The 283,459-nt window shown below is 40.7% G+C and overlaps 18 protein-coding genes across 22 annotated transcripts; 8 read left to right on the top strand and 10 right to left on the bottom strand.

Annotated features, from left to right (window-relative positions):
• Nucleotides 1–8,952: 8,952 nt before the first annotated feature.
• Nucleotides 8,953–19,310, bottom strand: LOC139203608 (coiled-coil domain-containing protein 158-like). The gene is made up of 23 exons (XM_070833426.1): nt 19,181–19,310; nt 19,030–19,087; nt 18,481–18,629; nt 18,071–18,216; nt 17,795–17,904; nt 17,408–17,715; nt 17,251–17,302; nt 16,943–17,053; nt 16,735–16,816; nt 16,423–16,542; nt 15,029–15,244; nt 14,696–14,932; nt 14,394–14,562; nt 13,134–13,286; nt 12,600–12,712; nt 11,856–12,014; nt 11,554–11,646; nt 11,234–11,347; nt 10,680–10,843; nt 10,303–10,365; nt 10,061–10,125; nt 9,496–9,643; nt 8,953–9,058 (listed from the first exon to the last, which is right to left on the bottom strand). Exons 1-22 carry the CDS (start codon nt 19,308–19,310, stop codon nt 9,549–9,551), a joined length of 2,907 nt encoding a protein of 968 aa, XP_070689527.1. The 3' UTR covers nt 8,953–9,058; nt 9,496–9,548.
• A 399-nt stretch (nt 19,311–19,709) lies between these two features.
• LOC139204113 (cyclin-G2-like) lies at nt 19,710–24,114 on the top strand. Its single transcript, XM_070834081.1, has 8 exons — nt 19,710–19,873; nt 20,398–20,521; nt 20,631–20,768; nt 20,948–21,198; nt 21,340–21,418; nt 21,500–21,598; nt 22,498–22,700; nt 23,625–24,114. The coding sequence occupies exons 2-8, from the start codon at nt 20,399–20,401 to the stop codon at nt 23,734–23,736; spliced, it is 1,005 nt and encodes a 334-aa protein (XP_070690182.1). The 5' UTR covers nt 19,710–19,873; nt 20,398; the 3' UTR covers nt 23,737–24,114.
• Nucleotides 24,115–25,288: 1,174 nt separating this feature from the next.
• On the top strand, nt 25,289–31,157 carry LOC139204112 (alpha-N-acetylneuraminate alpha-2,8-sialyltransferase ST8SIA3-like). The gene is made up of 4 exons (XM_070834079.1): nt 25,289–25,713; nt 27,550–27,672; nt 27,943–28,500; nt 30,250–31,157. The coding sequence occupies exons 1-4, from the start codon at nt 25,556–25,558 to the stop codon at nt 30,530–30,532; spliced, it is 1,122 nt and encodes a 373-aa protein (XP_070690180.1). The 5' UTR covers nt 25,289–25,555; the 3' UTR covers nt 30,533–31,157.
• A 2,681-nt stretch (nt 31,158–33,838) lies between these two features.
• On the bottom strand, nt 33,839–39,999 carry LOC139203886 (ras-related protein Rab-27B-like). Its single transcript, XM_070833785.1, has 6 exons — nt 39,671–39,999; nt 38,588–38,760; nt 38,384–38,469; nt 37,405–37,508; nt 37,078–37,201; nt 33,839–34,681 (listed from the first exon to the last, which is right to left on the bottom strand). The coding sequence occupies exons 2-6, from the start codon at nt 38,738–38,740 to the stop codon at nt 34,492–34,494; spliced, it is 657 nt and encodes a 218-aa protein (XP_070689886.1). The 5' UTR covers nt 38,741–38,760; nt 39,671–39,999; the 3' UTR covers nt 33,839–34,491.
• A 1,182-nt stretch (nt 40,000–41,181) lies between these two features.
• On the bottom strand, nt 41,182–47,129 carry poli (polymerase (DNA directed) iota). 2 transcript variants are annotated; one of them, XM_070833861.1, is made up of 10 exons: nt 47,014–47,129; nt 46,776–46,877; nt 46,515–46,679; nt 45,989–46,135; nt 45,543–45,773; nt 45,043–45,221; nt 44,427–44,518; nt 44,213–44,346; nt 42,865–43,085; nt 41,182–42,137 (listed from the first exon to the last, which is right to left on the bottom strand). In XM_070833861.1, the coding sequence occupies exons 1-10, from the start codon at nt 47,105–47,107 to the stop codon at nt 41,349–41,351; spliced, it is 2,154 nt and encodes a 717-aa protein (XP_070689962.1). In that variant the 5' UTR covers nt 47,108–47,129; the 3' UTR covers nt 41,182–41,348. The 2 variants fall into 2 exon arrangements, with proteins under 2 accessions (XP_070689962.1, XP_070689961.1); XM_070833860.1 differs by having other exon boundaries at nt 45,543–45,779.
• A 427-nt stretch (nt 47,130–47,556) lies between these two features.
• Nucleotides 47,557–55,878, top strand: LOC139203321 (RNA exonuclease 1 homolog). The gene is made up of 16 exons (XM_070832994.1): nt 47,557–47,707; nt 48,426–49,969; nt 50,057–50,152; nt 50,556–50,808; nt 51,624–51,964; nt 52,079–52,222; nt 52,304–52,418; nt 52,515–52,586; nt 52,670–52,810; nt 52,968–53,081; nt 53,174–53,247; nt 53,337–53,441; nt 53,614–53,729; nt 54,003–54,141; nt 55,059–55,179; nt 55,451–55,878. Exons 1-16 carry the CDS (start codon nt 47,557–47,559, stop codon nt 55,537–55,539), a joined length of 3,615 nt encoding a protein of 1,204 aa, XP_070689095.1. The 3' UTR covers nt 55,540–55,878.
• Nucleotides 55,879–56,202: 324 nt separating this feature from the next.
• LOC139203322 (UDP-glucuronosyltransferase 2A1-like) lies at nt 56,203–59,366 on the bottom strand. Its single transcript, XM_070832995.1, has 6 exons — nt 58,595–59,366; nt 58,280–58,428; nt 58,036–58,167; nt 57,417–57,504; nt 56,944–57,163; nt 56,203–56,546 (listed from the first exon to the last, which is right to left on the bottom strand). The coding sequence occupies exons 1-6, from the start codon at nt 59,316–59,318 to the stop codon at nt 56,261–56,263; spliced, it is 1,599 nt and encodes a 532-aa protein (XP_070689096.1). The 5' UTR covers nt 59,319–59,366; the 3' UTR covers nt 56,203–56,260.
• Nucleotides 59,367–61,160: 1,794 nt separating this feature from the next.
• LOC139203778 (UDP-glucuronosyltransferase 2A1-like) lies at nt 61,161–71,684 on the bottom strand. Of its 2 annotated transcripts, XM_070833653.1 has the most exons (8): nt 71,569–71,684; nt 70,641–71,369; nt 64,220–64,846; nt 63,905–64,053; nt 63,661–63,792; nt 63,042–63,129; nt 62,387–62,606; nt 61,161–61,988 (listed from the first exon to the last, which is right to left on the bottom strand). In XM_070833653.1, exons 2-8 carry the CDS (start codon nt 71,362–71,364, stop codon nt 61,703–61,705), a joined length of 2,226 nt encoding a protein of 741 aa, XP_070689754.1. In that variant the 5' UTR covers nt 71,365–71,369; nt 71,569–71,684; the 3' UTR covers nt 61,161–61,702. The 2 variants fall into 2 exon arrangements, with proteins under 2 accessions (XP_070689754.1, XP_070689753.1); XM_070833652.1 differs by lacking the exons at nt 61,161–61,988; nt 62,387–62,606; nt 63,042–63,129; ... (1 more) ...; nt 63,905–64,053; nt 64,220–64,846 and adding exons at nt 66,268–67,093; nt 67,491–67,710; nt 68,767–68,854; nt 69,519–69,650; nt 69,763–69,911 and having other exon boundaries at nt 71,569–71,683.
• Nucleotides 71,685–76,972: 5,288 nt separating this feature from the next.
• tal2 (T-cell acute lymphocytic leukemia 2) lies at nt 76,973–77,311 on the bottom strand. The gene has a single exon (XM_070834541.1). The coding sequence runs from the start codon at nt 77,309–77,311 to the stop codon at nt 76,973–76,975; it is 339 nt and encodes a 112-aa protein (XP_070690642.1).
• Nucleotides 77,312–82,093: 4,782 nt separating this feature from the next.
• Nucleotides 82,094–100,381, bottom strand: LOC139203609 (protein shortage in chiasmata 1 ortholog). The gene is made up of 29 exons (XM_070833427.1): nt 100,251–100,381; nt 97,963–98,038; nt 97,731–97,860; nt 96,750–96,865; nt 96,456–96,600; nt 96,212–96,374; nt 95,971–96,076; nt 95,746–95,887; nt 95,559–95,660; nt 95,246–95,375; nt 94,859–94,953; nt 93,611–93,860; nt 93,506–93,510; nt 93,046–93,237; nt 92,302–92,505; nt 91,968–92,162; nt 91,737–91,829; nt 91,330–91,511; nt 91,024–91,096; nt 90,720–90,789; nt 90,201–90,370; nt 89,997–90,102; nt 89,468–89,579; nt 89,160–89,281; nt 88,976–89,063; nt 84,271–84,447; nt 84,072–84,221; nt 82,629–83,337; nt 82,094–82,259 (listed from the first exon to the last, which is right to left on the bottom strand). Exons 1-29 carry the CDS (start codon nt 100,379–100,381, stop codon nt 82,174–82,176), a joined length of 4,320 nt encoding a protein of 1,439 aa, XP_070689528.1. The 3' UTR covers nt 82,094–82,173.
• Nucleotides 100,382–103,233: 2,852 nt separating this feature from the next.
• On the bottom strand, nt 103,234–111,231 carry krt1-c5 (keratin, type 1, gene c5). Its single transcript, XM_070833897.1, has 9 exons — nt 111,227–111,231; nt 109,934–110,338; nt 109,397–109,479; nt 107,967–108,123; nt 106,831–106,995; nt 106,052–106,177; nt 104,344–104,561; nt 103,990–104,018; nt 103,234–103,482 (listed from the first exon to the last, which is right to left on the bottom strand). The coding sequence occupies exons 2-9, from the start codon at nt 110,318–110,320 to the stop codon at nt 103,367–103,369; spliced, it is 1,281 nt and encodes a 426-aa protein (XP_070689998.1). The 5' UTR covers nt 110,321–110,338; nt 111,227–111,231; the 3' UTR covers nt 103,234–103,366.
• Nucleotides 111,232–120,164: 8,933 nt separating this feature from the next.
• lhx6b (LIM homeobox 6b) lies at nt 120,165–128,665 on the bottom strand. The gene is made up of 9 exons (XM_070833980.1): nt 128,458–128,665; nt 127,762–127,892; nt 127,015–127,146; nt 126,522–126,643; nt 124,226–124,443; nt 123,346–123,446; nt 123,167–123,262; nt 121,430–121,601; nt 120,165–120,299 (listed from the first exon to the last, which is right to left on the bottom strand). The coding sequence occupies exons 2-9, from the start codon at nt 127,762–127,764 to the stop codon at nt 120,217–120,219; spliced, it is 927 nt and encodes a 308-aa protein (XP_070690081.1). The 5' UTR covers nt 127,765–127,892; nt 128,458–128,665; the 3' UTR covers nt 120,165–120,216.
• A 14,377-nt stretch (nt 128,666–143,042) lies between these two features.
• ptgs1 (prostaglandin-endoperoxide synthase 1) lies at nt 143,043–152,447 on the top strand. Its single transcript, XM_070833428.1, has 11 exons — nt 143,043–143,049; nt 143,129–143,200; nt 145,616–145,732; nt 146,805–146,945; nt 147,763–147,906; nt 147,986–148,167; nt 148,327–148,410; nt 149,147–149,393; nt 149,579–149,865; nt 150,650–150,797; nt 151,491–152,447. The coding sequence occupies exons 1-11, from the start codon at nt 143,043–143,045 to the stop codon at nt 151,838–151,840; spliced, it is 1,779 nt and encodes a 592-aa protein (XP_070689529.1). The 3' UTR covers nt 151,841–152,447.
• A 20,105-nt stretch (nt 152,448–172,552) lies between these two features.
• Nucleotides 172,553–178,912, top strand: pmpca (peptidase, mitochondrial processing subunit alpha). The gene is made up of 13 exons (XM_070833823.1): nt 172,553–172,608; nt 174,081–174,283; nt 174,416–174,495; nt 174,584–174,666; nt 174,817–174,911; nt 175,002–175,102; nt 175,583–175,846; nt 176,396–176,488; nt 176,588–176,706; nt 176,805–176,895; nt 177,137–177,199; nt 177,307–177,451; nt 177,540–178,912. The coding sequence occupies exons 1-13, from the start codon at nt 172,562–172,564 to the stop codon at nt 177,707–177,709; spliced, it is 1,554 nt and encodes a 517-aa protein (XP_070689924.1). The 5' UTR covers nt 172,553–172,561; the 3' UTR covers nt 177,710–178,912.
• A 22-nt stretch (nt 178,913–178,934) lies between these two features.
• inpp5e (inositol polyphosphate-5-phosphatase E) lies at nt 178,935–186,674 on the bottom strand. The gene is made up of 11 exons (XM_070833822.1): nt 186,625–186,674; nt 185,163–186,042; nt 184,223–184,346; nt 184,010–184,107; nt 183,763–183,887; nt 183,342–183,461; nt 183,105–183,212; nt 182,389–182,550; nt 182,158–182,273; nt 181,901–182,037; nt 178,935–180,293 (listed from the first exon to the last, which is right to left on the bottom strand). The coding sequence occupies exons 2-11, from the start codon at nt 186,011–186,013 to the stop codon at nt 180,161–180,163; spliced, it is 1,974 nt and encodes a 657-aa protein (XP_070689923.1). The 5' UTR covers nt 186,014–186,042; nt 186,625–186,674; the 3' UTR covers nt 178,935–180,160.
• A 1,621-nt stretch (nt 186,675–188,295) lies between these two features.
• LOC139203415 (gamma-crystallin M2-like) lies at nt 188,296–189,529 on the top strand. The gene is made up of 3 exons (XM_070833136.1): nt 188,296–188,328; nt 188,868–189,110; nt 189,254–189,529. Exons 1-3 carry the CDS (start codon nt 188,296–188,298, stop codon nt 189,527–189,529), a joined length of 552 nt encoding a protein of 183 aa, XP_070689237.1.
• Nucleotides 189,530–228,905: 39,376 nt separating this feature from the next.
• notch1b (notch receptor 1b) lies at nt 228,906–272,245 on the top strand. 2 transcript variants are annotated; one of them, XM_070833168.1, is made up of 34 exons: nt 228,906–229,111; nt 229,764–229,845; nt 242,870–243,132; nt 243,410–243,748; nt 245,185–245,307; nt 245,439–245,672; nt 246,374–246,529; nt 246,964–247,149; nt 247,572–247,685; nt 250,810–250,923; nt 251,070–251,303; nt 251,389–251,499; nt 252,812–253,004; nt 254,793–254,938; nt 255,079–255,192; nt 255,938–256,057; nt 256,549–256,701; nt 256,836–257,064; nt 257,627–257,828; nt 258,060–258,213; nt 258,386–258,570; nt 259,197–259,329; nt 260,686–260,943; nt 261,184–261,296; nt 261,955–262,526; nt 262,897–263,331; nt 263,478–263,626; nt 265,790–266,003; nt 266,333–266,423; nt 266,706–266,871; nt 268,212–268,510; nt 268,925–269,072; nt 269,190–269,287; nt 269,407–272,245. In XM_070833168.1, the coding sequence occupies exons 1-34, from the start codon at nt 229,054–229,056 to the stop codon at nt 270,769–270,771; spliced, it is 7,551 nt and encodes a 2,516-aa protein (XP_070689269.1). In that variant the 5' UTR covers nt 228,906–229,053; the 3' UTR covers nt 270,772–272,245. The 2 variants fall into 2 exon arrangements, with proteins under 2 accessions (XP_070689269.1, XP_070689270.1); XM_070833169.1 differs by having other exon boundaries at nt 266,709–266,871.
• Nucleotides 272,246–273,441: 1,196 nt separating this feature from the next.
• ubac1 (UBA domain containing 1) lies at nt 273,442–280,150 on the top strand. Of its 2 annotated transcripts, none has more exons than XM_070834328.1 (10): nt 273,442–273,858; nt 274,820–274,940; nt 275,024–275,097; nt 275,192–275,299; nt 275,451–275,553; nt 275,946–276,054; nt 276,227–276,515; nt 277,252–277,338; nt 277,848–277,986; nt 279,589–280,150. In XM_070834328.1, exons 1-10 carry the CDS (start codon nt 273,721–273,723, stop codon nt 279,702–279,704), a joined length of 1,284 nt encoding a protein of 427 aa, XP_070690429.1. In that variant the 5' UTR covers nt 273,442–273,720; the 3' UTR covers nt 279,705–280,150. The 2 variants fall into 2 exon arrangements, with proteins under 2 accessions (XP_070690429.1, XP_070690430.1); XM_070834329.1 differs by having other exon boundaries at nt 275,195–275,299.
• Nucleotides 280,151–283,459: the final 3,309 nt, after the last annotated feature.

Here is a 283,459-nt window from a genome sequence, read left to right on the forward strand (position 1 = left end):
AGCCCACAATTCTCAAGTGAAAACTGCAAAATGTATTCCTGCTCTGTGAGACTGGATCACAGTAAACAATGGGAGTAAATAATTCACCGTCATTTGGAGGTGCTAGTGATGGTAAAAACTTAAAACTTATCTCTAATTAACTAAGAAATGGTGACTGACATGGAAGTCTTAACATATTGCATCAAAAAGTCAATTAATCAGTCATGTGATTGACAAAGGCAACAATTTTGATAATTGATTAACTGTAACAAGTTATTTATCAAGCAAAACATGGCAAACATTCTCTGGATTTAGCTTTTCAGATGTAAGACTGTGCAGCTTTTCCCCATTTTGATATGGTTATGAACCGAATATCTTTGGTATTTAAATTGTTCATTGTTCAGTCCAAAAACTAATCTAAACTAACTAAAAACTAAAACTATTTATTAACATGTTTAACATGTTAAATTGCTTCCATTTGAGGTAAAAACGTAAGGATGTTCTGTCAGTTTTTCTTAAATGTGTGTAAAGGACAGACAAATACATTTCACCTCATCAGATGCTGACAGGACCTTGACAGTAAACAATGAGAGTAAATAATTCACCGTCATTTGGAGGTGCTAGTGATGGTAAAAACTTAAAACTTATCTCTAATTAACTAAGAAATGGTGACTGACATGGAAGTCTTAACATATTGCATCAAAAAGTCAATTAATCAGTCATGTGATTGACAAAGGCAACAATTTTGATAATTGATTAACTGTAACAAGTTATTTATCAAGCAAAACATGGCAAACATTCTCTGGATTTAGCTTTTCAGATGTAAGACTGTGCAGCTTTTCCCCATTTTGATATGGTTATGAACCGAATATCTTTGGTATTTAAATTGTTCATTGTTCAGTCCAAAAACTAATCTAAACTAACTAAAAACTAAAACTATTTATTAACATGTTTAACATGTTAAATTGCTTCCATTTGAGGTAAAAACGTAAGGATGTTCTGTCAGTTTTTCTTAAATGTGTGTAAAGGACAGACAAATACATTTCACCTCATCAGATGCTGACAGGACCTTGACAGTAAACAATGAGAGTAAATAATTCACCGTCATTTGGAGGTGCTAGTGATGGTAAAAACTTAAAACTTATCTCTAATTAACTAAGAAATGGTGACTGACATGGAAGTCTTAACATATTGCATCAAAAAGTCAATTAATCAGTCATGTGATTGACAAAGGCAACAATTTTGATAATTGATTAACTGTAACAAGTTATTTATCAAGCAAAACATGGCAAACATTCTCTGGATTTAGCTTTTCAGATGTAAGACTGTGCAGCTTTTCCCCATTTTGATATGGTTATGAACCGAATATCTTTGGTATTTAAATTGTTCATTGTTCAGTCCAAAAACTAATCTAAACTAACTAAAAACTAAAACTATTTATTAACATGTTTAACATGTTAAATTGCTTCCATTTGAGGTAAAAACGTAAGGATGTTCTGTCAGTTTTTCTTAAATGTGTGTAAAGGACAGACAAATACATTTCACCTCATCAGATGCTGACAGGACCTTGACCATAGGACCCTGCAGGGCCTATTGTGCCGAAGCTGTATCGCATCCTGTACAGATAGCGTGTTGGGGAGTGTTGTGCATCCTCTCTAGTGTATTGTTTTCTACGATTGCTCAACATCCTACACTCCATAAAAGACTATTCCAAATGCCAGTAAACCTCTTTCCACTGAAAAGCCAGCATGCTGCCAAACACCCTGATTTCACCATAAACAAAAACATTTCCTGTGTATCTAACAAGTTTCCCACAATTGTACTTATTCTGTTGATGAGAAGTAGAAAGTCTCTGGAGGAAAATTAATGTTGTTTTGTTGCTTTGTTTTATTTCAGTATGTTGCATTGTGCATGTGTGGAATAAATAAACAAATAATAGAATGCACGTCATCAAAAGATTAATCAAAAGCAGCTTTCCTTATCTGCTACCCTTTCTGGATGAGATAAATGTACTGAATCAAAGTGGGATTTGTTTTTAAATGGTGTCAACTCAATCCATTTACACCAATCACATTAGTCCCATTGCACGTATATCATCACACACAATGCCCTGAACTTTGCATGTTTTAACAGTAGGTGGAAGAGATTGCTTACATCCTAATAGTTAGATTTTTTTTCCAAGGGGGCTGAGCTTTCCTAAGTCACGCCACCTTCTTGCAACCATTTAGAGAGCTGTTTGGAGACAATGCCCAATGACACAAGTGTCGTATTTCAATATTTAGAATTCAGAATGTACGAGAAGGAAATCCGTCTGAAGAGGAAAGAAAGGTGCAGTATGTAAAGCTTGGAGTACACAAAGTTTCAGGCATTTCCTCTCCCTCTGCGCTCAAGTAGATGGATAAGATAATGACCTCATGGTAAACTATCCATGAACTTATATAGAGCTCCTTGTGAACAAGTAGGCCCAATAACTGCTGTTGCGTCTAAAAACATAACGTTTTCAGGAGATAAAAGGCAACCGTGTTTATAGCTTGCCCACCATGCGCATTTGAGTTTATCTAGACAGGAATACATTTTACTGGCCCAAGGATGGCAGGATTTTCTAAGGCATCAGAATGTGCAAACTAAAGAAGTTAGCATGCCGTTCTTCTTTTGTAAAAAAAAAAAAAGAAGCTTTTTTTAGGCACTTAAATGGGCAGTTTCACACAGAGGTTACACAAACTGAATTTCAAAATGTCAATACAGTCTATGTCAATATGGGTACTACTTTGACACATGCTGACAGAAACAGAGAATTCAGGTCATCAGCAGACCAGGAAGTGGAAGGACAAGCGCCTGAGCTGACACTTGGCCTTTGCAGGTCACTGTATGCCACCCAGTGTGACTTAGTGGCATGTGGGAGAAAGCTGTTAAAACACTTTGTTGGGAGCCGAAGACTCACATGAGGGAGGTTCCATCTTCAATCCAAAGTTGGAAATTCCTCAGAGAAACCGCATCACATTGACGTAACGTGGTCATGACTACATTATCCTTTCACAGAGCTGCTGCTGCATCATGTCAGCGCCTCAGAGCGGTCCTGTGACAGCACGAGGAATCTATAAGAGGAAGAAGACGACTGGAGTGATAAACAAATCCATTCACAGTCTACATAAGCTGCATTACACAGCAGATCTTACTGGAGGCTGTAGTTGGCGACAATGAAAGTTTAAAAAGTGTGTCATATTCAATGGATTTTAATGGTTGCTTTGTGACTAACTACATAGTTTTTACATATGCAGTCGTAGAAGGTGTGTACTTGCCTTCAGCTCTGCCTTTAATTTAGGAGGAAGTCAACAGGTGCTTCTGCTTTCACTAGTGCATCGACAACTGGAACTTCTAGGCTAATAATGCAAAATTTAATACCAAGAATGCAAAGAGTTGAAGCTGTCTGTGATCAAACATTCAAATGTGCATTCAAATGTCACGGTTTTATGGCTGCACTCAAGCTGGCTGAGTCACTGGCAAACAAACTGAAACAGCACATTAGACAGTTCACTGACTGCATTGAAATTGTTTACCAAGTTAGTTTGTCGCTATAAATAGGGATCATCAGTGTTGAAAGAGGGGAAACAGTAGTCTCTGTGTCCCAGCAGTGTTTTCCCTATAGTGTTTGAACAGCAGGAGAGTCCTGGGACTTGAACTCAGGCTAATTAGCTAATTCATCAGCCCTGAAGGGAATGGCATGTGATTAAATCTAGTCAACAACAATCAATTATATGCAAGAGTTGTTGTCATGAAATTTCTCTACAATCTTAGCAGTTTGAATCTAGGAAAGTGCCTGCTACGTGAGAAGTAAACATCAGCCCTGATAAACAAGGAACACCAAGATAGATCAGCATAGGTAATAAATGCAGCACATGAAGCAGTGGTGGAATTTAAAGTACTGTACTGAACTACAAATTTGAGGTAAAACACTTTTTTGAGAGCTACAGTTTGCAGATTCTTCATAGGAAAAAAATGCTCTGAAGTACACAATAGTGAATAAGGCAGTTAGAATTAGCTCCAGTTCAACTAGCCACAACATCAAAATGATGTTTAATGAGTGAGTAAAATGAATACAACACACGAGTGCCTTTATTTTCTATTGGATTAGAGTTAGACTGATGATACTAAAAACTTTGACCTGTGGAGTATATCTATATTGTGGTATTGCTTATTTTACTCAAGTAAAGGAGTTAAATTCAGCTTCCAAAAGTAAGTACTATTTGAGTATATTCCACCAAGTAAGATTTTTAATAACAGTGGTTGCAGATGATGGTTGATGGCATCAAACCATACTGCAAATTTCTAACAAGGAGAGCCCTCTAGTGCTCAAAAACTCACACAGGACGGTCCACACTGAGGAACTGATTAATATGACTATAACTTTTATAAATGAGCTCCACGCTGATGAGAGATGAGAGAAACAATTAAGCTTTCCTAACAGTAAAACTACAACAACTATAGAGGTACCTGTTCTGGGTGGGCTCTGTTCTTATGTGCAAACGCAACTGTCACTCAAGCCACACAACAGCTGTAACACATAGTTAAACACTCTATAAATGCACTTAGAGGTAACCAAATATCACCAGTGGTTGAGGTGTATTTGAGGAGTATTTGAGGAGTATTCCCATTGCATGATACTTTTTCACTTCTGCATTTCAGATATTTTACTCCACTATACTGAGCTTCAGTTACTTTCCAGACCATACAAGTCTACATACAAACATATAGTTCATTATATGTTTTGTGCGTAGAATATATTGAACGACCCAACAGTATATAAAATAGTTGAAATCAGCTCTACCTAGACCAACTACAGTAGTAAAATGTAAATTATAACTGAATATGTCAGTAATAATAATAATCCAATGATAGGTAATAGTAAAACATTCCCAGGGGTAATTTTTCAGCATACGTAGCTACTTTTACTTTCAATACTTTAGGTATATTTTGAAAATAATAGCCTACCACACTGTGGTATTGCTGCTTTTACTTTTGCTTTTTAAAGATAAAGGATCTGAAAACTTCTTCCAACGCCGAATATCACCACTCATGCACTTTGTCGTCTGCGCATCTTATACACTATAAACTCCATATGAGTCCACATATACCAAGCACAGCGCAAGGATAACAGTGGTTTGAATTTAAGCATCTACTTTAGCTTAATATATTATATTCCTGTAGAGAGTTGTGTACCGCTCCACAGCAAAAAAAAAAAACAGTGCCTGTTCCTTTAAATGGAACGTCAAGCCGTTGCCCTGGCTACCAAACAACATTCTGCTTGGTGCATGAGCCATTTTTCAACCCTTGTGACGTCATACAAGATAAAAACAGCAGCAATACATTTTCTCTGTACTTTTCTTCTTCTGAAACTGATTATATATATACATTGAAAATATATTTACCCATTAAAAATATATGTCAACCGATAACGTGGCATGGAGACAACAAATACACGGCCCAGTTTCCCCTGGTAAGTGACAATTAATGTCTTTCTTTTGAGTCCAGAAGGTGAGGAGTCGTCTGTAGTCATTTCTTCGGTTAAAGTAGACCAGAGGTAGCAGAACTGTACTGATCCTTTACTCAGTAGTGGAAGAAGTACTAATCCCACGCTGTAAAATTACTCTATTATCTGTCCTGAGATCAAAATATTATCAAGTTAACGTCTTACTTACTCACTAAGTATAAATACAAATGTGTGACCATCATGAGTCATGAATTACTTTACTATATGATTTGTATCATTACTATTAAGGCTTTCATTTAAAAATCCAATTTTACGCCGTTGAAACATAACTCACAATGGCACCCAACACACCCAAAGATCTGAAAACCTTAATGTAACCATTACAGTAAAATCAGTAATTGCTCACAAATTTCTATCACAGGTTTGCCATTCTCTAATGTGAAAGGATGATTGTGTGCTTTTATGAATGAAATCAATTGTCCTAAACATACAAACATCTGTATTAATGATCAAAGCAAAAAAAATAAAAATAAACCTTCAATCTTAAAGATACGCCAACAGTAGACCTACAACTAACACTTCCTTTGTGAGGTTTATGAAGTTCAGCTACTGGAAACAGGTAAAAGGGAAAAGTGTAGAGGACTACTTCAGTTTCTCTCAGGAAGAAACCTGACCTGAGTTCAAACTGCACTGTGAGTCTGCAAAATATGATATCACGATGAACCACAGTAGTCTTCTCTTACGAAAAAATGTACAAGTTTAGAAAGCTGGATAAGACTGTTCGAGAAAGAAAAACATTTTCATGGGATCATAAAGTCCAAACACAAAGAGCTGTCCGTCTATCAGATCCCGACAGAATAAACCCAATCATGAAACAAAAATGAAGAGACGGCACATCAAAGTGACCTGAATTATTATCAGGCCCTCGATAGAGAACATAAATTGTCTTATCATCTCCTTTCTGTCAGAGATGCGACAAAGCGACTGATGTTCACAAAGTACAGGCTGAGCATCCAACTGGCAAAAAGGAGGATATAAAAAGAGAACTCAGAGAGCAGCGTGGGTGACACAGTTGATACTGCAGTTCACTTATAAAGTATCCTTGTTTATCATTATCTTCAACCAGTGGTGGAAAGTAATAAAGTCCTTTTAACGTACTGGGCTGAAGTATAAGTCTGAGGCACTTCACTTGAATATTTAAATTTTTTTGGCAACTTTATACCACTTTCACTCAAATATTATACTATTTACACCACTATGTTGTTTTGATAGCTTGAGTTACTTTACAAATTCAACAAATAAATTACAAACATTATTATCTATTAAGATTAGATTTGTCTGATCCTCATGAGCTACTCAGGAATATATACAGTAGCAAAAAAAAACCCAGCTTTACAAAGTGCAACTTTGAAGTGATGTACAAATTAATGCATCAATATTTATAATCCAATAACATGTCAGATTAGCAAAATTCTTATTTTTTTGCTAATCCTCAGGTACAAGGAGAGGCTGCAGACAAAGTATCTTACAGCCACAACGAACAAGATTTCCTCTGTCAGCAGTTGTTGGCGTTTTGTAAACCTGAGCCCCGATGACTTCAGTGATTGCTCATCAGTTTTGTCCGGGGCCCAGAGAGGTGTCTCGCCGATTATTTTCCACGGCACTCCAAACCTCAACTCCAGTCAAAAGCCCAGAAAGTGCATCTCTAAAGAGCACGCTTGCTTCTCAAAGCAGATGGTCCAAAAGCAGATTCGCAGAGAATATGTGGCTGCTGTGGAGAAAAAACTCAAACAGCATCCTCTGGCCATGTACCCGCACTATAAGGATCACATGACCCCAGAGGTAAGCAGAGATAAGAATACGTCAGAATATGTTTATAATGTGTTACAACATATGTACACGTCCTCATTTCTCTCCAGTTATTTGATAAGGTCGTATCCGTTCTGGACCCAGACATGAGCGTGAAGAGTGCCTCTGTACTTCCTACGCCTCCAGGAGGCCATGCAGAAGAGGAAGATGAGCCAAGTGAGGAAGACGTGGACACAGCAAAACATGAAACATTGACCAATAAAATGCAAGTATATTGACTGTTTGATTATTAGTAGTAATATAACTTAAATTATCCATTATTCAGTTAGGAATACCCCACAATGGTAAATAAACAAATGAAGACACAATACTGTATATAATAAGGCTTCACATTACTTCTACATCATTTTACAGAAGCTCTGATGTCCCAACTCCAACTCCCAGAAACCCCTATATACTACAAAGGAATGGAAATGGTATCAAAAAAGGCAGGACTGTCAAAGTGAGACAACAGAGCGGCCATGGGGATGTGAAAGTAGCTGCCAAAATTTTCAGCAAATGATTAACCTCCGGTAAGAGACACTAAAGACCCTGAAACCATAACACAAATATCACCGTTGTGCTTGTGCGCTGTGTATTATGTTCAAATGATGAATCAAGGGATGTCTTTTTGCAGGACGAAGAGACCAATATCAATGAATCTGCTATACTGGGCAGTTTTGACAAAGGCCTTCAAGACTCTTCATCACCAATTTTCGCCATTCAAGGGGAGCACTCAATCAGCCACAAACAGGCAGGAAAGTCACATTTCAAAAGCCTCTGTGCCCCATAAAGAGTCACAAAATATTAATCTTACTCAAGTCCCATGAATAGTAAAATATCAGTTTTGATGCCTGCTAGTAACTGAATCCAAAAACTTGGTATGAAAAACTGGCAGATGAACCACTGCAAGACCAAGGCAAAGAAGAGCCGGAGCAGGACTTTGATATCCAAACAAGTGATAAGATTAGAACTGCCATCTGCTACAAAAGTCTCAAGACAATTCATGTCCCTTTCCCATCTATTCAAACAGTTGGTTTGTTGACTGAGTGAGGAGCTGAAACAGATGTACGTAATGTTAGCTCTCAGGAGTTATATAATGTAATCCACAATGGACTGTGAATGCCGAGGGCAAAAAGCTAGACTATACGTGTAGAGGAGGGGTTTCAAAAGAGCCGGTGTATGAGTTCTCTATGAGTGTACGGTGTATGAGTTTTTCTACAGAGGATGCAGTTTAAAACCAGACTGTGAAAAGAGCAGAAAAATGAGAAGTGAGTATAAAATACGTCCCTTATAGTCACTGCAGTTTCTAAATAATCTCTGGTGTGAAGAGAAGAGTGTGAAAACAAACTGTTCATCCTTCTTCCTTCAGGAAGAAGGAAACATGGATGATTAAACACTGTGCGAAAGCAGATGTTTAGGTTTAACAGGTGTCTAAAATTAACTTGAACAGCCAATATACGATGCTGTGTTACTGTAAACTCTTCCTCCATGTCTGCATACTACTTGTTATACTGTGTGCATCGCAAAATATGCGAATACATAACTTACATTATGCAAAATATAGATTTTTTTCAACTTGACATTATTCCCTGAATGAAATGACAACTCATGCACATTCTTTTTTTTAAAAAAAACTTCATTTGAAACAATAAATTACGAAACTACACTTGATTGGTGATTTTTTAAAACCATCTTTGACAGCTTCAACTGGGGAGCCTTTCAAAATAAAACTGGAGCTTTCTGAAAGACAAAAAAAATGAAATAATGAATTATTTCTGGGGACTGGGATTACTGAGATTATGATCAATCAGTAATATTTAAACAATTCTATGAAAACTTTGAAGTGAGAGCTGCTGAAGGACAAGTGTAACAGGGAACATCTATTGCTGAAATGGATTTCATTTGCCTCATTACATTACCTTATTAGTCCAGAGTTGTGACAAAATGTCTTTTCATTTTTAAGTGTTCGCCATTTGTGTGAATGTTATTCAGCTTCCCCTTAGTTGATATACAGTATAATAAAATCCCACAAATTAACCCATTAAGATCTTAAGAATAAGAATTTCTAACACAAACTAATGTATCTGTTCTGTTACATAATCCGTAGGTGTGCTAAAACTAAATCTATTACACTGTGACAAACTTCGTATATACGATGTCCAACGCAAACAGCTTACTGATAAAGAGGGGCCAGCCTCGGGTCTGTTGGAGTCGTGTCGCTCGGTCACAGTTAGCTGTTTGGGTCAGAGGTGAGCAGAGAGTGGACGGGTGACCTGCGGCCCAGTGAGAGTAGCTGTAGGGAGGAAGTGTACTTCGCTGCAGTCGCTGGACTCGAAATAACACGGCCTAGAAAAGTCATAACGTATACATTACAGAATTAAATACTAATACTGCTAAAACTCTGCATTTGTTGTATGTAGTTGGTCTATCTCATGTAAGGTTACAACTAGTACTATTGATTCATCTGCTGATATTTTTCTCAATTAATTGTTTGGTCTTTAAACATTTTCCCCAGTCCCAGGTGCCTGCCCAAAAACCTAAATCTAAAATAAAATTTATATCCAATGTCATAAAACATAGAAAAGCAGGAAATGCTTTGACACTGAAGAATAATTACCAGTTTTGCTTAAAAATTACTTCAATGACTAATGAATTATTAATCATTTTTCTGTTGATCATCTAATCAATTATTTGAGCTTTGATCTTATGTTGTATGGCAGATGAACAACTCTAAAAACTCACAATCGGTGAAGGACTTGTCGACTGCTTTCCCACTCAGCCCGGCCGTCGACAGGAAATGTGGCTCGCTGTTCACAGTGTATGCACAAATATTACATTACATTACAGCAGCACTTTGCAGCGCCTTGCATGTTGCATGAGGGGTAAAAGGTCACGCGGGTCGATCTCGCAGCCTCATGGCAAAGTCAAGCTCTAAGCACTCAAACAAAAACACTGACTTGGTTAGGTTTGGGCGCGCTCCCTACCTGCCACAGGTTTTTCTTCGGAGTCTGGACCCAGATGTCACTTCTTCGTCTTTGTCAGTACTGCTGGAGGTGCAGGGGAGTATTAAAATATACAGTGACACATGCACATATCACATTCTATAACAGATAACTTGAGACACTGAGGAGTTTTAAAAATATACAAGGTCAACAGCTTGTCTATTCTTGTTTTGGTACTGTATGTTACAATACAAGCAGTGAAACACCAGTGTGGTCAGTTAAACCACTAACGTCCCCTCCTCCTCCTCTCTAATGGCTTTCTGCTCACTCAATAGCATCACATGATTTTCAGATGTGACCTAAGCTAGCCTAAGAACGAAGCTAATCCTTGCAGTGTGTGGGAACGGAGCCAGACATACAATGTGGTTCTGTGCACTCTGTCCGGTGCAGACCTCCTCCTGTGGAAGCCGCTGCCAGCAGCGCTGATATCTGTGGGTGGTCTGTGGTTCTCCGAAATCACTCCTCGCAGCTCTTTGACGAGAGACCTGAGCTCCAGGGCGGGGCTCTCCTGCTGCCTCTTTGACTTGAGCGGCCAAAGGAGGAGAGAGGAGGGGGGGGGACAATCAATGCACTGCTGTGGTGATGCCACTATTACAAGTGGCCGGTCTGACTAGTTAGCATATTAACAGAGACACCAGAGAATATCAAGGATCTTTTATCATGTCTAAGGTCGTAAAAACACAGAACATTACGATTGAATAACACAAAACAAACCACACAGTAATTCACTTGATTTACAGTTAGGTTTCTCTCTTTGCCACAGGAATGTAATGACTTGCATGTTTTCAATTTAAAGGCCTAGCAGATGTGCTGCTCTCGAGTCGGTGCAGCCAAATAAACAATGATCCACACATGCACTTCATGGGCTGAAACTGCAGGAGATGGACGAGATACAAGGAGTTCCTGACTGTACCGTGGTCTGAGTGCTGGCGGCGTGCTGGGAGGAGGGTGGGGCAGTGTGTGCAGGTGGGGTCGGCGGGCACAGGTCAGGTGGAGGTACGTTCAGAGCTGTTTGACCTTGGAGCTCCTCCAGAAAATAAAATAAAAAATGGTTAAAACTCAACTAGACTAAGACTATCAAACATGCATGACGACGAGGGAACAGTCCAGCATGAAGCATCTAGATTAAATGTATGTGTATTATACATACAGAGGTATACTGTGTACAGGGCGGTTAAGACTTATCCCCTCTTACAAAATGATTCTATGTGTATGTCTGTGTATCAGCTGTACCTTCAAGTCTAGGGCATGTTGGAGTTTCAGACGGAAAAACTCCTGCTCCTGCAGCTGGATGAAATCTTGACAGTCTGCAAAGCTCTCTGACATCTTTGGGAAGACACAGAGCCCATGAAATAATAACAGGGAGGGATGCAAACAGAGAACAGGACTGATAAGGTTCCATTTTTGTTTGTAGAAACATACATTTTTGTTTACATCCAAAGGGAGATATTAACTGTTGGGGGAAGAGTGATGCCAAAACTTGAAAAATGTAAGAATTGGTGGTAATGTAAGAATGAAGTGTATATAGACGCCACCTTGTGAAGGATAGCCTCCAGCTGGCCGATCCGGTCCCTTAGCTGTTTATCTTTGGAGCGAAGGGCCTCAAGCTCATTGCCAAGCTGTTTTTTCTCCTCTCTGACAAGGGTAAGCTCCTGGAGCCGACTCTGGCGCTCCAGGCTCTGGTAGCGCTTCTCCTGGTTAAGATAGGGAGAGTCAATAGTATCAATGGGGTTGGCATGTGAAAATGTATTTGACTCTATCATTTTGCGGGACTATGTTCTCCCTGTGCTTGCATGGGTTCTCTGCAGGTACTCTGGCTTTCTCCTACAGTTCAACAGTTTGAGCTAATTTAAAACAACAGCTGAGGTGTTGAGCCGTTTTCAACCCATGAAATCCTGATTTTCATATATTTAGTAAGAAAAGTCATTAACACCAGCACTGCACAGTTATATCATTTCATTTAAAGCTAAAAAAAACATGTTTAAGTGGGCAGCACCGTCTTGCAAACTTAGCAGGTGTGATATTGTTACTAAACAGTGACATTAGGATCTCCATGAGCTCAGTGGTTAACCTATCACCAGATGAGATGCCAAGTCTGTATTTGAGAAAGTGTCCAGTGTAACAGATGGCTGACTGATAGCTGCAGGTAAAGTTCCCTCTTTTCTCATTGTATGTGTTTATCAGTAACTGTGAAAAAAAATCCATTTCCATTCATTTATATTTTTAAAAAAGTACTCAAAAAGTAAAACTAATCCACACTAACACATTTAGTTTTTCACCTGGTACAGCCTCTCCGTAGTCTCCTCTAAATGTTGGATTTTGCCCTGCAGAGAGTCGATCTGCTCCCTCCTGGCTGTGATCTCCCTCTGCATGTCCGTGGCTACTTGGAGGCCTGAGGTGGAGACAAACCCACAAAACGAAGCCACGCAGACACAGACAGTGAGGGAGAGGTTGGAGCGGTGATCAGACGAGAAAGAACATCATGCACATAATATACACTCTAGTGTATCAAGAACATTAATCACAGCACAGCTTTAATCTTGGACGGGCTTTGTACATATCGTGGACAGATGGTTAGATGGATTATATCTCTCAAACTGGAATGCAGCAGAGGAGGATACATAACATCTGAACTATACTAATCATTTTTGTCCAGGAGCTGTCAGCATTCCCAGATTTCATTATGATCCAAACAAAATCGCCGTTATCTGTCCACTTAATCACAGATTGGGTGTAAATCAGAGGAATATTCTCCTATTTTTCATTAAAAATAGGATCTTTTAATTAAGTTTAAATTATGCCCTGGATCTAACCGTGTCCGTCAGCTCCTTCCAGGGTCCTCAGGGTAATCCTGACCTGGTCCAGCTCGTCATGGGTGTCCCTTAGCTGACTCTGAAGCTTCAGCACCACACCCTCGTGCTCCTCATTCTTACAGCTGTGGAACTGTTGCAGCTCCTTGAGCTCCTCTGAAATCGTGCCCGCACAAACACATGCATTAAACCCATGGAGAGAAACACGCTTTAACACATAAGCAAACACACACAACAATAGAGGGGCTTGGTTGACAGTGAAAACATACCGAACATGGTTCTTTGTTTTTTTAACACAGCAGGACAAGAGGATCATTTGATTTGGCTAAAAACTGTGAGAGCTGAACAGCACTGTGTAATTCCTGGTGAATGAAAGCACCTGTTTACAATTCATAGGTAACAAAAGTCCCACTGGTCATGGTGAAAGGCTGGTTTCATACAATATGGTAAAGTTCACATGAAATACTATATGTTAGGTAGTAATTAAAAGGAAACTTTGCCACTTTTTATGTGGATGTCCAATCAGTGTTGTTGGCACATGTCCATTGAATCATCATGGTAAGCACTGCTGGCACAACTCTGCGAGCAGGAGAACTCAGCTGTCTCAGCACTGAGGTGTTCATTGCTACAGTGGACTACATTTTCCATGACACATGAGCACTTTGTTATCCAGGAATACTACACTAAAAAGAATACTGTGATCTTAAAGAGGAGCTAAACTAATTTCATTTTGATTTCATTGTTACATCATGGCTTAAAACAAAGGTAGTTTAAAAATGTTCAGTTCCTAATTCAGATTTGAATTGAGTTAAGAATGGAGCTTCAGTTTAAATACTGTCTTGACAATGTTTTGTGTTTTCTGAATGTATTTCCAAAAATGGAAAAGGAGGATAAAGTATTTTGCTTTACATGGATTACAGACTATTATTTTTTTGTGAACTGAATCAGACACACAATGTGTTGATTGATATGAAATGTAGATTTGTTATTGATTGTTGTACAATATGCAGCCTTTTTGTATGAGCTTGTATGCTGGTGAGTACACAGTACAGTACATATAAGACTGTCTGGTTTTTATTGCATCTTATTGCGTCTGATCATCCCATGAGGTCATGTAAACAACCAAACACTAAAATAAAACTATTAATTCATTATATAAGGGAGGAAGATAGAGTTCGGTTTGTTTTCATAACCATAGTTTTGTGTGTATGATGGATATTGGTCTCCTGTGTGGTGTTACAAACTTAGTGAAGCTGAACTCACTAGTGAGGGTTAGTAAGTGCACACGCTGGACCTCCAGCTGCGTGGTGAGCTGTTGTTTCTCCAGAGTCTCCTCCTGGACACGCTGACTTTGTTCAGCCACAGAGGCCTGTAGCTGTCGCCTCTCGTGCTCTGCAGGAGCCAGGTCTGACCTGAGCTGGTTTAACTCAGCCTGATCAGCAAATAATCATAGTCGAAGGAAGAGAAACAAAGAGCGGAAGGTTAGTGATGATGTGGGTGGGGTATGAAAGTTTACTTCTGTGATCTAATCATATTTCTGTGAGGTTTTCTGCCTTGTTGCTGACCCTGAGCTGCTGAATCTCCAGCTTGTGCTGGTTTAGCTGGTTGCTGAGGAGGCTGTTCTCCTGGTGAAGGTTGTCGATGGTGCGGCTGTGCTGCACTGTCATCTGGATGCTGCTCTCAAGCTGCAACCTGAGAGCATCTATCATCTTCTCTCTGTCACCCAGCTTCAGCCTCAGTGTCTCTCCCTCTGCATGCAAGGTTCGACACCAGCTCTGGGCCTCTTCCAACCTGGCAAGATGCTGGAAAAAAACAATGAGCCATCAAAGTAGTTAGGTAGTGGTATCTTTCAAAAACCTATAACTTGTATTGCATGATCTCTTGCTGTGGTTTATTACATGCTGGGCTTCTTGCTGCCTGAGCTGGACTTCATTGTTTTTATCCTCCAGGAGTTCCTGGGATTTCCTCCCCTCCTGGGTCCTCTGCTCCAGCAGGGTCTGCAGGCAGATTTTCTCCTCCCCACCAATGTGAAGCTGCTCCCTGGCCGCCTCCAGCCGTCCTCTCAGGGCCTTTACCTCCTCCTGGAGCTCACACTGCTGCTGCTCACCGCACCTCTAGAGGATAAAGCAGGAAGCATAGTGGGCTTACTGTATTTGAAAGGACAAAAAAACAACAATCTTCTGACAGTGTGAAGAAATCTGATCTCAAACATGGTGGAGAAACTGGCTTGGCATTTCATCTTGTCTTATTCTTGGATGGTTGCCTGGCCAATCAAACCCTTCTGAACAATTGCACCTCGTTCTACACAGTTACATGGAGACGGAGACAGTTTGGTAATTCAAGGGGAAAAAACCCCCACCAAAATGTATAACAGTGTTGGACTTTCAAACAAGCACATGAAACACTTAAAATTTACAAAGATTTAATGATCAACAGATAACTAGAGCTTCTCACGGGTTTCAATAGTTTTGTGTGTCTTTATTTGAAATGTGTAGATCATTATCTTCCTTCAGCACTGACAATGTACTGTGTTTTCAGTCTTTTGGGCATTACGGGAAGAGAGTAATGCCCAATCTGCCTACTGAGAATAGGTTTAATCTGTGGCCATTGCACCAATTGTGAAGAATTAGTAATTGCAATGAAATGAACAATATGGGGCTTCATTCACTGACAGCCTGTAACTGTACAAACCAACTGACTAACTAATCACTGAGGGTTTTTGAAATACATTATTTCTATTGCCAAATCATCGTATGCATACACTGCAACTCTGGCTTTTACATGTACGTATGTAGAAAGGATGAAACAAACATAGCCATCCCCTACCAACCCTTAAGAAAAGGAGCTAATTATTCCTACTTCTTAATGGCTTTTACTCACATGTATTATTAATGTGTCTGTTAACTGTGTTTACTTATGTCTGATGTTTTATCTTTTCACAATCCACACAGCGTTTCTGGCTGCAACTTCCATGGTAGTTCACATGCTGTGCAGCACGTTGCGCTTTCACCTGGAACGAAATGTGCCATATCAATAAAGTTTTGCTTTGCTTCGCTATCATTAAGACTGGCAGTATAGTCTCAGTCAGTAAACCAGCAAAAGCTATCCTCTAACCTGAGCCTCCATCTGAGCCTGCATCATAATTAGGCTACACAGAAGTATTATTCGAATTACGTCATGTCAAACAGTGTTGCAAGTTTGTTAATGAGTATCGACATGCATCTTACATGAGGACTTCGGCTATGAATCAAACAGAAAGATCTGGTTTCATATTCATGGTTTGCTGCAGCACCTTAAACTGGCCTAGCTGGGACTGAAGCTCCTCTGTCTGCCATAAAGATCGCTCTTTCTCTCTTCGGGCATCCACCAGCTGGGCTTGAACCTGAACGAGCTGCTGCTCCAGACAACAAACCTACAAGGTCACAAATGACATTCACAGATGACATAAAAAGCACAGCCCTGGTACATTCACGTCGGCCGTTGTGTTTGTCTAATCTTCAGTGATCTGTGCATCTAGTGAAGGGGACAAATATTAACGTTTAGCAGCCTCAGTGTGTCATTGCTTACTTTATTGCTCATAATATTGTTGTACGCTCTTCCTTACCTTATCTTTATGGCTGGAGAGGGTTGACTCTAGTTCCCTGATCTGACACTGGTGCAGTGATGTCTGTCTCTCTGCGAGTTTCCTGGGCATAAAAAAAAAAAAAAAAAAAAAAAACTTTTTTACATTGATTGTTTGAGTAAGTGACCACACACTGCAAACACACTTGGATAAAAAAAAAGGCACAAAATGATTTGGGAACGAAACTTACTTAAGCAGCTCCAATTTGACACTTAAACTGACACTGTTGTTTTTAGATGAGGTCAGTTTGTGAGTCAACAGCGACACCTCCTGGCCAAGACTTGTAACAAGGTCTTCCATTCTAGGACAGCAACGGTGACAGTGCTTAATAACACTGATACTGTACCATTTTTTTTTAAACTGCAGGTGTTTGTTCTGTTTTCATTATGAGCAATGGAGCGTAGCAGGTAGCATGCAATAGTCTGAAAGGACTCCTCAATTAACTAAAGAATTGTTTAGGCTATAAAGTGTCCAAAAATTATTTTTTAAAAAAATTACCTTTCTTTTTGCTTATTTACTTCACTGCATTCTCCACTCCCCAGATGTTCCACTGACTACCATAAAACAGATGGAAAAAAAGTCAGACATAATGGACTAAAAGTATAAGTCTGAGACTAAAGTACAGCAATCATGATCCGTAACCGACTTCAACTACTTGCCAAAAAAAATCTCTCCTGTAGCTCGTCTGTCTCGTAGTTAAAATCCTCCGTTAACTGTCTTGGACTGGTGGCGACGGTAGGCCTCGCGTTGGCGTTGTGTCCAGGTTCTTTCTCGTGAGATAACAGTGAGGAGAACATCGCCTTTACATGTCGTTCCAGTGTCTTTACTCTCCTGTTAAGCGCCAATGCCTCATCCTCCGTCTCCTGCAGCTTCTGGTCCGCGTCCCTTTTGATGTTCTGCAGCTCTTCCAACATGAACAGCATCTTTTCCATCTGATCAACGTGTTTCCTTGAATCCTTCAATCTACAAATAAAAAGATCTGTGGGTCAAAGTGATTTTACACACTTTCTTAACAGATGTACAATTTAACCAGTGTGTTCACCTGAGGTCAGACAGGACCTCCTTCTCCATCTGGAGTTTAACCAGCTTAGTCTGCAGGTTCATGATAGCCTTCTCAACACTGGGTGCCTCTTGTTCAGGCTGATTATGTGTCTGTGTTTGAGAGGGTAAAATAGCACATTGTATATTATTATAGATATACAGAGAGATGTTTATAGATAGAGTGATTGGTAATGTTTATACAGAAAAAATATTACTAATTCAGTCATTCAAACAGCATCAAACTACTAAGATTCATGGATGAAATAAAAGTATAAACCTTGTTCAGCTGCAAGTCAGACAGCTGTTGAAGACAATCATCTACTGCATTTTCAAAGACATCTCTTTGGACCACCGCTTGGTTTGAATTATCCGGATCACAGACCAGAGGCTGAGTCACTGCATGCTGGTGGGATGAGTCATCTGCTGAAAGCAAAGAAAGTTGAAAATACACACTGTGTATGCTGTCAAAGGCAAAGGTTGGTGGAACAACTGTTAAATAATCTGGGCTTTAGTGATGAAGTAATGGGATAAGAGATGAACCTTCCTCTTTACCACATGTTTGTTTTCAGTCATTGTATCATATTGAGCATGTTGTGAAAAGTGAAATAAATTCAGCCCATTATTTTCATTCACCTGTCCGGCTGCTGCTACGTAAACAAAACAGGGGGCGACACTGCAGGTACTCACAGACATTAAACCTGTGGTTGTGGCAGCTTTGTCCAGGTGAGCTGTGGATGCCATATGTGCAGCCAAACCTCTCCAGGGTTACTTTGGTTGCATGTTCCAACTCATCCTGAAGCCTCTGCGTTTCCTTTGTGCGCCTATCAAGCTCCTCACTGCAAAATAGAAAGAAAACAAATTAGGAGATATCGAGAGTATGATTCATAGTGATGCTGTAGCACCGTGGATCAGTCATCCTTTAAATATTGAGTAGACAAAAACAAGAGGGACCTTTAGAGGTCAGGCCAGGGTTTATAGCAATATCAGAGGAAGGTGGTAAGCTAGTAATTAAATCTAATTTGAGCCATCATCACTTGTTTTTGTGTTACTTAGAATTGATGTTTTGATTTGGACATTGTCTTAGTTTCCACTTAAGTATTGTGGTTTTATTTTTATGCTCTTGCTTATTTTAGGATGTTTTGTGTCTGGCTTTTAAACTTGTGAGTTGAGACCATGGTGGAAACAAGACTGTAACAGAGCAAATGGCATTTTGCATGATATGAGAAGTTTTTCTACCTCAATTCATCCAGTGTCAGGCTGTTAAATGTCAGCCGAGGAGAGACGTCAGAGGTCTCTGTGGAGGAAATTGAACAAATTACTTGGAGAACTGAACAATTCAGTTTCAGTAAGTTAGCTAGTTAGTTGAAGTTAGCTGACTGTGACTTACCAGTTGTTCCTGTTGCGGCTTGTTCTGGATTTTTATGGTTTGGTGAAGATTCAGACTGTAAAACGTGACCGCCATTATTGCTAAAAAGCCCCAAATTCGGAGGATCAGAGGGTGGGAACCCAAACGACATCTCCAATTTACTCTAATAATCAATTAGCGTTAATCATTAATCAGCTAGACGAAGCTAACATTAACAGCTAGCTAGTAAGTTGTCGTTACGCGTAAAGTCTCATCACCATGGGAACAGCATCCGTGGCTAATAGCTAGCCTTACGCTCCTAAAAACTCGGTGTGTCTTGGCACTAAAAGTTAGCCTAGTTAACATAATCTAACCGACTAGGTTAGTCAGATATTTTGATAAATCTGACATTGAAATGATTGCAAAAGTAACGTTAGCGCCGACACTTTGAATTAGTCCATCAACTTCCGTTTCCACCCCCTACAGTTTATTATGACGCAATCACGCAAGGCGAGGCGTCTCCAGTGGTGCATGATGGGTATTGTGGTATAAGTGCAGTCAGTGGTTGTTTGTTTATTCAGGGCGGACCCTCTCATTTCAGCAGGGGATCGGGAATCTCGTTTTTAACATTTCACAGCCATCGACTGCAATCAAAATGCAAACATGAAGGACTGAGACGTGTGATTAAGCTGCAGCGCTGTTTATTATCCTGCACGACGGCGGCGGCTGGACAAGGTGACGGTTTATTAGTTCAAGCTAACGATAATTAGCTGTTAGCTTACACGAACGGTATTAGTGTGTTTTTTTTTTTGCCTCTGTGGATTTTGTCGTTTACCCGAATCTCAATAGTTTTAGTCTATTAATTCAGCCTGTTATGAGATTGGTAATGGTGTCCATGTCACCTATGATTATTTGACCTAGTTTCTGTCGTTCAGTGGATATGTACATTTAGCCCAAACTAATGTCAACATTAACTTTTATTTTGAGTGTTTCATTATTCGGCACAGTTTTTACTCATTATTCACAGTTTATTTCAGTGTTATAATTAAACAAGAGCAGGAATTTGTAGGTATTTTTGGGCGGTAGAGTGGTGGGGGGGTGTCTTCCAGTGACACCTGACACCCAGTAGGTGTGGTCTAGGAGACAACACAAATACCTCTTCTCCCCACCCTGTAGGGACACAGTTGTTTTCCCACATTATACAGTTCTAGATTTTCTCTGAGTGCAATGCTAAGCTTTTATAATACGCTGTTTTCCAGGATGAGGGACCTTCAAGCCATTGACAGCTTGCTCTTGAAGGAGTTGAAGTCATGTTGTGCACAGGAGTACAACTTTCTTCCCAGAGAGACTGGCCTGAAGCTGATTGAGGCGACTTCCACAGAGGTAACCCACTGACCTGCTTTTGCAGCCTTGGCTGTCTGTGCAAACACATGGGGTTGCTTAAAATATATCTCCAGTTATGTCTATCTCACATTGAATGGTGCATTTTCAGAGTCACAGTGGAGTTTCTGCGAAATGCAGAGACACCCGGGTGGAAGAGCTGTGGGGTCTGACAAGCTTCTTTGGCTACAGCACCCAAACTTTTGTTCAAGCTGTCAATTTGCTTGACAGATTCCTCACCATAATGAAGGTAGGCATTTACTAAGCATTATGTGTGTCATATGTTGTGTCATGTTATTGTTGAATATTGTTGTTTTTGTCTCAGTCCACAGCGCACCAGTAAGAAGAAGAAAGCACGACCACAGTGACCTTGTTTCACCTTGAATCATGGGATGTTGACTCACACTTATCACTGTCGTGTTATTATAGGTGCAGCCCAAACACTTGCCCTGTATTGGAGTCTGCTGTCTTCACATTGCAGCCAAAATGGTCGAGGAAGAGAGTAATGTCTCACCCACCCACGAACTCATTCGCATCAGCCAAAGCAAGTTCACTGTGTCTGACCTCTGTCGCATGGAGAAGATCATCTCTGAGAAGCTCAGTGTGCAGCCCGAAGCAGTGACCGCCTTATCCTTCCTACACCTCTACTACTCAGCCTTCACATCCCTGTCTGCTGGCAGGTAAATATTTGATTTTCCTTTGCATACTTTTGTTGTTATTGCTGATGCATTGCTCCACTGTGCATGGAGTTGGTCGCGTAGATTCTGCTTAATGAGGTCTATACTGGCGGATCACATTAGGATTCCCCTCTATATTTTAAGGGAGGAGATCCCAAGCATTGGGAGACTTGAAGCCCAGCTAAAAGCCTGCTTATGCCGACTTGTATTCTCTAAAGCAAAAGTAAGGCCGCAATTTCTCAGCATAGCAGCATCCCCTCTGAGTACCAGGACATGTTGATCAGCTGTTTTTTCTCCTTCACAGCCATCAGTGCTGGCACTGTCCCTCATTGCTCAGGAGTTTGACGCCCTCCAGTCCATCACCTTATTGAAGATTGTCCAGCAATTCCAAAGACACCTAAAGGTATTAAAAGAGTACTAGGGCTGCCACAACTGATGATTTTGTCAATTAGTCAATATCGTTTGCCACATGGAATGATATACGTGTAATGAAAAGTCAGTTAATAGTTATTAAACCAAAACAAAAGCAGTTTACTGGTAAAAAAAAAAAAAAATTCTGTCAATTTTGCTTCGAACATGAAATTGAAATAACAGCCAATAAATGTTCTGTCTATCAATCAAATGGCTAATCTTTGTAGTTCTAATGTAACAGTTCCATTAGGTTCTCCATAGTGTTAAATTGGATATTAAATTTATTTTCTCAGAAAATAACAATCGACTTTAATTCCACTATTTTAGCAGCACACTGTGTTTTAAGAATGGCAAACTGAGCTGCATTTAAGTCTCTTGTGGGGCTAATATGCAAAAGGTTTATTTCTTTACTCTTTGTACGATACATACTTGTACAATGTGGCATGATGATGTCACTACCTGATCATGTGCACACATAGTATGTGGGGAAAAAACTGACATGCACACACGCACACACACATACACTCTGACCCACTGACGGGCATTTAAGCAAAGACCTGTGCTGTCAAACAGGCTCTGTGTCAAACATTACCTGTAATCTGTCACCTAAAATAGTAAAAAGAAAACAGATAAAATAAAGCATACAGTTAAGATAAAAGCAAAAACAGCAAACAAATTAAACACATAACGTAATACCTGATATCACAGAGTCTGTCATAAAATCAGGTGAAATAAAAGCTGAGCACACAGGGTAGCCCGGCCCCGGCGATCATATCAGAGTGATAATAAGATAATATGACTGTGGAGAAGATGGCCCACCCCTGCTTGTTTGCATATTTCAAGATGGTCTCTGTCAGCAGCCTCTCAGGTGTTTCCTGTTCTTCTTCACAGATCAGCGACAGTGAGCTGCTCCGCTGGAAGGAACTTGTGGCCAAGTGCATGACTGAATACTGCTCAAGCGAATGTAACAAACCAGACAACAAAAAGCTTGTTTGGATCGTGTCCAGGAGAACGGCACAGTGTCTTCAGGCCAATAATTTCAGCGTCCCCGGCCTGCCAACTATTCCAGAGGGGAGCTGGGACGAGAGTGAGAGGTTAATAGTCCAGTTTTTCTGTTTCCGTCATGCTGCATTTGAGACCTAAAAGTCCAGAGAATTTTCTGTTGTGAACAAATGGAGCCCAGTACAGTAACGTGCATGTAGCAGGTGTGAGCAATAATGTTCATGATTAAGTATTCGAAGTTGCATCACTTGATAAACAACTTGTTTTTGTGACCACTGGTACATGTGCACGTGTGACCCAAAAAGAAAAGCATGCTGTTTGTTTTCTTCAATGTTCACAGGGTTGTGAGCTGTGATTTTGTCTAAGGTAAGGTTTGAGCTGTGGCGCATTCGAATGTGGGTGCTTTAACATGACAAGGCACCCACTCACAGCCACAGTTCAGGCCAGTCCAGGCGTTAGAGCTCAGCGTTGACAGTCTGACCCTGCAAATGTTAAAGAAAACGGTGACCGGAGAGGGCGTGTCAAGTCAGGAGCGCAAGCATGAGCAAATGCTTGCGCTCCTGACTTGACACGCCCTCTCCGGTTTTGGAGACTGCTCAAAACACCCAGCCCGGCTTATTGTTTCATTGCTGTCGGCTTTCTGAAGCAGTTCAAGGGTCTCTGTTGCAGATTTCTCAACACAAAATTGACAATCACAAAAAATTTCGCTCTCTGCTCAAGTTGAAATCACAAAAGCTCACATACTAGTGGTCATAAATACACATCAGTCTACAGTTGCTGACAGTGTGATAAAGGTGATTGACATCTTTGAGTTGTAGCCATTAGTTACTTACACATGTTGAAAAGTAAAGCTATTGAGATTCAGGACTGGTTCAAATGGATTTTGATTGGATAATTGGAAACGCCTTTGAAACCCACCCCACAGACTGATCCTACAACAGTTGTCAACAAGACAGCAGTTCATGGTTACATGAGTTTGGAAGCACACTATTTAATGGCCTCCTCTTTTCTTGTAGCGAGGACTCCTGCGAGGACATGAGCTGTGGAGAGGACAGCCCGTGTGGCTCGCTGGGAAGTGACGGAGAAGGAGCCTTCTTCCCCTCCTCCTTCCTCAGCTGCAGAAAGTGAAGAGCCGCCATTGTTGCAGTAGCGACCGATGTCCCGTTTGCCCCCTGAATTGTGGCTGATATGAGGTGGTTGTTGTGTTCCACTTGTCATACCGTGTGCCAAGTGACAGGTTTGGATCATTAAGTGCCTGTGTTAATTCAGTTTACTGTCTGTTTCTTTAAAAAAAACAAAAAAACATATCGTAAAAATGCAAAATGGAAAATTGCATATATTGGCAGCTTGATGGCAATGCATCTGAATGTCTTTTTTCAAGGTGTTCTCTTTGTGTTTGTTTGTGTCTGAGCTCGACACATTCCAGGAAAAATGGTGAAGCACAAGAGATCATGACGCACACACACTGTTGAATACCAGCTAACGTACATCCTCAGTCTTTTTTTCTTTTTTTTAAAAACAGATTTTATACTCGGTACCATTCGTATATACAGTATTCTGCCAATGTATGTTATAAATAATTCTAATGTGACATATATATGACATTATAGTGTGAAAATACCAGACTGTATATGCATGGATACATAGAAAAATGCGATTATGAATGGATGTTATTCATGTTGACCAAGATAAGCTTACTGTAGAAAATGTTTTAAAAAAAAATGTACATAACCTGTAAAAAAGAAGAAAAAATGTTATGTTTTGTGAATGCTACATAAAGTGTTGTGTTTGGATATAATGTGAAATATGTTGCAAGGGTTAGAAATAACCCTTAAAAATAAAAAAGTGCTTTTTTATCTTTTTTTTCCTTTGTTTTAGGTTATTTGCTTATATTTTGAATTTTCCGCTATTGGTGAACTGGGTTATTTCTTATATTATTTTAGAAACTTGTGTTCACATTCATATATAAACTGAATAGACCCGCAATGAATGCAGGTCAAGAGGACCACAAAGCAGCATCACGACTAATGTATGTTTACCCATTGAGACCAACCTGGTTCACAGGAGGTGTTATGCATTAAGCATGTGTTTAGTACCCTTTTTTTCCATAAAGATGCCCATTACAGCCATTAGAAAATAAGTAAAGGGTAAAGCTCGACGAGATGTCCATTATCAAGAATTAATGGACGACGTGGAGGCAGAGAACTGTCAGACGCACAGCACTTACATTTAAAACGGTGAACAGTTTGACTGGAACTACTTAGTAGGCGCCCATCATCACTTTTTAACGGACACCCAGCAGCCAATCCAAGTATTAATCCAGACCATGGATAATATGATATAATGTCTTACAGGAAGTTTAGAGCTCAGATGAGGACCTTGAAATGAAGTAAGATAACTGAATGTCACATATGCACCATTAAATAGGTTAGAAAACAAAGGAGTAACACTTTTTTGTGCAGAGTAAGGTTAAGGTTAGGTTAATGTAAATTTAGGTTAAAGTAAGATTAGGGTTAGGTTAAGGCTAGTTGTGGTAATGGTTATGGGTTTGTGTGTGTGATGGGTGTGTGCTTGGTGGTGCTGGTGCTGCTGCTGCTGGACTTGTCCTTCCTCTGTCTGGATGAGTTGACACGTATTTCTGCTCCATCTCCCTGATTACAGCGGCAGCCTGGAGGGGAGTCGCAGAGTGTGAAGCAGCAGCAGCAGCAGCAGTCAGGGGGGGCAGGGCAGGCAGGCAGGCAGGCAGGCAGAGGGATGAAAGCGGACCGAGTCTCGGCATCTCCACCATGCAGCCGCCCAGCAGCAGCCGTCCATTCCCTACGATCATATGAGCCGATGAGCTTGTCTGTGCCCCGCAGACGGACAGCAGCACTGAGCGGTCCCGGCGATGACAACATAGGCCAACGCCTCGCTGCAGCTTCATACAGGGAATGAAAACGCTCCCAAGATGGTCCGCATCGCCAAGGCCCTGGGTTTGGTTATCCTGTGCGTCGCTGTGCTCATCCTGTCGCTCATCAGCTATGTGTCCCTGAGAAAAGACAGCCTCTTCACCTCCTCTAAATATTACATGGGAGGCCCGAGGATCATGTTCCATGCGGGATTTCGGTGAGTAAAAACCTTTCTGCGGAGATTTGAGGCAGCTGATGTGATGCAGACGAGGGCTGCTGGTAAATATAAACAGAGGAGTCGGGCCTAGCGCGCACGATTCAACCTGGATGCGATGCTCGAGCCCAACACATCACCTTCTCCTTCATTTTGGGCCTCATGCTTCCTGTCAATCAACCAGAGAGCTGTCCAAGGTGCTGCAATGTTGCCCTGGTGATGCATGATGTGATGTAGGTCTGCATCTGTACTGTAAATGTTTGCATCATCATCATCATCATCATCATCATCATCCAGAAAACAGTGGTGGAAAGTAACTACTCAAATACTGTGCTTAAGTACAAATTTTAGGATATTTGAGTATTTCCATGCCAAGATCCTTCATGCCTCTACATTTACCTTTACCTTTTACTACATTTATCTAACAGAATAGTTACTAGTTAGTTTGATGATCAAGATGTTACCCAAGCGAAGCATATAATCAGCTCACAGTGGTGGAAAGTAAACGCATTCAGTCAAGTATTGTACTTATTTTAAGCCTAATTTTGAGGTACTTGTACTTTTTTTTTTTTACGTGCGTATGTCCTTTTATTTCTTTATGCTTTATAATTCTACTGCACTTCAGATAAAAGCCAAATATGCTGGTGTAGTTTTTGCTCCCCCACATTTACTTGATAACTGTGCAGATTCAGACTAATCTTTCAAAATAAAACTTAAAATATTATGATGTGTTATCATAGTTTTTTGTTCATGTTGTATTATAGGTTCACAGAGAGTGGGTATAATAAGCATGCATCTGGAAGAAAAGGGAAAAAACATACACATCTGCATGTCTATATGTGAAATATTTATAAAGGAGAGATTTTTCCGCATTATTATAGGTTAAGATAAGACTTAATTGATCACTGGGGGGAAACTAACAAGGCTCTCAGCAGCCTGCAAAGTAAATAAAATCAGCCCCACCTTTGCCAGCTGCAACATTATAGTGATTTACACACGAATGACTGAATAATTACAGTCCAATAATATAATATAATGATAGTAATATATAAAAGATGTGAGTACTTCTCCCACTACTGTCACCTTATAAAACATGATGCATTCACAGACTGAACAAGTGCATATAAACTAGTTCAATCTCATCCAGCTAAATTATTAATATCTTGTCTGAAAAAATAGAGAATGGGCACCTCTTTATAATAAAAGATTTAGGAGTTGTAACCAGAGGCTTTATTGGTTGTTAAAAAGTGATTTATTAATGGGCTATTTCTATTTGGTAGTTAAGCAGTCAGGCAATCTGTCGTCCATATATCCTTAAGAAAGGGGCTTTAATCCATTTAATTTAGGTTTTAGTGCAGATCCAATGCAGTCCTTTTCCAGAAGGCTCGACCAGTCAAAGGAAGGAAGTTTCCACAGCCAGGCGAAACGTACTGTTATTGATGGTGAACAACTTCTTCCATAAAGCATTAGTAAATGATTTATCAACCATTAACAAAGCGACTAGTTATCAGCTTTTCAAAGTCTCTTATTAGAAAGTGGCAGCAGATCAGATTAATGCAGATATTTCAAAATGGGTTCAGATTTCTACTAATTTTTCTAAACATGGAGAATCTGCGAATCTGATTATGTGACCCTGCCCAACATGAATGAAAAACTCCTCATCCTCTCAGATTAACCAGAACAGATCTGGGTGGTTCTCTTGTTTGAATACCTTTGAAAGCCATACCTTTAGCCAACAAAAGACTAGACAAAAATAAAAACAGTAAACTTTCAGCTAGCGTACACACAATGGCGTCACATAGTATTTTTGATGGTTGTCTTTATGATTGTTGTTCACAGGTCTCAGTTTGCTATGAATTTCCTGGACCCCTCCTTCATCCCGTTAACTAACGCCTTGAATGAGGAGCTCCAAGGAAAACCATCCAAATGGAAGTTCAACAAGACTGCTTTTTACCAGCAGAGGTAAGAGGTTTTAACCCTCAGCTATTTTCTATTCTCCTCCGATTATCGCTCACATCCTGCAGCATATACAGTAGGCAGGATTTGCTGTGTCAAAATCTGGGGAGCGAAGCGTACATGTAGTCACAGAGAATATTTTTAAGACATCAGAGTAAAAACGGTTTCATCTTGGACACTATTGTCTATTTTATTATTTAGGTGGTCAGTTGCCCACAGTAATAGTACATCATATCTCCTGTAGCTGCCTGTAAACGTGTATTTTTCTTTCTTCAGGAAAGACATCTTCAACTACATTGACATTCCCAGCAACTTTTCCCTCACAAAGAACAGCGTGCGTGTTGGCCAGCTGATGCACTTTGACTACTCCAGCCACAAGTATGTCTTCTCTATCAGCAACAACTTCAAATCCCTGCTTCCAGACACCTCTCCTATCCACAACAAGCACTACAGCATATGCTCTGTGGTGGGCAACAGCGGCATCCTGACGGGCAGCCACTGCGGCCCAGAAATCGACCAGGCCGACTTTGTCTTCCGCTGCAACTTCGCCCCCACGGAGGTCTACTCCAAGGACGTGGGCAGGAAGACCAACCTGACCACCTTTAACCCCAGCATCCTGGAGAGGTACTATAATAACCTGCTGACCATTCAAGACAGGAATAATTTCTTCCTCAACCTGAAGAAGTTGGAGGGAGCCATCCTGTGGATCCCTGCCTTCTTCCTTCATACCTCAGCCACAGTAACCAGGACCCTGGTGGACTTCTTTGTGGAGCACAAGGGCCAACTGAAGGTCGAACTGGCCTGGCCGGGAAACATCATGCACGATGTCAACAAGTAAGAGCGCCGATCTGATTGATGGTTGTGTTTTTGCTGGTTGGTTTTGCTTTGGAAAGTTCGATCATGGCCACAACTTTGGGCGATTTCACATTCAACCATTAAAAACTCACACATGGTGGATTTAACTTCGCTTTAATTACTTAATTTTGGCCCATTAGGCCAATAAGATTAATATATAAAGAGTCTGGGCTGGGTATAGATAATATTGTGCTATGTGATACCTTATTTTGGGGGAATATTAACATGTTTGACCCATTTTCATTTAACAATATAAATCTTTGCCAACAACCGTATAAAATCATGACAAGTTTCCCAATCTAAATAAGGAAATATTTTATAATAACAGCTGATGCCTGATTAAATGCTTCTAAAAATCTTACCAAGAATTTAATACCTAAAACTTTTTGATATCCAATATTACAGACATATTTAGTATTTTAGTACATATGCAGCTCTGTTAAGACCGGTGTCAGTATATTCACCAACAGAATTTTACCTTCTTCTTGGAAAATAAAACTTGCAAGTAAAGTAATTATTACCTCTTAAATCTGCTTTAACTGATTTCTGTGGGCAGCCGAAACAAGCTGTAAACACAACATTGACATATTCTCACTTTTTAAGTTGAGCAGAAGCCTGTTTACACATCCATCAAACAAAGAGCAACATTAGGGATTGCACAGAGTCGTGTTTCTGTCCAACTGATGAATGTAAGTCATATTAGTCACTCTTCTTTTAGCTTTGCTTTGGTCTCCACCTGTTGCTGGGACGTGAAAACTAGAACAACAAGCTGAAAGACACTAAAACCCTCTGTAGAGCTGAGAGGAACTGCTGGCTGAAGATTTCACCACATTCAACCCCTGTTGCATTCAGTCATTTGACTCATTGATACACTCACTTGTTGATATGTTATTGATCATTGCGGGTTTAATTGAATTGAACATTTGAAAAGTCTAAATAATCGAGCAGTGGGCTTGTTAAATGGTGAACCTAACCGCAGACACAGACTCAAGTGTAAGTGTAGTTCAAAAGGAGATTTATTGTAGTTAAGTGGAGAATGGAGATCAGGCAGAAACATGAGCTGGAGCTGAAGCAGGGAGATGAGGGAATGAGTGTGGCAGGTGTTTGAGATGCCGTGGCGGACTGGTGAGTCAGCATGGCTGGAGTGAGAGTTGGCGAGGCAGACAGAGTGGCATTCAGGTGAGAAATGGAAAGACTGATCCTGGCGGCACAGTGAAAACAGAGTTCGTCAAAAGCAAGAAAACCAGACACAAGGAGAACTTGTGCACAATTTACCGAACGGCCGAAAGCGAGCACTGACACGAGGGTTGAAACAACAATTTAGTGAAGAGTGACTGAAGCACCAGCGTAGATATACTGCAGGTTGATGAGATGATCAGTAGTAGGTGGGTGGGTGGAGCAAGTAGGGTGTTTGCAAAGCTCCTGCTGAAGCCATGTGCTGAAGATATTGAGCTTGACTGAGCTGCACCTAGAAGGGAGTGTGTGCACGAGTAGTGATTGACACAACGTTAGAGATTCCTCCTGGCTCTGATTGGTTGTTTCTGTTCAGGTGAGGAAGGTTCTTGCCAATGCGGAGCCAAAGCAACCAATATTTTCTCAGATTACCTGTCTCATGTCCCACTGTCCTAGAATATAATGACAGTTTCAGCAAATGTGACATAAAGGTATTAATATAAAACTGAACTGAACCTTTAATATCTGCGTGATGGACTCTCTTCTCCTGCACAGATACTGGAAGACTAAAAACCTCTCCCCCAAACGTCTCAGCACTGGAATCCTGATGTACACACTGGCGGCTGCCATGTGTGACGAGATCCATCTCTATGGCTTCTGGCCCTTCGGCTGGGACCCCAACACGGGCAAGGACCTGCCTTACCACTACTATGACAAGAAAGGGACCAAATTCACCACCAAGTGGCAGGAGACCCACCAGCTGCCCAGCGAGTTCAAGCTGCTCTACAAGCTGCACAGGGAAGGTGTGATCAAACTCAGCCTGACACACTGCAGTTAGACATACAACGAGTGTTGGATGGTTTAAGAGGTGACTCCAGAGGCCGTGACCCAGATACATCAGCTCTGCTCAAACTTATGTTGCATGATAAGTATTAAGCCAATTTATGACACCCTTACGCACTCACATCACGCTGTAATTTCACATGAAGATGTCAGGCTCACTCGGGATGTAAATCACAAAGTTATCACAGCGTTGTTATTACTCATTTGGTATATTGTTGTGTTCAGTACAACAGTTAGGACTTTTATGCTGCTCAGTTGCTTCCATTAGTCTCCTTTGCATGGCTGCTGGCTGTGGCGACACCGCTCGAGCAGGACAAATGTCTATTTTAACTGGGGTCCGCAGGAGATTCAGCTGTGGAAACGCAAACAGTTAAACCTTCCAGTTCTGTTTAACACAGTATTGATTGATTAATCGCCTTTTTCAACAGTATACTGATTCTGTACACTGAAATCACTGCCTAATCTCAGGGAAGGAGTTAGATCAGTGTTTTTTTGTAATCAGATTCAATGCCTCAAGAGAGGTGCAGTTCCTGTTTTCAGGCCTTTTTTCCCCCCCACAAGGTGTCAGACAATCTGCGCTGCTCTGGAAGATGGTATTTGTTTACAAGACTGTACTCTCTCTCTCTTTCTGTCTCTCTTTCTCTCTCTCTTTATCTATCTATCTATATATATATATATATCTATATCTATATCTATCTATCTATCTATATATATATATATATATATATATATATACATATATATACTTGTGTGTCTTTTATTCTCTGTAGACAGTGTGACTGTCCGCTTCAAATTTTGTTGAGATTCTTCTGATTTTTTGGAATAATAATCAACATTCCAACAATAAGCCATAAAATCATGGACAGACGATAGTGTGTTGTCATTACAATACTGAATTTTGTGGTATCGGCCTACATTAGGTTGTGAGATTATAAGAAATTTGAAATATCTTCCTACTAAACTATTAGTCTAAAGCCACGCTAGCGGCTACATTTGAGCCACGAGATTCGATTTTTCAAAAAATAAATACCCAGCAGTCTTTGAAAAACCCACAATTTAACAAATTTAAGAAAACTCAAATATGAAATAATGTTTTGTTTGAAATGTTTTAATAATTCTTTAACAATTTAACAATTCTTTAAGTTTGTGCAAATTGAATGAGGACATTTCTTGAGTCTGAAAATGGCTTTAGGACAGTGTCGTTAAATGACCTCATGGGTTTGTCAAAGATCGCAGGGTATTTATTTTACAGAGAATGACATGTTTATTTCTGTGACTTGAATGTTTTGGCAATAAATTAGTCAAAAAGTTGGTCTCAGGTTGCACCGGCTATTCGTAAATACATTACTGAGTTTGTGTTTGAGGTCAAAGTAACTACTAGCTAGTTTGAAACGTACAAAACCGGGTTGCAACCTCACTTTGATGACAAGACCTCAGAAAAGTCAGAAATAGTAACTCCTTATAAAACAGGAAACTGTTTTTCACACATTTTTGTATGGATTAAACAAACTAGTGATTATGCTAAACTAAGCTAACCAGCTGCTGGCTCAAGCTTCATAATGAAAGTGGTATTTATCCACTGAACTAACTCTCCCAAACTTTATTAATGAAAGCTGTACTTTCAAAAAGTTTTAGGGGAGCAAACTACTGATGATCCAATTTGTAAATGTAGTTATGACTTTGCTTTATATGCATACTTGGAGAAATACATATGTCAAGCTAATATTTGTTCACTCAGTTTAGCTTGATTAGCAAACATCCGATTATGCTAACCTAACAGGTGTTATTCAGTCATTTAGTTGAGAAAAAACTTAAATACAGAGACATTTTTCAAATCTTAACGATAATGATCTTGTGACTTAAATAATGGCGCTAGCGTGGCTAAAATCATCAGGAAATACAATATTTTGGACGCAGTTTCTTCAAACATTTAATACCAACAACTGATCTTGAGGTTTACCACTATTTCAGTTACAAAAATACTTAAGAAGAGAATACACTATTTATTACAGAGCTTTTGTTGACTGTGGGAAATCTCATTATTCATCATGTAACCATATCAATTCCAATGTTTGTGACGTAAAACAGAGAAATGAATGAATGTCATATGACTTACTGCATCTTGTACAAAGAGCATGGTCCGTTCAAACGGCATTGCATGTGAGGCACTAACAAATCTTTTAGGCTAATTTTATAAAACCTTTTTGAAGATTGTTTTGAGGGTAACATTAAGTTCTTTGCTATTGTTTGTATTCCTGGTGGTGTATTCCTCAAGAATATCACCAGTGTCTTTGTATGAGAGCTGTTTGACGGCAAAAAAGAGCCCTACTGCTATAATCCACATGGGACCAAACCTCTATAAATCAACCTAGAAATGAACAAGCTTTATTTTTTTGTAACTGTAGATAATCTTGGGTTCTCAGAAACAGTCAACGCTATCATGCCAGACTGAAGCAGACTGGTGGATACGGGGTTCAGGATGGCTGAGCCCAATCAGTGAAAGCTGGCCACATGACCATCTCATGACTCGTGCTCCGCAAACTCTGGCTCAGGCCAAAGTTTAATACACAGAGCAATGCAGTCATCCACACTTACCAGACGTAGTGTGAGCTTCTGTGCTCACTCAGATTTAGCGTGGTAGGCATTTGCTCGCCATCCTGTCTCAAACAAAGCAATTTTTTGTCTCCTTAGTCAAGATGAATATATCAGATAGTTTGTGTTTTGTCTCCAAATCACAGTGCAGTCACCACAACAACCATGTCAACACATATCCGAAGAAATAGCTGAATTGTAGACCATTTAATTGATGTCATAGATGTGTACATTTAGGAGTAATTTCTGTAGTTCCTTCATTAGGAATGTTTTGTAGGTACACCAAAGACCATGTGTTCAAAGGAGAAATTTTATTTTGGGGGGGATTTTGGCAGCTGTGTGACAACTACCAAGTATTATAGTAGAAGAAGTGGAATATTCCTTTTTTGATGTTGAATTTGATGTTGAATATCACTTTTCGTGGCACAACAATTGTTTCAAACTTTTTTGGCTTCAGCCTGAGTAACGTGAGTTTATTTGTGACTCAATGAATGTCCTCCTACAGATCGATTTGTTTGAAAAATCCTCTGGCGCTGACATGAATGCTTGACATTTTTCAAAAAGTTTCTCTTAATTTTCAAAAATCAGAATGTGTCGAATGTGTATAAACATTAATAATGATGCTAACTGAGTCTGTGAGGATTGTAATTCCAGTCAGAGTAACAGTATAGCTTTTTGTGTGTTACATTAAAATGACAAGACAATGACATGCATAACCCAAACATAAAATGTCTTTATTCCAAATGCAGCACTATACAGGATTCGTTCAAACAACCCTTTAACATTCTTGTACTTGTGTTCGATCTGCATGGCAAATTTGTTCCATAATGCATAAAAAAGCTTGGCTGCTTATGTACATGTCATAAAAAAAGTCATAAATCATGTAAGGGATCTTGGTTGTTCTAACAAAAACGATCATCCATATAAGAACTGTAACCATGTCTTCAATGTTTTTTGATTATACTCCATTATAAATATGCGTTATGTGCCTGCATATTCCTTCCATCAATGCCTAAGTGTGTCAAATAAAAACAGTATTTTTCTCTGATATGACCCATTTGAAGATGATCGTTGACTTTTTTTTGCTGAATCACATCCACTTGGTGTCTTTAAAACAACCAAATTTTTACAACAATATCTATATTCAGCTATTATGTACAATCTTTAAAGTCTTGTACTCACTTAACAAGGCACAGGCTGTGAATAAATAACACTGTAATAACAATATTGCTTTAAGTGAAATGAGCTCAAGTTGCTCACTTGGCCTCTCAAGTATGGATCATATTTTAGTTGATTTTGTGATCTTAAATGATCTTCTGCCACAACAATGCTGTGTTAAATGGGACGAATGTGAAAACAACATCAGCAGGCACACCTCCTCCTCACTGGGGCCTCCTCCACTTCATGGCTGGCGACGGGGCTGCCGTTGGGTTCAGTGCCGTGGCCCCCGCTAGTGCTCTGCTCCATCCTCTTCATCACCAGGCCCAGCAGGGTGGTCACTGCCTGCTCCACGTCAGCACCCGTCACTGCACTCGTCTCAAAGTAAGGGATGCTGACGAGAACAGAGGAGAGAGAGTGAGGAGTCTGAAACGGTCAGGAAAGTGGGGCATTGATAAAACACAGGATGACGTACATTGTGTGCATGATTCATTGGGAATCAGCATCACAGAGAACCTGTTATGGACATCACACATCTCCACTCTGGTAAAGAAAGCACAGAAATGGCTGTATATCCTAACTTCTGCAGGGGAGCAATAGAAAGCATCCTGACTGGAAACATCAAAAACTGGTGTGAGTTGTACTTCATTGGTACCCATCTACTGAGCACCAGTGATATCAGTGAGGTGAGGTGCCCAAAGGATTGTATTTGCATAGCGCCTTTCTAGTCTTTTCGAGCATTACGTTGACATTCACACACCACTTCATACACTGATGGGAGGTTGCCAACCCTGCCATCAGGAGGGAACTAACCGTTCACACACATTCACACAATGAAGCTGTGCTTCAGCAAGTTGAGTTTCAGTGTCTTTGCCCAAGGACAAATCAACATGCGGACTGGAAGAGTCTGGGACTGAACCGCTGATCTTCTGATTGTTGGACAACCCGCTCTACTTCTAAAATGGTTTACATACCACAGGCTCCCAAAGACAATACCCACACCAGCCACGCCCTGTTCATGCTGCTGCTGTCTGTAAAAAGACATATAGAAACATCTGGAACAGCTTCTTTCCAGAGGCTGTTAGACGACTGAATTCACTCTCTGCTCTCCACCACCAAATAAATATTATTATAATATTATAAATATTATTTTCTCGTAGCAGAGGTGGGGATGATAAACAGAAACGTGTTGTGCAACCTCTGTAATAAATTACTGTTGTATCTTGTATGTGTTTGCGTTGAACAGCTGCTAAATCAAGTCCTTGTCCTGAGTAATTCAAACAAAAAGTGATTTACTTTGCATGTACTGTTTAATTTTTTTCTAATTTTTTAGAATTTAGTATTCAGAATAAAACAAGATAAGCATGAGTTTGTAAGGCAGATAGGTATTTTCATCATTAAAATCATGACCCACATGCTGAAAAGCACTGTGCTGATTCAAATCAGGATTATAATCAGGAAGAAGACAAGTGGATCGAGGTTGAAAACAGCTCACCAGCACCATCCTGTGGTTTACTGGTGACTGAGGTATATTTTGAGCTCTGCCTTCTACAGTAGTTTGACTAAATGTAAGTGTGTCACCCATGTAATATTAATCAAGTTACACATACTCCTGTCTAAATGTCTAAACTAAATTATTCAACATGGCATAAGGGGGAAAAATTTTAAAAACCAGACAGGCACAGTTTACGACAAAAGTAGATCCACATCACCAAAATTCAAAGCACATAACTGAAAACTGTGATCAAACACATATGGTTGGAAAAAAGTCAGAAAACAGAAAAATCAGTAATATTCATTTTAATATTACAGACAATTGAGGAAAATCTACAAAGTTCTTTTCATTTGAGGAGCTGCAACCAAAGGATTTTCTTTGCAATAACTACTTAAGCAATTATCAAGACAGCTGCCAGTTAACTGTATGTTGATTAATTAACTGACTCATCGTTGCAGCTCTACATGTCACATTAAATGACATGTTTTTAGCACAAGGACATTAGGACTGATTCTAGTTCAGTTAAGAAACAAACAGGTCTGTTTGTCATCAGCGCAGACTGTTCAATAATGCATGTAAGTACACCTTTTAGAATAAAAATGAGAAAAATTCCTGCACACTGTCTCACTTACTGCTGGAATATTCACTCAAGTTGTGTCAGCCTGTTCAGCCTACACAGTGATAAATGTGTGAAGTGAAGTGAAGTGAAGTGAAGTGAAGTGAAGTGAAGTGAAGTGAGGAAGGAGTAAGTGTGAGGCTCAACTGAGGGTAATCAGTGCATAATGTACCTCTGCTTCAATACATAGAGTCTGATGAAAGCTTTCTTGTGCTGTCAGAGGTCAGCACTAAAGCAAATGTACATAGACGCTTCCCGTCTCTAATTGGTTAGGTTTAGGCATGACACGCTTCTGATTGGTTCGTCTCAAGGTTCTGCCCTGAAGCTTTTCCTTTCCTTCCTTCATAGTCTACTTTCCTCTAAATAGGACCATAATTTACAAAGTGAACATTGTGCTGTATTGAAGAGGACGTGAAACTAGCGATCAAAACCATTAACTCATCAGGAAATAATAAATCATGTGAGAAGTCGTTTTGTCATAGACTTCCATTCAATCAGAATTCTTTTTGGAGCCAGTGAAGTCGACCCCTGTGAGCCATTAGAAAAGATGCAGCTTTGAGGCACTTCAGCATTGGCTTCACTTTTCAGACCTGAAAAACTACGTCCACTTCTTTTAGACAGTCAGCATCACACTGCCTTTAACACATGCAGTAACAATAGTACGTATGTGATGCCTCACCCATATCTGTCTGCCAGATCTCTGGCCTGTCGGACGTGAACATCCCTCGCATCTCTGAGGTCTGCCTTGGTGCCCACCAACACGATGTCTGGACTATCGCAGTATGCGTTGGCCTGGAGCTGACCTGAACCAACACAGAGGAAGTCATTTAAAAACTTGTGTAATGCAAAGAGACATGCATGAGCAAAGCTGAAACACTTTTCAGAAATTTCCCCCAGTCAGGACTGACTGACAAAGAGGAGGCTTTGTGTCTCTCAACATGAGAGGAAACATTGATCTAAAGGAGTATTGATCTGAGGCAGAGCAAGCTGCTGAGGTGACACATACTCATCCAGTTCCTGACGTTGAGGAAACTTTGCTGATTGGTCAAGTCAAACATCAGCAGGAAGCCCATGGCGTCTCTGAAGAAAGCTGTAGTGAGGCTGCGGAACCTGGAAACAGATGGACAATGTTTCTTGTACAGTGTAAAGCTCCTATGTTAAGTTTTTTTTTTTCATTTTGGTCCAGATCAAAATATCTCAGCAGCTGGTGGATGGATTGACATTTTGTACAGACATTCATGCTCCCCAGAGGATGAATCCTACTGACTTTGATGATCCCATGTCTTCTGTAATACCACCAGCAGTCAGCTTCAGCGTTTACTGAAATATCTCTACAACCACTGTTTGGATTAGCACAAACATTTTCTACAGACATTCATGCTCTCCAGAAGATGAATCCTGTTGACGTTGGCGATCCCCTGACTCTTCCTCAAGTGCCCCCATGAGGTTGAGCTTTGTGGTTTCAAGTCTCAACAACTTTTGGATTGATCGCCATTAAATTTGGTTCACACATTCATGCTCCCTGCAGGATCAACTATAAATACTTTGATTCCTTAACTTTTCCTCTATCCGCCATCATCAGGTCGACATTTTACTTTGTCTAATATGTTGGTTTGTGACCAAACACCTGCAAAACTAATAACATTAGTTTATGTTGGCAACATGATGGCAAGATGTGTTGGCAACTCTTTGTCTTGTTTTTGCAACTATTTGCGTTTTTCCAAACTATTTGAATCGTATTAGCTTTTGTTGCTTAAAAAAAAAAACGTGCCAGTGTTGGTCAGTAAATTGCCTGATTTCAGCCCATTCATTCTCAAAATCCCCAGGTTGTTGATGGTAGGGAGGGATCAACACACACTGCTGTTGTGAGACTACCCCTAAAAGTCAGAGGTGTTCAACTCCTCCACATTGTGGCTTTAAATGAACATGTCTAAATATAAAATATATTTATATATTATCATTATTATACATCACGTCAGATTTACCTCTCTTGTCCCGCTGTGTCCCAAAGCTGAAGGTGGACTTTGAAGTTCCTCTCAGTCGCCCCATCAGCACCTGTCCCCGTGTAAGTCTGAACCAAACCACAAAGCATGATAATCTAGCCAAACTCTGAACTGAGCTACTTATATTTACAGTCAAGAATCACGCAGTGAAGACAGCCAGAACATGTTGCACTAAGCATCACTCACCACTCTCTTTTCCCTGAAGTCTATGCCCACTGTGGTTGTGAACTTGCGGTTGAACTTGTTGTCGGTGTACCTGTAGAGGAAGGTGGTCTTTCCCACCCCCGAGTCCCCCAGAGCGAGCAGTTTGATCAGATAGTCGTAGTCCCAGTCAGCCATGGTGCAGCTGAGTGCTCAACCTGCCAGAGTTGAATTTACGGTAAACTGGCCTGATGTATCATCAAACTTTTAAGAGTTTACAGAAAGCTCACAAGTGCTACTGAGTAAATACTTTTTGGATGAATAAACTAGGAAATAAAAGCTGAAATAGTTCCACCTAAGCTGCAGTTTTCAGTCTGAAGGTGCAGGACCATCACACAGGCTTAGCAGGACGTCATAACTCCCCACTCATTAGGCGCTGATCAGAGAGGGACTAGCACATGACTGGAGCTGGCTTCCACATGAGCAGTCAAATGCCTCGCCAGAGATTTCTCAGACTTTGCTGAGCAAAAAACACAGTCTGTTTGGCAGACAGAACTCCTTTTATTGACTTGAAGGGCTATGGGCAGACAGCTCAACACTGCATGACGCCGCTCAGGTCACTGCAGTGCTTCGGTTACACTTGCAGGCCAATGAAGGCAGCATGGAAAATCAGATTTGGTTATGAAAGAGATGGTTTACAACTGCCTCGGGCACAGACAATCCTGAAGAACTCCATTTATTTTCTTTAGTACATTCGAAAAAGTCTACTTTCTGGCCAAATTTTGTGACGTGGGAGAGCATTCAAGAAATAATCATGGTCATGCAACTCCAGCACAACAGCAGTGACAGAGCATCTGATACTAGCATGAAATCTGGAGTAATTTCCCATCTGCATGATTAATGGTATTGGGTTTTTTGCAATCAGCAAAGTAAGAAACTGCAACAGTCTGTGTTTATCTGACAGACACATTTCCACGAAGCAAACACTATCAAACAGTTGGTAATTTCCAAAAATACCCTTCAGGCTCAAAGTAAGTAGTAGTCAAATGTTTTTCCTCAGCAAACAGAAACAAACAGTTTCACACTTCCCTTAAAATGGCAAAAAAGAAAAACAGTAAAGTGCCATACCAGTCTATCTGCTGGAAGTGCCAAAGTCCATTCAGAGATTGCTCAACTTGTCCTGATTAAATAAAATAACCACTATCATGATGCAATGGCACATCCTGAACCTTTCCCCCTTCTTACATGTGATCCAGGGAGGAGTCTCATGCCAGCGAGGACCAAGAAGGGTCGCGCTTACAGACCTTGTGCTTTCTGGTATTTCTCATGAGGACAAAAAAAAGCTCTTTGCAAACTGAACTGTGTCCCCTCTGGACGAATAATGTGTGCCTCTGTGGATTTCAGTGGAAATCGTCCAAACAAGGACCGGGCCCCACTTATAGAGGCCAAGAAAAGTAATCCTGCTTCTCCAAAGAACTTGAAAACAATATGAAAACAATGAACCTAAAGACTTAAGTTAGTCCCCTTTAAAAGGTTGGATTTTATTTGATTCAGTTTACTTTAATTAACTGATCTGTGTTTACAAAGGGTAACATAATAAAGAAGATGTTCTGAACAACAGCAACAGAACAACAACAGAATCTTATTCACAAAAAGGCAACTTATCTGTGTATTAACACTAACATACAGGCGTGGACAAGAAAGCAGAAACACCTCACCAAAAAATGTATTAATACAGATTTGGTCAAGCTCAAGTTTTCTATGTTCTGTTTTTGTTGGGATTATCGGTGGTGCTGCTCACTTTAGAGACAGCAGTTTTTTATTTAGAAATAAAATAAGATCTTAAATCTTCAAGCTCCACTTACTGGCATCCTCTATGAATTTAGTTAAAAAGCAGTGAGTGGACCCTCAATTAAATTGTTTTGCTGCTCAAACTTAAGGGTAATTTTTAAGGCTACAGTTCATTATATGCCACGAATTAACTTGATCAGTTAACGATTTATCAATTTTGTAAGTTGCTGCTGTGTATCAATCTAACTGTAACTTTTCCTCCTGCAATTTTCTTATTTTTGGCATTATTTTTTTTAGACTTTTGGGAATTTTTCTGCATCACAAATCAGGCAGTGACCATCTGTAAATAATGTTATGGTGCCTCTCTTTTATGTTTCTATTAAAGCAAACACATGTGAACTGGTAAACTGATACTTAATAATAATATTACTATTACTGATACCTGTATGGAGGACCACTGATCTATTGAAAAATGGTTAGACGACATTATTTAACAATTTGACAATAAAGACAGGATTTATTATAATTTTTTACAAATGAATTGATGAAGCCATAAACGCATGCACTAAATTAAAGTATTTCACTAATGGTTATTTAAATGGGCCACAAACATAATTAGTCCAAGAATTTATGAATGAATATATGAAGTCATGATTTTATCCATCAAATATCACAACAATAAATAACTGATAAATTATAGTAATTTGATGCATTTATTTATGGTTTAATTAATTAATTTGTAAAGTCTTATCTTAAAACCTGTCTTTAATAATCAATTAGATATCAACTAATATAAGGGCTTCATTCATATTTTCATGTCACGTGTGGTCCTCCATATTTTTGTTTTGATTAAGATTTGGTGTCACCCAAAACCAAAAGGCCTCACCAACTGTCTGAAGCGCTATTGTAGAGTACTGTAAAGTGTTTCTTGTATTTTGTTCACTCCCTGTATAAATGAGAACAACTCATCAATAAGAAATAAAAGATTTTCTTTGAGAAAAAACATAACTTTTCTCTAACTGGGTTTGAAATACTTCAGCAAATTGTTCGCCTGTCTGCCTTTCCCTGCCGCCTTTCTGTCTTTGGTTGTCGAGCTGATCCCTGGTTTCCTGGATGAGGAGGTCTTCAGGACCGGCTTCCGTTGCTTCCATTCAGACATCAGCTCCATTTGGACGTCCAGCGGAAGCTCAGAAAACACCTTAGGGTCCACATTTCCCGGGAACTCACAGTCAGAAGACCGGGGGAATGACAGTCTCCCTTCTTCCATAACATTTTCTCCTTGAAATGAACTTGTGCCTTCAGGCCTCTGGGGATTCACGGTGGTCTCCCTGTCAGGTGGATTCAATTTGCTCACAGTCTCTTTTATGGGTTTAACATTTAGGGAGTCTGTACATGACTGTGGAGACTTGTTTTTTGTTATGTGGGGGACATCAGCGACTGCAGCTGAGCTAAATGAAGTGCTGGCGGGCGAGTTTACATAGGCAGGTGATAGCAGCTCCATCTGGATGTCTTCAGGGAGAAGCTTGAACACTTCAGGATCAACATTTGGGGGCAATCGATGTGTCAACGTGTTATCTCTTTCATCAAAGTCCAACCTTGCTGTGCTGCAGGATACTTTCTGAAGAGGAGGGCCTTCTACAGCAACAACGGGGCTCTGTTCTCTTTTACACCCACATAATGCGGCCTCAGAGATAGAAGGGCTTTTTGTGGTTAGAGTCTTTTGTGAGGTGTGTTGAGGGATCATAGTGCTTGTGCTGAACTGATGATCCGTGCAGTGATGATCACTACTCTGAGAGGAACCATTCTATTGGAGAATAAAGAGGAGGAGCACAAATGATTTCAGGAAATTCAGAGAACCAGCACAATATTTCTAGGAAAAGAAAATTTCACGCAATAACAGATTGCGAAAGAGTAAGATGAGATGTCTTCAGCATGATGTAAGCATGGAGCAGGATTTCTGCAAGTTAAAAATATAAGACTTCTTAAGACCTTTTTAAACCCAGACAGAATGCAATTTAATATCTAGAAAATGATCACGACATTAAACATTAAAAGTGTGGAAGTGTGATGGAGATGATACAGCCAAGCATTATATATCATCTTATCATATTATATAACAATAATTACTGTTGATGTATTTTATGTGACTTGAAAACTGATTGTTAAGGTCATTTTTTTCTAGTAAGAATTTAAGAGAAATGAGAGGATTTGCTGCTTTTCTCAGTCGTATGTAAAAGAGTATCTTTGGGGTTTTTTAGACTGTTGTACGGACAAATTAAGACATCTGAGGATTTCACCTTGAGCTTTGCAAAGTTGTGATTGGAATCTTTTAACTATTGTTGACCATACAATGAATTAACTGAAAAAACAACAGTTGATTAAAGTAACTGTTAGTTGTAGCCTACAGCAATCCCACTATCCTACTATTAAGACTTTTAAAGACCTGCACACACCCTGAAGGAAATTAAGAGGACCTTATCTACACGGTAAAAAAAAAAACACAATTAATCTGGATTACTTCACTCCACTACCTGGCTGTGTGATGAGAAGCTTTGTGTTTTTCTGGGAGACGTGTTGTGAGTGAAGAAAGACGTAATGGAGCCCTTTCCGCTGGCAGCAGCTCCTCTGGTCTGCAGGTTACTGAAGCAAACATTAATGAGGGTGAGGTGGAAGGCGGCGCTGCTGTCAACCATCTTGTGGAAGAGCTTCATGGCCAGTGGGACCAGCTGGACCACAGCATCATCACTGCTGCCTACAGAAACAAAACATGACAGTGCATCAATGTATATATGAATATGTACAGTAACTACCTCTTAAAGATAAAGGTTGAGATTAGGAGACATTACAGAGGCTTCTCTAGATATGGTACATCTGGACTTCTGGATATAATAGGACCTGGATGACAGAGTCTTCACAGATGTTACTGAGGACCTTTATTTGTCACATACACAGTTATAGTTAGGGCAATATCTTAATTGAAAAATTACTGATTATCTGTTTTTTGGCCATGTGGGGGCGTAACACTCACATGGCACCCTGGTGCAACATCTACACTCCTTTTAGCTTTGTTTTTGGTCTCTACCAAATCCTGAGGGAAATATCAGGCTCTTTAGCAGCTAAATGCTCCACTGTGTTCACCAGCTACTCAATAACCATGTCTGTCTTCATCTTTAAATAGGAGGTCTATAGGAGCCTTTTCTCTGAAAACAGCTGCCTCCTGCTGCTGTGATCCGTGATGCTGTGATTGTTAACATGAAAAGATCTATCAGAGCAGCTTTAGACAACATTGATGGATTCAAAATTGGCATTGTTTGTGAAGTTACACAGGATTTGTACTTGGTATTGTAAAGCCAACACATCACAGTGAACTTATTCACCTTCTGTTGCATACAGCCTTTCAGGATGGAGAGAACTCCATGGTACATTTATGGCCATCAATACTAAAGACTTCTCTTTCTTTGAAAAATGAATACACTTTTAGTATTTTTACAGCAAGTGGAAACACTGATAAAGTGTCTGTGTGACACAACATTGAAAATCTCTTATTTCTTCTACTTAGGCCTAGAAACAGTCAGGAAGTTAGATATTCAGAAAGAGTTATGACATGTAAAATGAAGAGGAAATATTTAAGATACTGCACTATTTCTAGCAAATCAATTGGTCAACTCTGCAAATTTGCTTAAATTTGATTTCTAAATATTTCTCCTTCAATTACATGACAACGTCTTGTGTTTGTAATGTTTCTGCTTCCTCAAACTTTCTGATTATTTTCAGGTTTAAGTAAAAATATTGAGTGGTCTCAGACTTTTGGACTGCTCTGTCTGTCCTGAGCTCTTGCAGGTGAGACGTTTCGTTGTGCCTCCTGATGCACGAGCTCACCGGAGATGATCCTCTGTCCTACATGACCGGGAATGGGACACTGTCGACTCTCCCGACTGAACCACTTGTTGGTCGCTGAGTATCTACGGATGGTGAGCCGGAAGGTTTGAGGCTGCCTGCCATCTTTGTGCATCCTAGTTTCCAAAGAGACGATGAAGGTTAGATTCAGTGGCTCCAGCATTAAAGGCCACAACGAGCAGGGAAAGTATCCCACCTCTCCACCAGGTTGCTTAGGAGTTCTTGAATCTTTTCCAAAACATCTTTAGTTGAGGACATTTTCTTGAAGGAGTCTTCATCACTGAGAGACTGAAACATTAAGAGGATACTAATTAATGAAAAAAATAGAGCGAAACATCACATTTGTACATCAAAGGAGGCAACAATTCAGAACTCTGATGACTCAAAATCATAATAATATCAGCAATGATCACAACTGCTGTTTCTGGCTGTCAAAATTCTTTGTAAGAAAAATCTTTTACAGCCTCAGAGACTCAAGATTCTCCAAAATGACACCCCCCAAACTACTTTTATTTTTCACTGATGAAATGGAGGACGGTGCTGCAAGTAAACTACAGTGGTGTGAAATCATTCAAAGGCTAAAAAGGTTCCTTTCTCAAGCCCGGTCACACAACAACGTTATGGCCATTACAGATTTTTATCAAGGTAATATATACTTCCTCACTGGTTCCTACTCAGAGCTAACACTGGGACCTTGTGAGGAGGAGGAGGAGCCCTTGTCCAGTGAGGTTGAGGGGTTGGCCCACCAGGCCCAGGCTTCTGCTTCATCTGCCACTGTATGTTGACAAAACAACAAAACACTCCTATCCTACCTGGGGGGCACCTGTAGGGGTGACAGGTGAGTCATCAATACCAAGGGCCAGATTCTTCAAGCGCTGAGCACTGGGGCCTCCAAACTCGCTCACCAACTCATTCAACGGGAAGAGCTGTAGGTCTTTCACGCTGACCAATCCCAGGGCTTGAAGTCTTTTAGCAGTTTGATGACCCACCCCTGGAGGATACATGACAGGAGCACAGTTCATCATCACAGTTACTTGATATGAGTGACAAAAACCCATCAAATAAGTCTGAATTGAAACATATTTCAGATGTACTGCATACAAATGTTAAAGACAAGAAATTAAATAAAACGAAAATAGTGAACCTGAGAAAATGACCACTGGTGTCTAAGTGAGTTGTGTATCATTATATAAATATGTGATGTGTGCTCAGACTCAATCTATGCCATTAAAAAATACAACAGTAGTTATCTAAATTCACCTTTGCATGAAAAGATCTATCAATAAACGATATATATGCTGAATGCCTATACCTGGCACTTTGCGGAGACCGCTGAGGCAGCCCATGATGTCGCTGACGTTCTCCAGCAGCAGGGTGGTTTGTTGATTGGGTTTGAAGGTGCCCGACACCAGTTTGGCCAGTAGCTTGTTTGTGGCGATGCCGGCACAGCCAGTCAGACCCAGTTTGCTGTGGATGGCGTCTCTCAGTTCTGCTGCAATGTGTGAACCTAAAGCCAACCTTGGATGATCACTGGCTTCAACATCTGCATCTGTGTGGGGAAAAAAAAAAAAAAAACTAGCTATCCGTGGGTGTGGGCTATCTTTTTTTTTCAAAAGGATCCAAAAGTCAACTTATCATGTGGTGGGAAACTGAAAGTGCCACGCAAATATTTTAATTTTAGCTTCTCATTTCTCAGTTTCCATGAGCCAGATGTACTTCGATGTACAGCGACACACCGGACACAGAAATGTTACTTACTGATATGGTTGTAGACGTGTCCTTTGAATGAGAAGTTTTTAGACTCCGGTGTCTGTGCAAGCCTTTGTTCTACCATCTTTGTGATGTCCATGAAGTTTTCGTCAAACCCGAGCCTCTCTACAAGTGGACAGTAGGACATCAGCAGCTCTGGACGGAGGACAAGAAAAAGGTAAAGAAAGAGGAGCACAGACATGGATAACATACATAACATTAGCAGGAACTTGTTGCACTAATCTGTGGCTTATAATGTTTGAGTAAATGAGGAAGGCAAATAGTGGTGGCATAGCAAGAAAGTGAGATTTTTACTCTAATGTAAAATGTCTTTGCTTTTGCTTTGAATTCTACCTTTATGTAGTTACTGAAAGCGAAAAACAAATGAAGAAAATGCTGAGTCTAGAAAGGATCTCTGGCTCTTTACATGAAACGTGACATTTCGTAGTTTTGTCTTGTTTATTCACGGCTACCACCAACAGATTTAGATGCATTGGTAACTTGTGTTTATTCGGGTGGCTTCTTAGGGTCTTACCTGTCACTTTATAGGATATTTCTCTGTAGTGTGTCAGGTCTTCTCCCTTCACCAGCACCAGCTGAGGACATTTCTCCTTGGCGTCAGTCACAGACATCAGCTTGGTGACTCCCAGCTCTCTCGCCACATAGTTACAGGTGACTATAATGTATTTCTGCTGAATACCTGATGATATGAGAAATGTAAAAAGGTGTTCTGGGCTTTAACACAGTGAGCTTTTATTTTTCCACCACAGAGTTTGATGTTTTGTAGTAAATTTACCCAAAGGGACTTCTCTCAGTGCTGGATTTCTGATCATTTCCACCTGAGCATAGAAGCAGTCCAGGTCAAAATGCAGAATGACTCTGTGTGCAGGCGTTTGACCTGAAACAGAGATTACATGCATACAATAATTACCGCCTGACACGGACAGATAGCTGACAGACAGAACCGTGTTTCTCTCAGCATGCCAAAAAGCAAAATAAGAGCCAAAATGAACATTTCAGTTTTCATACTTTACCTGAAGGAGCAGCGGGGCTGAGGGGGGCTGAACCCACGAAGGTGTTCTTCCACTCGGTTTCATCGTCCTCCACCTCATCCTCGCTCTTATCCATTTCAAACAACACACCTTTTATGTTTTTTGTAGATTTTAATAAGCCAGATGAGACTGCTGCTGCCGCTGGCTGCTGTTGTTGTGGTTGGAGGTAAAGTAGTCACTTAACGGCGCCAATACTCCTCTGTTGTTACAGCGCCATCTGCCGCTGTGGAGGAATTACTGCGACACAAAGAACAATCTAACAATCTAACCAACTAAAACATCTGTCATGACTCGAAATTAGTTATATTTATTTAGTGATTTCAATTTGTTTCATTTCCTGAAAAAAATAATTCAGGAACAAAAATATGCTAATGCTAACGAATTAGCAACGTTTTTAACGGTCACTTCGCGGCCTGGGCAGAGCCTATATAAGTGAGGCTGACAGCTCGCGGACGGTAGTCAGCGCCACCATCTTTACCGAAACCAAACCAGTCTGCGCATCGTGGAAAAGCGCCGTTTTCGCCGATGTTTCCCTCGTCAGGTCTTTTTGCTGACTTAAACTGTCCTTTCTTTAAACGTGGGCTTTGTGCGCGGCCGCACTGTTTGTACAAACATGCAGCAGAATTGCGGGATATGTGTGGTGCCTCTTATAAATCACCTGTGGTTGACTTTGAAGGTAAGTGTTTTTTAGTCGAAGGTCAGTGTATTTTTTTTTTTTTAGCCGAAGGTTAGTGGTTTTTTTTTTTTTTTTTTTTTTTTTACCGAAGGTCAGTGTTTTTGTTTTTTTTAGCCGAAGGTCAGTGTTTTTTTTTTTTTTTTTTTAACCGAAGGTCAGTGGGTTTTTTTTTTTTTTAGCCGAAGGTCAGTGGTTTTAGCTAGCTGCAGTCTGAGCTGTGCGTTAGCCTCTAGTCTTTCCTGTTTCCTGAAAAGTTCTGAGTTTTGTATTAATTTTCAAGAAATGAAGTGTAGTTGAAGTGCAAATTTGGGAAGATGTATGTTGAATTATCTAAAAACTTTGGAAAAACTTAAATGTGAGGCCGCTCACTTTTCAATTGGAATTCTTGGGGTTTTTTTTCGCATTCAAATGAGGGTTTAAAAAGCTAGCTAAATTGATATCACACTTTTTTTGACAATAATTTAGCCACCAGATTACTGTGAATTTTCAAGTTATTTATGATTGAACACATTTGCATTAAGCTCAAATGCAGTTAATTCAGATGCTTGGAAACTCGTTATGGTGGTGTGAAGGTGTATGGTGGTGCTCCTACATACAGCCACAGGTTGCCTCACCAGCACCTCCCACAGCGTATTTGTATTTAACCCAATCTCACCCTATGTTATTTTCTACCATATTACTAATACTAATAAATCCTATGTCATTTTCCTTTCAACAGGAATTCAAAATGGCTACCCGTATGCTGCGTCTGAAGCACCAGTGAATGATAAAACCAAAGATGACTCCCTCCAGGAGCTTGAGCGGATCAACAAGGAGATTGAAACTGTAAGGCACGAGGTGGAGCAGGAGCAAAGGAGACTGTCGCACTACCAGACCGCACAGGCTGACAGCAGAAACACTGCATCTTATCTATCTATCTCCAAACCTGAGACGGCAGGTAAAAACGCAAACTTAAAAAAAACCTACTCTCGAGCAAGGAAGTACGTGGTTGAATATTCAAAACCGAGGACTGATTTGGAGTATGACCCTCTGTCCAACTTCTCTGCTGACTTGCGGTCTCATAGCTCATTAGGTAAAGAGCAAAAACTGAAAAAAGGTTTGAAAAAGGCAGGAAAAGCTGTACCTTGTGACCAAAGGAAGGTAGATGGATATCAGGCTCCGCTTTCCAGATCACCCTCTCCAGAGCTGCTTGATGACTCTAATGAAGACAGCGTCCTGATCATTGATGTTCCTCCCTTGCCTGACAAAAAGAGAGGGAGAGTTCAGAAACTTGTTGATTCTGTTGCTACTAAATCCTTCCAGGATAAAGGAGAGGAATTGAAGGAGGTCAAAGCATCACCTATTTTACTTGACTCTCTGCTGCACCTTGCAAACGCAGTGGCTTGCAAGGTCGGTTCTCCACCTTCATCAACGGTAGAAAAAAGTAGAGTTAATAGAGATTGTGTTGCTGAAAACAATCAAGGTGTGTCTAATCGTTATGAAAACAATGAATGCAAAAATATATCAGTTGAAAAGGGTGTAACTGATTTAAATGGATGTTTAGAAGACCTGGGAAGTGAGGGCCAGAGAATTTCTCCCTTTCAGGCTGCTGAAAAGGTAGTGGAGAAAAGTTCTAAACCTGCAAGTCCCCCTGCCACCACAAACCAACAAGATCAAAACCTCAACAGTCTGATTTTGGAAACGGAAGAAAACCCATTTCAGATTGAATTGTCTCAGTTTAAGATGAATCCACTGCAGCCATATAATCCTCCACTTAAGAATTCACTTTTTTGTAAAGCTCCAGCTGTTAACTTGGACTCAGCATTCATGCAGGACACCAAACAAGCCCAGACAACAGAACCAGCTCAGAACAGAGTTAGTAATCAGACGTCAAGAAAATGTGTTCCACCAGTGTTACCACAGAGCCAGAAAACGCCAAACAAGAAACCAGGACAGATGCAGGGTAAAGCTTCTGTTAACCATGTTTCACCTGAAGGCTACCTGGAGTCAGCAGAGCCAGCTTCCGGCAGCAGCCACAGTCTGGCGCTGCACAAGTCATTGGCATCAAGTTTCACAAAGGGAGCTGAATCATCATCTGCATCAGCTGAACAGCCTTTGGTGAAAGCAGATAGTGAGGTGATATTTATTGGTTCCAGCTCTGATGATGAGCAGAACTATTCAGAAGTGGAGCTGTCTGACAGTGACCCAATGGAGGAATGCTATAGGATCTTCATGGAAGCAAACAGCAAGGAGAAGGGAAATGAAGAGCAGCCTGATCTGTCAGTAAGTGTGCTATAGACACTTCAGATCCCAGATGAAGATATTACTTAAACTGTGTAAAAACCTTTTCCCTCACCTTGTCATTTTTAGGTTGCATCTATGGATGTGGAGAGTCCAGAGTTTGACGTCAAACCCAAAGTGTTGCCAGGAAAGAAGAGGGTGGCTCATGAAGCCAAACATACAGAGGTACAGGCTACATACACATGACAAGTCTGTCATTTAGACAGATGGGGGGAAGGCACGCCTGAACAGGAAAAGGGAAAAAAACGAACATGAATTAAAACTTTGAAAAAAGTCTCCACTTTTTTATCTATTCCATAATGTTTTAATATTTGTTTTTAATCTCAAACAAGTACAGTGTATACTACTGCTAACATGTAAAGTAAGAAAATTGATTGCATTTTACTGGTTTCTTCATTAATTTAACAGACATATAGTTAAACCATAGATAAATGGATAGAATTCGTTTTCTCTGGTGAACTACCCTGTTGAGATTGAAAATGTATTCAAGCCCAAATGTAATGAAACCATATAATATAAATTATGATTTTATGTACATTTTCTTTGAATTAACTGCTCTGCTCAGCAGCCAGTGGCTAAGAGCAGACCTCAGCCCCAGGTGCTGGTTCCCCTTCGTGGGCCTGCAGTGTCAGGATTCGTCTCCCAGCCCTCAGTCAGCTCCAAGATCCAGCAGGTACAACACAGAGCATCCATGCTGACTGCTTCAGTTAAAGGTGGCCAGGCTTTTGTCTCCACCTGTCAGAGGAAGCCAGAGACCCTCAGTGCACCCCCTCCTTCGACTCAAACCCCTGAAAACCTGCAGCCTGCTCTGGTGCAAAATGGTAAGCATCTGTTGGCTGTAGAAGATGAGATTCATTAAGGTCATTGCATAGAAAAAACATTGCACTTCATTGTCTAATACTGAAGTTGCAGCCTTCTCATCTCTGACGTTTCACCAGTAAAACATGTTGAGATGTGCCGTGTCTTCATGTACGTAGATCATGGAGCATTTCTTTCCGGTTTCTGTTTGCAGGACGTGAAGTGGTGTCTTGTGGTGCATTTTTTTAAGCTTCTAGCGCTGTCACAAAATATTACAAATATCACTACATGATTATAGCCAAAAGCATTCATGATAACAATAATGCAATCAGTGAAATTCATTTTTACTTCATTTTTGGTGCATTTTGTGTCTTTGGCAAATGAATTACACTGAAAATACGAGTTAAGGGAGGTGGAGGTCTGTAACAGATGGATGGTGCCGTTTGTCTTTGCTTGCTGTTGAACGGCATTTCCTGCAGACTGGGGTGTCTACTCGCACAGTATTTCTTTTTAAATTTTTTGTACGGATTTCAAAACTCCACATTGGCAAGCTAACTATTCTCTGGTAAGGGTTTCTGATTAGGCATCTGTCATCTCCTGATAGAATTTTTGTGTGGCAATATTGTTAGTGGCCACACACCGGTAGAGATATTAGCTAGTTATTTGTGGCAGTGGGGATGAAACGGAAATTATTTAAAAGGCGCTGGATTTTTTTAACAGGATTATCTTTTGCAGTTTACGCATCAGTATGTCATTTTTAAATATTATGGTTATCGTCAATACCGGTATATTGTGACACCCCTAAATGCGTCATGTCTGCATGTGTCTTATTCTACAGCTTACATGAACTGCATACCTTTTGGAGCTGCCGTGATCGAGGTGGACAACAACTTGCACTTGATCCTCCCAGAGGGCGCCTTCCCCCTGCCTGTTAATTCCGGCTCCAGCCAAATTACTTCAATGCTTACCCCAATCAGTCGAGCGCATACGAGCGCCGTCACCGTGAAACAAACATACCACCCACCAGCAGTTATGTCCTTGCACAGGTACCGCACAACGGCACCTGTGCTCATTCCTGCGGCGGCGCGCAAGCCTTCACTGACCTCTGCCTTTGCTACAGCACACTTGAGTTCAGCCACTTCCACAACCCCTCAAGCTGCTGTCAGTGCTACTGTGAAGGTGAGATGCGAAAAGCAGCCTTTTGGGGACCATTTTCACTTGAACTAAACTTTTGCCTGGAGTAAATTAGACAATGTTTACTGTTAAATATTAATAATGAATTTATTCTTTTAGCCAATGCCCACTAAACGTAAATTTAAGCAGCAGTATGACGCCGCCAAAGACAAAGTGCCTCATGACGTCCGGCAGCGTTATGTAAACATGTTTACAGAGGAGTTCCTCAAAACATCGGCCAATGTCAATGATGCCTTTGAAAAGGTAAGTTCATCCTGCTTAATATCACCCTCACAGACAAACTGAAGTCTAGACATTCATGACTGTCCATGTTATTGTTGGAAGGCACTTGCTGAAGAGAGGACTGTGTACAATCGCAGTGTGAACAAACTCAAGTATCTGAGTGTTGCGGTGAATGCACTGAAGAGGCTGAAGAACCAAAGTGCTGTCGCTGCTAAAGGTGATATCCATATCCATGCTGTTCTTCATGAAATGTGTAAATGATGCTGATAAGTTATATAGTTTTAGCTATATTTAATCCATTTATATTTTTCAGATGAAAACAAAGTCAACAGCCAAAGACTCAGAGGCAGCATCCCACTTAACCTCAAGGCATGTAAAGGAAATGGTGAGAACTGGTTTCCTTTAAATGAATTTGTCTTGTGTTTTAAGTATATTGACAGTTTCTCAGTAAATTCATGTTTCCCACAGATGATGTGGCCTTGTATGAGAGTTTGAAGGACTATATTTTGACTGAGGAAAGGCTGATTGAGAGCAACTATCCTGTCCAGCACCCAGAGAAACCTGGTTGTGCTGTGCTTTTTGCTGACGATAAGAAAGGCACCGCAGACCGTAAGTGAAGACCACATACTCGCAACTATATAACAATTTGATGCTATTCTCATACTATACCACTAGAGGGAACGCTTAACCTGTGCTGTACTTGCAATGAGTTTATTTTCTTGGCACATTTCCATCTGATGTGCTTTTTATGTTTTGTCTGTTAAAGCCCTCAAAAGGATCTGCTGTCGCTGTGGGGCAACGTACGCTGTGAGCAAAACGGGCAAACACATCCGTAAGGAGGAGTGTATTTACCACTATGGGAAAGGAGTAAAGAATAGAGGTCAGTACCATAGTTTTATTCTTTTTAAAAACATCCCAAATCCCTCAGAGTTTACACAATCATGTCATTATGTATATTTAAACCGTTAACAGTGCCAGGAGGAGTGGAGACCCGCTACAGTTGCTGTGAGGGAGTCATGGGGGCACCTGGATGTCAGCTGTTTAAGGTAGGAGATCTCTCCCTCAGTCCTTTCCCAAGACCTCCTCAAACCTCCCCATCTGATTAATTTTATTTACATGTCTTTGTCTTCACCAGTTGCATGTTCACGACTCCCTCAGCCTGGACGGGTTTGTGTCGACTGTCCCTAGACATCCCTCAGATGCGAGCTGCCCTGGAGTCTACTCCTTGGATTGTGAAATGGTGATGTTGGGCTCAGCTTTTAAAATCTTCATATTGGGCACCAAAACCCAAATAAACCGCAACTTATTTATGGTAGTTTTGTTAGAATCTACAATTAGAACTGGTGATGTATGATTACAAAAGTGCTTAGTAATGTAAAAGTGACATTGGTGTGCTTTTTTTGTCTTCATAGTGTTACACCATTGATGGTCTGGAGCTGTCCAGAGTCTCAGTGGTCAACTCTAGTCTGCAAGTTGTCTATGACACGTTCATAAAACCTGATAACGAAGTCATTGACTATAACACCAGGTAATGTAGTTTTTTAATCCTTTTTTTTTTCTCTAAAGATCCACACAGACTTTGTATGCCTACTTAAACTCAACCAAAACTGATGCGTAAACATGCAAGAACCTAAAACTTCATATTAAAGTACTTGTCATTGTCTTGCATGAGAATTTTGTGAAGAAAAGTATGAATACAGTCACAGTACGAGTGGATCAGAGAAAGGTATTGGATTGGTTGTGCATTACAGTATAACAGACTGCTCTGTCGGTGGCCCATGTGACATTTTTACTTGTCAAGGTTTTCAGGCATCAGTGAGGAAGATGTAAAGGGTAACCGCACCTCCCACAGAGAGGTGCAGGAAACCTTACTGAGCTTCATCAGTGCCGACACCATACTGATAGGACACGGCCTGGAAACAGACCTCTGTGCCCTGAAGGTGACTACTATGAGCTTATCCTCCCAACATTATTCTTTCACAACGTACGTCGGTTGCAATCCTAACATGATTATAAACTCGTCCAGGATGTTCAAAACCAAGCAGAGTGTGTTCACATAAAATGGTCACATTCAACATGGTTACATTTAAAACACAATTTCCCTGCATAGACCCTGTTTTTAATGTTATTTCTGGAATTAGGTGTGTTGTTAATGTTTAAACTTATTATTATTATTATAAATGCCATGTTTTGTTAGGGTTATTTTTTTTTTTCGGTTCATGGGGACATCTAGCAATAGTACCATTTTTCAGCTATCAGATTAGAGGCTTTTTATAATACAGGTGAATAATGTGAATGTAGGGTTAGGGTTAGAGAACCTTGACAAACTCATCAGAAAATGCAAACTCGGAATTAACATAATTACAAGCATTGCTACAAATCTGGATTATAGAAAGTTGTAGCTGTTAAAGAGGTGTGACAAGTTTTAAAAAAAAAAAAATTGTAAGGATGCTACATAAGGAAACTAAGCTATAAACTACTACTACTACTGCAATATGTCAAGGAAAACTGAGTCATAAATCATTACGACAAACGCCGAACACAAGTGCATTGACCAAGAGGACGTGCTGTCACATGTTGAACAGGTGTGCAAAGGACACTAGCAGGCATTCATCTTCCTATGACCCACTCTGGTAGTAATGCTTGTAATGCTGGTTTATTTATTTATTCTTTAAAGTTGATCAGGTATTTATATTTGTCTAAACTATTACACAACTGGTTTGATTATGAGTTACTATCTTAAAAGTGCATCAAAAGTGGGACTGAGGTTTAGTCATTTTAGACTGAATGATTTTCACTTTATCATAGAGGCTTCCCCGTGTAATATGAGCTTCAGATATGTTCGTCTTTACTGTAGTTGCTCCATGGGATGGTGGTGGACACATCAGTGGTCTTTCCCCACCGTCTGGGACCCCCTCACAAGCTGACCCTGAACAACCTCACTGCTGAATACCTCAGGAGGATCATCCAAGAGAGTGGTGGGTCACCATGGATAAACTACAGCCACCACACAAGTGTCAGTTTTGTTGGAATGTCCCTTTTTTTTTTTTTTTTTTTTTTTTTAAAGTTTACATCACACCATACATCTGAAACTAAATCTAAATTCAAATAAAAAAAATATGGATCATAATCGGGCTACACCATTTGAGTGTAAACCCCACAAAACTTGTGGATTTGCAATAATGTAACAAAGGTTTAGGTTTTGTCAATGTATAAAATTGTTTAAATATATTGTGTTGTTTCTCCCAGCTTGTGGCCATGACACTGCAGAAGACGCTGCTGCCTGCATGGAGCTTATGATATGGAAGGTCAAAGAAGATGGAAAGCTGAAAAAATGATGGAAACAATACATAATAATCCCACATGGTTCATATATATGAAGAAATAAGATGCTGTTAAGCAAATTTGAATGTGACATCTATGTATGTGAAGCTCTGTTGGGTCTGTTCTGATAACATGGGCTGTACATATATATATATTTAGTTTGATTACATCACTTAATTTATGTTTAAGTATTTTCTGTATGTTAAATTTTAATTTGCAGCCCATGTGTCCATGCCTGTATAAATACATGATCGCACTGCTGTGTGCTTTAAAAAAAAACAAACAAAAAAAAAAAAAAAACCTTAAGGGTTGGGGTGACCTCACTATTAACCAAGTAAAAGCACTGAATTAAATCACTGTGTGTGTGTGTGTTTTTTTTCCCCCCCCATCAGCCAATGAACATCCAGTTCTTAATGTCAAATTGGCCTCAGGTGCAATTATACAAATTAGTGCTCACCTGTCAACAATTGGTGTAATTACTGGTGACACATGAAGAAGCAAATAAGAAGGATGCCCACATGCAGCATGGCTTCAAACTTAAGTTTAACACGAAACTCTTTTTAATGTCTTCATGTTTTTGTCCTAAATAGCTGTTTTGATGCAGTGACAATTACTGGTCCCAAGCCTCAAAGTGTAACCCAGAGCATTATGTTGCATTAAATCAACACTCAAGAGACTCAAGAGAACTGCATGTTTATTTTTTGTTTTGTTTTTTCACCCTTTAACTTCAGTCAGCTACTCAGCCTTTTTCTTTGTCTGTGTCTTTGTGCCACAGCACCTCCGGAAACAGAAACTACAGGTCTTGATGAAGAGGAGTAGGGAGAAGAGAACGATGGCAAGGAGGAAGGCCAGGACATCCAGGCTGTGATACTGGTACCAGGTGAGCTCGTGGGCCTGGACCCTCAGGTGCTTGGCCCCTTTGTTTCTCATGGTGAACTCGATCCAGAATACCGCCTCATCCAGAGGAGTCATTGGTCTGTCGTGGTGGATACTGGACAGCCACATGGCGTTTTCCTTGTACCTGTGAATGAGGATATGCAAGAGTGAAAATGTGGATTGATGTGTTCTGTATTTTTAATTTTTATACTTTGCCACAGTAAGAAGAGGGATCAACTAGAAAAGGAGTTGAATTTTTCAGGATCATATATTTCAACACTTAAATCTCCAACAGGAAAGCCAGTATATGAGGAGGAAAGACCATCCAGTGGTTTTATAATCTCTTTGACTTTGAAACTCTGAGGAGGTAGTTGAACTATGTCATACTGCATTAGATAATGGCTTCTTTATGGCATGTCAACAATCTTGCTCCAGTGTTTTTCACGTGAACTCTCCATAAGGGCAGAATGGCAAGAATACACTTAAGAAATGGCAAAAAATACCCTTAAACACACTAAATGAGGAAAGGTAAAGGAACTTACGATTTCTCATTGATGACAGCATTGAGTGCATCTCTAAGGTCCTCAGTCTTCATGAAGTTTAAGTCCACGATAAGTGCAGCTCCCTTAGCCTTCATGTGGACCATGTTGTCTGGCTGGTCAGCGAACATGGGGATGCCCACCATGGGAACGCCGTGGTAGATGGCCTCATAAATCCCATTTGTGCCGCCGTGAGTGATAAAAGCTCTGGTCTTTGGGTGACCTGATGAGGCACCAAAACATAATGAAACGTGTTACTTTCCCCAAACAAGACCGGCTGCTAAAGCAGTTCTTCTTACGTCTGATCACAATAAAGATGTATATGTGATATGATTGACGGGATTACTATTAACATATTCTAAACGGACGGGAGTACAACTTTAGCGTGTGCTAACTTGTATTTTATTTAATAAACTAAAAGTCTGATGTATTACTATCCAAGGCATGCTCAGTAGCTTTTTAAAAGCTTTACTTACCCAGTAGGTCATTCTGAGGGATCCAGTCGTATAGTCTGGTGTTTGCACCCAGAGTCTGAGGTTTTTCCCCACTATATTTCCATAGCACCTACAAACATTTACACTTTTAGACTAAAACAGTGCTTGTTTTGCCATAAGATTCTGCATGGCAGTATATTACGCAATAAGGAAAAAGTCTAACAACTTTAATACTTTGGTTTAGCAGAGTAACTCGAGGTTTTAGATACATTCAAATTCTAGCCAATGTAATTGAGATGAATCCATCAGTTAACATCATGTTTTAGTGTGTTAGATAACACCTAATACTGCAGTTTCAATCAGCAACTATTTTAAAACATTGTTGAATGCAAAGACATCAGACATCTGTGCTAAATTATGCAGCTATATTGCTGTAAAATAAAACCTAGAAATCCTTAAAGCCATTAACGAAGAGTCTTTATAGTAGCTGCTTGCAACTGTATGCTGAAAATTGTCAGCAGAAATGTAAAAAATACAAGCTATCTGCAGTTAATTTACTAAAACACGCAAAATGACAACAAAATACTCTCATAGTCAATATAAGTGTGTTTCAGGGTCATTCAAGGTGACTCCAGCTGGCACAAAGAAATCGTCCTCTGACCTTTTGTGGGATCTGAGCGAGGGCCGAGGCGATCATGTTCCCCTTCTCTGTGGTGATATTCTTGATGAATGACCCCAAAGTAAAGACCACAATGCCAGCGTCTCCAGAACTCTGCACAAACTCCTCCATATCCTGCAAGAGTAACATTACGGCCCTGCATTTTACTGACTCGTCGTTAAAGTCAGGAACACTGTGGAGGTGTAATAAAAGATCAACAGGCCCATGGTAGTGGAGACAGCCCCACCTTTGGTAAAGGTTTAGCAGGTCTGCAGTGGATCCCACCAACAAATTTGAAGTTGGGGAGGGAAGGACGAGGGAAGTCGAAATCCCAGTAGGTTCGCATCAGCCAGATGTCTGCTCTACCCATCACCTCACAGGCACTGGTGGGAGTTCCTGTCGCAACACAAAAGTAAAGGATGAAGGCTGACCACTGCAAAATATCACTAATCCTTGAGATGAGAAATTGTTGACAGAAGTGACAAATTAATCCAAAGTGGTCAAATTGTCATTGGAGTAAATGTGTCACACACACAGTGGTTCTTGAAGCTGAGTTGCTCACCTTTGACCTGGGAGTAATAATTATCTACTTTGCTCCAAAGAACATAATCTGACACAATATCCTGCAGTGCATAAAAGAGGAAGTTCCACATCCTCTCTGAGAAGTCCATCTTGTCGGTCAGTTTGCTCATAGCGCCGGGGACGTAGGAAGGTGGAGCAGGTAGCTGACCACAGTGTCTCTCCCAGTTATGTGCAAGGGAAAAGCGCAGGGAGAAGACCAGGGGGATGCCCAAAATCTCTGCTGTCAAGTCGCTGCCAGGGTAGATGGGGTCAGCCAGGAGAAGGTCATATTTTCCTTCCTTCAGCTTCTTCATGATGGTTTCAGATTTCAACACACCGTCCAAATACTTCAAAGAATACTGCAGATCAACTGTCATCAGATCCATGTATTTGATGTACATCTGCAAGTAGCTCAGATGATCGATTTCGTACATGGAGAAGTGAAGGTACTCCTCAAAAAACTTCTCCATTTCCTCCATTGAGACGGAGACATTGAAGGGTTCGTAGCGAAAGCGTGCAGGCTCACTGGTGGTCATGAACATCGACGTGCTCGGGATCAGAACAGTCACCTGGTGTCCTCTGTCGATCAGCGCCTCCAGCACAATCTTCATGTTAAGCCAGTGGCTGCCTTCAGTGTACCACACCAAAATGTTCCCTCCATTTGTGCTCCCTGTCACACAAAGTACCAGCAGGACACAAACAGACAGACGCTCCTCCAGCCTCATGGTGTCTGTTTGACAGGGGAAAGCCTGCTGTGAACCTTTTACAAAGGTTCTCCTAGACTAATAATCATTAACTAAACAAAGCTGAACTCTGGCTCACAGCTGCTTTCTTTTGCGTGATACAGTAGATAAAACACAGGCAAATGGTTAGAGGTAAAAGGTGATGGCTGTAAAGTTAAGTTAGTATTGAAAGATCTGTCCGAGAAATCAAGAGACTTGGGATCCCCAGATTTTCTTTGGTAGCTGTGGTGAGATGGAGAAGAATAACACAAAGATAATGTCTGCTTAATGGGTTTGGCCCCAGTTAAGCATTCTGAGGAAGATGTGCGCGTATTGGTGCCTTTGCGAGAGTTCCAGGGACTATGTTTTTCACTAAGAAAAGGCTGGGGCCAACTATCTTGTCCAACACCCAGAGAAATCTGGCTGTGCTCTGGGTTTTGCTTAAAATAAGAATGGAAACACAGTATAGTTGGCATATAATGTTTTCCATTTTGGCCTCAGACTGCCTGAAAATACAATGCTATTCTCTTATTACATCACTAGATGGCACACTTAACCAATCAACATGTACTTTACTTGCAGTGAGGGTTTCTTTTCTCAGCTGCTGCTGAGGGGCTGCGTACTCTGTGAGCCAATCAGGAAAACGGATTCATAAGGAGGAATCCAATTACCACTATGGGAAAAGAGTAGAGAAAAAAGGTGAGTATACCATAGTTTTACGCTTTTTCAAGACATCCCAAATCTCCCAGAGTTCATGCCATCAGATCATTGTGCATCATTAACTGTTAACAGTGCCAGGAGGGGTGGAGACCTGCTATAGGTGCTGTGAGGGAGTCATGGGAGCACCTGGATGTCAGCTGTTAAAGGTAGGAAAAGACAGTGAGACATTATTCCATTATCTTGATTCTCTCCTAAGACTTCCTCAAATATACCAGAGGGTAAATGTCATTCACCTTTTTATCTACATGGTTTTTTTTTTGTCTTTCCCTCACCAGTTTAATGTCCATGGCTCCCTCAGCCTGGATGGGTTTGTGTCGATGGGTTGGGCCATATATGACCACAGAAATTAAATTGCGTAAAAGTGAAATTACCGTAAATAATATAGCTTGTTTAATTGAAATGAATTAAAAATATCCATCCATCCATTTTCTGCCATTTGTCCAGGCCTGGTCTACACAAACTTTTCCATATCCTGCAAGAAGAGTCACATTATCTCAATATATTTTCATTGTTAAAGTCAGGAATACTGTGGCTGTGTTATAAAAGATCAATAGGCCTGTGATAGTAGAAACAACTCCACTTCTGGTCAACTGCTAAACCTTTGAGGGTTTTGCCAGTAGTCCACATGTACCTTTCCCCAGCAATGTTTTCGAGCTCCTCTTTAAGGATCCTCAGGTTTTTAGTCTCTCCTGCGTGTTGTGACTCTAGCCAGGGATCAATGGCTGGTTGGACATGCGATCGAATACCTGAACCACCTCACCTGGATCCTTGTGGACACAAAATAGCAGCATCTCTAGTCTGATCTCCCTCTAGATGTCTGATCCGTTCAACCCATCTCTATGGGTAACCGCAGGCAGCCACCCTGTGGAGGAAACTTATCTTGGCCTCTTGTGTCCACGATCTCATTCTTTTAGTCACCACCCAAAGCTCACGACCGTAGGTGACAGTTGGAACATAAACTGACATAAAGCTTCTCCTTCAGGCACAAAACAAGTGCAGTGCAGTGTACACAATTATATGATCCCAATAAAGGAGCTTGAAATGTTTAATTGAAGTGTATATGGAATATTTTTGCTTAATAAAAAATAATTGACAAAAAATAATGTCACTGATTTGTAGACAGAACAGGTTTTGTCAGTGTATATTGAAATATACCATGTTAACACTTTTCACTGTCCACGACCCTACAGAAGACGCTACATGGAGCTCATGTTATGGAAGGTGGCAAAATTCATTGTCAAGTTGGCCTCGGGTGCAATTATGCAAATTAAAGCACACTTGTCAGCAGTTGAAATACTTACTGGTGATACATGAAGGAGCAAACTAGAACAATGTTGAACCAAGTTGGAAAGCAAATGCATGTAGTTTGTCCATGTAGAGGTTAACACAGGTTTACTTTCGGTTTTCCAGGCTGGGTGACAATGAAACAAATAGTACAAGAAGCGTTCTCTAACATGTAGATGACTGCTCAAACACACACACAAGCATACTGGACACTGTGAGCTGTTTTTTCAATGTTTTTGTCTTGAATAGTTGTTTCAAACTAGTGGCAGTTACTGGTCGAAGCCACAAATTCCAATTGCAGGGCAATGTGATAACAATACATGCTTAAGTGTTCACTTTTTCTGCCAAACAGTTCTTTAGCAGCTACATTTCACTTCAGTCAGCTACTCAGCCTTTTTCTTTGTCTGTGTCTTTGTGCCACAGCACCTCCGGAAACAGAAACTACAGGTCTTGATGAAGAGGAGTAGGGAGAAGAGAACGATGGCGAGGAGGAAGGCCAGGACATCCAGGCTGTGATACTGGTACCAGGTGAGCTCGTGGGCCTGGACCCTCAGGTGCTTGGCCCCTTTGTTTCTCATGGTGAACTCGATCCAGAATACCGCCTCATCCAGAGGAGTCATTGGTCTGTCGTGGTGGATACTGGACAGCCACATGGCGTTTTCCTTGTACCTGTGAATGAGGATATGCAAGAGTGAAAATGTGGATTGATGTGTTCTGTATTTTTAATTTTTATGCTTTGCCACAGTAAGAAGAGGGATAAACTAGAAAAGGAGTTGAATTTTTCAGGATCATATATTTCAACACTTAAATCTCCAACAGGAAAGCCAGTATATGAGGAGGAAAGACCATCCAGTGGTTTTATAATCTCTTTGACTTTGAAACTCTGAGGAGGTAGTTGAACTATGTCATACTGCATTAGATAATGGCTTCTTTATGGCATGTCAACAATCTTGCTCCAGTGTTTTTCATGTGAACTCTCCATAAGGGCAGAATGGCAAGAATACACTTAAGAAATGGCAAAAAAATACCCTTAAACACACTAAATGAGGAAAGGTAAAGGAACTTACGATTTCTCATTGATGACAGCATTGAGTGCATCTCTAAGGTCCTCAGTCTTCATGAAGTTTAAGTCCACGATAAGTGCAGCTCCCTTAGCCTTCATGTGGACCATGTTGTCTGGCTGGTCAGCGAACATGGGGATGCCCACCATGGGAACGCCGTGGTAGATGGCCTCATAAATCCCATTTGTGCCGCCGTGAGTGATAAAAGCTCTGGTCTTTGGGTGACCTGATGAGGCACCAAAACATAATGAAACGTGTTACTTTCCCCAAACAAGACCGGCTGCTAAAGCAGTTCTTCTTACGTCTGATCACAATAAAGATGTATATGTGATATGATTGACGGGATTACTATTAACATATTCTAAACGGACGGGAGTACAACTTTAGCGTGTGCTAACTAATCTGCTTAGATGGTGAACATTCACTGGATGGATACCAGTTTATAGTGGATCATATTATGAATGTCACATCAAACTTTACTGCAATTTTCTTACTGTTTACTCGTGTGTCGCTTTTTTTTTTCTTTTAGGATTTTGTACTATCCAACAAAATGATAGATGAAAAAACAACGTGGTGGGTACCGTATTTTATTTAATAAACTAAAAGTCTGATGTATTACTATCCAAGGCATGCTCAGTAGCTTTTTAAAAGCTTTACTTACCCAGTAGGTCATTCTGAGGGATCCAGTCGTATAGTCTGGTGTTTGCACCCAGAGTCTGAGGTTTTTCCCCACTATATTTCCATAGCACCTACAAACATTTACACTTTTAGACTAAAACAGTGCTTGTTTTGCCATAAGATTCTGCATGGCAGTATATTACGCAATAAGGAAAAAGTCTTTAACAACTTCAATACTTTGATTTAGCAGAGTAACTCGAGGTTTTAGATACATTCAAATTCTACTCATCTAATTGAGATGAATCCATCAGTTAACATCATGTTTTAGTGTGTTAGATAACACCTAATACTGCAGTTTCAATCAGCAACTATTTTAAAACATTGTTGAATGCAAAGGCATCAGACATCTGTGCTAAATTATGCAGCTATATTGCTGTAAAATGAAACCTAAAAATCCTTAAAGCCATTAACGAAGAGTCTTTATAGTAGCTGCTTGCAACTGTATGCTGAAAATTGTCAGCAGAAATGTAAAAATACAAGCTATCTGCAGTTAATTTACTAAAACACGCAAAATGACAACAAAATACTCTCATAGTCAATATAAGTGTGTTTCAGGGTCATTCAAGGTGACTCCAGCTGGCACAAAGAAATCGTCCTCTGACCTTTTGTGGGATCTGAGCGAGGGCCGAGGCGATCATGTTCCCCTTCTCTGTGGTGATATTCTTGATGAATGACCCCAAAGTAAAGACCACAATGCCAGCGTCTCCAGAACTCTGCACAAACTCCTCCATATCCTGCAAGAGTAACATTACGGCCCTGCATTTTACTGACTCGTCGTTAAAGTCAGGAACACTGTGGAGGTGTAATAAAAGATCAACAGGCCCGTGGTAGTGGAGACAGCCCCACCTTTGGTAAAGGTTTAGCAGGTCTGCAGTGGATCCCACCAACAAATTTGAAGTTGGGGAGGAAAGGACGAGGGAAGTCGAAATCCCAGTAGGTTCGCATCAGCCAGATGTCTGCTCTACCCATCACCTCACAGGCACTGGTGGGAGTTCCTGTCGCAACGCAAAAGTAAAGGATGAAGGCTGACCATTGCAAAATATCACTAATCCTTGAGATGAGAAATTGTTGACAGAAGTGACAAATTAATCCAAAGTGGTCAAATTGTCATTGGAGTAAATGTGTCACACACACAGTGGTTCTTGAAGCTGAGTTGCTCACCTTTGACCTGGGAGTAATAATTATCTACTTTGCTCCAAAGAACATAATCTGACACAATATCCTGCAGTGCATAAAAGAGGAAGTTCCACATCCTCTCTGAGAAGTCCATCTTGTCGGTCAGTTTGCTCATAGCGCCGGGGACGTAGGAAGGTGGAGCAGGTAGCTGACCACAGTGTCTCTCCCAGTTATGTGCAAGGGAAAAGCGCAGGGAGAAGACCAGGGGGATGCCCAAAATCTCTGCTGTCAAGTCGCTGCCAGGGTAGATGGGGTCAGCCAGGAGAAGGTCATATTTTCCTTCCTTCAGCTTCTTCATGATGGTTTCAGATTTCAACACACCGTCCAAATACTTCAAAGAATACTGCAGCTCAACTGTCATCAGATCCATGTATTTGATGTACATCTGCAAGTAGTTCAGGTGATCGATCTCATACATGGAGAAGTGAAGGAACCTTTCCATCATCTCCTCCATTTCCTCCATTGAGACGGAGACATTGAAGGGTTCGTAGCGAAAGCGTGCAGGCTCACTGGTGGTCATGAACATCGACGTGCTCGGGATCAGAACAGTCACCTGGTGTCCTCTGTCGATCAGCGCCTCCAGCACAATCTTCATGTTAAGCCAGTGGCTGCCTTCAGTGTACCACACCAAAATGTTCCCTCCATTTGTGCTCCCTGTCACACAAAGTACCAGCAGGACACAAACAGACAGACGCTCCTCCAGCCTCATGGTGTCTGTTTGACAGGGGAAAGCCTGCTGTGAACCTTTTACAAAGGTTCTCCTAGACTAATAATCATTAACTAAACAAAGCTGAACTCTGGCTCACAGCTGCTTTCTTTTGCGTGATACAGTAGATAAAACACAGGCAAATGGTTAGAGGTAAAAGGTGATGGCTGTAAAGTTAAGTTAGTATTGAAAGATCTGTCCGAGAAATCAAGAGACTTGGGATCCCCAGATTTTCTTTGGTAGCTGTGGTGAGATGGAGAAGAATAACACAAAGATAATGTCTGCTTAATGGGTTTGGCCCCAGTTAAGCATTCTGAGGAAGATGTGCGCGTATTGGTGCCTTTGCGAGAGTTCCAGGGACTATATTTTTCACTAAGAAAAGGCTGGGGCCAACTATCTTGTCCAACACCCAGAGAAATTCATTCATTCACCTTTTTATCTACATGTTTTTTTTTTTTTTGTCTTTCCCTCACCAGTTTAATGTCCATGGCTCCCTCAGCCTGGATGGGTTTGTGTCGATGGGTTGGGCCATATATGACCACAGAAATTAAATTGCGTAAAAGTGAAATTACCGTAAATAATATAGCTTGTTTAATTGAAATGAATTAAAAATATCCATCCATCCATTTTCTGCCATTTGTCCAGGCCTGGTCTACACAAACTTTTCCATATCCTGCAAGAAGAGTCACATTATCTCAATATATTTTCATTGTTAAAGTCAGGAATACTGTGGCTGTGTTATAAAAGATCAATAGGCCTGTGATAGTAGAAACAACTCCACTTCTGGTCAACTGCTAAACCTTTTGAGGGTTTTGCCAGTAGTCCACATGTACCTTTCCCCAGCAATGTTTTCGAGCTCCTCTTTAAGGATCCTCAGGTGTTTAGTCTCTCCTGCGTGTTGTGACTCTAGCCAGGGATCAATGGCTGGTTGGACATGCGATCGAATACCTGAACCACCTCACCTGGATCCTTGTGGACACAAAATAGCAGCATCTCTAGTCTGATCTCCCTCTAGATGTCTGATCCGTTCAACCCATCTCTATGGGTAACCGCAGGCAGCCACCCTGTGGAGGAAACTTATCTTGGCCTCTTGTGTCCACGATCTCATTCTTTTAGTCACCACCCAAAGCTCACGACCGTAGGTGACAGTTGGAACATAAACTGACATAAAGCTTCTCCTTCAGGCACAAAACAAGTGCAGTGCAGTGTACACAATTATATGATCCCAATAAAGGAGCTTGAAATGTTTAATTGAAGTGTATATGGAATATTTTTGCTTAATAAAAAATAATTGACAAAAAATAATGTCACTGATTTGTAGACAGAACAGGTTTTGTCAGTGTATATTGAAATATACCATGTTAACACTTTTCACTGTCCACGACCCTACAGAAGACGCTACATGGAGCTCATGTTATGGAAGGTGGCAAAATTCATTGTCAAGTTGGCCTCGGGTGCAATTATGCAAATTAAAGCACACTTGTCAGCAGTTGAAATACTTACTGGTGATACATGAAGGAGCAAACTAGAACAATGTTGAACCAAGTTGGAAAGCAAATGCATGTAGTTTGTCCATGTAGAGGTTAACACAGGTTTACTTTCGGTTTTCCAGGCTGGGTGACAATGAAACAAATAGTACAAGAAGCATTCTCTAACATGTAGATGACTGCTCAAACACACACACAAGCATACTGGACACTGAGCTGTTTTTTCAATGTTTTTGTCTTGAATAGTTGTTTCAAACTAGTGGCAGTTACTGGTCGAAGCCACAAATTCCAATTGCAGGGCAATGTGATAACAATACATGCTTAAGTGTTCACTTTTTCTGCCAAACAGTTCTTTAGCAGCTACATTTCACTTCAGTCAGCTACTCAGCCTTTTTCTTTGTCTGTGTCTTTGTGCCACAGCACCTCCGGAAACAGAAACTACAGGTCTTGATGAAGAGGAGTAGGGAGAAGAGAACGATGGCGAGGAGGAAGGCCAGGACATCCAGGCTGTGATACTGGTACCAGGTGAGCTCGTGGGCCTGGACCCTCAGGTGCTTGGCCCCTTTGTTTCTCATGGTGAACTCGATCCAGAATACCGCCTCATCCAGAGGAGTCATTGGTCTGTCGTGGTGGATACTGGACAGCCACATGGCGTTTTCCTTGTACCTGTGAATGAGGATATGCAAGAGTGAAAATGTGGATTGATGTGTTCTGTATTTTTAATTTTTATGCTTTGCCACAGTAAGAAGAGGGATAAACTAGAAAAGGAGTTGAATTTTTCAGGATCATATATTTCAACACTTAAATCTCCAACAGGAAAGCCAGTATATGAGGAGGTAAGACCATCCAGTGGTTTTATAATCTCTTTGACTTTGAAACTCTGAGGAGGTAGTTGAACTATGTCATACTGCATTAGATAATGGCTTCTTTATGGCATGTCAACAATCTTGCTCCAGTGTTTTTCACGTGAACTCTCCATAAGGGCAGAATGGCAAGAATACACTTAAGAAATGGCAAAAAATACCCTTAAACACACTAAATGAGGAAAGGTAAAGGAACTTACGATTTCTCATTGATGACAGCATTGAGTGCATCTCTAAGGTCCTCAGTCTTCATGAAGTTTAAGTCCACGATAAGTGCAGCTCCCTTAGCCTTCATGTGGACCATGTTGTCTGGCTGGTCAGCGAACATGGGGATGCCCACCATGGGAACGCCGTGGTAGATGGCCTCATAAATCCCATTTGTGCCGCCGTGAGTGATAAAAGCTCTGGTCTTTGGGTGACCTTTATACGGTATCAAAAGTTATGAAGCGCACAGTGCATTCATAAATTCTTCACATTCCTTCACTTTTTTCACATTGTATGTTGAAGCTTTATGCTAAAACCGCTTAAATTGTTTTTTTCACTCTTTAATCTATACTCCATAGTGGCAAAGAGAACTTGCTTCCTGGCACCCGGCTCCTGTCCTCATGTTGCAACGCTGAATCAGAAAATGGCAATATACTTTCTCTAGCTGGCATCTGTGGACACCAGGATCTTGGACAAAAGGAAGAGGGCCTTATTTATTAAGGATATCTCTGTGCTTCGCCCTGTTTAGCTTTCCCTCAAACCTGACCAATCTCCCAGTCCCTGCCTCTTAAAAACACTCCCACACCATGAACCACCACCATGCTTCGCCATTGGGATGGTACTGTGCAGGTGATGAGGGGTGACTGGTTTCCTTCACGCATGAAAAGGTCAGTCTTGGTCTCATCAGACCAGAGAGTCTTGCTTCTCACAGTCTAAGAGTGCTTTTTTGAAAACTTCTAGCAGGTTTGTTTGTCTTTGAGGGGAGGCTCCTGTCTGGCCACTCTGCTATAAAGTACACATTAGTGGAGTGTTGCAGTGATGGTTGTCCTGCAAGAATCCTGCTTGTTCCATAGTTTTTCCATGTAGAATTATGGAGGCCACTGTGCTCTTGGGAACCTTCGATTGATCAGAAATGTTTTTGTGGCCTTCCCTCGACACAATCCTGTCTCTGCACTCTGCAAGCAGTTCCTTTTAACGCCACAGCTTGGCTTTTGCTCTGATATGCACTGTGAGACCCTTTTTATATAGACATGCGTGTGCCTTTTACACCTCAAAGATGATCAAGAGAAGTGGGAAGCTTCTGAGCTGAATTCCAAGTGCCATAGCAAAGTCTCTGATTACTTATATCAATGTGATATTTCATGTTTTTTCTTTATAATCTGCAAAAATGTCCAAAATCCTATTTGGGATTTTTGTTTTGTCAAACTAAATAATGCAATGAGCCTTATTGTCTAAAGCATGTTCAGTAGCCTCTATAAAAGCTTTACTTACCCAGTAGGTCATTCTGAGGGATCCAGTCATATAGTCTGGTGTTTGCACCCAGAGTCTTTGGTTTTTCTCCACTGTATCTCCACAACACCTACAAACATCAGTAAAAACACTTTAGACTGCCTTAGTGTTAATTTATGAAAGAGGTAAATAGATTTTTGTAACTTCATTACTTTTTCTTGGAAATGGTCGATCTTTGATTGTGGTTTTAGTTGTATATACAAAATCTGGCCAATATGATTTGTTCTAATTTTTAAAAGCCCCATCTCCAACCTTGGCTTTGATTGCATGCCAGCATAGTATAAAAGTAAATCTGAGACTTAATTACCTGTCCAAAGTTTAAGTTTAATCGGTTAACATTTTGTTGCCTTTATCTTTGTAATTTATATAGCATCACCTGATACCGCACTTTTAACCAGTGACTATAAAAAATAAAGTTGCATCAGACAATCACCAGTCAAATATTCATGAAGTTATTGTTAAAAACAAAACTGAAAAAGCCTCCTGGCCAAGGTCACTACTCAAGGAGACCTAAAATACTCCTTTGCTTGCAACCACAAAATTGTAATGTAACACTGACTAAAGAAAAGCATTTAATTGTTTATTTTGATGAATTTCCTATTGAGCTAGAGCTAGTCAAGTACCTGCAAGCTGTATCTCTCCCTGAATGAATGGCTGCCTAGTATACTGAAATATAAAAGTACAAGCAATCTGCAGTTAATTCTCCAGTTGGCACAAAGAAATCGTCCTCTGACCTTTTGTGGGATCTGAGCGAGGGCCGAGGCGATCATGTTCCCCTTCTCTGTGGTGATATTCTTGATGATTGACCCCAAAGTAAAGACCACAATGCCAGCGTCTCCAGAACTCTGCACAAACTCCTCCATATCCTGCAAGAGTAACATTACGGCCCTGCATTTTACTGACTCGTTGTTAAAGTCAGGAACACTGTGGAGGTGTAATAAAAGATCAACAGGCCCATGGTAGTGGAGACAGCCCCACCTCTGGTAAAGGTTTAGCAGGTCTGCAGTGGATCCCACCAACAAATTTGAAGTTGGGGAGGAAAGGACGAGGGAAGTCGAAATCCCAGTAGGTTCGCATCAGCCAGATGTCTGCTCTACCCATCACCTCACAGGCACTGGTGGGAGTTCCTGTCGCAACGCAAAAGTAAAGGATGAAGGCTGACCACTGCAAAATATCACCAAAGATAGTGACAGCCTGTGCCTATGGTATGAAATGGTACATACTTTGTCTCTTGAGTAGGTTGGTAGCATCGTTGTGAGTGTCATGTGGATGGAGGAAAGCAGACAGGGCTGTGCAGCTCATCTATCGTTGAACATCAACTAACTATGACCTCCACTGAGCAATAGAATACTTAAAACTGTTGCTCACTGCAGGTTATTCTTAGTTGATGTTCAACGACAGGTTGATAGACTGTCTAGAAACAACTGTCAGCATGTTTTTGTTGTTAGCTTACATGCTAACTAGCTTTGAAATGCATGGGCTCGATGAAATAACCTGGTGGAGCCGGTGTGGAGAGACAGCTTTCTATTAGAAATAGCTTCAAAGTACACTGAGAACTTTTGATTGTGTTTGGCTAGTGTTAAAACACACAACGGTACTTTTTACAGTAAGGGAACTGTAGGCTGTTGTACTTCAACAGCAACCCTTGTGACACAGATACAAAAGGTGATTCATATATGGGGTGTCTCTCTTCTATTCTGCCTCTGGTATCACCAATGCTTGAGATGAGAAATTGTTGTCATAAGTGATTTAATTTAAAAGAAACATTGCAACTAACCTAAAGCCGTTAAATTGTCATTGGACTTTGTGAGTAAAAATGTGTCACACCCAGTGGTTCTTGAAGCTGAGTTACTCACCTTTGACTTGGGAGTAATATCTATCAACTTCTTTCCAAAAAGTATTATCCATCACAATATCCTGCAGTGCATAAAAGAGGAAGTTCCACATCCTCTCTGAGAAGTCCATCTTGTCGGTCAGTTTGCTCATAGCGCCGGGGACGTAGGAAGGTGGAGCAGGTAGCTGACCACAGTGTCTCTCACAGGTATGAGCAAGGGAAAAGCGCAGGGAGAAGACCAGGGGGATGCCCAAAATCTCTGCTGTCAAGTCGCTGCCAGGGTAGATGGGGTCAGCCAGGAGAAGGTCATATTTTCCTTCCTTCAGCTTCTTCATGATGGTTTCAGATTTCAACACACCGTCCAAATACTTCAAAGAATTCTTTAGGTTCTCCTTTATCATATCCATGAATCTGACGTAAATCTGCAAGTAGCTCAGGTGATCGATCTCATACATGGAGAAGTGAAGGAACCTTTCCATCATCTCCTCCATTTCCTTCATTGAGACGGAGACATTGAAGGGTTCGTAGCGAAAGCGTGCAGGCTCACTGGTGGTCATGAACATCGACGCGCTCGGGATCAGAACAGTCACCTGGTGTCCTCTGTCGATCAGCGCCTCCAGCACAATCTTCATGTTAAGCCAGTGGCTGCCTTCAGTGTACCACACCAAAATGTTCCCTCCATTTGTGCTCCCTGTCACACAAAGTACCAGCAGGACACAAACAGACAGACGCTCCTCCAGCCTCATGGTGTCTGTTTGACAGGGGAAAGCCTGCTGTGAACCTTTTACAAAGGTTCTCCTAGACTAATAATCATTAACTAAACAAAGCTGAACTCTGGCTCACAGCTCCTACAGTACATAACACATCCAACCCAAGCAGGAGATTAGAGGTAAAAGTTAATGGCTGTAAAATTTACAGTCTGTATTAAAAAAACAAGAATAATCTCTGACCTGTACTCTACAGACTTCAGATCCCCAGATTCTACTTGTTAGCTGTAGAGAGATAGAGTAGAAAAACAGAATGGAGTAAGGATTTCTGTTAAATGGGCTTGGACACACTTGCATAATCTAGGGAAGTTGTGTCTGCATGTGGGTGCCTGTGCAAGAATTCCCCTGCATATCACTCAAGCGTAGGAGGGACGTGGTGTTTGTTTTATGGGAAGTGAATGTATGCATGTTGTGATTTTATGATTGCTAGTGTGTGTTAGGCTCAAATTGCTAAGAGGATCTGTTTTAAAGGCACATTTTAGAAGTACTTTACCTTTTTTTTTTTTTTCCAGTTGGGATATTTTTAGCCACACTAGCGCTAATAACTACACTCACATTGGATGAATTGGAATGAATTCAGTAAAGTCTGACTTGATGTCCCCTGACCTTTGCCAGCCAGAGGTTGACATCGATGCTTTTTACTGATATGTTCCGACAGCCATGAAATTTCAATAAATCCAATAGTGGTGAGGATGACTCAAAGTGACATTCTTTAAATATTCATGCAGTGCCACCAGCAGATCAAAATTCCAGTAAAACATCCTCTAGATTGGTTGGCACAAGATTTTGTACGGATATCTGTGCATCCCAGTCGACGTGTAGGCCAACTATTGCCTTTGGTGAGCCTCTGACTTTTCCTTGAGTTTGACACCTGTGGTTTTCCTTTTGACATTAATAGTTTTAAGTAAGAGTTAAAACAGAGTAAGAAAAAAAACATTACATTTTTTCCCATAGACCTTTCTCATCATTACTCTTTCATTTATTTTTACAAATCTATAAACAGAACCACACACACACACAAACAGGAAAAACAAACAAGTAAATGAAACTGAAAAAAGAAACAGGTGAGGGATTGTTGGGAACATGGTTTTCAGTTAAATGTTTCTACAAGTGCTAGTTCATCAGGATGAATTGCAATAACTTAGAAACATTTCCACTTTGTCCAATACTTGGGGTTTATAACTAAGCCAGTGGCATTCCCATCAGGCTCGGCTGTACTTTGTAATTTGAAAATGTTATGGATGCTAAACACGCTGAACTAAGTAGCTGAACCTCAACCTTGCACCTGCTAAACATCAGCGCATTAGCAGTGTCATTGTGAGCATGCTGGCGTTAGCCTTTAGCTCACAGCCCACAGCCTCACAGAGCTGCTGGCGTGGCTGCAGACTCTTGTTTTAGAGATGTATCTATCGGGAGAAAGAGGCAGCTGATTTCAGAAACCGGCTGGGGCCACAGGGGTCAGCGCGGTGTGAATATTCGGGAGGCGGGGGTTGTCGACCGTGCCTTTGGGAACTAGTAGAGTAGAGGCAGGGTTGTTGTTGGGAAATGTCACCTCCGACTGTTTGGGCGTCTAAATCTTACTCTGGGTGCTTTGGCCCCCTCATTAACATTGTAGATTCCTTTTGACGCTGGATTCAGGAGCGTCTGGAAAAACAATAAGCATTTGAATATTGAATTCAAAGCCCTGTTGAGGGAGTCAGCGGCCATTCAGAGTGTGTAAGTGTACTGTTTGGTCCTCAGACCTCCCCTGGTGGTACAGAGGCTGTGAGAGAGAAATGAATTGTAGGTGTATGCATACAAAATAGCAGAAATCATTGAGTCTAACTGTGCATTTTGCTCTTGTATTAAAATTTCTGAGGAATTCAACCCTCTACTCTTCCTTCTTTACATTCCTGCTACTTCCTCTCCTTCCGTCCTCCTTCCTCGCTCTGTCTTTCCACCACAGGCTAAGGGTTACAGCGTATTGCTTTTTGAAGTAGACATTTGCATAATCAGATTAGGATGCGTGATTGTCAGTGGGCTCCCCCATCAGAGGGTGCTCCAGAGGAGAGAGGGTGCTGTCCAGCCCAACAATGGATGACTCCCCTCCTCTCTCTTACCCTCCAACCAGCCTGCACCTGCATCCCACCCACCCATCCGAGCCGCAGGTCGGCCGCGGCGACAGTCCACGCTTGGACTCGCAGCCGTGGAAAGGCGAGAGAGAGGGGGAGAGAGAGCGAGAGGAAAGGCGAAGGAGGAGGGGGAGTTCGAGTGCATGACGGGAGTGGGAGGGCAGGGGTTGAGCTGAGATATTTAAACATGCAGAGTGTGAATTGGCTTTAAGGGGATAAAGAGCTCAGGGCCTATCGGTTGGCACCCAACTCCAGAAATTCTTTTTCATGGGCGCCTCAGCCGGGAGAGCGAGGGGCTGCCTGCACTGATCTGGTCCATTGTGATAACAGATTCAGACAGTGTGCTAGACGCTGATAAGGAAATGTGCTCTCAATAGACGATTACCCACATACTTGGGAGAGAATAGTCAATCAGGCAAATATACTTGGTGGAGGGAATGAGAAGCGTACAGATTTGTTATTATTTTCAATGCAGGGTTTCATAATCCTGCTAGAAAGTTGAGGTCAGAGTAATGCTCATACTGTGATTGGGCAATTTGTGTGAATAAGGTGTATCAGCAAAATGCATTTCTCAGCCTGACGGCATGTGTGCACAAGCTGCCACGTGCCTTCCTATCCAGTTTCAAACTATGACTGAATAATTGAACATGAAATAGATCAGAACATTCAAAGAAGTAAAGAGTTATTTTGATATTGTGTCCCATATTACCAGGATAATCAGCTAATAATAACCACAGCAGTTTTATTTGATGTTATTTCAGGTCACCATGAAATTGCTAAATTCACCGTGAAATTGCACAAGAGGTAAATACCTCCCAGATTCATGGTGTGTGAGAGGCAGACTGCTGCTGCAGAGCTGTTTTCCCTCTCCCAGGACAATATGATTTATGTAGTATTTTTGCAGGATTACAAAGAGTCACCTGTCAGTTCCCACAGACCTCCAGTCAGTGTGTCCAGCTGCCCTGTGCTCCGTTTACACACCATTAGCCAGAGTTTAACAGCCGGGGTGAAAGCGCTCAGACCAACTCGGTGTTTACTCTTCAGCTCAGCTAGTTGCAGCCTTTTGCCCGAAAATGGGGAACGTTTTCTGCAGCCACAATAGGCGATTAAACATGCAAATGTCTGACCTCGGTTCGAATCACTGCCAAACAAGGAGAGGAGTGCAAACAAAACTTATGATATTGGAGCCAGAGCTGAAACAAATAGTCCCCTAATCAGTTTGTCAACTGACAGAAAATTAATTTTGATAATCTATTAACTGTTTAAACCATTTACTCATCAACAAGACCAAATATTTGCTGGAGGCAGCCTCTCTAGCCTGAGGATATGCTGCTTTTCCCTGTTTCTCATCATTTTAAACTGAATATCTTTGTGTTTTTGGACTGTTGGTCTGACAAGTAATTTTAAAGCACTTTGGACTCTAGGAAATAATAAAGACATCTATGCACTGTTCTGTCATTTTATAGACTTTCAGATTAGTTAATTGATTAACTGACAATATGATTTGATGGTGTTTCTCATAAGAAAAAATATCTTATTTAATTGCAGCACATTTACAGTAACATTTTGTACGTTATGAAGTTGAATTTAAGCATTTCCAATTTCCATTAATTAGACTTTAACAGGAAATAATTGGTGGATTTATCATTTTCTCGTCTTCAAGTAATTCACGCCTGTTAAACTTGACAATTATGACAGTAACAAAGTAACATTTTCTTAGAGAAAAACTCCATCTGCATGTTGGCCAACTGGACAGTGTTTGACTCCAGAGTGACCGCTGACCTCGGGGTCACAAGTTAAGCTGAGCGCTCGTCCCTGAGGCCTGTGGTCAGTGGACGGAGAGCAGAGGTCAGCTCTGTGTCCACACGGCCATCACAGGGCTCGGGGGCAAACGCTTCTGGGCTTATTGAGCACAAACAAAGAGACAGCAGCTCTACTCTTAACTTCAGCTCCGTTGTGTTTTTACATGCTGTGAAATAACTTGCAGTTTAACGGTGTGCTCCTAATCTACATTATAGTATTAATTGTATACAGTTTATAGTAATTGGCCTAGTATGAGCTGTCATGATGCTGCATCTTACCTGAACAGTACACTGCTTTTGCAGGTAGGTAAAAAATGACCATTTTAAACCAACAGAAAATTATACAGTATACGCCAGTGCATGTCAAACTGACTGAGGATTATTTCCAAGGATTTAATTGTTTTTTTTGTTTGTTTTTTTCTTGTATATATGTATTTATTTATTTATTTGTTTGTTTTATTCTTTCCAGTTCTGAGCAGCTCTTTCATTTTCTTTGTGCACTGCATCGTGGAACACTCGAGTCCATCAACAGCACACTCAAAAATCAGGTGTTTTATAATAGCTGCCGACTGTGTTTGTGCATGCTTACTCTTATCATTTTTTTCAGCGTAAACACAGTACCGCTCATTACATGCTCAGATGTAGTAAATAGTGTAGGAGCCACTCAGAAATTCAGTGTTGGTTTACTCTAAAATGTTTCCTGCTCTTAGTATGTGTGCTGATGCTGAGTGAAAAGATTCATGAAGTGTGTTATTAAGAAATCATTTATTAAATAAATAACATACTATATATTCACAAGCAAACCAAAATAACTTACAAAAGAGGTATCAGATAAGATAAGTAGAACACTCTTCACAGTACACAATCAATTCATAATCTTTGGCCATATGACATGCGCATTTTACAAAAACTCAAAAGAAATCACATTAAAATAAGAAGATATTTGTGTGGTGTAGCATGTGATTACTGAGAGAGGATTGTCAGTTTTGTCAAAATTCCTCTGCCCAAGTATCTCAAGTCGGTAAAGGACAAATACTGAACATTGTTAAGTAAACAGGAAGTCTTTCTCACAACAGATTCTTCATATAACCTTCACAGATGAAAATAAAGGTCAGATTTAGTCTTTTCAGGAAAAAACAGCATGTTAATTTCAAGAAGGAAAGAAAAAGTGCCCTTGGCTATTTTGAGACGATTGCAGTCTTGAGAATTGGCTGAGCCATTATCTATTCAAATGCTTTGCTGAATCTATCACTGAGAAATGAGAAATTCCTTAATCCCCTCCATTTTCCTCATCGGCAAAAAACACCCTCTCATTGCAAAACTAAATTAGTTCCAGGTGGCCGCCAACAAGGAATATTAACATGAAGACACGAGGGGAATATTGTACATCCAGGTTTTAAACATCCATGCAAAATACAAATTAATTTTCACCCGCAAATCATATTTCAACACTGATCAGCGTGGAGGCTGCGGTCACATGTTCGGCCACGTTTGGAGTCCACGAATATCACACAATGTTGCAGCTTCTGCATTGAAACACGAGTCACACACGCGTGACGAATGCAGAAACGAAAAAGGAGTCTTGGCGAAGGACAAGATCAGTTTTTAAACCCAGGAAAAGGGTCAGAAAGTCCACTGGACAGTTTCCTTCTTTTGTACTTTGTGGCTGCGGCTCTACCAGGCCTCTGAGCTGTCACAGCTGGATCCAGGCGATGGGACGTCTGTGTCACTGGTCAGGGCCCAGGGGTGCGGAGGGGAGTGCAGTTGCTCCATGTTTCCTCTGAGGAAGGTGAGCAGAGCGGCAGGCGAGTGGCTGGCCGGCTGACCGCTCTGACTCTCCAGCAGCTGCACCAGGAAGTTGATGTAGCGCATTGCCAGACGCAGGATTTCGTTCTTGCTCAGCTTCTTCTCAGGAGGATGGGTGGGGATGAGCTTACGGAGCTCGGCGAAGGCCGTGTTGACGTTGTGCTGGCGCCAACGCTCCCTCGTGTTGGTGAACACCTTCCTGGTCATGGTGCCGAGCTGAGCTGCAACGATTAGTGGAATAATCGATTAGCTGATTTACATGAAGTTAATCAGCAGCTATTTTGTTAATCAAATAATCGTTTTTTTTTTTTTTTTTTAAGCAAAATGCCAAATATGCTGATGTTCCAGCTTCTTAAATGTGAAGATTTTATGCTTGTCTTCATCATGCATGATTGTAAACTGAATATCTTTGAGTATTTGACTCTTTATTGGACTATCTGAAGACGTCACCTTTGGAATTTTTCACATTTTTTGGACAAAACGATGAAACTATAATATGAAATGAAGATGAATGAAAATAATCCTGCTGCTGATTTGACTGACTGGAAGGAGAAAATGGACTTAATGTATGTCAGGAGGGAAACTGACAACCTTACAGTAGTTTTTCTTTTCCCAAATCTTATAGATATTGATGGAAATTATTTATCAAATCCTATGAGATCATTTATCAGAATTTAATTTGTTGTTTGCTGCTTTGTTCTGCAAAGTACAACCCTCATATTTTATACTGAAGAGGTTTTCTGGCTCATACCAGGCGTTCACCCCCTACAGTATTTGGAGTTTATAAGCAATAGATAAACTTTCAACAAATGGTTTATGAGACACTATAATGTAGTTGTGGCAAGATATTTTTCAACAGCTCCTCCTGTGGTGCCTCATAAGTGGTGTAATAATACAAAATGTATTTTCATATGAGGTTATAACTGTTGACAAATACTGCATTTAACACTTAATAATGTATAATACAACTACATTACAATGTATTATGAACCATTTATTAAATATTTATAAAGAGCCGTTAAATGCTAAATTAAAGTGATACCAGATTTGTCTTTAAGATGCTCTGTGGTTAAATAAAGACAAACTTAAAACATCGTCTATACACAGATAATTTGATCTTCCACTTAATGCAAGATCTGTATAAATGCACATAATTTATTTACCATTACACTATACCTGCAAGAAAAGAGTACATGATATCTCCTCGTATTAAATAATTATTTGCTTGATCAGGGTGGAAACGCACAGCCTCAAGGGGGGAGAAAAATCCGTCAATATTCCACCAAAATCTCACCTGTATGTGTGAAGAAATGTGCAGAAGATCTCAGTTGCAGAGTTGTTCTCCACAGGTCATCAGAGTGTCCAGGAGCCCGGCGTGAACGTCCACTCAGTTACGTCTCCTCATGCTTGCTGAGAGATCCTTATGGGCGAGAGGACAGGAGAGAATGAAAGAGAGAGAGAGAGAGTATGAGGGAGGGAGGGATGGGGAACAGAGAGAGAGTAGGGGTGAGACTGCTGCATGCTCGCATCCCACATTTTATAGCAGGGTGAACCCTATTGTGTGACGTGTGCTGTCGTGGAGCCTCTGTGTCATTGTGTGTGGTTGGTGTTAACTGAGGGGTGATTGTTAAAACACACCCCTCCTCCCCTCCATCACTTAGAGCCAGTGGATGTGGCTTTATGATCACATTGTCCATAAGTCATCACTTTTTCCATAGGTGCTCCTGTGCAATATTTAAAGGGATTCTGGGTCTTTTTTTGCGTGACTCAACAGCCTTTTAAGTGACTATTTGTGCTGCTTTTATGATTCATTGCTCATTTAATCCTTGAAGGTTTGCACTAAAGGTGACAAATAAATTCCCATTGATGTGAAACTGAGACGTTCATCTCTCTGATCCTTCTCTTACTGCTGTGGACACTTGTTCCTTTCTGTTTCTCTGACATTAGGCATGGACAACCCACCATCCCCTCCGCTGTGGAAAAGACCTTGATATCACTGGCTGCTCTGCTATTGAATTCAGCCTGATTGGGCCACAAAAGGTAAAAATACCATATCCAGATTGACAGTGGAACAATATGGGTTTTGTTATGACTATGGTAATCTTGTTGAGCCATTCCAAGGGGCCACACATAAATTACAGAGGAAACAGGGAGAGCACGCCGTCCTGACTCACCTCTATCCAACCACTCCCACTCCCCTTCTCTGCCTCCCACTTTCAACCTCCCTTCAGATAAAAAAAAAAAAAAAAAAACAAGTCTAGTTTAACCAATTGTCACTGTTCTTTTTACACCCTTCAAGTGTTGTTTCAAAGACGCAGCCTTCCATAAAAGTCTCTGTGTGGAGTAGGAATTTACATAATCCGATTAGGGGCTGGGATTAGCCCCGGGCCTGGAGAACAGGCCCGATGGGGGCCGTTTTCTGAATCGGCCATTCATGGGCCCTGCTGCACGTCCAAGAGGCTGCACCTGCAGGACGAGCATCGCTGCTCTCTGGCTCCAACCGGCCTCCACTGCAGGCTGAGGGTCTGCAGACGCACTGTTGGATGCTTTGGCCAGTCTGTTGACTTATAGCGCATCTACAAAGGTCAGGTGGAGATTATACCTGACTAATTGTAATTTATCCACCATTCAGGTTGGGGCTGAAGGCAGAATAAGCGTGTCAAGTTATGAGGCTTCTTGCAGAATTAGTTATGTTGACTTAGGTGTATCATTTTGCACACCTAAGCCAAGTGTGAGAGTGTGTGTATGACAAAATGAGATGAGTCACAAAGCCGGTCTCATGAGGCCCAGTCTGACAGCAAGGAGCTTAAATGACTGAAGTTACTGCTGTATTTTTATTTCATTAATGCAGTATATTAGACTGATATCTGCAGACAGTACTGAACTGACCCTGCAGCTTCACTTTAGAGCTACAACAACTAGTCGAATAATTGATTAGTTTATCAACAGTAAATTAATTGGCAACTATTTCGATTAATTGAAGCGAAAATACCAAATATTTCTTGTTTTCAGCTTCTCAAATGTGAAGATTTGCTGCTTTTCTTAGTCCTACATGTACCTCATTAAATGAATATCTCTTGTGTTTTGTGTTGGTCGACTGAAACAACAACAACCTATGAGTAAATCTTTTTGAGCTGTGGGACATTAAAACGGGCATTTTTCACTATTTTCTTACGGTTTAAAGAGAAAATGATTCATCGGTTAACCAAGAAATTGATCAGCAGATAAATCAATAATAATCATTAGTTGCAGTTTTAGATGTAGAGTTCATGGCTACAGATTTACACTGCTGTGTTTATACTGGCTAATCGACTTTTGTCCATCTGGCAGTTCAAATAAAATAACAAAACACAACTCAAGCGCCAGACAACAATAATAGCAGTGTGAATACCCAAACAGTAAGATACAGTAAAACACGTTGATAAATCCATAAATATCTGATTAGTATTATTGTTTTTTTATTGTAAATCAATAAATAAACAATAACATTTGGAGTCCCAATAATAACTTGAATGTTTAGTTACGATTTGTCCCATCTTAAACCTGTTCACCTTGGTCACAGGACCCCCCCCCCCTTTTGGGGCTCTGGGTTTTATTTACAGAGGAGAGGAAACACACAGGTGACACAGCGAACTGCTGCCTGTGATTAAAGATAACAGCTGTGTGACCTTTACAGCTGCAGTCAGAACACTAAAGGTTGGCCTCGGTTTAAACAGGCTGTTAGCTCCCACAGTATCTCTCCTGTCCCATACAGTCCACAGCTGAAGTATAGTCAGGGGCAATTACTGCGCCATTACGCTGCTATTTACCTAGCCTTCATATGGAGAATCCTTTGACCATCCGGCCCACAGCTTTTGTCCCTCTGCCATTAAAAAAACAAACCATTTAGTCTGTCTCTTTGTTTGTCCACTGCTTGTTAGAAGTCGGAGGCCTGTGAGACAGACAGAGAGAGAGAGAGATGTTTGAGAACCCCCCCCCCCAAAAAAAAAACCTGGTGGGTTATTGATGGTGGCTAGTCGGGCCTGGATACGGCTGTCCAGAGGCAGGAAGGGTTGGAGTCGATGTCCCCGGGGGTCGTCTTTGTCTGGGGATCATTCCTGAGGGAGCTGGCTTCACTCTGCTGGCTCGTGAAGATAAGCACTCTCTCCACATGCTGAGAGACGATGATAAGGGGATTGCTTCACTAAATGAAAAAAAAAAAAATAGCCCCACCATTGGAGCTGCTAAAATGAGAGGGTTTATCAGTTTAGCTGGGAAAGACCCTCGATCCCACTCCTCCAACCATAAATCACAATTTGTTTTCTACTACTGAGCATGCTCTGTATGAGGGGAAACCAAAACAAAAGCAGAATGTGCCCACTTGTTATCTTGATTTGTATTTTTTACTTAAAATCAGTATATAAACAATTAAAATAATGCAATAAATCATTCATAACTCTAATCTAGAAACGAACTAATCTAATTGTAAGCCGATAAGAAGTGTTAAGTCTTTATTAATGTGCAGTATTTTCAACAATTACAGCTTCTCCTATCAGGAGATATTTTATAAAATTACTTATAAACTGTCTTATATTGGCGTTCATCATTTTCCTTTTACACACCAGCATCCAGTTATGAGTGCTGAACGGTTGCAGGGTGCAGCACAGAGTTGTAAGTTCTCATTCAACAAATCACAAATAGTACAGTTTGTACTGTGAAACTGTAGTAATACCACAACACTATAATATCTAAAAATAACAAAATATAGTATGGACTATATTATTATAATGACTTTTTTATTAATTTGTCAGCAGCTACTAGAGTTTAAAGCAATTTAATCAGCTGCTTTTTTTGCTCTTTTAAAAGAAAAAATACAAATAGACAAAAGTACTGTGTGTTGTTAAAGAAGCAAATGCAGAACGTGTTTAAAATGTAGAAACTTGGCTTGTAGACAAAACAGACAAACTAGGCGAACGTCATTTCATCTGAATAAAAACTTGAATGCTAAACTAAAATCATGCAATTGATAACTTGAACCTAACAACACTGGAAGGATAAATAGCCCTCTTGACTTTACAAAGTGTTTTAGCCTAAAATAATTTAAGCCTTGTTTGTCCATCACTTCTGCCGGGCACCCTCTCATAGCTGAGCCTCCCCTTCTTCAGTGGTGTCAACACTGTAAAGCAAACACAAGGCAATCTGTTAATTAAGCTTAAAAAAAGTCAAACACAGATATACAACAGCTTTCCATCCAAATGTAGCAAAGAAATTAGCAGATTTTCCAGAAAACCTGCAAAAAAATATGCAAATGTATGTACGTTTCCATCTACTGTTATATGAATACTGGACGTTGGTTTATCGAACTAGAGAGCGCAACAGGATGATTAAAAAGAGCAAAAATCAAGCCTCAAACGACGGAGATAAGGCATTTATATTTGCTGTATTTAGTTGATGTTTAAGACACATTCATAGAGATTTATTCGCTCAATTTCCCTGTTGTTGAAAACAGGTGGATGGAAACCCACCTGTAGTCGCTACCACTCACCTGGTCCAACCAAACCTGCAGCTTCCCCACTCCTCCTCCTCTCCTTTCCTATCCAGCATTTGGGGCCATAATTAGCTGAACGTGTCGCCGTCTCTCCTCTGTTGGTGAGACCGTCGTCCTCCCACAGCGTGACCTCTGCGGGAGGGCTCAGACCGAAGGAGGCGCGGTGGCTAACTGGATGCTGGAGGTCGGCGTGGAACGAGGAGTACAAGGACGTGTGACCGCTGGCTGGCTGCTGCAGGGCGTGGCTGTGACTGAACGCAGAGTCCAACTTGAAAGGACTGGGGAGCTTTGTCGGAGCCCACTCATTGTTTACTCTTTCGACAACAGCCCCCGCTGCTCCAGCTCTGCCTCTCCAGCCTGGAAACTTCACCTCCTCTCTGCCTCTGGCCTCCTCTTTCCATGGACTGCTGCTGGTCCAGCTTCTCCGGAGGTGAACGTCTGGGCTGCCAAATGAGGAACTGAAGTCGAGTCTGAAATTTGTGTCGTCGTCCTGCAACATCAAGACTGGGTCTGGTTCACAGAAGCTCTGGTCTGCGCTATCAGCTCCGAACAGGAAGCTAGTGGTGTTGTCACTACAGACTTGTTCTGGCCGGGGGCTGATGGTGGATTCTGGTTGTGGGTCAGCAGTGGTGGTCCAGGGGCTGTTTGGTGGGCTGGTTTGTTGGTTTGTGGTCACGGTGTACAGGGAGGTGGTGTCACTGAACAGCTAAAACCAGGAAACAAAAAGAGGCAATTAACTGCTGAAAACATTTTTCCTTATTTTATGTTGCTTATTTCTATTCTGCTTTTATCTAAAGTACTTTTTCAATTACATTGAATGTGTATACTGTCCTGTAGAGATTAAGTTTAGGGTAAATAAAGGGTAATTTTGACATGCTAATAGGACCATAGTGAACTGCAATAGTGTGTTGTTATTCTCAGTAGAGCTGCATCATTAGATTATTAGTCGATAGGAAGAAAAATAATTGGAAGCTATTTTGATAATCGAATAATCGCTTCATTCGTTTACGAAAACATTTGCTGGTGCTTGCTTCTCCAATGTGAGGATTTGTTGCTTTTCTTTGTTAAAAAAAATAAATAAATGAGACATCTGTGGGGTTTCCACAGTTGATTGGACAAATCACACACTTAAAATATGTTACTTTGGGCTTTGGAAGGGTACATGGAAGAGTTTTTGACATTTCATTGACTCATTAATTCCATTTATATTTAAATTAAATGTATATCCTCTGTTTCTTTCTATTTTTCATGGATGAACAGCTGGCCAGCTTTGTTTTGATATTTACTTATTAGAGGATAATCAGAAGCTGTAAAATATATATATCTCATAATTTAGAAAAGTACTGATCCTAAATGCCAGAGTATCTCATCCTCTGATGTGCTATCAGTCCTCCACATGCACACCAGTATGTACAAGTGTAGTAATGTGTCTCTGATCACCTTTAGGACCTTATGTGGCACCTCAGGGAGCAGCTCCTCCAGCTGAGACAGAGAGGCCCCCAGGAACCACTGGACAGACGATGCTCTCCTCAACATCAGCTGACTAACCAGAGGGTTAACACATGGGAACTGCAGTAGACACTTTTCCTCCTGGAGGTAAAGACAGCAAACTCGTTGTAAAATATGAAACGCCATCTACTGTGAAAGCAAGAGCAGTCAATGTAACGTCCTCTGGATAAATCACCTCTGAGGGAATCACAGTCAGCCAGTCTCTGTCCAGGTAGCTGACAGGGTCTCTCTCATTAGCCATCAGGCTGTGGAAGCAGATCTGGCTGATCCATTTGGCTATTTCCACCACCTCAGACACAATCAGCACCTGACAAACACACTAGAAGTCTAAGGACTCCATCTCACAACTGGTGAAAAACATCATTGTAGTTTCCAACCGACACAGATGTAATTTTAACCCCCAGCGCTCACGTTGTGTAAGTAGAAAATGTGCTTGTGCTCATCTGTGTGCCAATGGGTGTGTTGGTCTGAAAATGAGGTGTGGTCTGGTATGTCTGGTCAGTCCTGAGGCAGCAGACAGTGAGGAACCCAAAACCTGATCTAAAGTGAATGGCACAGTGTTTTCCTGCTATGTCCAAAACACAGCTATAATTACTTAAGAGGCTAAATACAACCCCTTTTCACAGGTTAACTAGCAAAACAGCAGTCGGACATGCCCTAAATACACTTGTGCCATACACTTTAATTAAAAACACTACTAACCGTCGTGATGGAAAAATACTGAAATGACAATTAGTTGTTGATGACCTTTGAAAGCACAAGTGTAACAACACTGAAACATGCCAAATGTATATATCTGCCCTGCAACTGATCCTAAGAAAAGGACATGGCGAAAACAGGAAAACACCTGGAGTTGAGTTTGAGGGCATTTGATCAGAAAACAGGAAACCACCTTGATTTTAGCGTTGGGGAGGATGACCAGAAATTAGGGAGTTACCTCGGCTATTGTCGCTCTTTGTGTCTGTGATTTATAATGCTATGTTTTACTTAGATTCTTACCTTATAAGGAAGAAAACCATTTGTGCTTATGATACGCCCAATTGCCTATAATATTCTGTCTGATATCTCTTTGTGCCAGTCAACTCCTTCACTCTCCTGTGGTGTGGATGACTTGACTCTCTTGCGCAAGATAATAAAGAGTTCAGTTTGTTTGACATTGTACCGAGCTTGATTTTATTTCAAATAGCGATTTTCCACTACAATTTGGTGTCAGAAGTGGGATCGCTTGGGATCTCGTCATGGAGCTGAAGGACCACGGGGGTTAGCAACCATGGATCACGACTGATTCCACCTCCAACCTCGACTAACCATCATTCAGAGATGGGAGGACTGTGGTCTGACGGAGCCTGACCCGATTCCACTGCGATCCAAAAGGAAACAATCCTTGGATCCTTAAAATACACAAATTGTTTGAAAAAGAAATCTTGAAAATTACAGGAGGCAACGTGTGTTTGTGACATTATAGAGACACATGGTCTTTAGGTTTGAAGGAAACTAAGACTCCGCGCAGACTGGAAGGTCTTGGCAAATCGGTGAAGTTTCTGCCACTGAGTAACGTACCACTCGTGGGGGTTTTAATCTTGATTCAACCCAAAGGGAATCCAGAACTTACAGTGACGACTGTATTTTAAGAATGAAAGGGGCAGTATATTACTGGAGGTGCAAATTCCCAGAATATACTATTGGACATTTTCTGAGAGTAGGTAATACTCAAGATGAATACCAAATTCAGATTTCTGAGAGCGAGGCGCAGCTCAAGATGAAATAAATCATGGGGAAACCATAGTGGGAAGGAGTTGAACACTCCTGAAGGACCAATAGTTGATATAATGTCACAAAAACATGGACCTAAAGCAATCGAATATTTAAATGATTGGACAAACAATTTTGGTTTTCCTAAATGGGGTTATTTGAGTAGGAAAGTGTTAGAGAGGAAAAGTTAGAGAAGAAGGTAAAAAGGATAAGACAGAAGAAACAGGTTAAAATTATAGATTTAGAAAATGTTGAAAAGCACAAGACATTTTTGATTATGTGGGAAGATGAATGTGAAAGAGGGGAAATAAAAGTACTGCAAAAACAAATGACTGATTTGTCAGTAAGGAGCAAGAAAAGAAAACAATCAAATACTCCACACTCTCCCTCTTCTCCTCTGTATCCTAGTTTAAAGGCGCTGCGAGATCCTCTCCTCAACACATGCCCTCCCCGGAGACCACCACCACAAGCTACCGCTGGACCTGGGCAGAGACTGGAAGCCTCGGCACCACCACCACCACCAGAAGATGATCCACATAAATACACCTCTCTCCCATGGAGGACAAAAAAGAAGACCCAGACAGACGATATCCGCACTGCCTTTCCTCCAAAAATAGACATGTCAAAAATCAAAGCCACAAAACAACGACCTGAAGAAGACGTTCACGCATACCTCAAGCGTTTGATAGAAGTCTATCGTGAACACTGTGGTTTTACTGAGCCTGAAGGTGGTCACGCCGCCACCCAGACCATGGAAATTTGGGAAGCACACCTGAAGAACACCTTTATGAGTGGTGTGCTACCTGAAATCAGACAACGAATGGTGACATCCTGTGCGGACATGGACGAGGCCAGACTAGCAGAAGTGAGAAGACATGCCATTCGTGCACAAAAGGGGCTGCGTGACAGTAAAGACCGTGAAGAAAAGAAACGCTCAAAACGACAGGAGGAAGCTCAGCTCACCATGGTACAAGCTGTGACAACAATGATGCAAGCTGTGACAACAGTGATGCAACAGCAAGATAAGGACTATTTCAACCAACGGAGACGAGGTGAGCGACATGAACATTCTATGAACAAATTCAGAGGAGACCAGGGCAACCCCCAGGGCCCCTTGAATCAACAAAACCGCCCCTGCTACAATTGTGGCATGACTGATCACTGGATCAGAGACTGTCCTTATCCACGACGCTTGCGGGGACGAGGACATGGGCATGGAGGGCCGAGCAGACAGCATCCCAGGCCAACATCTGACTGAAACGAGAATGGTGGTCAACGGTGTGGCGCATGTGCAGGGGAGACGAGGCAGGTGCTGACAGAGCGAGGAAAAGGAAGTGAGACACACACACACACATGCACATCCACAAGCACATACAACCACCAGTCACTGATCACACACACACACACACACACACACACACACACATTCTGCTCCACAAGATCACACAAGTTTTGAACTGCCTGGCAATGAAGACACGCTTACAGCTATTGCTCACACACGCAAGGAAGACATGCTTACAGCTACAGCCAACACACACACACACCACACAAACATACGCCTGAACAACAGTGTTTGTTGCAAGAAGTGATAGCACATTTAGAAAAAAAAAAAAAAAAAAAAAAAAAGAAATAAAATAAATTAAAAAAAATATATATATATATTTGAGTCTGAACGAACACACGCATATGACAAATATACACAAGAGGTGTTCAAAAAGCTTCCCACAACACAACTAATGATGTACTGTCAAATATCTCTCACTCTGAATGGTCGGCGTGTCTGCGTAATACATCGATTGCAATCTACCTTAACAAACAAGACCGAGCGGTACCAGATGTATTCTGGAAGTGTGGTGGTCGACGGCTCCGACAAACGTTACCGGCGAATTGGACGGGGCTATGTGCTCATGTGGTGTTGGTACAGGAAGTTCACCTGGCCGTAGGACCATTTGGACAGAATTCCAGACACCGCAGAAAGCGTGATATTAACCTACCTCCCGTGGACACTAGAGTATACATTGATGCTATTGGGCAACCAAGGGGAGTTCCGAATGAGTACAAAGCGCGAAACGAAATAGCAGGGGGTTTCACTCACTTCATTCCATATATTGGTACTGCTATTGAAGCTCAGAAAAACACAGAGTGGATAAATTACATCTATTATAACAACTATTATAATAGCAACGTTTCTTGAACCACACCACCGCTGCAATTCAGGGTTGATGACCTTTGAAAGCACAAGTGTAACAACACTGAAACATGCCAAATGTATATATCTGCCCTGCAACTGATCCTAAGAAAAGGACATGGCGAAAACAGGAAAACACCTGGAGTTGAGTTTGAGGGCATTTGATCAGAAAACAGGAAACCACCTTGATTTTAGCGTTGGGGAGGATGACCAGAAATTAGGGAGTTACCTCGGCTATTGTCGCTCTTTGTGTCTGTGATTTATAATGCTATGTTTTACTTAGATTCTTACCTTATAAGGAAGAAAACCATTTGTGCTTATGATACGCCCAATTGCCTATAATATTCTGTCTGATATCTCTTTGTGCCAGTCAACTCCTTCACTCTCCTGTGGTGTGGATGACTTGACTCTCTTGCGCAAGATAATAAAGAGTTCAGTTTGTTTGACATTGTACCGAGCTTGATTTTATTTCAAATAGCGATTTTCCACTACACCGTACCAGTAACATTTACAGTGCCAGTACATTTTAATGACTAATTAGAACAACCAAACGAAGTGGTGAACCTTTACCACCATTTGACTGGTGATGTTTTCTGACTTTGTTCAGATTTGACAAGATAAGAAGATAAGAAGCCTTTATTATCAGTATATACAAAATGCCCAGCGGTGCTTAAAAAAAAAGAAAAGAAAATATATCCATACACACAATCATTCCTATTTTCCCAACACACACCATCATAATAAGACAATAAAACAATGCAGGTAAGGCGCATTGCTGTAAGTTGCAAGATGGTATAGCACGAGCATAAATATATTGCAGATTGTATAATGACATTGAAAAAACAAGCATTTGAGGGCAGATAAATAAACCTGTGTCTACATGTTTGTGTTCTACCTTGACGTCCAGGTCCTCTGACTTGAAGCCGAACAACACCAGAGACGAATAAACCAGCACCAAGTTGCTGAAGGCTTCGCCGTAAAATCTGTCGTCACACACACACAGAAGCAGCGACGGTGAGCGCGTGTGTGTGCGTGTGTGTGTGTGTGCGTGCTGTATTTGTGTGTGAGCGGACACTGACCCTCCTCCCGGGCTGTCTGGGCAGTGCAGGATGAGCCAACAGCAGTTGTATTGCAGAGAGAGTGCGGTGAGCCTCATCACCACTCGCTCACTGGCTCGCTCCTGACACAGCTCATCCTCCTCCTACACAAGCACACAAACATACAGAGTTGCTGAAAGTAAATGAATTATTAGTTAGTTATTGCAAGACAGAGGCTTTAATTTCAAGCATTGTCACAGAATACCCAGGAAGCTCCGTAAAGGGAGATAAAAGCATGGAAGAAAACTCAGCATCATCATGTTTGTTTCTGCTCCAGCAGGTGTCTCTACCTGAATTATGATGGCGGTGCTCTCATCCACTGTGATCACAGTGTAGTGATGAGTCCCTCCGAGCATCTGCAAGGACGGACAGTGGCTCCTCTCCAGCACAGTTATATTAAACCTGTGACAAACGCACATACAGACCGTTCACCATATGGCGCTTAAATGATAGCTTATCGTCTCCGGCAGATTCAGTAGAAACACTTTTTTCTTTTTTCAAAAGCTTGACTGTAAGAATTATTTCCAAGAGATTTATTTTTGTATATAAGAAATATTCTATCTGGAGGTGAGGAAAGTGTAAAAAATTTTAAAAGGCTTGGGTAGTGCGCCCAAGCAAATTTGTCACCATGGCAACCCCAGCCCAGACATCCTCGTCGGTCACTGTGATGACTTTATCCAAATAATCCTGTCCTGCTGTGACATGTAACATGACCCAACTGGGTTTTGTCTAAATATACAAATGCAAGTGAATGCCAGTTATTCTTACTGGCTGGATATGAATTAATTAGACTTGACTGGGTGGGTGTGAAGGTTTTACCCTGACTCGAGTGTCTGCAGCAGCAGTGGACAGTTGAGAAGCCCCTCTGTCACAAACAGCACATAAGGCACATTGTCCTCCAGGCACCACGAGGCTTTTTCTGTTTCTTTTTAGGAAAAACACAAATATTTAGAGAAACGAATCACATTACTCGTTACTGTACAGTTAAGCAGTGCGAATGATGTGTATTTGGCGGCAGCTGACCGGACGTAACAGTACTGAAGGTGAGGTGACTGACGCTCCTCTCTCTGCAGACCGTGGACCACGGTGACTGGCCTGGATGGTCATACTCTACCACCAGAGAGAAAAGGCTCCAGGGGAAGTCGGGGCCCACATGCTGCTCACACACCACCACACACACACTGTCGCGCACTCTGGAGGAACAGGATGGGAGTGCGAAAACACCACTTTGTTCAATGTAGCCTAGCAACCTGAAATATTTCCTTTAACACAGTAAAACAATAAGCATTCACTACAGAAGCAATCTTGTTCTTTACTCTTATGGTATAGAGTGACACATTCACCCAATGAATGAATGAATGACCTAATCTGTCTCATATGTCTTTATTATTACTTCATGTTCATAAAAACTCAAACTAAAAAATACTGTTAACTATTTTCTGTATATACTTTATCACCAAGATTAATGGGGAATATGCTGAAATATATATTTAAATTGTTCCACAAATATCAAAATAATGATAAAGAGCCGGACATTTTTACCTGCTGACCACACTGGCGCCGTTAAGTTTTTTCTTGTTGTCCTCGGGACAAAGTGCAGTTACAGCAGCACCTGAGATGACAAAAAAACCACACTTGACTGTATGACACATACATGACCGTGTGTTTGGATGTCACAAGGAATATTGCCAACTTATTTTGGCTTGTGATCGGTGAGTTTGTGTCCTAGAATTACAGGTGAAAACGTACTTGTTAATGAACATGTGTTTGTATTTTACCACTTGTTTTGAAAGCGGTATCACACTCCATTAGCAGTGCCATTGATTAGAGATCAAAGGTTGCTCACCTGTCACCTGTTTCAAGCCGTTGACGATTACAGATCTGCTGTTGTCAGAGTCGACTGATATCAAGACAAGAATCTACAGAAAGATAAGGTTTGTGGCAACTGTCTCACAAGTCTGAAGCATTATGGATGCTGTGATCATGATTATCATAATGATTTGTGCATTTACTGCACTTAATGCCATTTGAATTCATACTTTCGACTAATTGCAAAACAATAGTTCAGCATTTTCAAGTAACTAAAAAACAAGGTAGATACAATTAATTAAGCAGACTGTATTTTTTTCCTCATGTTGACTTTCACACTGACTTTCTCCACGGCGTTCTGTCCTTTCCAGCTGTGCATCCATGCAGCCAGCAGCTGCTGCAGCTCCAGCTGTTTGAAGTTGGACTCCTGGTTCTTGTGACTGAGGTAGAGGATGATCTGCAGCCTCTTCACCAGCTGCTCCAGACTCTGCTCTGCACACGCCTCAGCTGCCTTGCTCAGGTACTCTTTGATCCATAAAAAGAAGCCCGTAAACATCCCAATGTGGTATGTACAATGTTATGCAATTGTTTAAATGCTTTTAAAGCAAATTTTGCTGAATGTCAAGTTTTAAATTCTCAGTAAATGAAAGCGAAGGACATTTATTGTTGTATTTAGTTGTAAGTTTTAATTATAGAAATGGTAAAAGTTTTGAAACCGAGATTTAAGGGAAGAAGTGATTTTATACAGACCCAGCGCTGTACTGAGGTCGCACTTCAGCAGCAGCTCCTTAAATGTCACCAGCACATGAATCAGAGCCGCCTGGTTGAAAAGCAGTTCCTGATCTGCATACAACACAAGGCCAGCAGGAGTGTTTTACACACTTTCACTCAATTAACATCTTAGTACTACAATATACAGTTACCAGCCTAAGAATAAGGTTGTATAAATGTGTTTGTGCATTATGAAATCACATTTTGTACCTTGGACCAGCTCTGCGCTCTGTGCGCGTGTCCTGCAGAGTGCCTTCTCCTGCTGCTTGAGGAGGAAGTGTGTTTGGTCTGGGGCCACGCAGCTGAAGTCGCCCCATAGCGGGAAGTTTAGTCCCAGCTGTCTGGCAGAGCTCAAACAAGGCTGAGCGAAGGCCAGCAGCTCACTGTAGGCGCGCTGTTGGCTGTCTGAGGGAGAGTGAGACACACACATGGGTTTAAAAAACAAACTTCAAACACTATCTGAATCATCTTAGTAGTGCTTTTCTCACGTTTAAGACACATGTACTGGTGTATTATAACTGAAGGTGCTGTGACAGGGTCGTACCGGTAGCTTGGACCTGTATGACTCTGCTGTCCTGGCTCACAGGACGACTGCTGAGCTGATCTGTCGACTGAGAAGCTGCTTTCTGCTCTCTGGTAGCTTTTCCTGACACAGCGCCACTTGTATACATTGGCCTCCTGTCTGCTCTTTGCATCTGCTCTGGAGGAGGCTGCAGGTCAGGTGATGGCTGTTGATCCACATTTGGTGCTGGAAAAAAAGAGGATGATTTTGTGTGATTCTCTTTCATGAGAATTCCTGAACACAAAAAAGAATCTTGTGTATCATTCTGATGGCACAATATCTGTTTATATTAAAATGAGACATTCCCCGGGAAAACTGGTGCAGTCTTTGACTTGATTTCAGACAACTGATTCAATGTCCCCAGATCTGGTGTCCAAATCCTTGATTTGACCAACAGAGGGCGCCAGAGTAAAATAAATCTTACTCACAGTAACTTTAATAAGGTTTATGAGTGCATATTTCTATGCTTGGGCTTGATATCAAAATGTCCAGTTACTCCTGAATTTTTAAAATATTAAGCGAAAGTTACCTACCTACCACTTGGCAATCATTTATATTTTTGTTATAAAAAGTTATCAGGAGAAAAAGAAACGCATTAAAGAAACGTTTTAATAGCATAAAGGAGGTGATGAAAATCATCTTCAGGCTCCATCAGGAGAGGAACAGCTAATAATAAATGCATCTATTCAGTTTAATCAAACTATCCACAGCAGCCCCTCAGTCTACCTGAAGCGCCAGTTAAGCTCTGACATGCTGCAGAAACTGGAGCCGTCTGCTGAGATCTGAGGATCATGAAGGTGGACAGAGGGTCCAGGCCGCTCTCTGTTGGATGTCTGTGGTTGTCTCTGGTATTCGGTCTGGGCGACGCAGCCTGCTCAGAAATGTGGGCGCTCCGCTCTGTCTTACAGTCGTCTCTTCCTGCGGTGAAAGATGCGGCTGAAACTTCTGAAAACCTGTCTGAAACTTCATATTTGTTGGTAGCAGCAGGTTTTGAAAACATTAAAGCTGCAGGTTTTACTTCCTTATTGTTTGTGAAGACAGTGTGTTTCAGGAGGGTATTCTGAGACGCTGTTTCTCTTTGAAGAAGGGGGGCATCTGCAGCAACTTCTGAATGAAAAGCAGCAGCCTCGGATTTCCTCAGGTCAGATAGCTTTTTGTTTGTGGGATTCAACAAGACGGATCCGACTGTGACTGAGACCAGAGGAGGTTGGGATAATGTGCCAGAAATCTAGAACGACTTTAAAACAATCGACCAACTGCTGAGTCTATAAACGGTTAGAAAACACAGTACTCACACTCCACATGTTCAGGTGACAGCTTTTTGAAATCTTCCATTTTTTCTTCCTTGTTGGAAGAAAACTCGGACGTCATTCTCTCTGTGAATTCTTGGTTCCTGCACAAATACACCTGTGGGGCCACAGTACATCCAGTCTGTGACTGTTCGTCGCCAAAGCCGATAAAGCTTTGTTTCTCTAACTTTGTGACTTTCAAGGCTTCAGGCAGAGGCTGGAAGTCGACACCTGGTTCATATATTTGAGGCTCTGTAAAGAATTACAGCAGATTAGATTCTTTTTTTGACATCCTGGATTTATTTGTAGAGCAGGTCTAAAAACTAATAACGTTTATTTCATATGTGTTTAAAAATAGAAATAATAAAATAAAAATAATGCACCAGCAAATTATTTTCTTCTGTCAAAAATCAGACAACCAAGGATTATCCTGAACATATTAAACATGCATGTGTGTATACATTGAGTAATTAATAACTGTCTAACACTTAAAGAGGCTTTTAGTCCCATTAAAGAACTGAAAACTCTGTATCCTGCAATTCCCATTATGACAGAAGACTTTGTACAACTGTTTTCAGTGGTGAGCAGTGATGAATGATGTCTGATGAAGCTTTAGAGCTTAAAACTCAGGAAGCACAATGACATCTGGTGGTCTGCAGAACTTATAGCAGCCCTCTGAGAGAACAATGCGTCTCTTTACAGGTCTGCTGTGGTGCTGCAGTAAATGCAGCAATGTAAATAAATAATTCAATAAATAAACAAATGCATTGTCCAGAGAGCAAAAATGTTCATGAGCCTTACTGATGTAGTTTAGTGCCCAATGTGGGCTCATGTGTTTTAAGTTAATTCATTATATTTATGTGATATTCCATAAGCGTTGTGATACAGTCATTAAGATTGATATTCATTAAAATGTTTTATTACTTGGTATAAGGTGGAACTGTTCTCATGACTGTGTCTTTGTAGTTCACGTCACCATATTTCACAGTTATTCTCCTCTGTTATCACAGAACACGCTGCAGGGATTATATATCTCATCTGGATGAGACAGGATCCTTCAGGCCTCCAGGACCCGGATAAGCAGCAGAGAACGGATCGATCATCAGCCACATCGTATTCTTAATTTCAAACGAGCTCTGACACAACGTATTAAAAGTGTGCTTCACAAGAGTGGAGCTTTAGTATCGCACTTGCAAAAAGGTGGAGTGCCCCTTTTAATTCTAAAACCAGAAACCAAACCTTGTAGTTACCTGCCAAGAGAAAGCCCACGACAAAGGTTGGATGCTTCTCTGCCCTCCAAAGTGCGGCCTCCATCTCTGTCTGAGCTCTGGCTGACACCAAAGATCTGCAGGACAGTCATTAATGTTACAGGAGCTTTTCTACGTGTCCATTAAACCACACAGGGGCAATTATCCGTCTGTCATATCCTGTCCTAGATCATACAAATCTACTGTGCATGAGGTAAAGGAGAATTTGACATTTAAATTCAATGTGATGACATTGTATGTAACTATCAGAGCAACTTAAGTGAGTTTTCTTCACTAACTTTATTAAGTGTGTGAAAACGAACTACACCTCAGCAGGATAACTGCTGTATGGGCAGTCTGACTACACGGCGATCCGGTATCATCGCTCACCGACTGCGGAGCGGCGACAGCTCCTCACTCTGGAGTCCGCGTGTGGACAGGCAGACCTGGGTTTGACTGGTCCTGGGAGTTGGTGTCAAAATCACGTTCAGCTCCATTTCAGTCGGAAGCATCAAACGCCCTTTGAGGAAGATTACGTTTAAGGACACGGCTGTGGCTGGTGAGTTTGTGTTTAAGCCACTTAGAAAGGCAACCATGTAGGAGCTTGTATTTAAAGTCTGACAAGCAGTGGAGGAAAGTACCTACACAAAATATATCTGTCCAAACATGATGAACTAACACGTCTGTTCTCTGTAACTTTTACCTGCTAACTCCGGCTCCATCAGACCTCCATTCATCATGCTTGGCTCCTCTGGTGCTTCATACTGGGAAATGTCCACCGATACTGCTACATCTGAAATGGAAGCTGGGAGAAATGTGTGTTAAATTCATTTTTCCGTGCTCCTGTGCATTCTTTATTTGATTTAATAACATTTTCATCTCGCCTTCACCTTTGTGAAGCACATCCAGGACGGGAGGCTGCTCGTCCAGCTGTTCAGGAGCGACATTTACACGATCACAAATGCTTGAAAAGTCAGTACACGTTTCTTGGCTCAGATTCAGCGTGTCCAGTACAACCGACAACAGAAAAGACTGAGAGGAAAAAGAAAAAAAAATCAATCTTAAAGTAATTCCACACATAAGCAAATCATGTGGCATTTATCGTCTGAAGTTACCTCTTCCTTCACCAGTGGCTCTTTAACAAACTCCTCGTGAATGTTTGCACACGTCTGAGTGTCACTCAAGTTCACATCGGGAGGTTTTTCATAAGACACGCAACACCTGAAAGTCGTAATCCATTAAGTTTTAACATTAAAGCTCAGTAAAGTGACTTTCCTGTTGTTCAATTTAGGACGCAACATAACACATCACATAACACATAACTACAAAAACACACTTCAAGATGGGTGTTTACACCTGAATATGGTGTCCTCTGAGATGGCGTCTCCCGCTGAGCTCAGCAGAGGGTCCGCCACAGGAAGGGTCGTCAGCCTGGACAGTTTGGCTTTCAGTGTGGGTAAATGTCTCTTAAATTGTGGCAGGTGATCAACAACCACGAGCTCCTCTGGCAGGAGGAGATCTTTGACAGACATAAATGTATTTTTAGTGAGAGAGATGAAATGAAAATACTGACACGGATATTCACGGAAGGTTGAGTTACCTTCGTTTTCAGGTTTCATCTGCTCACTGGTCCACCTGAAAAATGATTCCCGACATGGATCATTGATCTGTGACTCCTTTAACAGGCTGACATACTCATCGGGGTCCAGATCCTTCTGTGAGTTGGGATTAGAGCTGGGTACCACCTCATCGTCCTCGCTCACCTCACTCACGTTAAATCTGGAATGTGACGAAACTTTTAATCAAATTTTGAATAACTTAACTCTTGAATAAAAATTGAAATTATGACTCAACCAGTGAAACACATTGAGAGTGAAATGAAGCACAATGAGACTCTTAAAGTCTGTTTGAAAAAGAACCTTTCTGGTGAGTCAGCAGGTTGCTCTTTTTCTCTCAGGTCATCGAGCACAGAACCACTGACAAAGAGTTTGCAGGTGGAGATCACCTTTCCTATAATAAGAGCAAAAGAAAGTTAATATAGAAACATTTAGGCTAGTTTGAGATCTCCTTTAGTCTAAAAAAGCCTCCGTTTTAGTGAGGCTGTAATGAACATGCAGTTCATGTTTGGGTCACACGTGCCTGTAAATATTTATTATGTTCTGTGTTTCCTTCTCTGTTTCAGTTTGTTCAATTGGACCAGAAGACTTTTGATTAGGACTTAAAAACAATTTCATTCCAAGGAGGTTTTTACCAAAGTTATTATAGGTAACAACTAAAAACTAAAACTAGGAGTGAACAAAACATTTTAGTTAACTGAAATGAAAATAAAAACTAGAGTTTGGAAATAATAACATAATAAATGTAATGCTCAGGGCCATGGTTGGGGTTAAGGTTTGCCAACATTAAGGGTAACTCATGGATAGCCAGAGCAGTCAAAGAAGGTGAGGGTTGTGTCACTTGACTGTAACATTGTCATTAATAGTAACAGAACATAAACATAAGTCATATTATGGTATTAAAACCAAATCCCACAAGTTAAAGGGACTTTAAAAGCCAACTTACTTTTGTCACAAATGTAGTTAGTGCAAAATTAACTGGGCTACAATATGAGGTGTAAATTATGTTTATATATATACATATATATATATATATATATATATACTGCTGTATTAAGTATAAATCCTCGTCATGATGACCATAGACTGTATATAAAGATGGACGACATGACAGATCCCAAAAGTGAAGCCAAAACATGTCAATCGCGCTCTGGTCAAACTAAAAAATCAAAGTACGCCACAAATAGATTTTTCCCAAAAAAAGCTGTGTCTTGATATACAGTCTATGGTCATGGCACAAAACCAGCTCCTGTGTGTACCTCTGATCCACGGTGTCCTGTAGGTGCCTTCAGGCAGTTTGCCACTGTGGGGGTACAGGTCACTGGTGCTAGTGAAGTAAGGCGTTGGCAGCGTCAGTATGTTCATCAGTACTTGCAGACGGGTGGTGGTCTGAAATAACGACAGAATGGAAAAGTAAAAAGGGAGAAAACGTAGAAGAATTATCGTTTAATGACGTTTTCTGTGGTAAAATTACCAAAACAACAAACTCACCTCAAAAACATAGTCGAGAGCTTTATATCTGTTAGCAGAGAAAATGTGAGCAGGAAAACAGCTGTCGTTCTCAGACCTGTAAACATCACAAGTTGTACAAACGTGACCACACACATTTTCAGGAAAATGAATGAATTTTCAGATGAATTTTATGTCTAATATCTCCTTAAATTGCCAAATCTTATGTTACAAGTATAAAAATTCTGAAGTATTAGCATCAAAACATAGTAAAAGTCCTCATTAAACAGAATGACCCATTTCATAATAATGAATATCATATTACTGGATTATAATTATTGATACACTAATGTTTAAATGATTTAAATGTAGAAGTGGATCTCATTTTAATGACTTTATAAAACTACTGGGTAGATTGTCATTATAGTCTCATCATATTTGTTGAAGACATTATCATACTTGTTTGTTACATTATCTATTAATTATGTTTCTATTATTAATCTGATTCTGTAAAGGAAGTAAAGGTGCTAAATTAATGTAACTGGAGTAAAAAAGTATAATATTTCCCTCTGAGCTGTGGTGGAGTCGAAGAACTTAACAGAAAATGAAAATACCTTAAAACAGCACTTAAGAACAGTATTTCAGTGAATGTAGGTCGTTAATTTCCACCATTTAATGTCACTAAATAAATCTTTAACCTCTATATTCCGCTGCACCGTTAGCTTGGTTAGCTAGCTTAGCTGTAACCTAAATGTAGCTGGTTTTTCTGCGACCTTCAGCTGGTGAAACTGTAGCTTCGCAGCGCAAACTAAACTAATAAAATGTGAATAATCGGATCGTGTTGGCTGACATCAAACTTACATGTTTTCTTTTGGCGTTATTGATCGGTGAAGTATCGATCAGGGGTTGATGAGGTGATGCCAAAGATCGTTTATTGAAGACGACTCGCTGCTCGAGCCATCTCATCTTGTGGTCCTTAAAAGCATCCTTCTGTGCATTTTTCCTCACTTAAAAGTCAAGAGTGAAAATCAAACTACGAACCTCAGCTTTTAGATCCAAATGGATGAGATGATGTAAACATAGTTTATTATCTACATTTTAAATAATTTGCCCAATGATTTCTATCAATAAATTGTAGTTTAGCAAGTCTTTGGCTCAGGAATAAAAATCTATCAGGCTTAGCAGATATTTAAATAACATTGCAGAGGCTTTAGCTTTTAGTGAGTCCAACTAAGATACAAGAGAACAAAAATAGCTAAAACTAAAATAAATATATTATAGAAGTCGCCGTTAAGGAAGTACTTGGCTTACTGTTTAATAAACGATCTTTGGCATCAGCTCATCAGTTCCTGATCGATACTTCATCGATCAATAATGCCAAAACAAATCATGTAAGTGTGATGTTAGCCAACACGGACTGATCATTCAGCGTTTACTTGTTTCATTTATGCTGTTGAACCTAATGTTTAATCAGTTAAAAGTCGTGAAAAACAAGTTAACTGTTAGCTAGCTTAAAAACGTTGGTAAGCTAGCCAACCAAGCTAACACTGCAGCTATTAACCATTTAATGCTCCGTTTTCCACTTATTTATACTTAAACTCCACTAAAATCTGAGAGCCAACATTGTGCTTTTTACTCCGCCATTCATTACACATTAGTTACTTTGATACTGATGAACAATACAAAGTAAAAATCAACTAATAAACTATGATGTATTATTATGAATTAAACTACCAGGCAGTTTAAAAAGTAATTAAAATTAGCTCCAGCTTAACCAGCCACAACGTTAAAGTGATTTAAACATGAATGCATCCAGAATGATAATCAAATAATATATTATTCTGCATGAATACTCTTACCTTTTTTATTTTATTTTATATATTTTAGTATATTTAGATCCTAATACAAATGTGCATTTACTTAAGGAAGATTTTTAATGCAGGACAGTATTTTTCCACTAGTGGTTTGACAATAAGACCCCTGAATCCTCAGGAGTTCACACCTTCGTTATTTATTTTCTGCACTGTCTGGTTTTCCCCACAGGGAGGCGCCATTTACTTCACTATCGCAAGACAGCACAGTGCTGATGAAGAGGATGATGGTGGGTCTGTGCTGACACCATGAGCAGGTCAGTCTGTCCTTGTCCAGGTTACCGAAATCCTAAAAACATTAGATAATATGATAAATAACACAAACACAGAGTCACTTAGTCGCTTCATGAGAGGTAATTCTAGTTAGGTTTTGTTCTGCTGCAGTTCAAAGATCTTAGGTGAGAGAAAAAAAGAGTTTTTTTCTGTCCTATTTCTGAAAAATTAGATGTTGACAGTCACCGTGAGTCACAGTTCTTCTTCCCACGTTTCACAAAACAACCGTTGGCTCTCCTGTGTGCTTGTAAATCTGGAGCTATAGGCTCACATGACACTCTTAGGTTATTACACTCTGAAAGGTCGTTGAGAAGCATCTATTATGGGGTTTTTACTAGTTTCTCATCAAGGCGACAAAAAGAATATAATTCACTGATAATGCTTGTGTGTTGACAAGGCTGCAGTTTGAGGCTCAGACAGCATCAGTGACGTCTGACTGTGGGGAATGTGTGTGTTATTTTACTGCATCATAGTAAAACCTTTCACACTGGAGCGACGAGCTGTAGTTTATTCACACTGACATGAAACTGCAGTAAAATAAGCGCTAACTTTCTCTCTCTTTTCGTGCAAGTACAGTAAGTTAACTTTATTTCTATAGCATCTTTCTAAACTAGAGTTACGAGATTTTCAGGGAAGAGAAATACGAAAAAAAGAATTAAAAAAAAACAAACAGATCTACAAAAAGATTTCAAATTAGACTCATTGATATCCATTGATTAATTTAAGGGCGTCATAAAGAATGTGGTGATGAAGGAATGTGGTTGTTTTTCTTAACAGACCACAGTGTTTGAATATCTGTTCTCTTTTTTCTGTTTATCATGTTGTACCTGTTGCATTTTATTATGTTGTCATTTTGTTCGGCTTCAAGAGGTCTCTCTTGAACATGTCAGAGCTCAGTAGGTCTTTCTAGTAAAATAAAGGTAAATAATGATAATAATACAACACTATTAAGTTACATTTTGTAATGACTCGGAGAGTTTCTGCTACGGTATTTGATCTAAGATACTAAAAACACGATCCCTGTCTTCAGCCTGGACTGTGGAACTTGGTGCGAAATACTAAGATAAAATTGAATCAGATTGGATTTTGTTCCCTGTGGATCACTTCCACTGAAAGGATCTTTTAATGGCCAGTATGGAGAGGGCGAGCTGTTCCTGACTACTGTGTTAAAAACTGTGGACCTGTCCTTTAAGTCAGTGGCGGGGGATGGTACAGGATTGATCGATCGATGGCTAATATATTGTTTTGTTAATACTGATGAATCAATGTGTAAGCAGCATTTTACTGTTGTTTAAACTACTTTATTTAGTCCCATCGTAGGGGTCGGCCCCCTCCAGATACATCTGATGGACTGTGAGATGATTAAGAACAAAGAAAAAACACATTTCTGACACACAAATCTGTTTTCATTTTATGGACTTTTTGTAAAATATTAGATCATTTGAACTGTGGTTTAAATGAAATCTATTGAAATGTTCAGAGTTGAAATAGTAACTCAGACAAAATACAACATTTTACTCAAAAATGTTGAAAAAAAAGAAGTATAAAGTGACATCAAATGGAAAAATTCTTGTACAAGTGCATCAGAATTGTACCACTGTGTATAATGTATTCCTCCCCGTTAACACGCCCCTCTGTTAAACTTCTCACACTGACTGAACGCTTCAGTGATCAGATATAAAACTCAAACTGGTTAAAATCCTCAAACGACAACACTGCACTCAAGAGACGATTTGATTTCATGGGACGTCGTTTCAAAAAAAGAAAAAAAACTGAAAAGCCTCACTGTTAAAATCACCTGAATCTTCTAAGTTGATGCCTAAAAAATCTTAGCCAGAGTATCAGGTGGGGAACAAAAACCTTCGACATGATTTTTAACTTTTGTGTTTTGCTGTGGGCTCATGTTGCCATGACGTCCAACCCGATCCTTTATCACAGTGACCCAGAATCACGGCATAATAGCTTTTATTCACTGTAGGATTTTGTGTCTTTCTTGGTCGTCTTATTTTCACACTTTGTCGACACCTGAAATTCATTTTCAGCATTTATGTTCTAACATTACTTAAACGTGTCTATGTTGCATGTACACGTGCACTAACGCTCACAGAGAAACACAACATTCACGTGCACAAAAGCGTGTTACCTGATACTACTGTGTGCAGGTTTTGTATTTTCTGTCCTCTTGGTGCAGAATCATGTGTTTCTTTGTTTCTCCCTCCTATTATGCTCCCTGAGTATCAGTCAGAGTTTCCGGTTGTGCTAAAAATCTCTCTCCAATGACTGAGAGACACATTTTTTAACATGTTTTATTGACACTGTACAGCTGCTTTGGTTGATTTATCTCCACAATATAACTGCAGTGCATTACAATACTCCCATTCACTTAAACTGTCATGCTCGCACAGCCGACACTGTTGCAAAATAAAGACGTTATCTAGAAGGCATGTATTCACTTATTACAATTAATGACATTCACTTCAGTCAGTATTAAAGGAAACAGTTTGACATTTTGGGAAATACTCTCATTTGCTTTCATGCAAAAAGATGAGAGGAATGTTTGCTGAAAGATTATTTAATTTATTAAACATAAATAGAGAATACATTTCTCATGCTAATTTTAACTTTCAAATCTGTCTAAGCTAACGTTAACTAGTTAAGTCTACCTTGTCTTTTGTTCTTGTTTGTTTATTTGGTTGTATGACTAATTGAAGGAATTTCATTGTGCAGTGAAACTTGTTTTTATCTGTACGTATGACAATAAAACGATAGAACTGAATTGAATACAAACATGAGAGTGATATCAATATTCTCATCTAATGCTTGACAAGAAAGCTGTATTATAAGAAAGTGTATTTCCCAAAAATACCAAAGTTTCCCTTTAAATTCAAAGTATGAAACCTCATTCTTGAGCAGTAGTTTGACAAAAACATCTTCAGGCAAAATGTCCATGTAGTAAGTGTTTTCCAGAGACTGTGAGATGTGGTTAAAAGCCCTGTGAAAAGCTAGTAAGTGAATCTTGAGTTAAGTTACATTAAGTTCTAGCAGAATCTACAGGTATTTCTTTGGGCATATATTATTAAGCACACTACTCAAACCTTTCAGAGGATCATTAGATTACAATTATGAGTTTCATTTCAGTAATAATATGTACAGAAATATATTCCTGAAAATGACAAATATGTTTTAGGTTTAACTTCAATTTTATTTTCAATATATTTTTGGCAAGATGAGGTTTGGTCTAGAGCCTGCAGGCACTTTGGGTTTAAGAGACATCGCTGCTCCTTCTCTGAACACACTTTGGCTCATTTTTTGTGCTCCTCAATTTGCTCCACCTCACTGGACTCATCGACCACCTTGCCGTTGATCATGGTCTGGGTAACAACTTTTACAATCTTCCTGGTCCTTACATCGGGGTCTTCTGTAACACAATGAAACCATGGTCAGTCACGGAAATTACTGAACGACAATGGTCTTTCTTTTCTACAGGAGCACCGCCAAAAGACATTAATAGTCACCTGCTAAAAACTGTTTGAGTATTCGTCAGGTTATGAAGCTTCACTGAAATGTAATATTTTAGCAACTTTGGCAGCAGTGCTCCCTGCAGAATGCTTCCACATTCTTGGCAAAAAATACAAGGCACAAAAAAGAGAGGAGATTGAATGTCTGTGAGTTTAACCTTCACCAGGTGAATCATCACTTGTTTGGTGCTGTTTTTGTTAACTTTTCTTTCTGATCTTATCTGATCCTGTGCGTCTACGCCCGAGGCCAGAATTCACGCTGGCAAAAGGATTGGACGCTCCTGTGTACTGTATTAACATCCTACTAGAATCGCCACAGGACCATGTAAGAAAAAACAAACTGTAGGAACGACTTTATACAAAGACTCCTTGTAGCAAATAATAATATAAAAATATTTTTAACTTACTTTTAGGAGGTGGAGGTGTTTCTTTCACCCTGTAGGACACAAAAATATGATGCCTTAACCAAGAAAGCCAAGCAGAAACCATGTTTACTCAAAATATGATACAAGTAGGACACTTAAAAGAAGGGAAATATGCTCATTATTTATTGCTTATCACTCATGACTGTATGATAAATATGAAAATAGAGAAAATAGCTGCTTTTGATAAATTCACTCGTCTTTAATCTGTATCAAAAAAAAGAAGTGTTGTAGTTCTCCACTGCATTATAATCGGTTGTATTATCTTGAGTGAACAGGTGTGATAGAACTGTGTGTAGTTTATAGAGTATTGATCGTGGCCTCTTAGCCCTCACTCACATTTCCTCTCCTTCCAGCAGCCTCCTGTAGGTGGCGATCTCCATCTCCAGGTTCTGCTTGATGCGCAGCAGCTGTTCGTAGTCGGTCTTGTTGCGCTGCATGTCCAAACGCAGCTGAGACAGCTCTTCCTCCAGCTGGGTCAGTGTGGCCTGAAGGTGGTCCATCTCGACAGAGTACTTGTGCCCCGTTTCTCCGAGGTTCCCCTCCAGCACACCTACCTGTTAGCAGAACATATAGGTAAGGAGCAATGACTGTATGCCACAAGTTGTTTTAAACATTGAAAAACAGTGAGGCAGAGAGAAAACCTCACTTCTAAACAGCATATTAGCCCTTCATATGTAATAAAGGTGCTTCCTGTAGCAGTTTGACATCAATAAATCATATCCACAACATTCATGAGAGAATATTGTAAAACAATACAGGAATATCTTTATCAAATACTTTTTCAGCCTCAGGTGATCTCCATGTTTTACACCTCCGGGTTGGATTTTTTCTTGAAATCTGCTGGTTCTATTTTCTTGAAAAATATTTTTTCACGTGTAGGTGATGCTTTACTTACAATTTTATGTCACTTTAAATGAATGCAGTGTATATGATCAGGAATTGAGTTCATCACTAACAACGTGGGCAGTTAATGTGTGAGAAGTTACCAAACAGTCCAACCATGGCTTCATTTTTTAAAGGAAAAGTTTGACATTTTGGGGAATATAACTTTATAAGATTGGCAACAATTTCCTTGGGGCTAATTACAGAGTAATCACAGTTAATTTTACAATCATATTTCTATGTTTAAAGCTGCAGTGATACCTAGCAGAAACAGAGTTTCATTTTGAGTTGTGTTTCTGGACACTTGATAATTTTAAGTCCATTATTCACTCTCCTTTTACCTCTGTTTTGGTCTCCACCAACCCCTGAGAAAAACATCTGTCTCTCTACTTTGTTCACAACCTAATTGCGAACTCCGCTGCTTTGTTGTTGGACAGCTAGCATACAGTGGGTTTATCAGACCATTTTTGCTGATAACAGCTGCCTGCCGAAGCTTGAAGAGGCACTTATAGGTCAACTGAACCAAAACAGTAAGGCTGCATGACGTTGAGCTGAAAGATGCTAAAATGCTCCGTAGAGTGGAGAGAACGGCAGAGTTTGTTGATGATCCTCTGTGTGTTCGACGGAATCAAATTACATATATTTAAATATTACATTATGCGTTAACATAGTTACTGTTTTTTCTACAAGTTGGTCTCTGTTTTGTTTGTCTTGTGCATATTTTTAACACCCAGTGTTGCTTTGTATGTTTACCTGTTGAGCTCATCCATTCGCGACCCCACATCACTCAACCGGACACACTAGAGCCTGTCAGCGTGATAATATCTCTGCATTCAGTACTTTGTGCTCACTATTAGGCAAACATCAATGCGTTCTACTTGCCTCCACTCGACACATCTACACGCTGTTTGACCTGTGCTCACACAGACAAAACGTTCGCTTGTTTTGTCACACTGATTGATTGTTGGAGCAGAATGAAATGTGTACATTGTACTGTAGTAGCTCTTTGTTGACAAGGAGAAAGCAGCTGTTATCTATAGATAGGTCTAGCATCTCATTGCCGAGACTACAGGTTAAGTATTATTCCTGGAGAAATGGGTTCACCCGTTCAGACTACACCCAGGCATCATGTGTTATGTGTTTACTCAACATTATACTCTACCTGCTTCCGAAGACTGTCGAGTTCGACCTCCAGAGCCTGCAGGAAGCGTCGCCTCTCACTGAGCTCACCTTGGGCACAGCGCAAAGCCTCGTTGTTTTCTTTAACCTCCGACTGCACTGCTTCTAACTGTAGACACACACATCAAAACAATGTATAGCGTAGTGTCTATAATATCACAAAATACAGGTTTTAATACTAGAGACCATCTTGTGGTGGAACCACACCAGCCTTGACCCCAAATTGGTGTGTATGGTGAAATGGAACATATAACATGAGAGATGTGAGTTTGGGGATTATAATCAATATGCCCAACCCTGCTCATATGGATAGGAACATTCAGGTGAAGGTTTAATGCTCCTTATTTTTAAATTATATTATTTGTTTAATAAGTATGTGACAGTCGTTGTTAATCGTAAATACTGTCACTTTGTGTATACTTTGTAAGATAGTTACATGATAGTTCTTATGATAAATGTTGAATGATACCTAGATTGCGCTGTATCAGGGGACCAGATTGATTGAAACTGGGATACAGTGATTAAACTTAAAATTAGTTCAAATGAATGTGAGCCCTGCATGTAATGTGGGGTTCAGTGGCCCTCTCCCTTGTTCAATTTCTGGACTCTTGCACAGTTGTGACGCTATCGTGCTGACAAATCTGTCCACAGACAGATATATAAAACACACACACACACAGATTCACAAGGTGAAAACAACACCAGCCTCTCTGTCGCAGCCGGTAAGCAGAAAGATCCAAACTGATTCATGCAGAGACTGACCTTCTTGAGGTACCAGGTCTCAGCCTCCTCCTTGTTCTTGCGAGCGATGCCCTCATACTGGACCCTCAGCTCAGCCATGATGGCCCCCAAATCAGGACCCTGAGCCGCATCCACCTCCACGTTCACCTGCTCGTTGGCCAGACGCGCCTTCAGGGAATTCATCTCCTGCAATGTTTTAAAGAGAGGAAAGGCCAGGCGGTGTTAAATACATCTTAGTTAGTCATGAACGGGGCTTTTTCCAACTTATTCTTACACTTTATGATGAACTGTTGGTCTTGGAAGTAACACTAGGTTACTGTAGGTGGTTATAGTTAGGGAAGGTTAACTTAGTGGTTGACTCTAACCCTAATTTTCTGTTGGATAGTTAACTAGCTAACCTGTTTGTGGTACAGACCTGGATTAAGTTAAGTTAATTTGAATTTGGAAATAATTCTGCTTCATCCAACAATATTAATATATGATGTTATGGCTTTACAAGTTTTCTAATGGTTTTTTTGCAATTATTCACCAGTTCATGACGTAGCAGAAATGCTGCAGTCACCGTTAATTGCGCCTGATTACCTAATTCTTTTCTGATCACCTCAGCATGTACAAGATGAGTATTCAAAAAAAAAAAAAATCTCTATTGTTTTCTGTCAAGTCTACGGGGAGCAGAGCAGCGCCTGTGAGGCTCCGTCCACATCCTGGACACCACACCTTACTAACTAAACACGCACTGTTCCTGCAGCTGGATGGGCTCGAATACGCCTGTGTTGTGTGCACGGGTGTTGTCTTGCTTTATTCTGAGGCACCATGGCTACAAAGAAAAGGGGTGTGTCCGTACACCTAACATTATCATGTTTCAGATACTGAATACTGTTAAACCTTCTGCCTTCAGCACTGCTTGAGATCAACCTCTTTCACTTGTGTTCCTGAAAAAAACAAAACAAAAAAAAAACAAGGACTGGAATGTGTTACAACAAGGTTTTTGGGTGATTATCAGATTGAGGTGCCTCACGCAGCTCAGACAACGTGTTCTTCAAAGACATCCTACATCTAAACAGGAATGCTCTTGACAACTTGTTAAGTGATTATCTTGATGAGTAAACACTCATTGATCACGTCTGACGTGACCCTCAGCTTGGCAGTGATCTCACCTCATCGTGATTCTTCTTGAGGAAGTAGAGCTCCTCCTTCAGGCTGTCCAGGTCTCCTCGCAGCGTGGCGATGATCTGGTCATGGTCAGACTTTGCTCTCTTTAGAGCCTGACAGTCCCTCTCTACAGACTGGCACAAGGTGGCCTCCGCCTCCCATCTGCAAATAAAAAAATACAGAATTAAAATGAGAAGAAAGGACATGTGCAACACTAGTCCCAGTTTGTGCTTCTAATGTATTAACAGTACATTTGAGTTGCAGTCAAGCAACCATGTTTTTTAAAGATAAATCTCTGCAGAATTTAAACATCCTCAGAAAGACTTCTGTACGAGTGGATCAAAAAGTTTTCCATCATGGGAAAGTTCTTTCTTGAATTATAGTTTGGCAAAATAATCTTAACTCAAGATTCTTACTTACTAGGTTTTTTCTTGGATCTTCATCCATTTTCACTGCACTCGTTGAGAGCAGAAAAAAGCTAGTAAGTGGATTTAAGTAATGTTATAAATGTTATTTTTCATTGTTGTATATTTTCATACTAAGACAATCTTTGGTCACACAGGACAAACAAGGATCTACGCAACTTCCTGCTCCAATGAAAATAAAAAAATATTAGAGATACAGTTATTAAATGCCCATCGGGGTTTTCGAAAGAGATCTGGAGGGATTTACCTCTCAAAAAACACATCCTTACTTTGTAGCTCACATTAAATAATAAAATATACTCAAAATATAAAAGATTTTTTAGGGTCTAAGGAGAGTCATCTGGTGTACGTATTGTAAAGACATTGTGAATTTGACTATATAAATAAACCTGACTTAACTTGATCAGACTTGGTGACAAATAGTATGAAAGCAGTATTAATGTAGTGGAGTAGATTTAGAAGGTAGCATGTCATTGAAATATTTCTACTAAAGTTCAGATACTGGAGTAAATGTACTTAGTTCCTTTGCACCACTGCCGATAAGACATGAGAGGCACAAAGTGGACTAATGTGCCACATGTAAACAAGCACAGGATGCACAAACCACTCAGGAAGTCCAAGTACCAATTCAAAGTCATAGAGATCTGCGTGTAAGGTGAACTTTGCAGCTAATACCATAAATCACTGCCAATTGATGTATCACTCCTTCACATCGTGCCATGGAACATACCATCAACAAGTTGTGAAAAGCAGCAGCAGTGGGTGTATCCTGACTCCACCACCTTTCCTTCAGCTTCACCTTGCAAACTGCGGACTGATAATCTATCACATCCTGCTCTCACCGATGGCACGGTTGTTCGTCTCCTGCGGGTGCCTGAGCACCGTGGGAATGGGGCTCTTATTTCGCAGCCTGACATAAAGGTCATTTATTCACATTGCTTTGCAGTCTGGCGCTCCCATGTGAACACTCACATGCAAGTAAAAGAAAAGAACCTCTGTGTGACACTCACTTGACCCTGAAGTCATCGGCCGCCAGCTTGGCATTATCAATCTCCAGCATGATCCGGGCGTTCTCCAGTGTCTTCTTTCTCACCTGAGAAGTGGTGGAAAGTTAAATTAAGATCTGACATGGAGGAGTAGAAATGATACAGGCTTTTATAATGTATTTTACTGCAAAGTCATAATAACACTTCACACTGAACATCCAGATCCACCTGGCTGCAGATACGGATCCTGGATTTGGTTAAATGCTTGGATCCGCTGCAGAAGCTCCTCTCATCTCTGCCCTCAACTAAATGCCTTAATAACAAGATGGACTACCTCATCTAGTTTTTCTTCCCCTATCTCTTGTGTCAATACGCTCATGTCACTTTGCTGCCATCAGAGTTTTGAAGTGCTGAAGGTTAATGAAGGTTAATGGTGACTTGCAGGATGGTTTTCATTTATCGAGCTAGAATGAGAAAGTCACATTATCAATATCAATCCCATATCAATATGTTAAGTCTCTGTGAGTGTGAATTCTTGAATCTGATCTGCTGGACACTGACCTCCTGCCCGATGGCGTGTGCCTGGGCCATCATCCCCTCAATGTCATGGCCTTTTGGGGCCCTCTCCAGCATGAGTTGCTTGATCTTCACCTCCAGCTCGGCGTTGGACCTCTCCAGCGAGCGCACCTTGTCCAGGTAGTTAGCCAGCCGGTCGTTGAGGCACTGCATGGTCTCCTTCTCGCTGGCGCCAACTCTGAGGCCGTTGAAGGAAAGGCTGGAGCCCAGCATGTTGAGGCCGTTGCCCACTGAGACGGAGCGGGACAGAGACAGCGTGCTGATGGAGACGGGAGGCTTGGAGCGGATGCTGCGTCCACTGTCCCTCACGGACATGCTGGAGAAGGACGGCTGACGTACAGAGTAGCTGCGCACAGAGAGGGTGGAGGCCATGGTGTCCACTGCAGAAGACTGAGATGAAGTTTTATTAGTGCTCCTATGACGCTACATGTCTGCTTATCAACAAGATCATAGCAGGAGAACTAGAACTATAAAACATGCAAGACAAAATCAGAGACCATTAAGCATTCATTTGATTGATTAATGAGATTCAAAGTTTGTTCTTGACCTTGGAAACAGCTGTCGGGAAAGAAGGTCAAGAATGAACTTTCAATCAACCTCTAAGCCAACGTGGACAAAAAGTCTTCAAAGACGAGATTGTGTTGTGTCGCTTGTTAGTTATTTTGCCTTTTCTGTAGCTTTGCGTCTCTCTGTTGTCATTTTACGAGTCTTTACGGGCATTTAGAGTCTGTCTGTCCGTGTTTATAGAGCCTCTAGTCATTTTGAGTCTATTGGAGTCGTTTTCCGTCTCTCTTCTCATTTTGTCTCTTTATGGTCATTTTGCTATCTCAAGCCATTCTGCTTCTCTCTGTAGTCACTTTACACATCTCTGTAGAGATTTTCCATTCATTTGTGCCTCTTAATTAGTCATGTTGTGTATTTTTCCCTGCCTGTTTGACTGACTTTACAATAAGAAGTGTTAACAGTCACTTCAACCTGAGGGTCAACTTGTTAGTTATCCGTCTATCTCTCAGTACAGCTACTAAATGGAGTGCTGATGGATAAATAATAGGTGCTAAATATTAATCAATATGGTTCTGCTCTTGTTAGTGACTTGTTTAAAAACTATGCAGAGCAATATGGAGGATCTCCTAGATTTTGAGGCCTCCATCCATCTGTGACAGTTTGTATGTCAGAATAACTGTGAGCTTTAAATCTGCATCCTCCTTTCAGGGAGTCGTTCAGTGACTTTAAGTGATCACTTAATGATTTGAGGAGAAGGAACAGAACGGTACTTACATGGAGCTCAGTTCTTCAGTAGGTCTTCTCTTGTGCTGTCTTGTGTCTTGTGCGGTTTTGACCCCGATGGTGCGAATGACTGTTGTTGCTGGACCAGATTTCACAGGTGAGTTTGGCTGCAGAGGCACGACTCTCTTTGTTGGGGTGGAGCCACTGTTGGTGTGTCCAATCCCACAGCAACAAACAGGAGGATGCAACTTGACACCTTGTAGAGGAGAGAAAAAATACCTGTGGTCCACATAAACTGAATCAGTGGGTGTCAGAATTTTAAATGCAGTTTATTGTCTGCGCCGTCATAGGTTTGCAAACAGCAGGTGAGACACAAATTAAACAAACTAAATCAACACCTGCTGTCTTTTAAATTGTAACTCAAATTTGACTTTATCCAAAGAAAGAAAAAAGACTGATCACAAGTGCAAAAAAATAACCCCCTAATTTAAAAATCGACAACCCATTCTGTTTCTAACTAAAAACAGCATGTTTATAAGTCTACTCAGGTGTTTTCAGTGCACTTAATCCTTGCCTATTTATTTTTTACCAAATACATATGAAGGACATGCTTAAATAGAGAGAAAAATTAAAGTAGTCAGGAATGTTATTATTTTAATAAACGGTGGTGAGTCACCACTTCTTGCTCCACTCCTCTATAGTACACAGACCAACTTAAAGAGCTATATTTGGCCTCATATCTGCATACAGTGACATCAACCTCCTCAGGCTGTTGTCTGAGTTTTATGGTGAAACTTGGAGGACAAACCGGTGTGGTCAGTAAGCTGGAAACAGGCACCCTGCTGTCTCCACAATGATCCTATTGAGCATGGACACAATGCTTCACCTGAGGACGGCCCAGTGGGATGGGGAGAAACAGGAGGAAAGGGAAACAATGGAGAGACAGAATAAAAAGAAAGTGAAGACCCCTGAGAAAAGCAGGGCGTTGGTCCGGCTGAACTGGAAACCTTGCAGACAAACACACACACATACCGTTTTTGTACAAGTGTCAGCTATCTCTCAGCCCTCTCTGGCTGTTATACAGTATGTAATCCCATGTTACTGTATTGTCAAATTCCTCTGGTGAGCATTATTCTCTCTGTAAGATCAGATCGCAACGTGTCACTGACCTGGTTTACTGCCTTAAATGCCTGTCACTCCACCCACCCCTGCCTTTTACACACGAAATCATTAAAAAATACAACAGGAAGAGCAACAGCCCTCCAAGAGGCTTAGAGCACCCACATGATCAAATCTAGACTTTAACAGCAAATAGGCTAAAGGAGAGATGTAATTTCAGGGCAGCAAGCTGGTTGTCCAGTGGGGAAAGTTTCTATTGTGCTGTTTGTAATCTGAATATTGAAGTTATCACCTATAAGGCTTCTACAGGCGGAAAGCACAATAACAGAATTACCTTAATGCCTTGAATCAAGGCCAACAAGGTCCCAACGAAAGAAAGATTACACGTCCTGTCTTCCTAAACAGGGTTTTAATTGCTGAACTATTGTGCCGCATTGCTTAACATTGGACAAGTACTTAAGGCAATGCAAGCAGCTCTCACTACAATACAATACATACAGCAGAGAACATGTTTTCTCATATGTATAGAAGGCAGTAAAAAGTAACTAAGTATTTTTACTCAAGTACAAATTTGAGGTACTGGAATCTGCTGTATCAGGATGCAGCATGGCGGTACCGCCACCTTGTGGGTAAAACAACATGCTACATTATGTAGCTTGAAACACCACAAGTTGATCAAGAACACACACATGCTGCTGCTTCAATTACAAATGTTATTTTCAGTTTTTAAGTAAAAAAAAAACAGTAATAAGCTTGCATCATGACCTCATGCATCATGAAAGATTTATACATTGTAAAGATATATAAAGGCCTTTTGTCTATGCGTTATACACAATACATGCCCAAAATAAACAAGACTGAGGAATACATCCATCTGTGCTGTGGGTTTTGTTGTATGATGCTCCAGGTTCATGTTTCAATACAACATAAATATTAGGACTTACATATCATGAGTAGAAAAGCAGCACAAGTTAATATTGTCCCAAATATAATGCACAGGTATTAGTAAAGATTACACATAGTTCTCAAGAGTGCAGTTGTGCCCAAAGTTTTGTATTTTAGTCTTGCAGAGTTGTCTCTAGCTTTGGTTTGGTTTCTCCAAAGTTGTCTGCTGAACAGGTTTAGGTCTTCAGCTGATAAATGTTCTTTTGTTTTTTTTTAAATCTTTGTGACGTACATGTGCCCCACAAAGCCCAAACAATTAGTCCAAGAGGCTAAATGATGGATGGTAATTATGTGTTCGTCATTTGACCCCTTTTAATGCTTCTTTGATACAGCGTTAACATAAAATAAGAGTTAGTGCAGCTTGTAACATATCATAAGCAACCTAAGTGGTTCCTAAGTGGTTAATCAGAACCGTAATATAATAGTTTATCATATATCAAGAAGTGTACTGTGCAGGTTTATTTCCAGAAAATGAACGTTTTAGGCTAAAGTGATTACAGCTTTTTGTCTATAATGGAGAGTTGACTGAGCATTAGGTCCACTGTTCATTTAAGCAGCTTGATAATCAATATTTTTGTCCTAAACATAACATTTAAGCAGTCATCAGTAGCTAATGTATATGTATAATACAAATTATTTAACTAAATTGACTTTTTTGTATTTTTTGGTTTATACATATCAGGCCTGTACTAGAAAATCTTAGTCTTCTGGTTGGTGTTGCAGTTTTGACGTACAGTAAAGATGTTTTCTCATGAATCTGACTTTGGAAATACAAAATTTCCAGTGAGATAAGGTGGATAATTCATATTTGTTCTGCTTGGTAAAATATACACCGTAAAGCAGCTAATTTCAGAGAGTTTTGTTCTCCACTGTGACCGTCTGAGAATATGACCAGTATGTTGTAGTGCCACCACCTGCTCCTAACATGCAACAGACAAGCATTTCTACCTCCAACATGCCTCAGGAGAGTGATTTAGATTCTGCTCCAGCTCCTTATAAATCAAACTGAAGTGCTGTGATATTTCAAAAGCCGTTGTCGTTCCCCCCAAAATAAACACATTCTGGGAACCTGCTGTAGAGTCCCGTGTTTATTTTTGCTTAGTGCACGGTTGGCCGTCAGCCGGGGTGAAGTGAATCATATGTTTCAGCCATTTCCTTGCTTTTCATCAGCCCTCCTCCTGCTCTCGTGTGCTACTGTAAGAGTCATAGTTTACACATGAAAAAAGTTTGAAAGCTTGAAAAATGTTTATTTCTCGGGCCTATAGTCCAGAGTCAAATGAATTCATTTTGCTTTGTTTTGGCTTTGTTTGGAAACTTGATACCAAATGCATCCGTATGGAGCTTTTATAGCCGGAGTTAAATAGTAGGCCTGTGCAATATCCACTTTTAAACTAAACACCCCAAGCCACAAAGTAAATTCGCTGTGGTCCAGTTTGCCTAAAGAAAGGACAATTCACCTAAAAATATTCACTCCCGTTGTGTTAACACTCGCACTGTCGTTTGTTGACGTGGTCCTGCTCTGAAGCCTCAGATAGTCCAGTTTTAAACAACAACTTTAGTCACCCTCAGCCTGACAGGAGCACAAATAACTGGTTTTCTTTTGTGTCAACAAACAGCTGGTGGATGACATTACATTTAGATATGATGCTAAAAGTGGTTCCAGAAATGAGCAGCTGTTGTTGGAGGAAAACTCACAATGCATTTCGTTTCTGAATGCCACATCTTTGGTTAAGAACAACCCTGAAACCCACAGAAAAGAGGACAAAATGTATAAGAGTGTACTGTAAAGTTGTCTATCATCGGAATAGTTACGACAATCGATAACTATTTTACTCCTAAAATTGTCAAAGCCTTTCTGTGCTTATATTTACCTTTGCATAGTCAGTTTTGTGATACAGCTGGTTATTTTTACAGCATCGTTTAAAATGTATTATCCAAATTCGTGTATTAAAGAGTTAAAACTGAGACATTATCATGCTCATCAGTCATTCAGATACTTTGCATAGCTCCATCAATTCAGTCAAATAATATCCTCAAGTGAAGCAGGAAAAAAAAAAACTCACAAAAAGAAATAGAAGACCCTGCCAGCATATGGCAGCATCTGAAATAAACTTGAGGAGGAGGAGGGTGCTGATGAAGATAGCCCATGTTGCAATCTTCCACAGAGGTTTTGTTGACTGTTGTGCAGGGGAGAGCTCATCAGCGTGAAGGAGAGAAATGTGAATACGCTGAGACGAGGGGCACTGCAGTGTATCTGCTCATTAGGCGGGCAATGCTGTAATTCAGAGAGCGAGCAGCTCTGCAATCAGGGGCCTATTCATTAGCATGGGGGGCCCGCTTTCATCTGTAACCACTTGAAGCTGCCAATCACCAAGGCGGACGCATGACATGATGACAAAACGGGGAGGCTTAAACGCTCAGGGATGCTTGTGCATGGGAGAGAGACATGCCTAAAGGCTGCCTTAAGCGCTCGTATCTGAGAGGGACTTTAATGGGGAAGAAATGTGGGTTTTTACAGTGTAGTGCTGGCAGGTGGCCCAAACTGTGTCAGCCTGATAATCATCTCTCTGCTCAGCATGAAGGCAGCTTTTGTTCTCAGATTTCACGAGGAGCATCGTCTTTCTGAACAGGTTTCTTCCTGGATTGAATTGATTGAACGTGATTGATTGGAACAAAGTTTGATTTAAAGGTAAAGTTTTGGAAAGAATGAGAGCACTCCATCAGTCTCCTTATTTGTCCTCTGATGCTCTCAGATGTACAGCACACTCCCATGCAGAGACACACAAATGTGCGCCTAAATATCAGACAATGAAGCAGACAGACACTGACACACACCTGGTCCAATCCAGTCAACGTTTGGGCATCTTTAATTAAATCTCTGGGCAAGATAAGGGAGCCATTGTGTGCTCGTCTTTATCTGCTGTAGTTCTGCTGTCTGCGTGAAGGCAGTGCCGGGTCAAACTGTCGTGTTTCTGACATCTCTGCTCCTCCACAAGCAACAGGAGAAACACTGCTGTCACTTGAAACTGTATTAATGCAGATGTGATCGCGCTCTTCCTACAGTTTTACTCAGATTAGATGTTTGTGTTCCCTTGTTTTAAAACCTTTTCAAAACAAACTGGACTTTTGAGAAAATACATAACCAGCAACCTAAACAATCACGGATCCCCCCTTTAAATCTTTCAAAGAAATGATTCCTTATGTAGGGATATGCGTTTATTCACTGTCTTGCTGCAGCTACCCTCACATCCGTTAGATATGAACCTTCAGCCTGCAGCAGTTCGCAGCAGCAGCTTAGCAGAAAGATCAGAAACGAGGTGAAACAACCAGTCTGAACACAATAACACTAACAAAACACGCTAATATATCGTAATTGTATAAACAGCGCTTATAAAAAGCGGTTTAAACACAACAATTTGTGGTTTAACAGGGATATTGTTTTTTCTGGACAGAGCCAGGCTCGCTGTTTCCCCGTTTCATGACTTTATGCTAAGCTAAGCAGCTGATGTTAGTTTCATATTTACTGTACAGACATGAGTGTGTTATCGATCTTGTTTAACTCTTAGCAAGAATACAAATACACTTGACTGTTTGTAGGATTATTATCTTTGCCAGGCTTAAACTGGGGAGGGTGTGTGCCTGTGTGTGTGTGTGTATATCAGCCTCTCCATAGCTAATCTCAAATACTACTGGACTGATCATCCTAATATGTTTTATGCACAGTTATGTCTCTATGCTCAACGACCTCTTGTGGTTGCAGTTGCATTTTATTGACAGTTTTATACAGTCATTAACTGCTGACTCCTTCCTTTTCACCGGCCGCTAGGGGCAGCGTGTCATCACAAGTGCTTCAGTTTGAGATCACAGAGCACAAGGCAGGCTAAAATCCTCTTTGGGTGGCAAAAAACATTCTTTACCTAGTCTGTTGGAGGCCACGTTTTGACCCGTGTTGGTCTTGTTTTGAACCGGAACATCTGCAGATTAATTTCACACCCGATATGTTATCCACCAACTTTAGGAGCTATACAACATGAATAAATCCCTGTTTCTGTTCTCTTCGCTGCTATCTTGACTGTAAGTGAGCCGGTGTTAACAGCTGTTGTGTTGGAGTCTGTTCTCCCATCAGATAGGGTTTCCCATAGCGGTGCCCTCCACAGTTGAGGTTAGGTGTAGCAGAGATTTCCTGGCGGAGATCTGCACTTTACCGAGTGCACTTTTCTAGTTAATTTAGAAATAACTGGCCTGAGACCTGCCTTCAGGTCCAATTTTCTACTCCAGAACGGTTTTTGGCGTGATATAATTTCTCTGTGATACATAAGTGTTTTTGGTGCTAGAAATTGTTCTAGTATTGTATTGCAAAGTGATCAGAAAGCAAGCAAACAAACAAACTGAACATGTTCTGCATCATTTCAGGTAGAGCTGAAACAAAAAGTTGATTAACCAATTAGCGGATTGACAGAAATTTCATCCGCAGCTATTCCGTTAAAGGTTATTTTCAAGCAAAAATTCGGAACATAATCCAATTTCAGCTTCTCAGTTGCGCAGCTTTGTTGCTTCTCTTTGTGTTGTGATAGTATGTTAAATCTCGTGTATCTCGCACTCCTTGTTGCACAAAGAAAGCAATCTGAAGTCCCAATCATCTTGGGCTTTTAGAAAATTGTGATTTGTGGCTTTTTTTCTGTGGAGCCCCTGAAGAGTCATGGTGGGATTTTTCTCTCCTGAGCTACATTTGCATTAATGTATCGGTCTGCTCCAGTTATAATACACTGTCAGTTTAAGGAAACACTCTTTAGAGGCTACAGAAAAGAGAAATGATGTGATACTTTACATTATGCATTTATCGTTCTGTTCTACTTTCTAAAAGCAGAGCTCCGACAGTAAACAGGCGCTAACGGTGAGCACAGCTGCTGCTGCTCTGCCTGGCTGTGCTGCTTGAAGCCGTTGCTGTGGATATTGATGTTTCGTGACTGTATTGTGGTTGAATCTATGATGCTCTGAACGTGACTATGATAGCTGTACTGAGACTCTTTACTGCTCCAGTTAACATTAGCATTTTACCAACACACCACAGGAGTTCAGGTAGCTTCAATACAACTACCACGTTAACTCACTGCATGTAGTTAGTGTTACACCCATCTTAAACTAATCATTGCAAATACTTTGCTATGACATGATGCCTAAAAATAAGATAAAATGTCAGTATAAAAATGTCAAAAATATATTTGAGCAATGTATGATCACATGACAGATTTATTTTTGACTGCTCTTGGTGACAATTATCTAAAGGAATAGTTCAGCACCTTGGCTAATACACTTATTCTCTGTGAAGGACTAGACGATGTTATTAAAACCACCTTCACGTCTGTACGTTAAACATTTTCCATTTTCCATTCTTTTTGCTAAGCTAAGCTAATCGACTAGTGCCTTTTTTTTTTTTTTATAATGGGCACATGTGAGAATGGTATCAATCTTCTTGTTATCCAACTACATGCACAACAAATAATAAATAATAGTAAATAATAATGTTCTGAGCTATTGCTTCAAAAAAATAATAATTCAAGGGATCCTTATCAAAAATATTGCATGTGTTTTGTGTTTATGTAAATCAAATCAATACTAGATTTTTTTAAATAACTCTCAAATATCAATATCGCTACCAATCTCAAACATCTGGTATTCATGTAAATTCAACCCCGTTGCTCTCAGGATTGTGAAACTAGAAGTACATGGGTGTGGCACACTTGTGAAATCACTACAGTGGTGGAAAAAAAAAAGAAGCACATTGATCCACTTCGGCAAATTCAGATCTAATGATATATTGTAACCCATTCATTCCTCCCATCACAGCCCCTTAAGTGCTGTTAGTCAATGTAACAACTGTAGATAATCTGTGTTAAGAGGCCTCACAAAAGCCTGACAAACTGCCCGATCAATGGCCACGCTTCGAGTGAAAACATCGTTTCAAATAACTGTTTCCACAGTAGGATTGATCACATTTCCTGCTTAAGTACTGCATGTAAATTGGAGGTGATGTGCAGGATATTGTTCTCAGTAATAAGTTGCTACAGGCACTTGGCCTCTGACAGGAGACCTTTTGATTTTTGTAGCTCTGGGTGTGAAAATAGTGTCCCGGTAAAATGGAGATGCATTCACATTTCTCTGTAATGATCTGTCTTTGAAAATGTGTGTTTTTCCTGACATTTTCAGCCTCACACACACATACGCACACACACACACACACACACACACACACACACACACACACACACACATAAAAACACTCTCTTTGCTCTCTCTGCATGAGTAAATCAACCTTATCTTCAGTTATTCAAACACTAACATTTTCATAACAGCTCTGATACATTTTTATTAAACTGTAGCAGTATTTACAATGTACAATCACTGAATTCTTCAAGACACATTTAAAAGTGCTTTTTAAAAGTGAAGTTTTGTTCTGAATAAATAAGAGTTTCCATTTTCTGACAACAACACAATAACAAACAACAGTAAAGCTGCAAATGTGCTCATCACCATTACAAAAAAAAGCTGAGGTTTTACTGTAACACTGCTACAACACTCCTTTTTTCTTCTTTTTTTGAAATCTCATATTGCAGCAATATAATTAAAATACCTTGTATGAGTGGGTAAACAAAAGGAAAGTCCTGACCTGATCAAATGTTTTCTGTCCCTTCCCTCTTCTCTGCGTCATACAAAACAGAATTAAAAAAAAAACTCCCATATTGGTGTGGAGGCGGGACATTTCTCCAACCGCCACAGTCTGCTGTCTTTAAACGATAAGCCTAGCTTTGCAGTCTCACAGCGAAGAATCCGACTTGATTGAAAACAGATTGCCGAGGTCCCTGCTGTCCAGGGATTAGACTCCCAAACAGAGCAGATGACTGACAGTACGTCCCAAAGGAATTTATTTCACATCATCAGAGTGGTGACGCCGCAGAAGCAGACGCAGACGCAGGAAGTCAGCGGCTGATGGGAAGCTGTGGTAAAGAGATGGACGGATGGGTCAAGTGGCCGGGGGCAGCGAGGACGGAGAAGGGATGAGCTGCACAGACACAACAAGAGAAACAACATTAGTTCATCAACTTGCTGCTGATGACGGATAAAAACTCCTAAAATGATGAGTTAAACCAGAGAGATCCAACATCCAGGGCCTGGAAAGAGATTCAGAGAATATTCAGCATTTAAATTTTTAAAACTACTTAAAACAGTGTTTTAAGCTTGGGCCTTCAACATTCATCACAATGCCCTTTTTATGGTGTCCAAAATCACAAATCAAACATTCACACCGGAGGTCTTTACAATCAAAAACCTACAGAGGAGAGATCCTTCTCCCAGAATCCTTTGCACTGCCGTGAACATTTGCATATTTCCACATGAACGCTTAGAAAATATCACTGTATGCTTTTTCTTACAGTGTGTGTGTTTTATGTACTGAAAAAAATTGCACAGCCCACCCACACACCAGAACAAAATACACTTTAAATACATTTTAATATTTACGTTTCAAACAAACACATTACATTTTTTAATATTTGAGTTTTGATCTGTTTCTAGTCCTTCTTTATACTTTTATTCGTATTTTTGTTCTGTAAACACAGCCACCCTACATTTCACCGTACATAATGTCAGTGGAGGGAGTATCCTTTACTCAAGTAAAAGTAGTAATACTGCAATATAAAAAATACTCCATTACATGTCGAAGTCCTGCATTTGAAATGTTACTGAAATGAAAGTACACAAAATAAAAATAACAAAACAAACAAAAATATTATAGCAAAACTATGCATGATGCAGGAAAATTGGCCTTTGACTGCTATACTACTTGTCTGATGGAGATGATTTTAATCATTAAATATATTGTAAGTTAAATGTATAAGTGCCTTATATTTTATGAACTGATTGTGTGTTTTTAAATGTAAAATCTTTAACAATCTGTAACTACAGCTGTCCAATAAGTGCAGCGGAGTTTAAAAGTACAATATTTCTGAGAATGTAGTGCAATAGAAGTATAAAGTAGCATGAAATAGAGATACCCAAGTAAAAGTACAAGCACCTAAAATTTCTACTTACATGCAGTATTTGAGTAAATGTACTTAGCTGTACTTAGCATGTTGCATGATGTAAAAAATCAAAGCTAACAAAGTGGCGCTAACATTACTCCCTGACACTCACTGTCCAGGTATCCGTGCAGGGCCAGTAGATGAGGTCGGTCCGGGCTGCTGAACGGTGAATAGTGGATATCGTCTGGCAGCGATGGAGGCATCCTGGACATCGGAGCGCTCTGAGGGAAGCTGCTCTGAGGCGGCTGCTTTTTGTGTCGCGCTCTGCAGTTCTGAAACCAAACCTGAGAAATATGACGGATGATGTGAGCACACAGCGAGCAGGGGGAAATATACTCTACAACAAACACAGAGGAGGTCGACGTTGAACTGTCGTTCCTCTCACCAGACTCCAATTGTTTATTGGTTTGTTTTACTTTGCCAGAAATTATTCCAGAGTGGTTTGGTTTACCCATGAGTTTTACTCTTTGAGTATGTGGCCAAATGCTGTTTTTCCCTATTTAGTTCCTAATAGCTCACTAAAACATCATCAACACAACCAAAAGTGAACCAAATTATGCTTGGATTGCTGTTACAACAGGGAAAGACAGATTACAACCAGGTCTGACAGGGTTCGAAATGACTGGCAGGAACAAAAGAGTAGATCAGTTTGTTATTCAAAGTGTTTGACCACATTACAGAAAGGATCCTCACAGAGACAGATCTGTAAGTTCCTTCATTGTTTAACCAGAAGCAGCACTTCTATAGTGATATTCAAACCCACCAGACTCTATTGACAAAACAGTAATTTTACCTCACAGAAGATGGGAGTGGCTGGTCTGCTGCTGCCTCCATTTCTGAGTGTGTTTGTACCATTGGGTGTTGCAGAAATGTTGTGCTAGATCTGAACTAATCCTTTAAAACACTTAAGTCACACAATACAACAAACAAACCAAATGATTGAGACCAGAAACTCCTGTGTAAAATTATTGTTTTTCTCAATGGAGTGTGGTGGCTGTGATATAACAGCTATGTCTGGTTATCAAAAAGGATCTTACAGGTGTATCTCTGTACAGATCCTTTCTGTGATTTTGTCCGACACCTCAAATAAGAATCTGTTAGTGGCAAAAACAAGCCCTCGTAGTGGATGTATTTTGATCTGGTGCAATTGCCCTGAGGGATCACATTACAGCCATTGTAGCTCGTTCAGCTGCTACAGTAGCTGGCTAATGGACCAATTCCAAAACCTTTTGTACCTATCAGTCATTTCATACCCAAACTATGTTATCCTTTTAACAGTGGGCGCTAATTGTTTTCCAAAAAGAATTTCAATGGTCAGAGTTTTATCAGAGAGTTGAAGTGTTTAAAAGTCAGTAGTTGATTACAGGGATAAAACTAAATATTTTGCCTTCCTTTGAAATCCTGGATACTTTATCTTGTCTGCTCTTCAAATCAGGCAATTTTAGAAGGAAAACCAGGTTAACGACCCAGAATACCACAAAATAAATGAGTTAAAGTAGGTCTGAATCAGTTTTCAGGGATTTTTTCATATTCTCTGGATTTAGGTGGTTATTTGTCTAAAAACAACACAACACAGTGACTGTGAGGTAAAACAAAGCAGCGTCTACAGTACCACAGTTTGTGACCCCTTGTCAGAGGTTGAGTGTCTGTTAACTGTGTTAAGCTCAACCCATCTCAACAATTTTAAGAGGTATGAAGAGGAAATAAGATCATAAAGATCATCCAAGTCCAAAATAAATATCATTCTTCTTTCTTATCCCATTAATCTTCTCCCAATCTCCTTAAGAGTTTCAACCCACTAGTGTAATAATGTAATCGATGTAAAATCTGTGTGTTTTATCGTTCCTACCTGTATGACTCGTCTGCTCAACCCCGTCATTTCTGCCAGTTTCTGTAGCGTCTGAGCGTCAGGGTTGTTGTCCTGAGCGAACTGAGACTGCATCACCTGTGAAGACAGATAGTATGAGGCAACAGGTAACACTGCACTGTACCTAAACACACACACACACAAGTCAGAGCTCAGTCAACCTGCAGCTGCTCAGCAGTGAACGATGTCCGCGCCCTCTTGGCTGGTTTTGGTTGGCAGTCCTGGTCAGAGGGCAGCGCTCCTTCCAGAGTCAGTCCTGTGCCTTTAACAAAGCCCAATCACAACAATGTCACTGACATTTTTCTTTTTTTGTTTAGTTACACAAAACAACAAGGCTATGAGTTTACAGGCCAGCCTGGTTACGGCTCAGATCTGTGTTGTAAAATTGAACATTTGTCCAAACAACTTGTTGAACATAATTTTAATGTTAGCTCGCCAACAACCACACAAAGTATTTGTACCATTAAGGTGTACTTTTCCTCTCTGAATCAGCAGAGACAGGAGTGTTTCCACTAGAGCGCGTGTTATCAGTGTGAAAAATATAGGAAATAACAAGGTTAATATGAATTTTAGCCTCCCTACTTGTGTTTACATGATGAACTATGGGTGAAATATCCTCTTTCTTGCTCTCCTTCCAGCTTCTTGTTTTCTTACTGTGATTATTTTTGTCAGAGGTACTCCTCTTTTACAAGTTCACTTAACCTAACTTAACTTAAGATATTGCAGTAAGTCCATCATTTAATCTCTTGGTCATGAATTGAAGAAGCTGACAAAGATCAAATATTGGTATTTCATGTTGAAATAAGGCACAAGGTTTTGTGCAATTTTCTGTTTCGATTCCGCAACCAAACTCTGTGTTGTTGTCATCCAGTGTGGAAAAAAGCTACGTTAGAGGAAACTTAAAGGAGGTCCTGGAAACTTTAGAGCTCAAGTAATGAGGGGTATATTTGGTTCCATTTGTTACTGAGGCTCTGGCTCTTGCATATTTTTGCTGGTAATCATCAGAGGTGCATCTTTGATAATGTGTTTGTAATCTGTTACCGTTTTCCGCAGCCCTGCGGAGGTTCTCCAGCATGATGTCGTAGTGGCTGCGGCAGAGCACTCTGCCCTCCACCAGGCCGAACTCCTCACCGGTGGACAGCTGCCTCTTACAGGAGAAACAGGCGAAACAGGCCAAGTGGTACACGCTGCCCCGAGCCCGTCGCACCCAGTCACTGGCGTACACCTGTCGGCCACACTGGGCGCACTTAGTGCCGAACCTACTGTGAGGAAGAAGGTAGTAGAAGAAGAATGTAGATAAGTCCAGATCATGTTCAGAGTGTTTTAATAATGTCTGCCAACCAAACTCTATATAATATTTGTTCATTTTTTTCCTTCATATTACAGCAACACAGCACACTGAGGCTACAGTTAGATTTCTTTTAAATTTAGTTAGTTAGTAAGTTAGTTAGTACAGCACAACAACATGAAAAAAAGAGTAGTAGTTCCCTCAGTTATATGAAAAGTAGAATTAACAAAGCAATTCCAATTAGAAAATTAGGCATAAAGAGAGTGAACATAAAGAGAGATCTTTATATTCTGCAAAATTTACTGTTGAATTTTGTATAATATCTGTGCAGAGAAGTTTTAGGAAGCTTTGGAGTCAGTCAGTCTCTCTTCATCTCCAGAGGAATATAAGTACTGAAGTTCTGCTGCAGTTTTTGAACCTGCAAAATATCACTGCAAGGGGTGTTTTTTTTTTTTTATATCCATATCTTTATTTGCAGAATATCATAGATACACATTGTAACCTGTAAATCAGTAACACATGAAATAATTTCCTGTGATTAATATGCAGCAGTTCCACCAGTGTGTATGTAAACGCAGTTGACTCACTGCTGCTTGTGTTTACTGCAGTGAGCCCTGCACTGCCTCAGACGCATTTCAGAGAAATTTTGGTGATTAAAACAGACTGAAACCTTCTTTGAGGGGATAAAACTGGAAATTTGAAAAAGCAAGGGAAAAATGTTCCTCCCATCGGCCTGTGGAAACAACACCAACGTTTCTGTGTGTCAGTTTGAGGTAATTTGATTAATGGCTAGAATATAAACTACAGTAATAAGGTCCTAAAACTCCCTCCCTCACTGAGACACGACGGCCATGAAATAGCTAATCGTGCAATAATATTGTGAATCAGTAATATTGTGCAAATAAAACCAGTCAAATAATAAAAACTCATTGACTTGCAGTAGGACATTTAGGTAGTCCAGCTACCTGCTCACTGATCTGATCCGACTCTGGTTAACAGACAGAAACACTGACCGTCTGAAGATCAGTTTCCAGGTCATGGTTTTGCCAGCGGTTTGCTGTGATGTGTTCTGCTGAGAGGATCTGGCAGACTAAACGCCCGTTTATGACCCATTATGTAGAACCTTTTTTTCACTGACTGAGAAAACGAGTCACTTTACACTTAAAGTCTAAAGTTGATTTGGGGCAGTGAAGATCAATTAACTGTAAAAACAGCCAGAAAAATGAACCACATTATGTCCAATAATTTATCACCTGGATAAAACAATATTGAAGTCATTAGTCACTGTTCCACCTTTCACTGCAAATTCATTCCTTCATTTTTCAGTTTAACCCAGTAGAGAAACCTTGAAATATTATGCATGACTAGAAACAATTATTGTTTTCAAAAATACTTAATGATATTATTTAGATTCTAATTTGAAATATGCAAAACATGATAAACAACAGGAAGCTCGCTCTTCAAATATTTCAACAAAAGCGTTAGTTCATTAGTGGTCGTTTGCAAGGATTTATGGGAGAATTTTAAAAGATGATAAAAAATAAAATATCATCTTTATCAGTATGTTAGGTTGCACATACGGCTGGGAAATATTTAAAAAACGATCCGGTCATGTTTTTCACTTGACTGGCTGTCATTCGTTCATTTCTTTATTTTTCTAATAATCAACAAATGCAGTTCGATGCAGTTTGGCCTTCAAACTAAAAGGATAAACTATATAGTTAATAATCATATTATTTATTTTTCAGAGTAAAATGCATCAACACGACGAAACAAAGCGACCGAGTAAAAAAGAAGCGAAATAATATAAACATTTAAATATAAATGAAACCATTTGATTTAATTTCGGTAATCGACAAATTGAAAAAAGATGATAATCAACTATTAATTCAGGCTCTCTATAAAAAAAATAAACACATTTACTTTGAAATTACTATCATTTTCTAATTACAACAGGAGGCGTTCTTTTTAAGATTTGCTTTTATTTTTCTGACAAAATGAAGAAAAATAAAAGCCTCTAAGATTTTTAGGAATAAAACCCGATCTTACCTGAAATAATCGAGTTTGCAGTAGATTTCTTTGTTTTTAACGTAGCAGCTGCTGTGTTGGCGCAGAGACGCTCTGCAGACTGAACACTCCAAACATCCCAGGTGCCAGTTGAGGTTGTTCACCTGTGGACAGTCACAGTCACACTCACAGTGGATGTGATCGATTGTTGTTGTTGTTTTTTTTTTTTTAAAGATAAACCATTTTTCTGTTTTCTTAAAAACGGGAGAAAGAAAGAAAGTGAGAAAGAAGCCCGAGGAGAAAACGTCACTAAATAAAGGAAAATTACAACGCAATGCATGAGTCAAACTATCACATTTTTCCCATTTTGCGCGTATTTTGTGGTGATTAGTGTTCAAGATAAAGAATAAAAGAAAATGCTGCAAACCAAATTAAGAGACGGACTTGCAGCTTAAATCTCTTGCAGCTTCGTGGGCACGTTTGATTCTTTCTGACCGAGTCAACAAATCTCATTTTCTCTCTTTTTATTTCTCACCTTCAGCAGGTATCGGTCTTGGATGTCCATGCCGCAGCTGGCGCACTGGTTCTTGGCCGCTGGAGGAGAGCAGAGGCAGGCGGCCTCCGACGGACTGGACTCACCGGACTCCTTCTTCACCTCCGATTTAGACTGCGTCCACAAAAAGACGGTTTTATACCAGAGAGAAGCAGAGTTTCATCGTCTCTGTTTTATATATGAGAGCAGAGTTACTGGAAACAAATAGTCCGTGGAATAGTTGCAGTGATGTGGTGGAAACGTGAAGATCCAGTCCTGGAAAAAACATCTATCAGAAAGTAAGTGAATTTATTTTCCAGAAAATCTTTATTTCTCTTGCGACTATTCTATATATTTATACATAATTATACAATTTTTTTTTTTTTACTATTATGTATAATTGCACATGCATCCACACGTGTGCTTTGATTTTGAAATTTTTAAGTTTGATTTTGATTTTTGAACGATTGATCTCAGCCTAAAAATGTTTTCATTATTTGGACTCTAAACTCGGATAAAGTAAGTTTTTGGTGGCTTCACTCTCCACCACATCCCTGATCCTGAACGCGTACAGACTGTGGGTACGGTCTCGGAAAACCGGAGTTAAATCCAGAGTCCTGCGGAGGTTTTCCCGCATGTAAAAAGTGTAGGAAGAGACCAAGAAGAGGAATAAAGGAAAACTTACACATCTCGAAAGACAAAGGAATCAAAAGGTTGCAAACCGAACTCGTCCAGATGTTTGTGACTCACCATTTTCGGGTCTTGAACGCTGCCTATTTGGAGAGAAGATGGAGCTTGCTCTGCGCATTACGCATCTCTGCCCCAGCCCACACTATATCCGGTCCAAAACAACGAATAACAGATTCTCCTGCATTTAAACCCTGGCAACAAAAGAGATTTTGATGCAATTAGGAGAAAAAAAAGCTATATATGATCGATCATTCTTCTTGTGCGCAACGGGAGGCTGTATTCCCATGCAATCAAACGCAGTGAAAAGAAAAGATGGCACTATATCTGCAATTAGCGGCGGATTGAAATGCTTCGCTTGATAAGTGGCAACCCGAGTGTCAATTTCATCTGGCAATCAAAAAAAAAAAAAAAAAAGAGGAAAAAAAACGAGCCACCAAGCTAAGAGAGAGAAAGCGGCGCATCCTAATTTCAATAGCTGTATAATCGAAAATCGAAAAATCTCCAAAGTGAAGAGGCTCAATTGGAGATCGGTCTATTCATAACAGACAATGTGCGGAGCTGCAGCTGATCTTGAAGCATAAAGGAGCTTGATTGTCTCGTTCTCGTGATGGACCCATTTAAGTACTTGAGGCTCCCCTGGGTGATTACAGCTGCATTCATAAACTGCCAAAAAATCTGCGTTTGGGTGGCAATCCGCAGTCCGTGTTGTCCTTCATTTCGGCGAAATTAACAGGAATGCAAGATTATGTTAATTACCAACTACGGTGTAAATATTGGAGGCAGTGAAATAAGAAGAGATGGCCTGTGGGAATAAAGAAACATATACTTCATACGTGGAAAACCTCCCAAAAGCAGCGAAAACATCGTCCAGTAAAAGTTTTTCCAGAACATCACAGGCAGAATATCCAAATATTTCCGTGGAGCATGGTTTTCTGTACAAGGGCGTTTGCTCGTCCTCTGTCTTCGATGCAAGAAGATAATCCAGCTTCATTGACTTTGCCGGACTGGGAATCGAACCGGTGGCACCAGCGTGCCTCCCCGACAGACTCCAAGCTCTGCTGTGGTTTCTCCTCCCAGCCTCGACTCAAAGTTTACTCCCAGTTCAGTCAGACAGGATGTGATGCTGCCCATTGGACCAGCACAGCCGGGTCTACCCTCCTTTTTGCAGGCTCACAGGGATATTTAGGGCATGAATTCATGATAAAACAAGAGATGATCCTAAAAAGTCAATTCATTGAAATCACAGCAGGTTGCAGAGTGACTGAGGGTTTGGTGGCGGTTGTGGTAATGATACTAGATATATAGAGCTAATTATCCATCATATAGACTTTCATTTTAAAGGATTTATTCTTTTTAAATACATTTTTGGCTTGATTTAAACTAAACGGGACAATTTGAAGCTGAACATGGTGAAGCTGAACACAACAACAAGTGTCTCATCTCTATTTATCACCATCACCCCGTGAAAAAAGTTAGTAAATGTAAAACAAATGAAAGAAAAATCCAAGATTTTTCAATGTACATTAAAATTTTTCATTTGAACATTTACTTTTTATTAAAAAAACAGTGAATTATACGAATGGTATCATGATCTGTGAGACGTGAATAAGGACATTGCATTAAAAACTGACTGAATTGTTAGTAATGGTGTTAACGAGGTGGAGAGCAAATAGACGCTCTGTTATAGGAAATAATATAACACTGCTGTGATTGTCTTTATTTTTGTTTTGCTGCTGTTTGGCTAAACTAGACCAAACTAAACTAGTAACTTTTAATAGCCTAAAGTATAAAGTGAGACATAAAATACTGTGGAAGATGTGCTTCCATTGTGTGTAAATGAATTAAAATATTATATTTTGATCCTTTTATGCCTTGATATTATACACTTTCCAGTAGAGACATGAAGGAAAATGAAAGATGGCATGAAACAAACATCCTGGCCAACTTAAACAATCCTCACGTCTCCTCCTGAGTAACAACTGGGGCGATGTGTTAGTCTGTGGGATTTATTCCCACGAAATTGAATAAAATGTGAAGAGCTCATATTAAACCTTATTGGCAGCAGATTAGACAGAACGTTAAACGGCGCTGTAAGACAGTATGTAACAGAGGCTGTTAGTGCCTTAAAACACCAGACGAGACTGTATAAGTACAGTTCAGTGGTGTAGCAGCCCTGCAAACACTTGTTTTGTTTAATATTTTAACTGTAATATTTTTATATTTGCTGTCCTGAAGTTTCTGCTTCATTTTTGTTTCATGTGAGCTCATCAAAACAAACATCCAGAAATGGCAAAAAGACTCTGACTCTTGATTCTCAACGGTATTTGTAGTGATTTAAGGATGAAATATGGATGTAATTACTTGAAACCGCTCTTCACCCCTTTAATAACTTATTCATACTGCACTCAAGTGAAGAGAAAACGCTGTTTGTTATCTGATTGAAGAAGTTCCATGTGTTATTGGTCATTATATGATGGTTTTTAAGGGCCATTCAATCCTCTTCAGGTTAGGCTCATCTGATTTGATGATTATAAAGAACCTGAGTTGTGTTTTATAGAAAGAGAAGCTTTTTTGGGACAGAGTTTTACTTGCAGAGCCTGGAACAGAAGATAAAGGTCTTTTGTTACATGTAGCATTTATCTGTTTTTGGTGTCCACGTGGGCTGAGCACTTGTGAATGAATGACACATTAAATATTTCACTTAAATCAAAAAAAGCAACATATACAGGATATCGTCCTACAAGTCGTCATTATTTCTCAGTGTTAGAGTCAACTGAAGAGAACGAGGCAATCTGTCTCATTGATGAGCTGACATTTTAGAGGTTTTATAGTGACACTGTGAAGACTCTTCTCCTTTGTGCACAACCTCCAGAGAGTGGGAAAATGGCTTAAAGTAAAGGTTTCCATGAAATCAGTGCACTTTAATTCTTATTGATCGCTTAAAAAACATGTCTAAAAGCAGAATTACATTGTCTCAGTCTCTTTGTATTGTCGGTGCAATGCACTTCAGCGGCTCTGTGCATTAACTGTAATTACCAGATGGAGCAGGGTCAGCTGGAAGTGGGCTGGTCATGACGCAGGAGGACTTAAAGGAGGGAAGAGAGTTGTTTCACCTCCATTATCGTCAGTCTTTAGCGGTGATGTGCAAGAGTGAAGGGTTTTGACCAGTTTTTGACAATTGTAGAGTTGGTTTAGTTCTGTTACATCGATACTGAAAAAGAGAAGGCAGATACACATTAAGAAAAAAGCGATTCATCCTAAAAATGCAACATATCCTTCGTAAATGTTGCTACATTTACTGAGACAATGTGATTCTGCTTTCTCTTTAGACATGTTCTTTAAGCGATCAGTAAGAATTTTACCTAGAATATTACTGTTGTGAAAGTCTCTAAATATTGCCTAACAATGAATTTACGTTAAGAGTTTCTTAAAATAGAGCAAAAAGGTTTACTGCAGATTTGTATCTGTGGTGCCTGGAAAATAAACAGCACCTTTTTGTAAAGGTTATCTATAAAAACTGTGCAGGATTCAACAGGCTTTCAACAGTGTGTGACTGCTGCTTTCCTGTGCCTCACCCTTACAGAATTTCCTTCTTGAAGATCTGGCAGCACGATGTGAACAACAGTCCCCTGATGATGGTAATATCCGAGGATGGGTCACCTGTCGCATCCTGTGCAGCCCCGGGGATGTGTGAATGTCACAGCGCTGCTCCTGTACATGTATGTGTTCTGCCCCGCAGCCCTGCCCTTCCTTTACACACAGCTGTCTGCGATCCACACAAACAATGAGCGACCAGCGCACCGCCACAATAAAAACAAACGGTGCCACATGGTAAAGCTATTAGACTCATCCAATGGGCCCCTGTGGACAGTTTGGTGGCTGGTATGTCAACAATGTATGACGTGCGTGGTCCGCTCGCTGTGGAGGTGCAGGGAGGTTCACATGAGGGCAACATCTTATTTATTGTGCTGAATGTTGGGAAACAACCAGTGTTAAGGTGGGGTCCTTTAGTCATCACTGAATAACAAAGCTTGTATAACACACTGGCCTTCAGTCACAGTTAAAGTCAAGGTTAAGATCTTAAAATTCTCGGTTGTCACATAGTGTAATATAAGCTACTATTGTAATTGATTCTCAGTGGGATGATCTGGAATATCATGAAAAGCAAATTTCTTTCTGAGATTTGCCAGAAATGGCCATCTTCTGTTGCTGTCATTAGTTTTTAACTCATTTTTAAGATGAGATAAGACAAGAGAGACTTTGTTTATCCCACACTGGGGAAATTCATTTGTTAGAGCAACAGAGTAGATAGAAATGTGCAGAAACAAAGTGTCAGTGGCAGAGGTAGTGCAAAGTATAAAGTACTTTCAACCATTTTATGTTAAAACCTCTCACGGGGAGTATAATCAACATCTTAGTATGAATATAAAAATCAATCATTGAATAAAGCAAATGAGTCTTAATGTATGTGCGCCTGTGTTGTTATGCTTCAGGTTGTGCATAAGGTCAGTGATGCTTTTGGGCCTCATGTGATCAAAATATGTTCTCAGCTGGCTTTGACGATAAATCATCACTACTGTGCAGCAGCATTTAGTATGAGGAGTGTAAAAGCCAAGACCTGCTTAGGTGGCAAATGTTAATTTTACCCCCGTCTCTTGAAATCACACAATAATTATCTTGTAATCTTGGAATATCTGACTCTGTTTTGTCACAATTAAAAGCCCCGGAAAGCTTTTTTTTCTCCGTCTGACTGACGGGGTCCTACAGGAGACAATATTTTCAGCCAAACTTAGATTTAGTTGTTTCACTTGAGAGAAACTTGTTTGTGGTCTTTTTACTGGTTTGAAGTTTGGGGGAGGGGCAAAGGTGATCTAATGTTCTTATATGCAGCCAATCAGGATTTGGCAACATCCGAATTAGAATCAGATGACAGTTGTGGGGTTGTTTGCTGACGTTGCCAGACCACTGTCCATGAAATCTGATAAAACCACACACACACTTTCCTGCTGTTGCAGATTAGCTGAATTATTGAGTGTATTTCCCTCCAAATTTGAACTTTGCTTGTTGTTTACTTGTCACAAGCATTAATAGAGAGATTCATAAATTTTCAGGGTCTTTAGAGCTTTGACTTTATTATCATGACCAAACCATAATACCACAATACCATTAATTATGTCGGTAGAAGAACTGATTATGAGATCATTTTATGCCTGTGCCATATATTTAGTACATCCACATTTGATGCATTACAGTAAATTAAACATCATTTGTCTTTCTGACATTGTCAATTCTGCTGTAATCTGTCCAAAACCGCAAGAAATAAAACGGGGCCAATAAAGCCACAAAAATTCGCCTTCATTAGTCACCTAAAACTAAATGTATGTCTTTGTTATTCAGAGATTTAATTTGCAGTACAGCCTCATTACAACAGTTATTGGCCATGTTAAGATCAACTGTGATCTTGAGATAGCAAAAAAAATGATTACAGGTGGTGATGACTGTGAAATGATAACAAATGAAAGAATGGCTTAAGCAACAACAGTTTTGATTAGATCCTCTGGTCACATACATGTGTGACTCCCAAGTCCTGAATTTGTTTTATCCATTTATTTGTTTAGCTGTTAATTAAAAACCTAAACAGAGGCAGGGGCAGCAAATTAGCTTCAACATTTGTGATCATTAGATTAAACAGTGAAACCTGAACAGCAGCGTCGTCTCCTCTGTAGAGGTCTGTGTTGGTTTTCTGTAGTTCTTTGGGGCGAGGGGCAGGCAGAAAGTGCTGTGGATGATTCATGCTTTGTTCTTTCAATGGTTGCATTTTACAGAGAACCGGTACAAAGCCACGTTACAGTGATGACTGATGCTCTGCTTGGCATGTTGGCTGAAAGAAAATGTTTGGAGAAGGGTGGAGTGAGTCCTAAACGCAACACCGAGGTCTTATCTTGTTTCTGTAGAACTTCTGCCACTGTAGTCTGTGTGAACACTATTAGATGTTTGAGATAAGAGTCGTATCGGGGGCCAGTCTGTGTGAGAACGAGGCTTGTACGTATTCATTGCTGCAACTGTGGTTTACCTGCTTTGCAGCATTCCCAATCGATTCCCTAGCAGCGTACCCGTACTAAACGCAACAAAAAAAAAAACATTTTCATTTAATATAAAAATTTTATCCAGTGAATTTGTAATAAGAAGGCAAATAAACAGCCAAATAGGTTTACAAAACTGTGGTAATGTCAATATTATTTACAACCCAAGTGAACACATTTACACCACATGTTGCACTTGGGAGTGCGCGAAAACTAGAATGCAAACAAGATGAGAAGTTAAAGCAGATAGCCAAAGGTAATAAATAGTGGCTGAAATAGTTAGATAGTGAATAAACAATTGGATTAGTTGGCTAAGAGCCTGGAGAAGTTTAGATAAACAGTTAAAATAGGAAACTAAAAGCACAGATAAATAGTTTAAATAGATAAAAGTAGTAAATAAACTGTTGAAGTCGTTTACTAAAGGTAGCAAATAAACAGATGGAATCGTTAGCTACTGTATGGCAAAAAATTTGACTAAATAGTCAACTAATCAATAGAAGTAATGAATTAACGGCTGGTACATTAGTCACGATCAACGATGGAATACAAAGATGAAGATTGAAATTGTTGAAAGTTAAAAGTAATGTATATACATATGTAATAAAAAGTAAATTGCAGTAAATGGCAGAAAATATTGAACAAACACTTGAAATAGCTTAAACTGATGGATAAATGGTAGAAACATCCAGCTTGCGGTTGTGGTGCCAGGGGTTGTCTAGTACATATGCAAACATGACAATTCAATAGTATGAAAGAATTATTGTGACAATAACCACTTTTGTATAATTAATAGTGTTAAATAACATCCGGTCTATAATCCATTTAAAAGAACACATTGGTAAAATGGTGCTTGGTGTATCTGAGCTAATGGAACAGCGCTGTGGCCATCAGACCGAGGTTGGGAACCATTGCTAAGAGACACTTTTGGAAAGAAACTTGTCCATAATGTTTGTTCGAATCATTCTTTGTGATGTTTGCATGTGTGAAAATGTAAGATTTTTCAGAGGGAGTGACTGTTGGGGTTGTAAAGAAAGACATGAATACAAGAAAAACGGTGAGAGGCTCCAGCCATGAATGTTTGCCTGTGGGAGCTTGTAGCAGAATCAGTTTGACGTTTGAAGACTCGCCATCCAGCAGCGTCCAACATTCAACAGGCTGCATCTACTCTGACATCAAACCTATCTAGATTACAGTCCTGCAGCCAAGCTTTCAACAAACAAAGGAAATGGCACATTACACCATCCCTCTCTCTGAAAAGTTGCATTGGAGAGAAAAAAAAACCTCTCCAGTTATTTAACAAATACAAGTTTATTTGAAGTACAGACAAGGAAAAATGGAGGGCCTTTTTTCAGAGCTTGCACTCCATATGACAGCAATTTGGGGGTATTGTGTATTTTGGCCCAAGCGTGTGGTCTATGATAGATGACAGGAGAGAAAATCACAAGCCGCTGGCTTGAGCACAGACATGCAAATTGCTTTCAGCTGATTGCCGTATTCTGCTTGATATTTATCAAGTGGATTACAGTATGCCTCTTTATTTACAGCCAGGAAGCAGCTGATCAATTCCACTGAAGGAGGGAGGAAAGAGAGCTGATGTTTTTCCTCTGCTGGGTGAAAGTAGAAACCCCTCAAGTGGCCAGTGAGCACTGTAAAATTAAGTGTATACTCAATTGCATCTTGTTTTACCACACCAAAAGAGACAACATCCAGAGATACAGATGTCTCAAGATCATCCCAAACCTGCACTTACATAAAGAACACATCCACACAGTACAAGCTTATAAGTGATTAGTACATACAGCAAAAAAGTTTCTTATTTACACATCCAGCAGTCATGAAGCAACATTATTATTCACTTGGATTTTCTGGTCTAATTTAATATTCACTCTCTTTTATCTCTGTTTTTGGTCCCTACCACCTCATCTGTTAGCTGTTTGGTGCTGTTCAGGTAGTGCTCAGTAGGTTTTTGGTGCTTTTTCTCTTAAAATAGCTGCTGCAGTGAGAGTGAACCGAAACAGTAAAGTTGTTTTTGAATTATGAGAAACTATTTGTATTGATAACATCAGGGTTATTTCAGTTTTGGCTTGAATTTTATAACAGAAAGTTTGTTACAAAGACTGTTGTAAGGATGAGGAGTTAATAGTTACCAAATTTGAGGTTGTGCTGCTCTGTCCCCCCAACTTTATGGAAGTGCAGTACTGAATCATCAGAGTACGCCTTGCAAGCTAAACGTTGGACTATCCATTAACAAGATGCTGAACCTCTAGCAGCCTCAGGATCCTTGATCTGCTGCTGAATCTGACCTCTGACCTCCTCCTATACCGCTTAAGTGAATTTGACCCCTCAACCTCCTAGAAGAGAATTTCTTTGAGCAGCACATCATTTGTTTGTTGTTTTCTCTGTAGGACATTACAAACATATGTACGTGTGTGACAGGAGTTTAGAGAGAAGTTTGTTTTCTAGAGTTTTATTTATTACAGCATTCACTTAGTTGTAAAACAAAATAAGCAATGAAAGAAGACAAAAAAAAGTAGAAAGTTAGTATAAAGATAAGTATAATGTAGTTTAACCGAGTTCCTGTTAGCACAATAATACCACAGCTCTCTATGTAGCACCAAATATATGACAATAATAAACACAGGGTTCAGTTTCATCATTATAGCTGTCTGTGATTTAATTTATCTCCGGTCTTGCCTCGGATCAGCATCCAGGTCTTTACCTCAGCTCTAGATATGTTTGAGGACTCGGGTCAGTGTCAGAGATCAGCTACTTACCCAATCAGGTAACCAACTCCAGGAGGAAAATTACCTCCTTCCGACCACTTGCACTCACCTGCAGTGACCTGGAGCAATCAGAGGTGAGCGGGGTTCCTAATCACGGAAACCCCTTTAGGTCAGTACTACCCCACCAGGGCCCACCCGACCTCCTCTGACACCCCCTCCCCCCCCAACAGGCCAGCTCTGAGTTCAAGTGTTTAAACTGTCACATCAAATAGGCTCAACATGGAGATCACTTGTGCAGGACGCATTGTGTGTTTAGTTTGATGCCGACTGCAATATCCTGCTGCTCTGCTGATCCTAGCAGCTCCGGGTGTAGAGTGGCGGAGTCGAGCGGTGTCAAGTAGAGGTGGCTGGTGCCGGGCACGCTCGCGCTCTGATCAGCCGGGGGAAGTGGGGAAGGTGGGACAGGAAACAGAGGGGTGTTTTAACAAAGAGAGCTGGAAAAGATCTATAACGTGGAGCACAGCTAGGACTCCTTCACTGTTTGCTTTGATAAGAGTACCTCTGACCGTCCTGCAGGAGAGTGGAATAGTGGCACATTATGAATTTACCAATTTTAAGACACGGATGGACACTTTGCTACGACTGCACCCTAGTGTTTGTGTTTCATGCACCCTTAACTTTAATAGCTTGAAGCCGTGAACAGTTAAAATGTTATGTGTGTGTGTGTAGAGTGACCACATTACTGTGCGTGGACTCAGTGTTTTTCTTCGGTGAACTGTGCCAGCTCTCTGACAGCTGATGAATGAGCCCGAATCTTGCTCCTCCCACAGATCTCAGATCACTTGCAACATGTAGTGTAAAGGCCTGAGGACTGTAAATGACTAAATCCAGCTCACAGACACAGTGATTTATAATCTACAGTTTATGATTTATAATCTACTGTATATGAGCTAATTAAGATCAGCCAACATCAAAACAGACTCATTGATGAAAAAAGCAAAATGAAGGAGGTATTAGCAAATGTTTTGTGTGTAAAGTCCTAATATATTAAGTAAATAAGAAAGAAGTAATATATTTAAATCTGCAATTTGACAACTTGGTGGCAGCACAAGCAGAAAACCTCCTAAATATGAATGTGTAGCAAGCAGCGCGGCAAATAACTACGAAACTAATCACATTTCAGGCATGAACCGTGAACATGGTAAACATCAGACCTGCTAAACGCCAGCATGTTAATAGTGTCCCCACCCCACCCAGGTAGCTCACCTGGTGGAGCAAAAGTTCTGTCTGTGTCACAGCGCCCAGCGTTCAGGCCCTGGCCCTTCGCTGCATGTTGTCACCTCTCTCCTGTGAGCACGTTTTCAAGCCGATGTCAGCATTTGGCTCAAAGTGGAGCTGCTTGAGCTGTATTTAACCTTACGCATCTTATTTGAGCGTCCGAATTCTTTATCCACTAAAGTATTGTCTGTTACACATATACTACGCACAGTGCGTGTCTGAAATCTCAACTCACTGCTCACTGAGTAAGCTATTTAGTGTCTAACATATAGGGGGCAGTGACTGAGTGAATGCTAGTAGCTGACTCTGTCTACTGTTGCATGCTGGACACACTAAACTGACCGTATGTCAGTTTATCAGAGCTTTTGTAGTGAAAATTGTTTCCTGCTGCAGTTTTCTGTGGGTTTGACACATTGTACATAGTTATTTAACCCAGTGTTTCCATACAAAGTATTGATTGTACAGTTGGTGTACAAAAAGCTGTACAAAAAGCTTATAGGTGGCCTTTGAGTGGACCACCAGGTGGCTCTAGAGGAGGTCTGTCCTCTACAATCAGCTGCTTCTTCTAACAGGTTAAATGATACCTGGTGGGCTGTTTGAGGACCCACCGCTGTGTGGCTCCGTCAGAAACCCCATCTGAGATAACACACGATGCCCTCGCCTGTTCGCCTATCGCGTCAGTTGGATTGGTTTGTCCCACAACTGGACAGGAAGTGTGCTAATCTGTAACTCGATCCCGGGGAAGGAAGAAGTCAGGAACCAGCCTTCAGTGCTTTCACCAATCGTATTCATCACCAGAGCTGGGCCGAGGCTCATTTAGAGCGGGAGCACGGCTTAACTAAACATCTTCTCCATAAAATAAATGCTTCCAGGTTACTCCCAGTCCAGGTTCCACTCAGAGGAGCATCTGATCTCAATTACAAGGAATGCTATAGGAAGCAGTGAGCCTCGGTCTGCAGCCCGCGCCAGCAGCACCATGGCAACTAGCAACATGACTACGAGCCCTGCGCAGATAGGAGTCCTTTTCAGGCACTTGTAAGGCGGGAAATGATGATTTGATAATTAGTTCCTGATGCCTCTCATTCTTTTTCGTATCAATCATGTCTTGGAAACGGAGTGTTATCCAGATATCTTCCAGGTCTCCATGGTGGAGGGGAAGTTGTGTGGCTCTGGTGTGTTTGGTGGCACCTCGGCTTGTGTGCTGTCCTCCTGCGTCCACATTCTTCATATTATATATTTTACAATCTGCATTTCGGCATCATTTTGCCATCGTAATTTGTAGATACTGTGATTTTCTTTGTCTGATCTGTACATGCGATATCTATTGCATGTCTGTTTGTCTGACCAGGGAGACGGATCCCTTCTCTGCTGCTCCTCCTGTCATTTCTTCCATTTTTTTCCCTGTTAAATGTTTATTTTAGGGGGATTTGATGGTTATAAAAAACTTGAGTTGTGTTTTTTGGGAAGTGGAGCTTTTTTGTGACAGATTTTTACTTACAGAGCCTGGGACAGACAGCATTTATCTGTTTTTGGTGGCATACACTGTAAAGACTGAAAAACCCCCTTAGGTAGAATGTGATTTGTGTTTATAAATAGTGTTTGCCTTGACCTGACAAATATAGTTTGCTTATTGAGGCTGCAGTTGGTTGGTTGGCAAACTGAACGTCCATTGAGGAGTGATGTGTGGCTGTATGGATGCCCACAGGCCAAACAAACTTCATAACTAAACAGACTGATTAGTTATGAGCATGTGTCAAAATGTATTCAGAGTCAAAATATCCCAATAATGGGCTGAACGACAGTGAGTTATCTCAGTGCTCGAAATTTCCTACAGTTCCCATAAAACCAGAAAACATTTAAGCAGTGGGCGGGGTAAAAATCAGTGTGCTGCATTCAAGTGCCTCTCATTTACTCCTTTTACAATCAAAAGATTTTACTTGAAACCCTGATGTTTTACTTGAGAAAGCAGAGCAGAAAAAGTAAAGCAAACATACATTATAATAATATGTTTCTTAATACATTATTAATTCAAGGCACGTTAGTCGCAGTACATGTATCATTAATTAAACTTCAGAAAAGAAGAAGAAAATAACGATTATGGGTCTTAATTGTGCATTTAATTTACAAGGACTTAAAGGCGTCTTTTCCACTTCACTCCTACATCACCATCTCTGAACCCCAGCACTTTTACTACTGTACTTAAATACAATCTCAAGGTATTTTTACTTTATTTGAGTATTTTCATTTTGTGCTACTTTTCATTTCAGAGGGAAATATTTTACCATTTACTTTAATACATTTATTAAACAGCTGTAGTTACTTTTCAGAATAAAATTTGACATGAAAAAACATGATAAGATTTTTTAATTAAATTTGTTTCGATTAAAACACCGGCTGGTCTAGATTAGGACACCTCTCATGTCTCAGATGTCTGTGAGCTGTTGATGGGACTTTTTCAGATCGTTTCATTTAAATTATAGAAATTATAATAGAATCACAAAGAGATCAAACTATCCAAAAGTTCACTAAAAATTCAATTTTACAGAAGAGTCCAAACTAGTAATAAAAATCTGTGTCGTCTTCTCTCTCCCATTAATCATCTCGTGACCCCTCAGATTGATTTTGTGACCCTCTGGAGGGGCCAGACCCCTCATTTGGGCACCCCTGGACTATACTACACAGTCATTAATATTAATAACATGATAATATAAAATAGAATTATACAGATGTTGCAGAGCAAATACTTTTGATCCTTCAAGTATATTTTGACTGTAATGCTTTTTACTTCAGTAATATTTTAAATGAACGACTTCGAATAGAGTACTTCTATATTATTGGTGCTGTAAAAACATTTTCCTTAATTTAGCTACATTTTCTGTAAAGAAAAATCATATTCACAAACATGTCTTTACATAATTAGAGTCATAATTGCATTGAGAACCATTACGTTAGATTAAAATAAATCTTCTGGACGAAGATTTCGGAGCCTATAGGACCACCTGGATCGTCCCTTAGTCCTAAAGCGTCAGGGCTGCACACAAACACACCCGATCACACAGACAGACAATATGGGCTCACAGTGAAAAGAAGCTGAGCTCATACCGTTGTGGGCTGAAGTGGTTTGTGAACCATGACGTGTACTGTAAGATAACAGGACGTGAAAAACAAACGTTAGCACTTTTGTTTTTTTTTTGTCATCAAGACGGATCAGCTACTGCTGTTTAATCAGCAGTGACAATGTTAAAGACAGAAGCGTTTTCCTGCATTTATTGGAAAAACAAATTCAGTTAAGTCAACAATGTCTTCAGAGAGAGCTGAGGTCTGAAATCTCTGAGGTTTAGAAGGACTAGCCGAACATGTTTTGGTCAAGATTTGACTTATCACCATGTGCATTGCAGACAAGCTAGTCCTGAAATTGCTACAGTGTGCAGTAAATTATGCAAGAGAGTTACTTCAGCACGCAAAAATCTCTCTTAGGTTTGGCTCAGATGATGTCTCTGTGGGAAGGTATCAAAGATCTGGCAAATCAACTGTATTTTTTGGTTAATTTTTAAAGACAAGCCTCTTTGTTCCCGTATTTGTGACTTTTCCGCCAGTAGGAATGATTGAAAAGGAAGACGTGTCGGTGAAAGGTTGCTGTTTTGATTAATCTGCCTCAGTAATGTGAAAGACAAGCGCTTCCTCCTCCCTCAGAACCACCCTGAAACATTCAAGGGAAAAAATCTGAAAACATCTTGTGAGACTGGACATATTTGATAGATTTAACATGGCAGGGAGAGACGAGGAGAGAATGAATGAACAGCAGGACCCTCATGTCATCATCTACAGGGACAAGTACATTCACTCAAGTGCTGGATAGCACAAATATGAGGTACTTTATTTTAGTGTTTATTGTCTCATGCCACTTTCTATTTTTACTAACTACATTTCAGAGGGAAATATTACAAGTTACTTTACAAATTAAGACCATGTTTTGTTCTAAATTAAACACCCCAACAGTATATACACATACAGCTGAAATGAATTGTAGATTAATCAATTATTAGTCACGCTCCTATTATCATTATTATTGGTGTTGTCTTGTTTGTTCTCTGTAAATTTAAAAGTTTGGTCGTGACCTGCTGTATATGGAAAGTATCTTGACATATCTTTAGTTAAGAATTGGCGCTATATAAATAAAAGATGATTGCTTTATTGATTGAATTAGGCAGATATCAGAAAATGAGGTATTTTGATACCATTTATGCTAATCATTTTAACCATTTAAATCACTTTTCATGCAAAAACATCTCACAGTTCCAGCTTTTGGACTGTTGGTTAGACAAAACAAACATTGTGAAGGTGTCCCTCTGCGCTCTGGGTGATTGTGACGACATGTCGCACCAAGATTTCTCATAGTTCAAAATGAGCTCCACCTCAACCAACTACAACATTGCAATTCTGCTTTTACATTAATGCATTAGTTATAATAATCTAATGATATAACATATAATACTAGAATGCAGTCTACATATATTTATCTGTAAATGTTAAATTAAGGAAATATATTAATATCACAGGGGACATATTCTGCACTTTTAATTCTAACTTTATCCTGATTAGAGGATAAAGTTCCATGTTGGAACTTTAATTTCCAACATGGGTGGGAAGACCTCAATCTGCTCAGTAAAATCTAAATTTGAACATCTACAATTCCAATTAGGGTAATTATTGATCACGGCAATCATAAAAACTCCATTTGTTGAGAAAGATTTGTTTGAGATTATCAAAAGCTCCAGACAGGCTACTAAATGGACCTTGTGGTAAGACTGTATACTCAACACCTGTTCATGGTTTATTAGACTTTCTTAAGTATCACCACCAACTGAAGCCTGGATGTTATATTCATTTTCCAGCAGGTGGAGATAGAGCACTCTGAAATTCTCCTCAAACATCAACCTGTCTGTTTCCTGTCAATGTGATGCTTCATATACAAGTAACGTCCATTGTTTGTAGACAGAACATGTTTCTTTTAATGAAACATCATCCTGAGAACAATTTGCCCACAGGCTCTGCCTAAAAATGGCCAAAATGACTTGGCGCCAGTTCCTGGAGGCTTTCTGTCTTTAAATGTATCTAAGACTAAATGGAGGAAGTGGAGGAAACTGTGTTGCCGCCCATTCTCTATAGTTCATGTTATGAAGCCTGTCAGACCACATCAGCAGGCCGAAGTGTTGTTACACTCTAATTTTGAGCCCTTGCAGAACGATCCGGAGTCATGAGAGGTGAGTCCTAAAATTAAACACCTCCTGAATTTTATGTTTTTGCACCAAGTTAATATTCAACTGTTGTCATTCTCTGTAGAGTTTAGCATCTTCTCCATCTGGATGTTTATCAACCTGTTGCTGCTGAAGAGTTCATCATGCGCAAGTGTTGGTGAGCAGTTTTTCCTTTTTCAACAGAGAATAATTGTGCATCTTTATTGTTTTGGCTGATGATTTGAGAGCTTGGTCTGAGGACATAGTGATCATTATAAGAGTGTATTTCATGACAATATGTGGTTCTTCCTTTCTTTTTAGACAGCTTATTGTACAAAACTGAGATACATTTAGAGTGTCAATGTCACGACATATTCTGTGACCTGCCCTGCACTGTCACATGGATGTTACTCAGTATAAGTGGGTGCTGCTATTAAATGTGTTTTTAAACAGGTATAACAGTCTCTGACAATAGGTACAGTAGGGTCCGAGTTTGGGACAAAACAATACATACATATATATGTATTTGTTTTGTGTATATAATGTATAATATATGTATGTATTTGTTTTGTTTTCTTTTTGTTTTGTTTTGTTAAAGAAGGGGTGAGAAATGCATTGCACATTTTTCTTTTAAACTGTGGCCCTACTGAGCCTGCAAATTGTACAAGTATATGCAGCATCTAAATACTGTTACTGTACTTTGCCTTTCTTCTGCCTGTTTTAAAGACTGAATAATGTTTAAACACAAGGAAAATTGTGCAAAAGAATAGGTTGTTTCTAAGGTAGTGGTAAGCTTAATAACCACATAGTAATAAAAACACAGTCATAATTTTACTAAGTTAAATGTACCAAAGCATTAGGAGCAAAAATGAATCTAAAGTAACAAAAGTATAAAAGTTCTCATACGTTTTATTACTAGTGCATTAAGGTGTATTTTGATTTATGGCTGCATTATATCTTATAAGAAGGTCACATCAAGATGATCCTATTTGAGTAAATGTACTCTCATTATCTTGTGACAACTCCAGAGCGTTTCCTTGTTCCCCTGTCTCCCAGTGCATGCTGGGATAGGTTGTGTCCCTGAATGGATGTTTGGAGAAGCAGACTGGATGCAGTTTAAAGAGCGTCATGTGGATCATGACATGGGACTGTAGCGCAGAGTGTCTTACCTACAGAGTGGTTTAGATTTACTCAATGATTATAGTCGGACAGAAAAAGGCTGATTTTGATATAATAATTAAATCTAATCTGAATAATGAAAATATTCTGTGGACTGACGAGACAAAAGTGGAACTTTTTGGAAGGTGTGTGTCCCGTTACATCTGGCGTAAAACTAACACAGCATTTCAGAAAAAAGAACATCATACGGACAGTCAAGCATGGTGGTGGTAGTGTGATGGTCTGGGGCTGCTTTGCTGCTTCAGGACCTGGACAACTTGCCGTAATTGATGGAACCATGAATTCTGCTCTCTACCAGAAAATCCTGAAGGAGAATGTCCGGCCATCAGTTTGTGACCTTAAGCACAAGCGCACTTGGGTTATGCAGCAGGACAATGATCCGAAGCACACCAGCAAGTCCACCTCTGAATAGCTAAAAACAAAAACAAAATGAAGGTTTTGGAGTGACCCAGTCCAAGTCCGGACTTAAATCCAATTGAGATGCTGTGACATGACCTTAAACAGGCCATTAATGCTCGAAAACCCTCCAATGTGGCTGAATTAAGACAATTCTGCAAAGAAGAGTGGGCCAAAATTCCCCCACAGCAATGTGAAAGACTCATTGCCAGTTATTGCAAACGCTTGGTTGCAGTTGTTGCCACCAAGGGTGGCACAATCAGTTATTAGGTTTAGGGGGCAATTACTTTTTCACATCGGGCCAGGTTGGTTTGGATAGCTTTTGTCCCTTAATAAATGAAATCATCATTTAAAAACTGCTTTTTGTGTTTACTCAGGTTATCTTTGTGTGATATTAAAATTGGTTTGATGATCTGAAACATGTAAGTGTGACAAAAAAGCAAAAACAGAAAAAATCTGTAAGGGGGCAAATACTTTTTCACACCACTGTATATTAGTTGTTCATGTAGGATAGACATGCTTATCTATCCTCTCGTTCACAGTGAAGAGGGAAGAAGCGTCTCACTATCTCTTTGAACTTCTGCAAGTATGAAGGGAGGACAGGAAGCCATGAGTGTTAAAGATATGTGAGACGTGGCTGTGGTGGGTGGTAATGCTTCTTGCTTTGCCCAGAAGCAGTGAAGAAATGACTGAAAAGTAAACCAACTCTTGTAAAGAGTATTCTGTGTTTTAAGTGTTATTCATCCAGGGTCGTGTCACTAAGAGCAGGACCTTTAGGCCCTCCATAACCTTTAGGCCTGGGTGGTTTTTCAGCTTTAAAATAACAATATTGAATGGGACAAACATATACAATTTATATGTTCATTAATTCACTTTCAGGTTGTCTGTGTTTGTCTGTGGTTTCTCAGGTTTCAGTATCGCTGCACCCTCTGTTGATCAGTCGTTTAGTGTCGCACAGGCTACATTTTACCAATCATTCATTCATACAGAGTAAGATGGTATTTTTCCTCCTCTGCAGTGAATCCCTGTTGTTACTACCCATGTGAGAATTCAGGAGTGTGCGTGAGATTTGGCTCAGACCGCTACGAATGTGACTGCACTCGCACTGGTTTCTATGGAGAAAACTGCACTGTTCGTAAGTAAAGCTGCATTTACATTTTCGTCATAAATCAACGTGTGAGTGAGGGTTCATTTAAGTCACAGTTCCCTCCAAAAAGCCTGGTCAGCCTCCCAGTTACCCCCGTCAGTAAGACCAGGCAGACAGTACAAATAACACACACACTTTAAACTCATTGCATTCCTCTCAGTTTTAGAAATGATTTAAAGACTCTCCTGCTCGTTTTTAAGGACAATTAGTGCTTTAAATCACTGAGTGAACTGGCAGCGGCCCTTCTCTCAGACATGTTTTTCACCTCTGTACCTTCCACGTTGCTCAGGTCCTTTACAGATGGACTCTTAGTCATCTCAAAAAATCTCAACAAAAACACACGGGGAGTCAGACTTTCGCCACTGCGGCCCTGGTCTGAGGATCTGAGAGATTGTGGGCATATTTATAAGAAACATATCAAGTCTTAACATATTAATGCATATCTTTTTAGCCTGGCTTTTACTTAAGGTGCCTCGTCATTTGTTGGTTTGGTAGTTAAGTCTCAATCATTGTTCTTTATACTATTTTATCACTTGTTTTTATGTGTTGTATTGAATTATTTTTACCATTTTATTGTTTTATTGTTGTAATTTGTAGTCTAATAGTTTCTATTCATTGTTTATTCTTGTTTTTACCTTTTTGTGGGTGCTGTTTTTAATCTGGCTCCGTGAAGGGCTGCGTGTTGTATGAGGTGTCTTGTAAATAAAGTTGAGTTCAGTTGGCCTTTAGTTTTAGTGCATAATATTATATATACAGCTGTGAGTGCTTATAAGTTGTTAATTAATATATTGTGCTACACATAACCTGCAGTTCTTTTCTAGAAGGTCAGAGGTCAAACGGTCGATTTTAAGACACTAAAGCTCAAACACCTGATAAACTAAAGAGCTAAAAAAGTGTATTTACTCAAGTGTCGTCTTGGAGGGCAGCCAGATTTCACCACCCGGCAACACAAACGTTTTCCTTATTAATGGTTTATATATAAATTATTCACTTTCATATATAAATGATTCAAAGTGTGTTTGTGGTATAGACACAGTTTATTCTTGATCTTTGTGTGCAGCGGAGTTCTGGACCAGAATTCGTCTAATGTTGAAGCCCAGCCCGACGACAGTCCACTTCATCCTCACACACTTCCAGTGGTTCTGGGACTTCGTCAACAGCTCTTTCCTGCAAGACACGTTCATGAGATTAGTGCTGACAGGTAGGTGAATTTCTGAAAGGTTAAAAACTGACACTCACACAAGTCAGTAAGTCAGCAGAATGACCGACCGACTGCAGCAGATAATCAACATGACTTGCAGCTAATATTATCCAACCATTTGTTTCTCGTTATTTAGGGTCACAGTATGTATTTACACTAGAAACACTCCTGCAGGGGTTGTAGTTTTATCAGCCTTGAGGTTAGTAGAGGTGGAGACACATTTTGATAAGTAAGCTGCTGCATCTGGAGCGATGGGAGTGTTTAACACCACATTTGTTTGAATCCAGAAAAAAGGAACTGAGATACTACACTTGAGAGAGCATTAAGATATTTGTTGCTAAATACAGCTGGAATACACAAGTTGCATGCTCTCACATTGGGCTGCTTCTTATCTCTTATAGGAAAACTGTGACTGAGCACAATTAAACAATTTAAAAAATCCCACGAATAAGAAAAGATGTCTTTGTTTGAAGTGTACCTGACTCCATGTCTCACTCATCCTTAGGCCCATTGGTACTACTGAAGATGTTCTTTAATCTTTAAAATCTGATCATAAATATACAGTTTTGTATACATTATATATGAAAAAAGCTAAATAATGTCCTAAACAACTGTGCACTAGTTTTTTGGCAAACATCTCTCAAACGTGTTAAAATAATGCAGTTTTTGGGGACTATTTTCAGCTGTGGATTAATATACATTTGGTGTGCTATCAAGCATTGGTAGCTGCAGCAGGACACTATGAGTAAAGATAAACTACACTACCCACGCTTATTGTAGTGCCTGTAGTAACACAAATTGTCACCTGCTCCCAAAGTCAGAAGCGACCTCATCCCCAGCCCCCCGACATACAATACTAAATATGGATACCTCAACTGGGAGTCCTACTACAACATCTCCTACTACACCCGGCTCCTCCCTCCTGTGCCTGAAGACTGCCCTTTGCCAATGGGGACTAAAGGTGAGACCCGCAGCACACCACTGCACACAGACGGTTGCACTCCTGTAGGAGGAATCTCAGCATGTTTCTTCCTCTACAGGTAAAGCTATTCTTCCGGATCCCAAAATCTTGGCTGAGAGGTTTTTTAAGAGGAAGAAGTTCAGGCCAGATCCTCAGGGAACCAATCTGATGTTTGCCTTCATGGCCCAGCACTTCACCCACCAGTTTTTCAAGACAGACCATCATGTCAAGGGGTCCTTCACCAAGGCTTTAGGACATGGGGTGAGACGCATGCAGCAGTCAGTTAGAATTCAGTCATTATTAAACATCAGTCATTATTAAACAAGGAGATTAAACATAAAACAGATGTCTCTTTCATCATCTGTGGGTTGTGAATGTGTGCTGATTTTGTTTCTGTAATTTTCTCTCTCACACACACAGGTAGATGCAAGCAATATTTATGGAGACAACCTCATGCGACAGCTTCAACTCCGGCTTCATAAAGATGGGAAGCTGAAATATCAGGTGATAAAGAAATAGCTTAACATTTTAGGAATTACGCTTACTTGCCAAAGACTGGAAACAGGGGGAAACAGCTAGCCTTGCTCTATCTTAAGGTCACAAAACGTGCCTTTCAGAATATAGTTTATTACATTTATTCATTTACAATTAATATTAATTAATAATATTCATTTACAATTTATTCAACTGCAATTCCAAATGTGTTTTTGCTTAAATTTTGCTTAGCTCTCCTATTACATTGTCAGTCCCATGAATCTTTGAAATATCATCATTTTGAAAGGAGAGAGCCATTTTTATTTTGAATGGAAATGTACTCTGTATCTGATATATGAGTGCTAATGCACAGTAGTTTCTAAAGAGTCTTGTATATCTAAAGGCCTTAAATAACTTGCACTTCCCCACCACAGTCATAGTGATAAAGTGGTTAAAGCGAGACAATCCTATCACCCACTCTGTGCATCGCTGGCAGCTCACAGTGTGTTATCTTGCCTTTGACATACTTATAATCAGGGTTTGAGGGAGAACTTCCTCAGAACATCTTTATCTAAAAGCCACTCTGCTTGAGTATGTTGTTTCACAACTAAAACTTGAGTGCTTTTGACTTGGAATTCACTTGACATGGAATTTAAATTTATTGAGAAAAGAGTAAAGAAAATGGCGGATTCACAAGTTTGAATAGCTAAGACTCAAACTTGTGCTTCTCTCTGACGTGTGTATTGATGTTTTTGTTTGTTCACAGTTAGTGGATGGTGAGATGTACCCTCCTACAGTATCTGAGGTCCCTGTGCACATGGTGTATCCTGAGGGTTTCCCTCCAGAGCAGCGGTTTGTCATCGGTCAGGAGATATATGGCATCCTGCCGGGCCTCACCATGTACGCCACCATATGGCTCAGGGAGCATAACAGAGTGTGTGACGTCCTGAAGGCAGAACATCCCACCTGGGACGATGAGCAGCTCTTCCAGACCACCAGGCTCATCATCATTGGTGAGGATCAAGTCTTGAGACCACGTTTGTGTCAGTATTGGCAAATCATCTGTTACAGATTTTATTCTTCTCAGTTCAGTCCACAAAGACAAATCTCTGCATCTCTAATTGCAGTAGTCTTCTTCAAATGTCAAATGTCTTCAAAAAAGTTTGGCTCAGTGGGTGAAAATTTTTTTGTCCCCCAGGGGAGATAATCAACATAATAACTGAAGAGTACGTGCAGCACCTGAGTGGTTACCTGCTGAAGCTCAAGTTCGATCCCTCGCTCCTCTTCAATGTACGTTTCCAGTACAGCAACCGCATCGCTCTGGAGTTCTGCCACCTCTACCACTGGCACCCGCTGATGCCTGACAGCTTCTTCATTGACGGAGATGAAATCACATACCCCCAGTTTATTTACAACACGTCCATCCTCATGCACTACGGGGTGGAGAAACTGGTGGACGCCTTCTCTCGACAGCCTGCAGGACAGGTAGATCAACTACTGCAAACTCAGCTACACTCTTGTTAGTGCTTTACAGTACTATACTTATCCTATCAGTTAAAGTATAGAATAGTTTTATAAAAAACACGTATTTTCATCTTAAATAATGCATTATTCAATATTTAATCAGTGTTTTCCACCTCATATAAAAGAGGTGAGTCTTATTTATAAATATCTATAGGTATCTATGAGTTGTTAGGGTGATTTCCACTCTAAATGCAGTTCAAATAACTGTCCCAAAGTCCAAAAGAGGGAAAGTTAAGAGCATTTAAAAAAAGGTTGGAGAAAGGTCCAAATGCACTTAAAATAGTAATTTGTGTAGCAGAACTTTTTCTTTTCTACCCCATTAACCTTCTCATGACTCCTCAGATTTAACTCATTACCCCTGATGTGTTGACTCCTAGATTGAGAACCACTGGATTAAACTAGCTAACTGTATATAAAGTAGATAAAACTAGCTCCTCCTGAGAATGATACCACAAAGCTACCAAATTATTATAGACATACTGAGGGACACGATTGACAAGATTAAAAACCACTGAGCCATCTCACCTCAATCACTTCCTAGAATCAGCTGAGAAATAATATTCTCAGATATCTTGCAGCAACATCTAATGCATGCAAAGTGTTATTCCTGTTCATTGCTGAGTGCTGTTGCCTGCCAAGCAACAAGAGAGAGGACTGTTTACCTCTCACAGATTGCTCTGTGACATGACCTGACTGAACAGTTTGTTAAATTAACATTGAAGTGACGGTTTTGTCTGTGTTTCAGATAGGTGGAGGTCAAAACTCTCATGAAGCCGTGCTCAAAGTGTCAGAAATGGTCATCAGAGAGTCTCGAGCAACACGAGTCCAGCCCTTCAATCAATACAGGAAGAAGTTTAACCTAAAGCCATACACCTCTTTTTATGAATTTACAGGCAAGCAGGAATACAGTTGTAACTATTACTTGATCTTCTATCTTTTCCCCATGTATATATAGTACTGTGACATTTGTAAATTTAGCTTCAAACTAATTTAAACTGAAAATACCAGTTCTGATGTTAACATCAGAACTGGTATTTTCTGGGTCCTGCAACAGCAATTTGCGCTTTTTTTCCTGTACCACTGTTGCATGTAAAGTGAACCCAAAATGTGCACCAAAAATATTTACAATTCATGCAATCATTATTGAGGAATTGTCATTGCCGAAGCTAAAGCATGGATCAAAAATAAACAGGTATACTTGAGATGATTAAAAAATTGTTTCGCAAACTCTGCTTTGGAACTGGGTAAAAGAAAACCACTCTGCTAATACCACATTTAATTAAAAGGTTGTAACATGGTAAGATAATGGTTCAGATTCAGGTTCAGGTTACTTTATTTGTACCTGTTGGTAGATTTGGTTTGGTTTAATTTGGTGGACAAGGCATTCATCTTGACTCCACACTGGTAATAGTTCGCCAGGCTTCAATAAGCAGCACTGACAGAAATAACCTTTAGAATAAAAACATGAAATGAGATTAAAAAATAAAATCAGCATTTCTTCTGTAGCATCTGCACAATGTGGATTCGGTTGATTAAGGGTTTCGGTGAATAAGTTAATTAAGAGCTGCTTTCTCTTTTCCAATCAGGTGACATAGAAATGGCCAGAGGTTTAGAGGAACTCTATGGTGACATAGATGCTTTGGAGTTTTACCCCGGCGTCATGCTGGAGAAAACACGTCCTACTGGGATATTTGGTGAGAGTATGGTGGAGATGGGTGCTCCCTTCTCCCTGAAGGGCCTGCTGGGAAACCCTATCTGCTCCCCTGAGTACTGGAAGCCCAGCACCTTTGGGGGAGAGACGGGCTTCAGTATCGTCAAAACGTCCACTTTGAAGAAACTTGTGTGCCTCAACACCAAGTGGTGTCCATACGTGGACTTCCACGTTCCCCGAAATGATGAGGAGGCAAAACCAAGGAAACCATCCAGCGAACTTTAGTGAATACTCGCCTGATGATTTGCGATTTCATTAATTATCACTTTATTACTATACTACCTGCGAGAGATGACTTACAATACTTGTCTTTGTGTTGTAAACCTTTTCATAATCCCATTCAGTCTGGATGTATTGCTCTTTGGAGGATTTTATTGCTAAAGGTGCTCATTCAGTGGTTTTAATCATGCCAGCAGTGAATGACATACATTTACTACCTCCTGAAAACGCAGCTGACAAATTACATATTTTGAAACCAATGTATGCATTTTCATTTAGCAAGAATATTCCTCTGGCCCTCGGGAACATATTTAAATTTGCTAATGGAAGAGCTCAGTATGACTTTGATGATTTTGTTGTGTTTTGTTTGTGTGTTTTTTCCTCTTCTTTTCAGAATGGAGGCTTTGCATCACCATATTGTCTTCAAAACCAAAACAAAATAAAAATTTTTTTTATTGCATACCAATAACTTACTTTGATTAAAATGACCTCTCATGAATTTATATAACCTGTACAGAAGAAAATGTCAATTTCAAAATAACATTTTGGCCATTGAGCAGCTCCACTGGGGCAGTTTAACATTGCATTTTAATTTTCAATTTGTCAAATTCTTTGGTTTGCTTTGGTTTATTATAAAATACCTTCAAAACTAATCATATCAGCCTCTACTTTGTGTTTAGTGCTATTTAGCCAATGTTAGCATGCTAACATGCTAAACTAAGATGGGGAGCATTATACCTGTCACCGACAACCTCAATATGAAGTGATTTGTGTTCTCACACTGACTGGCTAACAGGATGCAGAGGACCACATGTTGCCCTGCAGGTGTGAGAAAAAAGCTCACACACCACTGTGGTTTAGTTGATGTCCCAAGATGTTAGAAGGCGGACGGGGTTACTTCTGTGTTTCACGTGTGAATTTAGAGGTTATAACTGTAGATGAGTGAGAAATGTGATCCAAAGGTTATAGAGGGCTTGATTAGTTTTTACTATATGGTAAACTAATAATTATATGTCCAATTTGTTGTAGCAAAACATCAACATTTCAGAAACTGGCAAGAAAAATATGATTTTCTTCCTGCGTTTCTGGGGCTTTATCAAAGAAGACTTTTTTTTTTTTTTTTTTTAAAGCAGGTATTTGTAAATGATAAAATAACTGATGGCTGAGTTCCATTTAGCTGTTTTTCTGTTTCAGGTTTGTGGTTATTGTGCGTGTAGGCTCAGAGCCAGCATTGCTTTTAGGAGTAAAACTGGAGCTTTTTCTCCTGTGAGAAATCAAAATGTCTGCTGTGAAAAAGTCCTATTACTCCTCAAAGAGAGCCTCAAAACTATCAACTCTACACAAATTAGATGCCATAGAGAATCAATTTTCAAAACATGCTGCAGTTGCCATTTTAAATACAGGCTGGAAGAATTGAACCCTGATCGTTCAGCTCATGAAGCTACATGGCGACAGCAGTCCTTAACCGCCATTGTCACCGAACAAAGCCATAAAACACTTTGCTGATATCATGCATGTTTCATAGAGTAGCTTAACCCTCTCACAAACACCATATTAGTGAAATCATTTGGCTTCAGTCAAGGATGCTTTTTACCACACTTTCACCCTGAATGAGACAAGTTGAACGGGATGAATCTGCAATGGAGGAGAATCATGTGTAGGAAAGAGCGATGGGAGAAAGAGACCTCTATTCTGTTGCAAAATGTCCTCCACAAATGGAGAGCTACTCACTGTATTTATAGTCCAGCAGAGTTTAAAAGCTCCCAAAACAGACGGTGTACCCATGTTATGAACCACAGATGTGCTTAGGGACATCTGGTGGAAAGGCAAGGGATGGCTCAGATGCGCACATGAAATAGCACTGAAATTAAATGAATGTGAATGCTAAATTCTGCAATATGGAGCTGAATTATATTATATGGAGCTAAAATACAAAAAACGGTATTTTAAAGATTCCAACAGCAAGTGAGGTTTATTATTCCACAAAGTAAGGAGTAGAGCTCCATGCACCACCACCATGCTGTAAACATCCTGAATTATTGTTGTAATTCTGCATGTAATTACTCCTTATTCTTTAATTCACCAGTGATGAAACTACAACTACAATTTAGGATGCCGTATTATTGATCAAACCACCAAACACTATAATATGTAATAAAAAAATAGCTCCACCATGACTGCATACAACATTAAATACTGATACTGATACAAAATCCGGAGTGACGAAGATTAGAACATACGGTTAGACCTTTAAAAAAGCAGCGACTTACATATTTGACATAAAAAGACATGCTTCATGTTGAAAATAAGCTCCACAGGCGACATCTGCAAAAATATCACAACGGACATTGGTTGTATTTTCTAAATGTTTATTATTACAGCCCCTCTTATCCTCCTTTGGTTTTAAAAAAAAAAGGTGTTAACAGTCAAGTAGCTTGATAGAAGAGAATGAGCAGGTCAATGAACCAGCTGTGTACAGTCACAAAAAAATGCAGTATTTGGTGACAGATTAAAGTTAATTAAATCCTTGGCTGTTTCACTAAAAGAGTTAAAACTGTACAACACATTAATGTGCTAGAACTAACACATAACCAGTAACACAATATGAATCAGTGAAACGTGAATCCTGTTAAAGTAATAATAGAATTAATACACTCATGTACATTTTTATCTTTCATATTTCAGTAGTAAAATAAAATATGAAGCGAGACTAGCTGTTGTATTCAGAAGCAGACTGTACAATTAAACTGTAACATTATATTAACATTGATTAATATAACCACATGGAGTAATACAGAAAGGGATGTGCTTAAGCTACGAAATACGCATTTACAAAACAAAATGTGAACAATATATGGATGCTAATACAGAATATTAGCACCATAGTTTGAGTTTTTTCTTTGAAAAAAGTTTATTGATTTGACTCTTATGCCTGTGCTAAGTACAGTGCTGAAGCCTGGAGAGCAAACTTAGCTTAGCAAAAAAACTGAATTTTACGTTATTTGAATATATAAACGCTTGTTTGCTTAAGAAATTGTCACACTATGACTCCCTCTGAAACCACAAATTGTTCTGTATACCGATTCAAACAGAGGAGACAGATCATGTTAATTAGTGAGTTTAAGATGAGCTGGTGAGCGTAGTTTGACGCAGAACCAGCCTTGCTGTTTCCCTTGCCTCCAGTTTTTATGCTAAGCTAAAAACTAAGCTAATTACCTCAGACTGACTCCATAAACTCGACACTAAAAGAAACAAGAAAATAAAAAAATACATTCTCCAAGTTCTAATCAAGCGCCCCTGTGCTAAATGTTCAGTTATTCTAGGCCAATTTTATGCTAAAAAAAGAAAAAGAAAAAATCTATTCAATATTTCTGAGGACTTATCTTGAACTTGGCTGCGTAAACATAAATGTATCCAACCAAATGTCATTTTGAGTGACAAGCTAACTCCCTGTGTCATATAAAACCACACTTGACTGTTCTTTTTGCATCATAGCAGCACAATATCATAGTATGACGTTTTGTGTCTGGATTTCAGTCGGCCAAAACCAACTAAAGAATGTAATTGCAGTCTAATTCATTGATTTCTCCTCCTCCTGTCCTCCTTCCTTTGATCGAACAAAGCAGGCGGTGTGTGTATGTGTGTGTGGAAGCTGACAGTTCTCTGCAGCTCCTTATCGCTCTGTATTTGCTAATCACACCCACTTTTGATTGATCCAATCAAATGTGAATAATTTCCTATAAATTTCCCCACATATTCCATTTCACTCATAAACATGTGACATAACTGAAGCTAAAGATGCTTTTGAAACTGCTGTTGAACTATTCATTTAAATGTCCTTTGTCACATTAGCACTTGTTAGCACTTTATGAGGCACATTGTCCTAATCATGGCTGTAGTGGTATAATTACACTTGATGGGTGGTTATGACACTTGATGCCGTAATCTGCAGCTATTTACATTGATGAAGTCTGGCCGCTGATTGGTCATTCTCCTGACTGTTAACCACTGCGGGACTGAACAGAGGTGCAGCCACTGAAGTGGTATTAGAAACTGAATTGATATGAGTACTAGTGCCTACAGCCATCGAAGCAGTGGCTGCTGGGTAAAAATGGACATCCACTGCAACTGTAGTGAGGCCCAGTGAGACTTGGTGAGAAAGGAGCAGGGGGGAGTTGCCATGTGAGATACTGAGGCTGTGGTGGATGGGAGCCACACATGCTTCAGCACTTTGAAGAGTCAACGAGGAGCGCAGGCCCTCCTCACGTCTGGAAGGCGGCGAGGGGGAAGGTGAACGGGAGGGTAAGGATGATGGAGGGGGCAAAGCATCCTGACACGGGCTGTGGTTGTCTCCTCTGCTGCTGGTCCAGTCCTCAGCACACTGTAGCTGGATGCTGGGCTGGGACAAACTGCAGCCCTTCTCCTCGTACAGAGATGGATCAATCTGAAACAGGATGGAAAGCGTTCCTTTGTGATAATTTATTGGATTTTTAACTGATTTAATAAAGTAAAAGAGTAAGGCGGCATCTTAGATCTTGAGACATTGAGACATTACATTTCATTTAGCATTGTGAATTTCCCCTGATGGGGGATCAATAAAGTCCATCTCATGTAAAAAAAAAAGGGGGGAAAAAAGTAAGCAATTGGCGGCAAAGGGGCTTATAATAAAACAGCGTGAGGGAAAATTTATTTTGTTTTTCTCTTAAGATGATTCTGTTTTTCCTTAACTAACAAAGAGTGGGGAAAACTTTCTGTGCTACCGCAGTGCTACCTTGATGTTCCTTTAAAATTAAGACAAAAAATATTCCTGGACAAATTTTTCATGTTCATGAATTTCATCAAACCTTTGTGTCAAGAATGGGCTCAGGATGAGTCTCCACAGTGACTGTGTCCAGAGTGGGTTGTGTCTCCTCCTGAAGATCCTCAAATGTGGGCTCCATCTGCACCGTGACCAGACTCGGCCCCGGAGGTCGGGCTCGGGTGTCTGATGTGTTGGGGCTCTGCTCAATCACTGCCACACAGTCGTCGTCTTCAAAAGCTCTGTGCAAGAAACACAACGCTCTGGTTTCCTGAATCTTCTACAAAGAGGTGAAAATACACTGTTGCCCATAAAGTTGGAATAATTGTTCAATACCCCCAATTTTGTTAAAATCTGAATACACAGTTTGCAAAGGTTAATTGTGGTTGAAGTTTCACTGTGATATGTTTGGAAGAGTTTGATCAATAAAGTTGAGAAGATATACACTTTATTTATCAAGAATAAATCACATTGTCACAATCATTTCATGAGAAGAGGTAAAAAACATTTTATTCCAACTTTATGGGCAACAGTGTAGTTAAATGTTAAGATTGGTGTATTCACCTGTTTTCGTATGTTCGTCCTGCAGCTCGACGTTCAGCATGCCGAATGGGGACACCTAGATTCCTCTGAGCTGTCAAGGTTAAGTAAATTTGCTCTAAAGGAATAGTTTAAGGTTTTGGTAAATATGCTTTATTTGTTGGGGAGAAGATTGATACCACTCACATAGCTGTCTATAAATTTGGAGCTACCATGAGCAGCTGGTTAGCCTAGCTTAGCATGGTACTAATATAAAATTGTTCTTTTTCATGCCATGTTTTCTTCTTTCTTGTCTAAACCTGGTGCCTACATTACCCATAATGCAGCTCAACCACTGACTTTTTAGAGATTCTGGAGTTTTATCCGAGTAAATGGCTAATAAACAATGATTTGATACAAACATTTTCACATAAGTGGTACTCCCCAAAAGCCTGCTCTGCTTAGAGACTGAATTTTCTCTTTAACATACAGACATGAGAGTGGCATCATTTTTTTAATCATCCTCCTCCCTAAAATGAAGCATATTTCCCAAAATGTCGAACCATCCCTTGAAGATTAAGGATTTTTGGAGGTGTAACATATTCACAATGTGAAATAAGTGTGCTGACGTGTGACGTGGCTGAGGATCTCTGACCTGCGCGGCTTGTTGGTGCAGGTTCATTCTTCTGGACGACTGAATAGAAGGTAACAGTGACAAAGATGAAAGCCAAAGATACACCCACTCCCACCACGATGGGGATGTCGTGTTTCTCCAGCCCCGGCAGCCATGAGGGAGACTGCTGCGTTACTCTGCAGTGGAAAACACAAACTAAATTTGCTGATTTGCTGTACTGTTTTGTTTGTTGACTCTCTGCACAAACTCCATCTGCACAATATCCATCACTCCACTGGCCTTTTGTCTCACCTACCTTGGTTCATTGCTGGTCATAGGAGATTGGGAGGTGTTCCTATTCAGCCACTCTGTGTTCTCTGTGTCATTAGCTGATTTATCTGACTGAACTGGGTCGTCTTGCTGGCTGGTGTTTAGTTGTACCAGATCGGATGTGTTGACCTGATTAACAAGAATGTCATGGTCCAATGTTGAAGGATCGGAGTTCAGATCAGGAGGATAGATGGTTGAGACTGAAGGCTGGAAGGTCTGTGGCAGAGGAGCTAGTGAATGGAGCAGTGGATGTTGTGTTGGAAATGATTGAGGAAGTGTAAATATGGTTGAAGTATGTGTAGGCAAAGTGGGTGAAGGTTGACTGTGAATTTGGGATTGCTGAGGCTTTGTGACTGAAAAAGGTGGAGGGCGTGTGGACGGCAGATAGTGCTGGATTGTCGACAGTCCATGGTGGAACTTCGGAGGAAAAACTTGAGTAAACGATTGTTGAGAATGAAATTGTGAGAGAGTTGGTGAAGGCTGCCGATGTCTTTTCTGATGAAGAGGTTGACTTGGGCGCTCCAGTTTGGTTTGAGAAATCTGAGTCGAGGTTTGTTCATGAAAGGATTGGTAAAAATGACTTTGTGGACTCGGGTGGTGAGGCTGAGTTGGAGATTGGTACAATTCAGCTTGAGAAGCAGACGCCAGGGTGACTGGACCAGAGTGGGTCGTCTCAGGTTGGATTAAAGGACTGTGTGTTGGAGTCAGCGAATACGAATCCAGCTTGAAAAAGCCGAAGGATCCAGCCACTGGAAACTCTGCTGGTGGTTGAGACGTGAAGGGCTGAGCAATTTGACTGGCTAGAGACACAGCACGGATGGTAGAGCCGTGAGTATCAGGCCCAATCAATAATCCGTCACTGACATGGCGCTGAAATGGTGTACGTGATGATAATGTCAAATGGGATTGATTTTCAGCTGGTAGAAACTGAGGGGTTACACCCAAAACTTCACTGGTGAGTACTGATGTCTGGCTGAGTGTTGTTGGTGGTTCATTTGAAATTAAAAGAGGATCCCTAGTCAGTCTCTGTTGGGTGTTAAAATCTACTGATTGGAAGTTTGGATGTGGAGGAGGTGGCAGAGGTGGCATCTGAGTCACTACCGGCTGGGTTGGATTGGTTGTTGGCTGATTCAGGTGATGCTGTAAAAAACGGCCAGGTGGCATCTTAAGCTCAGCCACTGCTCCTCTTGAAAATGTGACAGCTCTGGTTGTTGTAGCATTACAATGTGAAAATGAGCCTGGAAATGATTAAAGAACAATAACACAGAAAAACCCTTAATGCCTTGTTTTCTTTCACATACCCAATACAATGTTCTATTACATTTTGGGTTTTATTTCCATAGCTCTATTATATAACACTGTTTCATCAAAGTAATGGCACAATCATGGAGCACAGCAGCAGTGCTAAAAATACGTCCAATGGGGCAACGAACAGGAGTTAGTAGTTAGTTAATAGGTTGTTAGCTAGTCAACAATGTTGTTTATGAACCCTCTGGTTGGTAAAAGCTTAACCAGGAGGCCAGCGTGAACACAATTTTATAGAGAAACTCTCCCAACAACCTGTAAGGTGAGTGTCACATGATTGATGGAGGCAGCCAAAGGCATCTATGGACTCATTATCTACTTGTGCTGTAGAAAAAGGTAATCAGAAAGGAAAAGCACAACACGACTGTTCTAAAAATACATTGTGTCAATAATTAATTCTGTTTTTTCTACGTTGTAATAGTAGCTCACACAGACAATGTTTATATTAGCATATTAGCTTGCTAACATTAATGGGTCCACAGTGCCTTTTGCTGCCACCATCAGTCTCATGACTCATCTTACAGGTTGTAGTGGCTGATTGAGACACTTGCAATTTAACCATTTGCTTTTGTTTTCTCTTCAAATTCAATTTGAATAATGCACAGGCTAGTTTCAAACCTGTATTCTTTGCTGTTGCCCATTTGTACTTATTTTCAGTTTAGTTATTTCTTAAAGTGCATACATGTGGCATACATACATCTATGCTGTGCCTGTGCATGTAGATGATGCATTGTTTTACGATGTTGCTCAGCCGCAGAGTTATCAGATTGGGAAACGGGTAGATCGTTGCTGGTGTTGGTGGTCTAGAAAATGTAAAAAACAGAGGCTCTTAGTTTCAGGACAGACATAACGTTTGACACAATCAGACACGAAATAAGCCACAAAACAAGTAGGTAATAGGCCAAAAATGTCAGAGCAGCGGTTTTATCCGTTGACAATGAAAAGTGACCACATAACATAAGTTGTAAAGAGCGTGCACAGTCAAGAATAATTCACAGCTTCCACATATGCCACACATGAAAACCGAACATAGAGCCTGCACACTGATTTAAGAGCAAAACAGTGTCACCACACAAGCAATAGCAGAGAGTTTCATGTCATTACTCACAGCAGACAAAACCAGTCTTGTCTGCTTGCCTCTATCAGCTGGAAGATGTTCAGCTTAGGACAGAGGACGGCATGAAAGACAATCAGCAAGATAAATAAACTTGTGCACTTGGGGTCGACCATATATAGGGATAACTACAAGCTGTGAATGTACGTTGCAAAATTTAAACCTCATGTAAAAATGCCCCATGTACACACACCCATCTGAATATACTCTGATAATGAAGCAATATATCTTTTTCTGTCACATGATGTATTTGTCACTCAGCCTTTTAAGAGGAAATAACAGTGAAATGATGAGTAGAGGTCGACATACCTGTGACAGTGAGGACGGTACGTCTCTGATGTCTCCCTGCTCGGTTCTCAGCAGTACAGTAGTATTCCCCTGCATCGGAGTACTGAACACTGGAAATATGCAGAGCTCCATCCTCTACCCAGGCCACAAGATAACAAGTTGTAAATCACATAAAGCTGAAACATATTCACGTCTTAGTATCATGATTAAAATTTTCAGATGTGTTTCACCCTCTCATATGATGAATAAATGGCTCCAATCACACTTTGAACTCACCGTCAATGTGCCTGTCTTCAGTTGGACTGATGGGGGGCTGTGTCTCGTCTCTGCCCCTGGTCCAGGTATATGTGATGGGCAGCAGCCCTACGGCGCTGCACGACAGGACAGCTGAGTCCCCGATCCTGTAGCTCACCTGACCTACAGAGGTCACTATGATGGGACTCACTGTGAGGAGGAAAGTTATAATATTGTATAATATATTTATAGAATAATATATTTATATTGATAATATATTCTGTATTTTAGGCAAAAATAGTCATGTACCATTTTATGTGCAACAAGATGAAGAAAATGAATTTTTAATAATTGTAACATAATTAGAACATACTTACTTTACCAGTTTGTAACAGAAGAACAGGAGACACTTTTGTGACATGAGGCAATCATTTTGTGCCACTTTTGTACAATGTTACATTTTCCTTTTAAGAGGTTGATGAGGTCCAATATTGCACATGTGGAGAAGTGACTTATTTTGGTCTCACAAAGAAACAGATGTTGATTAAATGTCCAAAGAATTCCTCTGTCAAAACAAGCCAACACTGCTTTTTGCGTTTAAGTTACAATTATGTTTAATGATCATCACAATCCCAGTTCTCACATCAAGTTTCTTGTTAAATATGTGAAATATTTACTATTGAAGGGACACTCCTGATTGCTGTACAATATGTTTCTACCTCTAACATCATATCATGGTAAAGTCTAGGTGGTCTTTTATAGCCACGTGTGACTCATTGTTAATTCCCAATGAGCTCTATTGAATATTCTGCACACAAGTGTTCACTAAAAGACTAAAAGTGAGAACTGTAACAACAATTTGAGTCGTACTTCGGGTGTTTCATGAAATGTCTTAACCTTTATGTCACAAAAGGCACTGGTTTGAGAGGTAGTTCATACATGACATTGCAACTCAGTTAGTTTAAAAATTACCGGCAACTCTCAGCATTGCTGTGCTGCGGCTTTGGCCCAGTGTGTTGGAGGCCTCGCATACATACATTCCCTCATCATAGCTCCTGGCTGACTGGATGTAGAGAGTGGCGTTTCTCAATCTGCGTGAGAAAGATGTACGTATACTGTAACACGGCTGCTTTTGTACTTCATGTGGGTTAAAAGACAGGGAATATTATTAACCGCCTTTCTTTTTGGAACATGTTAACTCACCCCAAAGCGATCCTGCCTCCCGTCTGCTTGGAGTGGCCTCTCTTCACCCAGCTGATGGAGGGTAGAGGGTGACCGGACACCTGACACTCCAGCACCACCCGAGCACCCACTGGCACTGTCAACACCTGAGGCCACAGTTTCACTGCTGGAGGGGCTGCGAGGAAGAGACAAGAACTACCATAAACACAGAAGAAGCCACAGTTTGAGTGTCCAGTGGCACAGTGTGGTACGTCTAATGTAATGTTATACCCAGCACAGTTAGAGTTGCTCTTCTGGAGGTGAGGAATCTTTGAAGGTGGATGTTGGAGGCCCTGCAGAAGTAGCTGCCACTGTCGTACTCCTGCACACTGCAGAGAATAATGTCACACATGTTCATCCATTATCGCATATTGTCCTCATTCTTCTCAACTGCACTACGCACATGTATAAAACAAATAAACTAAGCACATACTGTACAGTCAAACTGGAGAAATTCACCTTTTAAACACAACACACGGTATGTCTTTAAACACACATTCCTACACACACACACACACACACACACCTGTGGAAGAACAGGTCTCCACTGGGCAGCACAGATTCATGAGCGGTGGGAGTGAAAAGTTGGTTGTTTTTGAACCAGGACACCCGAGCGTCTGGTCTGCTGTACGGAGGCCTGCAGGTGACTGTGACATTTTCTCCGATCTTCGCCGTCAAGTTTGTGGGCTGCTGTACAAAACTCCACTCCATCTCTGGAATCACAACACGTGTGTCTCTTAAATGTGCTTTTCACAGAGCTGCAAGAGTCAGTTATGAGAGCAAAAGTAAAGAAAACTCCTGAGAATTACATCTAATAAGCTATTTGACATGAAAAGTGTCTTTCATTTGAGTTACTGTCTGCATTTCTTTCTGTGTTAATTGATATTTGACTGGACAAAAATAAAAGCTGAAAATAAACAAAATGGAATAATATCTTTCTTATTTACTATTTGTGTTAAAATTAAACAGTTTAGTGTCCTGCAGATGTTGGCACATTACCGGCAGGGAGCAGAAAGGCTGGCTGCGACTTGATTGACTCGTTCTGGTTGGATGCTTCACAGTGATACAAGCCCTCGTCCTCCTTGGTCACATTTCTGGGGAACGCAGTCAGAAACAAGACTTTAAATTCTGTCTGTCTGGAGTATAAAAGCACTTATGGATCATCAAATCTCCTTGTTACAATTTAAACCTATATGTTTATTAAACTCTATATAGTTTATATATATTAAACAATGCAAAATAAGCATCATTTTATAGTTCATAGTTCTTGGTTCATTAGTGCAATTTGGGGAAAAAACAATAAAGAATTAATATTCCACTAGTCCCATGCAGTGTTAGACCTGAATATGAGCAGCTGTCCATTGTTCTGGAGGCTGAACGAGGCCGAGCAGTTCGTCAGGAGGCAGCCGTCTTTGAACCAGTGCACCATGGGAACAGGGAAGCCACGAACAGCACAGTGCATGGAGACCTCTGTTCCCATAGCAACAGTGATGTTGTCAGGGCCCTGAATGATCTGCAGCCTTGCAAGGACCCCTGCAAGGTAGAGGATATTGACCACTGCAAAATATTTACTGATAAGCCATTTAATGAGATATTTTCAATTAAAGTAATATTTTTGTAATACTTGTGATCTGCTTAATGTTGACTATTTAAATACTGACAAGAACAATTGAAACTGCATTGAAGCAAGAGGAAATAGCAAATGAAAGATAAAAGTTTTCACTATACTTAAAAATAACAGAGCAAAACTAATTAGACTTGTTAAAAAGAAACGCTTGGTGACATTAGTCTTTATTTTATTTAGATTTTGTCCTGCTGGATGAGAAAAAAAATGTAAACTCACCCTGCACGGTTAGTTTAGCTGGCTTGCTCTTCTTGCTGTTGTTCAGTAGAGGATTGTGTGTGACACAAATGTATATCCCATCATCCTCTAATGTTACGTTGAAAAGATGCAGAGTGCCTGAGGTCTTCTTCTGGTTACCACCTCCATACTCACCCTGAACATGAAAACACACTAGGAAGCATACACTTTCATCTTTGTTTCTTCTTTACATACATATATATATATATATATATATAAATCAGACAAGTAGAGTTTGTTAACCGTAAAATTTTAAACCGGATCAAATTAATTTTCTCATTCATTTTACACAGGCTTTCCTCTCTAAAGAGGCTTTTAAGTCTTGTGATTATTATCTGACCACAGGGCTGAATGAGTGGTGCAGCTTTATGAATTATTTCAGAAGTGATGTCAAAACTTTTTGCTCTCCATCAGTTGTCAAAGGGCCCCTGATACATGGAGGCTTAAGTCATCTTCTCTTGTCCCTTTTTAGTTGTTTCAAGTCCGTTAAACGGATCAGTCTGAAGCTCCTTCAAAGCTCACCTGAATCTGTCTTCCTCTTGTGACCAGTGTCCCATCTTTGAGCCAGGTGATGCTTGCAGGAGGTGAACTCTCCCCTGACACACACTGGAAGAAAACTCCCTCTCCCTCTCTGACTGTCTGGTCCTGGGGACTGAAAAAAATATCCTCCAAACCTAGAACACACAGTATATAAATATTTTATTTAGATATTTGTACACAGCGTGGTACAGACTTGAGTATTAGATAACTAGAGACACATTCATTGCAGTTTACTGCATTTAACTGCACTCTCAACTTCTAAGAATCATTCTTTTGACACCATGCATGATGTTTGGGGACAGCAAACCTCTAGCAGTTGGATTAGTTTACAGTCGGAGGTAAATGGACTCACCCAGTTGGTGTGACACTGCCAAGCTGGACAGGACGAGTAAACAGAGGTGGGAAGTCATCTGTGGGGGCGTCCAGGTGGAGAAACAGACATGCATCCTACTGCAGAGCTCCCTGGGAGGCCTGAGGAAACCGCCATACAGCTTCATGCATGGTGTTAGCTGGGAATAGTGTGCACACAAAAGACAGGCAGAGTAGTTACATTGGCTGCGTAATGTCCTACATATGGTTGCGTTACACAAGGAGGTACAGAAGCATAGCACGACTGTAAATTGGGTCACTTATGGGTTTCAACATGTTGCACAGGTCATGTTGCATTGCTTTGATTGTTAATCAGCTCTGTAACACTGTATTTAAAGCTAAAAACATAGTAGGCACAATATACGTACTTCTATAATGAAGCAGTCGAAGAGATTTTGATCAGAATAATTTATCACATTTATGATTACTGACCCAGTTTGGATCAACATAGCACTGATATATACTGGTTCAACTTTACCCTGTCGCAATGTTCTGTTTTGACCCAGTGTTATATTACTGAGGGGTTATTTACTCAAGCTAAACTATGTTTTTTGACCCACAACAAGCTCAAGTTTCATGTAAAACTGCAACAGATTTATTGGTAGTTGTACAAAATGATGTGCATGTGACCCTAAAGGCTGTAAAGGATAAACACATGAGTAACAGACAGTGACCTGTAAAATAGCTACAGTGGATCACAACAGCTCACAATCATACCATGTTGTAGTTTGGGTAAATGAACCAACATTAAAATAGAAAATGATACTAATACTTGCTCAAAGCCAACCCTTGTCTTTGGTAGTTTTACACAGATTTTAACCTGATGGCCTTGTGGTTTTAAGTGATTGATATGATTGAAAAAAGGTGTGAAAATGTTCCAGAGATGTTCTTCACTGATATGACATGACTTCATCTTTTATTTTACAACAGCTGCCATTACAGCACAACAAACAGCACTAAACCTGCACAGATCTACTTTTGATTAGTCTCTATAGCCAATGCATTCAGCAGATTAATGTAACTTTATTATCTCTGTCGTTCTGTCTGTTGCTCTTAATACCCTCCCCTCCCTGCTTCACTCTTTAGTCCCTTGAATGGGCCCAGCCACTTTATAGAGCTCGCACTGTGGCCCTCCACTCAATGAAAGTGACATGAAAAGAGGCTGCGGAGCTTTGTACTATGAAGATCAGTTATTGGCCCTCTGCAAGGAAAGCTACCCGTCTGATCGCATAGGCTTTCATGATCCTCAATATGGCCAAATAAGGGCAGGTCCTTTATTGTGTGAACGGGCCGCAAATTTTACTTATGCAATGCTGAATTTGCACAAGTAAATATTAGAAGAGAAACATGCCAACGATAAAGTTTTGATCTCAAGAGGCTCATTTATGATTAAAGGGTTAAAACTGAATACGTAATGATGGGAGTTAAAGGGCCTGATGTGAGTTGTTTTGTATCAAATGTATCAGTTCAACATGTTTCTGGGCAAAAACTGTAATATCTTTCATTCAGAAAAATCAGAAAAAGGAAATTCTAGTTGACGTGTGCTCTCATGCCTCACACCAGAGTAAAATTGTAATTTTGGCAAACACTCATATGCATTATATGCTTTTAAAGAGGTAAGAGAAAGATTGAAAGGGCTATTTAAAAAAAACAATAAACAAAATAAAACCTTGATTTCAGACATTAGTGTATTAGTCATCACTGAACGAAGAGCATCAATGAACAGCTTGATTGTTTCAGCAGGACTAGTGGCTGGTTATACTCACATAATGCGAAGAGCCTGTGGGTGTGTATTTGTTTGACTCACAAAGCTCAACAACAGATCATTTACACTGTTTAGCATGTCATTACGATCTTTTTGGCCCACATACTGACACAGACTGTTAAAGGCATTATGTCATTAGTTTTTATTTACTAAATCTCTGAATTGCATAAAACAATGAGTGGAGATGCTGAATTTGCATCACTATTAAATGAAACCCACCTTGAAATGAAATCACAACCTGAACTTCGCCAAAGATGATTGTTCAACTGAAATCTGAAGTAAGCAAATCTGCGTTTCGTCTGTTTCTTTCGGTGTTGAAGTCAAGCGACATGAAAACAATTAATTCAAAGTTTTGCTTCTTCATTTTGTCTTCGTTGATATTTCATTTGCATTTCGCTGTAATAATGCCATTTAAATGTTGCACTACTGCACGTCTTCAAAATATAACAATTTTAAGGTTTTTGTTCTTTACACTTAACCTGAGTATTTCCATGAATATATGTATCTATGTGTGTGTCAATATATAGTATGAATGATGAGTTTTAATACATCATAATTTATTTGTTGGTTATATTCTGTGTTATTTATCTGAATCTGCAACGTTAAAGTAATGACCATATTAATGCATCAATGATTAGAATTCAATAACATAATATACAATATTCTGCATACTTGACTTTGACTTTTGGTACTATAAGTATAATTTGATGCTATAATTTGACTTCTTTCATACTTTTGACTTGTAGAATAATATTTCAATGCTGTGGTGTTGCTACTTTTACTATCAGCAAAAGATCTGAGTGGCTCTTCCTCCACTGTCATTTGGTCATTTATATTATTATTTGTATTTGTTAACAGTATCTAATCTAGAATTTGAATTTCAATGTCTTTCATTACCTGTTGCTATTTTCCTTTGTTTAGTTTTATCGCCAAAGGGTACTCAGGAGCAACATTTGGAAACAAATCTACTACCACACTACTATTAACACCAGTGAATGTAGCACTGTAAATATAAATTCAGTGCTCTGTTCTAGATTTAGGTTGCATTTGCATGTGAATAAACACAGCACATTACACTGAATGGTCAGAGGACCTTAAAGGCACAACTGATAAAAGAAAATGCACCTCAGATGTGTAAACCTAAACACAGGGATGCTGCTTTCATAAGATGTTCATGATGCAACACATTATTATCCATTCCAGTGACACTGAGAGACCACTGAGAGTGATGATACTTACCCTGCATGTGTCCGAGGATTGTTTCTGTGCTGGTTTGCAATCGGCCCATTCGTCGTCAGTCTGTTTCTGTCTGTCCGTCGTCTGCTCTCCTCACGCATTTGCCAGAGCTTCCAGCTGGGAGAGAACTACAAGCAACAGCCGCACGCATGTGCTCGACACCTTCCATCCCCCTTTCATACACATACACACCCACACACCCACACACACAGACAGTGCATTCTCATTCAAAGCCAACAGCTGTAATGAAGCACAAAACCCTTAATTGTGTACCCATTATTTAAACAGTAAACATGCAAAACCGCTAACACACTACACTCTCAAAACAATAAATCAAAATGTGAAGCCAAGTGTCCACTGATTGTACCGAGTGAAGGTGTGTGATACCAGAAAATGTGAAGTAATAGGATTTTCAAAGACTTTATGTTGTAAAATTGCCACACAGTTGGCGGCACACTCTAAAATATGTACGTGATCATTGTATGCTGTAGCATTAAGAGTTAACCTTAAATGAAGCTTACAGTTCTGGACCAAACCATGAAACACAACCGCACAGAAGTACACTACAGCATTACAGCATTTATATTTCTACATAAGCAATAGAGACGTGGAGATGTGAATAACGGCACCCCTTTGCACGAATAAAAAAAACAGGGTTCTGGAAATATTTCAGTGTCTTTTTAGCCAGTTGGACTTCCAATGTAACGTATTGACATCTATCAGATAATGATGTGTCTGTGTCTTAACTATTTTATAGTTTTTGATAATGGTAATTTAGTGCATCCCGCTAAAGGCTGCTGACTACAGTAGAATAACATTTGAGTCGTTTGGCTCTCACATTATAGTTCTGTCTGTCTCATTCTTATGAGGAAACACTAAAAAATTGGTTGTGGGCCAGTTTCACGCCACATGTGTGAGCAAAATCATAGCAACACTAAATAATCAGTGAGTGAGGAATTGCCACAACAGCACACAGTGATCTATGCCTTAGCAGATGTTAAATGTGTAAGTGCTGGTTGGACAGTTTCCTCTTAAATGTGGGTTAATGGGGGATAATAACGACTGCTGCACCAGCACTCTATCGATCTATGTAGAGCATTTGAGGACACACATTTAGAGATTAGGCTCTTTAGTATAACTGTAAGGATTTCACTGTAAAAGATGCCTCTAACAAATTTTTAAGTGATTATTTTCTAATAGTAAGTGCCAGTAATTAGATCATTTAGGTGGATTGCAGCGAACAACGACCGTCAACAAGAGAATTTCAGCTTGCTTGTGTTTCAGGTCTGATGAATTTAAATTTTAAACACACAAAGTTTCACAGTTTCTCGACGTTTCATCATAAGGATCACATCTCTGGTCTTGAGTAAAACACCTACTGGATGGATTTTCAGACATTCAGGTCCTCCTCAGGATGAACTGTTATGTCTTTTGTCTTCATTTAACACCGTTACCAGGTCAAACTTCTAATTCACAGTACTGTTGTATGATGATACACCTGCAAAACTACTTCCCATCAGCCTCGGCTGTACTTTGTAGCCCATTTGGTGCTAATTAGCAAGCGTTTGCAAACTAGCATGCCAAACCAGGACAGTGAATATGTTAAACATTGTACCTGCAACACACCTGCATGTTAGCATTGACACTGTGAGCACGTTAGCAGGCTGACATTAGCATTTAGAACAAAAGTAGCTAGTGTGGCTGAGGACTCTTAGTTTTGTTTCCATCATAACCTCTTTTTATTTAGGGGAGGAAAGTACATAAAAAACATAGCTGCATGCAACGGCTTCTCTCTCGCTTATTCACTTGCATGGCTGCAGCTAACACATTGTAGTCTTGCCACATGTCTACTGTGGCCAGATGAAGTCCTTGCAAATGTAAATTGACCATCCATTCAGCATAATCAAATGGAAATTAAAGTACAAATGCACCGATTTATAATCTATGCAGGAAGGGTCATTTTAATTAAGCAGACAAAGACTGATTTAGCAGGCGAAATGTAACATTGCTGGATTCGGGACAACATCAAACACATAAATCAACCAAAGGAGGTGCAGCGTTCCAGTTCTGCCAAATAATCTGTGAGAGAATATAGTTTACTGTAGATATTACTTTGTGGTGAAGACTCGTTGACTTTTTCTCAATGCTCAGAAAGGGTACAATATAGAAGAAACTGTTAATAACAACTGAGATACATTGATTATTATTAATATTATAGCATTTTTTCAGGCTATGAGGGTGGTGAACTATTGGCCTTTATCCAGCAGTCTGTGCAGTGAATCCTCAGCAATGATGGATTTCAGCATAGATGCTCTATACAGCATCTATGATTGGTAGTTTTTAACAATAAAAAAAAGAAAGAAAAATAACACACTGTACATTTCTTTGTCTGTATATGTGTTATTGGCAAACGAAGGGAATCTCTTTATTTGTTCATGCATAACCCATATAACACATAAAACACTGAATATTTTCTTTATTTTGCACAAAATCATGCCCTATAATCATTTTCCTTTTTGCAAATCCAGTTTGTGCAAAAAAGAAAAGAAAAATATTTAAATGAAAAACAAAGAGTTTCAAAGAGAAAAACAACATTCAGTCCACAATATATATATAGACGGAGACCATATTATAATAATTGATTACAATTGAAAAGTTGCATGAATAAATAAAATGTGAGATATGCAGAGAACATACAAGTACAAGTACATGGAACATTTTCACTATAGTCATAACCTTGTACTCATGAACTCAGAAGCGTATTTTTAATCCTCTTTTTGAATGATTAAACATAGAATAATTATCATATTAACATATATTTTCTTAATCCTGTAATCATAGACTCTAACATCTCTTTGAAGTTTTGTGTGATCTGACAAATGTTGCCGTTTTGGAGTCACGACAGCAGGAGGAGAATCATAGAGATGAAAGTTGAGAGGATGAGGAAGCCTGGAGTGATGAAGATGTGCTGAGCAGCTCCGTGAAGCTCCACTAAACAGAGAACCTGCTCCAACATTCGGTGAGTCTCGGCACTAACGCCTGGAAACACAAGACAAAGACTAATGTACCAAAACAGCATCTGTTTCATGATGTCAGCCTTCAGTAGTAGACCTCACCGTGTTGGGACCAATCTCTCCAGGCGTGCAGAAATTCAGTATCATGACCCCCTCTGGAAACTGTGAGACAAACGGCTATTCAGAACTTCATTTAGAAAATGTACTCTTCTATGGTCCATTAACGCTGCTGTTACCTTTGGAGTGCACTGTCAGTAGATGTTTCAGGTCTCTCAGAGCCCTGGTGAAGTTCTCCAGTCGGTGCTGCAGGTGGAGGTTTTCCTCCTTCAGGGTGTGGATGGTGTCCTGGAGCTCATAGGCTGAGCTGCAGAGTGAAAGCAGAGAAATCAAACACAAAGCTGTTGGGACTTGCAAGATGGAGATCATTGTAGTGGTGATTTCACTCAGTTAGTCAAATCTGCTGCTGGTCACGATCCCGTTAAACCTCTCTGCAGCTCCATAATGTTTCAGACTCAAGTGGGAGTGGTAACATCATTCAAGCGCTGCCCCACTTCGGTGTCACAATTGATTCGGTGATGTTTAACTAAATGCTCTCGTCCCAGTGACCACTCTAAAGGATCAATTGTTCAGGTTTGGATCCCAGAGCGCAAATTAGGTGCAGATACAGCTGTTAAATCTTCATGTTGTCAAGCAGCTTTCAGTGAAGCATTATAATTCCTCCTGATGAATGAGCCAATCATAAGTGCCACAAACTGTGATGGAGACACCTGCAGACATGTGATCTGCACTGGTGAATATAGGGCTGATATACAATTAAAGAAGACAATAGGAGGGAGCTTCAGGTTGCTGCTTCTAGATTATTCTAGATCATCGCCTTCAGACCCTGGACTTGATTTGGGGATGTCTGGATTGAAACGTGTTGCCGTTGCTTTGATCTGTGACTAGTTAGACATTTTAACATTGATTTTTTAATCTACTATCATATAATTTGCTATTATGTGGAACCCAACAGTCTTTCATCTCAAAATATTTCTAATTTCTGTGACAAAAAGGCTGCAGCCCAACTACTTATTGTTTTATTTTGCTTTGCTTTGCTTTTGATATGGGACCATCTCGTGACACCATGGAGAGTTTGGTGTCTAGTATGCATTTGATTAGAAGCAGAATCCATTTTATTGTCAAGTAGGTTTTCACTGACAAGGGATTTGCTTTGTGCATATCAATGAATATTGTAAGAGATGTTAGAACAATGGGCAAAGGAGTCATTTCCCACTGAATCTTGAATTTTATATATTTATATATAAAAGAATAAAAGCAAAAATATGTTGAAAGTCTGGATTCGTTTTATGGCGCAATCTCCTACAAATACAGTTCAGAAGCGATTATCAGGGTAATAAAAAATATATATATATTTGTCTGGAAAAACAGTGTATGTGTGTGTGTGTGCGCGCGCGCGGCGGAAGTGCTTCAGGAGACTTTCATCATCATCCGGGTTACTTTGTGGTCACAGAGGATCCAAGATGGCGACTCACATGTCGAGGTGTAGAACCTGGAGTCGTGTTCAAAGGTAATACACGTTTTAAGTAAATGCTCTAAAGTTGTCGTCAGACTCGGTTTAGACACAGAAAACCAACGCTAGCAGTATAGCCAGTATCCTCCATGTCATGCCTCTACCTGACATCGTAACTTTTTACGTCCTCACCACTTAGATTAGCTTTAGCAGTTAGCATGATGCTAACTGTTAGCTGTCAGACAAGCTCTGGTCTTGCTGTCAGGGAGCTTAATGTTGCATCACAAGTAAAAAGTTGACGGTCACGAGTTGTTTGGAGATATTTTAAATATCCAGGCAAATATACAGACCAAAGTTTGAGACCTGCTTACTAATTATGTGTTAAATCAAGTAGTGGCTTTTAGTAGTCAGCAGAATTGATGGCTTTGGTGTCACCATAAAATGGGCATGTTAGTTGTAAATACATTTCCTAGTTTACCAGGCACATCCAGCTAAAAGTACTGCAGACTGCTCTGCACTAAATCCTATATTCATGGGGATTAAAACTTGGCAAAAGCTATTTTCATCTGGTTGTAAATAGCCAATGTGGCTATGTGTACCCAGGTTTATGTTGGAAAGAATATATTTTATGTTACATGTACCCTGACTTTTATATTTATATTTGGCTTATTATTTTAATCCAAACCATGTTCGTTTCTTGAAACTAACCAACTAGTTTAGGTGCATAAACCTAAAAACTGGTATTGATAAAAGAAAACCACAATATATCAGTTAACTAAGTTTACAAATAAATTAATGAAATTTAATATTGTTCTCTCACAGAATACTTTTCTATTTTGGATTCAATGTATTGTTTTTACCACAGTGACATGGTTCTAATATTAGTACTTGTCGTAGTATTAATGCTAATTATTAGAGACATTCCTCAGTATAATGCAATACATCAACAGCACCTCAAACTGTAGCCTCCAAAATGACCAAACAGTTGGATCAGCACGTTTGAAAACATTGTAACGTTCATGAAAGTTGGACTTATTGGAGGGACACTGTATCAAACCTACTTGAACTACAGCTGAGTGTAGTTGCTATGCCATTTGATCCTTTGATGATGCAATGCTGAAAACACATATGGGTGACAAACTTAAGGAAAAATCTTATTAAATGAGAGGAGAAGCATTTTAGAGGTGTCCTCAAGACGCAAGGAGCCTCTGAGTGGTTTGATTAGATATCATAAATTATGCTACGGCCTTTATTTGAACACCTATGGGAGATTTTGGAGCTACATGTTGGGACAGCATTTTCTACCATCATCATCAAAAACACCACTCTACATGAAGGACTATCGTTGAGATTAATGGTGTTACATCCCTTCAGTAGAGTGACGCGAAGGAGCATTGAAGCTTGTTTAAGGTAGTTTATGCTGGTTTTTCCCTTTACTTTTCCATTTATCGTTGGACTTAGTACCAACTGGACAACCTACAATAAAAGTAAGAAGAAGTTGAAGAAACATAGCTTTGTTGTTCTTCAAGGTTTGGAATCGCAGCTTACAGAAAGTACAGCAGTGGCGGCGGATACCCAAATATCTCCCTCTCTTCACCGCTGCCCGGGATCCCCAAGCCAGTGTTTGCATCTGTGGATGGTCAGGAAAAGTATGAGACCAAGATCACAACTCTAGAAAATGGCCTCAAAGTCGCTTCCCAAAACAAATTTGGCCAATTCTGCACAGTTGGAAGTAAGTTGCAGCAGTGATATGTCATGATTATAGCACCTTTACTATATATAATACCTTTAATACCTATAATACCACTTGTCTTATGGATTCAGCTGAAGTGGATAAAATGTCTGTTTTCCTTTTTATCTTTAGTTTTAGTAAATTCTGGATCCAGACATGAGGCAAAGTACCCGAGTGGAATAGCACACTTCATAGAGAAACTCGCCTTTTCTGTAAGTTAAACAAAGTAAAGCCCACAAAATGAAAGGTGAAGGAAGGTGAGCTGTGTGCAGTAATGTTGACAGTAGTTCTTGTCTTCAGTCCACAGCTCAGTACGGGAGTAAAGATGAAATTCTCCTCACGCTGGAAAAACATGGAGGGATTTGTGACTGCCAAACATCGAGGTATGTAGTCTTTCAGCTCAGTGTGTGTCTCAGTGTTATGAAATCTAATGCTAATGTCGTGTATTACTACCTTCCATGTGTTAAGTAGGCCTTTCTTCTGTGAGGAAGTGTGTGAGTACAGCTGATGTATGTGTGATTTTTGCTGTGCAGAGATACCACCATGTACGCAGTGTCTGCTGAAGTAAAAGGTCTGGACACAGTGGTCAGTCTTCTATCCGATGCTGTTCTACAGCCTCGCCTGTTGGGTAAGTCCACTTTTATTTCAAATGACAAATCCATGGGGACTGTCTGTCTCCGCTGCCTGTTTGAGACAACCTGTGTCTGTTCACTTGCAGATGAAGAGATCGAGATGACCAGAATGGCGGTACGCTTTGAGTTAGAAGATCTAAACATGAGGCCAGACCCTGAGCCCTTACTCACCGAGATGATCCATGCTGTGAGTCTCGTCATTTGTTGAAGAAAAAACCAACCAACCTGTGAAAGTGAATCAATTAATCCACGACCTTTAAGCATCAAGATTGTAATTAATATGTAGAGCTGTTGCATGTAAAGTATAATGACAGTGCCCATCATAAGTTACCAGAATCACAGGATGTATATTACCCACAGTACCTTTTTTACTCAGACTTCATGATAAAATGAAACAAAGGATGGATACCTAATGTTATTCCTTAAGCTTTCTGCAGCGAACATTTTGGTATGTTTTCTTAATAAGTTACTAAAATTATAAATAAAATATCCAAACTTTAACATATAGTTAAGTTGCTATCAATTTTTGAGGTTCACTCCTGACAATGGAAACAGCCTGTCAAAAAATTGTTTATATAATAATTGAGTAAATATAATTGTTCTGCCAGATTACCATGGCTTTATTTTTTCATTAACGTCATTGCGACTGTTCATCGTTTGTGTCCAGGCCGCATATCGAGCCAACACGGTCGGCCTGCCTCGCTTTTGTCCTGCAGACAATGTGGACAAGATTGACAAGAAAGTGCTTCACGGCTACCTGCGTAACTACTACAGTCCTGAGCGGATGGTGCTGGCTGGAGTCGGCATCGAGCACGAGCAGCTCGTTGACTGCGCCAGGAAATACTTGCTGGGTGTGAAACCAGTGTGGGGAACGAGTACTCCGGCCAACGTGGACCTCTCTGTCGCCCAGTACACTGGTGGCATCGTCAAGGTGATTTATTGGTTTCATCTTTGGCCTAAAATGTTTTCTCTGGTAGCATTTACTTTTTTAGTAATTGAATTACAAACTTTCTTCTGTAGGTTATAGAGAAACAATAGAACAAACTCTTGAATTGTAATTTTATGAATGAAATCAATTATATATAATTTATATAATTACAATACCAACAGAGTACTTTCAATACTTCTTTTTTTTTATCATGTTACTTGTTTTTTCCTGAAATATCATTTTATACATTTATTTTTAGCACACCTCAGGCTTGTAGTTCAGACAATTTTGTGATGTAATTTTGGGGCACATTGAGCCTCTTACTCCATCTCATACGCCGCGCTTGTCTTCACCACCAGACTATGAGTTGTAGCAGCTGTGCTAGTGGACCAGTCACACGTCACATCGAAGAGCCATGTTAATAATAATTTATAATAATAAATAATAATAATTTTTTTAGATCTGATGAGATTTACTTGGGGAATACTGATATAAGCATCGCTGTCGTTAGTCTTGAAGGCAGGATAATAACGTCTTCCTCTAATCTGTTAGATGGAGAAGGATATGTCAGATGTGAGTCTTGGCCCAACCCCGATCCCAGAGCTCACCCACATCATGATCGGCCTGGAGAGCTGCTCCTTCCTGGTGGGTGTTTTTGCGGCGCCAAGTTATCCATTCAGGTGCCTGATTCAAGTTAGCATGAATAAAAAAGAAGAAAAAAATTTTTTGTTTTCCTATTTACAGGAGGACGACTTCATCCCATTTGCGGTGCTCAACATGATGATGGGTGGAGGTGGCTCCTTTTCTGCAGGAGGACCTGGGAAAGGCATGTTCACCCGCCTGTACCTGAACGTGCTCAACAGGTGAACTTCTCAAACCTCAATTCAGCGTCGTTTCAGATGATAAGTCACTAATTTAACGTTTTCACTAATGGTCTTATGGCTTTCCTTGTCTGTTTTAGGCATCATTGGATGTACAATGCCACTTCCTACCATCATAGCTATGAGGACAGTGGTCTGCTGTGTATCCATGCCAGTGCGGACCCCAGACAGGTTGGTACAGGCTCGGGACAGTAGGGTTCAAATGTCTTATTGCACCTTTACATCCAAATAGCACACAGAGCTGTTTTATACATATTTGCAGAGGAGGGTTTAAACTGTGTCGACTATCCCTCTAAAACATAGTTGTGTTCCATTTTTTTTTAAATTTTCAATATGGCTCTCTTATGTGAATGGTCATTTGGTCCATGTGATCTCTGCTTATGTTGTTATCATTGCCCACATTCATCTCCAGGTGCGAGAAATGGTGGAGATAATAACCAGAGAGTTCATTCAGATGGCTGGCAGTGCGGGAGAGGTAATGGCTGTGTTTCCCTATCAGGGCAGTCCACCACAACTTTAGTAATACTGATTAATGAAACAAAAGTGATGTACGAGTCTAATTTTTCCCCTTTGTATATCCAGATGGAACTGGAGAGGGCCAAGACTCAGCTCAAATCTATGCTGATGATGAACCTTGAGTCCCGGCCGGTTATTTTTGAAGATGTTGGTCGCCAGGTTCTGTCCACAGGAAAGAGAAAGCTGCCACATGAACTGTGCGATCTAATAAGTGAGTAGTGAATGATGCATAGTGTTTTTTAGTGGTTCATCTAGTGGAAATGTATTTATCTTTTGGCTTTTGAACATATTATTTCCAGGCAACGTGACGGCTGGTGACATCAAAAGAGTGACCACCAAGATGCTGCGCAGTAAGCCCGCAGTAGCAGCTCTGGGAGACCTGACGGAGCTGCCCTCGTACGAACACATCCAGGCCGCCCTGTCCAGCAAGGACGGACGTCTTCCCCGCATGTATCGCCTCTTCCGATAAGACCCCCGCGGCCATGGAGCTGGTCATCACCGGCAAACATCACTGTAAATAAACTGGACTGGAAGATTATACTAGTGTTCCCTCCCACCACAGAACTCCACACAACTCCCCCCTGGGAGGGGACTAACACCCGGGCTCTCGAATGAGAGTGGGGATTTTAAAGAAAAGTTACGTTTTACTCTACAGTAACCTTAGTCTACATACAGGTGGAGTATCTGCATTTATTGTCTGTGGGCAGGAAGCCATATTTCATTATTCACTGGGATTGTTTTGCAGACGTTTAGTTTTAAACGGACTATTCACCTCAGTCAAAATTTTGGTGTTACTTTCTTATTTAAAAACCCCAGCACCGACCTGTTATGTTAAAATTTCTGAATGAATGGTGTGAAACTGAAGTTCCCACATAGCGGGTGGCTAACATCCCCAGCAGTGTCTGTCTGCACTGTTGTTTTTTATTGAGCTATTGTTTTTCTCTAAGTACTCTAAAGTTCACAGAACTCCACCTCGAGCCCTCTCTTTCCCCAGAGTAGATGGATTAAAAAAAAAAATGTTTCAAATTTTAATATTTATACAACAGCACTTCATAATCTTTCACATGCACTGGAGACACTAGTGATAGTCTAATAATTATAAATGTGACAAACGTCAAACCGTAGCCAATTTGTCCTCAAGACTGACATCATGGTTTCTGTCATTATCGTGTCTCAGATGTGCCGTAAACGCATTGAAATCTGAAGTGAAACCAGTTCTTTTTTCTCCGTTGTTTTCAGGTTGTGTTGAAGCCCTTGTCAATTACCCCAAAATTTAATGGGATAAATTAAAAGAATAGTATGGGAAATGCACTAATTCGCTTTCTGGCACACAGTTGGCTGAGAAGAAAAATACCACTCCTATAAGTTTGTGTTAAATATGAAGCTACAGCCAGCTGCCTCTTAGCTTAGCATAAAGCCATAAAGACTCATAACCCCACATAAAACAACAGTTTTTACACTTATCTTTTAGTACAGATGAAACAAACAAGCTATAATGTGAGAATTAAGATTTTGTTACTGTTGGATGCGACCGACTGCTGGCTGTAGCTTTATATTGAACTAGTTAGCTTTCAAACTTTTGTTCAAGTGGATTTAGAGAGTTAACTTTTGCCAGATAAGACAAAGAAAGTTTAACTGAAAACCCAAATACCCCTGTGTGTATTTTACTGGTATTTTGGTGACTACAGGGAATCTGTATACCAACTGGGGAATAAATGTAATTACTTCCATAAATAAAATTTTATATTTTAAAGGTTTTGTGTTACAGAATAATGGACGAAATTAAGCCAACAAGCAGATGTGTTTTAAAATGTTTATTGGATGTTAGATGACATATAAAAAGACGCAGATAAAGACGAGGTCCTGAGGAAATGAAAACAAGACCAACAGGCACTTTTTTTTTTCTTTTTTAGCGCAGACTGCTCTTCATGCTGAGAATGCAACTTCATTAACGTGGTACACAGTACATGGAGAGTTTATAGTATCTATGAGCTTACATAGCAGCGAGGTGAGAGGTAAGGCATTGAGTTACAGTCTGTTGCAAAAGATTACTTGGCCTAATAAGAGGAAACGTAGTGACAGGTGTTAACAGTATAAATAAAATGCTCTATTTTATAGGAAACGAGTTCCTTAAAAAACATTAAATATAAGCTGTCAAATACATTTGATCTCCCTGAAATTCCACAGTAGCACGTAACAAGTGGTAACAACCTCCTGACTCTTGAAATGATGTGTTTTACCTTATGTTCCCTTCTCGATTCATAATGAATCTCTTACAAACCATTCACCTTTGAACAAAACTCATTAAATTGGTTAAAATCAACCAATGGCAGACACCTAAATGACGTTAAAAAATGCACCCAAATGTGCCACAAATGTGCTGTTATGCTCGGTAAACAGTTTGAAGACAAATTCACAAGGCGTTTGAACAGGAATGTAGCATTCATAAAAATATTAAATTGTGGTTCATGATGCTTTTAAACAGCTGCACAAAATTAGAAAATGGCCGCAGTTACAAAGAGTTGTTAAGATTAGATCAGTTCACACTGGTGCATGTGACTGACGAGTAAGCCACGATGGCAGCCCCCCCCCCCCATTCTGTTTCAGTAATGTTTGAGTGGAGGGGGGGATGAATAAATAAAGGCCAGACTGCTGAGTCTGCAAACCTCTCTGTCTGTCTGACCTCAAGGTCCCTGCCCTCAAGTGCAGCCAGCCTCTTCCCTTTGGCCCGTTTCATCAGGACAGTTCCCAACAATGCCCAACAGAGGGCGCACGCCGCCACATCCAGCTCTGGGCTCTGTGTAGTTAAGACACCTCTGGTTTCCTTTATGGTCCTTCTCTGCCAGCCTGGTTTTGCTTTCCAGTTTCTGGCACAGTTTGATCCAGGCTAGTCCGGTCTGGAGAGTTCAAACGAGGGATTTTAGGAGATGGTGCAGATGGTGCTGCTACTGTGGTTCTTCATGGCCTCCCTCCTCTTCAGCTCTCTGGTGATCCTCCTCCTGATGCCCTCCAAGTACAAGCCTCGGTCAAACTGCCCCGCACCCAGGGGAATACTAAACAAAACACACAAACAAATGTAGCACAGTTGTGAGGTAAAAATAAAAGACAAACAACTGTTATATTCAGGATTTAAATACATGGCATTGAGAATCCAGTGTAAAGGGCCAGAAAAGAAAAGACTGTTCTACATTTGAAAATGACCACAATGATTATAACAATTTTATAAAAAAATGTATAAACTCATCTAATTTAAAAAGTACTTGCTTGGTGCTGAGACAATTCAACTGTGGACAATGCTTCAAGGAAATATATTCATTAAAGCTGCTGCAGGAGGCAATATTACTTCATTGTGAAAAAACAACCATAGTCTGTGTATACGATGTCGCCGTAGGTACCACGAAGTCACCCATTGGGTTTGTGGACTGCTATTTTGGCTATCTTGGTTTTCTGGAGCCAGAAGTGACGTTCGTACCAAGGCTGCCTCTGATTGGTTAGTCAGAGCCTAAATCATACCCTGTGTCCATTTTCCTCTACATGGGACCTAAATTTGCGAAATGAACATCATGCTGTGTTGAAGAGAACTTAAAACTACAGACTGAAACTATAAACTCATCAGGAAAGTGTTTACTGAGGTAATAAATCAAGTGAGATGCTTTTCTCATAGACTTCCATACATTCAGACTTCTTTTTGGAGCCGGTGGAGTCGCCCCCTGCTGGTTATTAGAGAGAATGCAGGTTTAAGGCACCTCCGCATTGGCTTCACTTTTCAGACCCGAAAGCTACGTCCACTTCTTTTATACCATCTATGAAAACAACCAATCAGGGTTAGCTAGCTATCAACTAGCCAATCACAGTGACTCGGGACTTCCGCGTCTTGCCTGTTACTTCCATGTTCCTGAGTGTGATTGGCTCGTTACGTGCTAGCTGACAATGATTGGTTGTTTGATTCAGACCAGGTCCAGTTTTTTAAAACACTAAATACAAAAGGGTGACATGCAATGGTCAAAATTTGTTATTTCAACTAAAACTGGAATCAAAAGAAAAAACATTCCACAGAAAAAAAGTCACTTCCTGCAAGACATGTCTTGAGATTTTAATAAGTCAATGCAGATGTGAAAAGTGTTTGCAGGGATTTACTTTTTTCTTTGGAATGTTTTGGGAGATATTAATCCCTGCAACACAAAAGAGATACAGCATGTGGTGTGCATGCTGCCTTCTACTCAACCAAAACTGTAATAAAATAATATTGCCTACTGCAGCCTTAAGGAAACCAATATATATATTGTTATACTGTATATTACAACTACTCTAAATGAGCTAAATGATCAATTAAGCCGGCCTCCTGTGCAGCGGCTGTGAAAATGCAACTTTGTGCAACATGTATATTTCATATCATCCAATGAACTAAGAGGGATGAGAGAAGTGATATCTCAATAACCACGAGACCTTCCTCTGATATCAATACTCTATACATGATGTTATCACAGTTTAGACAACACAAGTATAGTTTAGAACCACTCATAAAATAAAATATTCACTGATTATGTCATAATAACGATGTCAGTATACTGTATTGCTGGGCCCTACTGGCTGTTGACAGAAATGAATATATTGTTGAACGTTATTTGAAGGTATGTGTCTGAATATCGACGCGACTCACTTGTCTCTGCCTGGCCTGAGTTTGACCTGGAAGACGGCGATGACGGGCCGATGGTCGGAGGTCTTGATGCTGGAGCAGCTGGTGTACTTGATCACTTTTATGTCCTCAGCCTGCCTGTTCCTGAACAAGATCCTGTCCTGTGAACGCAAACAGAGCGGTTCAGCCCTGCTGAGAGCCACATGGAGCTGATTTAAACTGCCAGTTTGAAATAATTAGAGCGGCTGAAAAATATATCTTCATTTTTTTCTTCTTCTTACTGTATATGAAGGCGTTCTCTGTTTAGAAGTAGTGTCGTAGATATCACAGCCGATGTCAAATTTGTATGTGGGGAGAAAGTGAATCGGTGCCTCTTGGAAGCCTTTAAAGATTGAACCTGGAGGAACAAGCAGCACTTTTGCAGGGTTAGAATGAATCGAACGCAACGACCTAATTCTATGAAATCTTTTCCAAATGTTATGGCTTTCACAGAGATGCACATGCAAGCATACCGTCCTTCATTTCCTTGGCGAGCTGGTCGTGCTCCAACAGTGGGCCCATATCGCCCCCTCCTGAGCGGTTCATGATGGTCTCCACGTCAACCCGGTCTTTACTTAGCCGAAAGTTAAAGTCTCCAAACCAGAAGACCTGGTCGAATCTTGTGGTGACGTCAGCTATGATTAAAAATGACATCCTGTGATTATCAAAGATTGCTCGCTATTACTTTTACCAACATCAAAGATCTGATCTGAGCTAGAAATATCAATAACACGTTTTTTTTTCTGCACAGCAGGACCAAAGTTGAACAGCTGAAGACTTTTGTGGAGAAAAGGGGAGCAATTTGTTCAACCCCTGATGGTGCAAATAACACTGTGTCTGAATGTATTTTAATCTAGTCCTAACTCTTAGGATCAATCTTTTTTTTTTTTATAAAGTGAGAAAATGCGTGAATAAGACAGGGCTTAAACATTTTGTGAATTGCCATGACTCCAGCGAAAAAGTACCTTGTTTTAAGATATATTTCTTTTTTGAAAATTACTTAAATATGTAAAATATTATCTATCTCGATGGCAGAAACTTACATGTTTGAGAAGGATGTTTTACCACAGAATATGAGGATAACTGCAGCTATTTTTAGCATTTTCAGCTCTGTGTGCAGAAACACAGCCATTGAAACTGTGTTGATTTTTCACATCTCTCACACAAGATTAACTTTAAAGAGTCTTACATGGTGTGGAGCGGTAAGGGTTGGTGTCCGGAAGACCTTTAGGAAGAGCTAATGCCTCGACGATCTTGTTGTAATCTAGTATTCTCTCGTACACTTTGGCATCTCCAGCTGGAAGAAGAATAAAGACAAAGCATGCAAATATGTATTATTTACCGCATTCCTCCTGAGAGCCTCTTGCTAAGATAAACCACTGCTTCAGTCTGCAGACTCTCTCATTTTGGGGGACTTCACACTCACAGGTAAAATGGGATGTGATGAAGAGGAAGGAGGTGCCGAAAAAGGTGAAGGCGATTCCAACAGCCCCCTTGGTCTTGATCTGAGAGATGATCCTGGTTGTGACTGTGGCATGCTCCACCTCTGTGTGGGCCAACAGCACAAATGTGGTGGTTAGTGTCAATGCCATAACAGCGTACAGATACAGAACCACGTGTATGTGCAGTGTACAGAAAAGAAATGTGTAACCACGTCAAAAATGGCCAAAAATGATGAACTTGCATCTTATTGAAACATACTTGTTTAAGACAATGTAACTGTAGACTGTAACCATCGAATCAAAAATATCATATTTCAACAATCTGAACTCCATAAAAATTAAATAAGCATGTTTATTCCCTCCCAAACTGATTTTATTCTATTTATAATGTGAAGAAGGCCTGACCTGAGCAGAACCAGATGAGGTCTCTTCTGACAAATACAGTGAGATACAAAACACCATGTGATGCTGCATACAGCATGACGTAGTAAGGTCCCAGAGTCTCCTGAAGACGTGTCTCCCACTCCCTCCTGCACACACAGTCACACATACAGTAAGAGAACAAACTTTACAGCCCTGATAAGAGCAATCAATCCTAATAACTCACTTTTATTCAGTGATTGTGATTAAAATCAAACAAAAGGCAACATACCTGTCAGGACAGCCCTCCTGGACCCCAATAATGTAAAAGTCTTGTGCAAATTCAGAGTCTGTTGGAAGAAGGAGATCATCTAAGTTGACTGGAAGCCCCTGGAAGTGATAGAAACTTGGTTACAACTCGTTCGGTTCCTGAACTTGTGCAGGTAGTATTAAGACTTTAAATGGTTGTTGGTCTGTGAGGCGCTGAGTCATGAATTCCCACAACCTTCTCGCCCTGCATGTTCCACGTGGCTATGTAGATGCCCACTCTCCTGTCAGGGAAGTAGCGGTCCAGCTCCTCGGCCCCGAGCAGGGCACCGCTTCCCAGCACGCTGCCCTCCAGAAAGCTCCTGGAAAATTAGACACATTGGTAAAGAAAATCAGTAGTTCTACCAGCAGCAAATTTGCAGCGTAGGAAAAAAGCAAAAGGCTGTTGTCTTGGATGTTAAGTAAATAATGTTAAAAAAGTCGACATTTGACTGTTCCCTACTACCACTGTGTTCAGACTATAGACTAAGACCCATTCTTTGCCCCTGATCCTGTCAAAAACTGTACTGAACATTCATCTCTGATCCTGTAGTAACCCCCCCCCCTTCTCCCACTCTGCAACCTTCCCCTTTTCTTTGAAAGATGTGAGAACTGCACACACACAATGTAAAAATATCTGGAGCCTTGGTTTCAGCACAAATTAACAGTCTGTCGACGTTGCTCACTCCTGGTAGTGAACCGGTCTCCAGATGAGCTATGCAAATCAACTTCAAGCACGGGGCACAATCAATAATAAAAGGCTTGTAGTGGATATAAGATACTGTACATAATTGTTATGCAGTGCCTGTGCATAGTAACTTTCTTTTGAGGAATTTTCTTTTGCTATAAGGATAAGGTTGTTGAAGCTGGAGCTCAGACTGTCTCTGTATTGACAAATTCAGCCATGTGTGCTATTACAAGACTGTAGGCAAGGATAAAAATGTGCACACCAAGTTCTACATTTGGTTAGAGTTATGTTGTTACTATATCTATATCGGGACATTATCTACCCTTGAAAGAGACAAGCCTCTAATAGCTTTCTGACACCAGAAAGAGTAAGCCTTACGAAAGAGCCTTCACATCCAGCCTGAGGATGACTCCAGATGCATATTCTACACCTTGTGCTATGTCTCCTGTACCTGTTTCTCACATCCTGGGGTCTGATGGGGCTGAGCACGCTGTAGGTCGACCTCATGGAGTTGACAGAGGCACTATCCGACCCCATGTTCTCCAGAAGCCGGCTGTCGCTAAGGTTCCTGTGGAGTCTCTCCCCGAGCTTCTCTCTGGCCAACATGCCATAATCCAAACAATCCCTGTCAATCCTATTAGCCGCCCTTAAAGTGGATGACGCAAAGCTTTTCTCCAGAGCAGGCAGTGTCCCCGTGGGTTGCACCGGAGACAGGAGCACCTTGGTGGACCTCAGCTGGTGGTCTGCGGGGTTGCTCTGCTGGCTGGGGGGCCTCCTGTCATACTCAGTCAGACTGCTCCCTCTCTGCCGGAAGACTGGGGATCCTGTCGCAACAGCAGAGAGGGGTCTCATATTGGAGTCCTTGTCATTCCTGATGGTGGCAGCACCACTGAGAACAAGTCCACCTTGAGCTGGAGCTGTTTGGTCATCTTTAAGCGAATCTGTGGAGGAGCCAGTCTCAACCGGGTCACTCAGACTCTCCTGGCTGTTTCTCAGTCTCCTGGTCCTCACAGTCTCCTCCACTGAACCACGTTTGCTGGACTTTGTCAGCCTGGGTAGTGAGGGTGGCCGAGGCTGGTATGGGCTGATCTCCCTCAGTGCGTCCCTAGCAGTGATTTTAAGAGCATCATTGTGTTCCTTGCAGGATTTGGCATCTTCCAAGGAGGTCTTGAGTGCCCTACTGTCATTGGCAAGTGAATCTCCTTTAGCAGGATCTTCACGGGACTGATGGAGGGGGCTGTGCTCTCCATTCTCAGTCATCATCCTCTCGTCATGTCTGGGATCAGGAGTGATCAGGTGCATGGAGCTCTGTCATCGCTAACTTACAGACACTTTGAACATACAAGGCAGAACATGATTCAGTGAAATGCTGACTTTAACACGAGTTAGCTTAGCCACGTAAAACACACAGGGAAAATTTGTTTATCTGTTACCTATAACGTTACAACCTGTTGAGCGTTAAGCAGCTACTCTGTTAACATGAGCAAGTGAAGACATCGTAAAAGTAAATCGGCACCATTAGTTAGAGATGGCACCTCTAAAAACTCTGCTAGCTAGTTACATTAGCACTAGCAAGTGGAACTAATTAATCCTAGCCTTAGCACTCATATAAGTTAAAATCCGAGACAGACGCGACAAGTATTGTTTCATCGCTTGTCAAAAGCATCGTGATTTCTGCTAACAGCTAACTATTGTATCATCCAACCAATAAGTCTCGTTTGCACATACAGCGCTAACATATCAACTCTACAGTAGTTAGCAAAGCTGTAGAAAATAACTAAGAAGTAGCTATGTACAAGCTAGCTGAGCTAACGTCTACAGCAAACCTGGCGATAATAAATAAATAATGTGGGTTAATGCTTCCGTCTCACGTTCTTAATTATGTCACTGTTATCACGGTGAAGTGCAGTTACCTTTTGTTTCACTATTGTTCGGTTTCACGGAGGCTAATCTAAAAGTAGTTCGGTTACTTCCTTAGCAACGTTTGACAACAGGTTTCGTTACCAAGTCAAGAGAGTCCGACGGAGATTAGAGCACGTGTCACAGCGTCCCCCTGCGGTGAGAGTGGGAAGCACACGTTACCCAAACACCTCATAATTAATACTATACACTGTTTAATGTGACTGTTTTTATTTTTGTGCCCTCTAGTATGGGAACTTGCTTTTAAAGATGGCATTTTATTTTGCATTTTTAACTATTCATCCATCCCATATTCATTCTAACGTTGCACTCAATGTATTTTATATATGTGGCACTAAATGTTTACTTGCTGGTTTTGTGAAATGCTGTTTTGTTTTTGGGTTGCGCACAATGATGACAATAAAGAAACTGAGTGATCACATGACAAATAGTCCATTACAGTTACCTTAAAACTCTGATATATATATATATATACATATGGTAAATGCATGGCAGAATTACATGTTGTAAGTGCATTGCATGTTGTAAAGTGTTGTAAAGTGAATTACACGTTGTAAAAAGTTACATGTTGCATGGCAGAATTAAGGTAGTATGTTATCTGATGACACTTCCCTTCAAGTTAGTTAGTTTATTCTAGTAAATATGGACCATGCAGCATATGCACAAAACTTACAAACACCACACAATTAGGGTGGGTCAATTAGATCAAGAGTTCATTTCCACAAACTGAAAATTTACAAGCATTTTTCACCTTAGTGGTTCCTAATGTTCATTTTCTCATTAAATGTCTCATATTGGTGATCTAGAGTCAAATTCTTCGATGGATAAGTGCCTATTACAATTACACTTATTACACTTTTCTACATAAAATCAGAAAAATTTAACAAGATGTGACAATAACATGAAAAGCCACAAAAAATGACCATCAAATGTAAATCATTAAATTAAATGCTGGTGTGAGTGATACAACAGAAAACAAATCCTTATTACATTCAAGAATAGCCTTTGCTTTGTAACGTTAAGTGACACCTGTTATTTTTAGACTCACAAGTAATTTCCCTGACATCTTACACAACTATGTGCCAAAATTAATATGTTTTTCTATATTTAAATATATAAAAACATAATTTGCACTGGATGTAATAGACTCATAGTCACTTACACTGCACTGAAAAACATATTTTTCATGTATAGGTTTTGCTGGTTATTATGTTATACTGTTTTTGCCATGTTTGACTTTCAGAAAATTGTTATTACTATGCTTTTGTGAATATGAGAAAATCCACATGCACCACTACATGCTAAAGTCTCTCCATATCAGGAACAAAAAGAAAAATGTTGCTGATGAAACAGCCACAGTGAAAAAACAATGTCAAGGTGCGACCTTCAATTGCAAACCCTTTCAGCCCTTCGGTGACCCCCGCGCTGTTCGAGAAACAGCTGCTGAAAGGATTTCTGAGCCTGCCGGCCCCTGGAAATGTGGACAATCCCTCCATATTCTGTGCATTTCTATGATGTTGTTGCTGACTCAGGGGGTTTAGACAAAAGGCCCAGTCGTGGCTCAAGTATAAAAGGAAAGGGTTAAACAAGGTAGGGTACAGTTTGGTGCAAGAGCAAGCAGCAGTTCCACCAGCAGCAGCAGCAGCAGCCCACTGACCAGCAAAATGACTTCCACTGGAATGAACATGATGAGCAAGGTAAGCTTTCTCTGATAGTTTTAGTTTTCATAATGTCACTGCTACTAAACAGGACAAACTGGAAATCACCCTTCTGGCCTTAAAACACATTTAGTGTCATGTTGTTTTTGATTAGTAATACTTTCAAACTGCTCCGTACTCTATATTAAACATACTTTTTAAATAATAATGAATCAAATGTGCAGTGTGAAAGCGGTCGATCATGGTGACAAACCCAAAAAGAATGATCTCCTAGCTCTGTGTAGTGTTATAGTGGCTTTGAGCTGATTATTTTGGTTTTCGGTCCCAGCGACAGTGTCGCATTCAGCCGCAGCATGCAGCTGTTTGATAAAGAAGCTCCATCAATATTAGCAGACAGAAAAAGTTATCGACTAACTGATGAACAATAAAATCTAAACATTATCTTTAACAGCACTCCATCCAAACAAAGCTGGATACACCAGCACTGAATGTTTTCCTCGTTTTCACATGTTCAGTTTTAAATTGAACACACGTCATCTGTGACTCTCCTATAACTCATGTCTCTCTCTCTCTCTCAGATCATCTTCTACGAGGACAGGAACTTCCAGGGTCGTTCCTATGAGTGCATGAGCGACTGCCCAGACATGTCCTCCTACATGAGCAGGTGCCACTCCTGCAGGGTGGAGAGAGGTTGCTTCATGGTGTACAACCGCACCAACTACATGGGCAACCAGTACTTCATGAGGAGGGGCGAGTACGCCGACTACATGAGCATGATGGGCATGAGCGACTGCATCAGGTCCTGCCGTATGATCCCCATGGTAAGTTCTCAAATCTGGATGGATTTTCCATAAATTACATCTCTGGACTGCTTAAAATGCAGTTATTTCTCATAGCAAGGCTTCTTTTTGAGCTAAAAGTGTGAAATGTCCTCCATTAAACCCGCTCCTCCTCTGCATCACAGTACAGGGGATCCTACAGGATGAGGATCTACGAGAGGGAGAACTTCGGCGGTCAGATGTATGAGCTGATGGACGACTGTGACAGCATCATGGACCGTTACCGCATGTCCAACTGCATGTCCTGCAACGTGATGGACGGCCACTGGCTGATGTACGAGCAGCCCCACTACAGAGGCAGGATGATGTACATGAGGCCCGGCGAGTACAGGAACTTCATGCACTTCGGAAGTGGCATGAGGTTCATGAGCATGAGGCGCATCAACGATTCCTGCTATTAGACCCTCTTCGCACTGAATAAAACTGTCATAACCTAAAATCCTGATGTGTTGATGTCATTTTGCCCATTGTCTCTCCTCACACACACAGTTCACACCAATTAGAGCTGCTCAGGCTGCTTCTGTAACTCACAAGGTTGAAGATAAAGATGAGGTTTCCCATTTCCATTACATTATTAGTGTCTTATTCTCATTTATCACCCACATTTTAACAATAAGCAACAACTTTATGATCTCAAGTCTGCTTCCCAAAAACATGCACAATCTAATATTTTGAAACTGCAATTAGTACAATTTTTATCAAGTTTATGATTGGACATTTTTTGTTGAAATTAAGTCAACAAGACAAGACAGCTATGTTAACTTTAGACAAAGCCAGACTAGCAGTATCCTCCTGTTTCTAGTCTTTGTGCTAAGCTAAGCTAACCTGCCTCCAAGTGCAATACAAAATCAACATCAAAATTCTTCTTATGGTCTTTAAAGTTGTGTGGGCAGAGCAATTAGCACTTATATATTCAGTGAATATGCAGTAATAAATGAGAAGAAGTGTCAGAAGTGTGACGATTTCAATGTGTTCACCAGCTGTGAGGCCTTTTGTTGGAGCTGCTGCCTTCTCGTTCTAAAATGTGTGTCAGCTGTAATCGTCGTTCTGAGCAGGAGGAAGTTTAGTCTAATCTGGAGTGGATTTTAAACTGTTGTGTCTAGAGTCTTACATAGTAAACTTGGACATTGTCACATAAATACTGCACTAGCTGAGATTCTCTGATTATATTGACGTTGCTCCATTCTGGCTTCAGTCTCATTCAGAGTTGTTGTGAGATGTAAATATTGTCTTTGGAGCGTCTGGGTTTATTTCTGCTTGACTGTGTGTTTCCGTCAGTGCTGTTCAACAACTATAAAGCAGATTGCTGTGAATTTCTTTCATGCACATTTATTCTCTGTTCAGGGTAAAGTTAAACTTAACTTTGATTTCCTGAATTTCAAAATTTTCTCTGAATCACTGAAATATCTCAACAGCTATTGGATGGATTTTCTAGAAATTCATCTCAGGATTAATTGTAATGATTTTGGTTCTGGTCAAAATTTCAAGCTGTCTAATTCATTGGTTAATGGCTAAAAATCTAAAAAAAAAAAAAACTAATGATATTCCCATTAGCCTCAGCTGTCTTATGTCTTTTTAAGATTAAAATATACTTTATTTGTCCTAATGTGGAAATTTGTTTTGGACTGCAGTTCTAATTTGCGCTAGATTGTGATCATGGTGAGCAAATCCTTTAAACAATAACATGACAACATTATCATTGTGAGCATGTTAACATGCATGCATCATGAAATTATTAGACTGAACAGTAACTCATCCATCCATTTGTCTATAACATTTATCCCTCAGTTTCACGGGGGGGGAGGGGGGGCTGGAGCCAATACCAGTTGATATTGGGTACCTGGAATAACGATTTTACACTACCTCCCCAGCAATGAACAGCAGACGGGCAAAATTAGGGTGAACAAAATGGTGATCATACTTGACAATTTAGCATTCATGGAGGCAGATGTTTCCCTCGGGAATTGGTGGAGACCAAAAATGGAGCAAAATAAGAGTAAATATTGGACTAACTTTCACCAGGTGACCAGAAACATGACTTCAGAATTAATAATAATGTACTCAAAAGGTAAATCTTGTCTTCACAACTCTTTTGTGCTACCCTCAAGTGGCCAAAAAATTGGCTATGCAGGTTTAAAAAATGTAAAAATATTCAGACAAACATGCTGTATGTATGAATCAAAGTCTACCTACAGGAGCTAGATACATATAGTTTTTTGTTACATACCACAAAGGAGGGTTATAGAAGCACATGTCTCTCTCTCTTTCATTCTCACTCTTTCTTTCCACTCTTCTTCCTCCAGAGAACGACCAATCCAGCGAGTGAGTGGGGAATCGATGCCCTGATACGAGATTCAGCCTAATGAGGATCAGGAACATCTTAATAAAGACCCATAATCCACCACTTAATCCCTCATTACAGAATCATCTGCATTCACTGGTCCTGCTGCATACCGCCGCAGTGACGGCACATTCAGGCCCATTGTTCTGCCTCGCCTCATCTCTCACCCAGGCCTACGTCTCCCTTTGTCTCTCCTCGGTGTCAGTTATATTTGATCTGCTCTCATTAGACTTTTAGACGAGATGAGCAGAACGGCTTGAAAATAGTGCTTTTGTGTGCACTTCTACGCTATCTCCTGTCTGAAATGGAAAATGAGACATATGCTTAATGAGGAGGTGATGGACTGGGACCTGCCACCCGATGGGGAGATAGGGAGTGCTTTGTGAGGAGAAAGCGCTGTGACCGATACTGTTAAAAGGACACACTTTCCAAGCAACGTCTGTCAGTAATTATGACTTCTCAGAAAATTGCTCCGAAGTGGGACAAATGGATTTAAGTTTAACCCTGAGCCCTGGAGAGTCCGAATTTTAGCTTAGTGCAGCATTAGCACAAAAGTAATGGAAGTTTTAACCAATGTAAAAAGAGAGTGTTCTCAGCACATTCAGCATACCCGTGATGGTTCAGGGATTATCCTACCAATAAACAGTTAACACGTGCACAATAATCACACTTACACCATTAAAGCATATGCAATTACTTTACCCCAATGCCATGCATTGCTGTCTTTTACAGCATCACTTTTGATATTCCCACCTTAAGGGTTCCATAAATGTGAAGTTAACTGTTTTAAAAGGCCCTGCACACCAACACAGGTATTTTCAGTTACACTGGCTACAGACCTCCACTCAGGCTGGAGTTTGTTGGAATAATGCTGGGAACTATGTGATATCAGCAAACCCGGCATGACAGATGCAACAAAGCTAACAGGAGAGTGAACTTTTAAATCAACAGTACAATCTGTACACAGAAGAGACCTAATCTGACAACGTAAGTGCCACACCTGTGTGGGCAGACCACTTTTGTGTAATATTTTTTTTGTTTTTGTGCCACTGACCCTGTGAAAGGTAGCAGAGATCATGTGGCCTTCCTCCTCTCCTGCTGGAACTGGGTTTTCCTTCGTGGGGAAGAAAGACAAATCCCTGTGCCCTTACACTGAATACAAAGTGACATCAGCATTAAATACAGGTACCCACTCCCACTGATCTCATCAGTGAACTTTGTAAAGTACTGTGAGACAACTCTGTTGTGATATTGGGCTATACAAAATAAATTGAATTGCATTGAATTGAATTGAATCTGCTTTGAACTGCAACATGGAGACATTAGCTTTTCCAAACTCAATCTCAGAAATGCTTACAATAAATCAGGGATGGAGACTAGTGGAAGATGGCCTTTAGTACTCCTAGTGGACTCTACTTAGTTCTGCCTTTTTGGCTCACTAGTGGTTAAATGTCTCTGGAACCTTTTCACTGGTTGTGTTATTGTGTACGTGGGTGACATACTCATATGTACTCATAAGTCCAAACAGGAACATCCAGCCACTCCAGGAGAAGCAGCTCTTAGTAAAAGATGAAAAAATAGGGCAGATGGATCTGGCCAAAACCAGAGCAGTCACAGACTGGACGACTTTATGAGCTTCTCTAAGTTCTACTGAAGGTTCATGCAGGACCACAGTTCAGTGGCAGCTCCCCTCTCCACTCTCACCTCCCAGGATGCTCCATTCAGGTGGTCCCCTGCAGCTCAGAGGGCTTTTGGTGAGTTAAAGTCACGTTTTACCTCCCCGTTCTCATCCTCCCACTCTTACACCAGAGTGGGAGGATGCAGATCAGAAGGTTCCCCCGTGTGCCTTCATCTCCCAGAAGCTGTAAAAGAGTACTCACCAAGCTCCTTTGGCCACCTTCATCCCCTGCCATTCCCTCATCGCCACTGGTCCCACGTCTCTTCGGACCTCATCGCTGGCAAGCATTCTCCTGATGATAACACAGTTATTCACAGTTAGCTTCTCTAAGACTGCTTAGTTTATTCCATTAACCAAGTAGCTGCTTTCAGAGGAACAGCTAAAATAATGTTATTGAATTTGTTCCTCTGACCAGGGGCCACAGTTTACTTCTCATTTTTGGGCTGAGTTTTGTCATATGGGCCCACAAACCATGAAACAGAAGATGGCGACTTTGTGCTGTCCAACCTCATGCAACCCTGCCTCCTGTCACAAATACCACTGACTCTTTTCGTTCCGTTCATTTGGTTTTGTTTTCTTGCCACATCTCTAACTCACATGTCATTTCAGATCCTGCCCTTGAAATCACCTCATTCCCCTCACCTGGGTTTCCCTGCCTGCCACCTCACCTGAAGATCATTCCCTCATTAGTCCCTCAGCACATATACTGACCCACAGCCCTTTGAGTTGTTTTTGAGTTGTCAACTGATTGTGAACTTCTCTCAAACAAGATACTTTCATTCTCCACAGAGGTTTTAAAACTTTTTGTTTTGTATGCCGTTCTTTATTTTATCTTGATCACCTGCTGAAATGTTGTTCTTGTAAGCAGGATGTGTGTGTCTGAAAATAAAGAACCTAAAATAAAGATAGGTCTCGACCTAAATGAGACTACCTCATTACATAAAGTTACTAAAGGGCCAAATTTAACATGAAAATGGGACTTAGCTTAAAAAAAAGCCAAGTAAAAGTATATTTACAATTCACCTTCATAATCTAATTATTTTTCAGTAACCAAGTTTACCATGTGCAATGCAACATACTGTTTAGTGTTTGCATTACATTTGTTCATGATCCTTTCACTTTCCTTCAGTTTCTGTCTTTAGTTCATATCAATCAGTAAGCAGCTGGTGTGAGTCCTGTAGATGTAGACTAGTACGTAAACTCCAGGTGAAATTAGCCCCTTGCAGACGCACTCCAATTTAGACTAACGAAGGAGGTTAAAATAGAATTATGTGTAGAGAGAAGAGGGGAACTCTTTCCTTTGGGTGAAGCTGCGGGATGATCCTCGTGAGGGTTGGATAATTAGCCCCATGTAGGTGTGGAGAAGGTTGATTCTTAACCCACACTACCTCTCCCTCTTCATTACTCTGTGCACTGAAGTGAGTGGGAGGTGGAGGGGGATAAAACAAAACAAATAAAACTCATTAAAGGTACCCATGTGGCTAAAAATCTCCCTCTACGGTATGCTAACGCACCACAGACATCATTAACTCTGGTCAAAGGAGCTATCGTTATTCTGCCTGGATATGAATGCAGATCAAAGCCTGCTATAGTTCATCGTCTCTTAACCTGAGGCAGGATTCCCAAAATCAGAGGTCTCCTTTTGGCAGGTTTCCATTTTTTCCTCCCTGATCTCAGCCAGTGGAGACCCAGAAAATCACTCTACATAGCAAGAGCAAATCTGGAGATGAAAAAAATCTTAATGATTTCTCAAATGATGCACCCATGGCACTTTCTTGTTGTGAGGATTGGAGTTTAGCCTATTATTGATGCTGGAAAATAGACGAGGGTTCTTCTGTAGTTTTTTAAAACAAGTTTGTTTGATGCTGAAGGAATCTTGTTTTCATGCACAATGACAGGAGGCCTGATTTTTCCCATGTTTTTTTTTGCCCACCAGCCTCATCTATCATTTTACATCACCAGCGACAACCATAATTCAACCAAATCAAAACCTAAATATGAAACTTAAGCTATTGAACTTAGATTTGCGTAATTGCTATGAGCACATCTTGTTTACAAGGGCCCTGCTAGCTGCCAAACATCACTGAAATATCCCAAAAGTTAATTATTTCTGTTATTACAAACAAATTCACAATATTCACATACTTACTCACATACTCATTCACATTTAAACTTCTGGACTGGACAAACATTTGCCAGCAGTTTATCAGTTAAACAGGTGAAACAGTGAGTCACAGAGGCCGAATCCTCCCCAGAGGTGATGTTTTGCTCCAACATGCTGGGTGTAATCCACACCAATCTCCTGCCTCATTTCACACACATTTGCATCAGAGATCCTCTGGGTCCCATCCCCACGACCCCGCTGATCTTCCATGTCTAATAAGGGCAGTGTAATTTGTTTCCTCAGGTATGATGGCCTCAACACACCCTGACAGCTTGATCTCATGTGTGCAAATTACTCCATTTACATCCCACAGTTCCCTCCTGCTCTGACACTGATTTTTCTTTTTTTTTTTTTACCTGTTTACATTAGGCAGAAACAGGCAGGTGCAAGGGTTTTCACCTCGGGGCAGCTCACAGCTGTGACAAGTTTAACTGCTATCAGACACAGAGAGAGCATGTGCCAACAAACACGCTGTACTAATCACACATGATAGCATCTGCAGCCAACAGACAGCAGGCACACGTTACAGGCCTCAGGCACTTGAGCAGCAGGCTGAATGAATGACTGCAGCCAGCCGTGACCACATCAGGAGCACACACACACACACACACACACACACACACACGTACACACTACAGAGATCACAGATTCACAAGAGTGAATCTAAACAAAAATGGGAATAAACATGCAGACTCATCACATACCAATGTCCACTGCTTTGATTAAGGCAGCTCCATCTCTTGTGAAGAAGAGCAAACAGTTCATGTCTGCTAACGGATGAGAGTGTGGCAGGAGAGGAAGAAGTTCTTTTCATTGGTAAAATCAAGGTGGTCATGTGGCTCAGGCCCTGTCTGTTTGGAAGCACCTGGAAGTATCTCGACATCCTGAAAGATCCATATTCTGCATTGCTCCTCCTGAGGTTTCTTCCATTTTCTTCACCGTTAAAGCTTTTTATGAGGGTTTTCTCCAATCCGAATTGAGGGTCGAGGATCTCGCATGCTGTACAGATTGTGAGGCCCCAATATATGTAATATTGGACCATGTAAAAATAAACTTAACATAAAAGCAACGCGCTACAATTTGCAGAAATGCAGAATAATCATATTTGACTGTTAAGAGTGATTAATTAACATTGAAGTATCCACTAGAAAAAAAACGATAATTTAGATTAGTTGAAATTTTTATGTCAAAGCACCATTTTCAAGGATTGATTCAATTGTATTGTGAGTCATTTTAGAATAATGGATAATAATTGTTTAATAATTCTGTTGTCATGTAATGATCATATTCATTATGCGGACAAAGCCTTTTGAGTACTGTCAACTTTAACTTTATTGTCATCAAGAAGGATTTTGGCCACCAACTTTTGGCCATGTATTGTTTTTTATATGAAATCTTGGTCTGCAAAGTAGCATGTAATTATTATCATCATTTTGAATATAAATTAATCTGCCAATGATTTACTTGATTGATGAATTAATCATTTGGTCAATAAAAAAGTAGTACTAAAAGTACAAATTCACAAAAAGTTGTTCATAATTACAATAATATAATATAATATAAAGGGTGGTGGTTAGCACTGTTCCAGGTTCAAATCCAGGTTTGAGCCTTGAACCTTTCTGTGTGGAGTTTGCATGTTCTCCCCGTGCTTGAGTGGGTTTTCTCCAGGTACTCCGGCTTCCTCCCACAGTCCAAAGACATGCAGGTTAATTGGTGACTCTAAATTGCCCCTAGGTGTGAGTGTGAATGGTTGTCTCTCTCTATGTGTTGGTCCTGTGATTGGCTGGCGACCAGTCCAGGGTGTACCCCGCCTCTCGCCCAAAGTCAGCTGGGATTGGCTCCAGCAGTATAGACAATGGATGGATGGATGGACAATATCCTAAAGCTCCACATAATATCTTCAAATGTCTTGTTTTGTCCAAACAGTCCAAATGCCAAAGATTTTCTCTTTACCGTCACATAAGACAAAGAATGAGATGAGAGACACAAACAATGAATTCATTATCAAAACAGTCACTAATAAATGTACTGGAGTAAAAACTACAACTGAAGTGCAGAAAGTGGAGTGTAGAAATATTAAGTTGCATGAAATGAAAATACTCTGGTAAAGCACAGTTACCTACTGAAGTGCAGTACTTGAGAAAATGTACTTTAATAGGTAATTTGCTCCTTTCCTGATATCAGTCCGACCTCCTAACTCTACACAGACCTCTTCCCTTCCCTGCTTCCTGTGCTTCACTTAACCATCTCCTCCTCTGTTTCCACTGATAATACTGATAATAACTCAGCTCTGCAGAAGGAATGTGGACCTCTGGCGCTGTTTGTTTCCCTTTGTGTGTTTTTCCTCATCTGCCTCTTTTTCGTGTTTGTTGCAGTTGGAAGCCTTGGGAAAGAAACAAACAGGGGAATTCAGTGGGCTCGTTACACCAGATACCCAGGAAGTGGCGAATGGAGAGTGGATGTGGCAGTAACGGGAGAGAGCCGGGCCTATTATGTTCCACAATCCCCTCCCACAAGCACATACTCACCCTGTACTGGTCAGCAGGAGCGGGGTCAGACACTGACCTCTGGCCTCTGACCTTGAAATGGAGTGGCAGGTCGAGTGTGATTATCAGCACTAACATGGATAACACCACTGGCTAGAACAACATAGGAGAAAAAGTCACCCATGGTTCGAATGAGCTCTCTGTTTAGGTTGTTTTTCTTGCCATGCTAACTGCAGGGCTCTGCCGATGTCAGTCAGTTCACCTCTGTGGTCCAGACTTATATATTTTGGTAATTAGCCACCATAGTATCTGTGGAAACATTCATGGTCCTCAGAGGATGAGTCTTTGGGGATTTCGTGACTCTTTATCCAGTACCGTCATCAGGTCAACATTTTAATTGGTCCAACTCTTTATTTTATGACCAAATATTCCTGCAAATCTGATGACAGCAGCCTCAGCTGTACTTTGTGTTTAGTGCTAATTAGCAAATGTTTGCATGCTAACATGCTAAGCTAAAATGTCCAACATGGTAAACAATATACCTGCAAAACATCAGTTAGCATTCTGGCTTCAGTGTTTGCTCAGCAGAATCTTTCTAATGTTTTTTTGAATATTTTTTTTATTTCTTATTTCAGCAATCTGTTTTACTCCAATCTAATTGCCTGAGCATGACGGCTAATTTTTTGTGTTTTTAGCACTTTGTTTGTTCACCAGCTAGTGACTAATGTTGCGTGTCTGTTGTTTGATGCTGGCAGGTAGCATAAAGAGGGATATTAAAGCTTCTTTTTTTGTGAAAATAGCTGCCTGCCGTATTGTAAAAACAAGGTTGATTAAAGTGGTGAACCAAATCAGAAAAGTTGGGCACCATGAAACCAAAACAACAAGCTTAAAGATGATAAAATACTTCATAGAGCTGAGTGAAACTGGAAGTTGACAGATGATTCTTTGGTTTGTCACTCTCACATTAAATTCAATAATTTCATCCAGGGTTAAAATAAAAATACTGATTGTAGCAGCTTTAAATATGTAAGAGCTTATTGGCTGCTTGAGCTGGATCAACATTTGAGAAAGTGAGTAAAGACTTTGCACAACACTCATGATGAACTATTTCTTTTTAAAGTTATAATTCTGTCTGTGAACTTTCTATTATTAAACCTCATCACCTTTTATCCAGGACTTATCAGCGCTCACTCTGCAATGCTCAAATGAGGAACTGAAAAAGTTGAAGGGGCTTTTTATGACCTGGGGCTCTGCTTCATTAGATTAACCACTGGCTTTTGTCACATTATCCGCTTAGCAAGTTGAGAGGGTAAACACAGAACAGGAGCAGCTCAGTTGACTTGCTGATAAACAGACACAGACAGACTGTCTGTGACAGTCTGTGCTACATTTATCCACACTGGAATCAAACATTTTCTTTGTTTTCCATTGCGGCATCTTTTCTATGAGCTCAAATTAAGAGTTAAGTGTAATAATATTCCGGTTAAGTCAATAACCACTGAAGTTGCACTTTTTGGTGTGCAGATGCTGATGAGGCCCCGATGACCTGCAGTGACCTCTGACCTCTATCCACAGGCCAGGCCTTTTAAAATGAACTCAGCAGATCAGTTCCACATGGTGATCCAGAGAGGAGATCTTAGTGGACGCCACTTTTGGGTAAATTAGTCATAGCTCCCCCTAAGTCTGGATCAACATACCAAACTTTATGGAGATGGTGATGATGATCGAAGGAGGTATTAACTTTACTGGAAATTATGTTGCTCATGTGTATAAAATAATAACATAATAAAACTCTTTCTTTCTGCCCCATTAAAAACTTGTTTCTGACTTTATCTCCGTCATCGGTAATACACTGACAGATTATCAGTATGTGCAGAGCCTGTGGCATGAGCCATGTTGTTGACACAGCTGCAGTGTGGGTGTAAACTAACGTGCTCAGGATGCACCTCAGTGCTGCCTGTCAGCCCAGCAGCTTCACAAAAACACAAAGACTGGAACGATTTTCTTCTTCCACCCAATGTGTGAAACCGGTCTGAGAAATGTTCTTTGACCTGAAAAGGAAAATGTCTTTATGATGGGTATAAATTACGTTCTGTTAGACCCAAATCAGAGTTCATATGATCTGAAAAACAACTTTTTACTGCGTCCATAAATCAGTTTTTAATGTAGATATGTCCAATGAATATCATAGTTTTCAACGGCACAGTGACAGAAAGGGCTGTAGTTAACTACACTCATGTGATTCTTGCACTTTACTTGAGAATTCAGTTCATTTTATAATAATAATAATAATAATAATAATAATATCTATTTGTAAAGCACATTTCTTAATAAGGTCACAAGGTCAAAAAATAAGATAAAATACCGATACAATGAAGGAAAATGCAAATAAAATCCAACAAAAAATATACAGATTGAGTACTTCTCAATCAATATATTCTGAATGCATGATTTTTACTTGTAATAGAGTATTTTTATTTTAACTTCAAGACTTAAAGAAACAGCACGTTTGTCACTGGTCACCTCAATACCTGCTTTCACCAGAAGGGGGCAGTGGTGCTGTTACTCTCACCTGAATCTCAGTTGACATGGATCTAAAATGGGATTCTCCAATTCTCCAAACCACACTCACCAGATCTGTTTCACAAAGCCAAACATTTGAAACAAAACCTGATAAGGCAAGCCAAACTCCGACCCTTTGTCGACAACACATGAGAGACACCGCTGAGATCTTTCTCTCTGGTTTCAGTGACAGGGAAGCCCTGCCCTGTAGGCAGATAGGAAGGGAGGAAGGCACTGCCGGGCTGAAACTACCTTTTGTCCAGCTCCTTACCTTGTCCTCAAACTGTGCTCAAAGGTTCAGCTTTGTGTGAGTGTTGGTGTTAATGTACCCAAGGACAATGGTATCAGATGGGCGCTCCACAGGGACAAGTGTTCTGAGATCTATATTTAACGCTGTATATCCCTGTGTTTTGTTATGGAGGAGTGTAGGTTTTCTGTATTGTTGCGTGCAGGTCGGGGGCTGATGGGTGAGAGAACATCCTCTCCGTAAAGTGTAACAGGTGCTGCGGGGATGGAGGTTCCCCAAGGACCAATAGGGAAGAGCTCCCTCTGTATGGTGCACAGTTTACATGCCTGTGAATAGAAAATCTGAGATAGGATGCTCCATGACAATGCAGCGTATGCAATAAGGTGGTGCAGCGGCAGAAAATAGGTTTTTGTCTGAGAATGGCTCCCTGATGTGCTGCAAATAGAGATCCACAGTAGGAATATCTCCTCTGTGCTGTGTGTTGTGACCCTGCATACAAGTTTCTCAATGTCCATTGTTATAAAACAGTGCAGAAGCCAATTGGTCAAAAAGAATCGCAGACAATTTTCTGTCATTTATTGACTTGTTACGCAGGTTTAAACAAAGTTCCTGATGAATGGTAATGCAATAAAGTGAGTACAAGTGATGACAGTGTGCAGGATCTTTTGGGTCAAACAAAACTGACAAACATTAATGGTTCAAAATGTGTGAACTTGCTTTTTCTTTGCTGTATATCTTTTTCAAAAGGACAGCTTTTGGGTTTTGGACTGTTGGTTAGACAAAACAAGAAATTTCATCACCTTTAGCTCTGAGAAATCGAGACCGTTATTGTCTGACATTTCACAGAGTAATTCATTACATAGTTAAAAGAATATTTGAACTGAATAAATGAAAATACTGTTAGTGATAGTTGCAGCTGCCCTTTAAAACCTCATAACATACAATAACATCGAGATATTAATCAGCTTTATTTTCAAATTTAAAAATGTCAGAGAGCAAGAAGTTATTTCCTCTAGCCCCCTTTTGCTCCTGCCAGTTCAAAGAGTTTTCATCCTGAACGCTGATTAATCTATCCCAGCGCTGATGATTAACAAACCGCTGGTTGATGCCTCCATCCAACACATTAGCCTGACAACAGAGATGACTGGATGACCACTGGCTCGACTGTCCCTGCATTTATGTGTGGGCTGACTCAACAGGACAAAAGATCTTTGAATATCTTTAGATGAAACCAGTGGAAGAAACTTCTGCCAATGACCAACAACTGTCCAACTTGGCATTAAAAGGTTTTCTATCAGATTTCATATCAGATTAATCAAAGTTAAATTGATTTGTCCCATAAGTGTGCCACACAGTCTTAAGCATAAGTCAGTGATGTATACTCAGCCATTTATACTCTTATTCTTCCTAAACTACATTATTGTGAGCATTTGTACAACTTTATGTCACACAGGAACAAGATGGAGGAAGGAGAGAGACTGCCTGATGTGGTTGAAAACATCAGAAGAAATGAGTAAGTGCACTTTGAGTGGAGATTATGTTGCCCCAAGCTGTTTTCAAGGATAAAAATATCAAGCTAAATCCTCCATCTCTATCAATTCAGTACTAACTATAGTCGCTGAAATCCCTGACCTGAGTAAAATAATCCTACCTCTTGAGTCCCAGCCCCTTATTACTGTAAATACTAATAGAAAGTAAAGTGTGTAATGGTCAAGGCAAGAATGTAAGATTAAAGGACAGAGTTGATTTGCTCATTTGTTCCATTCTTAGCTGGAAATAGAAGTAAATGCCCTAAAATACATCTTTGTCCTAGAAGGAGGATGTCTCAGGACCTGAATGTATCCGTTTTACAGTAAGTCCTCTGGCATTTTTCACAGAGGATCTGAGGTCATTTCCTGTTTGTTATTCCTGATGCTATCATCACAAATGGCCCGGCAGCTGTTTTCCAACCATCCAGGAAGTCATTTCTTAATTTGTTATGCCTCCATCACCTCCTCTCCTTTTTGTCTAATTCCGAAAGAAAACACAGCACAAAGCCATCGGGCACTTATCAGTCAGGGACTTTAAACGTGTTTATTTACAGATCATTGGGGAGCTTGGGAAGAGGCCTCAAAGAAAGCTGCCTGCTGGACTTCAAACCCATAGATTTGGTCCCTCGGTGCGGCGTCAGAGGCCGCGCTCTTGTTGCCAAGTTTGATGGTGTCGACAGCCACTCGCAGGGCTTCAAAGAGTTACGTGGCGGCTGCAGATGTGTGACTGCTCACAGGGTCCTAATCTGTTCAGAGGAGGGGGGATCCAATCCGGATCTTTTTCATCCAGCCGCACAGAGACGAGGCTTTTTCCAAGAGGCCTGCTGTAATACAGTGCATTAGTGAGATAAAGGCCTCTCCTCACAGCTGCCTCATGCTGACAGACTCTTGGAAAAACTGGCTCTGGAGGATCTGGGAGGATCCTTTCCTCCCCTACTGCTGTATCTCTTCCATGAGTTTCTTTCTTTGCAGCCTCACACTTCCTTTCAAACCCTTGAGCTTGGCCTTCTACTCTTTTATCATTGTTATGATAAGGACTCTGCATGGTTCTGGGCACTTCACTGCAAAGCCCCAGCAATTTTTCCAGTTTTTCTCAGACACATGAATTATCAAACACTATGAAACCTCACTCCCCTAAAACGTGCGTTAACTTAAGGTGTTTAGTATGGCAGCCAGACCCCAACCTCTTCATTTTAACCTTCATTTCAAACCCTTTAATTAACACAATATGGAAATTTTAAGAGATTTGTGGCATTCTTTCTCATTTACACATTTATCTGAAATATATGGCAAATATGGGTTCTCAAAAGGCCAAAGGGACCTTAACTTTAAAAGCCCTTAAGTGACAAATTAAGTGGAGTTTTTATCAATCAGGAAATTAACAAATTGGTATTTTAAGGTAAAAACAAAGTAATGAAGCGGAATACAAAATGAAAATGAATACGACTGCTCGACACTCCTGCAGGATCAATTCCTCAGAGACACAGAGACAAATTCTTCTCTAACTGATCTCGTCATAGTTGCTCCTGTCCAATGAGAATCAGTGTTGGTGTGTCGTGTTTGTATTTATAGAGTTGGAAGGCAGAGTGATGGATTGGACCCCTCAGTAGAGCAGACAAGTCGGGACACGGTGAGGAGGACACCAGACCAGGGAGGAAGGGAAGTAGTAGAGATGAAGGGAGGAAGGGAGGCCAGGCCCCAGACGTCACATCTGCCACCACCACTCCCCAGGGGCCTCCAGGGCATGGGAACCTCGCTCGTCTCCACCCAACCCCCTCCTCCACGCTCTGACCAGTCCCTCCACCGGCCTGAGACCTGCTCTGCCTGGCTGGAACCGCAGTTCTCCCACTCGTTTCCCTCACTCTGTCACAGTACTCTTGTTGCTTTTTCTCTTCTACTCTTTGTCTTTTCCTTCCCTTTTCTCTCTCTTTTTCTATCTGTCTTTGTCTCCTCATACCTCCACCTTTACAAGCCTTACCAACTTCACTGATGATGATCTGTGTATCATCTGTGCATGTCTGGTGGTTCTAAGGTGTGTTTTCATGTCTACATCTATGCATAACTGTTACTTCAGTTCAGTGGATCTGAAATGAAACAATGAAACAGAAGTTAAAGTGCTGGCTTTCAGCTTTAAACTAGTAGAGCTAGACAATTAATCAATTAGTTGATTGACAGAAAATAACCCAGCAGCTATTTTGATCATGGATCTTTTTTTAAAACAATAATACCATAAATTCACAGCTTCTTGTTTATAAAAATCTAAACATTTCAACATTTTTTCATAGTCTGCTTGGACAGTAAATACAATCCCCTTGTACTGATGAACACTGATGACACCTTCAGTGTATGCAAACTTTCTATTTTCTGACATTTTATAGACTAAACAAATTAGAATAATCAGCAGTAGTCGCTAATGAAAATAATCCTAACTTGCACTGTCTATTGAATATCACAGTCAAAGTGTCAAGTTTACATCCATAACCAACGTACTGTGTAGACACTGTAGCCCTTCGCTCTCAAGGGTGAGCTCCGTCTGCTGACTATGAGATGCAGTTGAGAGCTCTGGAAAAAATAAGTGGAAGTTGATTTGGGGTGTCCTGGTGGACTAGAGGTTAAAGATGTTGAGCTCCAATTATTTCTTGTCATATCTGAACTGCATCCTGTCCAAAAAAAGGCAGAAGATGCCTGAAAGTGGACTTTGAGTTCAAAAATTAGGGTCCGGATTAAACTTTCTCTTCAATTCTTAAACTGTTCATCCAATATGAACTTGACGTAAAACACCCTTTAAACAGAGAACACTTGAAAAATCCACTCAAATAACCCCAAACTCATTGAGTAGAGCCAAGACTATAAAAAGACTGACTAAAACTGAAAAAACAAATTGTCAGGAAATTATTTCTATAAGACCAGAACTGTATTTTCGCTGTTAGTTCGTACCATTAATTTCCCAACACACAAGATAAACTCTCAGAGACAGAGATCTCAGTTCAAAGTTTTACTTGCAACAAGCAAGGAGTACAGGCAAAGATCTACATCTGCACTGAGCAGTCTCAGTGTCTTTCAAGCATATATAACATGTATAAGCAAAGTTCCTCCTCTCAGCAGTCCTCCGCCGCACCCTGCTCCCTCTCCTCCTTGCAGGGGCGGTTGGTGGGAAACGCAGGTACGCTGACTTCTCTCCGTTCAAGGCCTTCTCGAACTCTTCTTTATCTCAAGAATGCAAGCACAGTCTGATACATCCTACGCCAACACACATCTCTTTGATCTGTGTAAAGGTCACAGCAACCATTACACAGTCCAGCATCAGGCTAAAACTTCATGATAATAAAGCATAAATGTACTAACATAAAAATGTATTAGCATAAGCGTGTCTGCCTATTTTCTACTTCCTAACACAAATATACTAAGAACTCCTTACTGTGAGCCGCAAACTGACTCTTCATCAGGTCTAGTCACTCGGTAAAAAGGGGCAGTCAGTGATGTAGAGCTGTGAAGAGGGTGAACTCACACCTCCAGCTAAGTTCCTGTGGTCCAGACTGCAGTGAAACAGTGTGTTCTTGCAATCTTGAGACAAAATTAATATCTTAAGTAGCTTGTTTTCTGCACAAAGATTTGGTTAGCTGCCATCCTGGGAGGCAAAAGATTCGAAAAGTTAAAAAAAAGTTTCTGTAACTCTTGTTATGCATTATAGTGAGTGTGATGACAGGGAAAACGCATGTAGAGACAGTCGTCGTCTCATGAAATTTCATTTGTCTCTTCATTTTGTTATGCAATTACTTTTTAACCTTTGTGTAACTGCTACTGTAGCTATGAGCAGCCCATGTGCTTAGACACAGAGGAATATGTTAGACTGTTTTCTGTACATTGTGTACATGCACGTGTGTCTTATATTCACACTACTAAGAAACTGAAAAGTCCTTTCTTAGAGACTCATATTGTTCCCAAAGTTCAAATGGCTTCCGTTCAAATGAGCCAAACAAAATGAATAAATGTTTTTACACACCGCTAGAAAAGTGCTTGGTGTGAATGTGCTCAGAAAAGAAATGACATAATTACACAAGATTTATATCTTTCAGTTGCAAACAAAATGGCTATTTGTGTCATATTGTTGCGTTTACATCCTAGTTTTGTCAGTCAAGGTTACCATGCCACATTATCTCCACGCCATTTGCGTGTCTAGAGTAATACAGCAGTTAAACCCCTGCCAGCTGTTAACAATGGCATGCTGTGTGTGTAGGGACCTCTGTGTAGTACGTGTGTAAGCGTGTGCGCACATGCATGTGCAGCAGCTGTCGGCAGCATGTTCGTCTTCCAGCCAGTGGCCAAAACACAGCGGCCGGCTGCTCCCAAAGCTCATAGCAGCACAGCCGCCCTCACGCCTTTACAGCCAACTGCTGCCATTCTTTTACACCGTGTCAATATTGTTACAACAATACACGCTCCAGACTTCACACTCCGGCCAAAAATGTGTCTGAATATAACACGGGCCGGATTTACTAAGTATTTTCTACTGCACATTTAACCTTTTCATCATCTTTCAGAGTGGGTTCATCACGAAGAAGAAAAGCAGTGCATATTAAAGTTATGAGGAAGAATAATTAGACATGATCGGCTTTCTGTACAGTGTTTGAATAATACAGGCAACCCGGTGCGGAAATCAAACTAAAAACAGACACCCATGTCCTTAGGAATCAACCAAAAAATCAAGTTGATTGATGAAATACAAAAGTAAAGCTGTACTGCTCTTGACAAAAGCCCACTGCAGTTATCACTTGTCTTTTTTACTCTTTTTTTTCAGGGGGGGTCGTGTGAACGAGCTGGGGTCAACACATCAGAGGTGTCACCCCTCCTCCTCTGCACTGCTAGCCTGGCGACAACAGCTGATATTTCATTTTTTTAAAAATAGCATATCATGTTACATCTTGGACCCACAACAAATTAACATCAAAACAGACGCCACATACTTGTCTCTGCTCAGGTTGCACAAAGCAGCCCTGTGTTGCAGTCAAGGGAATAAACAAGAAGCCTCACATGCCAAAGTGTGGTTTGCCCCAGTCAGTCAACACATGTCTGACTGCGGTACAGTCTCCTGTGACTTGTTGTCAAACTGCAATCAGTTGCAATTAAAGCTTAGTGTTGGTTTTGTAGTCTCAGATTCATACAGCCCACGACTCAGTGGGCTACATAGACCAACAGACAAATACTTTTCTGTTTAGTCTGAAAATATTTGCTCATGTCAACATATCCCACCCATCTGGCAGATCAGTGAGACAAGGTAAACCATAGGACTGCCTCACCCAGCAGGTTTCACTGAGTTGTCTGAATAACTGCTCAGTAAAACCCAAAATTCTGTTTTACAGTATGTCTTTTTGGACTGAAGCAGTCAGATAATCATTAAAGGTTAAATTCAGACTCTTGCTGTGTGTATTAAAGTATTAAAAGACTCTACAGCAGCGCATTATTCCTTTAAGTTTTAGGAGAAATGAGTGAGATGAGACTGATCGCAGTTGACCAAACAATTTCACCACAAGTTCTTAGTCTTAGTCTTAATCTTAATCTTAGTAGCTTTTTCTGGAGCTTTTGACTTTATCACACCTGCAGATGGAATTTCATAGAAATTATCAAAGAAAAGTAGATGAATTCCATTTTTCTGCACAATTTTTGGTTTAACGTCGATACTGACACCTTATGTTTGACGTCCAACAACAAAACAGTGGTTCACAAGTAAATGACATTCCCACCACACAGTATTTAATAGTTGTTTTGGAGCTTTCAGTCAAATCTGTGAGATGAGTGACAGTAATGGTCAACAGGAATTTGAAAAACATGCAAAAGTATAACATTTCAAATCAATACTGATTTTTTTCCAAAACACAACTGAATCAAGCCTGAAGTTATATTTGAATGTGGTTTTGCCACCACTCCAGGCATCAATTGGATTATTTTCCTTTCTGTACGGTATGAAAACAACTTTATTTCCAGAGTATTTTCTCTCTCTTTCTTCTTTCTGACTTGAAATGTCTGAGGTGTCACATGTAAGCTCACATTTAAACCTTTACAGTATATAAAGCTCAGCGAAACCAATACCTTGGAACAGCTTTAACAAATCTCTGGGTGGAAATATCTAAATGGTGGAAAAAGCAGGAGACCAGTGTTGGTCTGTCAGTGGACTGACATGTGGTCTCTGGTTCCTTCTATGTCTGTCATGGCATTGGCAGCCATTCATGGCATTCAGTCCGAGACAGACAGATGATGTGTTGAGAGAGACATTAAGCCGAGTCTTAGCGCTCCTGACACATCTGACCTGACATCAGTTACCAAGCGTTGGTGTTTAACGAACCAGAGTACCGTAGTACACTCCGTAGATCCAGGGCTGTGACTGCAGGCTAAGCTAGTGTTAGCATATTGAATATTTGACTACTTTTTGAATACGTAATGAATGAATAAATAAAGGATTGAGGACTTTCTCAACCAGACATTTATTCCTGATAATGTGAGACAATATTCAGACCTTCATCTCAGGATATAAAATGCTTTTTCATAACTTTAACTGCATCTCAAGTTCTATTCTAACTTTCATCAGTGTCTTGTGTTATGCTACTAAATGTTGAAAAAAGTTCAATTGTGTTGAATAAATCAGCATTTGATTGTTTAAATATTCTTAAAAGAATTGTTCCATATAAATAAAACGTTCAAAATTTGTAACTGAACAGCTGAAAAACGCATCTCTAAATCCAACTTATGACACATTTTCGAGATTTACTTTAGCCATGTGGAGAGGATTTTGAATCACAGCCTCTGTAATGCTTTTTTTAAATCCTCACCAGGACTCTGTGTAAATCTATAAATATTATGTGATCCATCTCATTCCCATGCTTCTACAATAAATCACAAACGGAAATGAGTGGTAACTCCCAGCCCTCCTCATAACTTCACATAAAAGCAACCTCATGCAGACAACTTCAACCATGGTCATGCGTCCTTAGTGTTTTTTCTTTGTCGTCCTTCGTTTTGCAGTGAAATCAACTTTGGCTTCCTCCAGACCGGCGGGAACTGAATAGAGGGAACAAACTATATACCTTCCGGAGATTCTTGCGCTTGTACACAATCAAGCCTGAATTACACCTTATCACCACAGGAACAATGTCCTCATTCAGGTCCCCAACATACAAGGAACTGGTCCAGCAACAACAAGCAGTTCTACAGACAAAGCTGCTCTAATATGAGGACATTTGATTGATATATGAATTCCTTAGAAGATGAACTTGACCTTAACCGTCACCGCCGCATACATAACACCAATACCTACCACTATCCTAACTCTTAAAACCCTGATTAAAATTAATCAGGGTTTTTTAACTAACTAAGGTCCCCACTAGTTTATTAAAGCAGATAGGTCCCCATGTGTGATGCTGTGAGCAATTGTTTTGTCAAAAAGATGTAATGAATGTAATGAATTAATACATATCACACATAAACTGACACACACACACTGGCCTAGAAGTCAGACACACAATCTAAAATATCATGTTAGTTCTGGGAAGCCCTTTACTCTCTTCCTGGCTCCAAGGGGCCGTGTGTAAATGTATTACGTGCTTAACCCTTGTGTCCCAGAAATTACGTTTATATACAATTTCATTTTGTCAGTTATGCTTAAAATCAAAGATAATTGCTGCCTTGATTATGTTTGTAATCATACTCAGTCTCAATCAATCATAATCAGCAAGCATAAACAGCATGGTGTGAGTTATGGTGGACAATGTTTACCATTTTTGGTGATTTGGTGTTTGCATATTTCAATAAAAGAACAGTGTGAATGTCATAGTTTTCTGTGTAACAAGTGGACTTTTCCAACAGTTTTAATTTGTGGTATATGTTTAATTTTTATTTCTTTGAGTGAGACAAACTACAAAGAGAAAGCAAGACAAAGAAATTAAAATCTCCTTAAACGCCTACTTACCCACTGTTTCTCTCCTCTGGGGATCTGTGGCTCTCCACCTAAATGGTAATAGACCCCTCAGTTGTCACAAAATGTACCCAACACCTTGTTAAAGTCTGGTACTTTCCTGAGCTTTCATAGGAGGTAAAGCAGCTGAACAACATTTTCCATGCTGCCCTCTCAACCCTGTGGGGAATCAATGACGACCACAGGGAGATGAAAATTGACTTGAATGCCCCTTTACCAACGCAGCGTGGTTAATTGGCATGATGCCGCAGATGGGCCTCATGTTGATAGCCGTGATGACTGTTACAGGAGATGGTGTTGATCTCAGTCACGTGCACTCTTCTGCTCTTTGCCCACACACGGGAGGAAGGGTGATGCTAACTGATAAAAGGGATAAAAAAAAAACTGAGAGACTTAACAGAAGAAATCAGAGAAAGAGAGATTGTGAGGAATGATGCAAATCGAGGCAAAGAATAAAGACAACAACAAGGACAAGAAAATGATAAGACGATGAGGAAACGCTGGTGGAGAGACTGAACCACAGAGATACATTCTGTTTCTGCCTCCTCGGTAATCCTGTGTTGAGCAGAGGCAGCCGGGAGATTGGCAGCTGTTCAATCCCTAATGAGCGACCATCTCCCTGACCCTGCCTCGTCCCTCTGGTCCTCCCTCCATCCCTCGGCTCAATAAAACCCTTCAGTCCGAGCCTCCGGCCTCTCCTCGCCTCACTCCAGCCAGCTCTCCGCAATTAGGAGAAGGACCGAACGTAATTGCGATGAAAGGACGAGAGCCTGTGTGGCCCTCTTCGCTGTTGGCTTGACTGTGTCGGAGCCAGACGCCTTGTTCTTCTCAACATTGTCCATCCGCACACAGTAAGATCCTTTGTTCCCCAGAGGAGACCAAAGAGGCGATGACCAGTGTGATGGCCAAAGGGGGGGGGGGGGCTGCGCTGAGGCTGAGGCTGAGCCTGCACAGTTGTCTGGGGCCTGTATTTGAGGACGCTGAGGAGTGTGGCTGACGGGGTTCCACAATACAACGATACACTGATCAGTCCTTAGCTCCAAAATGTCTGTCAGCATAGGTGGATTACTGAACAGGCCTACAGTGCCCAGGCCCAGGGGCCAAAGGGCTCAGGGGGGCCCTGGGCCAGAGCCTGTGTACGAAGTCTGTGAGCTTAGTCATTCATGTCAATAACAGAGCCCCAAAACTCCTCTGAAGAAATACAGGAGTTGCCAAAACATTCCCAATGAAGATGCAGGCGGTGCAAAACCTAAAGATCTTCAGCAGCGATTATGAAAAACATACATTTATAACTTGGAGCTAAGTTTTGGCAAACAGGTTCTGTTTCATACCCTAGTTTCATATCAGTGCTTTTTGGAAAGTATGACTCCTAAGACTTTAAGACTCCCTCGTTGTTGAGCCTTTAAAATTTCACAAACTGCCAAACTCATACTCTTTTCATTTTTCACCTCCCAGATTTTGGTTTTCCAGCAAGTGTCTTGATGAATTTAACAACTGCTTCACCACTTGATAGTAGCATCGCTTCACCTGCTTTCAAGCAAGTTTCAAGCCTCTGAATTTGTACATCGAGATCGACTTTAGCGTGGCCACATTCGCAGGGATCTGAGTCATTATAAGTTAAAAAAAAGATCGTTTTTTATGAATGTGTGTGTTTGTTACGGGGCCGACTAAATCTGACAAGCAGCGATATGAAAGAGAATGCAGAGCTGACTTTTCTGTTGCTACACAAACACTGAATGTCAAAATCACGTACACAGCTGAACAGTTTGCTAGCTGAGCATGTCTGTTATGCAAAGTGTCACTGATCGCTCTGTTTAAAGGATAAACATGCTCATGCAAAATCATACCAGCTGTTGTTGAGATTACCAACTGTCTCTTTTTCTTACCACCATCAAATGCAAATAGTAGTGAACCATCATGTGTTTTTTTTTTTTTCAGTCCACTCCAGTGACATTTCTGCTTGATGTCTGTTGTCATGCATTATATGAAAATTCAAATGTCCTTCTGGAGAACAGTCTGACTCAAAGCTTAGTGTAACCTAAACCTCTGCAGAGAAACCTCTGAGTGGACACAAACATCAACATTATTTCCTCATTTAGGAGTTTTTCCCAGGCTCCAAAGGAATTTTGTTCCCGTTTAAAAAAAGAAGAAAATCTGGCCAAGGATTGTGTGTATGGAGAGAAAAAAGATATGAGGTTGGTTGGTAAACAATAGCCAGCAACCCTCAGGCTTTTTCCTTTGTGCTGCAGGAATGAAGAGGGGAAGCAAACCGTTGACTGAGATGAAATAGGATGACAGGTGTCAGGTGAACGAAATGGGAGTCTGATGGTGCCAGAGATAGTCGATAGCAGCAGGGTACCTGGGCCAGGGGAAAGGAACCAGAATTACTGGCCTCATGCAGCCTGCGAAGAACTCCATCACACGGCGTCAACATTTACAAAGCAATCACAAACAGAGAGGGAACGTCACGCTCAGCAGACACACTCTGGGAAACTGATGAAAAGCTTGATAAGAGTTTGTGAGGCTGCTGTAGGTGTGAATCTCACGACTGCCTTTTCCTGGACCTGGAAGTTTGGGGGCTTCGATGTTAGAAATGTATCAAGATCCAACGCTCACTGTTTGGGGTTATTTTGTGTTGGTTTGTGGTTGTTTTGTGTCATTTTGTAGATATTTTGCTTTTAGTCATTTTGTGGTAGTTTTCTATCAGTTTGTGCTAATTTTGCACCATATTTTGGCTGTTTTGTATCTTTTTGCATTCATTTTGTCTTACTTTGTGATCATTTTGTGTCACGTTGTGGTCATCTTTTCGTGGTTGTATTGCATCACTTAATGGTCATTTTGCATTATGTTTTTTTTGTTTTGCACTAACAAGACAAGTACCTATCACCTTCTCTGGTACAGGGTATACCCCTGTGCCATCCCTGGCCCGTCAATCTAGCCCTGCCTCGTGTTTAAAATCCCATCAGCTTTGAATGTTAGTTTGAACGCTAGGTAAAACACAAAGTCAGCTGAACTTTCTCTACGCTGCTACTGATCACAGTTGAGTGCTGGGAATAACAGACCGTTTCCTGTTGTGCAGCCCACTCGAGACACTGATTTCCACCTCCAGCTTTCTGCAGATGTTGGACAATGATGTGAACTGAATCAGCCTGGGACATGAAGGAATATGTGTTCATGCATGCCATCATGATTAGAGCCACTATGAGGACCAGAGAGTGGATAAACTGTAATAGAGGAAGATTATCCTCACCAGAAAAAAGATGTCACTGGTTGATTGATTGATTGATTGATTTTATTATCACAGAACCAAAGCAGGAAGCACATAACAAATATTCCAGTCACAGTCAATTCTGTATGTTTTGTTTTGTTGGTGCGCACACACAGATGAGTGTACTTTTATGAATATGTCTTCCTTTGTTTACAGTACATTAATGTAGAAATTATACATTCATGCTCTTCTTGGTTCTCTTGGGTAAACAAATTTAAAATGTTTAGTCCCGAGATAAAAAGTTTAAGCAGAACAAATTTAAGCAAAAGACTTTCTTGAGAATCCTGGTGAAAATATCATAACAGTGATGTTGAGTCTATCAGATATTTTGGGGTCCATTCAAAGAATAAAGAGCTGCTCACATGACTGGGTGCTCTTGGAACAAATAATATCAGCGAGTCATGAGAACACGGGCTGAAGTTTTGTGTTGCCATTTGCTCTTTTATAACTGAAATGTCATACCCGTGTGGTTAGTTTATGTTCCATAATTAAATATTGATTGTGAGGATGAGGAGCTCTGAGCACCAGAGCGTCTCAGCGCATGTTAAGTCATGTTTTGTAAAAACTCCTGCCACAGCAATTTGTTGTCTGACGAAAACAAGAGAACAAACATCTCAGGGAATAATCACTGACGTGTCTGAACTCAAAGCTCATTCAGTCTGAACACCTGTCAATCAATATAAGTACCTTGACGTGTTGGGAAAATATTATCTTTCAGTAGCCCTAGTTTGGATGAAAGTGATATGCAATTTGCAGTTAATAGCAGTCAAAAGGTATAATAAACCTTTTATTTCTCCAGAACTTTCTCACAGCTGCTGTTTAGGGATTAATGCCAATAATGATGGAGCCCAGCTGCATTATAACATTCCCACTGTTGTTAGATTGTCTTGTCATGAGAACCAGCCGGGGACAAACAGGTCTATTTCTACAGACTACTGTATTTGTCTCTGTTTAGACGAGGGGGGTATTCAAGTACCCTGTGAACTACATGGGAGACAGAGCTTTAAATAGCTGTTTTCTTTTAGGAACAGGATTAAGTACATAAGCAAATAGTTACCAGGTCTATAATTCATGTAAATTCTTCTGAACATTTGGAAGTGAAAGGGGAATTCTGAACAAAAGTCAGAGATATCTTTGCTTGGGCAGACCTATAGGTGAGAGCATTTTTCAAAACAAGAAGCTAAGGAGCTTAATTGCAGAAAACAAAACATTTACTTCCTCTGAAATGGGTGTACGTGCTGCTGGGAAAAGCAGCACAGTGGGTGATTCTGTCGACCGGGCACCGCTGAGGAGGAAGTGTGCACTCAGACTTTGTGCGTGCTGCTGCTTATCGTCCATTTTGTCCGAAGAGCCATTGTTGTGATTTAAAGTCCTCATGCTGTGTCCAGGTTTCAGTCAGTCAGTTCAGTCAGCTGCACGCAGGACACAGAGTTGTGTGGGCAATATTTAACAGTCTGTGAAATATTCTGACCATGAACTTCAAATTGGCTGTAGACACATTCAAGTTAAATGTGCTCAGGCTTCATAACGCTGTAATGTGCTTTAACCTACAGCAAAGTCCCCCCAGTCTCACTGTCGTACATAAATGATTGGTGTGTGATTTTTTTTTTTCTGTTCATCACGTCCTCTGCAGTGTCGAGCATCCAGCTAAACTCCTCAGGTGCTTCATTGTCCCACAAAACCCCTGGCTTCCTCGCTCTTTGTGTGGCACCTTGTCACGAGCTCCCACGCTGTTCTCATTTAGACATTACACAGCAACACACAGAGAAGCACTAATCCTCACCCTTCCTTCCCTCGCCCAAACTACAATTATGAGATTACACTCACACACACGCGCGCACACACACACACACACACACACACACACACACACACACACACACACACACACACACATTGGGGCACTTATATTGTCCAATCTTGAAAGACTCCAGGAGACATTAAATCTTAGAGTAATAAATCAAAGGCTTGGGGTAAACAGTTATTTTCCAGCAAATATTTTGCTTACAGTGATATACAGTGGGAAAAGGAGTGAAAGGCAGACAGTGAGGGTGTTTGTGGGTGTTTTACAGAGGCAGAAAAAGCAACAAGAGAAAAAAGATAAAGTCCCTTATGAGACAGAGGCAGAAAGTCCCCCTCAGTCGGAGCGGTGACCTTGCACCGGTTAAGTCCATATCAGTGACCCCGGCTCACAGACTTGACACGGAGCTATTTCATTCCCATGACTGGGCTGCAGATATTTACCCACAATCCCACAGGGTCATGGAGCCAGTCTGTCCCAGCTGCACGGTGATACTCTGGCCTTTCACATCACGTCTCCCTGATCACTGCTACATCAGAGGAGAGCAGATATCACACTGGACGTCTTTCAGTATGCGGGGTGCAGGTGCTGAGGCTCACCGGAAAGAAACGGTGACGTAAAGTGGGACGGGGGAAAATATCATGAAATGTATTTTAAAGTTAAAGTGATATTTCAATTCTCTTTGCTTCTTGTGTTGTTTTTTTTCCAAAAGTGGATAAAACAGCTTTTGGGCACATTTCTGAAGCGTCAGGCCTCTGATGGCCTTCTTCCATGGAAATGCTTTTACTGTCAACAACAATGGTGCTCTAGTGAGTGGAAAATGTCACGCCATGTATATAAAAGTTCATACAAGATGCTGTATTTTCTCTTTTTCAACAAGCCCACATAGAATTGGTTATATGACATTGGTGCTTTAGGACATTTGTCCCTTTAAAACATTCAACATTTGAGAGGAAAAAAGAAGTCAGCTAGCTAGCATAACTATCCATAATCCTTATGTTACTTATTCTTTAACTTTCTTTGCTGAATTTTAGTCAGCGCTGCCTGGTGCCAATAAACATGTACGCTTAACTGTTCAATGCCAATATGGTTGTAATTTGCAGTGAAACACTAGCAGCGATTCCCACTAGAACTTACTTTGTGTTTTACAACCCTGGTCCAGATAAATTATTTGTACTACTTGTACTTTGTGGGAGAATGTAAATGCTTGCTGATTTACAGTCCACATCAAAGTACTTTTACATGCAATACATTGGGAGGTCTTCAGGGTGGATGGTGGAGTCCAAAACTGTGACACCAGGCTGTTGTGTGGCTAAGTTTAGGCAGCAAAATAACTTTGGCTCAGGTTTGGGCAAGATCATGGTTTAGGTTAAATATAAAACATGTCCTCTTGTGTTTCAAGTCACTGTTGACGTGTTTAACCAAGACCACCATCTTTCCCCAACCTTTACCAAGTGCTGCAAATGTCTAAACATGACCATAAACAAGATTTATTATGCTTTAGTTGCTTCAACCAACATCCTACAAGTAGATGAGTCAAAAAAGCTGTATATGGATTTAAAATGAAGGCTCTCACATTCAGAACAGATTTGTCTTCAAGTTGCAGTAATAGACCACACCCTTACTTTTGAGCAGGCAGGTTTCAATGGCAGCTCATGTTTTACTTTTACATCTCTTTGCTCAATTTCCTGTCTCTGTCCACAGTAAAATGTCCCAGAAAACGTTTGCCACAGAGGAGCTGTGCTCTGTGACTACATAAAAAGAGAAGTAGGAATGCCAAAATTGGAGCAAAATGGGCTGTGACTGGGAAAAGGTGACGCACCTAACTATAATGTTAGGTGGTGCCCCCTTTTTTGCAGGAAGTGATTCAAAGTTAGAGAGTATGGTGCCCTCATCGCTGGTGACATCATCATGCAAAATCTGGCATCATTGAATGTATTACTGTGTGGCAGATTTAGTTCACTTCTCGGCTATTTGTTCGAGCAAATAATGAAAACTACAGCGTAAATCAAGACTATCTTGTTGGAGACTTATGTTTGAAAGCACATCGCTGCTCATGAGTAGAAATGTGTTAACAGGCTTTTCACAGCATGTGAACTAAGTCTATTTTTATATTTCATTGGAGGTTTCATGTTTCAGTTTGAAACTGTAGGAAAAAGTGGATTAAAGTTGCTAAAATCGCCCCTGGGAATTAAACAAGCCTGGACCAGTGACACATGGCACGACCACTGGGTGTGTGGGAGTGAAACACTCCTGGCTGGCAGCTGAAAGCTTACAGGGAATGAAGGAGTGAGAGAGAGGAGAAGGTGTATGGCAGCAGAGAGTGAATGACATCCAGATGGAAGAAAGGTAAAAGAGATTATGAGTGAGAGGAAGAAACCCAGAAAGATGGAACAAGCGATTGAATGGAGGGGAAGTGGAGTTACAGAATCCCATGGGAAACCCTAATAAGGGAAAGGCCACATAGTTCCCAAACTCACTCAAACTCTGCCTTTTTTTTCCTGGCTGCATCTCAGGCGAGTTGCCTCGGTGTAACATTGGGAAGCTAACATTTAAAGTAACACATAATCTTCTTGAGAAACTTTCACATCCTCATTACACAGCTTCTGATGATAACTTTTTCCACTTCCATTAGACTACAAGTTGTTACAAAAATAGCTATTTTACACAACAGTGCGACTTCACACGATGCAAGCAGTGGAATAGTTTTCACAGTGGAGGGAGTGCATAAAGGGTGGTATGCAGAGGCAGTGAGAGCTTTCTGTGCAGTAATTATCAAATATTTAAGGAACAAAGGAATGGTGTTCCCTGCCTGGGAACAGTGGCTTGGAGGTGTGTCACAGTACATCTTAAGCCACAACAAGCTAAGTGCATTCCTCTCAGAAGGGAAATCTACACTGTGGTTGCTGTTCACAAGTGAACTGTCCTCTGTATCATGATGTGTCTGCAGTTTCTTGAGTGAGCAAGCCATCCTTTATCACACCCAAAACAAAACACTGTACAATGAATGAAAACTTTATTGTAAAAGAAAACACTTTAGCTGTAAAAAAAAAAAAAGCATGTCAGATTAAAGTCATTTGAAAAGGAGATGAAACTTAAAGGATTCAATCCAAGATATGTGATGACCTAATTTTCACGCTGCTTTCACCCCAGGTATGCTGACTTCTAAGACAGGCATTCGCTGGCATTCAGTGTGAAGTTTTGCTGCCTCTAATTTCACTGTGGAGAAGAATAGAGGAAATGTTAAATTTGTGTATCTCTGGATTCCCTAAGAGGTCATCCAAATAATATATATATGTTGGGTGACATTATAGCCCTCCAAAACAACCCATGTCAACATTTTCTCATCTAAAGACCTTACTTTTCTTGGGAGGTCAGTCTAGTCCAAAGCATTACGGCATTGACTGGAAGTGAATGGAATGGATGTGCATCTCTAAATTAACTGTCTCTAAATTAAATGAATCTTATCCAGACCTCAGATGTAGCACGTAGTATCCTAGTGAACTGCCTCAATTCGCTCCACACTGCACAAACTGTGCAACAGGTCGGTATGAAACAAAGCGTTAGAGGCCGATATCTGAAGTCAAGATTTTACTTTCACAATCCCATCTCTTGTCACTTGCTTGTTTCATCAGCAGCTGTTAAGTTGCAACAGGAATTGATCTGCTGACATGAAAGCTCAGTATCTGTTATGGTTTTGTCTGTAGCGCTTTTAGGACTTTCAGCCATAACTTAATAAATTGCAAATTTAATCATTGGCAGCATAGAAAAATGTTTTTGTTTGTTAAACATACTAAAGGGACAGTGAAGATTCTTAGATACATCTGTATGCAATATGTGCTACCACTAACTAAATTATTTATGTAAATGTTTCTTCTATATTGGGTCATTATTAAACACTATTAAAAACATCACATCATGTTGTGGCAGGATTAGCTAGACAGCTTATTTTCTTTGTTATTGTCAGACTTTGGAATGAGATGTTCAGGTGAAGAAACACCACGAAAGAGAAGAAAGCAAGCTGAGAAACAGAAAGAGAGAGAGATGGAGCAATGGGGGCTAAATGGATGCTGGAGCAGCAAACATTGGTACGACTTTGTCTTTGGGAGTTTAATTTGACCCCCCAGTAAACAAAAGGAGGAAGCGGCTCTGTGTGACTGGCTTGCAGGGACTTCCTGTTTGTGATTATATGTCCAAAAACAGAACCAGGGTCTCTGGACCTCCCACGACTCTGTTTCACTCGGGGCCGGAGAACCACTGACCTGCTGCGTCTGGCTGTCCGCGCATTGTGCTTACGTAGCCAGGGCACCACAATACTGGGAAGCAGCTGCACTGGACATACAAGTGACAAATGTATGTTGATAATGTCATGCAACACATCAGCTATCATTAGTGTAATTAGCTTAAAGGGTAGTAGCACAGGAAACACTCCTAATGACGTTTTAATTAGCCCAGTAGTTCAGAGCAGCTCAGTAGCTCTGACAGGTTGACAGGTTGACCTTATTCCCATCAGGTGGAAAAAATGGAAAAAAGAGAGTTATGTGAGAATTGTTTCTTTTTTTTTATCAGTGGCCTAAAATTAAGATTTGTCCAGTTTTAGGTATAATGCATTACATTAAGCTTCCGCCGGTTCATTTGAGTGCATTTATGAATCTATGCCCCACTGTGCATCGTGCCAGTGATGGAAGAAGCCTTCAGAAACACCACAATATAAAATACTTCATTAAAAGTCCTGGATAAGAAATAGGTTAATATAACAAACAGCAGATTAAAATATTTGTATTGTTACCAAAACGTTAATATGGTGGAGACGGAGCCAAGTTTAACTATACTTTTCATACGGCCTGTAACATATTTATGTGTCACATTTATACATTTATCATGCATCATATTTTGTAAACTGATCATATATTTTGTATGTTGTATATTTTGTATGTGAACTACTGTGTTCAAATGGGGAGCTGTCAATGTTCTGGCAATATAAATGAAAATGCAAAAAACGGGAGAAAATGCAAATCAAACACTCACATCTGAGAAAATCACTGATGCTGACCATATTCATCAAATTTAATTCAATTTTCTTTGAGGCAATCTTGAGCGATAAACAAAAAATGTACAGGATGATGCTACTGTAAACTATTTACGTTGCAGATTTTCTGTTAACAGTTTTAAAAAGTTACATCCCTAATGTAACAGTATATTTGACCCATTTAACATTTGACCCACGTAATTTGGGTGAATTGCACTTCGATTGATGGACTGTGATGGATGTGAGACGTTCATGTTTCAGGCATTTCTGTATTATAAAGAGCCAAGGCAGATATAACAGAGCTGTCACGGCAGAAAATCTAACTTTGACTTTGATGAGATGCAATTTACAAGCTGAAAACTCAAAGTTTTGATAACTCAGCTCAAGAATTACCTTAAAATAGTGTTATTGGAATATTGGAATTTTTTTTTCAGAAAACGAAGGCTATACTTTGGATGTTTCCAAACTATCCCAACAGTACCAAAACTCTCAGCAGCCACCTCCTTCCCTTAACCTTGCCACTGCAGGAAAGCAGGAGCCAAAGACCCTCGCCTGCATTTCCTCACATTGGGCAACATAACCTACGATTCAACAATAAAGTCAGTAAACCCTCCTCCCTGATAAGAACAATACAGCAACACCAGGATACATTAATCCACGTTTGAAACACTAAGGAAATAATACGACTGCAATACAATGGCCTATTTTCCTTCCCTCAGGTATGCTTTGTATCATGGTGGACACCACACTTGCCTCGACGGTGGATGTGATGTAGATTGTGACAGTAAATCAGAATCCCAGTGTGAAAGGTATGGCCTTTAACAAACCAGTGGGGAGAGCAAATAAGGATAAAAGAGCCGATCAAGATTTTGTGTATGATTCTTCTGTGATAATGGGATTCATTTACTGGAAAAAGAAACATAAGGGAAATATAAGGAAGTAAGAAAAAAAGGAGAAAGGACCAGTAAGAGGATATTACATTTCCTACAACACCATAAGTGAGTCAACAGTAAGTGATTACAAACTGGGTGCAATCTGAATTTATGGCCTTTAAATGTGACATAAAAAATAATCTAATATACACTGTTGCCCATAAAGTTGGAAAAATTGTTCAATACCCCCAATTTTGTTAAAGCCTGAATACACAGTTTGCAAAGGTTAATTGTGGTTTAAGTTTCACTGTGATATGTTTGGAAGAGTTTGATCAATAAAGTTGAGAAGATATCCACTTTATTTATCAAGAATAAATCACATTGTCACAATCATTTCATGAGAAGAGGTAAAAAACATTTTATTCCAACTTCATGGGCAACAGTGTAGAAGCACATGTGACAGAGCAGATGGACATACAGATTTTATATTGTTTTTTATTGTTTTCATTATTATGCTATCTAATTATCTATCTATCCTCACATCTAATTATGCTCTTAGATGTGAGGATATGATGTTTTGCTTGTCACATATAATAATAAATTGAATATATGTGTGTTTTGGACTGTTGGTGGGATAAAATAAGCAATTTAAATAAGTCATGTCCGGCTCTGGGAGACCATGAAATTTATAGACAAAAACTTTTATCAACAAAAAATAGCAGCCACATTGATTATTAATGAAAATAATCATTAGCTGCAGCCATATTAAGATGTTTCCTGAAAAGAATTTTATAGTTTTTTTAATTAATTTTTATGTTATTCTTTTTTCTTACTAATTGTAGGTAAAATAGCAATATCCTTTAATTCCACATAAATGTTCCTTCATTTATTATTTTAAACTTTATTCTACATATATTTTGAATGTTGCGCATACATGTAAACAAATGTCACTGTTTTTGCATGGACAGGTAACCTGCTGAGCGTTAACTAAAAGACTAGTGTTAAATTGCATCTTTTCTCAAGAAACTTCTGGGAAACAATGTGGAAATAAAAACTAAATCAAATAATGTGTTACTTTATTGTTTGCACGGTTAAAACATCATAGTAACACAGATATGTGCAGGGAAGGAAGTAAGATAAGGGCCTTGTTAAAGGACTTTGCTAAAATAAGTGAGGAGTGTAGAAAAACACTCAAAGTAAACACAAAAGATAATAAAATCAATCATTATGATGAGACCATTTTTTAAGGATTTTTACGGACCTTTGGCCAAACGGGGCCAAGGCAATCTTGTCTAGCTAATGAGAGTCCTCCTTAGGGGACGTGGGGGTACAAGGGTCAAGTCTTTCCCCGTCCATGAGGCTTGTTACAGGCCTGTGAATTCTTAAGTAGTAAACAAGACTGTATAATTAGAAATGGCTTGGTTGTAGAAAGACCACAAGCCCCCGAAGAGCCTACAAACAACTTGTTTGTGGCTGCTCGGATCCTACGAGGCCCCTCAAGATGCTCAGTGATCTGTGGGAGAGTTTGAGCTGTGGTCATTTAAAGAGACGTCAGCACAACAGTTGCTGTGAATGAATCAGCGCTCGGGGCCAAACAGAGGAAGCTGGTCTGTTGATGACCGAGGGGATTAGAGCAGCTCAGTTTTCAGGGGTCATTTACCATAAGTGTCGGCGGGAAAACTGTCTTTCAAGAGGAGGTGTATAGACAACAAACAAACACGCCTCACTGTGTGTGTGAGATGTGAAGCACGACTGTGAAGAAGACGGAGATAAAAAGGCTGACAGCTGTTCTCACGTCTGCTAATACGTATATGATCTGCTTGAGTCGCTTGTAATCACAACAATAATCTTACCTGACAATCCTCAGAAACCGACACTTCCACAGGCTGTTTTTGAAGAAAAAGGTTAAAGTCTAAAGTCCACTTAAACACTTAAACACTGTAATTGTAAACATGTATTTTAGTTGTTTTGTGCATTTCCAACCTTTGTGGGTTGACACCAATGAAAATGAAGCATATCTACTCACATCAGTGTGGTTTATTCTGTAAGATTTATGGGGTCACAAGAGGTATGGAATATTTCTACTGCCATAAACATGTAAAACCATCGCATGTGTCACATTCACGTCCGCTCTCTGATGAGCGTCAACAGGTGTTCCGGAAAAATGGTAAAAAAAAAAAAAATCCTAAACCAAAGTTGACAGAAAGATGCTAAATAAATAGTTTAAATCAAGATATTAACATTTTGTTCGACATTTTTATTTCCACCAATTACTTCATGTACACAGTAGAGATTACAGTTGTCCACATCTGTCCCGTCAGTCCAATCATTGTAGATCCACAGATACAACCAAGTGCTTTGCATGACCGTAAGTTGCATAAACATGTCCTGGCTTGTCCCTTACACACCACATCTGCCGCTGCAGGCTGCTTGGCGCCCACCCACACGCTTTCTCGGAGGCGCAAACAGAAGATCTTTTATGCAAAGTGATATTAACATTGCAGATTCTTGGCACAAAGCTCATTCATGAAATACAGTGAGTGCAGCAGCTGAACGAGTTTATATTTTGTCACCAACATAAGAGGCAGGAGGTCAGGAGTGAAGCGGTTACGGGAATGGATCCGTGCATGATTACACATTCCTGCAAGCATTTGATTTATAAGACAGAAATTTAAGATAAGACATTAAAATATAAGATACATATTTTACAGATACATATGGGAATTTGTATTTGTATTTTTATGGTGCACTTCATATTCTGTCAGGAACTACAGACAGAAATTTGCCATTTTACTATCATTTTTTCTCATTTTTCTATTATTTTTCTCTTTTATGATAATGAGTATTGCCTTGACAAATAAACTACAAATGAGCTGAACTGTTATTTGAATGGTAGTCGAGTTCTTGGTACAAACTTGGTACTTGTTCAGACAAAATCATTGTTTATTTTTTTAATAGAAATAAGAAACTTTCCTCTTTGAGCAAATTACTGTCAAAACAGTCTTCTAGTGTCGAACTCTGCACATACATCATTATCATCAGGAAAGCATATTTCTGTGTAGAGGTTGAGAATAAAATGGTAAACGGTCTGTATTTGTATAGCATCTTTCTAGTCATTTTGACGACTCAAAGCGCTTTTACGTCACATCCTCATTCACCCATCATTCATACAGGATGAATCCAAGTCAAGACTATTTTTTCACACACATTCACACACTGAAGCTGCTTCAGGAGCAAGTTGGGGTTCAGTGTCTTGCTCAGGGAGACTTGGACATGCTGACTTAGAGGAGCCGGGGATTGAACCGCCGACTTTCATATTGATCCCACTCTGATCTACTTCTGAGTCACAGCCGCCCGTGCATGTGATGATCACAGATGCCCATAAGTGGTGACAAGCGCCGATTTGTTGATCATCATACAGAATCCTGCTGGTTTCCTAACATACCAGACAGGTAATGATATTCACATTGCATTGTGGGTGTGTAATAATCCCTCATTATGAATGAAATCAGGGCTTTCAAACAACATGTTAGACTGTAATGTGCCAGAAGGTTGTACCTATCCATGCAGGCAGATTGTCCTGTGGTCGTCTAGTCTGATCCAGCTCTGAGCAGCTGTCTCTGTTTTTTGAAGCTGATAAAGTGGAACAGGTCTCTCCATCTGTGCCGCACCAGTCAAGGGCACAGCCCCCAGCCCCCAGGTCAGCACAATGACAAGGAAATCAACACAAATCCTGTTTACTCTCCATCTCACAATGTGACACAATAAACACATTTCCCCCCCTCTCTCAACAATGAGCAACAGTACAATAAGGAGGTATTGTAGACAAGTTTGAAAAGGTCTTTAAACGTGCAAGAGAGGTGAAGCTTTTGGTTTGTTGTGTTTGCCTCAACCAATCTAGAAACGCCATTAGTGTTCATCTCCGTTTCTTATTGAATTTAGTTGAGAAAACACCTCAAGGTCTCATTATTAGCTGTTTTGAAGCTTTCAATGATCTGACATCGTCTTCATCAGCAGATGGAGTTTGCTCTGTTGTCATGAAAGTTGTACATGTTCAAATTTCCTTTTTTTGCTGATGCTTTTAAAGGGCTTCACGTCCATATTAGCTTGAAAATTGGAGTTCAAAATTCATTCTTCATCTGGGGAACAGCAGCTGTCTGCACAGTCTCGCCTCAAAGTCCTTTTAGGAGCTGTTCCAGGACTTTCAATCATGCTTAATAATTAAAAGTCCACCACCACCACCAGCCTTCTTCCTTTTGTTTTTACATAGAAACACTGCATGTGATTGTGTGAAAATTCTAAACACCAAATGTAATCAGGCAATTCTTTTAAGTGCTTAAATCAATAAAATCTAGATGGGTTAATCGCCAAACAGCCAAAGCTGATTATGAGATAATCAGACGGAGATATTTACATGACAATACTAATATAATATTGCCTTAATCTGACTTTAATCACGTTATTAGTGTGCATGTAAACAGACTGATATACATGTAGGTTAAACACCATCCTTTCACTGTGACTTTCACCTCCTTGTTCAACATTTTTTCACCATCGTTGCCGCTTGCAGCACTCCTACGCTGTGTCTGCCTTCAGGGTTTAAACGTCCGCTTGATGTTTTTTCCTCCCCTGCTCTCTGGCAGCTGTTTTACCTGTAACATCCTGATTTAGGAAGATTTGGTTTCAAAGCTGCTCAGTCAACGCTGCAGTGGTGAAACACCTCTTTACTATCTACTATGTCCCCATAAATACAGCATAGAAATATTAACCTCATTTTCTTTACTGTTTTACAGCATTGGGTGGCGTTTTTGACACTGATCACTGGGAAAAGATCATTTAATGTGAAAAAATGAGAACATAAGTAATCACCCCCTTTAACAGGAGACACTGAAATCATCTCAAATCCCATGATGATTTAAAAGGAGATGACCTGTGTGTAGTCAAGGGGTTTAAAAGTCATCATGTGTCCAACAACAATGGCGGGAAAGGTTAAACAGTATATTCGATGGAAAGTATAACAGTCAAACTCCAACTAAGGACTGATATTTTGGTTCTGGTTCTGTCTACATGTAACAGGAGCCATTTCTACAGATGTGACTGTGACTGCATATAAATGCAAGTAAATGGATGACACTGTGACAGACTGATTGAGATCTCCAGAGTTTCCCAATGTGTATATGAAGAAGTGCATGGTTGAACATATCAGCGACCGTAGTGTTGGTTAGAATGAGGGGGATTGGATGCCTGCATCTGTGATGCCTTTATCAGCAAAACCCAAATATGAACGATGTGATGCTTATCTTTCAGTCATGATTTATATACAATGGTTGTATGTTCATGTCTATATGAGTGTACATGGAAGTAAAGGTTAAGTGCAAGAAAAATAAAATAAAATATGTTCAACATGTACTGTTTCTGAAAGATCCAATATTTAGTGAATCTACGTTGTGCCAAAATCTAAACCACGTAGACCACAGAAGACTCCAAGCAACTCCGGGAGAGATGACAGAAAAGGTTCCACGAATGACAAAAAACTCCACTAAAGGTCAACTTACTTACTTATTCTTGAACTTTTTGGCCCTATCTCTCTACGTAACTGTGTATGTTCAAACTTTCCATTTTTCTGAGCATTTTTAGGACTTCCAGTTAATGTTGGCTTCAAAGGTACTCAGAATAATGAAAATTTGAACATCTACAGATCCATGAGCAAACTGCGTCTGGTGATATGATGCAGCCGAAAGCTCCAGAGCAGAACAAGCACATAAGTGGAGCTTGAGTGGAGAGCTGCTGCTTCAAAGGTCACCGATGATCTCCAGATGAACATCGATTCACCGTTTAGGTTTGTTTAGGTTTGAGACAAAAGACAATTTTTGTATATTTTAAAGCGCTAACCCACTAATTTAGTATTGTACTTCCATAAAGTTGGCAAACTTGAGAGAGACGGATCCCATAATGCAACCAATAGCATGTTTTGCCTGGTAAACGCTCCATCTTTAAACTTCATGCACCTATTTGTGACGGCGCTTTCTGTTACAAATTTACATTCTCTAAATCCAAATAAAGATATTTCATCATCTTCTAGTTGTTCCCGGGTGAAGGGGAGGTTAAACTCTATCTAAAGCCTCGACGACTGACCCCTGAAGCTACATAAACACATGTATTATCATTCTGTCTTGTTTACCTGAGCCTGACAGCAGTTACCTGTGTGAAGCTGCTCAGACTCCGTTCACAAACCACCTGATGGGAATCCAGTCCTGCTTCTGCTGACTCTGCAGGCTGGCTCAGTGAAAACATATGTGAGCCGCTGTCAGCGTTTATTTATCAGTGTAAAAGATCCAAACTACTAACAGGCTGTTTCTCAGGCTTTGTGCATGTTGTGATGCCCTGATGGGGAGTTTAACTGATGCAGGCTTTAAAAGACCAAAACTTACACTTACTTTTCTGGATCCAAGCTGCATTTGGCCAGTTTGGCTCCTCCGTCCTATCTGCTGTATGGGATTATGACTCGTTTCATGCAAAAAAAAAACAAAACACATTACAATAAGTTTCCCCAAGAATTTTATTTTTGAAAACCCTTTGAAACAGCAGTTAGACAGCTGTTCTTCTTTCACAGTGCTTTACAGAGAAAAGAGTACTGGGCTGGCTGCCAAAATGAATGTTTAAAAATTTCTGTGTTTTTGTTTAAGCAGTCACGATTGCAGACACTTGGAAACAATGCACTGTTTTCACCTGGTAAACTCACTGCTGGCTAGTAGTTACTACATGAAATGAAAAATACTGTTATCAGTATCGACTATTAGAGTTTGATTGATAGTTAAAAATATATTTATCTAAGTTGAAATATAATGAAAGCAGGACTGCTTCAGGTAGGCAGAGGGGGACTTTTACCTCGATCTACTCCGTCTTGGTTATCTCATTTTGTTTCTTAACTGATGATGACGTACCTTCTTTTTGAGTTACAAAAGTTTATTTGTCGGTAAAAAAAACAGTTTTATATAACTTCAGCATAACCTGTAGTGGGAGAATAATTCCGACCTTTTACTTTGGCTAAGTTACTCAATACTCTGTTACGAGTTAAAGTCCTGCATTCAAAAGTAAAACTACAAAAGTATTAGCATCAAAGTACACTTTAAGTACAGCAAATCAAATGAGCTTACATGTATCTGTCAGTGAAAAAACCGAATAATATAAGATTCTAACATAATATAACAATGTGAAGGGAGTCACTCTGTATAATGAGTACTTTTACTTTTGGTACTTTAAATGCATTTTGCTGATAACATTTTTGTATTTTAATTTCAGAAACATTGAGCTCAGGACTTGTCACTGTAATAGAGTAGTTTGACTCATTGCATTTCTACTTTAAGTAAAGGATCTGAGCACTCAAGTAAACAGTAACCAGCAAACTGTTTTATTTACTGTAATTAATGCGATTTTTCCCGCCAGAATCAAGATTAACTTCCACAATCAAATGACTTCTTGTTTACTGTCTTAACTTTTAGAAGCTAACACTAAAGCTACTTGGTAAATGAGTGATGGCACAGACTAATTACTGGACTAACGACTGAGGCTTGTTAATTAACCAATCACTACATGGGGAAAACGCCCGGGAAGTAAAAACCAAACTTTCTCACTATCTCTTCATCAAGTTGTACAGCTTGTGCCTGTCTGGGGTCCAACTGTGTGATTGTTCAACTGTGTGTGCGTGTGTGTGTGTGTGTCTGTGTGGAGGAATAACGCCCCTCGGTGCGCAGCAGCGGATGGAGAAGTGCGTCCCCTCAAGTCATTTCCAACCCGGGATCTGAAGTGACAACATCCCATGCTCGGAGTTCACAGACGCGCTTTACTTTCTCTGTGTGGATCTACTCAAGGATGAACTGATAACTGTCTTTTTTTTTTTTTACCTGAAGGAGAGGAAGACACAATATCGGATCTATGAAAAAACCCACGTGGATTTGTACAACCATTTTAAACCAGAAGGAATGCATATTTTCTTTGTGAAACTAACTTTCTTGTTGTCGCTGATAGCACTAACACGAGGTGAGTGGCGGGGGGGAGAGTCTCTCTGAGTAGATTTGTGCCTCATTCATATAATGAAGTTTATTTACTTACTTAAAACTCAGAGTAGAGTTTGATGTTAACGTGTTGCATTCACTGGCTTGGAAACTGATGGACTGATGCGTTTTATTCCACAACTGTTTTTGACGCGCAGGTTTTTTATAAGTTTACTCTTAATTTACGCTCATTAAGTTAACTTGTGTGAGTTCATGCACCTGTTGGCAGCCTAAGTGTGTTTTTTTTTCCATCAGCTCACTGCTCAATTTGAGATTTTTTTTATTTGCTTTGCCCAGACAGCTGTTACTTGCACTTTTTCAAAAAAAATATTATTGCAAAGCTGTGTTACTCCCCAAATGGCGCATTCTGTTTGGGACAGCTGCAGAGAGGAGCATGCAACTGCCAAACCGGTGTCAACTCATGTTTTCCACAAAAAAAACCCTGCACTTTGAGGTGGCAAGAGTCACACCTACCCTACACATTTATGGACGATTACCTGTGTTATTTGTAACTCTCCCGAGGAAAAGCTGCATCACCCCAGATTATTGTTGTGCCAGACAGAAATGGCTCCAGAATTTCTTAAAAGTTATTAAAAGTTCTGGCAAAATGCAGGAGAATTAAAACTTTCCATTTGCAGGTCTAGGATGCTCCATGCCCACGGAGCCGTGTTTCCACCAGGGGAAGTGTGAAGCAACTCCAGATGGCAGTGGAGAGTGCAAGTAAGTTTTAACATCTGTATTTCAAGCTATAAATGATAAACAGAGATGGATACCTGCAGGGAGGAGCTGGAAACGTATTGAGATGACTCATTTTTTTGGGGTTGGCATGTGAAGGCTCTGAGGGTTCAGCCTGAGCGCTCACACCAGTGTTGCTATTTCTGGGAGGCAAATGGTCAGAGAGCTCAGACAGAAATGAGTGGACATTGATGAGGACAGGGGTCACTGTGTGTGTGAGATAGAGAGAGAGTGTGTGTGTGTGTGTGTATGTGTGTGTGTTGCTGCCACCACTCTCTCCCCTCTGCAGCCAAACTTTTGCAGCCCTAAATCTTGCTTTTCTTTTCTTTCACGGAGCGACAGCTGCGGTTGCCAGAAGCTCGGCGACCATTGTTCTCTGCTGCGATTAATTCTGTGTGACTAATCTGGGTGAGGCTTCCCAGAGAGACCCTCAGACCCTGTCCTTCCACCCCCTCCTCTCTCCTGGGACTGTGTCCCCTCCTCAATGGCCCTCAGTGCTCTCTCTCTCTCTCTCTCTGTCTCTCATTTCCCTGGACAGATGGCATAGTGTAGATGCTTTTTAACCTGTTAGATTTGGAGACAAGACATTTTGTCTTCTGAGTTTAGTATTTGGAGATTGTTTTCAGTCCACATGTAAACCAATGAGCTGTAACTCTGCCCAGATGCCCCCTTTTTTTTTTTTACAACAATAGCCTACTTTGCGTTTGGCTCTATTTCCATCCTGGCATGAGCAGCCAGTGTCATCTTACTGTCGCAGAGTGAGGTGACCGGGGAATGATTGGGCCGACCGGGTCACAGATTCGGGACTGCGAGAGCCATCTTGGCCCCCCGCCACATCTTAATTTGGTCTGGTTGTGTTATTCACCCCTCAATCACACACACAGACACCCCCCCCCTTCTTCCCCACCTCCCCATTGGGCCACAAAGCCATCATTGTGCCCCTGCACTGTCCTCCTCCTCAGACTTCTCCAATTAAACATGGAGATGGACGTTGTTGCAGTTTTGAAAAGGTTTGAGCGGGCACTCAGGGCTCAGTTTGTGACATGTGTGTGTGTGTGTGTGTGTGTGTGTGTGTGTGTGTGTGTGTGTGTTTAAAACATTGCTCTCTTTTTGTGTAACTGTGCCACCAGGGGGCTGGGAACTCCTGCCAAAAAGTTTAGGTGTATCAAGTTTGGGCAGCCAAATATTCACAGCAGAAATGATTAGTCCATCATTCAATTAGTAGATCAAAAATGACTGACTATTTTGAAAATCAATTAATCACTTAAAGCAAAAGGTTCCAGCTTTGCAAATGTGAAGATTCACTGCTTTTCCTTGTCAAACATTATTGTAAACTTGATATGTTTTGGTTTTGAACTTTTGGTTGAACCCAAAAGACATCTGAAGGCATCACTTGGATTTCTGGGAAGTTATGATGGGTATTTTTCACAGTTTTTGACATTTTATAGACTATGCAATTATTCAGCGGAAAAATTGACATGTGTAAGAGAAATTTAGCATTTCTAATCGATCGTTTTAATGATTTAAAGCTTAACTGATTTTCAAGTGTTTAATTGTTCCTTGTGTGTTTTGCCTACTGGAGTTACAGTAGGAAATTCAAGTTAACACTTTAATAGAAACCCCTTCTTTGTGCAGGCCAACACTGACAGACCCCATAAAAATAGTTACGATTCCTGAACCCCTTTAATTACAGTCATGAACCTGATCTCTTCTGAACAGCAGTAACTCTTTAGTTTACTCTTAAAAAGTCAGAATTAGCCAAAGTGATACTGAACCAAATTTACAGACGCATGAAGAGAGTAAAGTTGCTTCTCTTGGTTGTTCTATTTGTTTTAGTGGTCTGAGTTGAATGTCTTTCTATTCCACAAAATGTTGTTGCAATGACATTAGGTTCTTAAATGATTTACTCAGAAAAGATCACAAGGCTTTCTGCTTTTAAACAGAATTCTCTGTTAGTCATGCTAAAATATTGCGGGTAGCTCCAGCATGATGCCACCTGCTAAAGGCCCAAGTCTTTCAAACTCAGTGCCCCCAGTTTGTCTAAAACGTTTGACATCTTGAGCCCAAACCCAGAGATAACTCTCATGACATCCCCAGGATTATTTTGTAGGAACAATATGAGACATTATACAACTGTGTTCTCAGGCTGAATACTCTACCGGGTTTGCTAACGTCACTCCTTTTACATGAACTTCCTGCGAGCATTTTGGAAGGTCGATGACTTCAGTAACAAGCACTCTGACGCATTTGGCAGAATCAGAACGTGAACAGTAAGAAATAATTGCAACCAGATCCTGTTTAACGTTTACTGTGAGGTTTTCTCATTGTAATGACTCATCAAAGCTAGGTGTTAAAGGTCTGACAGTATCAAGTGTACCATTCGAATAATGCAGTTAAGTATTAATTGATGTATTTCGAATCATTTCAATGTTTGAGACATCCTGCTTGGCCTGGAACATATTTTAATGCTTCCTAATGACAGCATGCAGAGAGGGTTCTTTCTCTTAGGTTCACTTCATTCTTGAAAAAATCCCGATTTGGTTCCTCCTCAATCAAAAAGCCGCCGCTCTTGAACTCAAGTGTTGTGTCGAGGTCAAGTAAGTGGCATTGGAGGCCGGTGACAGAGATACCTACTTGACATGCCATACCATAAATACCATCTGCTCCTCGTATCTGGCCTGCCTGGCCCAGCGAGATCCTGACTGAAGTTTATCTCCAAAGAGCCTAGAGGAGGCCTCTCATTTACTGCAGAGGCTTGGCAGCAGGAGAGAGCAGCGACAGAGCCGAGCCAATCCACACCAGGAAAAATAACTCCCCAAATTCCAGTGGCACAATGGCCAGAATCAAAGCAGAGCTTCTCTCTGCCCTGAGAGATGAGAGACATCGGGCCGTCTGGAGGGCGAGGAAGGAAGCTGCAGAGAGATCACATACCTTCATCATCAGTTAGTCAGCGTGATGAAAAAAACACAACTGATTTCTGACAGCCTGTTGATTGCAGGGAGTCACATGTTGAGGAGTTTTTAGGATTCAGGTAGCTAGAGGCTTGGAGTTGATATGGATGAGGCGAGACTGGAAGGATGCGAGCACACTACAGAAATTCTTTTAGTTTAGTAGAGAAAAATCATTCGGTTCTTTGTCCTGATACTTTAGGTAAACAGGCAGTTAAAATAACCTGAACAGGGTTTTGATAAACTCTAAATTTGCTTGCATTTCACTGTACAATAAGCTGGTGTGTACCATCAAAAAATCAAAAACTGAGAAATGATGTCCAAACTGGTGAACATCAAACTCAGAGGAAGGAAAATATTATTACTCATCCCTATATTATTTGATTTAAATATAATAACACTGAATGATTTTTTTCAATACTGTAGTTTGAGTAATAAGATGTTTTCAGTCTGTTTTCCAGTTAACAAAATAATCCAAACCTATCTGTGGAATACTATTTACTGTGTTAGATATGCTCTAAAAGTAGCAAAGTTTCCTGATTTTCTTACTACCTGATCAATAGATAAGTAAACGGCTAACGTTTGATGCTTAACAGCTTTCAAGACTTTACACTACAAATAAATAGAGGCTGAGCCTCTGAGTCTTCCCATGAATTTTTGTGTAGCCAGTTAGAAATCACAGACGTTGTCAGTGACATATTTCTTTTTAATTGATGTCTTGAAATGCTTGAACATGTGTAAGTTTCATTGTGGTTGGCAAACTTTTAAGATCAAGAAATGTGAGAACTTTAATCAGGATTGTCAGATTTTTCTGTGTTTGCATTAGGTAACATAAAGAGTCTTAAACGCCTCGCTGGTATGTGCAGCGACTGCTACAGTATACATCCACTTCAATGAAAGTGAGCCCTTGTCTCTCCGGTTCTGGGAATTCCTTAATGGCACCTCTGTTTGCTCTGGTCAGACAAGTCTATCTAAACCCCCCCCCCATGCTTCACCCCCCCACACCCCCATTCAGAGTCAGGAAACAGCCTCGGAGTGGCCCGAGGGAAGAAAAGGTGCCGTATCTGATCATATCATCGCACAACGAGAAACACACAGCGCGAGGCTTTCATATGGCCGCTGCCGCCGGTGTTGGGTTCCCTTTGGCAAGAGTCCGGCTGGTGAGAGGGCTGATCATCAGAGTGTTCTGGCTGAATGAAATGACTTGGTGGTGGGGAACCTCAGCGTTGAGGATTAGTGATATTTGAGCCTCCCTGGTTGGCATATGCCAAGACAAATCACATAAACTTTGATCGCAGGCTGACTGACAGTCTGCATGTGTGTGTGTGTGTGTGTGTTTAAGACAAAGACACTGGGCATACTCCAAACCACACTTCCTCATTTCTTTTTTTCTCTTTCAGCCAGACCACCTGTCTGTGGGTTATAGTATAACAACTACAGGGGACGTGCACTCACCCACACAGCAACATGCTCCATAATACCCATGATTACTTGTGGTTTTGCCCATTCAGCTCCACACAGGAACAGATCGACTTTGTCTGCCAGGTGTGCTTTTAGCTTTCAGTCAGTCTCTCCGCCTGATACGCACTCACAGGATATTTAGGAGAATGGAGTGTGATGTCTTTGTAGTGAAAGAGAGCTGTCTTTTTCAGTCAAGCAGCAATGCAGATTGCATGACTGATACCATTTACAGCATCTGTTACATGGGGGGAAAAAATTACAGTTTCCTCAAGGCTTATGAGCTACTACACTTGTCCAGAATCCCCACATGACAGGTCGCTGTGCTTGAGCCAGGATTGTCTGGAAGGGTCAAATAGAGTCAAACATCATACAGGATACAGATTTTCTTTAATTTGACAGCGTCACTTACACTTCGCTAGGATATTGTTATCTCTGATGTCCATTGCGAATAAATATAATTAAACCCAATTAGAAATAATGGAAAAGATGCTCCTTGTAACTCCAGAATTTGTGTCAGAATCATCACGTTTTTAAGTTGTCATCAGTATTATTAAGTAATCCAGTGATAGTTTGGTACGATGAAAAAAGGAACTGAATAGCAAACTATTAATGGTGCCAATTTGCCAGAAATTGAGCAACAAGCTAAAACACTGAGCTCAAGTTATAGCCCACAGCTAGAGAGGAAAGTTAAAATCTCATATGAATGAAAAATAAGGTGAGAAAACTGACAAATATTTTACGCTTGCCAAAATAATCTGCTAGTGTTAGCTGTCGGTTTTTACTTGACTGCTATCCAGCTTCAATGCATGTTGCTGGAAAATGCACAGGCAGCTGATGCTGGGTGATTTATATTCTGAACGACTTGTGGTCTTTTTGAGGAAGAGGCTCTGGTTTGTAGTTTGACTAACTCACAAAATAATACAGCATGTAAACTCTAAAAATACAAAACCCGATAAGAACCAATCCCTGGTCTGGATTTATGCAGTAACAATTGGTCGATGGGACATTTTAGCTCAAACCCTGAAGCCACCGTGTACAGTAACAACCTAAGTGTCCGGTTGCACTGTCAGCTACACCTTCAGACACCCGTAAAGCCTTTAAGTGGTTCCCAGCCTCATAAAGTAGGTAGTGGCAGAAGTCATTAGAGCTGCTATGACTCTTAAGACATGCACACACACACACACACACACACACACACACACACACACACACACACACACACACACACACACAAACACACACTTTGTCCTCGGGGAAGCTGGCTCTTTCCCATGGGCTGTGTCCAAAACACTCCCAAATAAACAGGGTCTCTAATGAAGGCTGCCAGATGTGGGCTGGCCAGGTCAGCTCTCCTGTACGATTAGAGAGGAAGGAAAGGAGGATGGATGTAAGGAGAGGGAGAGACGGTCACTGTTCCCCCTGTAATTTCTGTAGCCAGTGGGGATTTGGTGGTAACTTTGGTTTCAGTTCCACAACAAACAACAACCCCATTTTCTGTGCCAGCACTGGTTTTAGTGGAAGAGCTATTTTTGTTTCAATAGAATGGGTTTGTGTTACTGAAGCTGAATTTAAGCGTACGTTTTTAGTGTTGATTTTCTCTGGAAGTGGTGGCAGAGTTGTCACTGTGGTTAGCCGCTATATGCTGCTGGGAAAACACACGCAAGAGCAAAAAGAGAGGGAGAAGTGTGGAGGAAAGGAGAGGAGAGAGGGCCCCCTTGGGCAATGCTTTTAAAACAGATCAGACAAGACTAAAGGGGACTTAGCTCAGGCACAGAACCAAACAGCCAGGAAATGAGAACGGGTGGTGGGGAGACAGGAGGGATGAGGAGAGGGGGGCAGAGCTACAAACATGCTCCACTAACACAGTTTGACTCCTGGCTGAAAGCTCTCTGTCACTGAAGGAGGCACCTGAGAAAGAGAGATTCAAGACAAAATGTTGTTAATAGCCGTCTTGAAGCGTAACTCTGGTTTATTACAACATGTGTCTTATTGACATCTTCTTGGCCATCCCCTTTCAGATCTGGGAGTTTGGTAACAGCGCTAAAATTAAGTCTGAGAAAAGAAAGCAAAAGTCACTTTACTGACTGACTTCTTCGTAGAGCAGCAGCCAACTTTCATTAATATGCAGATTATTTTCTCCATTTATTTAATTAATTGGCAATCATTTGGTCTTTAAAATGTATGAAAATAGTGGAAAAATGGCCATCACAGTTTCCTTAAGGTCAAGATGATGTCTTCAAATTTCACTCTCCAAATTAAAAATCCAGAGATATTCAATTGGCAATGATGTAATGCTCAAAAAAACAGTATAATACAAACATGAGTTGTTCTCTGTTATGTTTTGCGCACATCTATGAAAGGCTGGATAAACAGAGGATAAAGACTAGATATAATCCTGATTATTATGCCATTCAGAGAAATGGAACCAGACACTGACTCTGTCTCTCACAGAGCTTTACACCGCATAGTAACTGAATAAATGCACAACCTAATTCACTAAGCTTCTTAAAATGGCCCCGTACAGCTGCCAAAATCTGTGTACTCATTCTAGGCTTTTATTTGTATACAGTGCACATGTGTACACTGCATATTACGTTCAAAGCCTCCGTCCCCATCTGTGTGTGACCTCAGAGAGATGGCAGATGGCAGATTGGCCCGACACTGAGGAAAGCCCCTTCAGAGTGACGCCTGGCCGAGGGTCAGATGTCACTACAACATCTGCTGCAGGCTCGAGCCGCCGCCCGGCCCTGTTATGCATCCCATCAGTGTCGCAGACCTGTTGCCACGGGCTACTGCGGCAGCAATAGAAGAAGAGACGGCCCAGAAGTGAGCGCGGAGGAGAACAATGAGTGCTACTGGGCAGGACAGAAAAGATAATAACAGTATCGGCCTTACCGCAGAGATAATTCCACTGCTGTCCTGCAGTTATACGATACCTCCCAAACACCTGATATTTGCTCAGCTTCTGATTTGCGCCCTTCTTTTCATGTCTTCTTTATTTACCTTTCCAGCAGCCCAGTTTACCTGCTGCTGTTGAGATTATCCCACTCGCCAGGCCAGCAGATTTCCCTTGTTGAAGCAGCTGCTTTGCTCTGTTTGTTTTGAATACAGCCAAGACTCCATAAAAGAGTCATTGAATATCTTTTGTCTTACCCCCTCATATTTCGTACCTTTGTGCTCTCATTTAGGCAGTTAAGCTTGATGCCTGTAAAAGCTATTTTGTGCTGAGCGTGTATTTGACAGGCTCCTGCCAAGTTAAAGAGCAAACTGTTACCATTCTTTGCCTAGCGTGTGCTACAGTTGACTTACTGCTTGCACCTCAGCCAGAGCGTGTTTGGACAGTGCGTCCACGTGCACTGAGTTGAGGGTGCAGGGGCTCTATCTGTTTGTCTTTTAGACCTTGGTGTGAGATGCTGGGCCGTTTTTCAAGGGCAGATGCCAGGTTTCAAAGCTGGTGAAAGATTTTTTTTTTCTCAAGAAGCCATAAAGCAAGGCTGCCAGTGAGCGTAGGGTTAAGAATCAGGACAGGAGACTTTTTAGAGTAAACACCAAGATTCCTTCTGAACTGGCAATTCCTCTCTGTCTTTCTCCCCTCTCGAAAACCCAACCAAACCAGTTCCAGTTTCTTTTATTTCAGACTCCTTTGTTTGTCCGGCTGCTTGTGTGTGTTTTGGATTGGAAGCTTTTCTGTTGCCTTGAATTTGGCCTCAAACATCGCAGACCACCAAAAAGTTGCAGAACAGCCCGGAGTAACTTGGAAGAAAGTTTTTGGGGGGAGTGAGCACTAGTCAGTTGAGACTTATAAATCCTAATGTGGTGTCTTACAAGTGAAAAGGAATGGGGGTGTAGGAGAAGGGAGGGTTTGGAGGGAATGAAGGTGCACAGAGGGGAGCGAGAGGATGCCAGCAACCAAACGGATTTAAACAGAGGAAGTGAAACCAATAATGAGGAAAAACAAGGGGAAAATTCGGGGATGAGCCATCTATAATGAAAGAAGATGCAGAGATAGATTTTTCAGAGTCGGAGAGGGAGAAAGAGGAGGGGAAGGAGAGGAAAGAGGAGGTGTAACAGCTGAATACGCCCGGCCTGTAGTTAGCTCAGAATGGTGAGGAAAAACAATGGGCCCACTCATCCTTCGCTCTCTCTCTCTCTCTCTCTCTCTCTCTCTTCTCTCCTCCTCTCTCGCTCTTCATTTCTCTGCTAAGTATTGGGGGGGGGTGGAGGGAGGTGGTTGACCATTCAGATGCCAGCACTGTAAAAAATTACCAATCGTCAAGTAAAGTAGTGTCGAGTCTAAATTAAAGATCTGACAATATTGTCAGCTTGATTCTTGAAGCACATTCACAATTGTAACCATTTTATTGTTTTTTAAATGTGTTTTATATGTTTAAGTGTTCATTTATAGATTTTTCCTCCTTTTTTAAAAAAAATTTTTGTAAACTTTTCTAAAGATGAACTCAATCGCAACCTTAAAATGGTCAAATTCAGACAAATAAGCCAATAATTTTTTGCAGTGCATGGCCTCTGTCTCTGTCCAGGCTTGAGGACAGTAGTACGATGGGGTGCCATGGAGAGGAAGGAGGCAGAGTGGTGGGATGAGGGATGTGGGAAGCGAGGGGGGGGGGTGAATGGCTGGGGCAGCAGCTGCCGTCTCCTCATTAACATGCGCACCTGCTCCCTGCGGCCTTTTTCCAGCGAGCTCGTGTGGCGCCTCACGACCTCAGCACCCGCCACCACTGGGACTGGCCTTCGAGCTGCTTCTCCCCCCACCACACACACACACACACACACACACACACACACACACAAACACACTCACACACACACACGTATTCTACTGTCCTCTAAGGAACTGAATGCAGATGCTCAGAAATTATGTGGAAGAATTTCTGGCTGCACCATAAGATTTAATGTAAAGATGGTTCAGTCTTATTATTTTTATTATTATTTGAAAAGCACATTAGAGATGCTGTTGTGTAAAACATTGTTTCCCAAGCAGAAGCATGTTTCTATAATTCTGATTGAGCTTGAACAAATAAGCTGGGTTGGTCAAAATGAGCAACATAAGCATGGTATGTGCAGTTCACTGTGTTATGCTACTTGATTTCTGGTTCAGAAATGCACAAATCAGACTTTTTCCCCTGCGAATAACGTGTGAATATCACCTCAATACTCAATACTGAGTGCTTATCTGATGCCATTGCTTCGTTTTTCTCAAATTCACTGTGTGGAATCAGACCTAATTAACATTGTCCTCATTTGGCACATTTTGACTTAATGAATGCAGCAAAAACAGGTAATTTTATAATGACAGTGACGCAAAAACTGACCATGGTTATGTAAAGTCCATACCCGCTCCCATCCATTTCAGGGTCTATAGTGATCCTCGATCCTGAAGTTTGAAGTTCTTGTGTGTCAGCTTTTATTGCAGCCTGTAAATTTGCCAATAGTACAGCTTCACTGTCACAGCAGCAACAGCAGAAAGACAAAAACTATTGAATTTCTTTGTAGACATCACATTAAATCAGGATTGTATGAAAAGACAGCCTCATAATTAAAGCTTATTTAATGTTTCAACAGAATATAAGGCTCAAGTTTTCTGCTTAGATTACTTTTCAGGGAGCACCTACTGTATCCATATGACTGAGGGTCTAATGATTGAGGAGATTTCTGTGTAACTTATTTGACTCGGGCTAAATCCCGGGCTGAATGACACTCGGCCAAGGAACCACTCACTGCTCTCTATGTGGTGACATGCCACCACTCACTACTACTGTTTATGCAGCGGGCAGCCTAGCATGTGATGTTTTCTTTTCCTTACCACAGTCCTAAGGCTGCCTAATCCCCTGAGAGGGAGACCCTGTCTAAACACACGCCTGTCCCCACAGAGGGGCCACGGCTCTGTCCCCATTTACACACACACACGCATTGGACCCCCTGGGAATGTTTGGGGACAAGGTCCTGCCAGCCCCTCAGGGCTGACAGACTTGCTGGCTCTGGTCAGGTATTTGACAGTGACAGTGGGGGTTTAATGTTGTGGGAAGGCCACTTTGATGTCGGCAGGATGTTTTATGTACAATATTGTTTCTGTGTGAGAGTATAAAAAAACAATTTTCAGAGAGAACTGTTGCTTGTCAAGTTTGTGCTGAGAAAAACAACAAAGACATCGAAATTTTGATTTCCAGGCGTTCCCTGTGTAGTTTTCCTCTGTGCAGGAATTCTTTTTTCAGAAATCTTTCATGCTTCTTGACAGAGGTTGCGCCGCACTGTCTTCCGATTCATCCTCTTCCCATCCCTTGTCTGATGCTGGAGCAAATCTTCTCTGGGGAGGGAAGAATAACGAACACAGAGGTGGTGGCACGGTGCTTTGAAGTTCCCATAATGTTGGCTTGCAGCTCAAACACTGTGGCATAGATGCTGCCTTGTCCTCAGGATGAATGAGTGCTGACAAAAGGGTCAAAGCGAGCACATTTCAGCCCTGAGAGCTGCTGAAGGGTGCCATGATGGCTGCTATTCTTGTGTCTCGACTTTTGGAAGGGATGGATTAGGAACAAGAATTCCAAATACTGCAGTTTTTTTTTTTGTTCTCGTCTCCGGTGCTATTGAGTAGATGCTTTGTTTTTGTAATGACCCGGCCTCCCTGGCCACCCAGCGCTGTTGACAACAGTATTGAATCTCTGAAGGTGATGAATATGGCAATGCAGCGTTGGGGGGGGTCTAATGTAGCAGGTCTGAGGAGTTCAGTCAAAAAGAGCCGTAATACTTTTTTTGGGCACTGACCGAAACGTGTCTGTAGCTTTATATGGGTACTGTCAGGTATACTTTTGTCCATAATCTTGCATAGGTCTTGCATGACTGCTTGTTATTAGACAGCAATTAACATTCCAGAAGTTACAGTTAAGTTGGAAGCTACAAACTAAGTGATTTCATGAGTTCATTAGAGGTGCTGATAGTTTGATTTTTTACCTTTTGACAGAGCCATGCTAGCTGTTTCCCCGTGTTTCCAGTGTTTATGCTAAGCTAAGCTAAGCAGCTGCTGCCTGGAGCTTTATTCATAATGTATATCAGAGACTCTGCAAGAAAGCGAATAAGCACATTTCTTAGAACATTGAGGGCAGATTTTCACAGATTCGAAACATAATTTTGGCAATTATTTGATTTAGGCAAAGTCCTTGTACAGCTGTATGTGTTGAGACAACATTCAACATTTATTGAGATAACATTTCTAACCTTTGTCAAATGGTTGTGTAGAAAAATTTGGTTTTGATATAGAAACTCAATCTTTGTGCAGGATGGCACACAAATGACAGATTGAATTAAAATTTACAGTGATAAAAAAAACAAAACCAGAGGAAATCTGAATATCATCATTTAGCTGGAACAATGAAATCTTTGTCATTTTATCGCAATGATTGACTTCAGTGACTAATCGGATATTAAAATTGTCGGCAGTAGCATTTCAGCTTTGACCATCACGCACAGCACTGTGGGTAGATGTGCGTGCAGTAGTTAAGGTCCTGTGCATAATCTTCCTGTGTTTGTGTGTGTATGTAAAAGATTGCCCACTGTGAGGTATGTGTGTGTGTGTGTGTGTGTGTGTGGCCCCTTTGTTGAGCCGTCCGCATCCTCAGGGGACACCCTTCAACTCCTCTCATTGTAATTGTAAATGTGTGAGTGTTTCCCCTGTGATCTGCAGCAGCTCTCTCTGGGAACTTGTTCGCTTGGGTCCGAGCGGTGTTTATGACTCAGAAACAACCTGTGAGAAACATCACAGGAGTTTGCCCCCTCCCCTCCGTCTGTTCAGACCACTCTGTTTTACAGCCTGAAACACATTGTTCACAGAGGCGGGGGGGTGGGGGGGTGGGGCGGTAGAAAGACGAATGTCCCGTTTAAAGCATAGTTTCTCATGGCCGTGTTGCCGTGTTGTAAAAACGGCAGGACAGGACCATCCTTTAGGAAAAATGGATAGTTAGTCCTATTGGTAAAGGCTTTTAGCCAAGCAGCTAATTTATAAGCACAATAGTGCACACAGGGATGACCCTTGCTAGTGCAAGTGTTGTCTTACCCTTGTGAACTCTTGAATCAGTGCTGAACTAAAAAAGATCGGATGGATGAATATAGTGTTTGGGAATTCGCCTTGGCCCGTTCCACTCTTTGTAATGCTAATTTTAAATGAGGAAAATAAAGAATGAATTGACATTTATCAGTAGACTAATATATCTGGCAGATAGCAGGTCTTTATTAGATCATTAGTAAATTGTTCAGATTCATGAGGTAATGATGGTTCTGTACAATCTTTTGTTTGATTATTAATTACTGAGTAGTTAGAATAAAGTTAGAAAACCATCAGTCATCAGTGTAAAGTTATTTTAGCTTTTCCTGTATGTAACGGAGAAAACTCTGGGGGAAACATTAAATACTTTAAATCTGAAATATGATAGAAAACTAACACCTGTAATTCAAGTGGAAAATTAAGACATGAAGATGCATATCACAGTCTGCAGAAGTCATTTATCATCCTCACTGATGCAGCCTTATCGTTCCTCACCTGTAAACGGCTGCTTAAAATGATGCTGACCTCTCTACCTGTGTTTTCTCAGCTGCAGGGATGGTTACGTTGGAAACAGGTGCCAGTTTCGTGACCCGTGCACCACCTCGCCTTGCATGAACGGCGGCACGTGTCTCGCCGTGTCCAAGGGGAACACGGTGGACTTCAGCTGCACTTGCAAACTAGGCTACACTGACCGCCGCTGCCTGACGCCCATCAACAATGTCTGTATCAGCTCGCCATGTCGCAACGGAGGCACCTGCGAGCTTGAGAGCCTCCACACATACAAGTGCCGCTGCCCGCCTGGATGGTCAGGTAACACACAGCAGTGTTAGGAGAGTGGAGAAGTTGTTATTGGTTGTAAGATTTATCTGAGGGGTCGTAAGATGATAGGCATGATGGGAAAATAGAAAGAAGTGTATCTCCCCATCTAGTTTAACCAGAAGCAATAGACTTTTTGTAATCATTGATTATTAACCAGGATGAAGAAAATTAAGGAGATTTCTGTCTAATGATGTAAGAGTTTATTTTTTAAATCAGAAGAAACCTCCCACAACCTTTACTAGAACACCGTGTCACCATGTGCTTGCAGGTAAACTGTGCCAACAAGCCGACCCCTGTGCCTCAAACCCATGTGCCAACAATGGCCAGTGCTCCTCCAGTGACTCCAGCTACACCTGTACCTGCACGTCCTTCTTCTCCGGAAAGACCTGCAAACAGGACGTGAACGAGTGTGATGCGAGCCCGTCGCCCTGCAAGAACGGCGGCGTGTGCATCAATGAAATCGGCGGCTACCGATGTCAATGCCCACAGGAGTACACGGGCAAGCACTGCGAGAGCCGCTACCTGCCCTGCAACCCGTCGCCCTGCCACAACGGAGGCACCTGCATCCAGAAGGGAGAGACCAGCTACGAGTGCTCCTGTGTGCCGGGTAGGGACGCAACACTCAATTCATGATCAGGGAGCTACAGTAGAGGTTAGGTTTGGGTGTAGAAGACTTTGTTAATGTGATAATCTGCTGTTCAGTTGCTTTAAGGCCTTTTCACACTAGCATTTAAATCCGTGTGAATTAAATGCTGCTGTGACCAGTGCCAGTGAACAGAGGAACATAGGGAATGTAGAACAGACAGATGGAGAATCCAAAATGGAGGACACCATTGTAGCTTATTTACTGTGTTGCACCATTCACTTTTATTTAAGCTCTTAGTATAAAATGCTCCTCAAAAGATAGGCAATCCTCTCATTATAAAGTCAGATTATTAATTCCTGTGCAATTTTCACTGCCTGCTAGTGGCTGGATAAGCGATGTTGTCATTTAAGGCAGGGCTGTTCCTGCTTATGTTGTGTCCGGTGTGTGTGCGTGTGTCTGTGTGGGTACGCATGCATGTGTGTTTCTGCTTTGGTATGTAGAGTGTGTGAACAAGGCAGAGCAGGAAGGCATCGAAGCTTATCATAAGGAAATGGTCAAAGGACAACATCCTTTTCACATAGCGGAGTGAAGCAAAGCATTTTGGGACTAAAGTCCTGCCCACCACCTCATCACCTTCACACAGACAAACTTTATTTTTGTCTTTTATGGGAGGCCACATTTCAATTTCAAATTTCAAAATGTTCTGGAAAAAAAGAAAAAAATAGGAAAGAAATGCATTTTAGGCATGAAAATATACCTTGTTTTTGTCATACTTGTAATGTCGATGAAGAAAGCTCACTGTTTCATAGTTTTAAAGTGGTCTCAGTAGGTTATATAGGATTTATATAAATGCTTCCTTAGTCGAAACACCATGAAGATGTAATGAAGGTTGACAAAAACTTATTTTTATGAACCACAAAATCAAGGCACCTGCTTTTCTGTCTTCTTCTGTAGACAAAAACATCCATACAACTCTTCTACTAACCATTAAATACCTCTAATGAATGATGTAATAGAGTTACTGGTGCTTGATGATGAAACTTTGTCACTGTCCACTCGATTATATTCATGTCCAATTGTTGAAAGCAAACATAAAGAAGCTTTATTGGTGGTATGCATTGAATTCAGAAGTAAACTAACAACCATGAAGTTTTTTCATAAAGATGATCAAGAAGATGTTTCATTACCCAACACGCCACATGTACAGCACAGTGGTTGCCTCTTGTGTAACTGCATAGCAGAATGGATGTTATTAAATGGCGAGGTTGCCACAGACCTCAAGAGGGTACAGCTGCCTTCTTTCTTGCAAGGAAAGAGACAGTTGACCACATTTAACTGTTGAGAAGTTTCACTCCCTTTGTTGTAAATGGGAGAGTATTTTGAAAGTATTTTGACCCGGAAGCATCCACTAGTAGAAATTACACAAACCGGGTGTGTTATTTCTCTCTTTGTTTCAGGTTTTACAGGAAAAAACTGCAACCACAACATTGATGATTGTCCAGGTCATGAGTGCCAGAATGGAGGGACATGTGTAGATGGAGTCAACACCTACAACTGCCAGTGTAAACCAGAATTTACAGGTTTGTTTGTCGATGTTGCAGTTCAAGACATGTCAGTGCTGTTTTGCAGTAAAGAAAAATAAATTTATGATAACTTGAGTTAAGTTGAAAGCGACAGGCCTTTAATCCTCTGACCCCTTCTTCTCCCACAGGCCAGCTCTGCACGGATGACGTTGACGAGTGCCAGCTGATGCCCAATGCCTGCCAAAATGGCGGCACGTGCCACAACACTTACGGCAGCTACCAGTGTGTGTGTGTGAACGGCTGGACTGGGGACGACTGCAGCGAGAACATTGATGACTGTGCCAGTGCTGCATGCCATCACGGATCCACCTGTCATGACCGCGTAGCCTCTTTCTACTGCGAATGCCCCCATGGCCGTACAGGTATTTACACGTTTATTCTAATTTATGGGAATTTAGCTCTTAATACTTGGCAGCAAATGGTTGTAGATAAAAATGCAGAGATTATCTGACAAAGTAACTGATGTTATTTGAAAGTTTGAAGGATATCGGAAATAATTAAAGATAAAATTAGAGACTGTAAGTGCTTCATCCAGAGAAAGCGACATCTATTAGTGCTGATCTTTGTTTTTTCCTGTGGTGTCTTTAAAGTCTCATGTTGGTAAGCATGAGTGTGTTTTCTGCAGGTTACAAATTACACTTCATATAATTACTTATCTTCTCATTGCCATTTGAAGAAGGTAATGTGATGACATTCATTAGTTTGTTTAACTGTGTTTTTAACCTTCTTTTTCATCCCCCCCCAAAAATGTAATCCATGACTTAAATTCTGTGCAATTTCACAGTAAATGCATGTGTGCTGTTAAAAACTATATAATGTACTTCGTCAACATGTCACTTTAAGTCAGCTTTCCTCAACATGTCTTTGCACATTAAACAAACAAAAAACTTTGACTTGGGGGTCATGGCACATTTACAGTGAGTAAAAAATGAAAAAAGCAGTAGTGCTCTCCAAGACCTGTAAAGAAACTTCAGTGTGTAAAATCGGTGGTGTATCCCTGTTAAGCAACAGAAGTGCTGTTCAGTCCCCTGTTATTAAGTTCACCTTCTGTATTGTGTACCAGGACTTCTGTGTCAGTTGAACGACGCCTGCATCAGCAACCCTTGTCAGAAAGGCTCCAACTGTGATACCAACCCCGTCAGTGGAAATCACTTCTGTACCTGCCCATCAGGATATGTTGGAGCTTCCTGTGATCAAGATGTTGACGAGTGCTCACTGGGTAAAACTCACACTACCTGACCTGCAAACTCTCTGCTGTCTAGTTTAAGCTCAAATATCTGAATGACTGAGGACACGTTTCATTGTCTCAGAGAGCCATTTAATTAAAGGACTGTCGAACTCTGTTCAACCATCACACATGTATTCGTAACTCTTTTGCACAAGACACAATACAGGCTCATTATTTCCTGTTATTATGGGCTCTTCGGTACCCATAATTATACCCATAATCGCAGTAAATAACACTGTCAAGGATATTATTGCTGTACTCACACACAGCTGAGGCTTTGGTTTTCTCTTCATCAAACATCACTAACCCTCCCAAATCATCTCATCGTCATTTCTTTGCTCTCCACTTGTTTCTTGTTAGATCTTGTACGTACACGACGGCCTGGTGAACAAAAGTAAAGTTTAAGTATTAATCTGTTTAAACAGGGTCCAACCCGTGTGAGCACGCAGGGAAGTGCATAAACACTAAGGGTTCGTTTCAGTGTAAGTGCCAGCGGGGATATGTGGGGCCACGCTGCGAGCTGGACATCAACGAGTGCATGTCGAACCCGTGTCTGAATGAGGCCACCTGCCTCGACCAAATAGGAGACTTCCACTGTATCTGCATGCCAGGTGAGACATTATTACATCACCGTATCCTGGGGTGGCATTTAACATGATCACTCCTGCAGGTTGTTATTGTTGCCTTCAAATATAGTGGAAATATCACTTTATGAAAATATTAAAAATAGTGCTGAAATTAAACTGTTTAATTGATTAGTAAGGCAACAGGCAACCTCTTTGTCTTGTGTGATAGTAAACTGAATATCTTGAGGTACTAAAGAGTTGTTTGATGACATTACCTTAGAGTTAACATAAATTATAATAACCATTTTTCACTGTGATTAATAATTGTTAATTGCAGTATTACTCTTCCTACATATATCCATTGTGTATAATTGTATAATATACAACAACAGTGTGAAAATGCCTCTCACTGTGTCTCTGTGTAACCGATCCATCTCCCTCCTGGTTCTCCCTTGCTAATTGGCCAGGTTACGAGGGGGAGTTCTGCGAGATCGATACGGACGAGTGCGCCAACAGCCCCTGCCTGAACAACGGCAAGTGTATCGACAAGATCAATGCCTTCCACTGCCAGTGCCCCACAGGTGAGGCTGCTGTACTGGTGCAGAGGAGGGGGAGGAGGGGGAGAGAGAGGAAGGGAGGGGGGAGGAGACGTGGGGCCAGGGGGCACAGAGGTCGATCTCTCTCTCTCTCTCTGTCTCAACCTCTCTCTCTCTTTATCTCTCAAACAAAATACACACACACAAACACCTTTCTGGACGGGCACTAATCCCAGCCCTGAGGCAGGCTTACGCAGGCCCGGGTAGCCCAGAACGAACGCAGCAGTCGAGGAGAAGAGGGAAAAAAAAATCTATAGGGAAAGACTTGAGGAAGTTTGAACTTTTGAAACAAGTTTCTTATCCCTTTTACAAAGTCTGATGAGTGAGCAGAAACTTGTGGATCCAAAACAAGTATTGTGACTGTGACTGTGAACAAGGGAGAGCTAATAATAGCAGGCAGAGCTACTACTACCGAATAAAATGACATTTTCTGTGTTGTGGTGAATGAGGTAGCTGTTTGGTCTATTTTCAGTGCAGCTAGTTGTTCTGCTGGAGCCTTTTTTTTTTCCAGAAATGCCATTGGAGTTACACTATTTGGACAAGTTGCATTGATGTTTTGTTCTGGGGTGAAGGAATGCAACTATTGAATCTTGGATAGAGAGGAAACGAGAGAAAAGAAGAAAGCAATGGAACGATCTTCAAACTCCCCAAATGTGTTTTTTTTTGTTTTGCATTCTTTCTGTGGGATCATTGAGGTGGAAGTGATTTTTCTCTTTTTTTTGTCTTTTCTTTTTGGGGAGGAAAATAGCAAAGCTCTGAGTCGGGTGGATCAAAGGCGGCATGGGTGGAGAGAGGCAGGAATCCTCCTGTTGAGAGAAAAAAGAAAGGAAGAAGGAAAGATGGAAAGAAAGAGAGCAAGAAAGAGAGACATCCCAACAAGGAAGCTTTAGAATTAATAGAGAGGGGGTACAAGAGTGAACACAAGAGCTTAACGCCTAAGAAAACTCTGTGTGTGACAGTGAGAGAGGGTTATGTGAGGAAGCAGCACAAAGTGGCGGTGAAAGTGTTTTGTTTTTTTGGGTGAGTAGATGGAGGGGTGCGGGGAGGTTGAGACGCACAGACCGTTATGCTCAAGCAGGAAGGGAGGGGTAAAGAAGGGGAAGGGGTCTCAACCGCCCTGCTTGAGATGTAAATTTGTCCCCGTTGCGAGCCAGGCCCGAGGCGAGGGTCCCCTCTTATTATCTCTGTACATGGAATAGCCATGGAAACCCCACTGAGAGCCATTGAAATGTCTGATTCCAGCAGTCTGGGGATAAATCCCTCTTTGGCTACTGAGGTGTGTGTGTGTGTGTGTGTGTGTGCATGCACGCCATCATTTCTGCTTCCCCTTTTGTGTGCGTCTGTATATGTGTGCATCTGGATATTTGAAGAAATTCTTTCATAGAGTTTTTTTTTTCCAGCCGTTTTGATTTCAATCAGAAGTGCATTCTGGGACAGTGCAACTGCAAAGAAACTTTTGTCTCACATCTTGGCAAAAAAATGTGTGCTTACCAGTTTCTTTCCCACTGCTGGAAAACTGGCAGTGTTGCGTACAGAAGAGACTGGTATTGTTTTCCGCTCTTGCTCTTCCAAGTTTTTTCTTTATGATATTGGCTGTTTTGTTTAGTATTGATTCAGTAGTTATGTGTGGTTAGCAGTACAGTACATACAGACACTTCAGTTAGAAATATCAGGGGCTCAGAGGAAGAGAAAGTTGATAAAATTCCTGTGACTTTAACAATCAGCCTCTGACTGATTGGAACACTTAAATTCTTGAGAAGGACTGCAGGAGGGTCTGGACTAAAAGCTATTTATTAGTAGCCGTTTTTCGATGCAGCAGAATTATAAAGAACTATGGGCCCGATTTTCATGAAACTTTGTGACACGATGTAGCATGAGCCATGGAAGAACCTGTTACATTTTGGAGCGGATCTGGACCCGACTCACCAACAAGCAATAATAGTGACCAAATAGTAACACTGGTGTCTATGGCAAAGTGAAAGGTGTGGGCTGGCTAAATGTACAACAAAACATTTTTTGGCACAATTCTTGTAGTTTTGATAATTTATGCAGACATAAACAGTGGTTACTCTTGCAGATTTGCAAATCATGTTGGCTTTGGCACTCTGTTGCCAAGTTTTTATCAATTCTTCTTTACTTTTTCATTTTTTGAGCCCCTGACGCTTTAACCACAGTTTGCATGTATGTGCATGTGTGTGTAACTGAAAACACACATGTATGCATACCTCCACTGTGTCTGCATTGCAGTCCTCACGCCATGTGTATGCTTGCGGCCAAGTCAGAAAACCATGAATGGTTCCAGCAAAGTCCAGTGGGAGAAATCATCTTGGAGCCAGCCGTACTAATACTTCCTCACTGGATTAGCTGCAACTGAGTCAGTCATTTTAGCTCAACCCACCTGTGTGTTCCTGTAGTGGTGTGGTGGAGTTATTTTACGTCTTCATCAGTCAACATCCTACTAGTCCTTGGACTGTACCGTCATGTGAGAGCGGAGAGACAAAAAGAAAATATCTGAGATGAGAATAACTTCAGAAAAAAGGAAAAAGGCTGCTGGTTGATTTTGAATGACAAGGAATTTGAATAGTGGAGGGTCAAAGGTCAAGCTGGTTCTTTTTAGAGGCAGGCAGGGAGTGAAGGGGGTAGTGGGGAAAGGGTGAAAGCAAGACAGGAGAATGCGCATTGTGATGGAAAAGTTTTGGGGGACAAAGGAGGCAACGGGCTCAGTTTGGCGTTGCGTTGAACAGACAGGCCCTCCTTTGTCTCTCACCCCTTGGTCAGGAGGCCTCGCAACTTTCATTCTTCCCTCATTTCTTTCCCTCTCTCCCTCCCCCTGCTTTAAACGAATTGGTTCCCCCACTCTCCCATCTCCCTTTGGAGTCGTGCTGAAAAGACGTGAAAGGGAAAATAGAGAGTTTGTAGTGTTGCGCAGTTGTTAATTAACATGCAGATTTCTGATTTGTTGAGACCCTCTACAGCATGGGCTCAGGATTATGAGAGGGACTGGTTTGAAATGGTGAGAACACAGTAGCCATGTCTACACACACACACACACACACACACACTCCTTCATGCTCACATGCACACAGTAACACCCCTCATGTTTTTCCAGGCTTCACTGGGAACCTCTGCCAGATAGACATTGACGAGTGCGCCAGTACGCCTTGCAAAAATGGCGCCAAGTGCACAGATGGACCCAACAAGTACACTTGCGAGTGCACTGAAGGTATTCAAGTTTTAACAACACTTAAAATTGTTGAAACAAACAAGTCGAATATACCCTATTTTAATGATTTTCATAATGTAATAAAATGTGTACATCAGTAATAAAAAAGAGTACATTAGTTCTCAAGAAAACAACTGTGTTGCCAGGTTACTCTGGGAGGCACTGTGAGACGGACATCAATGAGTGTTACTCAGACCCGTGCCACTACGGTACCTGCATCGACGGCCTGGCCTCCTTCAGCTGCTACTGCAACCCTGGATACACCGGCCGGCTGTGTGAGACCAACATCAACGAGTGTCTGAGCCAGCCATGCAGGAATGGAGGCACCTGCCAGGACCGAGAGAACGCCTACATCTGCAGCTGCCCCAAGGGCACCACAGGTGACTAGCACGCTACATGCAAATAGAGATGGAAACATGACTTTTTTCTGACCTTTTGAAGTTACTGACAGCAATTTTCTGACAGGAATCAACTGTGAAATCAACATTGACGACTGCAAGAGCAATCCCTGTGACTACGGGGCCTGCATTGACAAGATTAATGGCTATGAGTGTGCCTGTGAACCCGGCTACACGGGTAAGCAACTCGTTCACAAAGGGGTTGGTAACATCATTGGCATGGCAGAGAATTCATAAGCTAAAATTAAAGAGTAGAAATGTCTACTGCCTATTGAAGAGAGAGTGGAAAGCCTGTAAAATGTTCAAAATTTTAAGAAAAGAGATACCAGATGTCCTGAGATACAGCATATTCATTACCTTGATCAATAATTGCAGCCAGATAGAATAAAGTATAACAAAAGAGGAGATTTGTGTGTATGCATATTCAAGCTCTCTCTGTCTGAATCATTGAAGACCTTCAGTTTGCAGAAAGGCTCTCTGTGACTGTCAAGTTAAGATAAGACAGGTTAAATGTGGCTGCTGTCTCAGGTGACCAATAGAAGAAATCAGTATTTAAAATCCAGGATTTGAGCATCAAACATATGGATGGAGGAGTGTGGGTCTTGATGGGGAGGGTGACAGATGGCGAGCGAGTGAGCACGCTCCTCTGAGGCTCGACCGGTGTCACTTTCCAACTCCACCCTGTCCCCAACCTGCTGCTGTTAGGACACGCAAGCTGCCCTCCGATACAAAGACAGGACACACACATACACTGTGGCACACACAGTCACCAGGGATTTCAGCAGGAGAAAAGATTCCCTGAAAGATTCCTGAAAGTTGAGCTTTTAAAAGCTTGGAAGCCAGTCCCTGCTTTAAAGCTAAATGGGCTGCCTTTATGTTATGCGTGGCACCAGGCTGAATGGCGTCAACGCTTCAAGTGGCCGACAAAGGGGGACTTAAAACCCCTCATGTTTCTGGAAATTGATACATTCACTGCGTTGAGATATAGATTTCATTGTGTAGCGGCTTTGTGTGTTGCTGCCGTTGTGTATTTAAAGTAATACTTTAAACAGAGCAATAGCAAAATCAGAAATTGTGTGTAGTGCAGAAATTATTATTGCTACTTCAAAGCCAATAATTTCTGTGTCTATACACTAGTAGATTTAATTTCACTGCACCCAGCCAAGAAATATTCCACTTATCTCCCTTACCGCCTAGTATGAAACTGTGGTTTACACTTTGGTTTTTGTGCAGATTAAACAAATATAATGTAACATATTGATTACTGAGGTTTAGGAGTGCTGATGGGTAGTTTTTTTTCAGGTTTGGACAAAGCCAGCCTAGGTGTTTCCCCCTGTTTACAGTTTTTATGCTAAGCTAAGCTAATCAAGTGCAAGTCCCAGACATGAGAGTAGTATCAATCTTCTTGTCTGGCTCTTGGCAAGAAATCAAATTAATCTAAAATTGGGTACTCCTGAATATATACAAAAGTATCCTCTCCTTCCTTTTAGGTACCATGTGTAACATCAACATCGACGAGTGTGCCATCAACCCCTGCCACAATGGTGGCACCTGCATTGATGGCATCAACCGCTTCACTTGTGTGTGCCCAGATGGTTACCATGATGCCACCTGCTTCTCCCAGGTCAACGAGTGCCTCAGCAATCCCTGCATTCACGGCCACTGTGAAGACAAGATCAATGGGTGAGGCAATCTACAAACTGGTCCAAGACATTACAGTTTATGGCAACATGTGTGGTACTAAATTGTCTAAACACACTTTGTCAGCTTTTGAAAGCACTGAAAGAAATATCCACCTTGCATACACCATAAAACGTCTTTCAATCTAATTAACTCCGCAGGCACTTTTATTTAGGTTTACATTTACTTTTAGATCCTACTATTCGGTGTATGTCAACAGTCTTCTGGTCACCAAAACTTTTCCTTCTAGTTTTAAACATTCAGTAGTGTTTAACTACTAACTTTGTTTAACTACAACTAATTTTAGGTTGTTTTTTTAATCAAAAGTTTAAGAAGAAATAGTTTTTACCCAATTCTTATCTTATCTGATCCATAGTAATATATTTGAAAAATTCCAGTCTGGTTTTAGAGCATTACACAGTACTGAAACAACCCTTGTTAAAGTAGCTAATCACCTCCTCCTCACAGCAGATTTAGAAGAATGCTCACTCTTAATCCTTTTAGACCTGAGTGTAGCATTTGTCACAGTAGATCATACAATTTATTTTTTTGAACCATGAAAAGTGGGCAGGTATCTCAGAGTTAGCACTGAGTTGGCTTCAATCCTACTTATCAAATAGGACCTGTGGGATGCTACAGGGCTCCATTCCAGGCCCCCTCCTTTTCTCCCTCTATATTTGGCCACATAATTTGTAAACATGGTGTCTCTAGTATGATTTAGAGAAGGTAATTCATGCTTTTATTTAATCTCATCTAGACTTTTGCAACTCTTTCTATACCTGCCTCAGTCGAAAATCAATCTCTCCAAAATGCCGCAGCTATAATCTTAATTTGCATGAGCATAGAGATCATATTACCCCAGTCCTAGCATATCTGCACTGCCTACCAGTAAGACTTAGAAGATTTTATTGATTATAGTTAAAGCACAGAAAGGTGGAGCATTTAGCTATATTGCTGACCTTTTAAATATTTATGACCCAAAACACAGCCTAAGATCCTCAGGTGAGGCCCTTTTGGTTGCTCCACAGTCCAGGTTCAAGAACAAAGGTGACAGCGCTTTTTCCTTTAAGGCTCCTGTGCTCGGGAATGACCAGCCTGATTACGCTAGGAAAATCAATTTCATCTTTAAAATTCCTCCTAAAAACACCCTTTTACAAACTGGCTTTTATGTTATGTAGTCCCCCTCACTTTTAAGTAAAACTTCTGCAATCTGTTAATTATATATCTGTTTATACGTGTACCAGTTTACGTGTACCTATTTACAGTTATATAGTTGTACCTGTTTTAACCTCATATATTAGCTTTTGTTGATGTCTTGTTGCTGTATTATATTATTTTGACATTATTGCTATTTTTATAGTATATATATATATCCTGTTATTTTATTTTTGTTGTTGCAGTTTTGTGGTTGTATTACAGTAAGAAAAAGAAATAAGAAAAGTCTAGAAACATCTAATAAGAAACAGTTGTTTAACAGTGGCTTCTACAGCCTTGACTAGCAATTATGGAATAACCCTAAATGCTAAAATGTAGTGTACTGTAGCAGTAACAAAAGTGGAGTAGAGTTTGAAGTCGGTGGATTAAAAGAGTGGTATCAATCTTCTTGTCAACATCTAGACAAGGAAGTTAAGAAGAGGTTTTCCAAAATGTTAGACTAGTCTTTTAACAAAAGCCCTACAGATACAGAGGGAGGATTTCCAGTGGAAGCAAATCATCTGATGAAAATCTGTCAGGCTGAGTGTATCTACAGAGATTTATCACTCAGGTTTTCCAACATTTTCTTCCCATCAGCTATAAATGCCTGTGTGATTCTGGCTGGAGCGGTAAAAACTGTGACATCAACAACAATGAGTGTGAATCCAACCCATGTATGAATGGAGGCACCTGCAAGGACATGACCAGCGGATACGTTTGCACCTGTCGCATGGGCTTCACTGGTCAGTATTGTTGTGTGGATGAGTGTGTTTTGGTGTTTAGGCTCTCCATCATCCAAACCACAATTCCCTCCATACCACTTGACTGTTGACCCTCAGCTTAAACTGAAGTGTGTGTAATATATTATCCACTCCAACTATAGGACCAAACTGCCAGACCAACATCAATGAATGCGCCTCCAACCCCTGCCTGAACCAGGGGACATGCATTGACGACGTCGCAGGCTACAAGTGCAACTGCATCCTGCCTTACACGGGTATGAAAATATTATTGAAAATATTTGACACGCCCGATGTGTTGGCCTGGTGTTCTGGCATTTCCTTTCTTAGGGGGGACAGTTTCCACAGCCTGTGAACTTAAATTTTTTGGGTGGAGGAAAAACGTGCAACAGATGAAATAACTGTCAAGTGAAGTTCACCAGCAAGACTTCCTCAGGGCTCAAAGACACCAAACCTCTGACTCGCTCTGCTCCTCTGTGATACACAAGCATCCTGATAAGAGAACTGGAAAATATTTTCATATCATCTCACATATTATTTAACAAAACAGATAATGATGGGAAGGCTAAGGGCAAATTTTCTTGTATTTGTCTAGTCGTCTTTTTGGAAAAATCCACACAACTTTGAATAATAAAAGTCTTTTGCTTGTGCCGGGGTGGGAACGGGGTGCTTGACACATTTCCTGTTTGCCTGCTTCCTGTCTCACAGAACAGCAAATGGCTTCACAATGGCCGGAAACTGGTGCCGGCTTCCTGAACGAGCCGTGTGTTGTGGAAACAGATAGGGAAATGTCTCCACAGGCCTCTATTACTGACAGAACCTGGCTAAAATCTTCTGATAGCACTGATTGAAAGATGATTCTGTGTCCATTTGGATTGGGTTATCTCCAAGTTCATGACTCCTACATGATATCACACAGTGAAAGCTAGTGCTGACCGTTTGCAATTCATTTTAATTAAAGGTGGACTTTAATGAAATTGTTGTTGTATTTGTGTGTCACAGGGGAGAACTGTGAAACCTTGATGGCCCCCTGCAGCTCCAAACCCTGCAAGCATGGAGGAGTGTGTCAGGAGTCGGAGGATTATCAGAGCTTCTCCTGCGTCTGTCCTGAAGGATGGCAAGGTGAACAATAATGACTTGTGTGTCCTACAGGAACTATTTATTTCCAGTTGTAGAGGGAAGGTCATACAGTTCTGTCTTGTGCTCCCAACAGAGAAAAGCCCATTTTAGGGTCTAGAACTCCAGTTTCTAAGTGGTACAATTACAAATTTCAATTAAATTGAATGTGTCCATATATTTCAGTATATTTTCAAGCAATCACTTGGAAAATTACTGAAATAAATGAAAAACATTTTGAATCTGTCTACACCTGACGTTTGATGCGTGATACAGCCTTTTTCCTTTCTTTGATGCTTGAATAGAATTTTTACTTTTCTCACATGTATTTATATGTTTCTCACATGTATTTACTTAGTTTCTTACTTGCTACTTACCTCCTGTGAATCAAGTGTTGTTTTACTCCTACTACTTTTATCCTGTTACCCATATTTACGTATTTTGTGCCAACATTCAAAGAAGAGAGCTGAAATGAACTTTCTCTTCCTTTTGCCAAGGCCAAACGTGTGAAGTGGACATCAAAGAGTGTGTGAAGAATCCCTGTCGCAACGGAGCAACCTGCCTAAACACTTTGGGCAGTTACCGCTGCAGCTGCAAGCCGGGCTTCAGTGGACGCAACTGCGAAGCCAACATCGATGACTGCAAGCCCAGTACGTTTTCCAGTCTCTCTCATTTTACTTCTTTTGCTTAATTCATGTATCATAGACACTGCACACTGCACTTTGCAAAGACCTCAAAACACAAGCGAAGCAGAGTTTCATCTGCCTAATTCTTCCTCCCGCAGACCCCTGCAGCAACGGGGGCCTCTGTCAGGATGAGGTGAACGGCTTCCTGTGTACCTGCCTACCCGGCTTTCGGGGCACAAAGTGCGAGGAGGACATCAATGAGTGTGAGAGCAACCCGTGTAAGAACGGAGCCAACTGCACCGACTGTGTCAACAGCTACACCTGTACCTGCCCGCCCGGCTTCAGTGGAATCCACTGTGAAAATAACACTCCTGACTGCACTGAGAGGTACAGAGCTCACAGGTCACAAAGCATCATGTTAATACGACAGTATCATATTCGATCATATTATTTTAAGAGATAAGACACATCTTATCTGTATTTACACAGATCGGTGAGTGAGGCCATCTGTTCAGATCAACAGGTTCACTTTCATCCACTTGTTAATGCAGATCCAATTTTCTTGTCCACCACTGCCCCCTCTGGTGGAGTATTTATGAGCACCAGCTGATTGCATTACCTCTATATTGCATCTATCCCGTGAGCAGTAGGTTAAGTAGCCTGTTTCCTAAATGAGAGTTGTTCGATAAAAAAAAGACTGGTTTCACTCAGCATCATCAGTGCAGCTCCCAGGTGGGAAAACACACGAGTTAGAATATGAAGTGGGGCATTGCTGGAAAAAAATGTTGTTCTTAGTTAACTTTGCGTGGACAAATCAGATGTTAGTACGTTTGAGGCTAAGGCAATAAGAGTTTTATTGATTTCTCCTCCTCCTCCGCTCTTCCTAATAAGCTGCAGAATACTTTTACAGCTAATTTCATACAACATCCTTATCCTTGTTTTTCTGCAGCTCCTGCTTCAATGGCGGCTCCTGTGTGGACGGCATCAACACCTTCACGTGTTTATGCCCGCCGGGATTCACTGGGAGCTACTGCCAGCATGATATCAACGAATGCGACTCCAAACCCTGTCTGAACGGCGGCACCTGCCAGGACAGCTACGGCACCTACAAGTGTACCTGCCCACATGGCTACACCGGACTCAACTGTCAGGTAAGAGGATGTCAGGAGAGTTTTGTTTGAGTTTTCCTGTTTGTTTTTTCTCATCACCTCTCTTGTGTAGTTAGGATCAGCCTAACACTGAAATACCATCTAATCATGTAAATGTAAAAATTGTTTCTCAGCAAAGTTAAGCTCAGTTTTAACTCTTGGACCTGCAAATCGCCAATTCAAGGTCACTTGAGGGGGAATTCAGGTTGATAATGTGTGGCTTGTACCTTTCAGAACTTAGTTCGTTGGTGCGACTCATCACCGTGTAAAAACGGTGGAACTTGCTGGCAAACAGGAACCACCTATAGATGCGAGTGTGAGACTGGCTGGATGGGACTTTACTGTGACGTCCCCAGTGTCTCCTGTGAGGTGGCAGCCAAACAGAGAGGTAAGATGGGAGTCACTGTGTGTTTCTTTATGCAGGTGTGCACAACTGTTCTTTTGCATGTTAGAATATTTTGAGTGTGAATTAGTGTGTTGCTGAAAATGTGTGCAGGCAAATTTCCCTTGCTCAAATAAATAACCAAAAAACTGACATCTCTGTCATCCTCTGTACGCAGGAGTCGATGTTGCCCATCTGTGCCGTAACTCAGGTCAGTGTCTGGACGCAGGAAACGTTCACTACTGCCACTGCCAGATTGGATATACTGGAAGCTACTGTGAGGAGCAGGTGGACGAATGCACCCCAAACCCCTGCCAAAACGGAGCCACCTGTACGGACTTTTTAGGTGGATACACCTGCAAGGTAACAGCACTGAAGAAAACTATGCATCCAGTTGTTTTTCTATGTTCTATGTTTTGGAAAGCATCAGGTCTAAATAGACTTAATAAACTCAGGACATTTGAAAGAGATTTAATTAAATAGAATGTTATGTGATGACATTTGTGAAGATCAGTCCAATCATACAGTATATTTTAATTTAATGCTATTTTTAATCGCCAATAGAGTCTTAAATGACTCTACTTGGCATTTCAAAGGTCTTGTTAACATTTCTGACTTCATAAAGCTTGCGCACCTTGTTTTACATTTTTTAAACAACAAATCTCAATTTTGAGTCATGAATTTGTTAAAGTGCCTGTGTGTACAGCAGGCATCATTTCAGCTGAAACAACACTAGGCTGCCCTAATGAAGAGGCTTGTTTATAAATAGGAGACAAACAGCTTGGTTATGTTAATCTCCTCTGAAATAAAGGATCTGCTGGCCTTGGCAAGATGGAGGCCAGAAAACAGCCAGGTAAACAAAAACCATCTTTGTTTCATGTCAGACATTGATTAAACTTTCCCCTTTCTTCTCTCTCTGCTTTCCTTTTCTTCCTCTTCCTTGGCTTCCTCTTCTTCTTCTTCTCTCTTGTTCCCTTTCTCTCTCTCAGTGCATGCCAGGATACGTGGGGACCAACTGCTCGGACGAGATCAATGAATGTTTCTCCCAGCCGTGCCAGAACGGGGGCACCTGCATTGACCTGATCAATACCTACAAATGCTCCTGTCCCCGGGGAACCCAAGGTCAGCAGACCCCACGCACACTCCTCCACACCACTCTGCCTCTCCATCCTCTCCTCCTTGTCTCCACACTTCATTAATTAGGGCTTACCAGCCGCCAGGGCATGTCTGAAAACTCCTCCTCCTGTCTTGCCTCCATCCCTTCCTCTACTTGTCAAATACACCATTGATTTTTCTCCCAGACATTCAGAGAGTGTGTGTTGTAGGTCAGCTCAAAGTGCCAGCGGAATTGGGTGCATCCCAAAAAAGCCAGCATGTTGGGCATTTTGACCAAGAAAATATAATATGTCAGAGTTGTTGACATAAAGTTAAAGCAAAATCCACCATCTATTTTTACATTCATGATTTGTAAGGCTCATTGTTTATTCTCTACCGGATTTAGACTTTTTATTGCTGAAAATCTTTAAAGATATGTCTACTTTTTGTCTATAAAAGTTAAAAATCAGTTTGTGTGTTAGATCATGGAAGCAAGACACGATTGAAATTCTGTTTATTTCTGACTTTTGTTAAGTCTATTTGTACTTCTGTGTTTATTTCTGGTGATTTTTATTGGGAGCAGATCATTTTAAACAAAATTTCCTGCAAAAATCACCCTGCAAGAGGACAGTGATCACTGCAGTTTACAGTAAAAGAGGTTTTCTTGCAATGAAAGTGAAGAGAAACATGGGCAGAAAACACAAATTAGCTACTGAGTAACTAAAAAAAAAAAAAAAAAAGCTTTAACAAAAAAGTAGTGCATACCAAGTATTATAGTGAGGTGCTGATTACTGGAAGTAGATGTAGGAACAGACAAAAAAACGTGTCACACACTCTGGCTTCATATGCATTTCTCTTTTACTAGGATGATGTTTCGGCCCTCGGGCCTTCTTCGAGATCAACAAAAAGAATAGGACACATGCGCTCAAATATGGGCCACACCCTAGTATCACATCTGACTGAGAGTAATTTCATGTTCCAACCTCGGGGTGAGAAAAACAGAGCCAAAACTCGTAAATCCATAATACAGGAAATACTGCTAATCAAATCACTTCCAATGAAGTGACAAGAACCACAAATTTCTCACCCTGAGGTTGGAACTTGATTCTCAAATCACCATCAGATTACTAGGGTTTGGCCTATATCATCAGTGCCTGTGTCCTATATTTATTGTTGATCTTGAAGGAGGCCTCAGGGCCTAAACGTCATCCTAACGACTAAAAAGGCAATTTAATTGAGAGAATGCCTGTACCAGTAAAGCAGATTACATCACATTATCACAAATGAGCTCCTGTAATGCATCACAGAGTAAAAAGTTCCCTTTTTCTAAACTATTGAAAACTGACATCACTCATCCCTCTCCACCTGCCATGCTTCCCTCAGGTGTTCACTGTGAGATCAACATGGACGACTGCAACCCGTTCACTGACCCGGTCACCAAAGAGCCCAAGTGTTTCAACAAAGGGAAGTGTGTGGATCGAGTCGGAGGCTACCACTGCATCTGTCCTGCAGGATACGTAGGCGATCGCTGCGAGGGAGACGTCAACGAGTGTCTGTCCAACCCCTGTGACCCACGGGGCACGCACAGCTGCATCCAGCTCACCAACAACTACCGCTGCGAGTGTCGCACTGGATACACAGGTAAGGGAGGGGGGCAGCTCAGAGAATGAATTTGTGTAGTTTCCAGCTCTATTTCTTAATAAAACTTGAGTTCTTACGTTTTCTCCCATTTATTGGCTCAAATGATTAATTGAGAAAATAGTCAACATATTAATGGATATTGAAAATAATAAGTTGTTACCCTAAAGTGGAAAATATGAGGATCTTTTTGAAACTGTTACCTAATATGATTAACATTTTTTGTGTCTGACTCCTCTGTAGGTCAAATCTGTGACACAGTGTTTGATGGATGTAAGGGAAAACCGTGTCGCAATGGAGGGACCTGTGCTGTAGCCAGTAACACCCCACATGGCTTCATCTGCAAATGTCCTCCTGTAAGTACACACCCAGCTCTTTGTCACGCTCACATTCAGTTTTATATTATTTTACCCTTGTTTGTGCACCAGGAGCTACACCTTGTGGATATAGACCGCCTTTCTTTTAATCAAACATTATTGTATGAAAAAGGTTAACTCTGTGAGGACCACAGTTTTGTCCCCTCAAGGGTGATGAGTCCCCTAAATGTTAACATGAACAGATTTCTGTCCCCTGATCAATACAAGTGAACACATAAGTCACACATACACACATGCTTGACCTACCTGAAGAATCTGCTCTTGCTTTTGGTAATTGTGAAAACACACAGATGGACAGAATTATTGATTCTCTCACTCACACAGCCAAGTTAGAGTTTGAAATTCACCTAACCTTCATGTCTATGCAGCAAAGACATGTAGCCATCCTGGTTTGACCTGCTTGCTGTGAGGTGACACAGCTAACCACAGAGCCCCAGGGTACCCTGCCAATCAAAGTTTGTAGCTCAGAAGTAAAATTAAGGATTTTCACCTAGAGTTTTGTATAAATTGTTATATTCAGTACTGAAAATGAACATACATAAATTCAAAAATTTTCATTGTGAAAATGAAAAAATGACCTCCAAAGTGTTAGCTAAAATAAAAAGCTTTTGTCTTATTTTGTGTCCTGTCGTCATAGGGCTTTACCGGCTCCACGTGTGAATATGACGCCCAGGCCTGTGGTAGCCTGCACTGCCACAATGGAGGCACCTGCATCTCCGGTCACAAGAGTCCCAAGTGTCTGTGCACCCCGTCTTTCACTGGGCCTGAGTGCCAGTATCCCACCGACAGCCCCTGTAACTCAAACCCCTGCTACAACGGCGGCACGTGTGAATACACCTCTGAGGCGCCATACTACCACTGCGTCTGCCCCACAAACTTCAACGGGCTCCGATGCCACATCCTTGATCACAGCTTCAAGGGAGGGTTTGGCCACAAAATCCCTCCTCCGTCGGAGGTGGAGGTCACCTGCGATATCCCGCAGTGCAAGGAAGCTAAGCACAACAAGGTCTGCGACGTGCTCTGTAACAACCACGCGTGCGGCTGGGACAACGGCGACTGCTCCCTCAACTTCAACGACCCGTGGAAGAACTGCTCGGCCTCTCTGCAGTGCTGGCGATACTTCAATGACGGCAAGTGCGATTCGCAGTGCGACAATGCTGGATGTCTCTACGATGGGTTTGACTGCCAGAATCTGGAAGGACAGTGCAAGTGAGTGGTGTTTGTGTCTAGAAATGAGATGAGATTTAAATTAGAATTTACAACAAATTCAGTGACGTTTCTGGAAATGTGTTAATCAGGCCTGGATGGCACTAAGAGGAGCATCTTGTCCTACAGACAGGCTAAAACAGTTAAAACAAACCTTCAAAATATTGAATTTTTAGTTTGGATTTTTAGATGTTTTATTTATCTACGTCACCAAGGTTTTGTTCTTCTAGGCCAGAATTTGACTCATGTTGAAGAAATTTCAATATTTGCAATAAAGGTTCAGGCTATATAATAGTGCTTGGTGCAGTCGATCATGACTCAATACTGCATATCTGAATGACCAAATCCATAACTTAACCTTTTTTTTCTTCAGTCCTCTGTATGACCAGTACTGCAAGGACCACTACGCTGACAACCACTGCGACCAGGGCTGCAACAATGCTGAGTGCGAGTGGGACGGTTTGGACTGTGCCAACAACATGCCTGAAAAGCTCGCCATGGGCCAGTTGGTCCTTGTGGTGCACATCACCCCCAGGCAGCTCCTCAACAACTCATTCGGCTTCCTGCGCGAGTTGAGTCGCGTCCTCCGTACCAATGTGATATTCAGGAAGGACGCAAAGGGCGAGATGATGGTATACCCGTACTACGGGAACGAACATGAGCTGAAGAAGTACAACGTCAAGCGCTCAGTGGATTCGTGGGCAGAGGTTCCTGGAAAGGTGCTGCACGTGGTGAAGAGGAGCCTGTTTGATGCGGCAGGCAGGAGCTGGAGAACGAGGAGGGAACTGGATCACTTGCAGATCAAAGGGTGAGCAAGAATATTCAATAGTGTCTAACTCACTAATTATAGTGCAATCTTCATAATTCAGCGTACAAAAAAGGTTTTTACTGCGGTCCGTGCTCAGTCTTTTGATTCAACATGACCTCTGTGTGATCTTTCTTTTCTCTCTATAGTTCAGTCGTCCACTTGGAGGTGGACAACCGTCAGTGCTTCCAACAGTCCACTGAGTGTTTCCAGAACGCCAATAACGCCGCAGCTTTCCTCGGGGCATTGGCCTCCAGTGGCAAACTGGATGTCCCCTACACCATCGAAGCTGTTTTCAGTGAGTGCATCTCGTACAAGCCAGCACAAACCAAAGAAAATGTCTGTATGCATATTATATACCAGCCCTTTGATTACAGACTGCTCAGTATGTTTTTTTTCACTCTAGAAATCTCCATGAGTTAAAGGACCATATCAGTGTGTTTGCAGAGTTTAACTCCACTAAATGTTTTTTTCAGTTTTTACAGTTTTATGTTTTTAGTAGTTCCCACTATTCTAGACATTCATTGATTTCCTTTTATTTGTGCACAGCATTCAATTGTGGACATCAAGTCATTGAGTGGTAATGGAGTGCAGACTTTGCAGATCCATCTGCACTTAAACAGTGTGTTTATCGATATATCTATAGTTTGTGTAACAGTCAACAAATCCCATGAGAAGACCATAACCAACAATGAATGTGTCCTACTAATAAGTATCGTCTGTGGATTCAAACCATGTTATATCTTATTCCACTGTGCTATAGAGCTCCAGCGTCAATGAGCCACACACTGAGTGACACGTAGCTTCATCATAATTATCGACACAGTAGTTTATTTTGAGTCAGTTCCACATACACCATCCTGCTGCTGGAAATACTCACTGGAGGACCAAATGGGCATTAATCTGTAGCTGAAGCTCCAGTTTTACCTCTTTTTGAGCAACATTTGCTGAAAGTTGCAGTGCTCAGCAGTTTAAGGAAATTATGTTTCCTTTTTTAAGAAATGAAACTATATTCGTTTCCAAAGATTGATGTCTTCAGTCATAATGAATGGGCTTGAGGCTGGTACAAAGAAGAACAGGAATTTGCAAACTATTTAGAGACGGACTAACCTATTGTTGGATTTGATGTTTGTAGGATTTGTTGATGAATATCGCTAGCCTCAGCCTTTAAACTTTATTACCACGCAAACAATAATGTAGCTTTGATGCAGATTTGATGTCGTGTTACACAACTCAAACAAACTTTCAAGAGTCTGGTTATTGATTTTTATATGAGTGAAAACCAAAAGCTACCAGGGGAAAAAACACAGCCATGAATCTAAACCGCAAATGAAAGCTTTGCATAATGATTAGTTGTGCTGTAAAATAAATGTGAATTATAGAAAGTGGGCAAACACACGCAAAACCACTGGCATGATCCTTTAAGGCCTTGTGCTAGTGTCCACACATGCATGCTCATACACAAGTGGATAAGACACGTGCTCTTTCACATACACACTCAAACGGAAAGTATTCGCCGCGCCCTCTGGTCGGGTCCTAACCCTAGCACTCTTTGATTGTGTATTTGTTATGCAGCGGTGAACAAATGCAATTGTGAATCTCGTGGCCTAAACAATCAATCCCTTCCCTCGGATGTGTAAATCCACTGGCTTCAGGCTCCAAAATGGTTAATTGTTGCAAATCAACTCATCCAACCTCTTACTCTCACAGTGTAACACTCCATCTCTGTCTCCGTCTCTCTTCCTTTTCACAGACATGTACACATATACGTCCGCAGATAACACACTCTCACACACGTGCACGCACGCACACTTCATCCCACAGTGTGAGGGGCTGCTGCAACCTTCACCTCACTGAATGTAATACCAGGACTTAATGCATCTCTAAGGGTTTAGGTTGGGGGAGTTTATCATTTCAAAATCGTTAGTGGAAAAAAAGAGAAGGGGAAAAATTGATCGGGAGTGTGCTAGAAGTTGGGAGTCTTTGTTATCTTGAAAATCCTAATAAATCCTTCGTCTTTACAGCTTAAAGCGCGTGCAGTAATTTGAAGTTCATTAATCCCCCTCCTTTTTTTCTCTTAAAGAAGAAATGGTAAAGTTGTCTCTTGGTACCCTGGGTTGAAAAGGGAGAGAGGAGGTGGTGGTGTTCTTTTTTTCCCCTTTTTCTTTTTTTATCACGCCCCATCCCTTTTTTTTCTTTTTTGATGAAAAGTGGTTAGCAATTCTGATTATTACTGAATAGATAGTAGAAGCTAGCTTTGGAAACGGTGAGGATCGTCAGTCGGTTTCTGGCACTTGCTGCTGGTTGCGTTGTGTTTTGGAGTGGGAACCGTGGGGCGAAGAAGAGCTGGACTCGCTCTGTTCGAACACTCAGGCTGATCCTGGGTGTCCTGGTCTATATCCTGTCGGTCCACCGTCCGCTCCTCGGTCCGTCTTGACCATGTTGTCCCTTTTTGTACCAGGCGGTGTGGACCCCCAGTCTTCACAGGATCTCTACCCAATCTACTTGGTCCTTGGCGGCGTAGGGCTGCTGGCCTTCCTCGGAGTGGGGATGGTGGCTGCCCGAAAGCGCCGCCACGAGCACGGGCGGCTCTGGCTCCCCGAAGGCTTCAAAACCACAGAGACCAGCAAGAAGAAGAGACGTGAGCCTGTCGGAGAGGATTCGGTGGGATTAAAGTAAGTTTCTGTTCATTCACGGTGGCGCTCTGTGTCATCGCTGCACCCGTTTCTTTGCTGGTCAGGTGAAGGGCTAGTTCTGAGGGACATCATGGGTGTAACTGGTCATCAGGCAAATTTGGGAAAGGATTTTTTCCTGGATCATTAATGATAATGATATAGCAGGTTTAGGTGCGCATTAATTGACTTGTTGGGGCAGAGGGGTGGGGTATGAATTTAATCAATGCTTTTGTTTTTCGGCATTGCTGCACCGTTAATGGTGAGAGGCTCAGATGAGATGGAAGCACTAGACTACAGGGGTTTTTACTGGGTTTTCTGCTTCATCACAGGCCACTGAAAAACACCTCAGACATTTCACTCATGGATGACACCCAGAATGATTGGGAAGAAGACGAACCTTCGGATGCAAAACCCTTCAGGGTAAGGAAATCAAAATTTTGCATATCAATGGAGCTTTGATATGGCATTTAGGATTTTTTTTACAACTTTCAACTTGCAACAGTTTCCTGCAAACAAAAATTAATTGCGTCTTTGGAAATTAAAAATGACTTAATTCTCCATTTTCAATTAGGGTTAGGAAAACTGTTCTTGGATAATGTTTATTTGAAGTTTAAATCTCTTTTTGTTATACTTTGATTTAATTTGATTTAAAGCTCTCGTGCTCAATTTCAGTTATCTAACCTGGTGCTGTCCCTGTTTTAGCAGTTTGACGAGCAGGCTATACTGGAGGTGGACGACCAGACGGACCACCGGCAGTGGACGCAGCAGCACCTGGACGCCGCTGATCTGCGCATCCCCTCCATCGCTCCCACTCCCCCTCAGGGCGAGATTGAGAATGACTGCATGGATGTCAATGTCCGGGGACCAGGTGGGTGACTGAACACTTACTCACTCACTGATAATAAAATCATGGATGTGGATGTGATTTTGGTTGATTTTCACTGTGGATGACAGTGTTGTCTTTAGAATGAACAATACTTATTCCAAGATTTTTTACAAAAGTCAGTTTTATCCGTCAGTGTCGCTCTAATTGTGTGAGAAAATATGGAATCAGTTTTTGGAAGATATTCAAGATGATTATAGGCATAAGAAATAAATATATGTTTATATTTTTTTACACAACATTAGCTCTGTTATTTCTGACTTTCCACTAATTGTTGCTGTCTGTTCTTGTGAAGAACTGGATGATTTATACATTTCACATTAGCAGATTGACATGTAACTTTTGAATGAACATTTCTGAAAGAGGGTGTGTTTATGTTTGTGAGCATGTGTGTGTGTGTGTGTGTGTGTGCATCTGTGTGCGACTTAATGTACAGTTTCTGAACATTTCACCTTTCAAGTGTGTGTATTTGCATGTGCATGAATGCATTGAAAAAAGTGTGAGTGAAAATTTCACATTTCTCGTGTGTGCAGTTGTGCTTTTGTGTGTGTGTGTGTGTGTGTGTGTGTGTGTGTGTGTGTGTATGTGTGCGTATGTGTAACCGTGCATGTAGGAGTTGCTAAAGCCCCATGTCCTCAGGGTAAAGGATCTTCTTCAAAGCAGCCGGCTGGAAGCCAGGCGCCTGGGGGGAAACACTGATTCCTGATCAGATTAATCATTTAACCAGTAATGGGCCTCTCTTTTTTCTGTTCCACATTATAAAAACAATGATAGCATCAAATGCAAAAACCCAAGTTTGTAGTAAGTGTCAAATTCCCTGAAGAAAAGCTATGGAAAATCAAAGTAACAGGGTTAACAACCTGAGAGCACGCTTTTTTCCCCCGTTGTGGATCGATGCACTTGAATCGACCAAATCTGCGAAATCTAGGGCTTGCTATCCTTTTGAAGAGGAGAAAACCTATTCAATTCTACTGACTGAGCTGCCTCTCACAGATAGATATTAATGCTTCGTTTTTGCAGCAGCCTAGCTTTAGCAAGCCCCGGCCTCTATCCCCCTAGCTTCGCTTTCCTTCTGAAGCTTCTCTTGTGCCGGGGCCTTGATCAGAATCCATTATCGAGAGGAGAGAGCTGTAATGATTGAACCCAGGCAAACGTGTCAAATCCACTTTCGATTTGTTTGTTACTTGTTTTGATCTTCCAGCTGCTTTGAAGTGTGGGTTCCTGTCTTTTCATAGCAGTAACTGGGCCTGTGCCATGCTGACCACGCAGTCTTTTACCTACAAGAGCCTTCTTTCATAGACCCATCCTCTCCCCTCTCTCTCCAGACGGATTCACACCGCTGATGATTGCCTCCTGCAGTGGGGGAGGTTTAGAGACAGGCAACAGCGAGGAAGAGGAGGACGCCTCTGCCAATGTGATCAACGACTTCATCTACCAGGGCGCCAACCTCCACAACCAGACAGACCGGACGGGCGAAACCGCTCTTCACCTGGCTGCACGATACGCTCGTTCTGATGCGGCCAAGCGCCTGCTGGAGGCCAGCGCCGATGCCAACATCCAGGACAACATGGGCAGGACGCCTCTGCATGCTGCTGTGGCCGCTGATGCCCAGGGGGTATTCCAGGTGGGTTCTCATAAATTAATTTCCCAATTTTTTCATAGCTTGTTTTGTAAAGTGAAAGTGCTAAAATTAAAAAAGGATTAGTGAGTTTATCAGTCAATTACAGTTTTTTTCAAGTGATTTACCAGAAGCTGTTTCTAGCTTCTCAAATGAGAGGATCTTTTGGTGGAAGATTGTCAGTCAGATAATACAAGCAATTAATAGATATTATAGATTTTATGGACTAAATGATAAATTGTTCAGTCATAAGTTAGGTTGGTCTGTTGTAGACCACAATTACTAATGGTTGGAATTACTTAGAATTACTCACAGGGTAAATTTGACATTTATTGAAATATCCTTTGAGGTATGAAATATTCATTATGTCAATGGAATCATGTTTAGCTCAAAGTAGTTACCTATTATATGTCTGTGTAGATTCTGATAAGGAACCGGGCCACAGACTTGGATGCCCGCATGCACGATGGCACCACACCGCTGATCTTGGCTGCCAGGCTGGCAGTGGAGGGCATGGTGGAGGAGCTCATAAACTGTCATGCTGACGTCAATGCAATTGATGATTTCGGTAAAGTTTCTTTGTTTTCTGCCACAACAAATCAGTAAAATGTAATGCTAAATGTTCGAGAGCCTCAAATGTGTTGAAATACAACAGGCCTAAAAGCCTCTGTTTTTGTCTTGTCAGGTAAATCGGCTCTACATTGGGCTGCAGCAGTTAATAATGTGGAGGCTGCTATTGTACTTCTCAAGAATGGTGCCAACAAGGACATGCAAAACAACAAGGTAAAACCATCTGTCTCATCCTCCTCTTAGTTCTGTAAAACAATAGAGAAGAGTCTTTCCGAGAGAGCATTCCTCACTTGTCTGTGAATCTTCTAACGTGTCTTTTCTGTCTGCTTCAGGAGGAAACCCCTCTATTCTTGGCTGCCAGGGAAGGAAGCTACGAGACTGCCAAGGTCTTACTGGACCACTTTGCCAACAGAGAAATAACTGACCACATGGACCGGCTGCCCAGAGACATTGCGCAGGAGAGAATGCATCACGACATTGTGCGGCTAATGGACGAGTACAACCTGGTGCGGAGTCCTCACATGCATGGAGGATCACTCAGCACCACGTTGTCACCCCCCCTCTGCTCACCCAATGGCTACCTGGGCAACATGAAGCAGCCACAGCCTCAAGGTCAAGGCCAGGGCAAAAAGGCACGCAAGCCCAGCGCCAAGGGCATCGGCTGCAAGGAGGGCAAGGACATGAAAGTGAAGAAGAAGAATTCGCAGGATGGGAAGTCTGGGAACCTCTTGGACAGCTCAGCTGTTCTGTCACCAGTTGACTCGTTGGAGTCTCCTCACGGCTATGTCTCTGATGTGGCCTCACCGCCAATGATGACCTCACCTTTCCAGCAGTCGCCATCAGTATCCCTGAACCATCTGCAGGGTATGTCTGACCCCCACCTAGCTGTAAACCACATGGTGATGCCAAACAAGCAGGAGCTGGCCCGAATGCAGTTTGACCCGCTGCCTCCCCGTCTTACCCATCTGCCCGTGTCTGGCTCCAGTGGCCAGGGCCAGTGTGAATGGCTGTCCAGGATGCACAGCGGCATGAGCCAGCAGGGCCAGTTCAACCCCATGAGAGGAGCTCCTGGTGGTCAGGGAGGTCTGCACCAGGGAGGGCAGCACGGGATGATGACCTCACTCCACAACGGCCACCCCACCGCCAGCCTGTCTCAGATGATGAACTACCAGGGGATCCAGAACACCAGACTGGGTCCACAGCCACACATCATGCAGCAGCAGGCTCAGCAGATGCAGCAGATGCAGAACCTGCAGCAGCTCCAACAGCAGCAGCAGCAACAGCAGAGCATCCAGCTCCAGCACCAGAACTCAAACACGACCAACAGCCAAAACTTCATCAGTGGGGAGCTCAGTTCCCCGGAGCTCCAGCAGAGCACAGGCAACTCCAGCATGCCCATCCACACCATCCTGCCGCAGGAGACCCAGATTATGCCCTCCTCCATCAGCCAGTCAATGCCCAGCACCCAGTTCCTCACCCCACCCTCCCAGCACAGCTATTCAGGCCCCATGGACAACACCCCAAGCCATCAGGTCCAGGTGCCTGACCACCCCTTTCTGACTCCCTCCCCCGGCTCCCCCGATCAGTGGTCAAGTTCATCTCCTCACTCCAACATGTCTGACTGGTCAGAGGGCATTTCAAGTCCACCGACAAGCATGCAGTCTCAGATTGGACATATACCTGAACAGTTCAAATAAAAAGCTTGTATCTTTGCGCCCAGATGAGCTGCTGTATATTTTTTTATGAAAAGAAAGGCACTCTGTGGAAAAAAAATAGAAGAAGGGCAAAGCTGTAAACATGATTTAATAGGACTTTTTTATATGCTTTTATACTAACAGCAACACCTGTGTTTCATTCATTCTTTTTATTTATTAATGCCTTATTTATACGCATTGCCTGCTTACAGAAATTTCGGGGATCCATGGTCCTGGGTCATACACAGGACAGAGAAAGCCCTTTAGGGAGACTCTTTTCTTTTAGTTCTCATTTCTTTTCTGCAGTGAAGCCTCAGCATACACACTGGGTATTTATTTTCCTAAGGACTTTTAGTTTTGCCTTTTTTCATATGATTTCTCAATCTTTGTTCGTATTTTGTCATTTCTTTTTGTATAATCTTGTTTATAAATCAAGGTGTGATCAAGGGCCATTTTATAGAGCACATTTTAAGTTTCAGTGTTATTTCAAGGTTGGTAAATATCCTAGTCAGTCGGTGATAAACAACTTGTGAATATTAACAGAACATGTGTCCCGTATTTCAGACACAGGTATGATATAGGAGCAGTTTTCCACAATTGGTCCCTGTTGAATATCACGTGACTCTTAGTTACACTCTGTAGAGTTGTGTACATTTTATGAATCAAATGGAGCAACATTATGTTGTGCCTCTAGATTTGATTGCCTTCATATGTAGAGAAGTGGTGGAGATGTGATATGTTGTACAGTATACAGCCATCTTGGAGATTGGCAGTTAAGGCAGGCTTGAGTATCAGTTAGTCCTGTGGTGTTGGAGAAACTGGCCCGTTGGCCACAGTGTATGTTGTTGTCCAGAGGGAAAAGGAAACGTCATTTCCCCTCTCCCTCCTATTAGTTTGAGCCTATGGCTGTGTTCCTCCCTGTGTAAATATGTTATGCATTTCCCTTGTAAGCAAGATTTTGTTTAAGAAATCTGATGTCTTAAGCATGCAATTTTGATAGGTCTCGCACCAGTCAACGGCCTCTAAAATGTCAAACAGAACAGAATATATATTTTGTATTTTACTGTCCCTTATGCATAAATAAATTTGAACTATATACAAATAGATACAATATATTGTTAGGAGACATTTTTCTCATAAAAAGGGAAAATACATAAATATTAAGGTTTTATGAATTCATATTTATTTACTGTTCTGTAACACATAAAAATCCACTGAGGCAACCATTTGTGCATATCCTGAAATGTTTTTGTTAAGTGGAAAAACTGCTGGCTAAGCTCTGAGTTGTGTCCACTTCCACACTTGCGAGACGCTCCCTGGTATAGTTTGCAAAATGTTATAATTTAAAAAAAATATTAGGTTGTAGTGAAATTGTAATATCTGCAATGTGTTTCTTTCCTCTTATAAAATTATAATTTGCAAGAAATGTATTTCCCCTTTTCATTTTCAATCTGTAAAAATGTTTCTTGTCATAATAAAGGGCACCTGTGTGTCATGAACTTATGAGAACTGTGTTCTTATTCTTTAAAAATTACTTTATGAGATCTCTAAAGATCAATATCTTGTAGACACACTGATTAATGAATAATCATATATCTAGTACAGTAACGGTATAAGTGCATACATACTGTTGATTGTTCTGGGCAACAATTAATTATTAATGCCATTATGTTTTACATTAGATTAGCACTTCATTATATCTTTTTAATATTTGCTTAAGTATTTTATTTAGTATGTCTCCCTCTAGTGGTGTTAGTGAAATACTTAAATACCACATTTCACTTACCTAAAAGAAAAGTCCAGCTGCAATGTTTCTGAAGCTTGAGTACATTAGTAATCTCCACTTCCCACATTGTTTCTGTGCACTGTGTTTGCTGAGCTGGCCCCATGTTTGCTTTGTAGTAATTTGATTAAACACAAAAATGACGCTACATGTAAGCCCAAAACTGAAATAATGTGGTGTGTAAATGATATTTTGACAGAGGCCCTCCTCAACATATGGCGTCAAGATCATGTAATAAAGCGAGGACCCACCTTAAAGCCCTTATTTTGTCGTTTTTTCCGAACAAAAGTGCCAAAAATATCATGTTCCAGCATCTCAAATCTGAGGATTTACTTAGATGTCTCTTTTATATCATTGTGAGCTGAATTTCTTTGGGTTTGGGATTTTTTTTCTCATACCAAACAATACATCTCAAAATGCTATCTTGGGCTTTAAGAAATTGTGACTGACATTTTTCACAATTTTCTGACAGCTGAGAGATTAATGGGCCCCTGGAGCTCGGGGGCCCCAGGGCAGTTGCAGGCTTTGACTTGATGGTTAACCCAGTCTTCCAGTAGATGCTGACACCTTACAGTTTTGCTGTTATACTACTACTACTACTACTACTACTACTACTACTGCTACTGCTACTGCTACTGCTACTACTACTACTGCTACTACTACTACTACTAATAATAATGATAATAATAATAATGATAATAATGAATAAAGACCGTAAAAACGCCATACACTTTTGCTGTTAGTGTTATTTGCGTTTGTTGTCTGAGTTGTCTGAAAATGTTTGATTGGTTTTTAGACATAGAATAGCCTGTGACTCAAAAGAACTCCACCTCCCATGATGCACCGCTAGTAGCACCGTTGAAGTTCAAAGGTCAAACATTACAGTAAAAATAGGGTACTCGCTGGCTAACTGCCTCTGTGTTCGCTGGGGATATTAAACAACTTGCTGGTCACAGAACCAATCGGTTGCCACAGCACCGAAAACCGGCAGAGGAACCCGAAAATGGCCCTCAGCTAATCGGCTTCTGCTCTTGCCCTGTTGTCGGTGGATTTACAGAACGACGGCTAGCTGGGTGCTAACGTTAGCACGCTAGCTTGCCAGGAGCACATAGCAACTGCTGCTAGCTAACGTCACTGGACTGGTCCTCTCTACTCTCAAGGCTGCAGCTATGTTCGTCCAGGAGGAGAAGATTTTCGCCGGGAAAGTGTTGAAAATACACATCTGCACCATGGACGGCACGGAGTGGTTGGAGGAGGTCACGGAAGACACCACTGTTGAGAAACTGAAGGAGAAGTGCTTGAAACATGTAGGTTTTGGGGTTGTTTGTGTCTCCCCTGTTGCTTTTTTTTGTCCTGTCACTCCTCTGCCTGGGGTGTTTGGAGTCTACCATGCCCTCTGTGTTAACTGTCAGTGTCGGTGTCACTGCCTTTGTATTTATAGTAACTGGGTAGACTTTGCTATTTATAATTTAGCAGGTTGGCTGCCCCTCTCCGGCTAACTAACAGTCCGACTCTGCCCCTCTTCTGTTCCCAGTGGCCAGCAGTAGAGGCATACTGCTTTACTTGCAGTCTATTATTACACAGCTCATATCACTTCTCCTTCTAGAGCCCATAGCATAAACTGGAATGTGTGTTTCTCATAACAACATGTGAAAAGTTATATTTTGTATAACACATGGACACAGACATCATGATAAAAGTGTCAATCTATTATCAAATTCCACAAATAGTTGGTTAAATGTCATTACAATTGATAGTTTATTATATAAAACATCAGCACATGAATAAAACTTTTGTCTTAGGTAAGTTTTGCAATGTTTTCTCTGAGCAAAAGATATGACGAGCAGCAAATCCTCACAGTGGAGAGCCATTTCTTACTGCAACAATTGATTAATCATCAATTAATGATCAATCATCAATCAATTGAGTTCTTCTGATTGACTCAATGAGTTATTGTTTCAGCTAAAGCTGATTGACAGAATAATGATAATTGATTTGTCATTTAAGGTATTTATTAAGTAAAAATGCTAGACATACTCTGGTTCAGATTTCTAGTTGCTAGTTGTCAGTTTTATATCAGTGTAAATTGAATGCTTTCAGTTTTTGCACTGTTGATGACACAAAAAACCCAATTTAAAGTTGTTGCTTTTGTCTAAAAATGTATGTAGACTTAACTATGACAGATTACATGATAATGAACATAAAAGCTGCATCACTGCTGTTTCTCGTTAATTTCTGAGCCGCTTTAATATTGTTCTTGGTTTATAGTATGTGCATGGAAGCCTAGAAGACCCCAAAACGCTCACCCACCATAAACTCATACATGCTGCTACAGAGAGAGTCCTCACAGACATTAAAACTGTCGCTGATGAAAATCTCAAAGATAAAGGTATGTAACACCCTATTTGACAAGTTTTTGGGTTACCACAATCCTACACTGTCCATGAATTAACCACGTCTCATATGCTGCAGACGTTTTGCTGCTCATAAAAAAAAGACCGCCGCCCACCCCTCCAAAGATGGCAGACGTTAGTTCAGATGAAAAGGTAAACCTAATCAATTATTTATTTTTTTAAATTCTGTTTTTATTTCACTTGCCTTTTAATTATCTCTCTCTGTTGTTTATCCCGGTTGGCACAGAAGAAACAAGAAAACAAGGCTCCTGACAAAGATGCAATTCTGAAAGCCACCGCCAGCATGTCCACACGGCACACTGATCGCACTGTTACCCAGCATAACATCAGAGACGTAAGCTTCTTGGTGGAAAGGATTTATCTTACAGGGTGTATAAAAAGAAGTCAAATCTAACATGCAGATTCTACAAATAAGAATCATTCTACCAGCTTAGACTGTTCAAAATTTGATTGATTTGATTTGTCTTGCGTTTGTGTTGTTCCAGTTTCAGACGGAGCTAAGAAAAATCCTCGTCTCTCTCATTGAAGTCGCCCAGAAGCTTCTTGCCTTGAACCCTGATGCTGTTGAACTCTTCAAAAAGGCCAATGGTAAAGCCTACAATAATTTACTCCACATTGATCAATATCAACATTTATCTCAATATATTATTTGTTAATGCTAACAGCTAGAAAACTGTCTTGATAACTGAAGTCTGAGAGAGTCTAAGAGATAGAATAACATAAGATGATTTACTTATATACTGATAAGAAAGTGTAATTTATAATAAAACACAGAGGTGTGCAATATTTTATGTCCTGTTCAGTTTTTGTCTTTGAGCTCAATACAGTATAGTGTATTTGTGTTGCATATCGGAGTCACATTTCAATGTGTTGTTGCTAGAAAAAATAGATCATGATGGTTATTGTTGTAGGCTTTTCACACAATTTCACCAACCCTTACTTTCAGCTCTCTGATCCCTGTGTGTTTCTGTGTCTTGTAGCGATGTTGGATGAAGATGAAGAGGATCGGGTGGATGAAACAGCCCTCCAGCAGCTCACTGAGATGGGTTTCCCTGAGAGCAGAGCCATAAAAGCTCTTAGATTGAACCAGTAAGTCTGAGTTGGTTTGTGATTGTGAGTCTGTCTACAGCATTTATCTGTTATCATATCAGCTCTGGAAGTCACCTTGATGAGCACTCCCCAAGACTTGTGTTGCAGAACAGTGTTGCTGAGGAAACCCTGCAGACACCTTTTTTTTTTTCTCACATCATCCTTTCTGCAGCATGTCAGTGACCCAGGCGATGGAGTGGCTTATCGAGCATGTGGATGACCCCTCTGTAGATGCTCCACTACCTGGCCAGGACTCTTCAGGGGCAGCAGGAGCCACGGCTGCCGCCACACCAGGCCCCTCAGCCTCAGCATCAGCCTCAGCCTCAGCCTCGGCTGCCAGCTCCAACCTCCTCCGCAGCCTCTCCAGCCAGTCGAGCACAGACGAGAGCAGCAGGCAGGACGAACTCACGGAGATCTTCAAGAGGATCCGCAGGAAACGGGAGTTCAGGCCGGACTCAAGGGTAGGTGGTGTTAGCCAGTCAGCGCTTTCGTGCAGAGCTACTTTTTTTGAAACTCTTTCTCTTTTACTTTTTTGAAGACCTCATGCCTGCTAAGTTGAGGGCAGGATTACACTTTTTATTATGCATTTTGCCAATTTTCATCTTTATGGTGGGCTCATACAGTATACACTTAATTCTTACCTTGTATCATGTTGGATGATATTATCTACCTGCCCCAAATCCTTCAGAGTGGATAGACCCATTTCCTCTCCACGATCACCACCAAGAACGATTCCTTTACCAGATACAACTGTGACAAATGTGAAATGACTTGTTTTTCTCATCATCTAATATATAGCACACAGAACTGGAAATGATAAATAGAGTCAGCCTGTGAGTTACAGAGAATATTGAAATGTTAGTAGAGGTTTTATATCTCTTTGATTGTGTCCACGCTTCCCTCACTGTAGAGTTCAGTATACCTCAGTTCCCAGATCTGAACACTGCTCCCCAGTATCTCCAAAAATAGAAAAGTGATTAAAACGACATCTTCCAACATAACACTTCCTCTGCAGTGGCCTTTTCTAATACACTGTCATTTGAGTGGTTGTAACACTTGTTCCCAGCGACTTCTCCCACTGTGCAAAATGTAAAAGACACCTGTAAGCCTCCATAGCACTGTGATCGTGTACGTGTTGTAATTAGACTGAGATGTTCTTAGACTCACACACAGTGTCTCTTTCATTGTTCGACGCAGGCTGTCATTGCACTGATGGAGATGGGGTTTGATGAGAAGGAGGTGGTTGATGCTCTGAGGGTGAACAACAACCAACAGGATGCTGCGGTAGGTTGATACATCCATGACTGTACTGACAAAATAGTAGCAGCACCAGATTTTAGAAATGGCCCTTATTTTGACCAACTGCTTTATGATGCTCCTAGCTTATTAGACTCTCAAGCAGGTAAATGATTGGTATAAATATGTGTTACAAATGGTAAAGCAGTTTTAGAAGCAAATTTGTGATTTTCAGCTATATAAATCAAATGGACTTGAGTGGACTTAATAATTTAATCTTCATTGTTTTGATGGCAGGCCATGCTGCTTGCAGCTGTTTGATTGAAGATCATGTTTGGCCCATTGAGCCTAAAACAATTCAAAATTCGACAAAGATGTACTTACGTACCAATTTTAAGGAATTTTCATTAGATTAAGAGTAATAATCCAAATTAACTGCTGTGCTGTGGTTTGGACACTGTTTTGTGGTTGATCCTGCACTCAGACCTTCGTAAAGATATCAGTTTTCAAAGACAGAAAGTGAGTTCGGGTTTTCACTGTGTCTCTCCGTCATGCAGTGTGAGTGGCTGCTGGGAGACAGGAAACCTTCTCCAGAAGATATGGACAAAGGCATCGACACCAACAGCCCGCTGTTCCAAGCCATTCTGGAGAATCCAGTGGTCCAGCTGGGCCTAACCAATCCCAAGACTCTGCTAGGTACAGTCCAGCCAAATTAAATGGAAAAGCCAGGATAGTAGGAGGTTTTGGAAACAAACCAACATCAATCAGTGAAGTAACACTTTAAAGACGGTGCTAGCCAAAATAACATCCGATTCTTTTTCTCATCTTTGCCCATTTTGTTGTGATGTAAGTGTTTACGAAGACTCCAGCACAAACAAAATTACACTTTGCATTTTAGTTCTGCTTTGTGTTCATACTGGCTTTTTATGAATGAACCTCGAGAAGAAGAAGTAACCCATCATGAGCATTATTAGTCGAGGCTTTGATTAGACCTCTTATATCGATACAGGTGAGGAGCAGACAAAGGACAAACAAAAAAGAGGTGTTTTTTCACTGCTAAAATACTAAAATAGACAGAGTAGGACACAAGCTGAACACACCACTGCTTTAACTCTTGTTACTTTGTGACACACGTGTTACCAAATGATTTTATATATATATATGTACACACACACACACACACACACACTACTCACAAAAAGTTAGGGATATTTGACTTTCAGGTGAAATATATGGAAAATGTAAAAAGTGAATGCTACAGTGATATTATATCATGAAAGTAGGGCATTAAAGTAGAAGCATGGAATGGTAATTTTATTCATCTTAAACTATTTATTGAAAGAAAAGCTAACAACAGTGGTAGGTATACCACAACAAAACATTTTCAGTGTCTCAATAAATTGGGATGTGGCCAAAGGACGTCCACTCCTCTCCTTTCTGTGACTCTTCCAGTCACTCTGTATCACTGTTACAACCTCCTGATGACACTCTGTGACCCTCTAAGCTCAGTGAACACCTCCGTCTGAGGACTTCCTGTTTGAAGCCTTGCAATGGCGAGGTGCTGCTGATCAATTGTTAGGTGTCGTCTTGGTCTCATGATGTCAGAATGTGAACAGCATGATGAGGAGGACTGTTTAAATACCAATTCTAACTGAAGCAGGAAATGTATTGGTCGATTCATGGATCAAACCTGTTGTGAATTTTGCTGTTAAGCTCCTTGTTAGAGAACAGCAACTTGTGCAAAAAGTACTGAAACACTGAACAGTTGGACATGTGCATTCAAAGGTTTAGAGAAGGTCACATTAAGTTCACCTGGAAAGTTTAGAATGCATTTTAGGTTCATCCTGAAATTTCACCTGAAAGCCGAATATCCCTATATACATATATATATATATATATATAGATATAGATATAGATATAGATATAGATATAGATATAGATATATATATAGATAGATAGATATATAGATATATATATATATATATATATATATATATATAGATATAGATATATATATATATAGATATATATATATATAGATATATATATATATATATATATATATATATATATATATATATATATATATATATATATATATAGATATATATATATATAGATATATATATATATAGATAGATAGATAGATAGATAGTCACACGCAGATGAGAACAGGAGAGATGATCATTTTACATGTACTTCTAAAGACTCTTAAAAGGCTGCTGGCGTTGTTAGTGTGCTTTTGTTAGTGCTTTTGTAAGTGTATTTCTCACCAGTGTGCCTTGTGTTTGGGTGCAGCGTTTGAAGACATGCTGGAGAATCCTCTGAACAGCACCCAGTGGATGAACGACCCCGAGACTGGCCCCGTCATGCTCCAGATATCCAGAATCTTCCAGACTCTCAATCGCACATAGAGCCTCCTGGTGACCCCCATGTGTGACTGTGGCAGCTTGTGTGTGTGTTTGACCATATTGGGATATGCGCGCGAGCGTGTTTGTGTGCGTGCGTGCGGCAGAGGCACAAGTATTGTTTTTGCCTTGTAGAGACAAAGCCGGAGGAGTCAAAGTATGAATTAAGATATTCTACATATAACTATTTATAACAGTACAGTAAAAACAGTTATACAAAAATGTTAACATAAACATTATTATTACAGTAATAATAAAAAAAACGAGATTTAGTGTGTTGTTTTTACATTTTAATGAGAACAATTTATAGTTATGACAGACATGATTTATTTTATATAATTTCTCCATGTGCAAAAATGACATCAGACATCAATTTAATGTTTACACTTCAAAGAAAACTGTTTTTGTATGTTTTGCAATATTTAAATATCAATTACAGTTTTGTCTGTCTCTTTAAATTGATACATTTCATTAGTAGTGAATGTGTGGAAGACTTCTGTCAGTATCATGTTTTGTTTTTCTTGCCCCTCCGTCTTGTTTTTATCAAAATAACTGCTTGTGATTGAGAGGTTGGTGGTCACAGATGAGTGTTTGTTTAGCTAAAAATGGGCTTTCAGACACATTACCTCTCTCTCCATTCATGCCTGTGAGCTCACTGTAAGTCAACCATCTCTTAGTTTCAAGAGGAGAACATTTTGCCCTTCAACTCCTTCGAGAATATTTATTTGACTTTCTTGCCTTTTAGACGAAAGCTGTACACTAAACTGTTTGTGTCTTAGTCATGTTTTTACAAGAACATTATATATTAGGCCTGTGTGTTTATTGTCAATGTGCTCTTGAATGTCATATTATCATGTTGCGCTCATTTAGCACTTGTTCACCTCTGTGAATATCACTCACTGCAGCACTGAGGAAGTTAAAACAAGGGTTCAAGTTTCGTCTCAAAAGGCTGTGGTGGGATGTTAAATGAAACTGAGCCTAATCAAAAGGTGATTTGCCTTTTTAAACCTTTAATTTCAGTGATGAAGACACACTCTCACTTCATGCTGCAAAGGTGCAAGCGTCTTCATACACACAAAGAAATAATAGAATTTGAGACGCAACCAGAGTTGGTCTTTTGGTTTACTTTTTTTCTTTTGAGAGCAATGAACATTTACGCTGTCAAACCAAACCAAAATGTCATCATATAACCTGCCTTGTCATTAGGTGTACCCATTGAAAAAATACCCTGGATTTCTGTGCAATAGCAAGGACTTCTGTTGACCTGTAAAGAAATATGTTTGATTTGAGTGTTAGAGATGTGTGAACTGCAATGGGTAGCGTGTTACACAATATTAGCCTTTGCATTGAGTACTTAAAATCTCCAGCTGCAAGAAGGTGAGCTTAGCCTCTCCTAGTTGTACTGGGAGTTAAAAACAATATGGAGGGTGGTGTGTTTTGCCAAGCTTTTGAGTGTTTTTATTCAATATTTAAAATGTGGTGTTGATGTGACTTTCTGCTCAGGGAGGCTGAGATTGTTTTTCTAAAACTGTCGTCATGGCAAACCTCTGCTCACCCCCCCTCTAGTTTGGCATTTGAAAATGGCTTTAAATAATCTGTCTAGAACTTTGCTTATGAATAAGAGCACCACAAGACATGGTTTTGTAAATGCAATATTTGGAAATATTGAAATGTTTTTAGAGAGAAGTGTCTGTTTGAAGTATGTACTACTACATTATTTATATCAAGGCCAAACTAATAACTTGTTCTTATTTATAACATTTTTAGCAAACTTCGAAGCTAATCTGCAAATGTGAAAAAATTAAACAATTCAAATGTTGTTTTTACAAACCATTATAAAATGTGCTTATGGACTGGTAGGTCGCAGTGTGACATGTTTGAATGGAGGAGAACTACTACACACCTCTCTGGAAGCCTCTCTGCACACTTTCTGCACTGCAGTGGACCTTCATCGTGGCCACAGTGACCAGCTGGCTCACCACCTCCATGCTTTGCGTTGGCATGCATACAAAACTGTCCCGCAATATCTTGAAACAACCATTGGGAGATTATCCGCTTAAAGAACGGGGTCCACAGATAATGCAGACATCTTACACAACGGTCAACAGGAACAGAAAAGAACAAAATTAACTTTATTGCTTAGGGACACTGAAGAACTGTTGGAGTCACAGTTTGCTGTTTTCACTCGGCTGTCATGCAGGACCGTCCCAGATTAACAACCTATGCAATATACTCTCACAGTCTGTTCATTCAAACAGCCTCATGGCTACTGGCATCTAAATCACTATTGCATTAAAGTTATTTTTTGTGGCTGTGTTCTTTGGATTTTGTGTTTTTCTTTAAGTGAATGAAGGATAAGCTAAGTAGAAAAACCCAATTTGATTTCTTAAAATTTTGATTTGTATGTCTTTGACATGTCTTAAAATTTTTACTTAACAACAGCATCCATCCATCAGCTGTATCCAGGGTCATGGAGGGGTGGAGCCAATCACAGCCAACTGGGCGAGAGGGAGAGTGCACCCAGCACGTGTCACCAGACAAGCAATTCTGTCAAAAATTCTGGATGATGGAGAAAAGTTAACGTGTGTAGCTGACTCTTATATCTGATCTGGTAGCTCATGATAGTTCCTCCTTAGATCTGTGTGTTCCTTTTGCAGGTGGTGTAGAGCAGTAGGACAGTTCTTCGCTGGTTGAGCTCGGCGTCACTGATGTGTCTGAAATGGAAGTTTGACTGTGACTTTGCTTGTTCCTGAAGCCTGCAGAGGCTGCCCTGTGATTTCTGGAGAGCCACAGCAAACTTCTGCTTTTATCCCTTGTCTATCTTCTGCACAGTCAGAAATTTGTTGAGCTCCACACGGTGTTTCTCACATGTGGTCCTTTGTTTTTCAAGAGCAGAGGCAACGTTATCAGCTCTCTGATGCAACTTGAAGCTGGAGCTTAGCAATGGTAACTTGGTTCTCACAGATGATATCGGCTTTCTTTGATATCATATATCATATATCTTCTCTCAGCTGGTTATGGAGGATTGTTAGAGGATTGGCAGCAGCCTGCTTTTATAAAAACCATTTGCTCAAAGCACTGCGTCTCGTTTTTGAAGGAAAGTCTTAAATGTTTCTTAGTGGTCAGGCTCCTCCTTTCTTCGAAGCCAAGCCTTCCCCTTCTTAATGACCTCCTCGAGTCTGCTGCAAGCTTCTCCATCTTCCTGAAACAGCCTGTCATTCTCCATTGTTGGTTTTCCTGAGTCAGATGGTTCAGGTCTTGTGTTTCCTTCTGCTGCAGCAACCTCATAGTCCCCCTGGATATGACAGCGTTTTTGATCGTTTGTCTTTGAGGTCTGAATCCCACTGATTAATTTTTTTCCTGCAGTGAAGAAACAATGTTGTCCTTGGCATCAATATTGCTTTGTAGTTTCTGAATATTGAGGTGCAGGGATTGAATTCAATCATCTCTCTCTCCAGACTTTCCTCCTGCTGCTCAATGAGGCGATCCTTCGATGCCTTGATTTCGGCACAGTTCACCTTTTCGAGCTCTGCTGTTTCTTGTTTTGTATGTTGACTGGATGACACCTCCAAAGCTACTCAGTCACCTCTTCAAGATCAGCTGCCATTTCAATAATTCTGCCTTTCAGCATTGCATTTCTGGGCTCCATTTCAACATAAAGACTCTTTTTCAGCTTTCTCCATCTTCAGAGTCTCTTTCTTTTCGCTCTTGCATCAGAGTTTGTCTCTGCTGAGCTTTGGCTCATTTTTCCTTCTTTGGGG

This window comes from Pempheris klunzingeri, chromosome 7, assembly GCF_042242105.1.
Source record: "Pempheris klunzingeri isolate RE-2024b chromosome 7, fPemKlu1.hap1, whole genome shotgun sequence".
NCBI lineage: Eukaryota > Metazoa > Chordata > Actinopteri > Acropomatiformes > Pempheridae > Pempheris > Pempheris klunzingeri.

What these genes read in the sequence shown, in the direction of transcription:
- LOC139203608 (XM_070833426.1), bottom strand. Translation starts at nt 19,310, where the DNA reads ATGTCGTTTGGGTTCCCACCCTCTGATCCTCCGAATTTGGGGCTTTTT. An exon ending in CCCAGCTAGGCCAGTTTAAG is followed by an intron (nt 15,245 to 16,422) that starts GTGCTGCAGCAA and finishes TTTATCCTCTAG; the next exon opens with AGGTGCGGTGAGCAGCAGCA. An exon ending in CGACAAGTCCTTCACCGATT is followed by an intron (nt 9,644 to 10,060) that starts GTGAGTTTTTAG and finishes TTTCGAGTCCAG; the next exon opens with CGACTGCAGCGAAGTACACT.
- LOC139204113 (XM_070834081.1), top strand. Translation starts at nt 20,399, where the DNA reads ATGAGGGACCTTCAAGCCATTGACAGCTTGCTCTTGAAGGAGTTGAAG. An exon ending in TTGTATTCTCTAAAGCAAAA is followed by an intron (nt 21,419 to 21,499) that starts GTAAGGCCGCAA and finishes TCTCCTTCACAG; the next exon opens with CCATCAGTGCTGGCACTGTC. An exon ending in AGCTGGGACGAGAGTGAGAG is followed by an intron (nt 22,701 to 23,624) that starts GTTAATAGTCCA and finishes CTTTTCTTGTAG; the next exon opens with CGAGGACTCCTGCGAGGACA.
- LOC139204112 (XM_070834079.1), top strand. Translation starts at nt 25,556, where the DNA reads ATGGTCCGCATCGCCAAGGCCCTGGGTTTGGTTATCCTGTGCGTCGCT. An exon ending in ACTGCTTTTTACCAGCAGAG is followed by an intron (nt 27,673 to 27,942) that starts GTAAGAGGTTTT and finishes TTCTTTCTTCAG; the next exon opens with GAAAGACATCTTCAACTACA. An exon ending in ATCATGCACGATGTCAACAA is followed by an intron (nt 28,501 to 30,249) that starts GTAAGAGCGCCG and finishes TCTCCTGCACAG; the next exon opens with ATACTGGAAGACTAAAAACC.
- LOC139203886 (XM_070833785.1), bottom strand. Translation starts at nt 38,740, where the DNA reads ATGGCTGACTGGGACTACGACTATCTGATCAAACTGCTCGCTCTGGGG. An exon ending in GACACAGCGGGACAAGAGAG is followed by an intron (nt 37,509 to 38,383) that starts GTAAATCTGACG and finishes ATCTGTTTCCAG; the next exon opens with GTTCCGCAGCCTCACTACAG. An exon ending in GATCTGGCAGACAGATATGG is followed by an intron (nt 34,682 to 37,077) that starts GTGAGGCATCAC and finishes TGTTCTCGTCAG; the next exon opens with CATCCCTTACTTTGAGACGA.
- poli (XM_070833860.1), bottom strand. Translation starts at nt 47,107, where the DNA reads ATGGATAAGAGCGAGGATGAGGTGGAGGACGATGAAACCGAGTGGAAG. An exon ending in ACTGAGAGAAGTCCCTTTGG is followed by an intron (nt 46,680 to 46,775) that starts GTAAATTTACTA and finishes TCATATCATCAG; the next exon opens with GTATTCAGCAGAAATACATT. An exon ending in AGGACAGAGGATCATCTCCG is followed by an intron (nt 43,086 to 44,212) that starts GTGAGCTCGTGC and finishes TTGTTTCTGTAG; the next exon opens with GCAGCAGTGATGATGCTGTG.
- LOC139203321 (XM_070832994.1), top strand. Translation starts at nt 47,557, where the DNA reads ATGTTTCCCTCGTCAGGTCTTTTTGCTGACTTAAACTGTCCTTTCTTT. An exon ending in TCAATGATGCCTTTGAAAAG is followed by an intron (nt 52,223 to 52,303) that starts GTAAGTTCATCC and finishes TATTGTTGGAAG; the next exon opens with GCACTTGCTGAAGAGAGGAC. An exon ending in CAAGGCATGTAAAGGAAATG is followed by an intron (nt 52,587 to 52,669) that starts GTGAGAACTGGT and finishes TGTTTCCCACAG; the next exon opens with ATGATGTGGCCTTGTATGAG.
- LOC139203322 (XM_070832995.1), bottom strand. Translation starts at nt 59,318, where the DNA reads ATGAGGCTGGAGGAGCGTCTGTCTGTTTGTGTCCTGCTGGTACTTTGT. An exon ending in CTGCTAAACCTTTACCAAAG is followed by an intron (nt 58,168 to 58,279) that starts GTGGGGCTGTCT and finishes TTACTCTTGCAG; the next exon opens with GATATGGAGGAGTTTGTGCA. An exon ending in GCTGTCATCAATGAGAAATC is followed by an intron (nt 56,547 to 56,943) that starts GTAAGTTCCTTT and finishes CCTCATTCACAG; the next exon opens with GTACAAGGAAAACGCCATGT.
- LOC139203778 (XM_070833653.1), bottom strand. Translation starts at nt 71,364, where the DNA reads ATGAGGCTGGAGGAGCGTCTGTCTGTTTGTGTCCTGCTGGTACTTTGT. An exon ending in TTATTACTCCCAGGTCAAAG is followed by an intron (nt 64,054 to 64,219) that starts GTGAGCAACTCA and finishes GCGTTGCGACAG; the next exon opens with GAACTCCCACCAGTGCCTGT. An exon ending in CTGCTAAACCTTTACCAAAG is followed by an intron (nt 63,793 to 63,904) that starts GTGGGGCTGTCT and finishes TTACTCTTGCAG; the next exon opens with GATATGGAGGAGTTTGTGCA.
- tal2 (XM_070834541.1), bottom strand. Translation starts at nt 77,311, where the DNA reads ATGACCAGGAAGGTGTTCACCAACACGAGGGAGCGTTGGCGCCAGCAC.
- LOC139203609 (XM_070833427.1), bottom strand. Translation starts at nt 100,381, where the DNA reads ATGCTTCTCAACGACCTTTCAGAGTGTAATAACCTAAGAGTGTCATGT. An exon ending in CAGGACACCGTGGATCAGAG is followed by an intron (nt 96,866 to 97,730) that starts GTACACACAGGA and finishes CTCTTATTATAG; the next exon opens with GAAAGGTGATCTCCACCTGC. An exon ending in CCTGGATGTGCTTCACAAAG is followed by an intron (nt 95,661 to 95,745) that starts GTGAAGGCGAGA and finishes CATTTCTCCCAG; the next exon opens with CTTCCATTTCAGATGTAGCA.
- krt1-c5 (XM_070833897.1), bottom strand. Translation starts at nt 110,320, where the DNA reads ATGGCCTCCACCCTCTCTGTGCGCAGCTACTCTGTACGTCAGCCGTCC. An exon ending in TCAAGAAGAATCACGATGAG is followed by an intron (nt 106,996 to 107,966) that starts GTGAGATCACTG and finishes AAAACATTGCAG; the next exon opens with GAGATGAATTCCCTGAAGGC. An exon ending in AACACCTCCACCTCCTAAAA is followed by an intron (nt 103,483 to 103,989) that starts GTAAGTTAAAAA and finishes ATTGTGTTACAG; the next exon opens with AAGACCCCGATGTAAGGACC.
- lhx6b (XM_070833980.1), bottom strand. An exon ending in TGCAAACTCGATTATTTCAG is followed by an intron (nt 124,444 to 126,521) that starts GTAAGATCGGGT and finishes TCCTCACAGTAG; the next exon opens with GTTCGGCACTAAGTGCGCCC. An exon ending in TCACTGCTGAGCAGCTGCAG is followed by an intron (nt 123,263 to 123,345) that starts GTTGACTGAGCT and finishes CTGTCTTCACAG; the next exon opens with GTGATGCAGTCTCAGTTCGC.
- ptgs1 (XM_070833428.1), top strand. An exon ending in CCAAGGCTTTAGGACATGGG is followed by an intron (nt 148,168 to 148,326) that starts GTGAGACGCATG and finishes TCACACACACAG; the next exon opens with GTAGATGCAAGCAATATTTA. An exon ending in CACCAGGCTCATCATCATTG is followed by an intron (nt 149,394 to 149,578) that starts GTGAGGATCAAG and finishes TTTGTCCCCCAG; the next exon opens with GGGAGATAATCAACATAATA.
- pmpca (XM_070833823.1), top strand. Translation starts at nt 172,562, where the DNA reads ATGGCGACTCACATGTCGAGGTGTAGAACCTGGAGTCGTGTTCAAAG. An exon ending in ACCTGGAGTCGTGTTCAAAG is followed by an intron (nt 172,609 to 174,080) that starts GTAATACACGTT and finishes TTGTTCTTCAAG; the next exon opens with GTTTGGAATCGCAGCTTACA. An exon ending in CCAGTGCGGACCCCAGACAG is followed by an intron (nt 176,896 to 177,136) that starts GTTGGTACAGGC and finishes ATTCATCTCCAG; the next exon opens with GTGCGAGAAATGGTGGAGAT.
- inpp5e (XM_070833822.1), bottom strand. Translation starts at nt 186,013, where the DNA reads ATGCACCTGATCACTCCTGATCCCAGACATGACGAGAGGATGATGACT. An exon ending in CCCCAGGATGTGAGAAACAG is followed by an intron (nt 184,347 to 185,162) that starts GTACAGGAGACA and finishes CTAATTTTCCAG; the next exon opens with GAGCTTTCTGGAGGGCAGCG. An exon ending in CTCAGGCCAGGCAGAGACAA is followed by an intron (nt 180,294 to 181,900) that starts GTGAGTCGCGTC and finishes TGTTTTGTTTAG; the next exon opens with TATTCCCCTGGGTGCGGGGC.
- LOC139203415 (XM_070833136.1), top strand. Translation starts at nt 188,296, where the DNA reads ATGACTTCCACTGGAATGAACATGATGAGCAAG. An exon ending in GAATGAACATGATGAGCAAG is followed by an intron (nt 188,329 to 188,867) that starts GTAAGCTTTCTC and finishes TCTCTCTCTCAG; the next exon opens with ATCATCTTCTACGAGGACAG. An exon ending in CCTGCCGTATGATCCCCATG is followed by an intron (nt 189,111 to 189,253) that starts GTAAGTTCTCAA and finishes TCTGCATCACAG; the next exon opens with TACAGGGGATCCTACAGGAT.
- notch1b (XM_070833168.1), top strand. Translation starts at nt 229,054, where the DNA reads ATGCATATTTTCTTTGTGAAACTAACTTTCTTGTTGTCGCTGATAGCA. An exon ending in GATGGCAGTGGAGAGTGCAA is followed by an intron (nt 229,846 to 242,869) that starts GTAAGTTTTAAC and finishes GTGTTTTCTCAG; the next exon opens with CTGCAGGGATGGTTACGTTG. An exon ending in CTGTCGCATGGGCTTCACTG is followed by an intron (nt 254,939 to 255,078) that starts GTCAGTATTGTT and finishes CTCCAACTATAG; the next exon opens with GACCAAACTGCCAGACCAAC.
- ubac1 (XM_070834328.1), top strand. Translation starts at nt 273,721, where the DNA reads ATGTTCGTCCAGGAGGAGAAGATTTTCGCCGGGAAAGTGTTGAAAATA. An exon ending in CCCAGCATAACATCAGAGAC is followed by an intron (nt 275,300 to 275,450) that starts GTAAGCTTCTTG and finishes GTGTTGTTCCAG; the next exon opens with TTTCAGACGGAGCTAAGAAA. An exon ending in AAAGCTCTTAGATTGAACCA is followed by an intron (nt 276,055 to 276,226) that starts GTAAGTCTGAGT and finishes TCCTTTCTGCAG; the next exon opens with CATGTCAGTGACCCAGGCGA.